General features: G+C 36.2%; 10 protein-coding genes across 15 annotated transcripts; 3 read left to right on the top strand and 7 right to left on the bottom strand.

Annotated features, from left to right (window-relative positions):
• Window positions 1–7,078: 7,078 nt before the first annotated feature.
• LOC137399749 (uncharacterized) lies at window positions 7,079–20,530 on the bottom strand. Its single transcript, XM_068085966.1, has 8 exons — window positions 20,404–20,530; window positions 17,985–18,123; window positions 16,531–16,669; window positions 14,547–14,667; window positions 12,673–12,807; window positions 11,701–11,913; window positions 8,909–9,099; window positions 7,079–8,121 (listed from the first exon to the last, which is right to left on the bottom strand). The coding sequence occupies exons 2-8, from the start codon at window positions 18,113–18,115 to the stop codon at window positions 8,011–8,013; spliced, it is 1,041 nt and encodes a 346-aa protein (XP_067942067.1). The 5' UTR covers window positions 18,116–18,123; window positions 20,404–20,530; the 3' UTR covers window positions 7,079–8,010.
• A 1,867-nt stretch (window positions 20,531–22,397) lies between these two features.
• LOC137399815 (F-box only protein 38-like) lies at window positions 22,398–75,922 on the bottom strand. Its single transcript, XM_068086047.1, has 28 exons — window positions 75,810–75,922; window positions 75,250–75,399; window positions 74,545–74,707; window positions 65,824–65,973; window positions 65,496–65,590; window positions 65,211–65,354; window positions 64,841–64,930; window positions 63,408–63,571; window positions 61,333–61,434; window positions 59,481–59,611; window positions 53,681–53,866; window positions 53,317–53,470; window positions 52,920–53,032; window positions 52,126–52,229; window positions 50,784–50,865; window positions 49,978–50,193; window positions 44,565–44,691; window positions 44,058–44,231; window positions 43,527–43,752; window positions 41,756–41,878; window positions 41,239–41,320; window positions 40,115–40,209; window positions 36,157–36,265; window positions 34,690–34,769; window positions 34,354–34,467; window positions 29,104–29,246; window positions 27,852–27,901; window positions 22,398–22,951 (listed from the first exon to the last, which is right to left on the bottom strand). The coding sequence occupies exons 2-28, from the start codon at window positions 75,328–75,330 to the stop codon at window positions 22,761–22,763; spliced, it is 3,489 nt and encodes a 1,162-aa protein (XP_067942148.1). The 5' UTR covers window positions 75,331–75,399; window positions 75,810–75,922; the 3' UTR covers window positions 22,398–22,760.
• Window positions 75,923–76,206: 284 nt separating this feature from the next.
• On the top strand, window positions 76,207–86,623 carry LOC137399312 (proteasome subunit beta type-4-like). The gene is made up of 8 exons (XM_068085369.1): window positions 76,207–76,374; window positions 82,025–82,231; window positions 83,017–83,163; window positions 83,522–83,603; window positions 83,866–83,982; window positions 85,922–86,010; window positions 86,117–86,146; window positions 86,457–86,623. The coding sequence occupies exons 1-7, from the start codon at window positions 76,256–76,258 to the stop codon at window positions 86,121–86,123; spliced, it is 768 nt and encodes a 255-aa protein (XP_067941470.1). The 5' UTR covers window positions 76,207–76,255; the 3' UTR covers window positions 86,124–86,146; window positions 86,457–86,623.
• Window positions 86,624–90,529: 3,906 nt separating this feature from the next.
• LOC137399776 (glutamate receptor ionotropic, NMDA 3A-like) lies at window positions 90,530–103,119 on the bottom strand. The gene is made up of 14 exons (XM_068085997.1): window positions 102,883–103,119; window positions 101,210–101,355; window positions 100,653–100,835; window positions 99,331–99,502; window positions 98,245–98,422; window positions 97,905–98,102; window positions 96,813–97,024; window positions 95,706–95,814; window positions 95,084–95,250; window positions 94,256–94,389; window positions 93,066–93,219; window positions 91,973–92,117; window positions 90,903–91,051; window positions 90,530–90,694 (listed from the first exon to the last, which is right to left on the bottom strand). Exons 1-14 carry the CDS (start codon window positions 103,117–103,119, stop codon window positions 90,530–90,532), a joined length of 2,349 nt encoding a protein of 782 aa, XP_067942098.1.
• Window positions 103,120–111,422: 8,303 nt separating this feature from the next.
• On the bottom strand, window positions 111,423–127,615 carry LOC137401165 (adenosine kinase-like). Its single transcript, XM_068087546.1, has 9 exons — window positions 127,473–127,615; window positions 124,422–124,496; window positions 123,636–123,689; window positions 123,371–123,449; window positions 122,772–122,941; window positions 120,042–120,147; window positions 117,683–117,889; window positions 113,144–113,345; window positions 111,423–111,722 (listed from the first exon to the last, which is right to left on the bottom strand). Exons 1-9 carry the CDS (start codon window positions 127,514–127,516, stop codon window positions 111,598–111,600), a joined length of 1,062 nt encoding a protein of 353 aa, XP_067943647.1. The 5' UTR covers window positions 127,517–127,615; the 3' UTR covers window positions 111,423–111,597.
• Window positions 127,616–127,814: 199 nt separating this feature from the next.
• LOC137399359 (spliceosome-associated protein CWC27 homolog) lies at window positions 127,815–143,307 on the top strand. The gene is made up of 11 exons (XM_068085440.1): window positions 127,815–127,916; window positions 131,728–131,937; window positions 132,325–132,468; window positions 134,731–134,829; window positions 135,858–135,961; window positions 136,229–136,298; window positions 137,917–138,128; window positions 138,900–138,976; window positions 141,757–141,852; window positions 142,203–142,356; window positions 142,799–143,307. The coding sequence occupies exons 1-11, from the start codon at window positions 127,875–127,877 to the stop codon at window positions 142,971–142,973; spliced, it is 1,383 nt and encodes a 460-aa protein (XP_067941541.1). The 5' UTR covers window positions 127,815–127,874; the 3' UTR covers window positions 142,974–143,307.
• Window positions 143,308–143,513: 206 nt separating this feature from the next.
• On the bottom strand, window positions 143,514–144,493 carry LOC137399775 (alpha-(1,3)-fucosyltransferase 11-like). The gene is made up of 2 exons (XM_068085995.1): window positions 144,363–144,493; window positions 143,514–144,050 (listed from the first exon to the last, which is right to left on the bottom strand). Exons 1-2 carry the CDS (start codon window positions 144,459–144,461, stop codon window positions 143,514–143,516), a joined length of 636 nt encoding a protein of 211 aa, XP_067942096.1. The 5' UTR covers window positions 144,462–144,493.
• Window positions 144,494–152,827: 8,334 nt separating this feature from the next.
• On the bottom strand, window positions 152,828–155,448 carry LOC137399859 (uncharacterized). Of its 2 annotated transcripts, XM_068086102.1 has the most exons (3): window positions 154,311–155,448; window positions 154,097–154,228; window positions 152,834–153,331 (listed from the first exon to the last, which is right to left on the bottom strand). In XM_068086102.1, exons 1-3 carry the CDS (start codon window positions 155,392–155,394, stop codon window positions 153,045–153,047), a joined length of 1,503 nt encoding a protein of 500 aa, XP_067942203.1. In that variant the 5' UTR covers window positions 155,395–155,448; the 3' UTR covers window positions 152,834–153,044. The 2 variants fall into 2 exon arrangements, with proteins under 2 accessions (XP_067942204.1, XP_067942203.1); XM_068086103.1 differs by lacking the exon at window positions 154,097–154,228 and having other exon boundaries at window positions 152,828–153,331.
• Window positions 155,449–155,914: 466 nt separating this feature from the next.
• Window positions 155,915–210,953, bottom strand: LOC137399287 (aminopeptidase N-like). Of its 3 annotated transcripts, XM_068085325.1 has the most exons (24): window positions 210,883–210,953; window positions 204,785–204,883; window positions 202,544–202,573; window positions 194,790–194,921; window positions 193,851–194,100; window positions 188,359–188,509; window positions 184,441–184,661; window positions 182,706–182,906; window positions 181,586–181,691; window positions 181,221–181,341; window positions 177,866–178,020; window positions 176,319–176,441; window positions 174,788–174,928; window positions 174,465–174,596; window positions 173,582–173,760; window positions 171,392–171,471; window positions 170,341–170,444; window positions 169,333–169,388; window positions 167,409–167,645; window positions 164,241–164,378; window positions 162,923–163,096; window positions 160,146–160,280; window positions 157,137–157,218; window positions 155,915–156,744 (listed from the first exon to the last, which is right to left on the bottom strand). In XM_068085325.1, exons 2-24 carry the CDS (start codon window positions 204,816–204,818, stop codon window positions 156,601–156,603), a joined length of 3,126 nt encoding a protein of 1,041 aa, XP_067941426.1. In that variant the 5' UTR covers window positions 204,819–204,883; window positions 210,883–210,953; the 3' UTR covers window positions 155,915–156,600. The 3 variants fall into 3 exon arrangements, with proteins under 3 accessions (XP_067941426.1, XP_067941427.1, XP_067941428.1); XM_068085326.1 differs by lacking the exon at window positions 202,544–202,573; XM_068085327.1 differs by lacking the exons at window positions 202,544–202,573; window positions 210,883–210,953 and adding an exon at window positions 210,847–210,859.
• A 117-nt stretch (window positions 210,954–211,070) lies between these two features.
• Window positions 211,071–230,606, top strand: LOC137399705 (mediator of RNA polymerase II transcription subunit 17-like). 3 transcript variants are annotated; one of them, XM_068085904.1, is made up of 12 exons: window positions 211,071–211,162; window positions 219,116–219,280; window positions 219,494–219,632; window positions 219,725–219,908; window positions 222,381–222,524; window positions 224,044–224,183; window positions 224,340–224,411; window positions 224,974–225,233; window positions 225,404–225,595; window positions 227,630–227,744; window positions 229,635–229,783; window positions 230,209–230,606. In XM_068085904.1, the coding sequence occupies exons 1-12, from the start codon at window positions 211,071–211,073 to the stop codon at window positions 230,426–230,428; spliced, it is 1,872 nt and encodes a 623-aa protein (XP_067942005.1). In that variant the 3' UTR covers window positions 230,429–230,606. The 3 variants fall into 3 exon arrangements, with proteins under 3 accessions (XP_067942005.1, XP_067942006.1, XP_067942007.1); XM_068085905.1 differs by lacking the exon at window positions 211,071–211,162 and adding an exon at window positions 213,314–213,365; XM_068085906.1 differs by lacking the exon at window positions 211,071–211,162 and having other exon boundaries at window positions 219,216–219,280; window positions 219,499–219,632.
• The last annotated feature ends 20,034 nt before the right edge of the window (window positions 230,607–250,640 follow it).

Raw genomic sequence — 250,640 nt, 5'->3', positions numbered from 1 at the left:
GTGCGATTGCAGGCCTAATGGGAGCCTACGGCTGCTGCTTGATTTTCATCCTAAAACATATATTGATATGATCCATGTCATTGTCACGGTGGTGGGAAAGTCTTCATGTTTTCAATCTACAATTCACTCAAATCAATGATACTTAACTCATTTTTTTCTTTAATTTTCCTCTAGCTTAAAACAACAACTAGCTAACTGTCATCACAGTTCCAGAAAAAAGTACTACATGTAGTAAAAAGCAGAATTAATATTATTAAGAAAAGGGAACCCACCTCACAGAGTACGGCTTCTTTGCTTGGCTTTAGAAGTTCAGGGGCTCTTGGAAATCTAGGATAACAGGCCAAGATGAACAAACTGCATCGTATTTCTTTAAAAATGTGTAGAGGTTTTCAGCGATTTTCTTTCCAAGTTTAAATTATCTTCAAGCTAATACAGGTCGATTTTTTTCAAGCATGTGTGAATATTACTCCTGACGATTTTCAATTGATTTTAAAGCGCTTTTAGCTAGTTTTAATAAATTTTGGACCAATTTTGACCCTCACACATTTTTCTAGTTTGTTGAGATATTACATAAAATGCATCTGGTAAGCCATTGGGAACAATTTTATGATGATCTGGCTTGCTTTTAGCCTTCACAGTGTCATGCAATTTTTTTTACTTAACTGAAAATCCTCCAAAACTCATCTATGAGTGTTTTAGAATGATTTTTTGTTATGTAGAAGTGTTTTTAATCATCACGCCTCATCATGCGTTTTACTAAACCCGAGAATTGTATGTTTATCGCTTCGCAGATATCGCTAACGAACAACTGCCATTGCGATAGGAATAGTTTTTGTAGTAATCTAAATTTAAAAAATCTATAGAATCTTAATAGTATTGACAAGCTACAACGTTATCTGTTAAAAACAATCTATCAGTAAATACATGATGCCCACATTGCCTTCAGTAACTGGCAGCAAAATGACCACCTGTCGCATGTGTATAACTTAGTGTTGTTATGCGTGGTTGCGGAGAAATTATGTTATGCATAACTAATCTGAATCCATGCACAACATCAGTGTTGAAATTGCTTGTCATATTATTCTATTGTGACGGTGTTTAATTTGTGCACTTTTGCGTAGCTTGTGAGAACTAATTTGATTATTACTGGTTCAGGTACAAGTGAAGTTGTTGAGCTGTTGTAAGCAATACTGATATTTACCAGTAAAAGTTAATTCCTTATTTTATAAGTCCAACAATTAAAATACACAACTAACAAAATTTTAAACAATAATATCAATGGCAAGAGGTTAAAATAGCTAATAAATTTACACCCTTACTCGAACAGTCGTCCATGTTTGCTTGCTCGGTCCATACGGCTGGCGAGTTTCGATTGTCAGATGAGAGTCATGGCAGTCTTTATATGTAGAGGCTCGGTAGTTGAGACAGGGAAGTAGAAGAAGATCAGCTGATGATGGCAAAGGAGGCTCCATAGATAAGGAAAAGGGTAGAAAGAGTAGATGCTCCAGAGGGAGGGGAGAGAGAGGGAGGCTCCAAAGACGGGGGGGGGGGGGAAGAGAGACTCCTCACCAGGCAAGGCAAAGAGCATCCAAGGAGGTCCTCGGAAAGAGAGAGAGCTGGAGATAGAGATAGATGGAGAATGAGATGCCGAGTCATTAGAGCTGTTCTCTTTTATAGATGTCTGGCATGTGGGATGGCTATCCTGTGGGTGTAGGCTGAGTGTTAAGGTTCAATGCTTTCTGTCAGGCGCGTGAAGATATCTTGTTTGTGTAAGTCTTCAGCTGGTGTTCGTGATGTCGGCATGTAGGGTGGAGCTCGTGACTTACTCCTGGTATCTAGGTCATGTTTGACAGGAGTGGCAGATCTGTCTGTGATTTATTTCACTCGTCTCTAATGTTTCGCTAGAGGTTTTTTGGTGATGGTTGTTGGTAGGTTTAATTGTTTCCACTTCTCGTTGGCAGTTTCCACAGGTGGTGTTGACGCAGTTTCCATGACTGATTTCTTCCAATTCTGAAGTTGCTAATTTTCTTTTGACGTTTTCAATTATTGGATTTTTTGACATCTTTTAGGCGTCTTGCTGCTTGTACGCATTATATGCTTATCCTGTAGTCTGGTTGCATTCCCTATTGGTATGTTGTTTTGCAGTATTTCCATACAATAGTGTCAAACTTGACGTAGGCCGATGTAAGCCATGAGTCTCTATGTTGTACATGAAATTAAAAGTCGTCTGTAATTGAAACACTTGGCCTTAAATAATTGGAAGGACATAATTTCTGAGTGTTCAATCATTGTACAAAGTCGTCGACTCTTTTTACAAACAGCTCTGAAGCTTGATAAGCGCATTTAAAGTAAAATAGAAAAAGCCAAGAAGTAACTTTGCATGATCAAGCGTGTTCTCTGTGATGCTCTCATCGAGGTTCGTCTGCTAGCATACACTAGCCTGTTGAGAACACATGTAGAACATGCTTTTGTGGTGTGGTATATTTCGATAGATTACCTCAGAAACGACGTTAAAATGGTACAGAATTATGCAATCAGATTCATATCAAACATAGATAGAATGGTCAGCATAACAGCAAAGCACAAAGATTTTTGTCTGGAATTCCTAGTTGATCAGTGTGCAAAAATCAAACATTGACTTGGGAAGTTGATATCTCATGAAGAAACCACAACTCCCTAATAGCATCACACGGTGAACTAATGTCTAAAATACTAAATGCAATTATTACTAAAGTAGCATCAGGGAGTGATCCTTTTACTATCTGTGCTAAGAAGTCTGTTTAAGACAACAGCTTTCTGTGTAAGACAGTTCAGGAACTTCAATCGAAACTCAAATCGTGAGGATCAGCCACAAACTGATGTATATCACGATTTCGCACCTATTACAAGATGCTGCAGGCATTAAATTAGCTAGGCTCACTATTCATTCTGTTCTATTCTGTTCATTCATTCTGTTCATTCTCATACGTACTAAAAAATAAGAATAATCCAAGTTTTCGACACGTAAGAAGGCTTGCCATGAATTTTTATCGTCCTATAGTATTTACCTATTTATTGGGGGTCTTTCTATTGTAACCTACTCTGGTGATTTTTCGTTAAAAAATATAATTTAAAGAACATCAATAACTAAGGTTTGGAGTTTTCCAGTTTGGTTTAAACACATAATTGGCTTGGTGGATAGACAGTTCTCATTGAATTGCTGGTAATCGACCTGACACAATGGAACCATAATAAGAAAAAAAAGGCTATGACAAGTATCAGATGATTTTAGATAAAAGTGTGTAGACCAAGCATTTAAATATTCTGTGAATCAATGGTCGCTTTTAACACCCTTAGCCCTCTTAACCCTCTTCAGCTTAGCAAAATAAAATGAACGAGTAGTCAGTACTCCAGTACTCCCGTGTGCCCTATTTATAGAATCATCTCTTTGTAACATAAATGGTTGGCTTTATCTGGCATTGACTTCATTTTTACTTCAAAACACACACTAGAATTACTCATGTAGAAACCCCAAATCACTATCAAACTGAGTTAAATCTTGACCTAGATAAAATCATGTACACATTTGTTATTATTTTGTGCGGTTATCGCAAACAGCCGGCTAACCTTGCTTACAGAAATTTTCATAATGGCTTGATAATAAAGTGTTTCAGACAATCCAGAAAACCTTTTAAGCTGGAATCCCATGAATTATTTTAAAATTTTCTAACTGATAAATAATGATAATTAACACATTTTCTAAGGTAAAGAGCCCTTTCATGTTGTTCTGAAAAGCACTAAAATTAAAAGTTTAGTCAATGACAATAAATGAACTATTTTTAAAGTCAACTGAATGCTCTAATAAATGTTTACAATTAATAAACTTGGAGTTGCATGTTTTCCACTTGTTATATACCACGAAACAAAGAAAGTAGTTTTATAGTGAGTTTCTATCAGCAGAAGTTGTTGTGGAATAAGTTCACAAATACCAGCTTTATGTGGAACAAAGACAAAAATTTAAAAAACTGCGTTGCACGTAATGAATGAGTCTACTTTTGTCTCACTTCTCGTCATAGACCATGAATAGACTAGTAAAGTTCACTGCATGCAATGAGTAGACAACTACTGAAGCATTTAGTATGTGCCACCAGTAGACAGCTATCATACAGCCCACGACCAAAGTGATAATGAAAAAAAGAAAGGGTACTGCTAGTAGAGAAATGCAATATTAGCAGTCAAATGGCACTGCAGTGCAATAGGAAAGCTGCAATGGTAGCTGCAATGGTAGCTGGAATGTACTGGGTGTTATTATGTACAACAAACAGCAAAAATGAAAGGAAAATATTATACAGTCAAACATTGATAACTCAAACTTCACGGGACCGAGTGAAAGTGTTCGAGTTATCAAAGCGTTCAAGTTATCAGAGCACTGTCATAAGTCCATGTATTTATTAGTAGATACATGTACATTTACAAACTATAATATAAATCAAAAGCATGAATGTCTTGTTTCAAATTAAATGCTTCAAAAGTAAAGTTTAAAAAGTTTCTATGAGAAAGTTTAGATATTTTTCTATCACTTGAGATTTGTTTGTTGTTTTATGTGATGTGACTGCCAGGACGTTTTCAGATTGGCAAAACTTGATCGCTGTTGAAATGCTCAGAAGAAAATAGTTCTTTTTCTTTTGAGCGTTTTAACCAAGATCAATTTTGCCGATTTTTCTTTAAGTTTATGCAAAGGTTACCTCGCTTTTCCTTGCCTTCGAAGGACCATCGCTAAGCAAATGTTTGATAAAAATCCAATTTCACCAAACCTTTAGAAAATTCTTTGACAAAAATATTTTGCCGATGATGGTAATAACGGAGCCTACGAACTACTAAAAGTTGAGGTTTATCTCTATGGCTTGGAATAAAGTGATATTCTAAAGCGATAACAACTGTCTCGGTAGTCGTTGGGCAAAAGACTGTTCGAGTTAACGAAGTTGAAGTTGAGTTATCTGAAGCAATTTATCATTGCGTGGGAACGGACCAAACAAAACCGTTCGAGTTAACCATGTGTTCAAGCTATCCGAGGGCAAGTTATCCATGTTTGACTGTATGTTTATATCTCTCCCCTGCAATAGGAGAAATGTAATATTAGAAGTAAAATGGCAAGCTGCTGTGTAATATACACAGCTTGAAAGTTGGTTCTGTAGAATGTAGAAAGGTTTTGACAGCGATCGGTAACAGAAAGCAAGCCTTAGCATTCACGTGTGTCTGGAAGTTTTCTGCAAACTGGAGCAAAATAAAGAAATGTTCTTGTCATAAAGGGGCATTGTAGTTCGGCCCTAGCTTGTACATGAGATGTAAAGAAATTTGGCTGTTCTAGATAATTTAATGGAACCTTCGGTAATTGGACTAAAAACATAGGCTGATAAACTGTGTACCACATTTTCGTACTTGTAAATCGATCTACAGTCTACGTCTCCTCAAACAGAAACCTTACCTCATTACAGAAACCTTTGGCAATTGGACAATGCCATAGACTGGTAAAACGTGCACGTTTTTCTTGTGAAATGCGCATGGCTTTATGGTTGTACTATCTGTCGCACGGCTTTATGGTTCTACTATCTGTCGCACGGCTTTATGGTTGTACTATCTGTCGCACAGCTTTATGGTTCTACTATCTGTCGCACGACTTTATGGTTCTACTATCTGTCGCACGGCTTTATGGTTCTACTATCTGTTGCACTGCTTTATGGTTCTACTATCTGTCGCACGGCTTTATGGGCGTTTTTGTTGACCGGTCTTAATTTTGATTAAAAGACTTGTCAGGTTTTAATGGCGATTTTAGGCCAAATTAATCTTTCTAGTTATGTATAATCCGATCAGATTGGTAAGTTTTAGGGTATTGTCGACAATTTTCAAAAACTTGGTAATATATTTAAATAGGTTTATATGTGTTTCGTATCATTATTATACTTAAATGATTCCACAGAAAAACGGTCCCACGACCAAACACGAGCGAAGTGAGTGTTTGGGAGCTTTATGATGAATGCATATGTGCACACAACTCCCGAAAAGTAAAATTGCTTCATATAACTCGTCCTCAACTTTGTTAACGCGAGCAGTTTTTTGCCCAGCGACTTTCGAGACAGTTGTTATCGCTTTAGAATATCACTTTGTTCCAAGCCATAGAGATAAATCTCAACTTAAGTAGTTCGTAGGCTTCGTTATTACTGTCATCAGCAAAATATTTTTGTCAAAGAATTTTCTAAAGGTTTGGTGAAATTGGATTTTTATCAAACATTTGCTCAAAAATCTCTATACTTTCTGATAAAAAAAGTTTAAGTTTACATTAGAAGCATTTAATTTGAAACAAGCCATTCATGCTTTTGATTTATATTATAGTGTGTATATGTACATGTATCTACTAATAAATACATGGACTTATGACAGTGCTCTGATAACATGAACGCTTTGATAACTCGAACACGTTCACTCGGTCCCGTGAAGTTGGAGTTATCAATGTTTGACTGTATATTTTCCTTTCATTATTGCCATTTGTTGTACATAATAACACCCAGTACATTACAGCTACCATTGCAGTTCGCCTATTGCACTGCAGTGCCATTTGACTACTAATATTGCATTTCTCAACCAGCAGTACCCTTTCTTTTTTCCATTATCACTTTGGTCGTGGGCTGTATGATAGAGGCATTTGTAGTTAAATTTTTTGATGGGATTTCAGTGCAAGGGTTTGGGTATGGCCGTTGATGAATACTTTTCGGGAGTTGTGTGCACATATGCATTCATCATAAAGCTCCCAAACACTCACTTCGCTCGTGTTTGGTCATGGGATTACCCTTCACAGGAGACTGACGAGACAGCTGAGAAGGCTGGATAAGATCTGGTTTTTTGTGCGCAATTTGTTGTAGCTCTGAACCACAATTTTAAATTTCATGTGCTTTGCCACATTAACTATTTAAAAGGCTTGTACAGAAAATATCTTCAGTAAAATATTTAGAGCTCTTCATTTCAGAAGTTTCTAACAAATGTAAACAACATTAATATAGGCTCAATTCATGTTATTCAACCGATTAGTATGGTGACACAATAATGAATTTCAAAAGTAAACTTTATTCTGCAACAATAACAAAAATAACCTTTACATACAATACGTTATAAATGATAAATGTAACAATAAATGTGCTAGAACAATTGCAAGTAAAACTGGCAAAACAGAAGCACAAATCAGACTTACGATTCTTCAGATTGTATTGCATACGAAGTTCAGCCAGAGAGGGATATAGACACAGCAAACGACTGAAGTTTGTGTGTAAAGACATTGAGATCAAGGGATGAATCTGGCGTATACATACTAAGGACTGGTTACCCGGAGAGGAGTAAATATTGAAACAAAATAGTGACAAAAATGGTGTTTTAAGTCGAAAAGACTGGAAAAAGTCATATACACATTTGTACAAATTATGCTACAATTTTCTACATCATTCACATCCGAACCCTGAAAAAAAACCTGTTGATCTGAGTCATTCATAGCACAACTCGACAAAACTGTTTCAATTGTTTAAAAATGGCTGTCAAAGATATCATTGAACAAGATGAGCAAATGCAGGTTGCATATAAAGAAACAGTAGTAGAATCGTATATACTTCAATGTACACTTTCGCAGATTACTGCAAATGTCGATAAAAATATACTCTATTTAGTAATAGTAATGTCTGAATGAATCATATGATTAAAACCAGGTACGTCATTCTTTGATAGTGTTGCGAGTAATGCCATATGTCAAACAGAATAAAATGACATGAATTGTGGGAGGTTCATTCATGAACAAACAGTATTTGGCTCGACTCTGTGTGAGATCAGTAGCAATCATTTACTTATGTCCTCACCAGGAAGCGAGATCGGTGGAATATAACTATAAAATACCAAGCGAGCGTGATGAGGGCAGATAATGTAACAGGATATATCGTATCATATGCGAAGTGCTGATGGGTAAGTGAGCAGAAAGTAGAAGCTATCTTGTGCCTATTCGTGTGAAGAGCTGAACAGACGAGCAAAAAAACCAGAATTCCTTCTACCAGCTTCCGGATAACTGTTGCCCTGACGTATTCGATCCGAGTTCCGCTGTCGCACTTGCTACAAATAAAAAATCTATTATTATTAGTTTTATGCACTACCTTTATGTAACGACTGCACCTATAGAAAATTATGTTGGCATAATCACTGCTACAAGTAATTTTATACAATAAAAAATAATTTTGACTTATTCCACTTTCAGCCATTTGCACGTTTGATGAAATTTTCAGAAATTTATGCTCCTTGAGCTTTTCAAGTTATCGTCTATTGAGAAAAAGAAAACTTGGAATCCAAATTGTATTGTTACATTCATGTTATAATCAGTTGGAATGCCGATCAACAGTTGTGAGTGACAATCAAATTTGGAGTGGCTCTATTCGTTCTTGGTTTTCATTTATTACCAAACAAATCTAGAAGGTCCAAATGTTTTGCTTGTAGATAGAGTAGCAATTACAAAAGAAAACAAATATATCTTCTTTGTCCTTTTTGCTATTACTAGAATTTTGCAGAATCTCTTTGTTTTACTGAATCAGCTACAGCCAGACAATTGTGTTGAAAATCTTTTTTTAAATTTTAAAATAAGGTTTGCAAAAGTTTTGGATTGTTCAATTTTAGTGAGAAGGAATTTGTCTTCATGACAATATATGCGAGTGTTTGGCATCAGATGTTTACGTTTTAAACATATTAATTATTTATCGCTGAAGCTTTGAAAAAGTGATTAGTGTTATTTTACTGGTAAACACTTGTTAGGATGTGGAAGAGTTTTAAACTTTGATTGTTTGTATAAAATGTTAGCATTAGCAGGTTTATAAGATGTGGCATCAGTAGAGTTAAAAAGGCTACTTACAATAAGACTCCGGTGCTTGATTATGGTTGTATCTGAGAACTCATCGGAAATCTTCTGCAGTTTTGAGCCAACTTTAACCAGATGGTATTGAGATGGAATGGCACTCTCAGACATGGCCCTCGGTCTTATAATTCCATGAGGTACAACATCAGGGAGTGGTCCACAAGCCCCATCTACCCGATTACCGTCATCTAAAGATTATTAATGTGATCATTAAACACCTTCCAAAATGGACTAATAATGACTGTAAATTGCAAGTGAGATAAGCTACATCTATTGAATGACACGAATAATTGGAGTTATCTTTCCCAAAGAAATCAGATTTATGCAAAAGAAGACTACTCCAAATATTTTATTGCCTAGCAAAGTTTAAAGTGCATACTATATTTGATCAAGAATATTATCATGTGTTTCAAGCCTTTCTTACAAATATTTCCTCAGATTTGCAGGAAGTTGAAAAGATAACTCTGATTATAGTTTTTTCACTTGTTTGTCAGAGGAGCAAACGTTAGAACCACATGGAAACAGCCTAAAGTAGGAATAGGAAATACAATTAATGACACGGAGCTGTTTGTAGAACATTAGCATCGCTAAACTTTTGTGTGCTGACGAACTTCCATGCCTCATTCACATTAAACGCCTATAAAAACTAGCATTGCGCATCCTGTCTTCATCTCTTGTACTATGTTAGGAATTAGGCTATGAACAACTGGAAAAAATTTAAGTCTCCAGGAGTGAGTCATGAAAAGTCCTTCAACCACCACCACTAAGGACAATAATCAGCGTGTTACTATTTGTTCACAAGACATTTTCCACATTTCACGATTTGTTTAATCAGCTGCTCGCTTATCAACAGCTCTTAGTGCAATAATAGCCACCTTTACTCCCGCGTGTAGTGTCAGACAAGGAGTTTATGACTCACCTGGGGCATTGAGTATACGGGCGCAATAAATTAAATAATCAATACAATACTCTAAAGAAAATCTTAGCCATTAAACTCGGTGAGTTTACAACTGGTTTAAATTAACCGAAAAAATCGATGACTTAATCACACATCGGAAAACATGAACGCCTTAAATGAACCCTGCATGATAACTAACATTTTGCTTTGTTGTTTTAAAGGACTGTATCCACTACCGAGTGACTTAAGCGACTACCAACTTGAAAGCCTTTCGATGAAGCGCTGTCAATACATATATGGTCAAAAAATGTTGTCCAACTGCAGCATTTTCTATTAATACTGTACCAGGCTATTTAAAGTTAAGCCGTTAAACGCAATCCCCAGGGCAGCGAATAGTATAGACACACTACCGATCTGCTCATGCATAATGAAGACATATCCAGGGTCCTAATTAAATCTGCTATAATGGAGCTTCTCAATTACGATTTGCCAGCTACCCTGTAGAGAGAGAGAGCCATGACAAAAGCCAAACGCTTAATCGCTTCATCAAAGAGTCCCCTTTGGAAGACTGGGCACAATGCCTATATCTCTGCCACGCTGACTATAACTCTGAACAGCGTAGCAAACTCAGACCTGCCATAATAATAGATACAGGCTAGTTTGGTAGTTTTAGAGGAGGAGGCTGTCTCCATGGTGACACACTTCAATTGATTGCTTTGCAATCACTTGTCACTAATAAATGAGTGATTGATCAGATTACAACACACTGGTATAGACTCTCAGCTGTTTTACCACATGACTGTCTTCGTTCAAACACAATTGAAAGACGATGCAAAGAATTAAAATCCTCTATTGTGTATATGGTTATTGATAAACTGATTCTGCTGGGGGACAATAGGCAGTGTATGCACTCGTCGCCCATGCTATTGCACTAGGCATAAACCTGCGAGATAATATCTGATGACAAGGATGTCCAGTGAAGCGATCCCATGCATCTCCAGGGTACTTCATTAAGGACTGCTTTTGTGTTTGATATGTCCAGCATCAAGCCTAACACAAACCATCTATATATACTTAAGGCTGTGGCCAGACAGCCGATATTTATTCCTGTAATATGATGAGAGGTGTTGTCTAGAACAAAGGCTAGCAGTTTGAACCAATCCAATGAGTGTCTGACACCAAAAGCTAAATTCATCAGATTTCATCAACTTGGCAGCAGAACAGAGACTCGATTCGATAGAAAGATAAAAAGAAAGCTAGCAGCAGGATTGGCAAAAGTAGCCAGATCTCCTTTCTACCTCTTGAATGGGGACAGCATAAGGAACATTTAGGCTGATCAATCTAAATGTGTTTCATTGCAGGAACAGAGGCTACCGGTAATTTTTGAAAAACTTAGTAAGAGGAAAGTCCTATTACAAGGGCATGATGCGCCAACATGGATGAATTAAAAAAAACAGCATTTTAATTCAGAAGCTGATATCAGCCAGTTGCTCGGTTGGTTTCAGAAGATGCAGACGATAAAAGGCAAAATGACGACAGGCAAATCGAAGGATAAGAATTAAGTTGATGAGAGTACATAAAGGGCATGCAGAGCATTAACAAATGCCAATAAAACCTCTGCCAAGCATGATATTCTGGATATAATTCAAGTTCCTATTTCGATAGTCAGAGCTATGAGCGATAGTCAGAGTTATGAGCGGGAAGATCTAGTAGACTTTGAGTAAATCCCCTCGTTAGATGTTACAAAGAGGCATGGCAAAATTCTGCAGTCAAGAGAAACTTTGTTGCCAGAGAGTAACTTTGCCAAGAGCAACTATATGACCCGCTATGACTAAGGCAGCCTCTTAATATTTCTCTGACATCAGACATAACAAGCAAGATAGACTCTTACCTGCGTCAGAAACGTTTTCATGGATTCCCAGATTGTTAAATTGCCCTACTGTTGCCCGCCGCTCCAACAGGCGAGGCGTGCTGTGCAACTCTGGATGAGGACGAATGCGGACAGCATCAAGTTCGTCCTCTTCAGCAGCTGGCGAGGAATTATTAGACCGAGCTGGTATATCGATAGGTTTGCTGACAGCCCCCTTCATATCCACATCAATATCTGATAAAAATATATGTCAAACATATAACCTCTTGTTTATCAAATACCTACGCGCTGCATGTGGACAATGTATAAATCATAATATGAGTACAGATGAGAATCAACGTCTAATTTGTTCACACTTAATGCAATTGCCCATTTGTCATACGACACCCAGTTTTCATTCCTCCTGAAACGAATTTCCATTATCCAAGAAGTTCTAGAACAATCTACAGTACGAGTCAAAGAAACGCGTCACACAGCCAATGATAACAACGTACTGAATAAGTCACGAGCTGAGCACGCTCTGGCTATCAAATCAATCGGTTCATGAGATGATTTCATTTCTTGGCAGAAAACCAAAAGTAATAGGCAATACATAGATTATGAATCGGCTATAATACAACACTGATGTAATGGAGTGACTTACTTCTTTGCTTTGAAATAATGAGGCTATTACTCGCGTATAAGCTAACAACCAAGGAAGTAGTCGAGATATAATTGTGTGAACTAAACATTTCCCAAATTAATCTTCAAGCAAGTAGTGGCAACATCACAACTGGCCTCCATTGACCTCTAGCACACGAACATCAGGTTTAACAACAAGCTCTATAATTCCTTATACTCATGTGAAACCCTCAAAAAATTCCCAACTGATTTTCCCCTTATCACCACCTTTTACCTACTGGATGCCCAGGCAGATAGATAGCCTGGTCGCACTGCCCAGGCACACCGCACCAAGCAGTATGCGCAGAAGAATAATACAGAAGCTTAACTCACTCATTTCAGCGGTAGAGAATTCTCCGCTGGTTGTAGATGAATCGTCATCGGACTCCGTTTGATCTTCTCGCTCTTGTTGCTTGTAGAGGTGGAAAAATGGCGGGAGTCGAAGGTGAGAGTGTCTGTAGCTCCCATCTAACAGCAAATCAATTTTGCTGACTAGTAAATTATGTCATCATGGTGCAACTCATGCATTAAATAGAATCAGCTGAATTGTTTAGATGCGTAAAATCGTAAACGAAAATACCACCTGCATGGCCTCTCGTAAAAGCGAGGGAACAATAGCTAACCCCTGGCTGGCCTATAATTTACTCCACCGATATATAATATCGGATAACAATTCACAGTGTTTTCACTCAGTTCATTGGCTTTCACCTGATTTATTGACGTAGATTGTGTTTGTTTACAAGGAGTGCACGCAGTGCCTTCTCCCTCATGATTGACACTTGATACTAGGCGGTACAGCCTCAGCAGCCTTAAGGAACTTACACTAGACCGAATTTATAAGTAACTTTACTAGATCAAATCTCATTTGTAAAAAGCCATTACGATCTACACTGCCTGTGACAATCATCGGCAACCTGTCTGTGCTGGATTGAAGTGATTTTTCATGGTCGATTTACCATTCGCAGAGCATCATGGTTGTTAATAATGGTAAATTTTTTACAGTGTTCTTACTATTTCAGTTTTTATACATTCGGCCGGCAAACAATAATAAAAAAGCCATACATGTCCCGCTTCACATCTTCATCATAATCAACTATCAATAGTGAATAAACTGCAGCTATACATGAGCTGACTGTATGCTAATTTGCATTACAATTTTCTTAAACATCAAGGACCATCTCCAAATTACTAGCATTAGCCCCTTAGAGAACTCAATCTGTATGAACAAAGCTGGAGGAGAGGGGTTGTGCTCTACTCCATAAGCCATGAATGGAGACGTGGAATCGTTTTAGTTAATTGTTAGCAATAAAGCATTTAACTTGTTAACCGATGCTGCCCAGTTAGCAGACGTCATGCTGCCCAGTTAGCAGACGTTAACTTATTTCCTCTTGGTCTCAAATCTAGCACATCTGTAGTTGATAACGCTATATATGTAACAATACAAGGACATATATGAACAAACATTAGGACAAACAAGTTAGGAGAAAAATCCTGTCTGACTTCGATGCTTTTCCCTCGATCACACATATTTGAGTATGAGATCTTCCTCAAATCCCAACGATAGTCTCATCAATATATCGCAGACTCAAGCTAACAAAGGATTTATACCCGCTCAGTTTGATGGCTAGCTAAGATGAACAATCTGTCAAAATAGGTCAGGTTTTACATCGCTGTATCATTGGCCATCCCATAATTGCTTAAAATAAACCCGGATTCTAACTATAACCTGTGGAATATGCAACCAATTAGTCGGGAACTTCTTGATTTCCCAAATACATCAGAGAAGTAGCGCTATTCTATACGTCAGGATCATTATTGTACGGTCCAATGCTCACAGGTGCTACATACAATAAACGGGTCAGCTAATTGGATAATGCGTTCATAAACAACATCTAATCGCCAACTCATAAATAGCCCAAATGAGTAAATGCAGCACACGTAAATGCCAATACACCTTTATATGTGCTTATATTTCAATAGCGACCTCGTGATGCTATGCTGGGGTCCCGTGGTTTCCAGTATGCTGTTTATTCAACATTGCGCCATATCAACGTCGCGAAGGATTAACAAAAGGCATTCTCATCAAATGCAAGGGCGCTTATTTCTAGCCGATTGCCTCTCCGCCAAAATAAACTCATACTGCAGCTGATGAAGACAATTCCATTACTAGTATAATTAATTCTCTATTTATCATAGGAATATCTCACCTTCACCCAGCACAGACATGCTTTGTAGCCCAGAATCTATAAAGGAATCCGCGGACTCCTGGAAGACATCGTCATCCTCATCATCATCCATAGTACTCTCGTTAGCTGTCTTGGGGAGAGCCTACACACAATATTTAAATGACCTAAACCAATAAACACCGCATACTCTACTTAAAACCTGCAAAGACCTGTACAGTTCATATACCTAATATCTTGTATCAAGCTATAATACGACCTCCTAACAATATGAATATTTACACCAATCCATATTTCAGCACAAGACATCAAGAAAATGAATATACCCGTTCTCAGTTGGTTCTATAGAAAATGTAAGTTGGATCGAGTGATAAAGCGATAGCCAATATACCAATAATTATAGCAAGCAGTTAAACCGCTTGCCAACCTTTTATCTATCCCCATTTTCAATTTATCTAAATAATTTGGTAGTGCCATTTCTCCATCTGTCAACGGTTGGCAATGAAGCACAACTGCTGTGCAAACAGAAGGGAGATAAGGCAAAGAGCCAAGAGTTCGCACAAGGGTCATGGTCAGTGTGAATACGTGCCACCACTGCCTCAACTTGCCTAGTTGTACTAGAGATAGAAGGGAGCTGAGAGAAGTTACAAATGAACAATATAAATATACGGATCTGGCTTTGCTGGTTTCATAACATTCGAGAGCTGGCTGTAATTTGGCACTGGTCCAAGTGAGCTATCTCTAACTAGGCCAACTAGTAAAAACACAAATAGTTTTTGACACTGACACTGTTATTTATTATGCCTCCAACAGCGGCAGTCATACATCAGTTCAAGAAACAATTAGCAGGATGTGACAGGAAACAGCTGTTTGAAGCAAATTGCAAAAAAGTTAAGGGCACCTGTGGGCGCATGTCAGCAAACTGGCATATGCCAAGAGCTTGTCAAGGTGTTATGCCAAGCTGTTGTGGAAAACATTTGGGCAGCATTTCTTTGTAGTCATAGATGCATTATATACAGCAAGCTTAATGTCTGAGTCTAGCCATTTATACTCTTGGACAAGTGACCTTCATGTCAAGGTCAACTTTCTCGGCACTTGAGCATTTGTAAGAGGCGAAAGTTTTCTGTACTTTTCATGCTTAATTTAGTTTTAAGGTACTAAAAACATGATATCATAAATTCATCATACTCGATAACAGAAATGAATGACAGCACCAAAACATCTGGCTGACGTATTCTAAATAGCAAAATGCAGAAAAACATTTACCACATTGCATCTCAGTTAAAGCTGTTTATTGCTGATATCTATGTTGTGGTATTTTCATAACTAACATTTCACATCTTATGGGATTCAACAAAAATGTTCGATTTATCTATAAAGCTGATACAAAGACCCAGCAAAAAACAATTTTGCTCTTTCAAACTTTACTAAGATATTTTAAGTTTTTATAAAAAGCTTTTCGATGTCGATCAACTACGTAATCGGTAGCCGATGATACGGGATTAGCACGGCACTCCATTATCAGCAAAACACAGATATGTCCAGTAATTGGTTCTAATATAGGACAAGGATATTGATGTAAGCCTGGGTGGCTTTCTTAAAAGATAGTGCATGTTCGTTTTATCTAACATATAGTTACAAGCTAACCCCTTGACCTGACCCGACCTCCTGACCTGACTTTTTAACCTGACCTGATAAGTGAAAGGCAATGTAATGTAACACCAGGGGAGTCACTTTCTAGAGAGTACAAAACAGTTTTGTGTGATTTCCAAAGCTTCCACTCATAAATAGAACAGCACCATATTCTATCTTTTAGAGTATTGTGATACATCAAACGATAATTAAATACAACACAGAGCACAACTCTACACTACAAATACTATTGGCAGCCTTCCAAATGCTCTAGCTAGTGACAACGTATAATTAATTGTCAACTACGAAACAAGCCGTGAAATACTCCATAAATTAGCCGTAACTAAATATGACACTGATGTAAAGGGAAACATACACAAGTGCTACTTTGGCTCCAAAGATTTGTTGATGCGGAAGGCCCTAAGCTCTCATCTTCCCCTTTACCTTCAAAGGTAAACTTGTCCGACTGAATGCTGTTAGCAGCCATCGGAGATCCTGTGTAACAGCCGCTGTCTCTACAGTTACAATTCTCCATTACTATCTATTATTATTTATCTTATACAGTAAACGCTGCTACAATGTAAATAATCCGTTACAGGACCATTTACATTATAGGGATTTTACTTTATACGAACAGTAAAATACCTATAAATTGACAAAATCGGTTCCAGATTTTTCCAAACTCGCCTTTTGGCCATTCAAAAAAGATAAAAGACCTAACTTTTAATTTATTGACTGTACCATAACTATAGTATTATTTGTTTGTATCGACAACTTTTTTCATTTTTCTTTCTGCTTCCACCCGGTTTATGATCCATGACTGATCCAATAACTTTATAATAAGTTAAAAAGAACGCACACCTCCTTGTCAAACTACAACGATTTATTCATTTTTTCTAGACAGCAAAATCTTTTATGTAATGAAGTAAAAAATATATTATCTTCGTCTACAATAAAGAAAATCAGAAATATATTTTACTATCAGAACGGCGTTCATCTGTCCGTCCCTCTACTCGCCTCCAGGATCTAAGGTTATGGTAAAGGATAGCTCTGACGATACACCAACGCGTGACATTCAGATTGGTAGACCGACGACAATCTAATAACTGCATCATTATTCGCCTTTAGGTAATTCTGAATAAGAACGTGGCTACTTATTTTCTGTGCTTAATCGACACACCTGATGATCTATCACGACGAACCGACTGCCAGAGTACTCGTATATAACGTAGGAACAAACGTCATTTTCTCTCACAAGTGCGGCAAGGGAGAAAGCGATATTTTTAAAGCAAACTACGAGATTCTCATTATGCAAATCGAGTTTGAGAAGTTGCTCTGACTGGAGACTTTACGTTATATGAAATTGCTTACGTAGTACATAACAAAACTTTACGTAAATTCTTTACGTTCTATGAAATTTACGTTATAGGAAGTATATGTTATAGGAGTGTCTACTGTACTTTTATCAGACTATCTTCTCTCTTGCGCTGGGGCCAAATGCAGAACCACAGCACTGTCTCTAATCAGTTTGTCATTCTGCAATGTAATAGCGATCATTCTTATTGCGATCATTCTTATTGCGTTGCATGTAAAGGGCCTACAGATGGTTACGTTGGTTGTTGTGGTTGAAGCTATTGTCTTACTAGGCTTTGGACGTTTTTGTTACAGGTAAGTCATCTCTATATAGTGTGTTATATCAAATTCGTTTTAGCGTCTTTGGCTGTCAACTCAAATGACATGAATTCTTCATCAACAGTGCCGCTGTCGATTGATATTGTTAAGATATCTATTGATAGGCTACAAATTTTCACATGAATGAGCAACTCTCACCTTGCAACGCTGAAAGCTAGTGGTTTGAGCTCAAGTTCTTGCACTTTAGTCTCAGGCTTCTTGCGATTACATAAGGGTAGGATTGGTTGGTCTCCAGCCGAGTCGTCTAAGTGTCGTTGGTCTGACGCCATGCTTATACCTGCGTATAGCACAAACCGATTTCAGGTCAGTTCTTTTGCTACCTTCGGAATGAACTCAAATTGGCACACTCTGTTTGGCTTGCATCCCAAAAGCCGACAAAATTTTCGGTATAGCATAGACATGTAGAACAAACTACCAACATTTTCGGTATAGCATAGACATGTAGAACAAACTACCAACATTTTCGGTATAGCATAGACATGTGGAACAAACTACCAACATTTTCGGTATAGCATAGACATGTAGAACAAACTACCAACATTCTCGGTATAGCATAGACATGTAGAACAAACTACCAACATTTTCGGTATAGCATAGACATGTAGAACAAACTACCAACATTTTCGGTATAGCATAGACATGTAGAACAAACTACCAACACGTGTCGACCTGAATTGTTCTTCTTTCACCAAACAAAAAACTTTAAAAGCATCATTAGCAGAGGTCCTTGTCATGCAGTTCATACTCTGTCTATTTTTATAAAAAAAAATCTTGTTTAGATAGATGTGGGGCTCATCTGCTGATATATAGTCAGACCTCTACTCACCATTGCTTTAACATACAAAATCTTCAACACACGATATCAAGTTTGAGCTAATACTGCATGCAGTAATTTCCAACACAAAACATTCGCAGTTAGATCAGCAATTCGCAAATTCGTAGCAAAAATGAAGCGCCTGAAAGTGAAAATTAAAAAGTGTCAAAACTCTCAAAAATTATCAAATATCTTTAGTTAGAATAGGGTTCACATAGCATAAGCCTAGGCTATGCTGTGTATCGCTATCACTGCCTCTGCATCGTAACACCTACATCTCCGTCTGCCCGATTCTAACATTATACAGCATTAGCAACCGCTGTTTAGTGATTAATTCTTTATCAATATACCTTTTACACCCCTTCATAGAACATGAAACTCAATTCTGTTATTTTTATGTATCCATCTCGTCTATCGAGAGGATATCACAGGATATAAGTTATTTGGAATAAATTGAAAGAATTAAAGAATTATCTTATGAGACGACGTAAGCAAATCTACTATGGTTTTAACACATCAAAGCTGCTCATGGAATAAACTAAACTTATAAGTAGAGGCTCCACTGTACTGTGATTAGACTGGATTATCTTAACAACATCGGTATATATATTACTAACTGGCACAGGCGCAGCTACGTACTACGTACGAAAGATCACGTGTCATAAACTAGAATAGATATTGGCATGCTTCCAAATATACTAATCGTTGGGCAAGAACAATGGGCTGTTAATGAGAAGATGAGTTTGAGGTCTAAAAATGTAGCTTTATCCATTCCATATTTTAAGAGGCAGCTCACAGACTTTTGAAAAAATATGAAGTCACAAATGAGTACAAAATAAGTTTGTAGGCTACGTAGTCGCAAGTATGTACCGATGATAGCACCAAGTTAACCCTGCTTCAATGCGTCGTATTACCATGTCTACCCATTTGTCAAATATCAGATAAAAATGAAGTTATATAATTACAATCTAAAACCTTCTGAAGCACGACAAAGCATCATCAACAATAGGTGCTTATTGTTATGTACAGAGAGTAGAAACTGTATAATAGGGACTTTTTTTGTATGGAAAATTCCATGACTAAAAAGCAAGTAATGGACATGTCAACTAACCCCAACGTGAAGTTCTATCAATATTTTTTTACTCATGTCTAAAATCTAATGATTACATAAACCACTCAAAAAGAATGGGGGCTCAAATATCCTGAGCAAATATTTGCAGCATCGGAAAAATTTGTAAATTTCAAACAATGTATATTTGCCAAAAGACACAGATGTTCTATACAACTTCCCAATAAAGAACAAGAGACTCATCACTTATGAAGAATATATGAACTTTTAATAGTAGACAGTTATAGTGGCTTCACTTAACACAACAGTTTAATAAAGTTTTCTTATAAAATAAAAAATAGATTCTGTACAGCCCAACTGATGAAGAATTGTTAATTTTCAAGAAAATTAATTGTCACAAGTAGAACGTCAAATATGTTGGTAGTTGCACTTTTGCATTCACTTATCCACTTACGCTACAAATACATTAAAAAAAATGATCACCAGAGTGACCAGACTCGAATATTATATAAGCAACAGTTTTAATGCAATTGTAACGAATGCTAATTAACGGTTTGGCAAACTGATGCTGCTAGAGCATTTGATCGTAGCTACTAAAACGGCTTTTACGACTATTTTCGATAAAGTGTAAGGACTTGTAGCGCCGTATTTAATGAACAACGGAGTTTACTGACCTGATAATTGAAAGTTGTTTAAGCGTCCAATGTAGTTGCGTAACTTTGTTTCTTGTATTTAATTGCTAATATTTTTTAATTAAAAAAAAGTTGCATCACCCGACCTTTACTTCACGCTTTTACTGACGAACTAACTACGCATGCTTCAATTTGCTGTAGTCCTACTGACGAATAGTCAACGCCAGATTATTTCAACCAATGACCTTATTTGTTATCAAGTGCGAAACCAATCAAAACATTATTGCAGTTCATTAGCCAATAGTTTGCGAATGCAAAGACAAACAACATTGGGAATTCCAACCACAGTAAACTTGTTTAGACTCGCCCGTTTTCAAACAAGCTATCATGACATAGCTATGGATGCCGGTTATCATTATCCAGAGTTTAAAACTGAAGACTGTGAATATGATAAGAGACAAGAATCGAGATGTAAAACAGCCACTATGTAACAAAAAACTTTTGGAAATTAATATACATATCTTTTAGTTGGGAGCTACATGTTAAAAAACACTTTTAAAAAAATCTTCCCTTCTAAGATATTACTTGTTCAAAGCTAAAACACATGTAGAGCAAACGTTAAAAAAGAAAATGCATTTGAGACATAAGTTCATGATTGCAGTAAACAGGAGATATTACAACAGTCTAATAATCATATTAACAAAGGGTTTAATTGCGATAGCTACTATACTTGGCTTTTATGAAAAGGTTTGCAACAGAAACAATAATAGGCCTTTAGTTTTGCATGAATTGGTTCCGAGAGACTACTGGTTGAAGGTTTTAAAAGTGTGGCGCCAAATTTATATTTAAAAGGAGCTGCATGTAATTTAGTTTTCTATCACCACAAAGCAGCAACATTATTTTTAATATTGCTGTTGTTAACTGAAGTAAACTCATGATTTCCAAAAAGCATCAGATGGTCCGAGACAATATTGCAATTATACAATTTGCAATATATCATGATATTATTATTATGTAAAAGAAACTTGCAAATGTTTGTTAATATTTTTACTTACAAAGAAACGGTTTTGTGTTTGCGATAACTAAAAACATTTAATTCTTGAATGCCCATGCTCGTGGAAGGCCATGGTATGAACTTATTACAATAATAGAAGGCCCATGCGTTTTTGTTCCAGTATCACTTAACTTGAAAATTATCAGGCATGAGATAAATCGCCAATACGCAATTATATCATTTATAGGACATCTTAAATGGTGGCTATTTTCCAATCATCCCACTAAAAATTCCACCAAAAGATTAAATCGCCATATCGTCTGCTCTATTGCTTACTAAGACTTACTTCCCATTTTGATTGAGAAACGATGTGTCGCAAGTCTCCAAGGAGTGAAGTATGTGTTTCTCTCTCACCTATAACAATCTCTCAAGGTCTACCTATTATGTAGCGACCCGAGTCAACGGCATTTGCTGAAAAAATTCCTTTCACATGACAAGCCTAAGCGATGTACATACAAACTTAGGTAGTTCAATGACCTACTAAGTACACAAGTGTACACAACTTCTCACCTCATTTGCTTTAAACATTGAAAAACTAGCTTATTGATAATCATATACTCTGAATATTTAATTAAGACTGACTTAATTTAAACACTGTAAACCTTAACAGCTCTAATAAAAACCATAAATTTAGAAGCAGCTGTTGATGGCTCATTAGGTACCTCAAAGCAGCTACTGATGAAATTGCTAACTTTAAATATACATAAACTGTGTGCTTCAAATACCTTCCTGCAATAGTTACGATTATAACCGAATCCCTTAGATTAGTCAGCTTTATCAAATAACGGTTAGGTGCAGAAATCTGTACCCAAAGACAACAGTGCAGTGTGCTAATGTTGCTCATAGTGTACTAATGTAACACCCAAGAAGCTGGATTAAGCGAACAGCAAGGATGATTAATAATTTACCATTCAGAAGTTCTTGCCAACACAAACTGAGCACAAAGATAAATAACATAACTGGAGATATGTATGGTAACAAATGCTCAAAGTACCCAATGTATTGTTCAGAAGAAATCAACATGACAGTTAAACTCATATGCATTATTAATAAAAAAATAGATTAGTTGAGAAATCTGTCCCATATTTGCAGATACCAGCAGTCATATTCTGTAATCCACACAGCACCGTAACAGTTCTTTGTTTGAATAAATAACACAAATTCTTGTAAGAAAAGCTTCTGAAGTTTTCATTCCAAGTTTGATATAAACATTATAAAAACAGTGCATTGTTAATAATTACAGAATTAAAAAAACATTGTTAAATCCTAAAAAATAACACTTAAATACATTGCGCTGGGCTTACATCACTACAACTGCCTAGCAAAGATAACTCTAAGTCTTCTATCATGCAGAGCAGGCATGCTCGCTTCCTTTGTCTATGGGATGTACGAAGCAGAGAACAGAGCATCCCTGCAGTTGATGGCCATGCTGAGAAGTGACCAGGCAGTTGAGAGGAGAGTTGCAACGAGGCGTGATCTTTGTGCTGCAGCTGGGAATGTTATGAGAGACTATGATCTTCTTACCATACTCCTCATCTGCAAGTGATGTGACATTTCATCATTTGGAGTAGATACTTAGGAGAAACTAAAGTAAAGCCCTCACCAAGGTCTACAATACTTGCTTTCCTAAGCTACAACGCCATTAAATAAACCCAGACCGCTAAATAAGAAAGCTGTTTCCCTAGCATTATATTACCGGAGTAGTTGAGTTCACAAGACAACACTAATACCTAATTTATATTTCATGGCCTACTCTCCCGTTACACCATTAGCCATACTAATTCAACTAATAATAATAAAGACGCCATGTAACTGTATCATGACAAGAATATTTTTGTACAATTTTATGTAATAGCTATAATTTGACAGTTTTAAGATTAGTTCTAAAAGATTGAGGGAATGGAAATATTACTAAAATATGACACGTCCATAGCCACAGACTGTCTGATCATTGATGCTTTATTAAATGTTTCAACTTACATTGTAATTTAAAACTGTTAATTTTGTCTTCATGTCTAAAAGTTGGTTTTTAAAGTCATTATGTAAACCAACGATGCCTTGATGAAAAAACATTGTTGGTAAAGTTGAATGTTTATTTTCAATTTGTCTAAAGAAATGAAATACTGAACTCGCATCGATACGAAATGAACTGGCAGACAGACAGCTAATTTTACAAAAAGCATTCAAAGACTAAGATGTGAAACAGAAGTCAAGTGAACCCGTTCTTGGTCGATGTGTTTCCGCTGCTGGAAAGTCAACTGAGCTGATGTAAAAATGCTGAAAGTAGAACAGCTATGGTAACTACAATGTATACTTGTCACTATCAACATCAAAACTGAGTCTAAAGCTCAATATGTCTACTGTACCGCTAAAATGCACTGATTACATCAAGTGTGTAGAGTTTTAATAGACAGATTTTTATTGCTACTTTTGGCAAAGCAAATATCAGAAAATAGAGGAACTTGATAGCATTGCTGCTATAAAGACCATGATTGCCAAGTGCTGTTATGTATGCTGTACTTTACCATGATTGCCAAGCGCTGTCATGTATGCTGTACTTTACCATGATTGTCAAGTGCTGTCATATATGCTGTACTTTACCATGATTGGCAAGTGTTGTCATATATGCTGTACTTTACCATGATTGTAAAGTGCTGTAATGTATGCTGTAATTTACCATGATTGTCAAGTGCTTTCATATATGCTGTAATTTACCATGATTGTCAAGTGCTGTCATATATGCTGTAATTTACCATGATTGTCAAGAGCTGTCATGTATGCTGTAATTTACCATGATTGTGAGGTGCTGTCATGTATACTGTACTTTTGTAATTTTGGAGAACATATTTTCACAAAGGTAATTCTACCACGTTATCATCGACAGTAAACGACTGTTCACTGCATGTCTCTGATCAGCAAGCTTTCACTGGCACTGGCCTCAGGCCACCTAAAAACCTAACTATTAATTTGCTCGAAAATGCTCTTACTCCGACACAGTTGCTTGCAAATTATGCAGGCAAGTAGATATCATACTTATTCTTTCAGGTATTTCCAACAACAAACAGCACAGCCACAATACATGTACCCTAGGACACTTATGTATTCGCGTCATCTAACTTTCGCGTTTTCGCGGAGTCTCCTTTTGCTAAAATTTTATAAGCGAAACTAAACAATCATATAAAATGAGCGAAAACGCGAAATTAAATAGCTTTGTTCATTGACATCCACAATAAAATCGTCATATTAGAAATGCAAGTAATTTTCGTGTGTGGTTGGACTCATTGGACAATTTCTGCTAAACTCATTATAGCTATTATACAAGCTGAGCAGCATGGCAAGGCAAATTAAGATGACTTTTTTTGGAAAAGCCAAAAATTAAAAATAATAATCAATAATAAAATTATTATACTTTTGTTCATCGATTAAATCAAATAACCATTAATTTCCTTAACAAAAAAAGTCAATGAGTAATTGCCTTCCTCCTCTGCTATTGTTGATAACATACTGTCAAGACATCTTCCATGTCAGGAGTCCAGAATTCTCGATAAGCATGAAATCCTTTCAACCCACAAGTGAAATCAAACTGAGCCATGGCCACCGCTTGCTATAAATACTTGAGATCTAATATTAGTACCACATCAGTCATGGCAGCAGAGACCTAGACGTCATTGATAGTCCAAGAAACAAATGGCAGCAAGCGATCTAATTGCATTATCGATTTTGACTACACATTTCTACCTGCGGTTCACAAATACAAACTAGTCCCAAATTGAAATTTTTTTCTTACCAGGGAACTGGACCTGAGGAATCTAATTATACTTGTTCCAGTGCATTTATTTTCACATCACCATATTTTCGCATTCATCTGAGCTGCGAAATTGAGTAGCAGCGAAATTTTACTCTATATGCTACTCACGAAACTGAATATTAGCAAAATAGAAGTGTCCTAGGGTATTACAGAAAACCCGATGAGTGCAAACACCCGCTACAAAATGATTCTCAGTAAATGAGGTGGCCTTAATAGCTCAGGCTAATTCAGAGCTCAGGCTAATCAAGAGGCCAGACAAAACGCGCAGAGAATTTAAAGTACTGCTAGTGCCACTGCCAAAGGCCACCTGCTTTCTAAGTAAGCTAAAGTTTTGAAAGTTTGAGCGAAGGAGTAGATCCGTATTGAGTAGTTTTTGCTAAACTTGATAAAAACATGGAATAGTTGGAAGAGAATAACAAAGCTCGCCTGAACAGTGATTTGATGGTGCAATTACGGAGAGTGTGAGGCTATAAATTAGGTTCAACTGTTTGGCAATAACATAGATATGATAAAAATAATATCCTTGTACATTTGCCAAGAATTAAGTGACGCATGTCACTATAAACCACTAATATAATGGATTACTTAGAAGAAATGCTCTGTTTGTTGATCTAGGACTTTAGAGGCAGTTCAAAAATGGATCATTCACCAATATGAGTGGCAGTGGTGCACTATAGATATAGACTATAGATATAGACTATAGATATAGACTGAATGAAGTAACAAAACAAGATCTCTGTAGAGTATATCCAGTATTATATCGTGGTTATGATGTATATTATAACAAGATCTCTGTAGAGTATATCCAGTATTATATCATGGTTATGATGTATATTATAACAAGATCTCTGTAGAGTATATCCAGTATTATATCGTGGTTATGATGTATATTATAACAAGATCTCTGTAGAGTATATCCAGTATTATATCGTGGTTATGATGTATATTATAACAAGATCTCTGTAGAGTATATCCAGTATTATATCATGGTTATGATGTATATTATAACAAGATCTCTGTAGAGTATATCCAGTATTATATCGTGGTTATGATGTATATTATAACAAGATCTCTGTAGAGTATATCCAGTATTATATCATGGTTATGATGTATATTATAACAAGATCTCCGTAGAGTATATCCAGTATTATATCGTGGTTATGATGTATATTATATGGTAACAAGATCTCTGTAGAGTATATCCAGTATTATATCATGGTTATGATGTATATTATAACAAGATCTCTGTAGAGTATATCCAGTATTATATCATGGTTATGATGTATATTATAACAAGATCTCTGTAGTGTATATCCAGTATTATATCGTGGTTATGATGTATATTATAACAAGATCTCTGTAGAGTATATCCAGTATTATATCGTGGTTATGATGTATATTATAACAAGATCTCTGTAGAGTATATCCAGTATTATACCGTGGTTATGATGTATATTATAACAAGATCTCTGTTGAGTATATCCAGTATTATATCATGGTTATGATGTATATTATAGCAAGATCTCTGTAGAGTATATCCAGTATTATATCGTGGTTATGATGTATATTATAACAAGATCTCTGTAGAGTATATCCAGTATTATATCGTGGTTATGATGTATATTATAACAAGATCTCTGTAGAGTATATCCAGTATTATATCATGGTTATGATGTATATTATAACAAGATCTCTGTAGAGTATATCCAGTATTATATCATGGTTATGATGTATATTATAGCAAGATCTCTGTAGAGTATATCCAGTATTATATCGTGGTTATGATGTATATTATAACAAGATCTCTGTAGAGTATATCCAGTACTCTACAGACTGTAGAGTACTGTAGTACAGTACTCCAGTACTGTACTATATCCAGTACAGTATATGGACGTTTTTTCCTACGTTATATCATGGTTATGATGTATATTATAACAAGATCTCTGTTGAGTATATCCAGTATTATATCATGGTTATGATGTATATTATAGCAAGATCTCTGTAGAGTATATCCAGTATTATATCGTGGTTATGATGTATATTATAACAAGATCTCTGTAGAGTATATCCAGTATTATATCGTGGTTATGATGTATATTATAACAAGATCTCTGTAGAGTATATCCAGTATTATATCGTGGTTATGATGTATATTATAACAAGATCTCTGTAGAGTATATCCAGTATTATATCATGGTTATGATGTATATTATAACAAGATCTCTGTAGAGTATATCCAGTATTATATCATGGTTATGATGTATATTATAGCAAGATCTCTGTAGAGTATATCCAGTATTATATCGTGGTTATGATGTATATTATAACAAGATCTCTGTAGAGTATATCCAGTACTCTACAGACTGTAGAGTACTGTAGTACAGTACTCCAGTACTGTACTATATCCAGTACAGTATATGGACGTTTTTTCCTACGTTATATCATGGTTATGATGTATATTATAACAAGATCTCTGTTGAGTATATCCAGTATTATATCATGGTTATGACGCAGATTATTGAAATATCGTCAAACTAAAAGTATTTAAGAATTAACATTTACAGAGTTTTAATAGATTTCAAACCCTATTGAACCACAAAATATAAAATCAGACAAAATAAAACTCACCTGTGTATATTTTAAAGTCTTTCTCTGACTTGTAGCCTGCACTCCCAGCCCTAAAAATATTTAGAAATACAGCTATCGCTAGGTCGATGGAGAGCGCCGTCACAGAACACAAATAAACTCATGTTTTATTCGAGTACCTAAATATTCTGTTGCGGTGAGTAGAGACTAATGCCAACCTTATACGACTTCACTAAAACCACAATACTAACTAAAACACAATTTCTAACAATGTCGAACTAAAAAGCAAGGATGAGCGCCTTTCTTGTGTCACAGAAAAAGCCAAGAAGCTCCAAAGGAAAAGATGCCGATTCAGCTCGTACTGGTTGATAATAATCCACCTGTCAATAATCTCATCTAGCACATGAATGGACTAAGTCTGTGATACAAAGGTTGATTGGATAGTTTCAGAACAATTATAAGTAAACCTTAAAAGCTCTATTCAAACACTTAAGAGAAAAACATGCAGCAGCTCGGAATAATTTTATTTTACACAGTCACCATTAAATTCAAGAAGTTTGTATTGTCAAAATGTTCGCAACTCAATCAAAAAGTTTTAAAAAATTGGGGTCATTTTTACCCAAAAAACTGCTATAAAATAAACTGTCAATCAATGCTTTAGCAAAGAACAAACGTAACTTGAATTAATTTGTTCATCATTTAAATATTAGATCTTGAAATGGCATGCCTGTGAATCTCTTTAACTACATTTGATAAATGTTTTTATCAACTATTATAGCCACAAAAGACCAACTACCTATATTGGACGAAGGCCATCAGAACGTTATCTCTTCTTTCTTCCTTGAGCAACACCTCATATCCTTGGTAATAATCATGAAATTGTTTGAGGTTATTACCAGTTCAAATACTCTTGATTGATTTTTCACTACTTTTAAAGTGAAATAAAAATTTACAACTAATCATTTATGTACTATTTGAGTTCAATGACAGTGAATAAAATTTATTTATGATCAAATGATATGCTCGAATGCCCCAGCATAAATTTCAAGCTTTTAGCAATAGTATTTATCTGTTATTCACTCGAACCAACCGAGACTTTATTCAGCCATAGGTAACAAACTTGCCATGGCTGCGAAAGATAAGATGTGGCAGGGAGAAGGTTAATAACCAACAATAAAAGGCCTTGAGCCCAACTCTACCCAGAAGAAGCCTTCTTGATTCGGCTAGTGAATTCTTACGCAGATCTGCTGACAGAAGCAAAACATGCCATGTCACTCGTATATCATGGCAATACCTGGTCATGTCTTTCAGCAAGCTCTCATAGAAGGTCTTCAGTTTGAGACACTTGTACTCGGCTGTCAAATCATGGCACTCCACGAGAACCTTATTTACCTCTGGCAGCATAGACATTTCGATAAGTGCGTCCTCCCTATCATACTACAAATGTGTTTAAAATTGAGCATATTTACTCGGACATGAGACACAGAATCATGTCAGCATGTCATATTGTACTATTACAAGCTAACACATTGAAAAATAAGCAGCTAATGATCAAAGGCTATCTGCGTACTCTCTGACTGACTGTGTTTCTGACACCGATAGCATAAGTTCTTATGGGAATTCAGAACGAGCCACGAAGTACCGTAGTGGAAATATTGTACTGAGGGTCAACTAGGCGGTATGAATCCCAATTCACATCTTTAAAACCCAGTTTTAGTAACAATGGAAAATATAGGAGTGCAACACATTTATATGTCATTTTACTTCAACAGGCATGATATAGTCGACGTCTATATCTAAATATTTGACTGCTGAGATATGGCAATAGTGCTTCAAGTGAGGACAAAACTTGGATTAGACTGTAGATCATAGATGACATGCTATACACCATGATTATTAGATTGTAGAATATAGATGATATGTTATACACCATGATTATTAGACTGTAAAATATATATGACATGCTATACACCATGATTATTAGACTGTAGATCATAGATGACATGCTATACACCATGATTATTAGATTGTAGAATATATATGTCATGCTATACACCATGATTATCAGACTGTAGCATATATATGACATGCTATACACCATGATTATTAGACTGTAGATCATAGATGACATGCTATACACTATGAGTTTGACTGGACTGTAGAACATAGATGACAATCTAAACATGATTCTGATTTACCACTGATATTAATTGGCTTGCCATCTGGTACAAACAAGGCCAAGACCTAACTACATGTACTTGATGGCATCAATTCTACCATACGCTCGTCAATCATTTTTTGTGTTGCCCTGTCACGCTAATACAACGCTCAAATGGTTTTCCAGCCTTGCGAATTATACAAACAATATAACGTATGTGAAATGAGATAAGTTATCAGAGTTTTCAGGAAAAGTATTAAAGGTTATTGATCAGTCTGGGCATTGGTGATTTGCTTTGTCAAACCACAAGCTGATCACACGTGGTCGGAATGCTCTAGCATATCACCAGCAATTCCCTTAAAACAGGAAACTTAGACAGGCACTCATTCATTTTTTCTAATAATAAGTAAACAAATCAACACACAAGTAGCGTTAGTGAATTTATCCCCTTTTGCTTGCGAGAGATATTGGCCAACACCTAACAAAAGCTTCAATTTTCAAGGGACTATAATATTCAGAAGCAGTAGTGATTCAACATGTGTAGTCAAACATTCTCTTGTGATGGATGTTCATATTTTTCTGCCAGACAAATTATGATATTCATTACAGTATTACTCAATTGATGAGGAAACAATAGAGGTTGATTAGACACTGAAGAAGGATTCACCAGTTGCAACAGCTACATGGCTTCGATTCACTTGATGAAGCTCAGCCTTGGCCATTTTTTACTCTTGCCTATTCTAACACTCCACCCATCTGATTATGTTCCTCCTAATGCTGTTCACTTTACACCGCCTGATTATGTCCCTCCTAATGCTGTTCACTTTACACCGCCTGATTATGTCCCTCCTAATGCTGTTCACTTTAAACCGCCTGATTATGTCCCTCCTAATGCTGTTCACTTTACACTGCCTGATTATGTCCCTCCTAACGCTGTACACTTTACTCTGTTTTATCTGCCAGAGAACCCTTAAATTCTACTCCGCACCCTCTGTTTATATCTCTTCTCGTCTTTACAACCAACTTTCGCAGTCTCCTTTTTAAAGCATTTCTGTCCATTTCCTTCTTCCCCTTACCAAACGGCCTAAGATTTTTTATTAGTTTGCTTCGGTTTATCTTCCCCAACCCTCAAACTGCCCCCTCCCCCCGTTTTAAACTGTCCTTCCTCTAACTGTTCTCCTATATCTTTTACCTTTATCCCTCCCTTGTCTACAACAATCATACAGTGAATTCTAGAAAATTATTGTGAAAGAAATAAATGCTTCGTGTTATTTCACAAGAAGGTGATCCATATCCAAGCTGTGGTGAAATCTTTGAGATAAGGATAGCTAGAGATATAAAAATGACAACGCCAAGTAAATGTGTGCTGAGCAAAAATATTTTTGACCCTGAAAATAATCCTAACTTACCATAAACAAACAAAGTCTAAGCCTGGTTTCCATTTAAGCTGCAAGCACTGGTGACAGGCTAAAGGGGTGGTCACACGAGCACCGAACCGAACTAAATGATGCAAAATGACGTCGCTGTCAGCTGTAAAAAGTTCGGCCGAAGACATTTCTGGCCGAAACGAACCATTTCGGTTCTGCTCGAAATTTCGTGGCCAAACCCTTGCTCTTATTGGCTGGTTAAAATTCTAGCGAGCACGCGTCACATTTCTCCTTACGTGTGTGTGAGCAAAGTTAAAAAAGAAATGGGACGATACTTTTATTTCGTTAAATAAACAACATGAAGCAATTTACGACAAGGCTCACCCGGACTTGTGATTGTGTTGCATAAATGTAAGATGTTGCACTTAAACCATAACTGTCACGAACAACTTTTACCATATTTGCTAGGTAAATCAGACATGCTGATTCCGATTTTGTAATCAAAATAAAGATTAGGCCACTAACTTTCAGAGTAATGAAGAACTTTTTATAGCGTTTTAATATCGGTCTCGAAAACAACACGATCGGCATAACAAGCTCCGCCCATAAATACTTGACGTAACCTAGCTTTTTAGGAACAGAAGTTACGTAGGGATGTTTAGACCGATTTAGAATAATAGAGATGGGTGTTTTAAAATCCATTAATATCTAAATTCAGCCTTAAAAATAATATCAGTCTTTTCTGAAAGGTAGATAAGCTATTTAGCATTGCATATTTAAAAAGCGCAATAACAACGCTAGCTCGTGATAAAACCGTGCTTTTTGAGCTCATTCTTCTCGGCGTCCAGCCCATTTAAACGTCATGTAACAAGCTGCGAGCAATTTTAAATAGTTTATATCCCTTTCATAAAAAACTGAAACTATTTTACAGGCTAGATTTAGATAATAATGGGTTTTAAGACACCCATCTCTATTATTCTAAATCGGACTAAACATTCCCAACTTCTGTTTCTGAAAAAGCTAGGTTTCGTCACATATTTATGGGCGGAGCTTGTAATGCCGATTGTGTTGTTTTTGAAACGGATATTGAAACGCTTTAAAAAAGCCTAAATGACTTTGAAGGTTAGTGGACTAATCTTTATTTTGAGTACAAGATCGGAATCAGCGTGTCTGATTTACCTAGAAAATACGATAAAAGTTGTTCGTGACAGTTATTGTTTAAGTTTTGCATAAATGTAAGAGAATGGTTGTGATTTTCTTTTGTGTAGAATATAAGTAATGTGTCATATTCATCCTGATGAAGTATCGTTGACTGATTTATTTATGTAAAACCACAGTACTATGATAAAGACTGTTTTTGTTTCTTATGTACTCAGCATAGAAAAAACATCCATATGTTAATAAAAAATATAATTATGTTGATGGGAAGGGTTGGCAAAATCTTTGTATTGAGTGATTTATTTTGAGCAGCTGAACGATCTTCTGATAAATCTGCTGTGTAATTATACATGTAATTTACAATTGTTCCTCAAAGTTTTTTGTTTATAATGGAAATATTTAACTCAAATACATAAAGACCACGAATGAAACAGTGTCCTGTCTCTATACGTATAGTATCTAGTAGGGTTGCACGATAGCTCGATAGTCGATTGCGATAGCCGATTGTTGTCTTTCGCGATATGAATATGTTGCCTATTTTTAGCCTATCAAAACATCTGAAACTAATATATTGTTATCGAATAATAAAAAATAATATAACCTGATAGTTATCGCCCTCGGATTTGTTTGGTCCGTTTGCTTTAGATAACTCGACCTCAACTTGGTTAACTCAAACAGTTTTTTGCCCATCCGCTACTGCGACGGTTGTTATCGCTTTAGAATATCACTTTATTCCAGGCCATAGAAATAAACCTCAACTTTTAGTAGATCTTCGACGTCGTTATTACTACCATCGGCAAAAGATTTTTGTTAACGACTTTTCTAAAGGTTTGCAAAAATCCAATTTTGCCAAGCATCCGCTTAGCGATGGCCCTCCGAAAGCTAGGAAAAGTGAGCTAGCCATCGAAAATTGGCAAACTTGATCTTGGTTAAAACACTTGAAAGAAAAAGATGTCTTTTCTTCTGAGCATTTCAACAGCGATCAAGCTTTGCCAATTTTTTTTTGAAAACGTCCTGGCAATCACATCACCTAAAACAACAAACCAATCTCAAGAGATGGAAAAGTCTCTATACTTTTTGATGAATTTTTTCTAAGCTTTACACTAGAAGCCTTTTAATTTGCAACAAGCCATTTATGCGTTTGATTTATATATAGTTTGTATATGTACATTTATCTACTAATAAATACGTGGACTTGTGACAGTGCTCTGATAACTTGAATGCTCTGATAACTCGGACACCTTTTCCAATCCCTTCCCACAATCCTCGATCTTTTTAGGCATGATAACACGGTAGTTTTACCAGCTGCCAAGTCACTCGATAACTATCGGTGAACTTTGACTGCTGATTGATAGTTCGATACTATCGATATCGGTGGGACAACTCCAACGATAGTCGATAACACCTTTTCAAACAACAAATGCCATCCCTAGTATCTAGGAAGCGAAGTGACTTCGGATGCCGTGTGACATGTGCCACGAACCGAACCAGCCTCCGAACCGAACCTACGTCGGTTCAGTGCTCGTGTGACCACGCCTTTATAGGATGGGATGGAAACAAACATTCAAGATGTTACCAGCTGCTGGCAACTGCAGCCGATAGCTGGTAGTGGTCTGGGCATGAGTTGAGTTCGATATGTCCATAAAAGTCACAGAAATAAAACCTTGTCGAATTAGTTTGTACCGGCGAAGATTAGTACATTTGCTGATAGAGATTATCCGTTTTACATTTTTATCTTTTTATGCTCAAAGTGAACGGTTATCAACTATGGTAACCTGCGCACTCGGGACCACAGACACATTGCTTGTTTATACAGGAGACAGTTTACCAGTGCCTTGCCTCACCAGCTGCGTTGCCTCACCTGCTGCATTGGCTCATATTCAATAGTCCTAACATAGCTAGATGAAAAGACATCGCAGGTAAGGTGCTTGTCATTGAAGAAGCTGACGAGTCGAGACAGAGGCATCTTTGGACACTATCAAACATAAGTGTTGGAAGTACAATCAGGCTAGAAGACAGATTGTTCAGGTAAACCTTATTGAAGCCAAAATGTATTCAAGTGTCCCTTATGCTATCAATATCTAAAACAATTCTCAAAAATTTCTTAAAGTTATAACATGACATAATTAAATATTATTGGTTGCTGCAAATGAATAAATAATGATAATAGTAAATAGAAATACAAACACTTCCTCACCTGAGTGATGCGTACCAAATATGGGGCAACGGAAGGGTTGCTAGAGAAACGCATCGTATGTAGGGAGGGACAGGCATGAGCTGAAATAATAGCTTTGCATGTATAATGAGCTCGTCATACTTACCAACAAAAGCATGTCATATAAGGTATTTATGCCAGAATAATTCAACATATTTAAGAAAGGCATGATATATGACCCTAAGAGTAGAAAAGTTTGTCTTTAGTCATTGAGACAGGGCAGCAAGAAATTATAGCATCTAAAAGCTATTACAATGTCCATAAGAGTGGACACACTCTTTTGTAGCCTAAGATTCTATTTTATAATGACCTGACAAATGGGAAGCATGCACAGTATTGGATAGCACTATCTTGGAAGTTTCCTAAAAAATTTCCAAGCTTCTGGAAAGCTCTAAAGGTTAATAAATGCATATCGATGTTGCCTAGATGTGAGCCCACGCTGATAGCCCTAACTTGAGACCGACCCGTGAAGGCTGGGAACGATTAAACAATCAAATGTTACATCATACTCAGACCGTGTCATCAGCGTGATGCAAGAGGTTATGACAGCGTCTGAGGTGTATGATTAGTGGGGCGTCTGGAGGCCCATCATTTGAATAATGCCATGACATACTTTACTCCGCGCGCGCGGGCTGCAAATCTTAGAGGAACTAATGAGAGATGACGTGTCTGAACAAGCCCAGAGCTAAGCTATGAAATGCTGCAGACCAAAATGAGTAATGAGTCTGTCATCAGGTGACTAAACGGCGAGATTTCTCCTCAACAAATGTTTATCTAACTCCATGATTACATTAGATTAGCAAATAAGATTAGCATATATTCTACAGGAAAAATAGATAGGAAGGCCCTTTTTTGTGAATGTTATCTAGCTGCTTGTTGTACATTAGGATGATTACAGCTTAATGGAAGTGTGATAAATGGATTAACTTCCCCCCAGATCAAGAAGTCTACCTAACTATTCATAACCAAGTAATTTTGCCAGCTCATTAACACAAAGATGTCGCTGTCTTTTTTAAAGTAAAAAACACTGAGTATGGAACTTGGATGCATAGAAAAAAGTGAAAGCTTTGGAGTTGTCTGATTTTGTGAATAAGAATAGCATTTCATTTAGCCACCTCTAACATAAATTTGTATGAAGACTTACACATTATTTTAATTTTGTATTTTTTGTTGTTACAACTTGTGAGCTACCCTAAAAAAACAAAATTTATAATAATTAAAAATATTTTTGTTCTGTTGATGTTTTAACAAAAGGTCATATCAACAAAAGTGATAACAAAGATTCTAAAAGAAAATCTAAAACACTAAAATGTTCTAACAATTGATAATTTTAGTCGGATTGCAGATATACCGATAGAGGCTAACGTTGAAAATACTATGTCATGGGAGGAAAATGTCCGTCATAACATTTTGGACCATCAAACAAGACTGTATAGCACCAGAACTTACCTGTCAAAGCAACTAGGAAATGACCATTGGAAAGATCGAGCCTCGTGAACCCGCAGTTGCTGATGTTGATATTTGTAATCTTGCTCTTGGCATTGTTTAGCCTTAGTACCTGCATGAAATAATACAGGGTTTTGGAGTGGATAGGAAGTGTGCAAGATAAAAGCAACACGCTTCATAAGGGTGCCGGGTACAGCTATAGTATAAATAATATATCACATCATCTCCTCCTGTTCCTGCATTGCCTGTCTATGGGCAGGAGAAGCAGCTGATCAGCATTATCCCATTATTATTATTATTATTACACGACAATAAAGATAAAAAGAATCACTTATGAGAGGAGGATAAGAGCTCAACTGGTAGCTTTTCCCCAACCACAATTATTATGTAACTTTGATGCAGGTTCAATAAATCACATCAATTCCAGAAAAAAATGCAGCGACTGGACTGTGTAAATGAGCAGAGAAGGTAAACTGACTTGAACCAGTCATAATGAACACCGGTAACATGTAGGTGATATGGGTAAAATGTTTTCTCTTCGTAATTCTCTTTCAAAGACTTATTGTGTATAGACAGCAAAACTGATCTGTGAACAAATTGTTGAACCCCCTGACTAGTACGACTGATGGAAGAATTTATGATGGTAAAAACATTTGAGTTAAAAACTATATAATTAGCTATGATAATTTGTAACCTTGTTTGTCACAAAACACCGAAACACTAAACAAAACACTAAAACACGGAACAATCTTATTGCAATATAATAAACGGTGAACCGGCGTAAAACCTGTTTAAAGAGGTATTTCTAATGTTTTCCGTAAACCTCTGCTAAATTCCAAACCCTAGTAAATATTTGATGTTTATGATGAGGGTAGCACGCTGACAGTAGTTACTCCTGCACAAGCCAAATGTTGATCCAACATATATTGCATACTAGTATCCGGGCAGCATCCAATGCACCGTGAGAAATCGTGATGTGTAATAAATATTTACACAACTATTCTTAACAGTTTGAAAAGTAATTGAGTGGCACGAATGATAACATGCTTGGCTGGGAAGCCGAATATCCGGGTTCAATTACAATGCAGTGCAATCTTTTTCCTAGTGTTCTTAGTGTGACTTCAGACACACGACGAACCGGCTCTTATTATAGTAAAGGTTGGGACGCAGATGAGCTAAGCACATTCTCCTGATGGTAAAACCGAGTGAGATATGTTTTACTTCTGTGCACGCATTTCAAGGAACAACTGGATTCTTTCCACATCATCGATTAAAAATGCGGGCTATCCCGCTGACTACTACAAATGAATTTACCCACATCCTTTATACTTACATCCTTCTACAATGCCTGGCTGACTAGATTATTATCTGATGGACAACTCAAGAGAGAATTTGTTCAAAAAGTGGAACTACTCAAAAGTAAAAGACTACAAACTCATCGACCCTCAGAATAAAGCTTGCTGACAGATAGCATCACTTGAGCAACAACATTCTCCAGACCCTGTCAACCATAATCCGTAATCTAAGTTATCTCCGTGTGATGCCTCAATGGTAATGCAATCACTATGTTTCCATGATGCGCAGTACTTCGATGCAGCCCCTTCGAAGTCGAGGAGATTGTACGTTTACATGCTGCGCAGTGGTTTTCAGCAAATTAGCCAGAGAAGAGAAATTGTATAAATTGAATCGCCGGATGGAGACATAGAATCGATCATGGATACCGAACATCAGAAACGGTCTTTTATGCTTCTGTCGTCATTATACTTTTATTTACAATACACATTCACAAGGTTCTACAAACCTTAACACAATTTGTACAAAGTAATATATTTTTATTAAGTATTTTTAAGTAATATATTATTTAAATGTCACTTTAGGACTTGCCACCTATTTTTCGAAAAGTGTTGGCATCGATAACAAAGTCTGGAAAAGTAATCACCTCATCATCCTCGTGGGTGCAGACCATAATTAAATTTAAGTGAAAGAAAATTGGAAGAATAGAAAAAAACAAGAAAAGCGGGATAACTTTTGTACTAGTTTATAGCCCTTGATGAATCTGCCTTCACAGCAAGAGAGCTAAGCGCAGCCACTGCGCAATTGCTGTTTCCTTGCTGCAAATTTGCACTGGCTTCGCACTGATCAGTGCGCAGTGATTTTAGTGCCAAGACGCCGTTTCCATGATTCGGAGAGAGCGCAACTCCGAAGTACTGCGCATCATGGAAACAGCGAGTGTGACACTTTTTCTGCGCAAACGATTTAATAGCAAATTTTAAGGCGTTGGTTGTCTTTCTCTGAAATTTAATTTACTATTTGTTTTCTATTATCATTTGTGTTGAGTAAGGAGTGCGAAGACGCAAAATAATGCTTAGGAAACACAACTCTAAGGTAATGAGACACACAACACATAGCTAAGGAGACACCCAACTCAAGACTTAAGAGACACACGACTCGAAGCTAAAGACACACAACGCAAAAAAGGAACACAACTCATGGTTAAAAATACAGGTTGGGTATGGCGCCTTACAGTGCCTCGCGTTGCGCGTTCACAACTCGAGTTGTACAACTCGAGTTGCCGTGTTGCACAACTCGAGTTGCCGAATTGTACAACTCGGCCTGGATTTATGATGAACTCGATTTGTGTTATACGCAAACACGGGTTTGTAAAAAAGGCAAAGTGAGTAACTGGGGTGTCTCATTTACAGAACATTTACAGAAATTTAACACTAATAAATTAACTATATACACATTTAAATTATATTGGCGATATTTGCGCATATTTATTTCTATAAATATAACGAGACAAAAAACAATTGTATAATGTAAAAAGCAAACTAAAAAAATAATCTATGTGTGCGGTAGGCCACTTCTTTTTCAAATGAAAAGAGTTATCTCTCTAGAACCTGACAAGAAACTGAATGAACACCGAAAATGAACATAGAAATTATTACAACGGCGTTTAATGATGCATCAAAATAAATTCCATATATAGAAAATATAGCTAGAGAAAATGAAATGATGAGATGTTCTCAAGCCGAGTTGTTGAACTCGAGTTGCTGTTAAAAGAACTCGGCCTGGATTTTTGATGAACTCGAGTTGTGTAACTCGAGTTGTACAACTCGAGTTATATTTACACAACTCGAGTTGGTAAATATAACTCGAGTTGTACAACTCGAGTTGTGCAACTCGAGTTGTACAACTCGAGTTGCAAACTCGGCTTAGTATAATTCGCTATTAGCTCTAGTTTTACAGTACATACAGTTTAATTTCTATTAGCTAACGGGTGCCTATTGATGTACCATTGTTAATATAACCAGATCTACGGTTATGCTACCGTAATACCGATATATTGCACCTTACTTTTGAAAAGTCGTGTTGCGTGTTCACAACTCGAGTTGTGCAACTCGAGTTGTACAACTCGAGTTGTGAACGCGCAACGCGAGGCACTGTAAGGCGCCATAGGTTGGGTAATGAAATTTTTTAGTTACAGGTATTTTACAAGGCATGTGACTAAAGCGCCATGCTTTAGTTGGTGCTATGAATATTATATTCCAGATAGTGAAAGATTTTTGGTGAGTTGGGTTCTGCATAAATGACTTCGCATAAATGACATATGACTAAGAAAAAAGTAAACACAGTTGCTCGTTGGATTATGATCTAGGAAGTTTTACTAATGCATGCCAACTTCTGTTCCTAGAAGCTCAGATTTGTGAACAGTGTAAGAAATGGTAACAGATGTGTAGTCCCTAGCAACCTTTAGCGTTAGCAGTAAGTAATTTTACATAATTGTTTTGTCATTTAGAAGGTTCGTATCATGCAAAATCCTTTTTCATTAGTTTCTTGTGCGGAGACCTAGTAGATGACGCATCCCAGAGCTTGTCATGTAAAAAATGTATAAAAATAGAAAAAAACCACCAAAAACTGTTTAAAGACTTGTAATTGTATAAAGTTGCATAGCAATCACCTGGTCTATGTCAAATTCTATGAAAGGGTCCTTAGTGTGGGTTTCTTTGTCAGCCGTTTCTGGTATCCTAGGCTTCTTTGTGTTCACTTCTCGACCTATGAGATGATAACTGTGTTTGTGCACTACTGGATGAACAAACTACCGTATAAGCATATGAAATACTCAGCTACCCTAGGACACTTTTATTTCGCTAGTATTTAGTTTCGTGAGTAGCACACAGAGTAAAACTTCGCCGCTCTGATGAGCGCGAAAATATAGTGATGTGAAAATAAATGCAGGGGAACAAACAGATTAGATTTCTCAGATCCAGTTCGCTAGTAAGAAAAAAATCTTCAATTTGGGACTAGTTTGTATTTGTGAACCGCTGATAGAAATGTGTGGATGAGATCGATAATTCAATTTGATCGCTTGCTGCCATTTGTTTCTTGGACTATCAATGACGTTTAGGCCCCTCCCGTCGTGACTTTCACATGTCTTTCAAACTCAAGTCCCAAGAAGAAAAAAATAGATAACAACCAACTTCACAAACAGAACTGTATAACATGGTTGAACCTGGTGAGGGTTGTTATTGTTTTTGGTTGGTAATAAAACTCATCACTACAATAATTATTATTCAATTTTATGACTTCACCTACCAGACTTTCATCCTCATCAGGTTACAAATTCGGTGACTAAACTGATATCATCATTTTCTTCATTTGTCTTGGCTTTTCCAAAAAAAACTCGTTATCTTAATTTGCTTTGCCATGCTGCTCATTCGGTGTATTAGCTACGACAGTTTACCAGAAATTCCCAATGAGTCAACCACACACGAAAATTACCTGCATTTCTAATATGACAATTTTATTGTGGATATCAATGAACAAAGCTATTTAATTTCGCGTGTTCGTTATGATAGTTTAGTTTTGCTCACGAAATATTTGCGAGAGGATGACACCGTGAAAATGCGAAAGTTAGATGACGCGAATTCACCATGGAACTCCTTCACACGAAAAAATTTAGAGGAAAATAGTGAAGAATCATTTCCCTATTCCTTATAAAGAGGCAGTACTCAATACTCATCATAGTAGGCCTGAAAGTGCTGATTAAAACAAGATATGCAGGTAACAGCAATCCTTCCGTACCTTGCCCTGGGCCAGCTCGCTTTTGCCCCTTACAGGAATCTCTTTGGATAACCACACCTCGCCCTTTATAACTTGTCTTCACCTACAATACGAGATGCTTGCATGTTTGATAAGAAAATGATACGAAAATATCCATGACTTGCCAACAGGAATGTCTAGGACAGTTTAATATCCTCATATAGTAGACTAACTTTGTCTAGCCGACAATATTATTGCTAACGGTAGCGTACCAAGATTTATGGCCTGCAATGTGCTAGAGAAGGAAAGTACTCTGGCCTACTTGAGATCCAATTAAAAGTTTTGCTATAGAGCTACATTGAAATAACTTGAAACGTCTACAAAAAAAACGAAATATGAAAGCTTCAGGAATTGTGCCAAATGTGACAGCACAACTCCAAAATCAATTTAGCTAAGATCTTTAATGAGTGCAACACTCTATCACTCAGCCTACCTATATTACAAGTGTTCTGAGCTATCAATAGAAAATGCAATTAGATGGGCACAAAACTAAACTCACGCGTTGAGCAACTGAAGGGTTGAGAGGAGCTTTGCCTTTTGCCAGATACGCCTTTCCTCGTTTGCTGATTGCTCCTTTGCTTTCATCGACTGCCGCTACGGTTAAATCTCGCTCTGTTACATTCTACAGTACATATCCAATAACATTATCTTAGTGCTTTCCTAGCAAGAGGTATTTCAAGTTTATATTAACTCTTTCATGTTATTTATAGTTCTCTTTGAGACAGTTGGCCAAGTTGGAGACCACAAAGTAGTTAATAAATGATTGACTATAGAAATTGCCCCATGATTATATTTTTCTATTAGGTAGATCGTAAAGGGCTACATGAACCTACAGTGAAAAAGCTTGGACTCATAAAGAGAAGGATGGCTCAAGGAAACATGGAGTTCTATACCCCTGTTAGGTCAAGTAAGTCTAACAGAAACCAGAAGCAAGAGAATGTGGCCAATGTTGTACTAGCGTAAATATTTTGTTTTATGTACTTTGGTAGTTGTGAATTTTTATATTAGCAAAAACCCCTGCTTTTAAATGTGACAAACATGCATACACTAATCTACTTGTTCCCAAAATTATAATACAGTTTTTGCTGTTTTTGATAAAGCTTATAAATACATAGCAAGCAGTTTACCTTGACCTTTAAAAAATTAATCTTAGTTTTTGTAAATTAGTCAGGTAAAGCGCATCGTTAAGTTTAATGGAATTTTTTCTAGTTTAGCTACAATTGAAACAAACAATCTTTGGGTATCCTGCAGTCGAGTCATCCATAAGACTTGCAGTTGCCAGTTTTTTGTAGCCAACAAGCAGTAATGCGACAGACTCATGTTAGTTATTTCATTTCTTCATGACACCTGATCTGGACCAAAGCATGATTTGTTATTTTACTTTAGCTATATAAATAGAACAACTCTAATGAATTGCACTATTTCAGTTAACTGCAATCGTAATACACTAACTTATATGTTGTAAAACATGTTTTATCAAACTAATAACGCAGCGAAAGTTTTTACAAATGCCAATCAATAGTATTAAATATTTTTATTACGAAGAATTTAAAGAGTAAATATTTAAATCACATAGTTTTATGGCGTAACAAACTTTGAAAGATCGATGTGACTGTATTTCAAAGTCTAGTTTTGCCTACACACCAAGCTCACTCATGTACCCCGCCTTTCTCCCTATTCTGCGGCTCTCGTTTTTAAAACCTTCCTTCCCTCAAGTGTTTCTAGTCTAGCACCATTTTTAGCCCGCATTCGGGTAGAGCTTAACCTACTGTTTATTTTCATGTACAAAATGAGGTATATGATGCTGAAAATGAAGGTTGAGATAAAATCTTCCATAGAAATAATATAAGGAAACTTGACAATCTATCGTAAGACATGACCTCAGTCAAATATGCTATAAAGTCACGCTGCGCTACTGCATGCCAGCAAGTAGAGAGAGAATCAGTAACAATGCTTGTGAACCTCTCATAGGTGCTAGTTGAGCAGCTACACAATCGCGTATAGCATATCTCATCATCACAGGCCTTATGGAGAAGGGCGCGTAATTCAACGCTGCAACAATCTCCAGCTCAGATTGAAAACTTATGCTATCAGCCTGGACTGAGCCAGTCACATTGTCTTCATCATCATAGCCATGTTGTGCAGGTGAAAAGCCATTAGTACAGCTTAGCTCTGTTGGTAATTAAAGTGACCTTTGAACTTGGAATTTCTGTTAATGGAACTCAATGACTCAAAGGTGGTTCTGTGGTACGATTTTAAACATTACTTACGTGTTTTTTAATAGAAGATCCTTTGAGAAGTGCCTTGCCCTTTAAATTTTGCCTGCTTGAATGAAGACATCCCTGCTTGTAGGTACACAATCTAGAATAGCCTGAGGAGCTGTCAAATAAATGCCATGCCTTAACGTCATCTTCGCTGGACTGTCGAGGCTGAAGAGTTTCAACAGTTGGGTATGATGGATGCTTCTTTGCTGTTTGACACTGCTTCTTTATGCATCTACAGTCAGCGGTGTAGCTGTATACACCACCATGCATATTTTCCCTGCTTGTGAAATTACATGATGGCAACAACCTGCTTTTACCTGTCATTTGATAACATCAGATGACAAAGTTTTGCATAATTTTATTTCAATAATGCACTGAAGACACACAAATAAAGACTAAAGAGGAATGAATAACATTGAGTCTCAGCATATTCATGCACTACAGAATCCCCTTTGACCCAGCCCTCTCTCCTTCTCACCTTCTCACCTTCTCATCTTTCCTCCTACCCTCCTCTGTTTTTATACCTCAGTCACTTACTTGATACAAGTCTTGGCCATTTCCCTAGTAGACAGAAATTCTTTCTGGTGAGTGGGAAAAAACTGCAGAGATCCAGCGGATGAGAGAGGAAACTCGAGGAGACATCCACAGCAACGACAGTGACGTAAGTAAGAGTTGTCTTCCCAGAAATCGCTTGAAACGGCTGGGCTAAGCCTGAAATGCAACAAACAACATTTCATAACATTGTTGGCAAATAGCTCACAAAGAAACCTGCAAAAGGCTCCGATACCAAAAGACAAATTTTATGTTGCTTTTGACAATAACTATTCTTATATAAAGTTCGTAAAATTCTTGTGTAACACATTTATAGCTACTAATGCTTATAATTTTGAATTCAACCCAATCAGATTTTGAGATCATCTTATGTTTGGTTGAGGTCTGAGGTCCTATAATGATTGCGTAAATAATGAGAAATGCATTACTGTTCTGCAGGCTCCAAGGCTAAACATGGCTGCTTCAGAAGATGAAGCCATAGCTATGCCCTACCTAGAGGTCCCGAATGGCTGCTTCACATCAACAGGCTGCTTAGGCTTACAAGTAGTGTTTTTAGCAATTGTGTTCTCTTGCCTCTCAACTTGATTAGAGGTTTCTCTGCCGCAGTTGGTTGTATTATCTGAAACAGAGAGTATCCAACACATCTGCCATTTATAGCTTATAGCAAAATAAAATAGCTTATAAAGAGATGACACCACAATCTGAGGATAAACTTAATATGGTTAGGATGCTACACGTCGTGCATTAAAGTCGGATCTATTAAAGGCAACCTTTATTTAGGCAAAAAAATGTATGCCAGTCAATAAAAATAGCCATAAACAAATCTGAAACAAAAAACACTTTAGAGCTATTGCTGATAATTGAACTGTTGTAATGGTAAAAATGTTCCACAGTAGTTAAAAGATACTCGAGACCATCTCAACTGGCTAATCAAGTTTTGTTTCAAATTCCTCTCAAACAAAGTTACCTAAATGTTTGGCTTAAAAATTGCCTAGGCGATTAGTCTAAACTAGATGAAGTTCTGGCCGATAACAATAAACAATTAAATAAAAAAAATTTGAGCTGTATTGCAGCTTGACTGTTACTGCGATAGCTAATAAAGAACATCAACTCTAGTTTATGTTGAGCTCTCAAGGTGTGAGACGAGAACCTTTACGGAACAGGTTTGATGACCCAAAAATAAAAACCATGCAGTAATAAGCTTTGCTGACTTTTAAAGTATTGCAATAACAATAGACTCAGATTTCTCAGCAATGTGTACTAGAGAAAACAGGTTTGATAATGACACCCCTAATTATATTGTCAACAGAATGTTCTTTGGAACTATAACTACGATATTTTACATTTTCATTGAGCTACTGAGAGATTATAACAAAGTTGTCTGACTTGCGACTAGTTTCATAAAATGCATTACCTTTACTGATGCCACAACTTCCTTGCTGCCTTTAATAGAAGTTTAATTGTGAGCTTATGGTTACTGCCTCACTAAAATGGAGACTTTACATTTTGAGGAGATCCATATCCACTGCTAACAGCAGATGTGTAATTTCAATGTCAGAGAGACCCGATAGCTGATCTGCTTCAGCTAGCTCTAGAATATCCGTGTATGTCTGTGTATGATAGTTGTTAATTAAACAGATATTCCCATTTGGTAACAAATTCAACATACAGTAAGTTACCTGATTTACATTGACTTTGACATTGATTTACATTCACCTGAGTTACATTGATTTTTTTAAAGTCTGTGAGGCGACTTAGTTGTTTCACAGCAGGAAGTCAACTCTCATTGGCAATAGGATTTATCTCTCTTGCCGGCTCTGAGCTGCACTGATGAGGCTTCAATAGCTGAAACAGTACTGTCTGTAGCATGAGTATATATATTTATATACGTGTGTATGTATATTACTCCTATATATATAAAGGAGAACCATACATATATATATATATATTTCACCTTCACCTTGTTTAGTTCTATTGTGCGAATTTCATTGGTGTAATAACCAGAACCAAAATCTCTAAGGCATATTTATGCAGGGTTGTTCTGATATATATCGCTTGATATATATCCATATTTTTAGATCAAAAAAATCGATATTTTTGAAAAATATCCATTTTATTATTGTTTTCACCTTACAACTATTGCTAACAGTCTAAAAATGCTAAATAACACCTAAAATCATCAAATACTTGCATAGGAGCCTATTAGGCTTACCCAACACAGACAAACAAAGACAGCCCGACCAAGGAGGTGACATTGGCTAGACCAATTAATTAGTGTTTGAGTTGAAAAGAGTTTTTCAGATCTAAATTGTATTCCGTCATCCCAGTGCTATCTCCCTAACCTGATTATCTCATGTTAAACTGTTATATTTTCTTGCTTTATTGGAAGACCAGCCTGCTGAAAACCCTTTTAACTTCATAATCCATGATTTTGAATTGAACAATCTGACATCCAGAAACAGAATTTTAAGCACATTACACTGACTCACTGAGATGACAGAGTCGCAGAGTAACTCATCTCATCATTTTCTGTAAAAAATCTTTCAATGAATAGCTTCAAGGGATTCTGGCTCAGTATAAAATCTATAAATATGATGATATAACTCTGACTGCTAGTGTTGAGTGTGTGTTTTCATCATGTGGACTGGTTCGCAGCAAGTTGAGAAATTGTCTCGGTGTGGTGAAGGCTGGCAAGCTGGTGTTTGTTTACAAATACCTAAACTAGACAAGAGTAGGACATTAAAACATGCTTGCATTATCATAGTGTGTATTTACTATTTGAACTATTTTGTTTCCACTTTGCATCCATGTCATGATTTCCAATCCAATGTTTGACGAACATTTTCATATTTATAAATATTATTATTATACTAGGCCTACAACAAATCAAGTGTTTGGTATTAAACATTGCTGACTGGTCCCATACAACCTATAAAATACATCAATCACAAAGTAAACACCATGCAAGTTCAACCTAACTTCAAATTTTTTTCAAAATTGTCATTTGTTTCAAAAGTATCAATAAACATAAATATCAATATATATCATGATATATATCAGTGATATGGCATTTTTAAAAATATCGATACTTTTGCCAACCTTGTATTTATGTTACATAAGCTATGTACATAAGCTGTTACATTTTCTGCTTACTCTTTGGTGAGATGGAGTTTTAAATTTTTTACAAAATAGCGTAACCTAAAGCAATTTCAACCCACTCCAGTTATAGGTAAACTATTGAGCACGCAACTTCGCTCATATGATTCAAGCATCTTATCGCATTTATCTCCACAAGAATAGACAATTCCTGAATTTGGCTCAATTTTATTTCCTGTACACAGTTCTTCACTAATAGAGTAATATAAAACCCTGCTTCCTATCTTCTTTTTGTTTAACAGTTTAGATCAGACAAAGAACAGTGAGAGTGATAGTAGTGGAGATAAGGGCAATGAGAGCAATGCATTTCTCAAAGTTAAAGTATGAGGGAACAACACCCGATCAACTATTAGAAAATACACAAAGTTGTCTAGTAGAGATCGTGAGGAAGAGAGTGACAGCCATCAGAAAAAGATGATGCAACGAGTAAAGATAGATAGTTGGGTGTGGTAATTGGCAAATATTAAATGTGAAAATATAAATGATGTTAATTTAAATTCTAAAACATACTAGCTTCATGTCTTTACCATCACCTCTTTCTATACGACATCCGTTGTCTGACTCAAGAGTAAAGGCAGTAATAATAAAAACCCCTTCACTGATTATTATTTTATTAACTGAGTTCTTTACAAATAATTCTCTGTCATATGTAGTTTTATACAATGCTTCCTTTCTAATGCTAGGCTTAATTACCAGAAGTCTTTATTGTCAAGTTTTAAGACTATAGCAAAAAATAAATGAAATACACTTTTTTTTATAGGACTAGAAATTCCACCGTCATACAGCCCACGACCAAAGTGATTATGGAAAAAAAAGGGTACTGTTGATTGTTGAAAAAGTAGTTCTCAGCAAAAATTGACAGAGTATAGCGTAAATGACTTGTTTGAGATGATATAAAATAAATTTGAGGGAGCACGACTCTAAAAAGGTGCAACTAACAATTTATTTTGGAGGTAATGTTGGGTTGAAACCAGGTATACAAGTAATTGGTTAATTGTTGATATTACAATATCTGTTATAAGTAGGCTATACAGTATTTGTTAAATGTCGCGCAGTCTAGTCTCCTCTCTTTTGCGTTGTAAGATTTGGTCATTGATAGCTAATCGAGTGATGCGCTCCTTAGCGAAGTTGTTAACAAGTAAGTCATTGATGTTTCGAACTCTAGGGAGAGCAACAAACGATATTCCAGCGGTCATTACGCGGTGGCCTATATCAATGACAGCTTTAGCCGTGGTAGGACCTTGACTCTTGTGTATTGTCAAACCCCATGCTAGATCGAGAAGAATGCCTCGTCATAAAGGGGTATTGTAGTTCGGCCCTAGCTTGTACATAAGTTGTAAAGAATTTCGGCTAACGTTTTAAATAGTTCAATGAAACCTTCGGTGATTGGACAAAAAAACATAGGCTGATAAACTGTGTACCACAATTTCGTACCTGTAAATGGGTCTACGCCTCAAACGGTCTACGTTTATTTCAGAAAACTTTGAATAAATTCGATTACAAGTAAACAAGGCCATAGACTGGTGAAATTAGCAAGATTTTCTCGTGAAATGCGCACTGCTAAATAGTTCTACTATCTGTCGCACGACTTTATTGGCGTTTCAATTTTCGGTCTTAACTTTTATTAAAACCGAGCTTTTCAAGCATTTTGTGGCAATTTTCGTCCAAATATATCGGTCTATTTGTGTATAATCCGATCAGATGGATAAGTTTTAAAATAATGACGACGGTTAACAAAGACTTGGTAACATATTTAAATAGGTTTGTATGTGTTTTGTATCGTTATTAACCTTTAACGACTCTACAAAACGATGGTTAAATTTGTTGATGAGATTTCAAAACAAGGGTTCGTCTCATTGTTGATGAATAATTTTCGTAAGTTGTGTGCACATGCATTTATCATAAAAACTCTCAAACTTCGCTCCGCTCGTTTGGTCTTGGGAATATTTGCTCCAACGTACAACTGTTGGTTTACACAAAGCAAATAGCAGAGTGAAGTAACTTTGCATGCAGAGGCGTGACTATTATAGTAGAAAATGCCTCTAGGATATTCCATTTGGGTTGAGGCCAGTTTAGGAGCGAGAGGCCAGTTTAGGAGCGAGAGGCCAGTTTAGGAGTGAGAGACCAGTTTAGGAGCGAGAGGCCAGTTTAGGAGCGTGAGGCCAGTTTAGGGGCGAGAGGCCAGTTTAGGGGCGAGAGGTCAGTTAAGGGGCGAGAGGCCAGTTTAGGTGCGAGAAGCCAGTTTAGGAGCGAGAGGCCAGTTTAGGAACGAGAGGCCAGTTTAGGGGCGAGAGATCAGTTTCGGGGTGAAAGGCCAGTATAGGGGTGAGAGGCCAGTATAGGGGTGAGAGGCCAGTTTAGGGGCGAGAGGCCAGTTTAAGAGCGAGAGGCCAGTTTAAGAGCGAGAGGCCAGTTTAGGAGCGAGAGGCCAGTTTAGGAGCGAGAGATCAGTTTAGGGGCGAGAGGCCAGTTTAGGGGCGAGAGGCCAGTTTAGGGACGAGAGGCCAGTTTAGGGGCGAGAGGCCAGTTTAGGGGCGAGAGGCCAGTTTAGGGGCGAGTGGCCAGTTTAGGAGCGAGAGGCCAGTTTAGGGGCGAGAGGCCAGTTTAGGGGCGAGAGGCCAGTTTAGAGGCAAGAGGCCATTTTAGGGGCGAGAGGCCAGTTTAGGGGCGAGAGGCCAGTTTAGGAGCGAGAGGCCAGTTTAGGAGCGAGTGACCTTTGTGAACAAGTAGACCGGGCGTAAACTCAAACCTGCATCTAGCTGCTGTCCAGGAAGTGAAGTATCTATCAGATGTTGAGGTTCGTTAATGTCTTCAGACTGTTGTTCATCTCCTACCATCTTCGGATTTTCTTGACGTCTGCGCCACGTCAAATGAGAGTTGCCCTCTCGATCTCTCTTTGCTCTCTGCTTACCTCGCAATGACTTAAGACTGGAAACCCGGTTTTTTCCCAAAGTCTTTGAGGAGTCTGCAAAAGAATGTAGAGCCATGAAGTCAGGCACAATAGAGTCAAACAGGAAAAAATTGGGCTAAGAATTGAGATAGTCTATCCTCGACAAGAGAATTTGGCATATGAAGATATAAAGCAGCCGATGTGCGAGACAGTGTATTGGACAGAAGAGAACTGAGAGTGAAACAGCATTATCTGTTGAAACGACTAAATACAAAAATGGCTGGAGGTTCCATCTTCACATGAAGATGAAGCTAGCTGGAAGCAGGTTGTTGAAACCAACTAGAGAATAGACGATCATAAAGTTCTGCGGCCTATACAAAGGTGCGGCCAATGTATTGTTTTATTATCCTTTTTTGGAAAATAAAGCAGATGCGGCTTATATAGGGGTGCGGTTTATAGTCCGAAAAGTATGGTACATTTTCCCTATTTGCTAATGGTAAAAGCAAACAAATCACATTACATAGCCCTGGTGTAAACACGTACCTGGTGTAAATACGTGAACCTACTTGGGCTTTATTAGGAGCATTGGACATGGTAGACCTTAACCCAATTCTTCATGTTCATTATGTTTATATACGCACAAAGTGACTAAGAAGTCTATCCACCTGCTACTAGTTGTTCCTGGGCCCTGCTCCGAATATGAGCCCTCCGCATCTTCCGAGTGGAAACCATACAGCTTGTGTGCACCTACGAGGATATCATTTATAGTATAACTGACACAAGTTTACAGGTTTCATGAAGGTCAGTGAAGGTCATGAGCCACTCTGTAAGAACAATCACTAGGAAGCACGATTTCGAAGCATCCATTCGAAGCATGACAATGCTTCGAATGGATTCCGAGTTGACCTATGCCCACCGAATCCGCACCCTACCATTGCAACGATTCGGAGTTGCACTTAATCGATTTTCCCAAGACTGGCGATGTACTCTTCAAAACAAAACTTGTTAAAGAAGATTCGCTTTTGGGTTACGGCCACTTCTTAATTCATGCTTCATACGTTTGTTGCACCAACTCAGCCAGGATACCTGGTCAGAATTTCCTTTATTAATAATATTAAGATCCATTTATATTGCTAAACGGTAACAGAATTTACTACTTGCGACGCAGTTAGTGCTTCAAAGGTCGAATGAACAACAATCGCTTTTAGTAAAAAAAAAGTTGTTATGCTAAAAGAGTTAAGACTAAGAAGAGGTCGACACCAGTACAAGTGAGAATCTGTACAACCAGTAGGTTCAGTTATTAAATGAATAAGATAGTAAAATAAATAAAAATGTAATTATCTCATCATTGTCAGATGAGCAACCTATCGTTGGCAATAGTAGTTAGAATAGCAGTGTGATGAAATGCGCTGAATTTTTTTACCTCAGCTGGGGAGAGCTCAACTGGGTATTATCGATCTGAATCCATCCACAGTGGACATTTTTGTGATGTCAAATAGTAGTCTCCCTGCGAGTGCCTTCACACAAATTTTGCGAAGCAAAATGGAGTTGAATCCTTTCGGATTTTACTGTTTTTATGATTCGGAGTGGAAGAAACTCCGAAACCATTCGAAGCATGGAAATCAATAAATATGAATAACATTTATATCTAATAATGCATCAGAAGAAGATATTAAATAAAATGCAATCAACTCATTTATAACATTGCTAGATTCTTCGCTTCTTCTAACATAAATAACGCAAGCTAGACTTTCATGAATCATACGAAAGACCCTGCAGGGCTCACAATATTTAATGACTTCCAAGGTGTTACAGTCAATGGCAAATAAAAATGGATCCCTAAAGTGTAACAAAATATAACATAGATGAGTTTAACATACTATTGCACATACTACGGTACGTACTAAGTACACATGGAACTTGTTCAGCTGTTGTTTGGTTTGCTGAATATTTTTCTACAATATATCCACCATAAAACCAAACCAAGAGCACAGCTGGTCAACATACTTGTGTGCTGCGGTAGCCATCAGCTGGGTTAGCGAACTCCATCATGTCCTCTGTATCCGAGTCTGACAACTTGCCACTATTGAACAGTTCTTGCACCTCTGCTGCTGCGTAGTGAGATACACATCAATTTTATAGCTGCATGAAAACTAGCTAAAAGCTAAAAATAATATTTTGTCTTCGCTGTGCTTCCGAAAATAATGTCTGCTTCCAAACGGGAATTTGATAAACAAAACTGTTTTAAATTATGATTTGCTTATAAATGTGTGTAAAAAATTTGTAACACATGAGCCTGTTGAATGCAAATGAGAGAGAGAGAGCGAGAGAGAGAGAGCGAGAGAGAGAGAGCGAGAGAGCGAGAGAGAGAGAGCGAGAGAGAGAGAGAGAGAGCGAGAGAGAGAGCGAGAGAGCGAGAGAGAGAGCGAGAGAGAGAGAGCGAGCGAGAGAGCGAGAGAGAGAGCGAGCGAGAGAGAGCGCGAGAGCGAGAGAGAACTAGTGTCCTAACAGTGTATCACGGACTACCTATTTTATTGTTGCGATACATTAAACTGGGTGACAAGGCTATAAAACCAACAAGCTATTTGGGAACCATCAAAACCAATCATGCTTTCACCATTCAATACTAGCAAAAAATTTATACCGCAAAGCAACATCAGGAAAAAATATTTTTTAAACTGTTTTCTTGCGAAGAGCGGAGGCCTAGCGGACCGCTGAACGCCTGACGTAGAACGCTTGACCTGCAAACAACAGGCTGGAATTAAAGTCCCAAAAACACCGGACAAAGAAAAAGAGCGAACCTTCGAGATCAGGGATAGAGAGTAAGGAAGCGGCGGTAGCTGCGGGTGGCTGAGATATGATGGCTCTGATGCCAGTCACCCCACCGATGTTCATGCCAGCTGAGAGACCCACTCTAAAATGGGAAGATACGCCAACATGTTCAGTGTGACTAAAAAACAAGAGTTGAAGACAAATTAATAAATAAAATTGATACTCCGCTAATTAATTACAGGAAACCTATTATATAACGAGCAGCAAATACAAGATGAATTTATCTGTAAATACACAGAATAGAACAAAAGAATGAAAAGATATATACACATATAGCTGCAGTCAAAGTGACTGTCAAACCCACATGCATATTGACTCACTTTCTAGACAGAAAACCATTCGAATTATATATATTTTTGTATGCACCTGGAACATCCTTTAGGAGGGGCTGGAAATACAGCTACAAGGTTGAGTATCTTTAGTGACTTCAGCTTGGAGAGTAAACTATTGAACTCATCGAGAGAAGTTGTGGGACACTGAGAGAGCGTAAACTCCGTCAGCCGCTCCCAGAGCAGCAAAGCTGTTTAAATATACATGCATAGCTGCCTCTAGTATATATACATATATATACATGCATGTATATATATATATATATAGCTTGCAATCACATTTCCACATATTTTGCACCTACAACACAGCAGAGTAAAATGTGGTGAATCTTAATACCAAATAACCGTAATGGAATTTTGTTGCAAGTAAAAGAGTAAAAGAGAAAATGGTCCTATCAAACCTTTATCAGAAAGCCAGGTAACAGGACTGTTGAGGAAAGGACAGTCGTTTATACAAACGGAGTTGAGATGAGGGCTGTCGAACGTCTCTACCGCCATCTGGAGTCCATAGTCACTCAGCTGACTCGGCCGGTCATCAGGCATGTCTGTTGGCTGAAAATCTCTGCTCTCCTGAGCTGTATCATTGCCTGAGGTGATCAGAACACTTACAGAACTCATTCATAGTGTGTGAGAAGTCTGGCAGGTTGACACCAGTCAGAATAGCTGACAAGAGGCATGCCATAGTCCTGAGTGAGGTTAATACATTTCATTAATTCGTGTATTCACTAACAATTTGCTCATTGATTGGTTTACTCATTTTCACTGTACAGTCAAACCACTACATACACAGTTCCATTGTGCAATTATTATATTACATTATTATTTATACTAGTACCAGGCAATCCGGTAAAAGATCATCAGGTGTAATAACTATATCCACAATTATTCTTCAATCCGGCAAAGTGGTCGACTGACGCGAGTTTTAGCGTGCCTGGTTGCTATACGGAATCTACCAGTTCAATTGCTGTATGATGTCTTTTTTTCCCAACAACCAAACATGGCTTCGGAATAAGCCTCTTGTTATAGTAAAGATTGTATTTCAAAACAGTCATACATCGGAGCAAATATTCCCAAAAAGATGCATGATACATGTATATCATTTAAGCCATTTCAGGGCCTAAAAAGCTAATGAAAAATACTCACACATAGATTACACATATTAAAATGCATTATATAAGAGGACTAGCCTAATGCCATGTGTTGCACAGGTAATAAAAACTGCCTATAAACATTACATTACCTACATTAGCTTTACACTACATTATCTGCAACTGTTTATAGGCTGTTTTATTAACCGTGAAATGCCAGGCATTCATCTAGTGATGTCAGCTGGTAATCGTGATGCGTGACGTGGCGTCGTAATAAAAGTCTTCGCTATTAGTAATTGCTATGCTTAGCTACACACTATCTACTGGGTAAGCTTGTCGCCTTCCCAACTAGAAGATGAGTTCAAATTCTCTACAAAGCAGATTTTTTGTTCCCAAAACTATCACTATAATTGGACAGACAGTTACATTTATCTATATAGACTCGCTGTACTACCCGGCTTGGCCCAGGTAATAGAAATGTCTTTGCACAGAAAATTGATTTGTATTTAACATATAACCAAATTTGCCATTCTAACTATCAAACTACATATCACGAGAAAAGCGTTTTGTGTAGTTGAAATAATGAAAACAACTGTAAAGGTTTTCAAACTTTGTCAAACAACTAACTTTCAAACTTCATATCACGAGGAAAATGTTTTGCGCACGTCAAAGAAATTTAAAAACATGAAACAACTATAAAAGGGTTTAGGTATAAATGTGAGATAATTAGCAAGCAATAGCTAAATTAAGTCGGTTTTGCTACGTTTACAATAAAAGATGATTCGGTAATGGTACAATTAATACGAAATGAAGAAACAAAAAATCCTGAATATGTTTAATTAATAATAACAATTCTTGCATAGAAGCGTGTGTGTATAAAAAGGTTACTGTTCCAGCAGAAGCTATCCATCAAAACTTTGAATACAACGATACCAGTACCTCTCGATACCGGTACCCCTCGATACCGGTACCCCTCGATACCGGTACCCCTCGATACCGGTACCCCTCGATACCGGTACCCCTCGATACCGGTACCCCTCGATACCGGTACCCCTCGATACCGGTACCCCTCGATACCGGTACCCCTCGATACCGGTACCCCTCGATACCGGTACCCCTCGATACCGGTACCCCTCGATACCGGTACCCCTCGATACCGGTACCCCTCGATACCGGTACCCCTCGATACCGGTACCCCTCGATACCGGTACCCCTCGATACCGGTACCCCTCGATACCGGTACCCCTCGATACCGGTACCCCTCGATACCGGTACCCCTCGATACCGGTACCCCTCGATACCGGTACCCCTCGATACCGGTACCCCTCGATACCGATACCCCTCGATACCGGTACCCCTCGATACCGGTACCCCTCGATACCGGTACCCCTCGATACCGGTACCTCTCGATACCGGTACCTCTCAATACTGGTACCCCTCGATACTGATACCGCTCGATACTGGTACAAATGTTAAAATGATATATAGTCAATGTTGGCAAAAATGTCGATATTTAAAAAAATATCATATCACTGATATTTTTGATATTTATTGATATTTATGATATTTATTGATATTTATGATATTTTTGAAACAAATGACATTTTTGAAACAAATGACATTTTTGAAACAAACGACATTTTTGAAAAAAAATTTGAAGCTAGGTTGAACTAGTTTGTTGTTTACATTGTGAATGATGTATTTTATAGGTTGTATGGGACCAGTCAGCAATGTTTAATACCAAACACTTGATTTATTGTAAGCATAGTATAATAATAATATTTATAAATATGAAAATGTTCGTCAAACATTGGATTGGAAATCATGAGATCAATGCAAACAAAATAGCGCAAATAGTAAATACACACTATGATAGTTCAAGCATGTTCTAATGTCCTACTCTTGTCTAGTTTAGGTATTTGTAAACAAACACCAGCTTGCCAGCATATTTATAGATTTTATACTGAGCCAGAATCCTTTGAAGCTACTCATTGAGAGATTTTTACAGAAAACGATGAGATGAGTTACTCTGCGACTCTGTCATCTCAGTGAGTCAGTGTAATGTGCTTACAATTCTGTTTCTGGGCGTCAGATTGTTCAATTCAAAATCATGAATTGTGAAGTTCATAGGGTTTTCAGCAGGCTGGTCTCCCAATAAGGCAATAAAATATAACAGTTTAACATGAGATGAGATAATCAGATTAGGAAGATAGCACTGGAATGAAGGAATACCATTTAGATCTGAAAAACTCTTCTGAACTCAAACAATAATTAATTGGTCTAGCCAATGTCACCGCCTTAGTCTGGCTGTCTTTGTTTGTTTGTGTTGGATAAGCCTAATAGGCCCCTATGCAAGTAATTGATGATTTTAGGTGTTATTTAGCATTTTTAGATTGTTAGCAATACTTGTAAGGTGAAAACGGAATGATAAAATGGTTATTTTTCAAAAATATCGATTTTTTTGACCAAAAAATATAATATCTATCGGCAATATATATATCAAGCAATATATATCAAACCAACCCTGGATATAGTAATGTCGTTGTCTGACCGAATGGAGAGAGAATGTCGAGGCTCTTTCCACAGAAAGAATAAAATTATCCGCGTGAAAATAATTGGCCTTGACCCCAGATATAGTAATTGAACTTTACGAAAAATATTTCTTAACAGGGGCATCGTAACGCGTGGGCGCTATGCTAAAATAGTTATCGTGTGTGTACGATATACGAAAAATGATACCATTTGATCAACATGCTTTATGTAACTTAGTGGTAGAGCACTCGGATAAATAAAATTGCAGATGGATGTGTTCGTCGTGAGTTCTAATCCATCCAAACGTGGAAATTTAATTCCAAGAATTCAAAAACTATAGCTGGACATATTGAAAACTGATGACAAACTTTGAGAAATGTATACATAGACGTACAAAACGAATTGTCAAAACTAAGTTAATAAAGCAGTAGCAATAAAAATAGTGTTTTATTGCTACTTTAAGAAGCAAATAACAAAACCAAGGTGTAGGCTCAGCAAGGCAAAAAAGGCAGTACGAATCTGTGACATAAGTTAACCTACCTTAAACAATGTGAAGTTGTATAACTTAGTATATATATATATACGTATATTGCTTTGCTAGCACTTAAAAACCTAGTGCTTTGAAAACGGAAAGTCATACACTTAAAATTATTTGGGTGATGCATGAAATATTGGATATCTGCATAACGTGTTGGAAACTTTGTAGCGTGAGCTGATCAAGAGTAAAGGTTGCACTCCACTAGCGTAGCAAGTAGTTTCCACATGCTCTATTTTAATCATATATTAGTGTCTGTTAAGCTACTACAGGTAAGTCAGGTATAAGAATGAGCAGAGGTTATGGTTTGCACAGCCTCAGTTAAGCGAGCTATATAACCACACTATGTCATTGCTAGAAGAGGTCAAGTTAGAAAGAGTTATGATTACTGAGATAACACATGACTCTCTCCAACAGAAACAAGTATAGCAACAACACAATCTCATATAGCGTGTCTCATCATCACGGGCTGTACGGAGACTGGCGCGTAGTTGAACGCTGCAACAATCTCCAGCTCAGATTGAAAACTTATGCTATCACTCTGGACTGAGCCAGTCACACAAGATTCATCATCATGGCCGTGTTGCATCCTGCCCACTTAAGTTGGGGCAACCGAAAGCATCAGCTATACCAAGGATTTCACCTTAACACTAGAATGACCTCTAAAGCATGTGTTCTTAGCGCTCCTTGAATAAATATTGACAGGGTTCCTATGCGCCATTTTAGATCTCTGCTAATATCTAGTTAAGTAGCTATTGCGATTTGAAATGCAATGCTGTGTGACATCTACTCCATATTGAAGACATGCCACAGGAGTATACGAGATGTAATGAGTGATAACAAGAGGAATCTGGTCAAAGCCATCTCTACTGTGAATATTTTAGCATAACCTTCCTGAAAACCAGGTGTCATTCATTGTTGCCGGATGTTTAATAAATTTATTATATTTCATACTATTTATTATTGTTTATCATGTTGAAATATTCCAAATTGACACATTTCCAAGTCACAGTTCCAAGCCCTCAAAGAAATGCTTTCAGCCAGAGGAGCGAAGAAGACGAGCAAAGACAAGAACTAGTTGGAAGGTACAAAATAATGTAGGGATTTAACTTTTTCGCTAACTCTTTTTCCAACCAAATCAATTTCTTCAATGGGACATAATTACATTTTCGGTAAAACCTAATATTTGACAGGGATGCGTATAAATTGTAATAGCTTTTGAAGCACACTGTCAACAAAAATATTTTAATACCAAATTAATCGGCATAAAATTTCACATCAGCAGATGCCATAAAAATGCCACAAATGTGTTGCAGAATGTGCTTGGACACTTTTATGTCCTTTTCCGCTACCACAGTGAGCATGTTCTGAGTCAGACGATTTATCAAATTTATTCCAACCTACGGCAGTATTATTACAGTAAAAATAGACTAAGCACTCTCAGTAGTACTATTGTTCAATAAAAATCATCCAAAGTCTATAGATCTAAAATTAGTGAATCCTTAGTAGCTGTAATGCATCTGACACAACCAGTCAAAGCTAAAAAAAAATTGTGATAAAAATACGTTTTTGCAAAGCGAAACTACGCTCGGAATTGGTTGTTAACATAATTTCTATTGGCTCAATGCATGCAAATAATTGTTTTCTTTCGTTTAAGATATGATAAGCTAATTAATTAACTACTCACTAATCAGGAACGTTTTGTATGACGCTTACTAAAGCTGCATCATGCGATCTTAGCCAGATGTAAATGCCTTGCCGAGCCGTACTACTCGGCTCATGGTAGTGAAAGAATTAGGAATATCGTTTTAATATCAGAAGCTTTAGAGAATGTTCATCTTGATCATGTGATGCAAATCTTTATTGCATTACATTATGATTAAATCAAGAGATTTGGCAACTTTTCACGTAATCAAAAAATAACTATAAAACTACTTCTGGTATGCGCGTAATCACAGACATAACCACAAGTAGATCCCACAGTCAGTACACAACAATCTCATCCTCGGTTATTACAAAGACTTAACTAGTTTTTCAAATATTCACCTCTTGGGCTCAACTCATCAACATAGCCGAGTTTCAGAACCTGAAGGCAAGGAAAGCGAACTTCTGATGTTTCTAAAGCTTGCATAAGCATGTCCCTGCTGAGCGATTTCTGAAGATAAATCCGCTCCAGACTACAAAGCATAAACCTTCCTCTCACACATAACGTGTGCTTAACACAGTAGCATCTGAAATCCTGTGAGTCACGAATCCTTAACACGGCAGCGTCTCAAATCCTGTGAGTCACACATCCTTAACACACCAGCGTCTCAAATCCTTTGAATCACACATCCTTAACACGGCAGCGTCTGAAATCCTGTGAGTCACATATCCTTAACACGGCAGCGTCTCAAATCCTGTGAGTCACACATCCTTAACACACCAGCGTCTGAAATCCTGTGAGTCACACATCCTTAAAACGGCAGCGTCTCAAATCCTGTGAGTCACACATCCTTAACACACCAGCGTCTCAAATCCTTTAAATCACACATCCTTAACACGGCAGCGTCTGAAATCCTGTGAGTCACATACCCTTAACACGGCAGCGTCTCAAATCCTGTGAGTCACACATCCTTAACACACCAGCGTCTGAAATCCTTTTGAGTCGCACATCCTTAAAGATGTGGTTGCGTCAAAAAATTCGATTTAATGAAATTAAGACCAATAAAAGGCTAAAACATCAGCTACAATTTGATGCCATTTTTGTCTTTGTAGACCAACCCTGTCCAGAGATATATGCGTTTGAATGAGGCCCTCTTTTAAAAAGCTCACGTTCCAGCGGATGCTTCTTTCGTGACGTCACAAGCAATACATCTGAAAAGAAACCACGAGCGATAAATATGAGGTCGCTTCCTAAGCCAATCATCAGCGCGAAATTTTTATACAGGCCGCAATAAATATTATCACTCGTAAAACGTGTTGTTTGTGATCTCAAATTTAGGGATTTTACTCTATTATTAAATCGCATGGACATCGATATTTACTAAATTAATTAACATCGTTACTTTAATGAATTACTCGATCGACACGTTTTATTGGCGAACAACATACATGTAATAATCTTATTGTAATATTGCTGTAAAGTTACTGCGAAGGTGACTCCGAGTTTTCTTGGCATCAGGTAGTTAATGTTCTACGGAGGAAGCTCGGATAATGGAGGTAAATTTATCTTTTACTTTGAGTCTCCTATAGAGTTTCCTGTTGAGTTTACATTCAGATTATATTTCCCTGTTTGAGGCTAAAATGTAATTTCCTGCGCGTGCGAGATACATATGTACAGTAAGTTCTTGACAGCTTCTTTTTAATCTTTAGCATCTAGCTATACAATGGCTTAGATTGATGAATATACTAAAGGTAATATTTTAGTACTCATTAACACATGTACTAATTAATAAAATTGTAACTTTTTGCTATCACTAATCATCTCAAATCCTTTGAGTCACACATCCTTAACACACCAGCGTCTGAAATTCTGTGAGTCACACATCCTTAACACACCAGCGTCTCAAATCCTTTGAGTCACACATCCTTAACACACCAGCGTCTGAAATTCTGTGAGTCACACATCCTTAACACACCAGCGTCTGAAATCCTTTTGAGTCGCACATCCTTAACACACCAGCGTCTGAAATTCTGTGAGTCACACATCCTTAACACACCAGCGTCTGAAACCCTGTGAGTCACACATCCTTAACACACCAGCGTCTGAAATGATTGCAAACATTCTAATATTAGTATATTTTCCAAGTCTTCTTAGAGATAATACCCCCCCCCCTTCACACCTTCACTGCATGCTAATGACTAGTTGACCAATCAGCCATGTGATTGGCTGGCTTTTCTTATGGTTGGCACTCACGTTGCCTGCGACGCAATGAGAATAGCACCGATGTCGTCCTCATGCAGAGTCCAGTTGGCAGCCAAAACCAGCTTCTTCAGTTTTGAGAAAGGTTTGCATCTGCTGTCAACAAAAACTGCCATTATTAAAATTTGTAGCAGTTTTACACCTGAAAATGATGGGAAGTATATGGCATAGAAGTAGCTTTCATAATATGTCACAGTTAATGTAATTTTATGAAGTTCGTCCTTTTGTTTAGAAGAAGTTTACAATGACCTCTTCGTAATTTTGTCCTCCTGTATTGCTCATCTTTATTGTGCGTGACTAGGGAGGGGGGGGGGTGAGGTTGGGGGGAGAGTTTAACATACATTTTATCAGAATGTATATTCTGAAGGTATTCTTCTATCATTTGCAATACGTTTGAGGTGATCTGATTGCCAGGACGTTTCAAGGATAAAATCAAAAGACTTGATTGCAATTAATATGAATACATCGCATGAGACTTGAACTCAAATATTCGGCTTACCAGCCAGGCACACTGCCAACTGCTCCACTTGATCGCCCTGCTGTATCGAAGAATAAGTGTACACAATTATTACACACGATGATCTCTCGCGGTGAACGTGACTGTTAGCGTACTAGTTAAATAATGGGAAGGAAAAGGCAGCCGCGCAACTAGTGATGTCATTTCGACACATATTTCTCTTTTGAGCGTTTTAACCGCACTCAAGTTTTGTTCATTTTAATCTTGAAAAATCCTGGCAACCAGACCACCTCCAACATCAAAAACAATCACCAATGATAGAAAAATACCGATACTCTCTGATAAAATCTACTAAAATTTTGTGTGAGTTCATCTTCGACTCCATCGTTCATCTTCGAACAACTAAAATGTAAGCTATTAGTCTATGACTCTCTTAAATTAAAGCAAACATTGCCAGACTAGCTAGTTGTTTCTCAAAGGTTACATGGGTCTAGGCGATTCAAAGGAATTGTTTCAGCCATATGGTTTTACTGCAAATATTGGCTGTTAAAACCAGAAACCTGCGCACCAGTTAAGACTCTTTTTTTAAGTGAAAAAAGAACTATGAGATTTGCTCTTTTACAGACTTACTCAAAACTTCAAAAGTATGGCTCAGTAAATGTATGCAGGAAGCAAGAGAAAGTGACTCTTCACAGATTTTACTTTTCATACTTTTCACTTTACTGGACACCATTACTATAATAACTGAGAGACGTTTATGTTGTCTTAACAAATTCGGCGGAAAAATAAATGTAGCTTTTACGAATATAATATACATAATACATGAGGTGAGTGGAATGAAAGAGTTAACGCACGCTGGTACAGCTATTGCATCCTACATATTTAATCATTTCTCTATCAATAACGGTTATCAGAAGGATGTTAACCTACTTGAACAATTTTTCTACTCAGAAATTGCCTTTTGCAAACAGAACTAATTCTAAATGCGACGGACATAATGAAATAAAGTGATAGCACCCAGTGCAGGCTTTATCAATCATTTCTAGCTAGTTTTTGTCTGCTACAATTTGGTTGTCAAAATGGATTTATCAAGTATCTACAGAATGATTACAATATATCCTGAGGTCGGACAGAGAATGCATAATTTCTCTTTGCATTCTTTGCAAAGACGTGTTCTTCGCAAGAACATGTCTTGACTCTATTTTCTCCTCACCGTGAATGCTGGAGGAAAAGTAACCGCGCATTTTACATTCGCTAGATCACCACAAGTTAGTCGCAATTTGGAAAAATCACAAAGGTGTATTTAAACATCTATAAAACAAAAAAAGCATTTGGAACTAAAACCTTTTACAAAGAGCACACCCTGACACTACTCAGCTAATGCATATACGAGCTAGTTACAAACACAGTGGCTTCAAACTTGGTCATATCAAACTAAACACAAAGCAAGAGTTGCTTTATCCATGAAGCAGTTCTATACAAAAATTTATAAAGCTAAAATTATCCTTTTTCAAAAACCTAATGAATTTCTTCCTGCTAGCATCTGTCTGCTCTTGGACATTCCATGGAGCTGATTACTGGATACACAAGCATCCCAAAGAGCTTAACTTACTTCCAGTTAGCTTCTATAATTCTTCTGATAAGCCGCGGCTGAATGTTCGATCTAGTAAGATGAAGAACTTCAAGATGGCGACATGAAGCGAGACCGGCGTATAATGCTGTGTTTGTTTGCTCCAAGCCAGCCTCTGGCCACTCGCAGTCATTCATCATAAATGACTGGAATTATGTAAAAAATGGAGAAAACATGCAGAATGTATTACCTCCACCTCCTCTACCCCCAACATTATCAGCACTCCACCTCCCCTACCCCCAACATTATCAGCAATCCACCTTCTCTACCCTCCAACATTATCAGCACTCCACCTCCTCTATCCTCCAACATTATCAGCACTCCACCTCCTCTACCCTCCAACATTATCAGCACTCCACCTCCTCTACCCCCAACATTATCAGCACTCCATCTCCTCTATCCTCCAACATTATCAGCACTCCACCTCCTCTACCCTCCAACATTATCAGCACTCCACCTCCTCTACCCCCAACATTATCAGCACTCCATCTCCTCTACCCTCAACATTATCAGCACTCCACCTCCCCTACCCCCAACATTATCAGCACTCCACCTCCTCTACCCTCCAACATTATCAGCACTCCACCTCCTTTACCCCCAACATTATCAGCACTCCACCTCCTCTACCCTCCAACATTATCAGCACTCCACCTCCTCTACCCTCCAACATTATCAGCACTCCACCTCCTCTACCCTCCAACATTATCAGCACTCCACCTCCTCTACCCCACAACATTATCAGCACTCCACCTCCTCTACCCCACAACATTATCAGCACTCCACCTCCTCTACCCTCCAACATTATCAGCACTCCACCTCCTCTACCCCCAACATTATCAGCGCTCCACCTCCTCTACCCCCAACATTATCAGCACTCCACCTCCTCTACCCTCCAACATTATCAGCACTCCACCTCCTCTACCCTCCAACATTATCAGCACTCCACCTCCTCTACCCCCAACATTATCAGCACTCCATCTCCTCTACCCTCCAACCTTATCAATACTCCACCTCCTCTACCCTCCAACATTATCATCACTCCACCTTCTCTATCCTCCAACATTATCAGCACTCCATCTCCTTGACCCTCCAACATTATCAGCACTCCACTTCCTCCACCCCCAACCTTATCAACACTCCACCTCCTCTACCCCAACATTATCAGCACTCCACCTCCTCTACCCTCCAACATTATCAGCACTCCACCTCCTCTACCCCCAACACTAACAGCACTCCATCAGTTCTAGTATGAGTAGTACCCTTGTTTTATCTTCCCATCACCGGTGTTACTTTTACATCTTCAATCATCAACAGTAGTTCGCTCAGAATGCGTAATAATCGAAATAAAAACTAAGTTCAATAATTGGAAATTAAAAGGTTTAACTGGCAAGTTAACAAACCTTAAACTAGCGTACCTGCAGGTTTGGTAAGAAAGTTCTACCAGCACCGGGCATACGAGTGAGCCCATTCATGAACTTGACATTCTGCAGATGCAGCTTGGTGATCTAAAAATACCGCTGGATCTATCTAACATGTAGAGGATTCTGTTAAAACCATAGATATATCAACCCATACATTTATGGATTATATATCTATGGTTTAAAAAGTTTGCATGCAAACTGATCAAGCGTTAACAATGTGTTTATTTATACGATGGCAGCTCCAATAGATTCAGAAGAGTGGAACTTCAAAACACTCAGAAGAGCACAACTCCAATGTAACGGTAAATGGAAGAAATATGAGTGGGGCTACGACAAGCTGGTGAGATGAGGTGTGACGAGTTACCCTTAAGCCATAAGGCAGGTGATGCAGTGAGATTCCAAATAATTCAATCTCTTGTATCGCCGAAGGGCAGTTTAACCACTGGTTAGGAAATGACCTGTCTCGGGGAAACACGCCATTGGTGTTTTTGAAGACAGGCATCTGAAGCTAAAACATAGACAACTCATACATATTGCACGGACCAGGCTCATCGCTAGCATGAAGTAAAACTGTTGATGAGACAGAAATAGAAACATCAGGAACAGGAGCTACTGCACATACATGTAGATGGGAGAAAAGAACAAGTACCTGTGGCATGGCGGCACGCAGCTCCGACATTAGTAACAGATTACTGATATCGACAGTACGGAGGTTTGGTAGTTTGAGTAGCGCTGCGCTAATGTCTGCAAATATGATCTAATGCTCTATTGCCAAATCCTTGCTGATTGAATGCTCAAATGTACACACAGCTACTCATGTTATTCGTTAAATAAATACTCTAGCAGACCTAAATAAATTTATGCTATGTGTTTCATCACGACATCTTACAGTTTATAAAAAACAGAAGGAATGACAAGTAAACAAATTATAGAAAAAGCCCGTTGCCACACATCATCAAGTACTTGTTTAGAATTACTTGAAAGAGTGAGCACTCGCGGATTATGATTAATTCCGCTTATCTCGGCTGGATAGAAGCGCTTGATCTCCTTCACCATCCGACACTTGTCTAGTAGTGCCGACAACTCCCGATCCCTCATGGCCGATGCATAGCTCACCTGCATGTTATCTACAAACAACCACAAGGAAAAAGCTGTATAGACCAATTAAAGCGCAACTGCTGCTCATCTAGCTAACAACTTGACAACATAAATGAAAAACTCATTAGATACTGGTAGCTGCTAACGAATTAACTTCAAATGTTGATGAAAGAAATATTTTTATGAAAAATCCTCAAAACAAGTTTACTCTCAACCAAGAAATCGGTGCACACGAGTCCATCCTACTTAGAACTTAGACCATATAATTCCTTCGCGTGACAGATCAAGTTTGTCTGTCAAGTTTTTGATCAAGTCTGCAAACTTTAACAATCTTTAAAAGTAATCAAGGTAAAGCTTAGAGCTAATCCATCAAGCCTCATTATCCCTTCCTATAGGCCACTAATTAAGTAATTATGCTTTACAATAGCCTTGTGAAAAGTATACAATAAACTAGCTGCGCTACTCGGCGTTGCCCAGGTAAAAAAAGTCTTTGGACAGAAAATTGATTTGTATTTAAACCATAACTGTCACGAACAACTTTTATCGTATTTACTAAGTAAATCAGACACGCTGATTCCGATTTTGTACTCAAAATAAAGATTAGTCCACTAACTTTCAGCGTAATGAAGGCTTTTTTACAGCGTTTTAATATCGGTCTCAAAAACAACACGATCGGCATAACAAGCTCCGCCCATAAATATGTGACGTAACCTAGCTTTTTAGGAACAGAAGTTATGTAGGGATGTTTAGACCGATTTAGAATAATAGAGATGGGCGTTTTAAAATCCATTAAAATCTAAATTCAGCCTTAAAAATAATATCAGTCTTTTCTGAAAGGTAGATAAGCTATTTAGCATTGCATATTTTAAAAAGCGCTATAACAACGCGAGCTTGTGATAAAACCGCGCTTTTTGAGATCATTTTTCTTGGCACTCAGCCCATTTAAACGTCATGTAACAAGCTACGAGCAATTTTAAATAGTTTATATACCTTTCATGAAAAACTGAAATTATTTTACAGGCTGGATTTAGATAATAATGGGTTTTAAAACACCCATCTCTATTATTCTAAAGCTGACTAAACATTCCTAACTTCCGTTTCTGAACAAGCTAGGTTTCGTCACATATTTATGAGCGGAGCTTGTAATGCCGATTGTGTTGTTTTCGAAACGGATGTTGAAACGCTTTACAAAAGCCTAAATGACTTTGAAGGTTAGTGGACTAATCGTTATTTTGAGTACAAAATCGGAATCAGCGTGTCTGATTTACCTAATAAATACAATAAAAGTTGTTCGTGACAGTTATGGTTTAACATATAACAACATCTACTATTCTAACTTTCAAGCTACATATCATGAGAGAAGTGTTTTGTGTAGTTGGAATAAATTAAGAGAAAAATGAAAACAACTGTAAAGGTTTTAAAACTCTGTCAAACAACTTTCAAGCTATTAGCCAGACACATTGCCAATGGAAAATTCCAGTAAGCTGCTTAATGAGCTAGGCTTCTAATGGCGGTAAGCCGGAATGACAGACAGATATACGACATACGGACATACTTTGAGAAATATATATATATAGATACATAGAAGATTGGAGGAATAGGTCAGCTACAAAAACTTCAAAAGATATTACTAGAAACATCCAATATTCTAAACTTACTCTCAATTCAAAATTTCAACTATTATCAATCCAATAACTTTATACTCACCAGACAAGTTTCTTAGCTCACTCTATTAACATGAGCAGACTAGATGACTGACAAAACTATGCTTGCAACTATAAACTATCACAACTATCAATGAGATCACACACAATTTTTTGTCATCATATGGTAAAAACTGTGTTGCACACGTTTTGACTGATGCGTTTCAGTTCCACGTTACATCCATAAAGATAGGCGACTCGAGATCGAGAAAGTATGAAATAACGCTAAACAAGGACTTCGTGAACTCATTGACATATTGTGCATGCTGACTTGAGATATCGGCTGCTTACACACGCTGACACCTTGATTAGTAATGCCATTTTTCGCAGTGGTCTTTTTATTTTTGCTCTCTCTTTTTACAGCAGCTAAATAGTGATGTGGACAAAAAACATCCTATAATATGTAGATGTACGAACAGTACATCTAAACTGACTTAAACTTTTAATTGGCATCTGCATGTTCTCGGCACCCATCCTAGGATATCCCTATCCAAGCCGGTCATATATCCTGGACACAGATTCAAGCGGATGTGAGACAGTGCTGTCTCAGATGTACAGGGCAGAACTGAGACTGCTATTAAACCACAACTACACAACACTCTTCGACACGCGCAATTATTTACCGGGGATGGGACTTTTTAGTGCAGACGTTTTGGTGCAATACTTTTTGGGATGACGATTTCTGGCGCAGAAAATTTTGGCACAGACAGTCGGACATAGGTTACGAGTTCAAATTTATGGATCTTTCGTTGTGAGTTATTACGGCTCAACAAGTTTTAAGCAAAACGAAAAAGAAAAATTGTACATAACGATTACATTTACGTATTTGACACAGGTATTTGTTCACGAGATCTTTTAATCGAATTTGGCAATGTGAACGTAAGCATTCATGGAATTAACAAAGTAGTGATTAAAGGTGAAAAAAGTGATAAGCGCCAGAATGAATATGAATCATCATTTGTACCATATGAAGCGGCTCACATTAAATTTGCATAAAACGCCGAGTAACTGAACGAGTAAAATATGCCAAACTGAAATAAAATTTTAGTTTGGCATATATATTTATATATGGCATATATATAGTTTGGCATCATATTAGAAAAATAAACTTTCAGTTTATTTTAGTAATGAATATACATGTATATCCTGTGTGAAGTTTCACGAATGAAATGTTTTTTGAATTGTCTTGTTACTATCGATGATTTATTCATTGTATACATGCATAAATATTTCCTTCATTGTAAAAATAACGCCGCTAAATATTTTGGCGCAAAAAAGTTTTGTGCCAGAATGTTTGCGACAAGGAGTTTGCGCCAGAAAGTCCTAGACCGTTATTTACCGACGAAGCAGAGATGGACCAGGCAAATGGTGAGCTTAACAACTCTCTGTGGAAGACATGTTGAGCGAACTGGGACCGTGATCAACTTTTGAGGATAAGTTGCGGTACCTCCTAGACTCAGACGAGGAAGCTGGGGCTGTGTATACAAGTTCAGCAGTCAGGGAATGTGTCGGAGACAGAGAGACTGATCACTACCAATTTAAAAAACACTGAAGAAGGATGTTGCAGCCGGGCTGGTTCGAGAATGTCGACACCATTGCTTTGCAAAAACCAAGCAATGTCCTCACAGAGTCACAAAAGGCTGACAGCCTGGCATCCAGTTCCACTTACACCAGGCCTGCCCGAGGTATGTCCTACAAAGAACGCTGGATTGCAGATGAGCTGACAAATCAATGAGCTGAGAGGAGATGAGCTGGCAGGACAACTGTTATGTCATGTATTAACCAATTAGATTTATGATAACACTGGATTAGCCAATAGTTCAATAGTGCAACAACAACGAGAGTTCACGAGACTACGGTTCAAGCATGGAATAGGACGATAGCGTTAGACAATCAGTTTACAGCTAAAACTTATTACTATTATTAGGGCTGGCCAGCCACTTAGATTATTTACATTAACGTCAACACTCGAATCACTCAACACTACCAAAGTAAACAACTATCTTGTAACATGGTGGCAGCTAAAGCACTCAACTAATGACTGAGTGACCGGACCCAACGCTGAAGTGTTGTGAAAATTGTTTATGAACTGCTAAGTGTTAGTGTTGATTGAACTACTTTCGTGTGATTTGTGTTGATATCTTGTTGTCTTGAGTATTCGTGACATGGATGCATTAGGACTGTCCCCTCCTGCTGAGTTATGCCTAGACACTGGTAATGTTGCTGAGAACTGGAGACGTTGGAGGAGGAATTTTGAGAACTACCTGACTGCTGTGAATTTGATTGCTGCTCCTAGAGGGGAGGATGGTAATTATCCAAATGCAAACGGTCCCATCTGGTTAAGACAAATTGCCATTTTGCGCCACTGTATTGGTGAAGAAGCTGTTGAGATACTCGACCAATTTGAGTTTGATAGTACAGTAGACCCTCCTGAACTAGAAACAAGACTTCCTGATGTACTAGAAAAATTTGAAACTTACTTTAACCCTCGCCGTAATAGGCTATACGAGTGGTATGTGTTTTGGTCACTAACACAGTCTGAAGGTGAAACTATAGATATGTTTGTAAAGCGGTTACGGACTCAAGCTTCCAAGTGTGAGTTTGGTGAAACTAGAGAAATGATGATGCTCTGCATGTGTGCATTTGATATTACTAACACCAAACTTAAAGAGAAGCTTCTCATGGATCATCAGATTACACTAAATCGCGCAATAGACATTATAAGAGCATCAGAGGTCACCAAATCACAACTAGAGAACATTGTCGGGAGCAAATCAGTGAGCACTGTGAGCAGCAGTGACACATCTAAGCATCCTCCTACACCAGCTCCATGCAAGTTCACCTGTAAGTTTTGTGGCTATGATCATGTCAAGGGCAAGTGTCTAGCATTTGGCCAGACATGACGGAAGTGCAACAAGTAGAACCACTTTTAGAAAGTTTGTTCAAGTAAGGATGTGAGCAGTGTTGTCTCCTCTACAGGAAGAATGGATGTTAAGGACTACTTCATAGGTCTCATAGAGGGGGATGAGGGCACGGAAAGGACTTGGACGAAGAAATACTTGTTAACACATGGACAAAGACAAAAGCAGATAACGTTCAAGATAGACACTGGGGCAGAAGTCAATGTTCTTCCTTTAACTGTAGCTGAAGATCTGAAAGCAAATATCCAGCCCAGCAGGTCTGACCTCTTACACTCAGCTTCGGATTGGTAATGTGGGCAAAGCCAAAGTAACACTATCAAGTGATCAGACCACTAGGCATGAAGTGTGGTTTGAACTTGTAGATGCAAATCTTCCACCTATTCTTGGCCTGTCATCCTGCATAAACTTGGGATTAGTTAAGCACCTTGACAATGTTAATGCTGATGACATAGTGTAAGAGTTTCAAGACTGTTTTGAGGGTATGGGCTGTCTAAGTCGCAAACACACCATCAGAGTTGATCCACATGTTGTTCCTGTTATTGGCAGACCTAGACGTATACCTCTATCTATGATGGACAAGGTGAAAAATGAGCTTCAGAAAATGGCATCATTGCTGACATTGATCAGCCCACAGAATGGGTCAGCAGTATGGTGGTGGTGGAAAAAAAAGATGGCAATGTTTGGATATGTCTAGATCCGCGAGAGCTCAACAAGGCCATGCTGAGGGAGCATCACCATATACCAACTCTTGATGACATAGCACACAAGTTTGCCGGGATGAAGATTTTCTCTATATTAGATATGAAACATGGATATTGGCATGTACCACTAGATGAGGGTAGTCAGCTACTCACGACATTCAACACTCCCTTTGGCAGATTTGCTTTCAAGAGATTACCATTTGGCATTAACTCCTCGGCGGAGGTGTTTGAGAAGAGGGTTGAAGAGGTGTTTGGACATCTCCATGTGGCCATGTATTTTGACGACCTTATCCTCTTTGGCAAAGACCAAGCAGATCATGACAAAAACTTGAGAGAACTGCTAAATTGTGCTCAGAAACACAATGTGAAGTTCAATCCAGAGAAGATACAACTCAACAAATCTGAGGTAACCTATTTAGGTCACATTGTTTCAGCAGAGGGACTGAAACCAGACCCTACAAAGGTTAAGGCCATAAACGAAATGCCCAATCCTACTGACAGACTTGGTATCCAAAGAGTGCTCAGCACACTTAATTTTTTGAGAGGATTTATTCCAGACATATCCACAATTACAGAACCCCTTAGAGTTCTCCTGAAGTCTGATGCTGAATGGAAATGGGGCTATGAACAAGAAGGAGCTATGTCAAAGATCAAAGAACGTCTCACTTCTTCGCCAGTACTGCACTATTTTGATGTCACCAAGCCAACAACTTTGCAGGTGGACTCATCACAATCTGGACTTGGTGCTGTGCTACTGCAAGACAACCATCCAGTAGCTTATGCTTCCAGAGCTTTGACCGAAACTGAACAGAACTGGCCTCAAATTGACAAAGAATTACTTGCCGTTGTCTTTAGATGTGAGAAATTTCATGGTTATATCTATGGGAGGCAAATAGACATACAGACTGACAACAACCCTTTGGGTCACCATTGTTAAAAAGGCTCTGCACCGAGCCAAGCCTCGTCTTCAGAGACTATTGCTAAGACTGCTCAGGTATGACATACGACGAGTTTCCTATGTTCCTGGCAAGTTTTTGTATTTGGCAGATACACTCTCTAGAGCATAACTAGCTAATGAATCAGGTGATATGGAGGAAGAAGTGGTAATGATACATACTGTCCAAATAGAAGAATAAGCTTAAGGCATCTTATCCGCTGCATACCAGTCGGACCTTGTAATGAGAGCTTAGACAAACTATAATGAAAGGTTGGCCTAGTAGAAGACAAGTTCCTCGCTCCATTCTTCCTTTCTGGTCAGTTAGAGATGAGCTGCATATTCAACATGGCTTATTTATCGTTGTGAGCAACTAGTCGTACCTAGTACTCTTAGAAAAGACTACCTCAGCAGAGTTCACCAAGGTCATCTAGGCATGCAAAAATGTACAGATCGAGCTCGTCAGAGCATATACTGGCCTGGTATATCTTCAGGCATTAAAGAGATGGTATCTCGTTGTCCAACATGTCAAAGGTTTGCTAATCACTAACAAAAAGAGCCACTTATACCTCATGAGGTTCCCAGTCTTCCTTGGAACAAAGTGGGAATGAACATTTTAGAGTTTCAAGGAAAGAGCTATCTTCTTGTTGTTGATTTCTTCTCTCACTTTCCAGAGCTACGAGTTTTGAAACAGAAAAGGAGTGAAGATGTAGTCTCTGCTTTGAAGTCCATATTTGATGTCCATGGAATTCCTGTAGCGATCATGGCCGATAACATGCCATTTGGTAGTGCTTGCTTGGCTAGTTTTGCAAAAGAGTGGGAGTTCAATGTCATAACATCTAGCCCAAACTACCCGCGTTGAAATGGTATGGCAGAACGCTACGTTCAAACTGTGAAACAATTCATGAGAAAGGCTAATGATTCAGGTAGTGATGTGTATGCAGCACTGTTAGCTTACCGACAGACACCCCTCTCAGGATTAATGTTCAGCCTTACCACAGAGACGATGATGCCCTCAGTACCAGAGGCAAAAGAGGATCTGCTACTTCGTCAAACATCTCAAAAGACTATCCATGATCGAAGTGCTCATGCACTCAAACCTCTTCATAAAAGAGATCAGGTACTTGTTCGTACTGGTCATGAAGACAGGTGGCGTCAGGCTCAGGTTAAATCTCATCATCAGAATCCCAGGTCATACATCGTTGAGACTGATTCTTCTACTCTGAGGCGTAACCGAGTTCACCTAAAGCCTGATCTTAGTGCTAACATGTCTGCTTCAGCTAACGGAGAGAACACTGAACAGAGATCATCGGAAACAGATAGGCAACAGCTCTTGATACCTCAGCAGGTTCACCGGGTGCTCCAACCTTGACACCCAGAAAATGTCGGAGAGCAAATCTGAGGACTCTGCCACGAAGGTTTGCAGAGTTCGACATGGAGTAGCTCTAACCAGCTACTCACTAACATTGTACATAGTCTTTTATATTAGTTTGTTATTATCTTACTCACTCATTCGTCATATTTTATAGTTCGTCTTTTCGAGAAAAAAGGGAGGATGTTATGTCATGTATTAACCAATTAGATTTATAATAGCACTGAATTAGCCAATAGTTCAATAGTGCAACACCAACAAGAGTTCACGAGACTACGGTTCAAGCATGGTATAGGACGATAGCGTTAGACAATCAGTTTACAGCTAAAACTTATTACTATTGTTAAGGCTGGCCAGCCACTTAGATTATTTACATTAACGTCAACACTCGAATCACTCAACACTACTAAGGTAGACAACTATCTTGTAACAACAACGACCCGACCTGACCAACTGAAAGGACAACGGCCTGACCCAGCTGAACCAAAAGAAAGAAGCAAACCGGAAGAGAAAGAACCAGTCGGTCCCCGAGTCAAAGGCACATATATGAAGACCTGCAAGAGCGTAGCTGATTCAATTGATATGGAGTTCTGACACGATTGTTATCTTGGCTATGAATACTTTTACTGGGACATTGCATTGTACAAATATATTTACTATTTACGAACTCAAAGTGGCTGGTGTTTACTAGTGCAGAGAAAAAAATGGTCACTGCGTATCCTTCCCGATATGACACGTAATAGCTTGAGAATGTGCCAAAGTACATATGTCATGCGATAGCTTGAGAACTAACTCCGCCTTGCCGAAGCAACTTATTGTGACAATTTATATTTGTGTACAAGCCCATAAAAAAGACCAAGTGAGTGATGACAGCTATATGCATTGAAAAGAAAGTAAAATGGTGACCTGATTTTTATAAATAGCTTCATTCACCCAAACCTCCTGTCCAACTCGACAGCCTCTACATACCAGGATCTGCGAAGGAAATGGTTGTGCAGTATCTGAGAAAATGAGTGACAGCCTTCTGCCACTTCTTAGACATGTAGTTCATCTTACAGAGGTCAGCAAGAGAGAGGTACGATAATATCTTACAAACGACCTCCTCAGGTAGCGTGTCAATATAGCATTTTTTCTGCAATCACAAGAGATTGACTTAAAACATAGAACAGTTTTATGAACAGATATTATGGTGACTTCTAAAATCTCAATAAGATCTCATCATACTACAGCCTTGGGTCAATTGTGTGTTTATAAGGTCATAGCTTATGCTCCATGCGCCATTGATTGATCGATTGAACAAACTGCATAGGTATGTACATCTTCAGTCACCCTAAACTATTAGACAACTACAGTTTTAGTACGATGAATTAAGCTCATAACTTCTGAAGTAGATAAATTATGCTTAGGAATCACCATCAATTTCAGTACATCATCAACATACCTGCCAACTCTCACGCATTGGGCGTGAGACTCACGCAATCACCCCAAAGAAAAAATGAAAATGCGTGAGAAATGCGTGAGATTTTTGCCCCAATTTCCACAATTTTATATATACTATCATTGATACATCAATTGCCCCAAAACCAAATCTCACGCATTGCCCCACTCTTGGGTTGGCAGGTCTGATCATCAATGTTGATCCATTGATAAAAATATTACAGTTCAATATCTTACCAGCTTCATGATTGTGTGAGACCCACTTAGCTTCTGGCTTTTCAACTGCGTGCGCTGGGATCTGGTTTTCATCATGATCATCTGGTTTTGGTCATGAATATTGGTTGATCCAAAGACTTGAGGTTATGGTCAGGAGTGGGGACTGGTAGCCTACATGACAAGAACTGTGTATATCACTTTTAACGCCACAATATTTTATGGCACTGCAACAATTTAAAATAATGTTACAAAAATACTCCAGCACTATCACTGCAGGAAAATATAATCATTAACCAATGTCGTATAATAGATGCAACTGCAAGCATGTCATACGGATAAACTCAGATCACATCAACTACAACCTAGCTCGATTATTCAAACGAACAACACAAATAACAAGCAGCCTTTTAGAATTATTAGAGCTTAACTTTAAAAAATACCCGTTTTAATATTCGTGTAATGACAAATAAAATTAATTTTGTTTGACATCGTTTAGTTGGAAAATTGAATAGACTTATTAATAGAATTAATAAAAATAAATGGAAACACCTCAATTATTTAAATTCCGCTGTGCTACTTACCTAATTCACCTGCTTGAAGCAAACGTTGAACGGTTAGTGAAAATTTATAAACTATCTGTGAAATAATGCCAGTGGCCGTTTATATTCTCGAATGCCCACAAGCGTAATTAAACTTACAATATTTGATATTTTAATATAAAAAATATAATTTACACAAATTAATCGCAGTTAAGCAGCGAAAGTCTTTTCTCTGCGGTACTAGTTATTCATTATAGAATGATTTGGTCGGGCCATTTGTAAAGCAGCGATTCCATAATATGTGAAACGGACCGAGTTTTAAAATACATGCAGCGGTTGTTACTTTTTGACGACTGTTGACTCGCCAACATTACCCTTGCTCCCATTCAGTTTAATTCGTAGCTACATGCTGTGACTTATGCCATCGATATTGAACCAAGGCTGGAAGAAAATATCGAATGACTTGATACGTTACTTCGTAATAAAAAATGGCTGAAATTAGACAACAACCTTCAACTTTTTGGCAAAATGGACCAGCACCTGGCCAATTTTATAACTTCCCTCGTCAGACGAGTTTGCACAAAACGAGTGAAACTCAAAGGACAGTGTGAGTAATATAGATCGTGAATTACTATGCAGTATGGATTCGTTTTACCAGCTGATATTTTACAATGACTTGCCATATTTCAATGTTCGCTAGTCATTCAGAACGCTGGATCCTCGTTATTGCGGTGCATTTATAATATCAGTTTGCTAATTTTATAATAATCTGTCTTAAAAACTTTTATTTATTTATGAGCTACCTCAATTATTACCTCAGTCGATTCTGATTCTGATTAAAAAGAGTCTCGAGACCTCAAAAGGAGGAAGTGGAGACCGTTTGCATAGATTGTATAAGAATAAAAATTTATCTATTTGAACAAGTGAATTTAAAACATCAATTAATAAAACTTTCCTGTTCTAATGATCTCCCAATCTAATATCCCGAGAAGTTCGTGGAATGAAGCTGTTAAAATATGTGTTTGTGTTGCAGGCGATTGCCTTTGGAGCGTTAGACCGAGATGATCTGGTGTCATACTGGTGTGGTTGGGACATTAAAAATTTAAAACTTTCAATTAGCGCTGAGTGTGTGCTATTAGATAAAATGTTTATTAAAAGGTTGAGTCTTGCTCGTTTTCTTCTGATCTCTAAAACTTCCAACTGGATATTCTCTCGAGCTTCCGTTACGCTAGCAACTCCTTTCAAATTACATATAAATCTCACGGCTCTTCTTTGTATAAATTCAATTTGAGATATGTGTTTGACTAAAAAAGGGTCCCAGACCTCACAAGCGTACTCCAAGGCGGGTCTACATAAAGTCAAATATGCGATTTTCTTTACTTTATTAGGAGCATTAAAAAGAACCCGTTTTATCATTCCCAAGGTTTGTAATGCTTTGGTACAAATCGATGTTATATGGTGGTCCCAGCTCAATGTATTTGTAATAATCACGCCCAAATATTTAAAGCTATCCACAACTTCCAGATTGGTATTATAAAGGTTGTACTCAGCTGGGACGCCAGAGTCTGACGTGAAATTAAAATTTACAATTTGACACTTTGTTACATTAAAAATCATTTTGGACTCAGAGGCCTCAGTCGATGTAGAACTTCTAAGCACTTGATAGTGTTGTGTGTGGGATTTGGGATAAATTTATGTTATTCATCATTAAACCGAATCCACACACAACATCAGTATTATATTGGCTTTGTCAAGTTATTCCATGCTTGTGTGAAATAATTTTATTACTACTGATTTAAGTACTAGTGAATGCGTTAAGCTACCTGCGTGTTTGTGATATGCTTTCTTGTTAAGGTTTAGTTTGGAGGAATATTAGATTGTTAGTAGTTTAGTAGCTGTTAGCACTTAAATGTTCTATTCTATCAATGGTTCTATTCTATCAAATTATATTACATTGAACTACAATAATAACCAAAAAGAAAGTTTACAAGTATTACAAACAGAAAGTATACAACAGTGTTGACTAACAAATGAGACTTAAGATGAACTAACATGCATCTTATCAACTGCGTATTTATCTGTGGCCGTAGTACGGACTCCGTACAGTCTTCAGCACCAGCAAAAGCTGGGACTTGGGAACCATTGTCTCAGTATTGATTTAATCTTTTCCGGTTGACAACAAAGTTGGAGCTATTGGAAGCAATACTTACCGGTATATCACTTATAATATATCGTTTATATACGATATTTACCAGTAAAAGATACATCTTTATTCTACAAGTTTAAAAATTAAAATACGCAACTAACAATATTCTAAAATAATAATGTTAATGACAAAAAGTTAAAATAGCCAATAAAAGTTCATCCTTACTCGAACGGTCATCCATGTTCTTTGCTCGGTCTCGTACGGCTGCAAGTTTCGACACTCCAACTAGAATTATGACAGTCTATAGGTAGGGAGGCTCAGCAGTTAAACTAGGAGACCTGACAGGGAAGGAAAAGAGGCCTCAGCAAACAGAGAGAAAAAGGCTCCACAGGTAGGGGGAAAGAGCCTCACCAGGCGCTCGATAAAGAGAGAGCAGGTGCCACAGACAAAGAAAAGAACCTCAGCAAACAGAGGGGAGAGAAGCTCTGCAGGCGCAAGAGAAAGAGGTGGAGTCATGGAAGCTGTTCTGTTTTATAGATCTGTTTCTGTTAGCCTGTGAGAAGGTGTTTATGCACTCGGGTTCTGTTCTTTGTGTTGTAGAGGGTTGGCATTTGAGAGGACTTGTCTTGAGTACATCATGGGTGTGTACTGATTATAAAATGATGAGTAACTCCAGTTGTTTTGTTCGTGTTTGGAATAGATCTAATTGACTTTGGTGGTTGGCAGGGCGATTGACTCATCTTCTGTGGAAATTCCTTCCACTTGAGAGTTTCTAGCTTGCTTGTTGTTGCTTTATATTTTTAAATTATTGGATGTCTTGAATGTCCTTCTGTTTCTGTATATTGCATGTATAGCTTGTTTTAATGATATTTCCCTACAACAATAGTATAAATCGCAGTGAAAGCCTATCGTTTTTTTAGACTTTGAGTTAGGGTGTACTTGTGTGACAGCATATTACTGTTTATATGTTTTGCATGGGTGACATCTCTCTGATGTCCTCTCTCATATCACGGATGGTTTGAACTAGGTAACTTTGGTGGTATACTTTTTTGTGTGCGCTTAGGGAGACTGGTTCTCCTTCAGCGAATGCTCCAATTCTCATCATTGTGTGCTCCCGGTAAAGAAAGCAAAAAAGAAAAGATTTGTAAAAAAGCACATTGTCAATCTGAATTTGACTAATACTTCTAGAATCAAAATACAATATGATGAGCTAAAAATCATCTTATGATGCTCAAATATTTTCGGTTTGGTAGGGCTGTTTTGTGTAGTTTTCGATTTCCTTTTCAATTGTCTTGACCTTGTTTGCATTGCTTATGGTCCTCCGCACATGCGGGACATAATTCAGGATTTGTCAAATGGAGATAGCCACAATCCTCGCATTACTTAGGTTAGCCATGTTGCTTTTGCTAATAATACTTTGTGTTGGTTTCCACATTGTTCTCGGTTTTAGTGAGCATCGATTACTGTTGGTTATTCTGTTATTTTTATTTGAGCCAGCTCACCTTTGAATGCAACACCTAACATATCATACTGTGAAAACTGATGAGATATGTTAGGTGTTGCATACTCCAAAAAAAGGTGAGAAAAAATTACTCAGGGTGTTTCATCTTATATTGAAAACTGATAAAAGATGAAACACCCGGAGTAATTTTTTTCTCACCTTTTTTTGGAGTATTCCAACTATTAAATGATCTATATTTTATCAGTTGTAGTTCTTTCAAAATTACAAGCTTTTGTCAATTTTCTCAGAGCTTTTTGCTAGTTCTCAACTTTCGCCTTAGTTAATTGAAATGAAATCTTTTAAACGAGGCACTCCTACTAGACTGACCATACCCGGTGAATTAATGTAATACAGGCTGATTCTTATTAATTTCATTAAATGTGAATGTTGAATAAACCTCTTGCAAGACTGTCAGTGAAGTGGCAACTTTACCTCTAATAATCTTTACTTTAATGCTGTCGCTGAAGCGCAATTTACTATAGTGGAAATTATAGTATAAATACTGAAAACACAGCAGACGACATAAAATTCATTTTTCTGACGTGTTTCTAAAAGGTCTGACATAATTGCTCATAGAGATACATGAAGTGTGTTCATCATACGCTGACAAGCAATCATACATGGACAAATTATAAGTAGCGCAAACACTAATGCAAGACCCAGCAAGGCCATCTCAACATTAATATTCTTCAAGGTTTCAAGGTACTATGTTGCTTTGCTTAATGGAATTTGATTAAAATTTTCAAGTTTTTATGTATTGATAACAAAATTAACTCAATGGTTTTATGTGGTTGTTTACTGTATTTCCACACATTGTTTTTGCCTGATAGTCTATGTAAAAAAATTTGAAGTTTTGGCTCAGAAGTAAAACACTGTCTCTACAGATTGCCTACAAAGTTGTTTTTACAGTTATCGTACAGGTAAGATGTTTTTAATTTTAAATATTTGATGCATTCAGTTTAATGTTTAAAATTTGAAGCATTTAAACGTAATAAGGCAAACAATCCACTAAAGTATATAGAAATTAAGTGCTGCGGTCATCTCATATACAATAGATCGTGTTTCCATTATTCCTTGTGCCATTTGTAGATACGTTACAAGGAATAAAGGAAACACGATCTATTGTTCTTCTCGTATATCGTAGAAGCGTGTGTATAAGCAAAATCTTCAACAATATACAGAAGCAAATGGTGTTACAGATTATATATTATTTATACTCTCTACAAACCAACTTGTGCTAAAATATTAAAAAAGTACTGCTTCAAGGAAATTGTAAATGCCTTGGTTTAGAACTTTAGAGCATCTAGTAGGGCCTTCTAGTAGGGCCTTCTAGTAGGGCCATCTAGTAGGGCCTTCTAGTAGGGCCTTCTAGTAGGGCCTTCTAGTAGGGCCTTCTAGTAGGGCCTTCTAGTAGGGCCATCTAGTAGGGCCTTCTAGTAGGGCCTTCTAGTAGGGCCTTCTAGTAGGGCCTTCTAGTAGGGCCATCTAGTAGGGCCTTCTAGTAGGGCCTTCTAGTAGGGCCTTCTAGTAGGGCCATCTAGTAGGGCCTTCTAGTAGGGCCTTCTAGTAGGGCCTTCTAGTAGGGCCTTCTAGTAGGGCCATCTAGTAGGGCCTTCTAGTAGGGCCTTCTAGTAGGGCCTTCTAGTAGGGCCTTCTAGTAGGGCCTTCTAGTAGGGCCTTCTAGTAGGGCCATCTAGTAGGGCCATCTAGTAGGGCCTAGTAAGACTAGTAGCATTCTAGTAGGGCCTTCTAGTAGGGCCTTCTAGTAGGGCCTTCTAGTAGGGCCTTCTAGTAGGGCCTTCTAGTAGGGCCTTCTAGTAGGGCCTTCTAGTAGGGCCTTCTAGTAGGGCCTTCTAGTAGGGCCTTCTAGTAGGGCCATCTAGTAGGGCCATCTAGTAGGGCCATCTAGTAGGGCCTTCTAGTAGGGCCATCTAGTAGGGCCTTCTAGTAGGGCCTTCTAGTAGGGCCTTCTAGTAGGGCCTTCTAGTAGGGCCTTCTAGTAGGGCCTTCTAGTAGGGCCTTCTAGTAGGGCCTTCTAGTAGGGCCTTCTAGTAGGGCCTTCTAGTAGGGCCATCTAGTAGGGCCTTCTAGTAGGGCCTTCTAGTAGGGCCTTCTAGTAGGGCCTTCTAGTAGGGCCTTCTAGTAGGGCCTTCTAGTAGGGCCTTCTAGTGTACTAGTCTTCCTCTTCTTGAGCTTCTCTCTCCCACTAGTTCAAAGTAATACAGTTGAATTTTATCAAGTTCTCGCAAAAATATTGCAATATTGAGGTGCCATTTATGCATATTAAATACTTAAAGATTTTAATTGTCAAAGACATTTCATAATTCCACAAATTCAGCTGAAGGCTTGAAATAATTTTGATTAAATGTTGGAGAGAAACTGAGAGGACAACTTTTATATTGTAACACGACTGTTAATAAGGCAGCGTGTAACTAGCCATATTAGTGTAAGTGAATTGTGACAATCTTTTCATGTAGATGTTGTCTGCGGAATAATTCAGTTCAAAAGATGTTTATATAAACCCTTGGCGTTGCGACTATGTAGGAAGGTCGGTCGGCTCATCTTGAGTTTGCGTGTCTGTAATTGTTATTCTAACTTGTACATTTGTAGAAATCCGACGACTACCGGTACATCAGTCATAGCGTTACAATTCGATGGGGGAGTTATTATTGCTGCTGATACTCTATGTTCCTATGGCTCTATGGCCATGTTAAGGGACTGCGACAGAGTCATGAAGGTCAATGACACGACTGTCCTTGGTGCAGGTGGAGACTATGCTGACTATCAATACCTCAAACACTCCATAGAGGAACGAGTGTAAGTGGCATAAGTTCATTTACCCTCAAGTGTCAGTAGTGGTTTGTCTAGTACTGAATGTCCTGTCCTTATGGTTTATGGTATATGCTCGCCCGGGCAATCCATACATGTCGAAATGAGAGATGGTGGTAACATGTGCAGAAAATAGCCTTTTCAAGGCAATATTATTTCTTTTGTTAAAAAGTGCTACAGTAGAGACTAAAAATGGATCAAGATATTATATTGTCAGGTTATATACCACATTTTCCGGACTATCAGCCGCTACTATTTTTAGACGTTTTGAGCCATGCTGCTTATTTAGAGGCTGCGGCTATTCTGTGGTTTTTTCTTCCAGCGCTAGGATCACACTAACCGGAATCTCTGGTTAGCGCTCCTCTAGCGGTGTAATAAAAAATGAACAGTGCCTAAAGGCACTGTTCCGTATTAATCAGCAAAGTTGCTGCCATGTTAAAAAGCACTATTATGAGTTCTGCGGCCTATACAAAAGGTGCAGCCTATGTATTGTTTTATTATCGGTTTTTTAAAATACAGCAGATGCGGCTTATATAGGGGTGCGGTTAATGGTCTGGAAAATACGGTAGTCTTTTCAAGTGAATGAAATAGCTTCGAATTCATGTCTTGTGATATCTGTAGTTGAATCGCTATCCATAACAAGAAGTTGTCATTTTGGAACACAAGGAAAAGTGTAACATCTTTGTTACTCCACTCATCTATCAACTAGCAGCTTATCCTAAGCTAGGGTTTGCTATCCTTGTCATGCATGAGAAATAGGGCACTTGTTGCAGGCTGGAGGAGGACTGTCTGAATGACGGCTTTCACTACTCACCAAAGTCTCTTCACTCTTGGCTTACTCGAATCATGTACTACAGAAGATCCAAGTTTGATCCCCTCTGGAACGCCGTCATAATAGCTGGCCTTCAAGATGGCAAACCGTAAGCCAAATAACAGCGTCCAAATTACTTTGTATGAGCTTTTATAATTTGCTAGATCTCAAGGCCTGAGCACACTACACGAGCAACAAAGTAAAAAATTAACACATAACTGCATATGCTCATAGAGCAAAGCAATTTGTAGATATCGAGTGTTGCTAGATATTTGTGTTTTTCATCCAGCTCAGAGTCATAATCATATTTACACATATGATAGATCTATTTTAGTAATGAGCTATAATGCGCAAAGATCCTAACAGTTTTGTATTTTCTCACGCAAATATATGAGTACTGAATTTGTTGCAGTAAATTTATATGATATTAAGATATTAATAGATTATATCTTTAATCTCCTTTTAAGGTTTATCGGGCAAGTAGACAAAATTGGTTGCGCGTTTGAAGCTCCTGCAATGGCTACCGGATTTGGTGCTTACCTTGCTTTGGTGAGTTACTCTTTGTTTTCTGTCTCCAGTTAATTTGCTGATTTTGATGTAATGTCTATAAGACAGCTTTTAAGGAAATCGGGCATTCTGTTGTCTCTGTCATTCAATTTGAAATAAAACCCATCAATCTGGTTGTTTGTTGGACTTCATTTCAAATATGACAAGATAACACATACAACAACATGATAACAGTATGTTTGTACACTTGGGAACTCGAATCTAACACCTTGTTAGTGACAATGTCTTCTTTTCTATTCTATAGCCATTGATGAGGGAGGCTGTGGAAAAGAACCCAAACATGACAGAAAAAGAGGCACGCGAGCTCATAGACAAATGCATGAGAGTATTGTTCTACAGGGACTCACGGGCTTTCAACAGGGTAAGGGTTATTTCACTGTCTCAAGTGTTCAACAGGATAAGAGTTGTCCTATTGTTTCAAGTGGACAGTAGTAAGACAACTCCTACTATAAAGTAGGAGTTGTCTTACTATTTCAAGTGTTCAACTAAATAAGAATTGTCTTACTATTTCAAGTAGTGCACAAATTAGGAATTTTCTTACTATTTCAAGTGTTCAACTTAGTAAAGTTGTCTACCGTTTCAAGTGCTCAACTGAGTAAGAGTTGTTTTACTATTTCAAGTTCTCAACTGTGTAAGAATCGACTTACTATTTCAGTTTTAAGTTTGATGAATTGATATATATATATACTAGTACAGGCGTGTCAAACTCGTTTTCACAGAGGGCCACATCAGCGTAATGGCTGTCCTCAAAGGGCCAGATGTAACTTATAATTGTAATGAAATGTAATCGAATAATGTAAAATAACTTAAACTAGTCTTGGATATTAAATAACTCTGACTTTATTACTTAACGTTGCAAACAGAACAGTTGCACAGCAAAACATGCAGAACACTTGTTTTCGAAAAAAATCAGAAAAGTTACACAATACCCATCAACATGGGCATACTTTCAATAAAATCAAAAATTGTGAGCTGCTAAGAACATGAATTTGTTGGCATACACACATTACATCTGCAAACACTAAATAATTGCAACAGCAGCAACACAAAATCAATATGTAAGCAGCAAAAAATCAAAAAATTATTTGCTGAAACAAAGTTAGACTTGCACCAAAGAAATTACAAAATATACAGTGTTTGACTAAAATTAGTAATTTATTACAGACAATACAAAGTTATGAATATTATTTATACATGTACAGTTAGTCATGAACATGAAAATCACGAAACTATAATTTCGAATTTTTCCTCGCGAGTATTATCTTCAAAGCATAGCAAATCTACATTCCAATATAACTCAAATAAACTGTCATAAACATGTTTCAAACAATAACAATATGTTCAGTAACTCTGTTCTTGACTTTTCAGACTTCAGGAGCAGCTCTAAGAATGAATATGATCCTATCGAGATTGAATGATAACTTTTGTCTGACTACGGTTGACAGCCTAAAAAGTGCATTTTTATTCGAGTGTAACGATTCAAATTGACAAAATTAAAAGTTAGTAAAAACTTTGAAACATTAAAAATAATGTTTCAATTTGATGTATGCAGTCTTTCACTGTCTTACCGCTTCTGAATCTGCATATTTACTTCTGGAGTTGAAAAAAATTGATCGCGAACGATAAATTTTAAAGTGACAGCGATGATTTTCGGTTCAATTAGATGTCGCAATGGTCGTAGTAATTTTTGCCAAAGAGATCATTGAAGCATATATGTACGTTTGTTTGATTGGCCAGAAAAAAATTTTCTGACTAATAAAAATTATTCTCATGTAATGTAAAAATAACAACACAAGGAATAGATAAATTTCAGAGGCAAGATAACTCGCGTTGGTGTGTGCTCAGCAACGTTATAAAGACGGGAGAATGAGTCTCATGCGAATGAGTAATTAAACCCTCGCGGGCCACATAAAATGAGGTGGCGGGCCACATGTGGCCCGCGGGCCATGTGTTTGACACCTGTGTACTAGTACCTTGGTAGTCTAGTGTGCCATCAGAGATTGTCAGGTATAATAACTATATGCACAAATATTCTGAAACACCGCAAGGCAGGTGTTAAAGTGTCGAGCTACTACGCTCGGTGTCATAGGTTTGAGTCTTGTATCATGCAATCTTATATCCTGGTCTTTAGCCCTTGCTTCGAACAGGTAAAGGGGCAGATGGGCACGGCTCTTATCATAGTACAAGTTTGAGGATTTTTGTCCGTTATTCTTATCGCTGATGTTTACATTTAATGAATAATTCAAGTCCTTGTTTTGGCTATATATAATAGATGAATAATAATACTATAATTATTACAGTTCAAGCTAGCAGTTGTAACAAAAGATGGAGCAAGGATAGAAGGACCATTTAGCTCAAAGACACACTGGAGTAGCAAGTCTGTACTCGGGTTAGTAATATACATGTATTTCTATTGATGCCTCACGAGTTTCAGTTCCTTAGTGCTTGTTAACATAGCAAACGGTGTACCGCTAATCACGCATTCTTTCTTGTAGGTATTAAATGGACATCTCGTCATCTCAGAGGTAAGCCTAGAATTTAAACTTTGCTCACAGCTGTGGTTTGGCAACCTTTCAAATTTTCATTTCAATCAAAATTCATGTTTTAGAATAATAATAAGCACATGCTGCAAACTCAAATGAATTTTACAGCCTTCATTCAATAATTGAAGTTAAATCCTTCATAGTAACGGATTCATTCAAGTGCTCCTTCGTGACTTCCCTATTGCACTGTGTCCTAGTTGATCTGAAGTCAGTCTACTATTTGAGTTAGTTTGTGAAGAGAGCCCATTCTAGCCCTAGGTCATTGTGATTGTTATCAACCATCATATTGTAGTTATTCTTAGTCAGCTGGGATGATAACCAGGTCTCGGGAAGTGATGCTACTCTCCGTGGATTTCCAGCGATGTTCTCACAAGTGTTTTCAGCAAAGCTTTTATAAAGCAGCCTCTTAAGAATATATCTATTGCTGTTATTCGTGGAATAAAGATATATCTATTGCAATATGTCTAGCAAACGCTATTCTTGTTACTCTTTCATTTGAAATTTAAACAAATTATTACAGTTGTAGAAATTGTCTCTCATAATGGAACAATATTGACTAGCAGACTGGCTGTTAGCTGGTGATTTTTATAAGCATCATAGGCCATGGCTCAGCACCTCATCTGGTTTTTTGACCTTGATATGTAGCATTCTATGTAGACCAAAGACTAACTATAATTATACTCATATATAATAGCTTGGAGATGTTGAATATTTTTTCTGGATGTTAAAGTTCTGTCATGAGGCCTCGGTGCTTAGCGTTATTGTCCCTTACAAAATATCTGCATGTTCTAAATGGTTTCATGAAATGTGAAAATACCTTGTTGTATAATTGAGGTAACTAGCAAGCAGTTGCGGTGTAAAAATGTATTATACTCAGTATCTTAAAATTTAATACACAGTGTCAGGACCAGAATAGAAATTACCCCATCACATACAATGTTATGAGCATGTAGACCAAAATCTGCATTAATTATATGTATACACAGATACAGCTAATATGGGTATATAACCTCAATGGCATGATCGAGAAATTGCTGCTAAAAAGTGGAATAAAAATAAGATTTTCAAGCAAGATTTCTGTAAGTATTCTTTAAGACTGCCGATTCCTCAACAGCTGGGGAATGTTTCACTGGTACATCAGATCTTCCTATGAAAAGCATATAGAGTTATTCTACTATACTGGCAGTACTAATTCAAATACATCAGCATGAAATGACTAGCATATAAATTATGAGCTAGGTTCCCTATGGGTGTTGATACCTACTCTCACCAAATTTAACAACTATGCAACTGTTGTCAATTTTATTTTAGAATGGCTGAATTGATAAGCCTCTACAGAAACAATGCTCTTCATTAATAGAAAGCTAGATTTTAAACCTTAATCCACATCAGGGCCTAACTCTATTTACAAATTATAAGTATCTCTGATGAGTATTGTGAGAGATTGTTGGATATGTGTAGCAGTTGCTTCTAAACTAAGAACTAGTTATTCCAGAAATAATACAGGCTGTAGTTGAGAGCTCCCCAGATATTTGCTTCCTTGTTCACTCAATAGGATCACTACAAGGTGGTTTGCATCAAGGGGCCACATTGACTGCACTCGTCTCAACTATAGTTGGCAGGTGTCTGTAGAGGAAATACAACCAGAAACTGGCAAAACTTAATAAACAAAAATTTTTTCTAGGTAAGGCAGTCTGATTAAACTATAAGAATCGGGCTAGGCTGATCAAGCAGCACTTGACTCAGTAGCTATGGCAACCATAGAACTGATGAGTTAAGTTCAGAAGAGATTATAGTCTAGGTTAGATAATAAAGAGTTGTGTAGGCAACTCCCACTAAAATACCTGAGCTCTTTTAGGCAGCTCAATGCGAGCTCATCGCCTTGAGCACAAGATTATATTGCTTCAAAGCTGAATGCAGTGAAGAGGTATGCAAAGTCAAATGTTAGTACCTGTAGTGTACTTGTCTGAGTGCACTCAGAATAATAAAATTACATTGAGGCAAGGTCATAGCTGTATTGATAGCTCACTAATTCTAAAGTTAAAATTTTTGGATGGCTTTTAAAAATTTCTAGAAGCGCACAGTCTAAGTACATGGTGTGCGAGTACAAAATCTACAGGTGCACAGTCTAAAGGAAAGTCTACAAATGCATAGTTTACAGATTCACAGGTTAAACGGTCATAAACACTGGAGAGTTTTAGTCCAGGTGAATTATGATTTACCTGAAGATTGTGTTGATTGTTCAGAACAGTTGAAGTTTAGGTAACTGCGAGCTTTGGAAAGGAAATTGTTTATGCTGTCGGTCATGGGAATGAATCCTTCTATTCTCTTCTTTGGAGTTTTCTAAAATTTATTTGCAAAAATGTATTGCTACGTTTTTACAGTTGGTCATACTGATTTGAGTCCAGACTTTTTTGTTTAAATACACATACTAGATGGTTCTTCTGAAATTGGGACTCATTTGGCTTCAGGCACTATTTAAACTTATACTAAAAGATAGGATTATGCAGATTTTAAAACTGTTCCAAGTACCATGAAGTTTTGTTATCCGTGCTTGTCTCTCAGCATAAGATGTGCCTAAACAGTTCTCCGCTTTTTTTGATGCAGTAGGACTATACTCTGATCGTCCCAAAGCTGGCATGATAGATCTTAACCAATGCTTCATGTGTACCTCCTCCTTTTTTGTTTTCTCTTTCATGAGAAATATTGATGATAAAGGTTGATGCTTTTCTCGTCTGCAGTAAGTACACGTATCAAAGTATGAAAAAGAGAAAACATAGAAATAAGTCATTTCTTGATCCGTAACAAATTCTGAAGGCTTCACTCATTGAAGTTGAACTCAGCAGATTTTTATTGGAAAAAATTTCAAGACATGGAAGTGATTTAATACAAGCATGTGACTTTAATAAGTTTTCACATCGAGTACCTTAGAATTTGTGTTAATAATAAAATATTGTTTGGTGGCTGCAGTCAGGTTTATAAATTTTAACAGTTAAGCAGTAGATTGATTTGAGAACATGATTGCAGGTTGGCATTACTTGAAACAACACCGTTTTAATTAGAAACATGCTAAAGATGGCATAAATAAGTTAGCTGGAACGGTGATCCATTGATCTATTCTCTGAGTGACTAATTACTTTCTTGTTGATTCCGTGACTACACAAGTGTATCATGCCCTGACAGCTAAGCTGTGCTGAGGCAGGTGCTTCTTTAAGATCGCTTGTCTAATATATGTACTTACTCATAAACCTGACAGACAACGTCATAGAAATCCATCTTCCTCGCAGCTTCTCTCTTAAAGCTGAGCTAACAAAAAACAGTTTAACTTGTTGACTAACCATTGTCATGGAAGTAAATATTACTAACAGAGACTTACTCGCATTGTCAGTATCCTTAAAAGCAAGCATTTTTATCTGTTGGTTGAGAACATGTTATTTTTATTGATTACATTCTATTTACCAGATATTTTCATTGCATTCTCAAACAGAAAGCGCTAAACTTAAAAGACATGCAAAGTGAAAATTATGCTAAAGCTTAGGAAAAAAACAGAACTTGAGATACGAATAAATATTTCATTGTAGATCACCAGCACAGCTTCAACTGTTCCAGAGTTTTATACTTTATTATTTACTGTGTGCTGCGAGTCACTAAGTTGTAGTACTTGGCATGGCGAGCAGGTGTCGTCAGTAACGGAACTTGGCGTGATAAGCAGGTGTTAGCAGTAACAGACATTTGCGTGGCAAGTAGGTGTTACGAGCAATAGACATTGGCGTGGCAAGCGGGTGTTACCAGTAATAGCCGTTGGCATGGCAAGCAGGTGTTACCAGTAACAGACCTTGGCGTGGTAAGCAGGTGTTACCAGTAAACAGACCTTGGCGTGGTGAGTAGGTGTTACCAGTAAACAGACCTTGGCGTGGTGAGTAGGTGTTACCAGTAACAGACCTTGGCGTGGTGAGTAGGTAGCAAACATTGAGAGCTCATGATTTTGCATACAAGCTGTAGCCGTAACAAGGCTTGTTAGATGGTGCAACGAGGTTCAGGTGGTTCCACCAAACATCTTATCAAGAGACTTACCTTCAGTATTGTTGTCGCTGTTTTTCTTTTCCTGACAAACTTGAAACATAATATTGTCAACAATTACCCATTAATTACTACCTTTCACATAGAACTTTCGCAGCAATAAATGAAGCTTTTAGAATTACCTTATGAATTAGAATATATAAATTTTATTTTGAAATTTTAGAAAAATGTACTCTGCCAGTTTGCTAAATCAAGGTTAACATTTAAAATTAATAAGGAGCAATTATCTTTACTGACAAACCCATCTCTTATGAATGAGATAGTAAAGCAGTATTCGTTGTTTCGTTAAACTAGAGAGTTTTGTTTTGATTGGTAGAAGAGGCCGAATTTCTTGTCTGCACTCACCTCGTCAACTGTAAAAAACTGTTTTAGCCTAATGAGGCTCTTCCAGAACTGCGTAAACACTGAGCTGCTCTTAGCTCCATCCTTCTCCACCGCTCTGTGCAGTCTCTAAATTAATAACAATATTTGGTAATAATAATATTATTAATTAATAACACTGCCAATAATAATATTGTATTTAGGTTCATATTTTAATGCAGTTTAGTTTAGACCTGATACAAAACTTAAATAAAAGCAATGGTTTTTACTTTTTACAATTTTTACATTGAAGCATTTTAGAAACTACTGATGTGCATACAGACTGCTCCAGACTTACCTGATTAAGAAACATGATTATTTTTGAGCGCCAGAATGAGCTGCCAGGCTGACGTTTACTGTAGGGTACCAGATATTTATAAGCCAGGTGCTCCAAGCCAACCAGTAAAAAGCAAATTACGACAAATGCCATCAAGGTAACAAAGAGTCCTGTAAAAGACAGCATTGGTACTGCCGTAACTGCAGGAGTAGAAATAACACTTGTCTTCTCTCTGATAAAGAAGATTACAGAAATTAGAATGAGAAGATGATGAATTAAGCTTACTTCAAGCTCAAAATGGAAAACAGTGCAGAGCTCACATTATTGTGGAGTTATCCACTATTTCTTGTACTTACAATACGTACACACTCATTCTTGGCGGTTATGGAACATAAAACTTAACATTTTGCAAGGAAAAACCTTTGTTTTCTAATACAATAATCTCAGATCTAAGGCTTATGCTGACTTAGGCATCGCTTCACAAAAGTCACATGATAGAGTAACTCCAATTGCATTACCAACAGTGGATCAGCTTTAAATATTTGACAATGCTGTAAACTGCGCGAGAGAGGACAACTTTATAGTGAACCATTCAAAGAGAACCCAAAAACCATCACATCACAAAAGCATCAGAAAGCAGATCTTATGTAATAGATCGTTCAATATCTTTAAGAATTACTTAAGCAGCATACATTATTCAATAAATTACAAAATACATCTATTTTCTTTGTAAATTCTCTAAATTATTGAAAGAAACTTTAACAAAGGAGCTAAAAATGTTTTCAAATACATTTTTATTGGTAATTCAATTTTCAACTGTAATTCTGAATTGAACTACAGTTGTAAAATTTTTAAATTGATCCCGTTGTTTTCTGTAAGCTACTTACAAGGAGCTGTGCGATGCGTTACGCAACACTCTATGTGCAACGCGACGTAATACGCAACACATCTGGGCTTTTACTTCACGATGCACTATGCCTTAACCAAGTGCTACTCTGTACAACACAGTGCCTTGTGCAATGTGCTACATGAAGCACTACAGAACATTATACTATTATACTACATATAGTGGCATAGAATGTGTTGATTACCAGCAGCGTTGTGTAGCTCTAGCCTAATACTTTTTGCGTCTTCAAGGTAATCATAGCATGGCTGGTCGCTTGAGAAGTAGACATTCTCCAGCTTCTCCATATAGCCAGTCATCTGGTAGTCGACAATCTTTGCATCGATTGAGTCCTGAAACAAAACTTAACATGTTTTTATTGTATTTCCCAGCATATTCTGTGCAGATAGCTCAAAGGCTGAGAGTTGATGCCTACTGAAGCGCATGATATTTCATGACCATCGCATTTTTATTAAATTAATTTTCATCCAAGTTTAAGTGTTTGTTTTAGAGATGGTTTATAATTATAATATTTCATGACTATTCCATTTTTCTTAAATTAATTTTTATTCAAATCTCAAATGTTTGCTCTCTCGAATGTTTGCTCTTCAGATGGTTTCAATTATGATATTTTATGGCTATTGCATTTTTATTACAATTTAAAATGTTTGCTTTTCAGATAGTTTAAATAATAAAATCTCTACAATTTTAAAAACACTTTCAATAGACTATTAACAGGTATGTCACAATGGCAAAAACTTTGTTTCTGTTTGTGTCTTGCTATTGAAAAATACGATTCTCCCAGCTATTGAACTGATGCATCTGGTTTCATTATATAAGAATGTGACGTGTCGGCAAAGTCTGAGATATAGGCAAAATCAAAATCATGAATATTATTTTTATTCAAATCTGTTATCAATTTTATATTTATTAATAAGTATAAAATTTTATATGTATTTATAATATTATGTTGTATTATCAATAAGTTGTAAAGCCAATGCTTAGTGTTGCTGGTGTACCACAAGTTGGCGGGGACTCCATCATTATTGTTCTGTAAATTACACTCTGTAGAAACCTGTCAGAGAGATAGTTGTTCATAACAATGTTTTGAGCAAAGAAAAGATTTGTGAAAAAAAGATTGTTTGTAACAGTATTTGTTTAAATTCTCATAACCGTTTGTAATTATTGTGTATTGATCGAACATTGATCTCGTGTGTCTACCAAGCAATGTTGACCGGTAGATAACAAACTAAGTGTATATGTCACGGTTTCTATTTTCAAGGATAATAAATAATATTTACCTTAATCTCGGTCATTCCTTCTCGTGAAAACCCAATACCATAGGAATCGACAGCAAACGTAAGCAGTTTCTTAAGGGTACAGTTTCTATTTTCGGTAGCTATTATGTAATCTATAACTGGTGTGTCATGCATCCATACATCTAACCTGCCATCCCTGTCATAAAAAAGTCAATTACCATATGCAGGTTTCATATGCAGCCAGATTACATAGTAGGCATATACAGTCAGGTTATATAGTAGGCATATACAGTCAGGTTACATAATAAACATATACAGTCAAGTTACAAAATATACATGTACAGTCAGGTTACATAATATACATATACAGTCAGGTTACATAATATACATATACATTCAGGTTACATAATATACATATGCAATCAGGTTACGCAATAGACAGATACAATCAGGTTACGCAATAGACAGATACAATCAGGTTACATAGTCGACATATACAATCAGGTTACGCAGTAGACATCTACAGTCAGGTTACATAAAAGACAGATACAGTCAGGTTACATAATAGACAGATACTGACAGTCAGGTTACATAGTAGACAGATACAGTCAGGTTGCATAGTAGACACATGCAATCAGCTTGCATCATGTACATATGCAGTCAGGTTACATAAAAGACAGATACAGTCAAGTTACATAATAGACATACAGTCAGGTTACATAATGTACATATGCAGTGAGGTTACATAATAGACAGATACAGTCAGGTTACATAATGTTCATATGCATTGAGGTTACATATTAGACAGATACAATCAGGTTACACAATATACATATACAGTCAGGTTACATAATGTACATATGCAGTGAGGTTACATAATAGACAGATACAGTCAGGTTACATAATGTTCATATGCATTGAGGTTACATATTAGACAGATACAATCAGGTTACACAATATACATATACAGTCAGGTTACATAATGTACATATGCAGTGAGGTTACATAATAGACAGATACAGTCAGGTTACATAATGTTCATATGCATTGAGGTTACATATTAGACAGCTACAATCAGGTTACACAATATACATATACAGTCAGGTTACATAATAGACATATGCTTGAGAGTGGAGTATGAAAAGCATGCTGATTGGCTGTTGAACCACCACCATCAGAGACAGTATCAAATGAGCCGGTGAAATATGACAAGCAAAGCATAGCTGCATCACCTGAGCTGAGCTATTCCTTCCTCAATAGTTTCGATACTGTAATATTTCATATTTTTATAGAGTTGAGGCTCAATGAGTTTGATGTACTGCTCTATAGCACCATTACTTGGGGCAGCGACGTTCAACTTCTTCAGCTGTAATTATTGCAAATCAAACCAACAGTCATTTACCGATTTCTTGTATGTAATAACAAAAAGAATATTCAGTGTATTGTCTACTACACTAATCCCTTCCTAAATTCACGTGTCTATCTTACTCAAGAGTAGGAACAATGCTGACTAGCCATTTAGTAAATACACTCTAGTTTCTAACCTTAGCCTGTGTCTCTACTATCATAAGACCATAGGATGTTGCGTAATACCAAATTCTAGAAGTTTAGTTTTCATTAGAACTCATTAGAATACGTATAGACAACCATGTTTTGGGACTAGTGACACTCAAAAAAACTTTGAGACAACCCTTGCTTTGACAAAATTTATTCATATTCTAATTATTTGTGACTACGGCTGAACTAATTGACATAATGAAACCAACTTCCTCCAACAGATGGAGGAACGGTTACTGGGCAGTTGGTGCTCAACTAAAAGTTATATGTTGTTCAAGGATCAAGCAACAAATTTGGAAAAAAAACTTAATTAAAGTTCCGAAAAAATGGTTAATTATCCAAAAATTAAGGTTACTGCCAGAAGATAGGTAGTTATGAGTAATGATGTATCTCTTAAGGAGTTACCTTCTCGTCACAGTAGTTATGAGTAATGATGTATCTATTAAGGAGTTACCTCCTCGTCACGGTAGTTATGAGTAATGATGTATCTCTTAAGGAGTTACCTTCTCGTCACGTATGCCGGTGAAGGAAAAAAGGCTTGTGCTGTCAGCAATCGAAGAAGTAAGATTAGCCGTGTATACTGACAGGTATATTATGGAGAAGAATCCCCACACATTCTGAATCCATTTTCCAGGCCAGCTGACAGGAGATTTGGTAGAAATTGTGTTCCCTTACAAGAGTCAAAATTCATCAATCACAAATGCTGACTATATATCCTGACTGTAAAATTATATTTAACTACAAAAGGAGTTTTGATGAATTTGGTACTGAAAAAAATCTTTATACATGTATACATGTAGGTATGAGGTTTGTTTTTGTTTCAAATTTTGCTAACTTGGCCTGTGGCTTAATAATTAATTATTTAAAAGTTACAAATATTGCATATAAACCTTTACTATTTAATTCAGAGGGTAAAGCTAGAAATACATCAAAGAAATAGTTTTACATAAAAAGTAGATGAGTAGTTAAGCTTTCCTTTCGACTAACCTTAACTCAGATGTACAGGAAACTGCAATAAACAGGAAGGAGTCCGATAGCTTCAAACCTAGCATATACATATACATATTACCCAAATAGGAAAGTGCGTAATACAACAAGAGGGTAGAGACCAGGGCACCTACTTACCACTCATGAGAGAGAAGACTGCCATAATGGCTGTGCCAAGTGTGTAAGATTGTTTATCCTTGTCATGTGATGCATTCGTACCTCGAGGGTTGCGCCACTCAAAGAAGCCCTTTAATAACCAATTTATTTGTTTTTATGGAAGGCACATAGGTTACTGTATATAATTGTGACTCATTGTGTAAAAGGAATATTCTTGTGAATTTAATAAAAAGCAGTATTAAAACCTGTCGAGTTGTTAGCCATTATATTGATACTTATTACAGTGACCTACGACATTATTATGTAACCAATCATAACAGTTTATAGTCAGGAGAGTTACAAGCTGTCAGCAGTGTTACAGGTTATTAGTAGGATACAAGCTGTCAGTAGTGTTACAGGTTATTAGTAGGGATACAAGCTGTCAGTCGTGTTACAGGTTATTAGTAGGGATACAAGCTGTCAGTAGTGTTACAGGCTATTAGTAGTGTTACAGGTTATTAGTAGGGATACAAGCTGTCAGTAGTGTTACAGGTTATTAGTAGTGTTACAGGTTATTAGTAGAGATACAAGCTGTCAGTAGTGTTACAGGTTATTAGTAGGGATACAAGCTGTCAATAGTGTTACAGGTTATTAGTAGGGATACAAGTTGACAAACCGAAGTACTCTCTGAATAAGATTCAAAAATTTCTTTACACTTTTGCTGCTTCACTTAAGTCAGGAATCTGAAGTTGGAAACATTTACAAATAAGATGTCTTTTAACATTCTCGGTGTGACTGCACATGTATACCAATGATTAAGAGCGTCAGCAAGTTTATTGCGCAGCTAAATTAGCACTGTTAAAATACCAAGATATTTATGTCAAGGTCAGCAGAGTCACTGTAGTCTGCAAATAGTATGAGAATTGACTGTGCTATAATTATAATACTCTAATGAAGAAAACATACCTACATCTAGTTAATCTTATTTCAGAAAAATTATCTTCAGATAGGCAAGGTTTTTATTGTCTCATATTTCTTCTTTGAACAATAGTCAGCCAACAAATAGTGATGCTGTACTTGATATCAGAATTCAACCTTGGCCTAGTGGTTATCTTCAAGGAAACTGCAAGAATGAGCTGAAGCATATACCAATATGGAGAAGGTGAAGCAAGCAGCAAGGATGATGATGATCCATGCGTTAAAGGGGTATGGATTGAGGTATGAGAGCCATTTAGTGTCATCGTTTTGTCTTCGTATGCTCATAAGTGAGAATCCAGAGTAGAAAAATGGTGCGGAGTACCTAATGACAGCTGATCGCTCTGCTGTGATGCTGAAGGGCCCCACAACCATGTCAGCCCGACCTATGGGCAAATAGTGGATATCATTAGTAATAGATAGGAAAGTATAGACAGAAGTAGCAGATAGTTGCAAGATATCTACTATAGCTCTCATTCAGCGAGTCATTTAAGTTTTATCCTAAATGTTTCCTCATTGACCACACATCAGATATTAATCAAATCTCATATATTATTGGTTCACTATTGAAAAAATTCACATTTGATTAAACTCACCATAAAAACACTCCTATTGATTAATAACATTATTGTATAAAAGTGTTGTTATGATAATAAAAAAGTTTTTGCACAGAAAATCAACATTTATTAATCATCTAACTTTTAAATGTTTATTTCTTCGTGTGCTATAAGTTTAATATTAAGGTTATGCTATATTTATATAACTATATATTTTTGGAGTCTGCGCAGGTATTATTTTTCTTCTAGTAAATCTTTCTTAGTAAGTTAGCTCAACCAAGAAGTGTCAGTATTTTAACCAATCGCCATGAAAGATTGACAGGTGTAATAACTATGTCCACAGTTGTTCCATGGTATCGCAAGTAGCTTGCGTGGCTCATTGGCACAGTGGTTAAGCTAGCCTGTCTGCAGAACTGGAGGCTTTGAGTTCAAATCCACTGCACAGTGAACTTTTCATACCTGAAACTTTATGACTATAACTGGACACACAAATAACAAATGATAGGCACTGAGATTTTTATATACAAATAATTTTCAGTAAAAACTACAATGTTATTTAACTATATAGTGCATCAAATTAGCAAGATAGTATACAGGGGGTTTTTGGAAAGGTTTTTGTTTTTAATTAAGAGGTAAGTTTATCAGATCTGATCGACAAACGGATAAAAATGGAAGTTGTCCTATTTTATCAAAACTTCAATTATTTTACCATCTAGCAGCTCTCTGACAAGTCCAGACCAGCTGCCCTTATCAACATCAAAGGCTCCCCACTGGCCATCAGGGACAATGTAGAGCTGGTAGTCGAACTGCAGCTCAACCGACAGACTCTGAAGAAGGTCAATGCAGAGGCCCTCACAACAGGTTGTATTGTAAGGCCTTTCTGGTTGCTCTACATTGTGGCTGTAGTCTGAAATATTTAGCAGAATTCAGAAGTCTTTAAAACGTGGCAGGCAGTTTTGTGATTTGAATAGCGTTACTGTAGGTTGGCAGCCATATATCTATCTGTACTGTATCTAGAAGTCACCATGACAACTGGAAATAATACTTACCTCGAAAGATCTGTTTGACAATATCTGCTGAGTAACCAGAAGAGGCGATTACGGTCTCTGGAATCATCAAACAAGGAATAGATGGAGTAGGGCAATGCTCTCCTCCATCGAAAGTCACTGGTATCATTCCCATAGAAAAAGGTTTATCTAGTACAGTAACGACCGTAAACATCTCTCTCTAAAAATAATTGCGTAGTTCATCAATAATTCTTAGCAAAACAGATAGGCCTCATTTCATCCGTCTGCTTAGTAAGTGACTTATGTTTATCTTAACTATGAAGAGGAAGGAATAACCATTACATTATATATGTGCTTAAAAAAGTGGTAAAAAAATTTGAAAATATTCTCCAAATCTTTGGTACAGAACTTGGATTAACTTTCAAATCTCAAAAGGGTGTAATTTGTACCAGAAAGTGTAATATATACCAGAGAGTGTAATGTGTACCAGAGGGTGTAATATGTACCAGAAGGTGTAATATGTACCAGAGAGTGTAATATATACCACAGGGTGTAATATGTACCAGAGGGTGTAATATGAACCAGAGAGTGTAATATATACCAGAGAGTGTAATATATACCAGAGGGTGTAATATGTACCAGAGGGTGTAATATGTACCAGAGGGTGTAATATGAACCAGAGGGTGTAATATGTACCAGAGGGTGTAATATGTACCAGAGGGTGTAATATGTACCAGAGGGTGTAATATGTACCAGAGGGTGTAATACGTACCAGAGGGTGTAATACGTATCAGATGGTGTAATACGTACCTGAGGGTGTAATATGTACCAGAGAGTGTAATATGTACCAGAGGGTGTAATACGTATCAGAAGGTGTAATATGTACCAGAGAGTGTAATATATACCAGAGGGTGTAATATGTACCAGAGAGTGTAATATATACCAGAGGGTGGAGGTCTTTCTGTAAGACTTTTTGCAACCATGAACACTTATTTCCTTTGTCAGCTACATACACTGGAGGGGTTCGTTAATGCAACAAGAGAACGAACATGTGTTGTCCCACGTCTACAGCTCTGTAAACAGTCTTTATAACTATATCTAAATTAGATATCTGCTAGATGAACAAACTTGCGAGACATTTCTCTTCAGGTAGTCTCGAAGAAGGCTCGTAGGCTGTGAAGTCTCAGAGTTGATGTGAGCAATTTTCTTCCAGTGGCTCTCATTGTAAAGTTTGATGTTGATATTATAGCTGTAATAGTTGAGGACTCCGGAGTCAGCGAGGTCAGCGTCATTTATATATCTAGAAAGCAAACAAACCAGCTCTGAAACAGCAAACTTAATTAGCTTACTGTGTCACCATTTGTCATGACAAGAATAGAACTAAAGGACTCTTCTTAAAAGCTATTTTCTTTGTATTCATTTTTGTTAGCTAGGAATATGTACCAGCTTGTCACTGATAACAACTCAGCTATATGTCGTTCCTGTTCCTTATAGTATGTATTAGTTACTAGCAACTACCATTCAGTGTGGCGAACTGCAAATTAAATATCATAACAAACAATTAATTTTCTGTTATAAAAATATTATTTTTATTTTAAACTCGAGCAAAAAGATAACAATATGCATAACCATTAAACTCACAAAAATTATATTTCTAATAAAACACAGTTTGCCTTTTACGCTATATAATGATACCAGTTCAGGTTTTTCGTCATTATTGTCGCTAGTTTAGATGATGTTTAGTATAGAAGTCTTTTACTAGAAGATGCTTATATAGCTAGATAGCTATAGATATATAGCAAATGCTTTGAAACTATAAAGCTCATTGATATAAATATAGATTTCTATAGAAAGTCAAAGGGTCTGGGAGTAAACAAGTTGAGAAGCTGAACACCATTATAAATACTAGTACCCTGATAGTCTAGTGTGCCATCATTAGGTGTAATATCTATGTACACAATTATTCCACTATGTAACAAGATGGTTGTTATTATAAATACTAGTACCCTGATAGTCTAGTGTGCTGTGAGAGATCTTCATGTGTAATAACTATGTACACGATTATTCCACAATGTAACAAGATGGTTGTTATTATTAATACTAGTACCCTGGTAGTCTAGTGTGCTGTGAGAGATCCTCATGTGTAATAACTATGTATACAATTATTCCACAATGTAACAAGATGATTGTTATTATTAATACTAGTACCCTGGTAGTCTAGTGTGCTGTGATAGATCATCATGTGTAATAACTATGTACACAATTATTCAACAACGGCGCAGTTGTTAATGTGTTAGTCTACCAAGCTGAAAGTTGTGAGTTCAAAGCCTGATCAATACATTTTTTCTCTCAACTTGCAACTGTGTTTTCGGACAGACGGATGGAACCGTCTCTTATGGTAAAGATTGAGGAGCTCAAAAATGGAGAAAGTACATCCTTGTACTTCTCACCTTTTCCACTGAAGAATATTGGTGACATCAGCCTCCCCATCCTCACAGCTCGTTTCTTTGCGAAGCAACTGATGATGGCCCGAGCTAAGCTTTTCGTAAATAAAAGAAATAGTGTTCTTCATCCAATCATGGTCAAGTGCTGGCAGGCTTAGTGTGATCATATCTGACATTAGTGAGCGGAGTCTACAGGAAACAGCCATCTTAATAGGAACTGTAGAAGTGGAATCAATATTTTTTAGAACCTGAACAGACATATGGGTATAGGTTAAAGATAGAAACCTCAGAAATTATGAACAAACAAGCCAATAGAATATTTTTCTTGCCATAGACAAATTCGTTTGATCACACATAGTACTGCATAGAAAAGGAAAAATGGCAATGATAGAAAATGTCTCAGAAGATATCTGTTGTATCTTTTGCATTTGCATCAGTTATTAGTGTAGCCATGTAACAAGAGTGACTGATCTTATGGCAAAGAATGTAATTATACACACTGCTGTATGTGAATGCACTCAGTGACCTGCTACAAGTTGTCAAAATGTTGCAAATTGACTCACAAATCAGCATCTTCGGCTGCGGTTTGAGACAGAATCCAAACAATGTGCTTATCATGGAACAGAAGTTTGGCTCCTTTTATCAGGTCATGAATTATGCTTGGATAACAGTGTACCAGAAATACCTCCAAGGAGGCATCATGCTGGTCCTACAGCAATGAGAACCTGTAACGCCTGTCATGATGTCTGGTGAAACAAAATAAGCTTGGCTCACATCAACTTTGTGTAAATTTCTTTTCGCGATTTTAGAAATACCACAACTTAAAACAAAACATGTCAAACTGATTTTTGTTTCATTTGTAAGCATTTTGCTGAACTGAGCCAAAAATTTACTTTGCACGCATTGAAGACACTTTTGCACATATTGAGACAACTTTGCACACAGTGAAGACAACTTTGCCCTTAGTTAAGACAACTTTACACCCAGTGAAAAAAACCTTGGCGCATAGTGAAGGGAACTTTGCACATTGTGAAGACAACTTTGGCCTTAATTAAGACAACTTTGTACATAATGAAGACAGCTTTGCACATAGTAAAGACAACTTTGCACATACATGTAGTAAAGACAACTTTCACATAGTGAAGACAACTTTGCGACAGTCTGCTCGCTCTGCTAAGAGTAGGAGGTATATACACGTAGACGAACATACATATGTATATAGATAAATGTGTTTATAGTTTGCCTTTAGTTTGATTGAACTATAGATAATCTTTTCATCAGCTGAGCACAAATTTTGAAAAAGTTTTTTAATAAATTAATAGATTAGCACAGTACAGAAACTAGTGAAATGGTTAAACACATTCCCAAGCAAAAGATTAGTATATTTTAATCAAATAACAATGAACAAAAATGAAAAAGTATATTTAGTTTTCACATTTAGATCATGTTGCTTTATGCAAAAAATATTTATGAGGGTTTCACTCGGATTACCCCATATTTGTGGCACTGAAATGGTTAAAATATGGTATTATTTAGAGCAGTAAATAGTGTCAAGTCATCCTTAAGTAGTATAATGCAACTCTAACAAAAGTAATTGGCTAAATAGCTCACCATAAGAGGACTTGTCAGCTGTATGTTGACCTGAAAAAATAATGTTTTGCATGAGATATCTATTATTATATGACAACAGAGTAGCTTATGCTATGAGCTCTCATTTTAACCTAATGCGACATATACAAAGATATGTTAGATTGCTATGTTGATAGCGTGCTCTGTGACAAGCAATAGCAGTAGATTAAATGATGCCAGCTGCCTATTCCTCAGGCTAGCAGCTACAGTATAACATGAAATCGGTATTAGAAGTTATCTCCCTTAAAGGTCTTTCAGTTCTCAAGTTCAGAGCTAATCTCAAGTGTTTATGAAAAAATGTGTTTCTTAATCATATCTAGACAAATGACCATTGTTATAATGACTTGAGCTATTTAAATGAAAGCTTAGTGGCCCAAAGAATAAAAGTAACAAAAATAGATCTATTGATCGCTCTATTGACTCCCAACCTATAAGATTATGACTCAACTTTATTAGAGAATATAAAACTTGAACTGGTTATTGAATGGTCAAGAATTTGGAGTTATCATTACTCTCTAACTGGAGTAAATATTACTCATTATTGATTGGAGTTATCATTACTTTTTATTGATTGGAGTTATCATTACTTTTTATTGAATTGTCTCACCTCTCGAGCACTCATAGAGTTCTGTAATCGTATGAGAAGGTTGTTTACAGAATCTTCTTTGGGGAATACTAATTCTATTGTTTCCTTCTCATGGCCATCGACAAACAAATCTTTGACCAGAGTTTGGAATCCATCATACTCATACCCTGCCTGCATGAGGATGTCAACATGAGGGAAATTGGATGCAGAGATGAGGTCAGCAATAGCCCTTCCTTCATCATCTCTTTTGCTGTTCATATAGTAGAGTAAATCATCTTCTAACCACCTGACCTAGCAGTCATAGAAGGGGCAAAAAGTAGACAACTTCTAGGGCATCCACAGACTATAACTTCTCAGGATATCCATATCCTGTTGCTAGATAAATCAGACCGATTTTCAAAGATCTACTCATGCGCACAGAGATGATAGACAAATGGATATGGGCCCCTCACAAACCACAGGATCACATAAGTAGCGCGGCAGCGTGTCACACAATTAAATAGACTATCTACATGTATGTACAGTAGAAGAAGATGATGTTGAGACTAAACAGATTATCATCAATATACTCAGTTTACAAGATACTACACAGTTTTAGCAATGAGTACACAAGGTTCGCACAGTTTGGTATACAATGTGTTTGTACTGGTGACTAATACTAGTAAAGATACAAATAGAAGTCATGTCTACAACCTAAAAGCTTGCTTTCAAGTTAGTTTTGATGCTGGTACACAGTTTAAACGCTGACACATATCTAGAAGTTACATTTATAAAGCAGACTATGTTGTAGTAATAGAACATCTAAAACCATTATACATAGAAATGACTAGATACGAGTTACAAAACTAGACTCATCGATGCAAAGAAAAAAGAGTGAGATCTCACTCACTTGTAATAAAAGATAGTACCAAACATGTAAACCTTTAATATTGATTGCTCACAGTCTATGCTACTGAGAATTTATTGATTGGTCACATTCAGAAGTTGTATTAGATATCTGCCCGGTACTTGACTATGTTCTTGTAGTACAACTTAAGTTACATGAATAAAGACAGAGATCGATATTTTGATTTTCACTGTAAACAGCAATCTCTAGTTTCTCTCTCTCCTGATGTCAGCTCTTATGAATGAGTGTGTAAAGAGTGAGAGAGTACAAAGAGAGTTCATATCTGTTGTAGATAAACAATTCCACAACTTAACTTGTAGCAGCAAATTGATTTTTGCCTAGAAAAAAACAATATTGACTTCAGTTTACACTTGAGCCTCTCTTAAAAAGGAAGTGCGCACTGCAGCATCTATGTTTAACATTATGCAGGCGTATCCGGTGCGGCCTGCTTCACCAGACATGGCTAGTGCAGTATGAAGTGTGTGAACTCATATTGCGTGTGTACATATTGTGCTCTTTCACCGAAATGAACAAACAAGTGCTGTTTACATACAGTTCAACATAGCCGGTAGGATAGTTGTAGAGAAAGACAGGAAAAAACATCCTTCAAGTGCCGAAGATATCGGTATAAATAAAAGGATATGACCTCATCGCCAGTTTATTATTTGTCAGCCCTAACTAGACTTGCTCAAAGATTTCTACTGGTATCCTGGTTTTCTGATTTGAACTGATGGTGTGTCGATGGCTGTAGTTCCAAACAATGCAGGCAGCATAGCACAAGTACCATACTACTGACACGCTGTATGACCTAATACATGACTACAAGCTGAGATATCAGGTCTTGTGCCATGTGTTGTGTCACAGGTAAGTCACAGGTGTCCTAGATGTGGCCCGTTACATGTTGGATGCTGTGTCCGTGGTATGGCTGGTTAGGTGATATATGTTAGGTGCTTCATATGTGCCCAGCCAGCATAGTTTATCATGATTTTGTACAACCATCGATGATGTTATTTTGTCACTAGCATTAATTTTAAAATTGAACAATGAAAATGTACAAAAAAGATTTTTATTATAATCTTACTCAATTGAATCTCCAGTACCTTTAACTCAGTCTAATTGTTTTCAGTTGTTGGAGTCAGCCTAGTTTTCATTAGATATAGATGAAAATGAATGTACTTTTATGCAATTGTTGTGAGAATAACTCCACAGATTTGTGAGCAGTATTAACTTGCCTTACGAGCTACAGTAAAACAGAATTTTAATAGTTAAATTATTAGCATTTTTTGTGATGTATAATTTGCAAGTTGTATCTCCATTTATTTCTACAAGCATAATGAGAAATGGTCTTTTACTATATGTTGAAAGCTAATCTATTTGCTATCGACAACTTGTTTCTTTAAACCATCTGACACACACACTACACATATATGTATTACTCAGCTAGTATCGTATGCCTGCTGGTATTCTAAACTATCTGTTGCTGCTAGTATGTCATTTAAGTAATCTGAATGGTTGGTGAACAGCTACATCCTTAGAAAAAAGACACTGCACACACCACTAAGTTCAAGGAGCTAGCCCTGAATCTAAAAAAACTCACGTGGCCTGAGGTAGCAGTAGCTGTAGTATCATACACAAACACTGGTATGACCCGAACCATAGATATGGAAGAGAGAATGTTGATGTGGAGACTGGGAGTGAGTGATAAGACTGTGTATATAAACAGGATATTGTCAGTTGTGCATACATATTCTATTAAGGAGCTCTCGAGTCCAATCTCTTCTCCAATGGTGAATAATTCATACCTGCCAAAAGTTGTAATAAACTCAGTGAGATCAGCTTGCATATAACAACTTTTAAACAAGACAATAACTAAGAAGAATTTACCGAAAATAGTTTGTTTACACTCAGTACTAAAATACTTTATTCACCTAAGCATAACTTTGGTAGAGTATCAACATTTCTGTAATCAAATATAGATCAATAAGCTTAGTCAAGCTTTCAGTCTTTTAGCTTCAAAGCTGCGATTCAATTTACTAAACTGCAATTTCAAATAATCTAATGAATTCCGTTTTGCATCTGTTCCAATATACACTTGCTTCAAGTTTTTTTTCGTCTAGTTTATCAAAAATGTTTTAAATTTTTTCAAGAACAAAAATGCTGGCTAGAAAAGGTAGTGTATGATTTACATGTGAAATATTATAAGGTATTGTATGTTATATAGTATTTTAAGGTAGTATATATTATATAGTATTATAAGGTAGTATATGTTATATGTTATATAGTGTTATAAGGTAATATATGTTATATTGTATCATAATGTAGTGTATGTTATATAGTATTACAAGGTAGTATATGTTATATACATGTAGTATTATAAGGTAGTATATGTTATATAGTATTATAAGGTAGCATATGTTATATAGTAGTATAAGGTAGCATATGTTATATAGTAGTATAAGGTAGCATATGTTATATAGTAGTATAAGGTAGCATATGTTATATAATAGTATAAGGTAGCATATGCTATATAGTAGTATAAGGTAGCATATGTTATATAGTAGTATAAGGTAGCATATGTTATATAGTAGTATAAGGTAGCATATGCTATATAGTAGTATAAGGTAGCATATGTTATATAGTAGTATAAGGTAGCATATGTTATATAGTAGTATAAGGTAGTATATGTTATATAATAGTATAAGGTAGCATATGTTATATAGTAGTATAAGGTAGTATATGTTATATAGTATTATAAGGTAGCATATGTTATATAGTAGTATAAGGTAGCATATGTTATATAGTAGTATAAGGTAGCATATGTTATATAGTAGTATAAGGTAGCATATGTTATATAGTAGTATAAGGTAGCATATGTTATATAGTAGTATAAGGTAGCATATGTTATATAGTAGTATAAGGTAGCATATGTTATATAGTAGTATAAGGTAGTATATGTTATATAGTAGTATAAGGTAGTATATGTTATATAGTATTATAAGGTAGCATATGTTATATAGTAGTATAAGGTAGCATATGTTATATAGTAGTATAAGGTAGCATATGTTATATAATAGTATAAGGTAGCATATGTTATATAATAGTATAAGGTAGCATATGTTATATAGTAGTATAAGGTAGCATATGTTATATAGTAGTATAAGGTAGCATATGTTATATAGTAGTATAAGGTAGTATATGTTATATAGTATTATAAGGTAGCATATGTTATATAGTAGTATAAGGTAGCATATGTTATATAGTAGTATAAGGTAGCATATGTTATATAGTAGTATAAGGTAGCATATGTTATATAGTAGTATAAGGTAGCATATGTTATATAGTAGTATAAGGTAGTATATGTTATATAGTAGTATAAGGTAGCATATGTTATATAGTAGTATAAGGTAGCATATGTTATATAGTAGTATAAGGTAGCATATGTTATATAGTAGTATAAGGTAGCATATGTTATATAGTAGTATAAGGTAGTATATGTTATATAGTATTATAAGGTAGCATATGTTATATAGTAGTATAAGGTAGCATATGTTATATAGTAGTATAAGGTAGCATATGTTATATAGTAGTATAAGGTAGCATATGTTATATAGTAGTATAAGGTAGCATATGTTATATAGTAGTATAAGGCAGCATATGTTATATAGTAGCATAAGGCAGCATATGTTATATAGTAGTATAAGGTAGCATATGTTATATAGTAGTATAAGGTAGCATATGTTATATAGTAGTATAAGGTAGTATATGTTATATAGTATTATAAGGTAGTATATGTTATATAGTAGTATAAGGTAGCATATGTTATATAATAGTATAAGGTAGCATATGTTATATAGTAGTATAAGGTAGCATATGTTATATAGTAGTATAAGGTAGCATATGTTATATAGTAGTATAAGGTAGCATATGCTATATAGTAGTATAAGGTAGCATATGTTATATAGTAGTATAAGGTAGCATATGTTATATAGTAGTATAAGGTAGCATATGTTATATAGTAGTATAAGGTAGCATATGCTATATAGTAGTATAAGGTAGCATATGTTATATAGTAGTATAAGGTAGTATATGTTATATAGTATTATAAGGTAGTATATGTTATATAGTAGTATAAGGTAGCATATGTTATATAATAGTATAAGGTAGCATATGTTATATAGTAGTATAAGGTAGCATATGTTATATAGTAGTATAAGGTAGCATATGTTATATAGTAGTATAAGGTAGCATATGCTATATAGTAGTATAAGGTAGCATATGTTATATAGTAGTATAAGGCAGCATATGTTATATAGTAGTATAAGGTAGCATATGTTATATAGTAGTATAAGGTAGTATATGTTATATAGTAGTATAAGGTAGCATATGTTATATAGTAGTATAAGGTAGCATATGTTATATAATAGTATAAGGTAGCATATGTTATATAGTAGTATAAGGTAGCATATGTTATATAGTAGTATAAGGTAGCATATGTTATATAGTAGTATAAGGTAGTATATGTTATATAGTAGTATAAGGCAGCATATGTTATATAGTAGTATAAGGTAGCATATGTTATATAATAGTATAAGGTAGCATATGCTATATAGTAGTATAAGGTAGCATATGTTATATAGTAGTATAAGGTAGCATATGTTATATAATAGTATAAGGTAGCATATGTTATATAGTAGTATAAGGTAGCATATGTTATATAGTAGTATAAGGTAGCATATGTTATATAATAGTATAAGGTAGCATATGTTATATAGTAGTATAAGGTAGCATATGTTATATAGTAGTATAAGGTAGCATATGTTATATAGTAGTATAAGGTAGCATATGTTATATAGTAGTATAAGGTAGCATATGTTATATAATAGTATAAGGTAGCATATGTTATATAGTAGTATAAGGTAGTATATGTTATATAGTATTATAAGGTAGCATATGTTATATAGTAGTATAAGGTAGTATATGTTATATAGTAGTATAAGGTAGCATATGTTATATAGTAGTATAAGGTAGCATATGTTATATAGTAGTATAAGGTAGCATATGTTATATAGTAGTATAAGGTAGCATATGCTATATAGTAGTATAAGGTAGCATATGTTATATAGTAGTATAAGGTAGCATATGTTATATAGTAGTATAAGGTAGCATATGTTATATAGTAGTATAAGGTAGCATATGTTATATAGTAGTATAAGGTAGCATATGTTATATAGTAGTATAAGGCAGCATATGTTATATCGTATTATAGGGTAGTATATGTTATATAGTAGTATATGGTAGCATATGTTATATAGTATTATTAAGTACTGCTTTATAAACCGTATTAAGTTCTATTAGAAGTTGATTAAAATCAAGCTAATAAAATTAAGTCTTTGCATTGTCTCAAGTACTTTCAACTTGTAATAAAGCATACCCAATCTCAAGTTCCAGAGTTTCTAACACTCTAGTGAACACCTCACTCAGTGACTGGTTATCAAATACTCCAACTATTTTTGTATCTATCGATGCTGCATGAACTTCTGACCAGCAGCCTGCTGAGAATATAACCATCAGGATCGCAAGCTCACCTCGCTGCATCTTCTGCCAACACGCATAGATGTAGAAGTAAATATACATTGACGATTAATTTTTGCAATTTACAGAGTTCATGCATGAGCTGTGAGATATATTACCTTTATTAAACCACATGATTGAGTGATATCTACTTGCAGTTTTTCTGTTCACCTCCCTGAGTTAAATCTGTAAAACTAAACACTCTAAACTTGTCTAAAGCATCAGGCTTTTAAGGAGCTGAATTTGATGACACGTTTCCAAACCCATTTACATAGAAGAAGACCAAAATAGTTTAAGTGTATAATAGAGTCAATTGAAAAGCCTAGCTGTACTCATGAATAAACTTATCAGGAATTGTAGCCGATAACAGTTTAATAAGGTTATGATATAATAGCAAACAGCAACACAAATGTTGAGATATGAAAGAATTTATTGGCTTACTAGAAGTTGCCATACTTGGTAAAGTATTCTGGTTGACTAAATGGTGTACATTCACTTCACATTCATTTGTGGTGGTATATAATCTGTTGAGAATCTTACAAAAATATTGTAATTTTGTTGATTTCCTTCTGCTGAACCCAAAAACTTGTACTAAATAGTAATTACGCAGTGCAAATGCTGGGGGCATGCTTAATAATTCATGTTACAATAAACCAATCAAAACTTCGCAAGCATTGCCATGACTCCAACTTTTTTTATTTGTAAAAAAATTACGGGTAATTACTAATTGTATGTTTTTGGAATAAATGTGCCTTCTAATTTTACTAAAAAAAATGATACTAAAAATACTAGCACTATTAAAAAGTACATAAAAGCATAAATATAACTTTTCACCTATTTCAACTTTCAAGATTTCATCAAAATGACAAAATAGGAAACATGGATACCATTTAATCTTTAACATTATGATATATGAAAATAAGTGCCGTATAAGTGTGAACGTATCATGTAACCCTAGCTATATAGTATAAGGGGGCTATTTCTAAAACTGGGGCAGCTCGTTAACCAATAGCCTGAGTAAAACTGCTATTTTAAAAATTTTGCTAACAGTTGCCTTACTCAATGGATTGTTCTGCAGCAGTTCAATTAATTCCTTCTGCAATGAGCTCAATCTGAACATAAAATATACAACTAGTTGAGACAAAGAACTAGGAAAAGCAATACTTATCTATTCCTGTCTCACACCCTTTCCAGTGTTCACTCACCTTTGCGAATTATCTTCTCTTGCGGAAATTTTACATATGCAGACACTAGCCTTTGTTAATTAAGTTTATTACCCAACATATTTCTGTAACAAGTGTGTTTCAACAACCGTTTTGGGAGAAAACTCACTACAATGTGAGCTTCTAATTGTAGCAGCTGTTACGGGCACCAGGCTTCAATGGACCCATTGATTTTTACCTTAATGTTTTAAGTGCTTTCTACTGAAAACATGTAAACTTTGTCTGCCACTTTTACCCTTTTGTTTAGAACTAAAAGATAGTATATTGTATTTCACATAAATTCTTGCGGACATTTGATGGAAATTGTTCTGACAAGGTATTAAAGGAAATCTTATTAATGACTGTTTTATTTCTCATCATACTATTCAAGTAGTGCATGCATCCGAATCAGTTCAATGTTGACTAGCATCCCATCACAGTTTTCTTGTTTACAAAGGATGACACATTGACCAGTTTGTACCACACCGAGGTACCAAGTCTAAGATATTCCCATGCTTTGGCACAACCACTCTGGTGATGAGAGAAAAACCATCAGAGCTTAATGCGACTACAAAATAGCAGACACAAGGAATGTACCTTGGATATTTAGTCTAGAAACAAGTGCACCTATTAGTGCCTCCGTGATGCATTTGAAACAGTAGCAGATGCAGATGACATGCAGCAGCATCCGTTCAGTCAAAAGTGTGCTTTATACGCATCTACTTGGGCAAAAACTTTATTTTGTACTTTGCTGACTTGTCTCAAAATGGCACAGTAGTTGGTTTTTCTAAACTTCGAGACATCAGATGTCAGTCGATTCCGCAACGTCTATACAATTGTGCCATGTAGCACAGCATGAAGAGAGCTCATGTTCAGTGTTAAGAGAGGCAATACACAATCAGCAAAGTATTTAGCAACCTGTATTACCCCAGAACCGCTAAAAGTTCATTAACTTATCCACATGTATAAACATAGAAACAGAAGAGGTAAAAAGGGCAACACTGGTGATAAGCAGTCTGCGCAAGACATATGAACAGTCAAGAGTCACAGAACTAAAATAATAGCCTAAACACTAAGTTAATTATAGTCAGGTTTCTCAGGGAATGTGCAGCCCGCCCGCTTGATGATGACATTGGCAGCATAATTAGCGCATCGTATACACTCCGCAATAGGGTGCTTCTGTATCAACTGGGCTAGGAATCCTACAATATCAAACACATCAGCCTGTCACACGTTTCGCATTTTGTCGTTAAAAAACATTAAATAATTTTAGTGTTACATTAATTTAAATACTGTTTGGGCAAATTACTTTCTCCCTACAGCAGCAGTAGAAGGTTTCCTGTCTCCAAACCGTCAAGACGTTTTCGGCTACTATCACAAGGCCACCAATAAAATGCAAGAACTCATGTTAACTTGTTTCTACCGAGGAAAGCAATAAAACCTATTAATATGTTTGGTCACTGACTATTTTTTCAATTGAAGCACTCCATCAGTATTGAGTGTCGTGTTTATTAGCGAGTATTAGCTTGTATCGTTGTTTAGTGACCAGCAGGTGAAGCGCAGCAGCAGGTGGTGCAACACATAAGATTCTGCTGACCCATACCATGTAGCGCTGCCAGTCAAACATAAGCTAGCACAACGCCAAAAGCGATTAGTAAGAGGTTTAGGATCAGGAATTTCCAAAATGTATGTGAATGAAATGTGAAGCTGATCGGATTTGAACTTTGCCCTATCCCGTAAGGGTGGTGAGAAAGTTGCCAACAGGAAACCTCTGACAGATGACCGAACTCAAGTTTATATATACAATCCCCATGACATGTTTATTTAGCTGCATAGCAGCAGCTGTTTGACACTGCCCAACTGCTGTTGCAAGTCGTAACACAGAAACATGAATCTACTCACAGATGACAAGCCTATCACTGCATAGGCATGTCATCTGCACTCAAAACTACATAACAATCACTAGCTTTTCAATTTTTCAAACAGTTTGTATAACACAAGCCTTGGGCCACTCTCAATACCCTATACACCCTCAATACAAAGCATAGAAAATTGCTATAAAAACAGCTCAGAAAGTCATGAAAAATGAACTTTAACAAAATTATACGAAATTTTATCAAAAATTATCATATTTTCCTATAATTTGCAATTGTTTTTGATGTTTGAGGTGATCTGACTGCCAGGATTTTTCTAGAGCAAAATTGTCAAAACTTGATCGCGGTTAACACACTTCGGAGAGAACTACGGGCCAAAATGATGTCACTAGCTGCGCGGCCGCCTGGCTCACTTAATATTCATAACTATAGACACGCAATATCAACTTCATAATTGAATCTGAGCATTTCGAAATAAGGTGTCATTTCAAATATTATATCTCTGACTGAGTAGGTCTACAAAGACAAAAATAATATCAAATTGAAGCTTGATGTCTTAGCTCTATATTGGTGTTATTCTCATTTGTATCACTTCAATCGTGTAAGTTTACCTTTAAACAAAGAGAAGTTTGAAAGCCTAGCAAAACCATATTAAAACAATGGAGTGAGGAAAATCTTGAAACTAGGCACAGGGTTCTTTAAAAAGAGAAATCTTGACTGGCGGGGAGGTTAGATAGAAATCTACTCACCGCCTACAAATGCATCACCAGCACCATTGGTGTCCACCAACTCTCCATCCTGGAGGGGAATGACAGGATACTCTGTGGCCACACCATTTTCAACGACAATTGTAGGCAATGCCCCTTGAGTGAACACAACAATTCTGGAACGTGCCTCGTCTTCCTTTGGTAATGCAGCAGCCTTCATTGCTATCTCCTTCACATCTTCAGTCTAAAAAATGTGACTCTTTCGACTTAATTCAGGATTTCACTTCAGACATGAAGAAAAAGACAACTCTTACAATTTTAAAATGTATTATCTTTCTAACCGTACAGACTGCTAGCAACTTCTGCAATTAACACCCCCAACACCACTGGCTCATTTACATCCTGATCTAAGACTTTTCCAAATTGCCGGCAGCATGCGTATGCTGCCTACCACTTATCCTATGTCTGCCTACCGAATGTATATATATGTACCTACTACCATAAAACTTCCTTCAAAGATGTGGTTGCGTCAAAAAGGTCGATTTATTGAAATTAAGACCAATAAAAGGCTAAAACATAAGCTACAATTTGATGCCATTTTTGTCTTTGTAAACTAATCCTGTCCAGAGATATACGTGTCTAAATGAGGCCATCTTTTAAAAAGCTCACATTTCAGCGGGTGCTTCATTCGTGACATAACTAAGTGATACATCTGAAAAGAGTCCACGAGCGATAAATATAAGATGGCTTCATTACCCAATCATCAGCACGAAATTTTTATATAGGTCTTAATAAATGTATCACTCGTAAAACGCGTTGTCTGTGATCTCAAATTTAGGGATTTTACTCTGTTATTAAATCGCATGGACACCGACATTTACTAAATTAATTCACATCGTTACTTTAATGAATTACTCAATTGACACGTTTTATTGACGAACAACAGAATTGTAAAAATTACTGTAAAGTTACTGCGAAGGTGACTCCGAGTTTTCTGAGCATCAGGTGGTTAAAGTGCTACAGAGAAAGATAGGAGAATGGAGGTAAATTTATCTTTTACTTTGAGTCTCCTATAGATATACTGTTGAGTTTACATTCAAATTATATTTCCCTGTTTGAGGTTATAATGTAATTTCCTGTGCGCGCGTGCGAGATACGTATGTACAGTGAGTTCTTGACGGCTTCTTTTTAATCCATAGCATCTAGCAATACAATGGCTTAGATTGATGAATATACTAAAGGTAATATTTTAGTACTCATTAATACATGTACTAATTAAGATGATTATAACTTTTTGCTATCACCAACCATCGTTTTATAACTTTTTGTCGTTTCACCTAGCTACATTTGCTTCAAATTTTCTTGGACAGTTTTAGCTAGTAAATTATGTAGATTTATGATTTGACTTTAGATGTTCACTTCTCACTTGTAGAAAGTAAAGAAAACCGATTGATCAATGCACATCTTCAACTTCCAGAACCAAAGCTTCGAATCGTTGGCTTGGCGTACTTATGCTTTTGTTAAACCTTTATTCATTTTTAAAATTCCACTGGCAATCTGTCTAACTCCCAATTTGAAAGCTTTCAGTAGATACGCATTAGAATGACATATCTACGAATGACATATATTTATTGCATTTGTTTTATTGATTACAGGACGTTTATGTGGTCCCACCAGCCGAAGCAGCTTTGTCAGTGTGGAAACTGCCATAAATGGGATAGAGAGACTTGAATGTGTGCTGCATAAACCATGATGTTTTGTTAGCATTAGCTGCAGTAGATGAATTTGTCTTATTGTATGAGCTGAAACTATGTGAGTGGCCACGACTTGGATGGATATTTTTAATAAAAGCTTTATGCCGAAATGAAATTTTTTTTGCTTGTAAAAATTATATACTGTATTAAAATAATATTGTTGAAGATAATGCAAAACATGATTTGCAGAACATTGAATACATCATAGCCCCGTTGAAACCTGTGCTGAAATCTTGTTTGATACATGGATTTATGAAGTGCAATCGAAGCTGCAAGGACAGGCACTTTTGCATAGCTCGACCATTCGTTTAGTACTTGAATCAACTAATCAAATGTGACCAGTGAATTTTTTCTACAAATTGATATTAATAATGACTCGATAACGTTGACAGTCAACTATACAATGTACATGACTTTTAGAGATGTAGTTGGTTTCGCCACATATTCTTTTCAAAGACGTGGCTTGCTTATTTTACTTAGTAAGAAACTAGTTTTCGGTGTGGGCAATGATATACAGCCCCCCAGATAGGCAACGGGCATGATAATGTGGGCGGAGCTTTAGGGGGCTGTATATCATTAGTGTGGGTAGCGACGGCACTGCGCCAATACGAAGACCATATTCTACATAGTTTGCTTGACAGAATTACCGTAGACCGGTAGAATTGGTAGTCGGTAATAAGATGTTAACACAGCATTTAGAAGAAGCTAATATGACAAGTTTTTAATTTTTCTTGTTTGAGGCGTTTGAGACATTAGTAATAATGTATCTGTAGCTGAATTAAAAATTTTATTCTAGCCAACACGAGCAAATACAAGATAAAATATATGCCAATAGAGCCGTGTAAGACTAGATTTTTATCGCAATAGTCGATGTGAATACGAGAGATAGAGAAAGGTTGTATCACGCATTACCTCATTTTGGGCAAGTCCGGGCATGTTTTTTGGCCTGAGCGTTTTTACCGCTATGAATTTTTTTCGATTTTAATCATAAAATATCTTGACAATGAGATCCGCCTAACACAACAAACAACATATCAACTGATAGACAAAGAAAAATACTTTCTTTTAAAATCAACTCAAATTTGACACAACCACACCTTTAAGATGCCTTCTTGAATGCCACCTTTATTTAAACACCACCTTTATTTAAACGCCACCTATAATAAAAAAGCTGGTTTTGGAGAAAGGTTGAAAAATACAGTGCCATCTTTTAATTGAGTGCCACCTCTATTTGGCTGCTACTATCACATTCTTTGATCTGTACTAACAGATAATAGAAAGTGATCCGTAGAAAAGTGTCCACAAAATAGTACTAATAATGACTCGGTTACATCAATAACAATTAATTTTTTCATTGTTGCTGTAGTGGTTGCCATGGTTTCAGTGAGGGTATACCTGAGAATATTGATCATAACAACCATTAGAACTCATATTCCAAATCACTAAGGTCTAAATCGGATCCATTGTTTTCAGAATCGTCCATAATGTGGTTTACAATCTGATCTGAAGACTTTAAAGTGTTTTGATGAGCGATAAAAATATTCTTGAGAAACACCACATGACATAACAGCGTCCGTATTATGTCATTTTTATGGGCGTATCAATGTCTGTTTGCTAACTCTAAAGCAAAACTCAAACATAAACCAGTTTTTCTTAAATTTGAATTTTGATACTATCGAAATAATTAATAACTGTATCCGACTAATTTTTTTTGTAGTCCAAATAGTTCCTTATTTAACTTGACCTGCTATTTTCATGTACAGTCATACTTTGACATACGAGCTCAATGCATTCTAGAACTGAGCTCATGTCAATTTACTTGTGTCTCAAGGCACTATTTCTTATATAAAATAACTAAATACAAATTAATCCATCACCATACTATAAAAAACTACATAAAACAGGATATTACGTTGAAAAAACGTGGTTTCAACTGATGTAATTCAGTACCTTTGCTAACAAATAAACAAATACTTATTTAGTTATTAAAATCTGCAACAAAATGTAACATCCCTACGTACACTACTGTAAGTTTTTACCTTCGAGACGGATGTAGTGGCTAACGGCGGTCTGAGAGACTTGGCAGCAATGCGTTCGGTACACTAATATTTTGTGACACCGCATAACAGAAACTTTGAATTTAACTTAAATAATTTAAGCTTGCCAAACACATACTTGAAACTAAGTTTCAATCTTTTACTAAACTTATTTCAATTTTGTGGCCTTAATTTTGTATTATCTGTTTCCGGCTTGCCGCTTTTTTGCTCGCGTGTGCTGTAACCGTTTAGCCAACCTTTTAAAGACTTTTTAAACTGATTCGAGGAGAACGACCAAGCGATGCTGTTTTTATAAGCGGCCTCTCGCATACTTGGCCATATAGTGGCCATCGAGAATTGGCTTGTATCTCAAAGAAAAAACTTGCTCGAAATTCTGCTTGTATCTCGATACTTTCGTATGTTGGGGCACTCATATGTTGAGGTATGAATGTATATGAAAAGCAGTTAAGCAAAAATACTGATGCTGACAGCAATAATATTGCTTTGCCTAAAGGAAAGTGCAAAAATACAGGTGACATTAGCATCGCTTCACCCACTTTTCATTCAAAATTTATCTTCCAAAAATTCAGACGAGCTCGTCTAAAAATACAGCCTCTCTCTCTATTTGAACATGACCTCTAATAAAAAGCCACGGTAGAGGAAGGCTTGAAAATACAGCGCGATGACATTCAAATAAAAATTTGACAATGTATATAATTATGTTAGCCTTTGGTAGATGTGATATAAAGCACCTACTACTTAGACTACGATAGGTAATATATAGCACTTACTCCAAAATCCATAGCAGTAGAGAAAGCTGCAGCCTCACTCTCATTACCAAAGAGAATGTCTACATAAGGCATGGCTGCCATGAGGGGATCTTTAAAAAACTGAGAGATGAATGGAGCTGAAAGATTCATCATGAATGTCTTCTTGTTGCTGAGTGAGTGTTTGGCCACCTCCATGATAGAAGGAGGGCTTACAGTGAGGAAAAAACCCTGTAGAGATGATAACAGAAAGTGCAACAGTTGTTTAAAATGACAAGTATAAATGGCAAATAGCAAAAGGGAGAGATAACCTTGGGGGCAGAATACAACTAAGAGGAGATAACCTTAAAAGTAGGACACAAATAAGGGGAGAGAACCTTGGGATTGGCGCACAACAAAGGGGAGACAACTTTGGGAGTGGGACACAACTAAGGGGAGAGAACCTTGGGAGCAGGACACAACTAAGGGGAGAGAACCTTGGGAGCAGGACACAACTAAGGGGAGACAACCTTGGGAGTAGGACACAACAAAGAAAAGAGAACCTTGGGATTGGGGCACAACAAAGGGGAGACAACCTTGGGAGTAGGACACAACTAAGGGGAGAGAACCTTGGGAGTAGGACAAAACAAAAAAAAGAGAACCTTGGGATTGGGGCACAACAAAGGGGAGACAACCTTGAGAGTAGGACACAACAAAGGGGAGAGAATCTTGGGAGTAGGACACAACAAAGGGGAGAGAACCTTGGGAGTAAGACACAACTAAGGGGAGACAACCTTGGGAGTGGGACACAACTAAGGGGAGAGAACCTTGGGATTGGGGCACAACAAAGGGGAGACAACCTTGGGAGTAGGACACAACTAAGGGGAGAGAACCTTGGGAGTAGGACAAAACAAAGAAAAGAGAACCTTGGGATTGGGGCACAACAAAGGGGAGACAACCTTGGGAGTAGGACACAACAAAGGGGAGAGAACCTTGGGAGTAGGACACAACAAAGGGGAGAGAACCTTGGGAGTAAGACACAACTAAGGGGAGACAACCTTGGGAGTGGGACACAACTAAGGGGAGAGAACCTTGGGATTGGGGCACAACAAAGGGGAGACAACCTTGGGAGTAGGACACAACTAAGGGGAGAGAACCTTGGGAGTAGGACAAAACAAAGAAAAGAGAACCTTGGGATTGGGGCACAACAAAGGGGAGACAACCTTGGGAGTAGGACACAACAAAGGGGAGAGAGAACCTTGGGAGTAAGACACAACAAAGGGGAGACAACCTTGGGAGCAGGACACAACCAAGTTTTTACATTTTTAACAGAAAACATGCCACAAGACAGATTTCTGTCAAGAATCGTGACTCATGTACAAGAAAGGATGGATGAATGATAGCGTGTCAAATAGATTACTGAAGTGTAGGCTTGTAGGCAACTAATACAAAAAAGCATTTAAATTTTTAAAAAATGTTCCAGAAAAGATCCTAGCGATAACAATTTGAATGGTGAAGAATGGGACTTGGTGTATGATCCATCTCATCTTGAGTAGGATTAATAGTATTTTACTATTTTATAAATAAATCCCTAGACATGTATGTCACATCATGCAACTTTTGATTGCGATGGTTTTTGAAGATGAGTTTTACTAATACTCGTGTCATGAAATATGTGACCCCCATATGGGTCGACGATGGAATTTTAAGCTTGAAATTTGGTATCAAATTTTGGACTTAAGCGCCGGAATTTACGGTAACCTTATGAGCGGGAAACGACTAAGGGGAGATAATCAGACCAGGATTTCGTATATTGATTTCATCTAATCTTCCACAAAATCAGTCTGCTAGCAGTAATTAATGCAAGTTTCATTTATTAACAGCCCATTTCGAAGAATTTTCTAGCTTTAGAGAAAGTTTTCAATAAAAGGTTTTGTTTATACTGCCAAGTTAGCAAGAGAACCAGCCAGCATTGTTAATTTTCCCAAACTTCTCACAAATCTGTTCGCTTTACATTATTTTGCACTGATATGTTGCTGAAGAAAACAATAATGACCGATTAAGACCTGCATGTAAGAAATCCTGCCAATGAGTCGTAACTTCCCTTCCTTCCTGAACGATCAGACAAAGTCTGAAACAAGTTATTAGTCAAGTTCGACCAGGTTCTATCATGCCACTATTGTCAGGAATCACTTTCAAATTATTACTCCACTAGGTGCACGTAGCCCCATTCACGAAAGCTATCGTGCTGAAATAATGCCAGTTCATCACCAACCAATCATTGGCTAGTAACTCCTTGTTATGCAGTATTACTATTAGTAGTGCTATCAAACAGAAAACAAAAGTAACTCGCTGCCATATAGCAGTATCAAAGTCAAGTAATACTATTAAACAAGCAACTCACTGCTATGTAGTAGTACTTAGCATTTGTCACCATCTCCCAGTGCTGCGACTCATCCAAGTGATTCTTCGTGAAGTGATTTGCCGCAGCTAAATTGGCCACTAGTGATCTGAAGTAATCATATAATACTGCTAAACTTACTTGAAAACAGGAAGGGTGGTGGAAGACAGCTTCCGTTGTTTGATCAAATTGAAGCGTACCACATGCTACTGTGGGATTGATAGTGCAATTAATCTGATCAACAACAAAAAACTGATGTTGAGAAACCAATGCTTTTATTAGCATTGGTTTCTCACATTTTACAGTTGCTCATTCTGTTTCTTACTCGGTCAAGGTTAAACCCTTTTAATCACCGATGGTCTGAGTTTCTCTTTTATGTTATAACAAATGAAAAACAAAAATACAAGTACAAATCGTTACTGTATAGAAGCAATCTGAATGTGCCTTCTGAGCAGACAACTCTCAATAATATTTATACATAACTAGTGGCAACAAAGCAATTCAACTTTTCACCTGACACTAATTATTAATTAATACTTCAAGAAATAAATAGTCGCTGCAAAAATGAGAAGGACTTTGAGATGATGAAGGGTTGTAACTCAGTGATAATACTATAAACAGGATGAAGGGTTGTAACTCAGTGAGAATACTATAAACATGATGAAGGGTTGTAACTCAGTGATAATACTATAAACAGGATGAAGGGTTGTAACTCAGTGATAGTACTATAAACAGGATGAAGGGTTGTAACTCAGTGATAATACTATAAACAGGATGAAGGGTTGTAACTCAGTGATAATACTATAAACAGGATGAAGGGTTGTAACTCAGTGATAATACTATAAACAGGATGAAGGGTTGTAACTCAGTGATAATACTATAAACAGGATGAAGGGTTGTAACTCAGTGATATTACTATAAACAGGATGAAGGGTTGTAACTCAGTGATAATACTATAAACAGGATGAAGGGTTGTAACTCAGTGATATTACTATAAACAGGATGAAGGGTTGTAACTCAGTGATATTACTATAAACAGGTAAGACACTCGACAAACACGGCAAATGTTTTATATTTGCAAAGGCCATATTTCTGAGCAAAATATTCATGTAATGTAATAATTTCTGTCATCACCTTAAAATACATTTGATGTAAAAGCACATAGTTCTCATAGTCAATTGTCGGCAAGCAATGTAATAGAATCATACCAGAGTTGTCAATTTCACACCTGTATAAAGCCCATTCACTGCATTTGATGACAATTTGCACCAGAATTCTGTGCGAAACAGACTGTGACCTCAATTCTAATGGTAAGAAATACAAGGAGTTCCAAATCAAACTGTGACCTCAATTCTAATGGTAAGAAATACAAGGAGTTCCAAATCAAACTGTGACCTCAATTCTAATGGTAAGAAATACAAGGAGTTCCAAATCAAACTGCGACCTCATTATAGCTAATAACTTTTGTTTATAAAACTGAGAAACCAGATAACAAACAGTTTGGTCTTGTAGGTGCCTGGGAACACCAGTAAGCTTCAGGCAGCCGGTTGCGCTGAGGGTCAAAAGGTTGGAAAACCGGGGAAAAGAAGGAATGCTCGTGGCCAGTTAATACTGTGTATATAATAAACAGTTGACAAATGTGAAGTCGTTATCTAAACATTGCTAGAGTTGACCTAGTGAAAGGTATTCAGTTACACATTCTCAGCGCTGCCCACCTGATGTAACACAGCATCTACGAGCAATTTCAGCTCTCACACTGAGTGGATACTCACGCAACTCATCTCTGACTATGCAAAGCGATACATTTTAGAATTATAGTGTGGTGGCCGAGAGAAGAGAGCGAGAGGAGGGAAGACAAGGGAGCGACGGATGCCAGTACCGAGTTCTGACTCGACCAATGACACAGACCTCGCTAAAGCTTCCGGTCGGCTACCGAGTCGACCCTATGATTGAAGAGTGTGGCTTAAGATTACACGAAGACTATAAAAGGAGCACAGATGGACAGAGGAAAGCAGAGCGGATGGAGGTTTCACACTGTGCAGTTCCTAATATGGTTATTGCATATTTAAATGTACCCTTATATATATATATATATGCATGTATATATGTGAAATATATACTCATTTCCTTGTACTCAAGTGGTCTGATTCTTGGGAAGCGAGTAGAAGAACTCAGTCGTTTCCTTAACAATATATTTAAACTTCCTAATTCTATCTGTCGGACCCTGTCACAGATGCCCAGCCTTTAGGAAAGCAGTCCCAACAAATCTTACAAGTGAACTGACCAAAGTAGATGCACCAAGCAGACACTTGGATTATGTGCCAGGGTATGTAACGATGGCAATATGTGCCAACTAAGGTCTTCAATTGTTGGAGGTTGGATGGATTTGTACACTTGTGTTGCTCTCCAGTAGCTGACACATATTTAGCAAACAAGTCTGCATGGAATGTTAACCCCTGATAGATAGAAATTTGCTAAAAACAGAAGTTAACGCTAACATCTGTGCAAATGCCCAGGTTTATCCTGACAGACAGTAAAAATACACAGTACGTGGTAAACATGAAGTTGTTAAAGACAAGTCCAAACGACAGCGCATAAGCTATGGCAACAGTAAAATAAGATTCATATCAAGTTAAAAATATGATATTTTGCCTTATTATAATAGTTTAAAATTTTCGTTGTTTAAAATTGTTTTTACAATCCCATGTAACCACAAACTGTAATGAGACAAACCTGCTACTACCAGTGATAATACAGGCTGCTGTTCCGGTAGCCTCTTTTTCATCGTACTGGTAGTGGGCGCTGACGCCGACAGCGCTTGCTTTCTCATTCAAAATTTCTCCAAATTTGTCCTTTCCTATACAGCCCATGAATATTGTTGTGTTAGGTTTCTGAGAGAGCCACTGTAAGTAGAAGCTAGAACATTGCTTTCAAATTTTCGACATATTCACAATATTGACTTTTATTTCTTAGTGAGCATCACACTCAGAACAGAAATGGAGAATATAAACAGTCCCAGCAAAATAAATATCTCATTTTTTTAAATAAAAAATGATGCTTCTGTCTTGTTTGTACTTGTAGTATAAATAGCGGTTTCTATACATATAGCAGCTCTTAATTATGCTCTCATAGCGATGAGCCCGACCAAACTATGTTTTTTTTTTCAAATGCAAAGATTGCATGTTTAAAACAATACTTTCTCATTAGGGTTGAATGCAGCTGCCAAGATGAACCATTCACAGTATTATTTATACTTGTAACGTTATGACACTGAGCGTCAGAGTTAGCTAGATGATTCTATCACCTTCACGGTTAAACCACTCAGTACGTACCTGAGCTACTTTCATGGCATTCTGTGTGGCTCCACCAGCTAGAAACTCAACATCTTTCGAATCACTAAGTTCTGTGAATCTGTGAATCAGATGAACTCAAGCTGCGTGAATGACGAACAGCAACAGATGAGTGGGTAAGAAGAAACCAAGCACTAACATAGCCCTTTGTTGAAAAGCACTTATTAGTGCCAGATGGATACGCAACATGTATGACAAGAAAAGTGGATTAGCAATGGTAAATTCGACAGAAGTCAACACAGCTTACAAGGGGAGATGACTTGGTTCAGCTAAGATCTGATCATCAGCTTTCAGATTATATCTAAAAAGGAAAACAAACATCATATGAAACGGGCAGGAAACCTGCCAATGGAAACCAACACACAAACTGATATTTTGTTTTAATACACACAGGAGTTAGCATGGGTACCTTAAATATCCACGAAAGTTACAGTTAATTCATTAAACTTTATAGATAAGGTAATGTAAGAAACAAATTTATGCACACTTACACCAACACCACATCACTAATATTATTGCATAGTACGAATAGTATTGCAAGGCACTAATTGCACTGCATGATACTAATATTATTACAAGGCACTAATATCATTGCACAATACTAATATTATTGCAAGGCACTAATATCACTGCGCAGTACTAATCTTATTGCTAGGCACTAATATCACCTTATAAAACTAATACTATTGCAGAGCATCAATACTATTGCATATTAATGTTATTGCAAGGCACTAATATCACTGCGCAGTACTAATATTATTGCAAGACATAAATATAATTGCGAGGAACTGATATCAGTTGACCAACTAACATAGGAGTAAGCTCTTTTCAAAGAGAGTAAGCGCAGTAATTAACAATCTAAGCATGGAGACCGCTACATGAACAACTAGTAACACTGTTTATGTATCACTTGATCCTTCAAATCCAATCATACCTTTGGTTAGGATTAACAAAGCATTATGCAATCTTGACTAGAGGCTCAATTGTGGCAGTAAGGAAAAATAGATAATAGTAACAACATAGGCTGACATACTTGTCCAGCAGATCTTGGTCGCCGGTAACACAGATGTCTAGTAGAGGGTTGCCCATGCCAAATAGAACGCCATTCCTAGTGATAACACTCACAGCATTGCAGTCATGACAGGTGGGCTACTGTTATTACACAATTATAGTTGAACCGAGGAAAGATAATTACTCTACAGGATGAAATTATTCACGAAGTTAAATTTTCATTAATTCGGAATTAAATCGTCTTTTCAGGCATACTCGTGGACCAATTATTCGCGAATAAATTAATCTGTGAAAGCAGCTAGCAATAGAGTAAAACTTTCACGTGCGTATACCACGTGTTTAGGTTTCTGTTTAGCTAAGAATTTTATGTTGATCATGCTAAGCTATAAATTTTTGGCTGCATCCAGAGATTTCCATTAATGTTCATCGATTTGGAGGCCTTGGGTGAACCAACAACTTGTGGCAAGTTATGAGTTTTTTCAACGTAAAGAACTGCAGATTTTTTATTGATGATGATGCCGTGCCAAATAAATTGTGACAACCTTGAAAATTTTTATAAAGATGTGTGATGCATTGGCAATGGGCTTAATTCAGAGCCCCGGCGAAGATTTTAAAAGAGTTTGGGACTTAGCTACGTTTATTAACTCTGCCTAGCTGCTAGCTTTTAATTTGAAGTAGTAGTTATTCTCCATTGTGTTAAAAATAAAACTAATTATTTGCGGAATTTAATAATTCGCGGATTTGACTATACGCGAACTCGCGAATTATTAAATCTATCGAATATTTTCATCCTGTAGGATATACCGTACTTTTCGGACCATTAGCAGCTACTTTTTTCTGATGATTTGAGCCATGCGGCTTATATAAGGGTGCGACTATTCTGTAGCTTTTTCTTTCATCCCTAAGACGCATTAACCATAATCTCCGGTTAGTGCGCCTCTAACAGTGAAAAAAAAACGAAACAATGCCTAACGGTACTGTTCCGTTAGGCACTAGGTTAAAAAGTGTCGATTAATACGAAACTGTGCCGTGAGGCACTGTTCTGTTTTCAATAGGAAAGTTGCTGCCGTGTTAAAAAGCACCGTCCTGAGTTCCGCGACCTATACAAAGGTGCGGCCTATGTATTGTTGTATTATCTTTTTTGGAAGATAAAGCAGATGCGGCTTATATAGGGGTACGGTTTATAGTCCGAAAAGTATGATACATTTTTAAAACTAGACGTTCAAAGGAAATGAAAGTAAAAAAAGGTAGGTCTTATTTAAAGTGGTTACAATCCAGTCCATCAAAGGAGAATATGAATCTTTATCAGGTTTATACAATAGATGTACATAAGGCCATACAATGGAGCCAACGTGTGTCTGCTATGGACTTTGAACCCGACATAAACTTGGCAGTTTTCAATATCACAAAACTCAACTACCACCAATTGAGTGCCGAGTTAATGAATATATCAACTGTAACCAACTGATGCTGAGCAAGTCACTAAACTTATAAACCAATAATTAATAATTGATATCTAGCGTTACAATGACTAGAAAGTTCAGTTATTAACAAAATATACAGCATAAGGTAGTAAGTAGGCTATAGAATATTTACAAGCTAAAGTTTCATTTCGTGATCTTAATAAATGTCTTGAATTTTCGCCTGTGCAGTTGATATCTAACATAGACATCTGACACTAAATAAGATTTGGATTGCATTAAATATTGTACACTGACCAATATGACAATATTTTACATGATTGGTCTAGCTGGAAGCTATAATAGCGTATGTTTTTGCAGCCGGTTCATACAGAGAAAAAAAACCAGCTTATCAAGTAAGCTACTGTATGCGTTACGAAAGTTAATAAAAAGAGCGTGAATAGTTTTCGCATACCGACGTTAAATAGAGGAAAATAAGCTGAAGCATTAGGACTATCAAGAATTATTAAAACTACTAATTAATAATCATGCAATAGAAAATCTTCTATTGTTGTTTCCGCATGCACTATATATTATGCACATGAAGTATGTCCTAGTAAAAACTTTACCTTGAGAGCATGTAATCAATCAACTTGTGTTTACTATGTTAGCTAGGATATTTTACTGATGGCCTAGCTAAACCTCTAATGACAAATAACAACATTCTAAAATTTTTTGAATCTATTTATTTATTTTTGAATCTATCTCTGTATGGTATCTCCTGTCGCAGGGTTAGCCTGTAGAGATAAAATTGTTCTATTAGACGAAAAAAGTTTTACAAATTGTAAATCTAAAACTTCAATACACGATTAAAAGTTAATGGTTCATTGCGTTTACTGTTTATACTATGTATTATATAGGCCTAGTGGTGTCTAGTAAAATATTGAGAACTGGTTTGTGTGAACCGATGAATGTTAAGTTTCAAATTGGATTTTACACTAAAGGCGCATGTCTTTAAGCTTCCGTCTGTGTTCAAGATCTTGCCATTTTCTACTTATAATTTCAAAATAAATTTATATTATTGAGTTTACTAAAGTCATATGTCAATTTAAAAGCCTTGCGGTTAATTTTCTCTAGGTCTTCCACTATGTATTTAAGATCCGGGTTCCATATCTCTGACACGTACTCCATTATTAGCAAGCTACTACTAAAATAAGCAGCTTTCTTAGCTAAAGAGGGTACGCATGAGCATAAAAAGGGGGTCATTTGACTTCCAAACAGTATTGTTCATGTGCCCAGTAAAGACTGACGAGTTGCACATACACACACACCCAAATGAAAACAATTGCCAGAATATTTTAAGGGTAGGGCTTCAGGTTTGTAGGCAAAATTTATGTTAGCTGGATACATGGATGTCGAAGAGCATTTATTGCCAAGTTAAACTTCAGTTGCCAAGTTTTTGCCCAGTCTGACACTCTGGTTATTTGGTCTTAGAGCACTTGGCAGTCTGTTACACAAAATATGAGTCTGTATAAAATTGCATCGTCGGCACAAAGACGAACAGACGTTTTCTCTCAATTTAAGACTCCGAGGGGGTCATTGAAGTAGTATATGAGGAATATATGTGTGAACATATGTATTGAATATTACTTATGCAGTTCATAATGACTTACGTAATATGATGAGGACCGCAGACATCTACGTGATCGGCTGCCATATTTTTAAAGAAATTTATATTTTCTTTATCAAACACCTATCCTTGAATGAAAAGCCGCCTCCGATCTGCACAATTCCCACTTCAGAAAGAGACGCACGCCTACCGGAACCGGTGTAAGTGAATTTAAACCTATGTAATTCCGCAAAGTTCTATCCAAACTGATATTTCTGTCAAATAAAATTTTATGTTATATTTTTAATAAATTATAAAATAAAATAGTTGTTAGATTGTATGTAACACTACAATTTTTTTTAACTTTCATCTACTTTATGTAGCTGGTTAGCAGACAAATACACTAAAGTTTTGTTTCCAGTAAATAGCAAATTAATATGATATTCGGTCTTATCAGCTTTCCGTAATGAGTAGCATCTATATTCAAGAGCCACCAACTGATGGAAAGGTGATACATAACTTTTTGAAATTAGTCGTTTGTCTGTATAGTTTTTGCCTCGAATAGTTTGATAGCTAACTAAGAGATCTCAGTTCAAAACGCCTCAACTTCTATTGCAGTAGATATAGCACGGTTTTTTGTTTGCAGTATACCTTAGTGTCATACCGCTGTGTGAAAGACGCTGACTGTCGACTGTATGCCGATGATACTCTGCTGTGCATGGATTTGACAAACACCAGCCAGCTGGCTTTGCAGACTAACGTTACAGCATTACAGCATTGGGCCACACAGTGGGGCATGACATTTAATCCAGAAAAGTGTATCCACATGCAGGTGGGCAGGTCGACACCAGATTTTAAACTTTTTATGAACGGAATTTTTATACCACAGGCGAATGGTCTGAAATATTTGGGGGTTTTCATACAAAGCGACATCAAGTGGCACGAGCATATTTTAAACATTACTAAGAAAAGTAATAAGGCACTCGGACTTATCCGACGCTGCCTTTTTAATGCAAGCATATCAACAAAAATTGTCGCCTATAACACAATTGTTCGACCATTACTCGAATATGCCTGTCAGGTATGGTCACCGCACGCAAAAGGCTTAACTGACAAATTAGAAACAATTCAAAGACGGGGGGTTCGATGGATTTTCAGACTCGGGCCTATGGATAGTGTCACAGAGTGCATGCGTGTAAATAACATCCAAGAACTAAAAGATAGAAGAGAAGATTTGGATTTGAAATTTTTAAAAAGAATTGTGTTTGGTCTATACGATCTAGACCTCAATAACTATATCTCTTTTAACCCATCCCACCAAACCCGTCATGGAGTAGTCCACCCACATTTTAGGATAGACCAATATAAGCACTCTTTTTATAATAGAATGGCACCGAATGTTGTGGGTCAGGGCGTTGATGACTCCCTCAGTTTTTAATACGATCTTGGTATTGCAACAAATTAGGTTTTAGCGTTCTTATCAATCATTTTATCTCAAATTTTATGTTCATATAATGCCCTCGGGCGTATTGGACAGATTCGAATATATATATATATATATATATATATACCTGCCAACTCTCACGCATTGGGCGTGAGACTCACGCAATCACCTCAAAGAAAAAATGAAAATGCGTGAGATTTTTGCCCCAATTTCCACAATTTTATATATACTATCATTGATACATCAATTGCCCCAAAACCAAATCTCACGCATTGCCCCACCCTTGGGTTGGCAGGTCTGCTTAGTGTCAGCATTTAAGCTTCTATACAAACAAGGCACGTTATGGTTTTTTTGCTGTTTTGCTCATATTTTGTTGCTTGCTAATTTTTCAATAACATCTAGTTTTCTGTTATGCAGCATTTGGAGAAATAAAATCAAACTACCATAAAACTTGGTTAAGTTGGTTAAAGCCAGACAAAAGTCAGCTGTAGTCAGTTTGAATCAGTTGAACCTGGTAGCACTTGTCAGACATTAGGTTGTGGCTGGTGCAATGAAAACTTAATTGGCAAGATTATTGTGCAATTATGAAGAAGAAACCTCTGATAAATCCACAATGATTAACTATCAAATTATAAGAAACTCTTGTAGGCACAGCATTCATATTCCCTTAACCTAATCTGACAATGACCCTGGTCATGCTGATTCTGGCTCTACTCTACTGGTGTGAAACTAACACCTAACTGAATATTTAACATTTAATTTCTTACTAACTCAATATTTGATCTTTTTATACTTTATACCACCCACGTCCATATCTTAATTACAGCTATTGACAGTAGATCAATGTAATGATGCTTCACATTACATGTAATCTAATTTATTTAAAAAGTGAAAGGTGGAAAATGTGAAGTTTACAACCATATTTTTTAAGAACATTAGATTAGCATAACTAACATGAACAAGCGCTATTTTAATTTTTCATGTTTACAGTCTGTTCTGTAATGAATCTGCATCATCAGTACACACTTGCTACACACTCGTGATCAATATTGTTGTTACATTTAATACAGAGATGGTGTAGGTAGAAATAAGGTTATTTGTATCCTCATTTGACTCAGGTTAAGGTGCAACTCAAATTATCTATAGATAACCCAGCTGATTACATAATACCAAAAAACTATAAACGGGTTTCATTTCATGACATGCCTTTTTTCTCTGTATCTCATGTCCTTTTGGCTACAACTGCATCAAAATGTATAATTCAATTGATTAAAAATATTGTTTACTGTTGTACCTCAGGATGTGAATTTACTTCATCTTGGTATGGCATGAGGGGATGAATAAAGCTGCTTGTCATCAGTATGCATACTATACTCCTAGCCTAGAATGCCTGACCTTCAAATAACAGGTCGGGGTTCAATCCTCAAAAACGGTCACTGATGATGACAGAAATGACATCTAACTGTAAATTGATCTCTGCAACTGGGGATGTCTCCAGTTGTTGAGGTTCTTTTGTCACTGGACACAGACGTGTTCAGGCAAGATCACAGAGACATTGTTTGTGCAACAATGCTCTTAAAAACACGCACAGCCTCTACTTGCTGTAAGCTAAGCAAGCATCAACTCGCTCCGCGAGGGATTGCTCATACAAACTCCAGTAAAAAGTTAGACTTAAAGCTGGGAATATTGAACAATGCTGTCTTTACATAGTGCAGTACAGATGTGCATCTGTCCTGCAAACAGTGATCATTGGCTTGGTCAGACTTTCTTGACATGTTCAACAAAAATACACATTGATTGTGTAAAAGGGCATTTCTCTAAGTGGAGTTATGTTATATTTGCTAATTTAAAATTGAATTTAGACATTGCAAACATTTAAAAATGTATATAGAGGTAAAAGTTAGTTTTTTTATTTCACAGTTTATTGAAACTAAACTAATTATATAAACAAAGTGTAAAGGCTGAACACTATCCATACTTTAGTTTATCTGTCAAATTGATATTCACATAGATGTCATAAATATCATACCCTAAATATGCTTGGAAATCTTTCTGTCATAGAGTCATAGCTGAGGGTATTGAATAATACTGTTCACGCCGCTACCTGTTCTAACATAAAGGCTGCACACACCATTCAAGTAGTGTGAATCTAAGTTGTGGTTGCAAACTAAATTATTAATTCAACGGAAAGTTAGTCAACTTGACAAACTTGAGCTTCATGGATTTCTACTGAATCTTTTGTTATAAACAGTCTAGATAGTGCTAAGCCTAAGCGCTTGTGGAAAAGAACCTAGAGTTATCTTCTTCTGATATCTATGAAAGCATTATCTACTAGTGAGACAACTCCTACAAGAGCTTAAGTAGTGCCTGCGTTAGTAGCCAGCTACATAAAGCATAGTAATCATTACAAGAATAACTTAGATTATCTACATTTTTATGTTGTATTTAAACCTAAATGGAGCACTTGAAATTGACCAGTGCACAGTATATGCCCGCAGTAGAAATCTGACAGCAGTTACTCAGTGTACGAAGGATCTAGTCCTTAACTTAGTCCTTCCTGCTTGTATAGCCAGAGGTATAGCGCAGATTTGGTTCAGCATGACAAATCTTGTTATTATATTACAACTTATATTATATATATGTTTATTATATTGAAGCCTTATTGACTAAATAAAATAAACACAAATGACTTGGGCAATTGTTGTCATTTTCCATAGTAGCTTTATGATAATTAGTCATCATTAACAAATCAATATGTGGTAAATTATATATTTTTAAATATTCTGTGATAGAAATATTTCTTTTGCAATTGTCTATAAGCATTACTTATTCATAAGATATGACAGAGACTTTATTATCACCAATTGTGTTGTAGGTATTGTTGAGCACATCTGTTGGAGATATTGATATAGAGCTGTGGTCCAAGGAGGCTCCTAAAGCATGCAGAAACTTTATACAGCTGTGTTTGGAAAATTACTACAACGGAACCATATTTCATAGAGTTATCAAAGATTTCATAGCCCAAGGTGGTGATCCTACTGGAACTGGTAATGGAGGGGAATCCATTTATGGGAAACCCTTTAGGGTAGGTGGTCAACTGCTGCTTTGAATGCTGCTCATGTGGTAATTTCTGCAGACAACTAATATGTGCCGTTTTTGAAAGTTTTCAATTTCTGCTTTAAGTTGTTGCATTTTCTCTTCAACTGAACCGTACTAAACATACTCAAACGAGATGGTAATGCAAGTACTGTTTGCTGCCATAAGGGTATAACTCCACGCTTATCATTTTATGTGAGTTTATCGAGCCCTGCAGTAAGGAGTCTAGTTCTTCCTTTCATCTTCACTCTCATCTTCACACTAGTTATAAAGATTTGTTGCTCTTGGCATTTGTGTTCTGCCAGTTGGCTGTTATCAAACAACTAGTTACACACAATATGCAATCATGTCTTCTGCAACTTATTGTATGTGATAGGATGAGATACACACCCGCCTCAGGTTCGTTCGTCGTGGTCTGGTTGCCATGGCAAACGCTGGCAAAGATGACAATGGCAGTCAATTCTTCATCACCCTTGGACCAACTCAAGAGCTGCAAGGCAAGCATACAATATTTGGGAAGGTAAATCAATTCTGTGTTGTAGTCTACTAGAACATGTCTTTTCTATATGTCCTTGGCTTGTGCACAGTCTTGACCGTGGCTTGCAAGGAAAACTTGTACGCAGGCTTGGGGCCACTAGTGAGTATTGAGCGCACTGCACTATTTGCTAGCTAGACGACAGTAAGGTGCACTAGGCACTGCACTAGCACTAGTGCATGGTATAGTAATAATATAAAATGCACTAGGCACTGCACTAGCAGAAATTCTTGTGCACTAGGCACTACACTAGCACTAGTGCATGGCATAGTAATAATATAAAATGCACTAGGCACTGCAATAGCAAAAATTCTTGTGCACTAGACACTGCACTAGCACTAGTGCAGTGTAAAATCATAAATGCACTAGGCACTTCACTATTAAACTTCACTAGGCACTAGACCAATGAGCTTTTTTGCTATAGCAGCTGCAAGAATTGCTTGCTAATCAACAGATATCTACTGCTATCCACTGCAATAGTACAATTATAGCCGAGCAAAGGATGTCAGCCATGTATTGTCAAAGAAACTAGCCTCACCTAAAATTTCAAACAAACCATAGACCTACAATAATGCTCAATATTAAATAGTGCAGATGACAACAGATATCAAATAGTGCAATGTATTACAATTACAATAATTAAATATACTAAGCAAGCATGGAACGGAAGAATTCACTTCTTATTACATAAATGTACTATGTACAACAAGAAAATCTACCCTTGGATAAACCAGTATCATGTAAACAGTAAGTCATATTGATGGCAAAATTGATAAGCAATATTGTTCAGAGAAGATGTTTATTAGACCGAAGGAACATTAGCCTTTCAAAGTTGGCGTCAGTCAGTTTAGATCTAGTTTAGACTAGTGCATACTATGTCGCACTAGGCACTGCACTTGCACTAGTGCATTTATGAAAAAGTTTCCAATCCGCACTAGAGCATTTTATGTTGCACTGTGCACTGCACTTGCACTAGTGCGTTTATGGGAATTTTCTAATCCGCACTAGGCACTGCACTAGTACATACCATGTCACACTAAGCACTGCACTTGCACTAGTGCACCCAGGGACTCATGTCAAATTTGCACTAGCATTGCACTAGACATTTCTATTTTTAAATTGCACTGCACTATGCACTGCACTAGTGCAGTGCACTAGTGCAGTCTGCACTGCTAGTGGCCCCAAGCCTGCTTGTATTCTTTAAACTTGTAGTGTTTCATGATGAACTAGCACAAACTTTTAGTAGGTTTTATCAGAAAGTATCGATATTTTTTTATCAATGGCAATTGTTTTTGATGTTTGAGGTGCTCTGACTGCCAGGATGTTTCAAGATTAAAATCGACAAAAATTGATGCGGTTAAAACGCTAAGAAGAAAACTACATGCCAAAATGATGTCACTAGTTGAGCAGCCTCCTATTTCTCTTATTATTTATACCCGCTATTGCATTCAAGTTACATGGCTGTGTCTCGACTCCGTCAGTCTCTTTACCTATATGCAACTATCGACATCATAATCGTACTTTTACTTAAGTCTGAGTGTTCCAAGCAAGGGTCTCACTCAAACTATTATCTCTACTGAGTAGGTCTACTAAGATAAAAATTACATCAAATAAAAGCTTTAAATCTTAGATTTATATTGATATTATTTTCATTTGTAATGTAAATGTTGCTTCAATAATGTAAGTTTGCTTTCAAGCTAACTCTGTGTGTAGCTGTTATTGTTCCACTGATGTTATAATTATCGAGGAGTAGAGTGAAAGTTGTATCTTTACATCTTACTCACCAGTCTTTCCTTGTGAAAATTATAGATGAACTTTTCTGTTTTTACTATAAAAAAATTGAATTAACCCGCTGTGTTGTTTTCGACCTTCTTGAGGCATAGTAGAATCTCATCATAAGTTTAGCAAGACTCTGATCCTTGGTTCAATCAGTCAATAGTGAATGCTGACAGATCATCGTTGTTGTAAAGTCGTGTGACACAGTCTAATCCCATGTTACAACGCTGACAATTACATAGGACTTATTCTATCACAGTAAAACAACCTCGACCTCAAGACTATGTCTCTAGTCTCTTTCTTTAGCAAGGCTGTACCTACAGTTTTAAGATTCTCGTTCGTAATAAACAGAAGACTCTGTTATGTACAGAAAAGACAAGCTTGTATGATTAGTATTTAGACAGCGTATGTTACGCAGGAACATAGTGTACACCTTCCGCAAATTGTACGCTTATAGTTTCTGTTTTATAGATAGCTGGCGAGACTATTTACAATGCTATAAAGATGAATGACTTGCACACGGATGGTGATGACAGGCCTCTAGACCCTCCTAAGATCAAGAAAACGGAGGTGATTAACTTTTATTCATTCTAATTTTTATATAGCCATAAAACTGAATATTCTGTATAATTATATTTTATCCAAGTTATTTCTTCAGGCTTTCTCCGCCGGTACAAATATTTTCAATGAACTTGTGTTAAGAGAGAGAGGACAACTTTTATAATTGCCTTGCCGCATTGATTTTTGTGGGGAATTCTCTTCATATTTTAATTGTTTTCCATATTTGGTTGAAAATTGTCAACTGGGAATTATGTGCAGATCGCTAAAGCAGAGGATGTTTCATAGCCCAAATTCATACATTTTTTTATTTGTAATTGACGAGTCATGGTACCGTCTAGAATCAACTAAAGAGGATTACAAAAAATGTTTTGGGTGAGCAGCTGATGGCTATTTTCAAAGATGAGAAGATTTAAAATCAACTCCAGAATATTTATTAGCCACCATTAAGCCGTGGCTTATTGGCCTAGAATGCCTCACCTTCAAACAACCTGTTGGGGTTCAATTCTCAAACAACGCCACTAGTAGTGACAGGAATGACATCTAACTTTAATTGGCCCTCTACAACTGAACATGTCTCTAGTTGTTGAGGGTCCTTTGCCACTAGACTCAGACATGGCCAGCCAAAATCACAGAGCCATTGTCTGTGCACAATTCTCTGTAAATTCTCTGTGATCTTTGAGGTACTCACGGACACGCGTGTCAGTAAAGTCCAGACTTGCTGAAATAGTAACAAAGTTTTAGTTTTTTATTCATTTCATGCATTTATTTTACTTTTCCCTGTCAAACAGCCTGAGACAGCAACTATATATAGACAATGCTTCAAGTTGCAGTTATTTTAGTTCGGTGACATCTGCTAGTACTAGAGCACGGTTAATGGTGGGACAAGAACTGAATAAAAGGAATTGCTAATAATATAATTTCATGTAACTATACAAATAAATTTGAATTGCTTCTAAAAGCTTGCTGCTTGATCAAGGCAATGATAATAAAAAGTAAAATACTAACTATTGTCACAAGGATCAAATGTTTTTGTGTAGGTTTTGCGAAACCCCTTTGATGACATCACACCAAGGCAAACCATAGAAGATGAAAGAAAGAAGGAAGATTCTAAGAAAAAGAAATCCAAGGCTAAAGGCAAAAAGTATGAGTTCTGCCTATGCTGTATGGAGTTAGCTGCTCTCTTTTTGTAGAAAGAAAACTCTTATCTTTTAATTAATTTTCTCTGTCATGAGAAGTTGCATTTTTGCTTTTTTGTTTAACGACTTTAATATCAATTAATTTATATGATTCATGGCTATTTTATTATGTTATTTATAAAAAGAGCTTAACTCGAAGTTCTGCAGTTTTTGACTAAAATGTTTATTTATTTCATAGCAACTGTTGCATGCATCTCTTCTTCTCCTTTTAGGGATTTTAAATTGCTATCATTTGGGGCTGAGGCTGAAGAAGATGAAGAAGAAACGAAGGAGGTTGTAGAGGTTTGTTTCCACCTTTTAATATTTATCAGCCCTGGCAGGTCAGTATGCTATCCTTATCATCCCTAGCAGGTAGGTATGCTATTCTTATCAGCCCTGACAGGTCAGTATGCTATCCTTATCAGTCCTAGCAGGTAGGTATGCTATTCTTATCAGCCCTGACAGGTTAGTATGCTATCCTTATCAGTCCTAGCAGGTAGGTATGCTATCCTTATCAGCCCTAGCAGGTAGGTATGCTATCCTTATCAGCCCTAGCAGGTAGGTATGCTATTCTTATCAGCCCTAGCAGGTAGGTATGCTATCCTTATTAGCCCTAGCAGGTAGGTATGCTATCCTTATCAGCCCTAGCAGGTAGGAATGCTATTCTTAGCTCAGACTTCAGTTCTGTGTGGCATGCCTTCTAAATACAACTGCATCATTGGTTAGCATGTTTTTTATAGTTTTTTATATACTACTCAATCGATCGTACCAGATCATATCAAACCATCGCTTGTAATTCAGTGGTTAGGTTATCATTTGAACATCTGACTACATATTGATATGATTGTAAGCAAACGTGTCTCATCTATATTGAACTCAGTTTTAAGTTGTTAAAACACCATTGTATTAGTCTTTGATGAAAGTAATAACAAGGAGAATGATTATCCTACAAGCATATTTATACAACGATTAGATAAGTCTCTGTACACTTATTAAAAATGAAAAAAATATAACAATATCGACTTAACAAAGACTTGAGTGAAAACCAAGGCTTTTGTTGAACTTGGTTATTCTTCATCAAAATGTTATATTCCTACAAGCTCGGAACTATTTATCTATGTAAACCTCAATGTTCATCATTCCGTCCGTCCATTCCATCCATTTCGTTCGTCCAGCTATAGCAATTAGTATCTAGCAATTACAACTCCTTATTGCAGAATATTTGATCTCGGAACCTCCCGTTCACCAGGCAATAACCTAACCAATTAGGCTACGCGAGATGCAATGGATTCATCGGGCGATATGAGTCGTTATCTGAGTTAAAATACTCAGAGCACGTTATGTTACGCAACATCAGTAAAGCTTGTACTAAACGTCACTAAAGCTTGCTCTCACAGCTCCTACTAATAAGTTTAACAATACAATATTAGCTTACTCTAATTAACCATGGGCGATGTGCCAGGCTAATGGCAAGTGGCAGGCTACTACATTATCTGCCACTGTTTTTTAATACCCGTGCAACGTCGGGATTCGGCTAGCAGCCCTATATTTCATGGCATTTTAACCAATCATTTAGAACATTCACTACGAGTAACTAATAATTCTGCTGCTGATAGCGCTTTACCATTTTTGACATTTGATGTATTTTTAATATTAGGGCATTATGCTGGACTATAAACATTAAATACTATGATAATGGAACCTAAGGTAGTTTTTTTAATAGATTTTTATTGCAGGATTCAAGGATTGACGAGTTTTATGCCCGATGCTTAGTGATAATTCGATGTACACTTATGCAGCCAGCATATGCCGGTAATAGAAAGGGAAGTCACAGTTACAGGGCGGGCAGCATGCACTTAAAGAGTTAGTATTTTTGTCAAATAAAAACATGCAGTGCTCAGAGTTTCTGGTTCACCTGCAGAGTATGAGGACAAAGGGAAAAAGCGCCCATGAATTGGCTGATGATCCGAAATTGAGCACTCTTGAGGGAGATCTGGAGGTGCCCGCAGTCATTACGAAATCTAGCTCGGAGGAAATGGCCAATGTTAAGAAGAAACTTGAGGAGTTCAACACGACTAAAGGGAAGCAGTCAGTGGAGTCAGAGAAGGAAACTGGCGCACAGTCATCTAGACTGTGAGTCATGGTATAGTACTCAAGTTTGGGTTTGTTAGTAGCACCCGTTTTACTTAGTTAGAAACCTCTGGCCATGCGCGAGTCTGTTCTAGGTGCTGAGGTGTTCTGATGGCCTAATCTGATTTGTCAACATTTTATACATGTATGTGTATTACTCAGTGTTTAGACAAGATAGAAACAGGATGTTCAGCACACCGCTAAGATTGCTATTGTATTGTTACAAATACTAAAGGTGAAAACTCTCAAGAGCTGTTCTCTAGTTAAATATATGACCCATAGTAGTGAAGGGCTATAATGGGAATACAACACAATGCCTGGTTCAGACCGATGTCATATGTATGGCATGTGAAGTGCCGCGCCCTTGCACTACTGCACAGGACAATGCTTTTGTGGATTGCGTGCAGAGTTTAGTTGCGTCATCTTGCGATTTCATACCTATCGCAGTTCACATCAATCACACACCTGCATAAGCTTGCATAGCAGGGCGCAGCACCTTACGCGCCATATGAACGACATTGGTCTGAATCAGGCATCACAGAGAGTTTAGGAGGTGCAAACTTGAATGAACAAGCAATAATATTGAGGTATTTGTTGCGCCAACCAACACATTAGACTCATCATATCAGACAGATTAGCTCTTTCTAATATTCAATATGCCTCATCGTTTGCTTTTGCCTGTTGTAAATGTCTCAGTTTGCTACTGGCTCTTTCTCTTCTCCTCATACGCTTACTCATATATTATATATTTATTATATATCTATTATATATCAGAGAAGAATTGAGAAAAGAAACTAGGAATCTCAAGAAACAGTTGAAGGAATCCAAGAATACAAGTGCTGAGGTTGCAGGTGAGTATCTACATTGCAAAACCACCAAAGTGTGTGATAGAAACATTTGTCAATAGAAAATTAATGGCTCATTTATGGTTATCAGATTGCAGGTGTTGCTGACATTATTTCATCTGGTACTACCTGATCATCAGTACTACCTATGACACTTGTTATCACCTGTCAATAGCTGTCATGTCTAACTTATGGATTGATATTTCTCTCAGTTATCGGTGTAATGATGTGATGCAATCGCTCTGATATTATTCTTGGTTCTACTAGTTTATCTCTGTCACTCTATGTACAGTAAACCCTCGCTACTTCACGAGGCATCTTTCATGGCTTCAGTACTTTGAAGGTTTAAAAAAGTATTCATTAAAAACAAAAATGTATTGTAATGAAAAATAAAGAAAATGAAATGCGTAAAATACTTAAATCTTTTATACTCCGGCACAGTCAGATTCCTCCGAGAGCACAATTGTGCTAGCAGTCGTTGCGGTTCGCTGTTTCCTGTTACGTCTTGTAAAGAGTAAAAGCGAAATGTGTTTGTGACACCCTTGATGCTTCTTAAATGACCTTGACCCTTGACTCAAAATTGTCTATTGAACCTTAAAAAAAAAGAAAAGTGATTATTATTAAATATGAGTCTGTTGTTTGATCTGTTTCGCGGATTTTCACTAATCGCGGGAGTCGTCAGTCCCGGTTAACTGTGGGAGTCGTTGGTCCCGGCTAACCGCGGAAAGAGAGGGATTACTGTATTTGCACCATATTTGTATATTAACATGTATGACTTACTGCAAACTCAAACCTGGCTATTAAAGAAAAGAAATCTTATAATACCAGTAGGTAGAAATGACTTTCTTATCATGTTGCTTGTGCGACACAGATTATAGCATTGTGTCTATTGTTACAGTGGCTGAATTAAGGAGAGATGATCTAACATAAATATATAACTAGTCTATATGAAGCTGTGTTTGTTTGTTTGTTTATTTCATCAGTAGAAAAATAAAGAACAAAAAATTGAAGTAATAAACACATCACATGGTTGTCAACATAAGAGTGTATAATTAATTTCTAATAATAAACAATAAATCTAACAACTCAAAGGAGGTGATGATGAGGCCTATATGCAATGGTGAACCGGTCAAGGCAAGGCTCAGTTGGTCGATAGCAGAAAAAAATAGACTCTCACTCCCGCTCCAAAAAATGAACCCTTAGACTATTTTTAAATTCGGAAATGTTCCTATGTTTTTTAACATATTTAGGTAGTTGGTTCCATAGCACCGATTCTTGGTATGTTGTTTTTTGATGACTGGCAGCGGAGCTAGGTGGTGGAATGGGTAAATTTATAAAACTTTGCGTCATAATTTTTACAGGCAGTGTTTTAAAGATAATCTTGAAATGTTAGGAAAGCACGAAGCAAAGTATGGTATATATATAACTGAAAAATGTCAAAAAATTTTAAGGTTTGGAAAAGCTTTTTATTAAGATACAGGAAATCTTTTTTACAAATAATACAAAATAGCCTTTTTGAAAGAGAAATAAATGATTTAAGTACACAGCTGGAGCAGTTCCCCACACTTCAACACAGTAAGTTAGTTTTGAGTTTACATAAGAATTGGAAATCAGAAGTAAAATATATATTCAGGAAGATACCGGGAACATCTAAACAATAACCCTGAAATAGGACGTAATTTTTGCAATATCGAAAATATGGAGTGACCAATTTAGGTGTTTGTCTAACGTTATACCTAAAAGTTTAATAGTGTCAGATTCAGAGATAATTTGCGAGTTTATGTTAAGGATTTTATCAGTAAAATTAAATTTATTTTGGGGTTTCGCAAAAGAACGTCTCGGGTTTTGTCCATGTTAATAGTCAATTTGTTTGAGGTACACCAAGTATATAAACTTTGAAGGTCATTGTTTAGATTATTGGAAATTTTATTAAGGTCTTTTGATTCATAAAACAAATTTGCATCACCGGCATATAGTATACAGCGATTACGTAGCAAACAGGTAGGTAGATCGTTTATTTAAATTAAAAACAATGGAGGACCTAAGACAGAGCCTTGAGGAACTCCATGAAGTAATGTTTGCAATGAAGAAATGCTATTCTGAATCTTAGTTGATTGTGTTCGGTTTGTTAGATAACTTTTGAACCATTGAAAAGATGTAGTGTCTAAGCCGAGTATTTCAAGTTTTGTTGTCAGATTGTTATGGTTGATGGTATCAAAAGCCTTTTTGAAATCCACAAAAATTCCTAACACACACTTCGCTTCACTAAAGGCTTGTAGTCTGATTTTTAAACTTTGCAAGGGCATCAGCTGTAGATAGTTGTTTTCTGAAACCGTATTGTGCGCTCAATTCATGTGTAGTGTATCCTAAATCTGCATATTACTGTTATCAGTCGTGTGTCCAATTCATTCATAATCTATACTCGACCTGTATGTATGTATGTATATAGAGTTGTCTGCCCAACTAATATGTACTCATCCCGTATCTCTGTAAAAATGTGCCTAGTCATGAGTCTGACCTTTGTATAGTCTAATATAAGCCTGTATACATGTACATTTGTATAGTCTAATATGAGCCTGTATACATGTACATTTGTATAGTCTAATATGAGCCTGTATACATGTACATTTGTATAGTCTAATATGAGCCTGTATACATGTACATTTGTAGGCTCTGCATGCATTAAATGTAACGAATTGTGTGTCAACCTTATCTGCAGTATATTTTTGGCTTATGAGTTTCTGCTAGGCACTTTTAGAGAAATAACTAAACAAGTTCTGTTGTAGAGGAGAAACAAGAAGCTAGTCTTCCTCAGGCTGTAGTTGACTTCAAGAAGGAGTGCGAAATATATAAGCAAAATAAGAAAGCATTACCAAAGAAAGGTATTGATTACCACATTCTTGCATTCTTAGATCTACTTTTGTAGCCATCAAACTGTTGTTTTCTTAGAGCTACTCCCATCATTATAGAATTGCTTTATTTGCCATGGTAATTCTCTGTATCATAATTCTCTGTGTCATAATAGAATTAATAGAATCACACCGCTATCTATACAACCATAAATATCATACTGTTATGTATACAGCCATAAATATCACACTGCTATCTATTTAACCATAAATATCACACTGCTATCTATTTAACCATAAAGATCACACTGTTATCTATACAACCACAAAGATCACACTATCATCTATACAACCATAAAGATCACACTGTTCTATATATACAGGCACCTCGCGCGAAAACCAGACATTGGCCATGCTAGACAAGTTCAAAAGCAAACTTTCAACAGTACAACAACTGAGCAGCCAATACGGTGAAGAAGAGAGGGAAGATAATTCTTCACAACTGGGTGAAGGAGAGGAAGAGTCCGATGAGGGCTGGTGAGTTGTAATAATGACTCATTTCTCATCTGCTCTTCTTATTTCTCACTGTTTTACTCTCCTAACTTACTGTTATTATTCATGATTCTCGATGCATCATACTTAACACTATCTCCTTTTCATTTGCTCTTCACTCATTACATCATCCTTTTTCATTTCCATTTGTATTTTTTGCTGCAGCTTTTTTTATCCCTTAATTCCTTCTATTTTCATTTGTTTCTAAATTTCCTTGAATTTCTATTTTTTTTGTCAAGATGAAAAGCACAGTATTTAATTTTAAATAGTGGTTTTATAAGCGATGAGGCTCTGTTTGTTTCTGTTAAATTTATGTCATTGTCTTTATAACTGATATTGCAATGACCTTGATCCTCACTGCAGTACATAAAGCGCAAAATGCTTTAAAATTCAACTGATGAAAGAATACAATGTTCATCTGTGCTAGGATGATACATAAACTGGAGTGTGGAGACTCCCATGGTAACGTGTTGGACGCGAATGTAACTGATGTGAATCGCTATGATATCGTTGACCCAAGGAACCCAATGACCAAACGACGCAATGAGCAGGCTGCCAATGATGCCAAGCGTCAGCGTAAAGAGAAGAAAGAAGCTGTCTAGTTGATCCTTAAATTGTTATCTTTATACCAACTAAAAGACGGCTTAAATTTATATTTTCGTTACAAAACTTTTTTAGACTTGCTGATGTCTAGTTTATGTTTGGAATTATCTACTCAATGTAATTATTTGAACATAACAAGTGTAAATAGTTAAATATTCCACTTTAATACTTGAAAGTTTTTCATTTTGGGGTAGGTGGAAATAGTTTCAAACACCGCTAGGAATTCTAATAAAAGCATTTTTGGTACTTTATGTGTTTCAGGGTGTTGGAGTGTGTATGATAGGTTAAAAACGCTCCTGAAGACTGCTAAGCCTTCCAGCACGTCATCTGTGTCACCAGGAGTTGCCACAAAAATCTTAAGAAGTATTCAATCATTTTGCAAGAACAGGTTGTTGCTAGGAGAATACCTTTCAGGTAGAAAAACATCTTTTAGATAGGATACATTTCAGATAGGGAGACACCTTTCAGATAGAGATCGCAATTCTTGGTCAAAAGCTTTTACATAGTTTCATTAAAAAAACACTTTCCATCTTCCACAACTACAACATATGTTGCCCTTTCCACTGGCCATTTAGCAAACACTTTCTACTGCGGGCAGCCAAGACTTCCTGACTCACATAGTCCTTCCCTCCCTTGCTCAGTTCCAGCATAGCTTTCACATCGCAATAGGCTGCCATCCATGCGCTAAACCAGAAATCTCCGAATGGTCTTTGCTTTTTCAAGTTACTCTCGCTAATGTACTCCATTGGCAGTGGGCAACCATAATGCTGCTTGTTTACAGTCCTAGGCAGAGGTGTCAGGTTGTTGGCCATATCACAGATATAACAATCAAAGTGATTCACAAAGTTTCCCTCTGTTCCATAGTTGTTAGTTCCAAGAGCATCAAAATCTGGCTCCCACTTTCTGGTTTGGAGGATTCGCTCCAGCTTAGCATTGGCTAAGCCAGTCTTTTTAAACTCTCTGTATTGTTCATATGCAGTATCATTTCTATCTAGCTCTAGAATTGTGCTGACCAGGTCTTTAACCGTGCGATAGTCTTGGATGTCTATAATTGACCGGTTGCTTGGGGCAAACTCCTGAAAAACAACAAAACAACAATACTTCTATACACTATTTTTTCATAAAGTCTAGACAAAACCTTAACTTAGATATTGTTGGAGGTCATTCCAAGGTTATAATATAAAAGTTTGACTGAGTTTTGTCAGTGCTTAAATTAGAGTCTACAATTTCACTGTATTACAATGTAAGTTGCACTATGGAACTTAATCACCTACACGTATAACCAGAATTGAGATTTGTGATTTCCAATCTACAGGAATTAAGAAAATCTAGACAAGCAAACAAATTATTTAGCTATGTGCCATGTAACAATCAAAGACCAGCCTCACCTTTATATTTGGAGCCCCCAAAGTGATAGGTACAGTTCCCACTGCTAAAGGCCTCCAGAACTTCTCAGTTATGTAGTCTGTACATACAGCATTCTCCATAGCGATAGCAAATTTATATTTGGAGACCAACTCTATGAATTCCGTGCTATGCATCGCGTTCACTGGATCCTGCAGACTGTCGATATTAAAAATATTACTGTCGCTAGACCTAGCTTCATCGGGCAAATTATTATTGACATCGTGAAATGTTAATTTCAGTATTGTTGTATCAACAAGCCGGCCATCATTTCATATTTTAATTATTTTGTACTCATTCACGTATGTTAACATATGTTAGCACTTGTTAACATATCTAAACAATGATGCAATAGAAATACATCAACAAGCGAAATAAAGCTGGAGGAATGTTGGTAGCCTCCACAGAAGATCGTTGCACCTGCCTGTCACAAGGCTTACTTTTTAGACGACTTACCTTATTCGCTGCTTACCTACCACCCTGCCTATGTCATAAGCTCCACGTTGCTAATAGTTCTTATTAAATGGCAGCCTTTTATTAAATACAAAGGTACTTAGCAGTTTAAGTACCTTTGTATATTCATTTCATGTTACTTACTGCTTGGGAAGTTGTCGATTATTCAAGCATTTTCCATAAGAGTCAATTCTGACGTACTGCATCATCCATCGAACCAACCTATCTCTGTCACTGGGTGTATCACAGTCACTCTGTACATATATTATTGGTGCTAGGCCTTCGTCCCTTTGATATCTAGAATGTAATAACAGTTTATTGCTAATATATAGGCTTAATATAAGGCATTTGAGTTGATACCCTGACTTTGTTGAGTTGATTTGAGTTGATACCCTGAAGAGGGTTTGCAACCAAACTTATGGTATGTGTGTTCGCAAAAGGCTTGATCTAATTTTTAATGAATGTCTGTTAACAACTATATAGTAAGCTTTTATTTTTAGACAATATTTGCACACGCTAACGAAATATTTGTTTGTATGAACCAACAGAACATAAACTTGCTGCAGTAACTACTACATGTTTCTCTACACATGTAGTTGTACTACTAACTGTTAGCTACTATATATTTCTCTACACATGTAGTTGTATTACTCACTGTTAACTACTATATATTTCTCTACACATGTAGTTGTATTACTAACTGTTAGCTACTATATATTTCTCTACACATGTAGTTGTATTACTCACTGTTAACTACTATATATTTCTCTACACATGTAGTTGTATTACTAACTGTTAACTACTATATACTTCTCTACACATGAAGTTGTACTACTAACTGTTAACTACTATATATTTCTCTACACATGTAGTTGTACTACTAACTGTTAGCTACTATATACTTCTCTACACATGAAGTTGTACTACTAACTGTTAACTACTATATATTTCTCTACACATGTAGTTGTATTACTCACTGTTAACTACTATATATTTCTCTACACATGTAGTTGTATTACTCACTGTTAACTACTATATATTTCTCTACACATGTAGTTGTATTACTAACTGTTAACTACTATATATTTCTCTACACATGTAGTTGTATTACTCACTGTTAACTACTATATATTTCTCTACACATGTAGTTGTATTACTAACTGTTAACTACTATATACTTCTCTACACATGTAGTTGTATTACTAACTGTTAGCTACTATATATTTCTCTACACATGTAGTTGTATTACTCACTGTTAACTACTATATATTTCTCTACACATGTAGTTGTATTACTAACTGTTAACTACTATATACTTCTCTACACATGTAGTTGTACTACTAACTGTTAGCTACTATATATTTCTCTACACATGTAGTTGTATTACTCACTGTTAACTACTATATATTTCTCTACACATGTAGTTGTATTACTAACTGTTAACTACTATATACTTCTCTACACATGAAGTTGTACTACTAACTGTTAACTACTATATATTTCTCTACACATGTAGTTGTATTACTAACTGTAAACTACTATATATTTCTCTACACATGTAGTTGTATTACTAACTGTTAACTACTATATACTTCTCTACACATGAAGTTGTACTACTAACTGTTAACTACTATATATTTCTCTACACATGTAGTTGTATTACTAACTGTAAACTACTATATATTTCTCTACACATGTAGTTGTATTACTAACTGTAAACTACTATATATTTCTCTACACATGTAGTTGTATTACTAACTGTTAACTACTATATATTTCTCTACACATGTAGTTGTATTACTCACTGTTAACTACTATATATTTCTCTACACATGTAGTTGTATTACTAACTGTTAACTACTATATACTTCTCTACACATGAAGTTGTACTACTAACTGTTAACTACTATATATTTCTCTACACATGTAGTTGTATTACTAACTGTAAACTACTATATATTTCTCTACACATGTAGTTGTATTACTAACTGTTAACTACTATATTTTTCTCTACACATGTAGTTGTATTACTAACTGTTAGCTACTATATATTTCTCTACACATGTAGTTGTATTACTCACTGTTAACTACTATATATTTCTCTACACATGTAGTTGTATTACTAACTGTTAACTACTATATACTTCTCTACACATGAAGTTGTACTACTAACTGTTAACTACTATATATTTCTCTACACATGTAGTTGTATTACTAACTGTAAACTACTATATATTTCTCTACACATGTAGTTGTATTACTAACTGTTAACTACTATATACTTCTCTACACATGAAGTTGTATTACTAACTGTTAACTACTATATATTTCTCTACACATGTAGTTGTATTACTAACTGTAAACTACTATATATTTCTCTACACATGTAGTTGTATTACTAACTGTTAACTACTATATACTTCTCTACACATGAAGTTGTACTACTAACTGTTAACTACTATATATTTCTCTACACATGTAGTTGTATTACTAACTGTAAACTACTATATATTTCTCTACACATGTAGTTGTATTACTAACTGTTAACTACTATATACTTCTCTACACATGAAGTTGTACTACTAACTGTAAACTACTATATATTTCTCTACACATGTAGTTGTATTACTAACTGTAAACTACTATATATTTCTCTACACATGTAGTTGTATTACTAACTGTAAACTACTATATACTTCTCTGCACAGGTAGTTGTATTACTAGCTGTTAATTACTATATACCTCTCTACACATGTAGTTGTATTAATAACTGTTAACTACTATATACTTCTCTACACATGTAGTTGTATTACTCACTGTTAACTACTATATACTTCTCTACACATGTAGTTGTATTACTCACTGTTAACTACTATATACCTCTCTACACATGTAGTTGTATTACTAACTGTTAACTACTATATACCTCTTTACACATGTAGTTGTATTACTAACTGTTAACTACTATATACTTCTCTACACAGGTAGTTGTATTACTAACTGTTAACTACTATATACCTCTCTACACATGTAGTTGTATTACTAACTGTTAACTGCTATATACCTCTTTATACATGTAGTTGTATTACTAACTGTTAACTACTATATACTTCCCTACACATGTAGTTGTATTACTGTTAACTACTATATACCTCTCTACACATGTAGTTGTATTACTAACTGTTAACTGCTATATACCTCTTTACACATGTAGTTGTATTACTCACTGTTAACTACTATATACCTCTCTACACATGTAGTTGTATTACTAACTGTTAACTACTATATACTTCTCTACACATGTAGTTGTATTACTCACTGTTAACTACTATATACTTCTCTACACATGTAGTTGTATTACTCACTGTTAACTACTATATACCTCTCTACACATGTAGTTGTATTACTAACTGTTAACTACTATATACCTCTTTACACATGTAGTTGTATTACTAACTGTTAACTACTATATACTTCTCTACACAGGTAGTTGTATTACTAACTGTTAACTACTATATATCTCTCTACACATGTAGTTGTATTACTAACTGTTAACTGCTATATACCTCTTTATACATGTAGTTGTATTACTAACTGTTAACTACTATATACTTCCCTACACATGTAGTTGTATTACTGTTAACTACTATATACCTCTCTACACATGTAGTTGTATTACTAACTGTTAACTACTATATACCTCTTTACACATGTAGTTGTAGTAGCTACTGACTATTGATAACATACTAAGAAGAAGAATGCCAGTATCTCAAACGAAATATTGTATTGTTTTTGAAAACATTTCTATTTCTTTCCCTCAAAGCTTGTGTTTCTAATCAGATTGGTGATAATTAATGCTATAACATACAATAGTCTATAACCATAATTGGCTATTTGTCATGGCCTTGTACAAACATTTTATAGAACAAAATAGAAACATGTTAAAATTCAATTGCTGCAAATATGCAAATTTTTTGCCATGTTTTATAAGGCATAATGCAAGGCTGACCTTACGACTAAATATGATTTGTCATCTCGTGGTAATCAAATAGTAGCTAATCATACTTGCTTTTATCTTGAACAGTTTTAATATGAGCCTGACTTAGGAGTTGCTCCGCGCTTCCCAAATACTGTGTGCTGATTGGGTAATGCGACTCTTGTCGGAATGTACTGGTAATGTTGAATAGCTCCATCATAGACCCATAGGAAAAAACTGGGCTGTTCTTCGGGGACTCCTCGTGTTGCAACGCCCACAACTGACCATCTTTTCTGGGCAATGGAAGATCGACAATTTTGAATAATGTCCCATAGAAGTATATCACCTAAAAAGATGTCCCATAGAAGTATACCACTTAAGAAGCGTTTCATAGAAGTATTTCACTTAGTTTTGGTATGCATTTCCATTGTTGAGCCCAATGAAGCACAGCCTTTTTTGTGCCACACTGAGAAATGGTACCCTATAATCCATTGGCCAAAGTAAGTTTGCAAACAAAAACAAGCAACCAATGAGAGAGCAAGTAGGTGCTACTTACTTTTGTAAGAGAATGGTTTTGCCAGTTTCTGTTCTCTGTAATAAGACATTGACTGTTAGGGCATCGCTTGATGTACCCAATTTTATTCGACATTCTCGGCGTCCAGAGCAAAATCACAGGCTTGCTAACAGTCTCATCTATTGGCCCGTAATACGGTTTTGGTTTTCTTCCTTGTGCAACAAAATATAGCGATGCTGACACATGGCATGACAAGCAGGTGATATTGTAGCTAGTCAAGTCGGTGGCCTCAAAGAGCACAGACCAGAGTCTAACCATCAGAAAGATTAGTAATGCTAAAGCCAAGTCTGGTCTCTTTGTTACGCAACAGCTGAAAAGTATTAAACATTTAATTAGCTACTAATTTGGTCTAAATGTACATGAGGCAATATTTTAAAAGATTGATTGCTTTTTTATCCTTCTGCGTGTAGTTAACAATGGCTACTAACGTATATTGAATATACTTATGTATAAATTATAGAATCAGTATGAAACATCTAACGAAATATAAAAGAAAATAAAGTTATGTAGAAACTGTTTGTTATGTCACTATTTTGCTTTAGAAATACCAGCAATTCTACAATATAATATTTAAGAAACAGTGTTTTTATCAAGAATCTTACAGAAAAACTTTTAAATGCGGTGAAAATAAAAAAAATTATATTAAGCTTAGCTCGGATGTTCGGGTTGACCCGCGTAAAGATCTTAAAGCTGGCACCTGCTTCCACCTGTCATATAATACATTATATGATAAATGTGCTGAGTAGTCAAATCTTCATCATGCCTTGTGCACTGCAGTCACCACAATATTCTATACTGTAGGTTAGTCAAGTATTAAATTTTATTACTCTTTCGCTCTCGCACTTCCTAGCTTCACTAAATCTTCACCTGCTGTGTACTATTTTAACTGTTAATTCTGCAGTTGGCCTGTTTTTTTAAACTAAAGTATTTTCACTTCCCTGTTCTACATCACTTTTGTTAATAACAGGTACAGTAGTGCAGTATTCATACATAAATATGACTTCACCTGAATCATCTGTTTCAATAACCTCGATAGATTCTACCATATCACTCTCAAAGGGACACATGTAGGCTGCTTCACCGGCCAGTGCTCTCAGCCCTCCATAGCTCGGAAGGTTCGGACAGTACAGAGCTACGTCATCTGCAGACATGTATAACAAGTTGAGAAGTTGTCAATAGATAAAAAAGCAATATTATCCTTTTTATGATATTTTGATAATGTTGTTAGTAAACTATCTTTGTTGTATGATTGTAATGATTAGCTTTGTTTATGATTGCTATTGTAATAATTATCTATATTAACAATTTATTTTAACAATTTACCTACGAAAGTGTTAGCTTAAGTTTAAGCAGGGCTCTTTTTAACTGAATGGTCGACGATTAAGGTACGTGTTGATTGGAGCTATTCTAATAAAAAATGATCAAAAGACTTTCCAATACTAAGCAGCCAAGTTAAAATGTTTAAAGAAATAAAGTTTAATATAATTTTTTCATTCTCAAATGATTTAAACTAAAATTTTATTTGATGTTAATTTTATAGGTTATTCATTATAAGTATGATTACTAACAGCCATACAGATTTTCTGATTTTTGTTGTTCTGATAAACGAAATGCTATCATGGCTTTTTAACCATATTAAAAGGAATCCAACATAAACTTAGAAACTTGTTGTAAGGACCTGCGCATATTGTCAGCACGGAACCAGCAATCTTAGACATAAAGGGGTCAAGTTTGTTAGTGAAATATTTAATTAACGCTCGATATTAATATTCATTTCTATAAACAATTGAGAACCATTGCTTTTATATAATAGTACAAACCAATAAGATATAATAATATATCATTATATAAACCAACGGTTATATAATATTACACTAGTATAATATTGGTCCTTCATTACACATGATGCAACTTCGAGTAGGTGTAGATGAGGTATAAAGAAGAAATGTTAGGAATGTTATAACTACTTATAGAGATCAACTTCGACCATGCATCATCTCCCACGCATAGCATGAATCTTATGTAAATGTATCACTAGACAACATTCAGTCAAGCAGATTTCTATCAAAAGCTAAAATTTAGGTCACAGGTGATGTAGTTTATTATTAAAAATGTTGTCTGATCGTTTGTTCGTTGGCTTTATCTATTTGTTTACCTGGAAACACTTCCTCGATGTAACGCATTTCATCTTCATAGAATCCAGCTAAAATTATTTCTACAAGCAGACCGACAACTGGCAAGAAAGCTGTCTTCATTCTGAGATAGAATCTTGTCAAGAATATCGCCCTTGACTAGTTGATAACTAAATACAATCCATGCTATATTCTCTGACACCTGTTGATTCACATCAGCAAATAGTTGATATTAAATGCACAAAATAAACATCTTCTGAGTGGCTAAGATAGCAGGTCTAGACTTGCTCAAATACACAAACATTTGAAAAAGCCACCTTTTTGTTTCATCACTGATTTCGTTAGGTATCAGGGCCGCCTCTGAGTACTTGTTCATCTTCTTAGGTCTAAATACACTCATACTGGTTTGGTAGGCAGCTTAATTCTGGACAAGACAATATGACTGAAAACTTGCAGAATGGAAAAGTAGAAAGACATTAACATCAGCTGATTAGTGAGTATTCAAGTGCCACATGCAAACTTGTGAGTCACTTTACAGCTTTACGAATGACACTATAGCTTTTCGCTCTGTCCCACTAAAGCCTGGTTCCCAAATCGAATGCGAGACTGGCGGTAATCTCGTGCAGTAAGACACTTGCAACGCTAGTCTCAACAGCTAATGTTCACATGAAGCTGCATCGCTAGTGATCGTGTAAAAATGGCCGCTAGCCATGCCGTCTCGAACGTGTTGACCTTCACATGTACAGTGCATTTTGGGAAGGCTTTGCCTACAGCTTTTTGTGAAAGGTGAACAGCGCTGAACTTTTGCGTTGACCGCCGGTAACTACCGGCGGTACTCAGCGTGTAGGTTCACATTTCACCCCTGATAGCCCTGCTGTCACCGGTGCTTGAGGCTTATATGGGAACCAAGCTTAACATTGTTTCTGGTTTAGAGCGCTTAGCCAGACCTTCATCAAAGTCAGAAACATCAAACAGTTTTATTTATCTGCTTGTAGCTGAGCCAACGTAGCCGAAGCCCTAATGCTTATATAACATATATAATAATATTGCAAAAACACATTAAATGATTTTAATTGCTTGAGTTCAATCCATTCCTGCGTGATCTCCTCTCTCCCATTACAACTTTGTTTGCGCTATAACAATCCACACCTTTCAGAAGTGTTGCTTTGGCTATGTATGACCATTTCTAAGGGAGTAAGCCTTTAGTGTCATATCTGCCCGTAGACTAGGTTAGAAGGTATGAAATAAGGAGCACATGATGCAGGTGGCCGAGCCTATCTACTAAACAGCTACGCCTGGCTAGAGTTGACAACTCCAAAGTTTATTAGGTCACTCGACCGAGTACAAAAGCAAACTTTTTCTGTATATTTGTAACTCTATTTGAGAGCAAATAGAGAGTCAAGTTTGAATTCTGTTTTCTGAATTTTGTATTCTGTAATTAGCTAATAAACAATACAAACCTAATAGGAATAGTAAATAATAGCAGTTACAAAGTCATTACTAGTAGTTGCTAGTAGTTACTGGCTGACAGTTAATCGGCATATTTTGTTACGCCGATATGAGGATTGTCATAGCCACAGATGTCTTTCATTTGCTTTGCAGCTTTATCCATAAATTTATGAGTATTCCTTTTTAGCACATTGTACTTTGCACTTTGAGCCAGAACACCGCTGTTGCGTGATAGCGCTCTATAGTGACAAACTGTGCCGATTGTAGGATCTAAGTCTATAACAGTGTATGAAGGTCTTGGTAGACGAATTTGGTGAATATCTACTATCTCTGTTCCTTCTGTGTTCACTAGAGGCTTTGACCATACTCCTGAAATATAGATAATACACAACTGTGATATGTTAGCAGAGATGTTAACAAATTAAAGTTAATACACAACAGTGATATGTTAGCAGAGATGTTAACAAATTAAAGTTAATGCACAACAGTGATATGTTAGCTGACACGCTAATAACTTATAGTCTTTTCTTGAAAAGCATGGCAAAAACATCCAATATAAGCAGGGAGACTGGAGGCCACTAGTTTGTATTACAGAGGCTGTAACTCTACAAGTTGAATGACTTAATGGGCCATAAATTGTTATACTCCAATGCTGACATAAAACATAAGTAATAGACAGTGGGAGGTTAAGCTCTTGGTCAGAGCCCATGGAAAATACTATTCTATTCGGAAATGCGAAACTTCCAGTCGGATAATAGTTATTGCGCTAAACTATGAGAATGGGTTTTTATATCTTAGAGCTTCTCTTCTGATAGGAGAGGATCTATTAATGATAACTAGCTGGTGGTCTCTTGAATGACCAAACTATAAACACCTGTGCTATTTACTAATGCGCCATTAGGACCCTTACCCAACCAATCTGTCAAAAGCTGCTGGCCAACACATGCAATCACATAGGTAACTGTCATACCAAAACTAAGTGCAAGCATGGAACTCATCAATTGTTAACACTCTGATAGCAATAGTGTAGCAGCCATTTATTTGTACTTATTATGGTTGAATAGTTTTTCTGCTAATGGCTCAAAGTGTGAAAAGGTGAAAAGGTGCACAACGAAAAGGACAAACATAGTGTACCTGGCAACATGGCAGGAGTACAATTAGTTTTTCTCATAGAAGTTATTCTGCATAAAGTGTTGCCTGATGCCTTATAAAGAAGATCATCAGCGAGTGAAGTGGTACACATCTGGCTTCTCACTGTGAATCCCGCTAGGAATGGAGATAAGAACAAGAATGACAGCTGAGGTTTAGTATCGAAGTAAATAAATTGCTTTTAGCCAAAATAGCTTACCAACTCGGGCTTGAATATTTTGGTCTTTTATTGTCAAAAGTCCGGCTTGAATCATAGATTCCATAGATGTGAGATTAGCTCCAGCCACAACTAACTCATCTAGGTCTATGAAAGCCGCCCACTCGTATCTATACATGTAGGTGTAAAGGCAGTGCTGGTTGTGTGACTTCTGACCGAATGCGTGCAAACTCTCCATGGGTACGCGCGGTTTCCACTCATGCACATCTACCAGTCCCTCCGCTTCATACTCATTTAGTAATGGCCGTATCAAATCTTCATCAACAGAGTGAGGATATAGAACTATCTTGCTAGCTCCCCACATTCTGGATGACTCGATAAACTCTTTGAGCTGGTATTTGTCGTCGTAGTTCTTTACCATTGGTTTAACACAAATGACTGGCTGGCGCTTCTTCTCCGCACCATCTGAGAATGTGTGATATGTGATGTTTATTCTATTTACCAAAATGTCGAGTGATCGCGTCACAAGAGAAAGATGTGAAGGAGGTGGCTTGCCTTTCCAGTCACACTGCCATATCCATGTATTATACTCTAAACCAGGCCTGGGCTTCATGACTGAAACGTTGTATAGAGTAGTCATTTCCGATAACTCGCCATCAGGAAAAAGGCAGAAAACCTCTTGCTCATATCTAGAAATGTTAAATCTGTGCTTGAAGCCGACTACTTTCACTGCTGAATCTCGATTATCGTAATGCGCGCTATACACTAAAGTTGTCTTGTCTTTGTAGAGAAATTGAAAGATGTTGTACGGAGGATGTCTCTGACTTATTGACTTTTCTAGTTGTAAGGACGGCTGCTGTTGATTAATCGACTTTTGTTTTGACAAAGAAGTAAAACCGATTGTTTGATGATTGAATATCTGTACTTTCTTTACCACTGCTTCGTGAGTTGTTGCCGAGTTACTTAGCATTTCTATTGCTTTCAAGCTGTGCTGGTGACTGAAGCTTGATGACCCGCGATTAATGTTACTTTTAATTGTTAAAAATGCAGAACAAAGGAAACAGATGCTGAGCACCGTTAGCAACCATGTCGATCGAAAGCAGCTTTTGACGGAGATAAGAGCCATAGATCTCTTCTAACTCATATACTGTCCGCGTCTAGTCGACCTAGACCATGTTGATCTTATGCCTTTGCAATGAATATTTATTTGATTCATCACTGAGGAAACCAAGCAGTGCTACTTGTACGTATGATAATTAATGGATGTTTCCATGGCAACAGTCTAAATTTCCAGTGTTGTTTTGCTCACTGGTTTGAGTGTTACAATTACGGTCAAAAGCGATTGAAGAGTAGGAACTTTTCTCGATTGATTGCTCCACTTCCATTGGACAATGCATGAATGATTTGAACATCTTCATTTAGTCAAAACATAGATAGCCTTGGCTTTTTAGCTAGTCCTGTTACGCAATACTTGGTGAACAGCAACTTCTTAAGAGAGTTATGGCTAAGGAAGCAGCTTAACGAATATACCAGGAATAGATCAACTTGATAGGCAACTAAATCTATCACATATTTCGATGATGGTTACAAAGTGAGCTCATTGAAAGGACTCACTGAGTCTGCAGACAAACTTGAAGGCATGTGTATGCTTGTGTAAATATATTGTATTGCATAAAAGAAATATAGCGAATTCTATGCTATTATAAAATAATCTTCATGTAGAGCATTTTCCCCTTTAGCTGCATCAGTTAGTGTCAAACAGATAACTTCTCAGTAAAAGGGTGCAAGCAGATCTTGTGCCGTACTTTATAAACTAGGAATCTGATTCCTTTCACATTCTGTAATCTTAGCTAAATATAAAATGTACCGTAGATAATTCACGTAGTAACAAAAGGTAGTTATACTCAGCGCCTTCCACACTAACAAAGCCTTTCAATCAAGCTACTCGCTGAATCAGTTTGAATGAAACTAGAGATATTGAGACCGCCAGCTAAAATTGATAAAATTAAGCACCAGTAAGCCGGTCAGCCTTCCAAGAATGAGGTGCGCAGCCACATAGGCATCTAGTATGACAAATATAGTGACAACATTGAGGAGATACAATTGCCCGAGCAGATTTTTTCTCAGATCTATGAATGCAGGAAAGAAAAGTTGGACTGTTGTCTAAAAAACAAAACAGAGTGTGGACCGGACAGAAATGAGAGTTCATTGAGACATACCAATGGTATAACTTCAATAAAAAGAGAAGGTGATAAATGGGTAGTAAATATATAGAAACACATCAGAACTGCAGCTTCACGCTCGTAGCATTTGTTGTTCAATCTTGGAGCTGTTAACTATCTAGGTCTAGGATGGCATTGATGAAGGGGTTGGACAGCCTCTCCATCATGAATATGTTAGCCCTTACTATCTCTAGTGACTGCCTGGAAGCTAGTTGACCAGCACCCAACTCATTGGCAGAAAAGAACTGTTGCATCTATGAAGTAGAAATGGGTTGGAATAATAACCACTAATAACTCTTACTAGACACTACTATAAGAGACACTACTAGATACAAAAGATTCTAGAGATACTATAAGAGACAATACTACAAGAGACAATACTACAAGAGACAATACTATAAGAGACAATACTATAAGAGACAATACTACAAGAGACAATACTACAAGATACAATACTATAAGAGACAATACTACAAGAGACAATACTATAGGAAATAATACTACAAGAGACAATACTATAAGAGACAATACTATAAGAGACAATACTATAAGAGACAATACTATAAGAGACAATACTATAAGAGACAATACTATAAGAAAACTTCTCACTACCATGAGAGATTTGAAATTAAAGGTAAATACTCACATCTCTCAACTTATAAACATCTGAGAAGTAGTTTGTAGTCGACTTGATCAGTGTTTCCATAGAAAAGCCCTGGTTTGCATACCTTATAAACAAACATAACCCTTCTTTCAATATTACGAATGGAAAAAATACATGCAGGTGCCAGAGCCAAATAAATACAATAAAATACCATAAAACTTCTTTTTGAGCGCCACCTATATATGAGCACCACCTCTAAAGGTATAAACACACTATGCGATATTTAGAGCGATATCGCGCTGCGTAGCGCTAATCTGCGCTAGAATTCACCCAGCGTGCTCATCCAGAGCGATAACGCTAGACTTTCTCTGCACAACTTTATCGCTAGCGAGATGCATTTCGATTGGTTGGATTTTACCAGAATGCAATTTTATGGCGGGTAATTATTTCTTATCGATGTTCACCAACGTACAGCAGCGACAATTTGCTATTTTGTTAATATTGAAACATCTTCAGAACAAGCACTGAATTGTTCATAAATTTAATAATAGCACTCCTAGTCATGTGCACCATAACAAACAAAAATTACAAAAAATCCAAGTTGAAAACCAACATTTTGAATCAATCGTTGCACAGGTTGACCATCTTGAGAACGGTAAATATTTAATACATTAGGCCTAAATATAAAAAACCACTACAAAATAAAATATGTATAAAAATAGTGAAAAATATTACAGTTAAAAATGCAATAATCGTTTTTCTTATGTCTCCTTGTAGTGTAGGCAGTGTACAATCCGTGAAAGTGAGATAGGTTTAATAACAAATGCGTAAGTTGTTTACGTTGTCGCCTAGACGGCGCCATATTGACTGACCTAAATTTATTAACAACTCCGAAGAAACTAATGATACGGAATTTAATTGGCAGTTTGTGGGCGTGCCCATTATATCGCTTGCTAGCGAATCGCTCAAGTGTGTTACCCTAGGACACTTATGTATTCGCGGCATCTAACTTTCGCGTTTTCGCGGTGTAATCCTCTCGCGAAAATTTAATGAGCGAAACTAAACTATCATAACGAACGAGCGAAAACGCGAAGTTAAATAGCTTTGTTCGTTGATATCCACAATAAAATCGTAATATTAGAAATGCAGGCAACTTTCGTCTGTGGTTAGGATAAATGGGAAATTTCTGGTAAACTCATTATAGCTAATACACCAACTGAGCAGCATGGCAAAGCAATATCAGTTTAGTCACCGAATTTGTAACTGATGAGGATGAAAGTCTGGTAGGTGAAGTCGTAAAATTGAAGAATAATTATTGCAATGATGAATTTTATTACTATCCAAAAACAATATCAACCCTCATCAGGTCCAACCACATTATCTCTTTCTTTGCCAATCATGTACAAATTCGTTACCGGCCTAGTGCCAGCCATTTTACCGAAATTGCCGATATTGCTTCATGATATGTATACAGTATTTTTCAAGTTCTACTTTAATTATCTGTATAATCACGAAAATCTAAATTGTCTGTTATGTCATCAACAACTAATTACCTGTTTTATGACTCGCACCGGGTAGTTAATGAACTCACAGAAAAATGTTCGTTTTTAGATTAGAAATTCTCAAACAAAAGTTTAAAACTGCTTCGTTGTTTTAGGCTGATTTTATAGAGAAATCTTCGGACAACACAGTCAATTTCATAAAACAGTTAAAGACCGTGGGTTATGTGGTCAACAATTAATAAAATCAGGTTACTAGACAATTGCTGAGAAAGTCAGAAACTGCGTTTATGTCAGTGGCCCCTAGAAAACGCATAAATGCGTTTATGACGGCGTAAGGGTTATACAGCTTTGGTTGTGAAGTTGGTTGTTACCTATCTATTTTCTTCTTCTTGGGATTCGAGTGTGAAAGTCACGGCGGGAGGGACCTAGACGTCATTGATAGTCTAAGAAACAAATGGCAGCAAGCGATCAAATTGAATTGTCGATCTCACCCACACATTTCAACCTGTGGTTTACAAATACGAACTATTCCCAAATTGAATTTTTTTCTTATTAGTGAACTGGACCTGAAGAATGTAATTTTTTTTCTACTGCATTTATTTTCACACCACTATATTTTCGCACTCATCAGTGCCGCGAAATTAAGTTGCAGCGAAATTTTACTCTGTGTGCTACTCACGAAACTAAATACTAGCGAAATATAAGTGTCCTAGGGTAATGCACACGCTAGCGATATCTCCGCCCTCCTCATGACGCTCGCGATAAAATCGCCTAGTGTGTTTACACCTTAATACCGTATAAGGGTTGAAAAATACAGCATCATCCTCTAATCCAATGTCACTTTTAATTGTCCTTCACTTTAACATTCGTTGTTTGACTTTATGAACCCATCCCACAAAGAAACCAGTAAAAAGTTCTCCAGAAAACTTTACTAATAATGACTCGATTACATCAATATCAATTAATTCTTTTATTCTTGTTGTCATCGTATAATCACAATCCTCCGTTTTCTGTGACGTCATTTTATCGTTGTCAGCCAACTTTATAGACAATTTTATCGTTAATACACGAAGCTTTTATAATGAATTTTTGAAAACGATGCCTTTGTTTGCAATTTTTTTATTATAGTGTCAAAACAACACCAAAGAGTACTATTAAATAAAAGAATAACGATCATTTTCTACAAATATGGTGGATTTTTCATGAATGAGTGCATGTGCAAACAGCTTGATGACGTCAAAAAAATGGATGGATACAAAAAATCAGCCTTATCTATGAGTATGACATAGCATTTACTTGGCCAGTTTTGAGACTATATAAGAATAAAATACGCGTGCAAGTGTTCATTAAAAGAACTAGAATGTTGCTAAACTCTATAATGAGCCAATTTCCCCTTTCCTTGCCATCCTCAGCAAACAGCAAGGATATGTGAAAGAGCTGATTAACTAGCAATAGCAAGTCAGACCATACTAAACAACTGGTTCGCAGAAATGATCTGCGCAAATCAGAAAAGTGTGAGATGTAATGGGCTGTAAAAGCAGCTACTAACCTCTCTATCAGCTTTGGCCAGTTGGTCTTTACAAAGTCCCAGGTGTCTAGCCGACTACGTCTGTTTCTGGCCACCAGAGATATGATCCCAACTGTTTCATCATCCTTTGCTTTTGCCAATCCATAGTCAAGGTAGCTGTTGTGTAAGAAATGATTCAGAGATAAACAGAATTGTCTTGCATAACTAGATTCAAAGTAGCCCTCTAACCTAATAATTCACAGAGCTGTACATAACTAAACTAGAAGTAACTAAGTCTAACCTTATAATTCATAGAGTTGTACATAACTAAGTCTAACCTAATAATTCATAGAGTTGTACATAACCAAATTAGGAGTAACTAAGTCTAACCTAATAATTCATAGAGTTGTCCATAACTAAACTAGGAGTAACTAAAGGCGCGGTCACACGAGCGCCGAACCGACTTAGGTTTGGAAGTTGTTTTCCTTAAGTTCGGCTAAGCCACGTATCACACGGCATCCGAAGTCACTTCGCTTCCTAGATACCATACTACGTATGGAGACAGGACACTGTTTCATTGGTAGTTTTTATGTATTTGAGCTAAATATTTCTATTGTAAACAAAAAACTTTTGAGGAACAATTATTAATTATAATTACGCAGCAGAGTTATCAGCTGGTCAAAATAAATCACTCGATACAAAGATTTTGCAAACCCTTCCCATCAACATAATTATATTTTTATTAACATATGAATGTTTTTCTATGCTAAGTACATAACAAACAAAAACAGTCTTTATCATAGTACTGTGGTTTTACATAAATAAAACAGTCAACGATACTTCATCAGGATGAGTATGACACATTACTTATATTCTACACGAAAGAAAATCACAACCATTCTCTTACATTTATGCAAAACTTAAGTGCAACATCTTACATTTATGCAACACAATCACAAGTCCGGGTGAGCCTTGTCGTAAATTGCTTCATGTTGTACTTTTAACGAAATAAAAGTATCGTCCCATTTCTTTTTTAACTTTACTCGCACGCACTTAAGGAGAAATGTGACGCGTGCTCACTAGAATTTTAATCAGCCAATAAGAGCAAGGGTTCGGCCACGGAATTTTGAGCAGGACCGAAATGGTTCGTTTCGGCCAGAAATGTCTTTGGTCGAACAGTTTACAACTGACAGTGACGTCATTTTGCGTCGTTTAGTTCGTTTTGGCTCTCATGTAACCACCCTTTTAGTATAACCTTATAATTCATAGAGTTGTACATAACTAAGTCTAATCTTATAATTCGCAGAATTGTACACAACTAAGTCTAACCTTATAATTCATAGAGATGTACATAACTAAACAAGGAATAACTATGTCTAACCTTATAATTCATAGAGATGTACATAACTAAACAAGGAATAACTATGTCTAACCTTATAATTCATAGAGATGTACATAACTAAACAAGGAATAACTATGTCTAACCTTATAATTCATAGAGATGTACATAACTAAACAAGGAATAACTATGTCTAACCTTATAATTCATAGAGATGTACATAACTAAACAAGGAATAACTATGTCTAACCTTATAATTCATAGAGATGTACATAACTAAACAAGGAATAACTATGTCTAACCTTATAATTCATAGAGATGTACATAACTAAACAAGGAATAACTATGTCTAACCTTATAATTCATAGAGATGTACATAACTAAACAAGGAATAACTATGTCTAACCTTATAATTCATAGAGATGTACATAACTAAACAAGGAATAACTATGTCTAACCTTATAATTCATAGAGATGTACATAACTAAACAAGGAGTAACTATGTCTAACCTTATAATTCATAGAGATGTACATAACTAAACAAGGAATAACTATGTCTAACTTTATAATTCATAGAGATGTACATAACTAAACTAGGAGTAACTATGTCTAACCTTATAATTCATAGAGATGTACATAACTAAACAAGGAATAACTAAGTCTAACCTTATAATTCATAGAGATGTACATAACTAAACAAGGAATAACTATGTCTAACCTTATAATTCATAGAGTTGTACATAACTAAACAAGGAATAACTATGTCTAACCTTATAATTCATAGAGATGTACATAACTAAACTAGGAGTAACTGAGTCTAACCTTGTAATTCGCAGAATTGTACATAAAAAATTCAAATTTGAGATATTTTTGCTTGCAGCTTAGTATTGTTTTACTTACACCATTTAAACTCCAATTAGAATAAATAACTATATGGTAAAATATAAAATAAATAGCTACATAGTAAAACATAAATAAAATGGCTACATAATAAAACATAAATAAAATGGCTACATAATAAAACATAAAATAAATGGCTACATGGTAAGACATCAAATAAATGGCTACATAATAAAACACCATACTAGTATGGTTTAGTTCATTATAAATAATTTTAAAAGAACTTTTATACAATTACAACTTTTATTTGCACGTACCGAATGTACCCCAATGCAAGAACTAGCAATGTCAAAAACGGATAAACCAAAGTTTAGCTTAAACCAGCTTAGCTTTGATCCCATGAACAAAATTAGCCCTAATTAATCCTAATAGCAAAAGGAAAAGTCACCAAATACGAGAATACAACAAATAAAATTGTCTAGTGAGTGATCTTCTAACATCAACTCTTCGTTAATCTAGTAACACTATAATATAATTCACTATAATATAAATTAATTCACTATAATGCTTGGGTTGGCTAATATAATTTAGTTTAAACAAGGTTGAAATTGTAAAATAACAGATAAAACTAAACACTCACTGTCGCAGAAGGGAATTGTCCTTGCCAGACGCGAGCACCACCATGTATCTAGACCGTTCGCTGGCTATTTTAGAAAACTTGTACTTTGCCCAAAGCTTAGCCCAAAGGCCTGCCGATTCATTCGACTGGTAGGCGCATGTCCACACTTGCAATGCCACATCATTATGGACGACTCTGTGATTCACATATAAAAAAACAAGAAAGTGATCATGATACGGTTGGGGTAGATGTCAAAAGTTGGTTCATACAGTAGCACGGTAAATATTGGCTATACTAAAGCCCCAATAGAAATTCATTATTACCTGAGTGCATTTACAATGTGGATTGTCACAAACACAAGCACAATCAACGCAAGATCATCATGCCTTACTTATGTAAAAATTAGGCTTTCATTTTCTTCTCATTTAATCGATATTGTAACTATATTTATTGCTTAACGTTATGCTTAATGCGCCTGTGCGCGGGGGCGCACACACATACCGATACATAACACACCGACACATCATAGACGAAACTGGTGCTACACCGACACATGACTCACCCCTACCGCCGCCGCCCCCACCACCACACAAACACTACACTACCCACATCGACACACTACACACACTCAAAATGTATCATAGGATAAAGCTACGACCAAACGTGCCCATTTTTTCGTTGATTTTGACCGAAATCACGAAATGAACGAAAAACAGAACTATTCGGCCAAAATTCACAGAATTGTCAGAGCTGTGCATGCACACCAGAATCGTCGACGAAACGCTTTTGATTGGTTGAACAAATTATTAGTGATCACTATTTTAGCAGCTTTTGAAATTGGTATAGTCCTAGGCGCAATTCAACATAGCACAAACGATGCAACTGTCTAGATTGCGCTATTGTTGGTTCTTTATCGTTTGGACAGCATGGCTACATATTTTTTTTAAATAACAATTTCTTTTTAGCAGCAAAGGTTCTGTTGTAGAAAGCGTTGTCATTTTTAGCGCAATCAAGTCAGTTGCATCGTATTTACTATGGCAAATCGCGTTAGTATTTTTCTTGTGTGTCGCCTTATGTGCCTCGGACTATATAAATTGCGAAAGCTGCTAGAATCGTGTTTGCTAATATAGTTCAGCCAATTAAAAGTGTTTCGTCGACGATTTTGGTGTGCATGAACAGCTCAGACAATTCGATAAATTTTGGCTGAATAATTCTGTGTTTTTGGTTCATTCCGTGATTTCGGTCAGAATCAATGAAAAAAATCGGCATGTGTGGCTGTACCTTTAGCGTGAAAAAGTACAGGGCTTTGGGGTTACGGTGAACCAGAGAAAATGCTCACTTATCTGTTGTAGCAGAGCTGTTTGGACTGAGAGTGCTCAACCATAGAGTTGTCAAGTTTTTCATGTAAGGTATGTCACGTAAGACTTTCTCATGGTTGATGTTTAATGCCATCGATAGCTTTGAGCTGAGTAGAGTCCTGCCAATAGGAAAGTGTATAACATTTTTATATGACTGCTGATAAGCATGCGATATTCAGTTTATTATAATATGAGAAGCGAGTTCTATGACAGTAATAATAATCAGCGGTGAGAAGTAGATGATATATCGTAATATATGAAGTACCATAAATTGCGGCATACAAGTTGGCCCGACGCATATGTCGATGTCTAAATTTTGGTTTAAAAATCCTGGTTTTGACATGTACCTGTCGTATAAGTCGACCTCCCTCTCTGGCTCAAACCGTTTGACTACTAATAGTCAGTCAGCATCAGAGGCAGGCGATGCGTAGCTGAGGAAATGGCACTCACAAACGCCATCAGTAAAAAACAATCATGTTTTTTTATCGGCAATATGTACAAGTAACAAAAAAATGAGAGATGACAGTTCTAGTGAAGACCGCAAGGAACAAAAAACAATACTTCACCATCACATTAGCCTGCTTCGTCAATAGAACGAAACTGCCACCTTTGATAATATGTACCTTTTTAATAAAAAACATGCCGCAAGACAGATTTCTGTCAGGAATCGTGATTCATATACAAGAAAAAAGATGGATGGACGATAGTGGATGTGTCAAATAGATTACCGAAGTGCTGGCTTGTAGAAAGATACTGTAAAAAACATCAAATTAAAAAAACACGTTATAATTTATTCAAGAAAAGAATCCTAGCAATGACAATTTGAATGGTGAAGAATGGGACTTTATGTTTGATCCATCTCATGTTGAGTAGAATTACTAGTATTCTACTATTTAACAAATAAGTCCCTTTACGCCATGCCATGTAATTTTGATTTACAATGGTTTTTTGAAGCTGAATTTTACTAGAATTAGTGTCATGAAAAATGTGACCGCTGTATTAAGTCGAAGATGGATTTTTAAACTTAAAATTTGGTGTCAAATTTTTAACTTACACACCAGAATTTATGGTATGCCGAAGTACCCATAAATACTGTATGACCTCTTTTTATACAGAATTCTTTTGCTTGTCCTGAAGGAATTAATTTTTGCCAAAACAATTTGGCTGATATACAATCAGTATTTTCGCTGCAAAAGCTGGAGGTGTTGTCCTACAGCTTCAATCTAAATTTTATTTAAAATCAGCAAATATTCTGCGCCATACTTCTGCGCCATACTTGGTGCATTTAAAACATAGAAGCCATGTTTAATACATTTTAGTAAAACAAATTGCAAAAGAAGTTATTTTTTTGCAGCCCCCATTTCTCTAGAATAGAAATATAGTTATCAGAAAGATCCAAGATCCATGTTGAAGAATTTCACAAGCATGAGCTGCAGATGGTCACTGTTGACAAGTTTGCTTTTCATCCTTACTAAACCAAAAATTAAAATTTGAAGCACACGATATTATGCAATAAACAGAAGGAAACTGCCTCTTTTTGTTTTGGCAAAATGAAACCAAAATACCTTAAATTTACTGTGGCAAAGTTTTAGGTGGATCTGTTAACTCTATGATCTGTGATAAATGTTTTTATATAAGTACTAAGGTGAGCAGCTTTACCATCTTTTCGTACTAAAAGAGTTAATAAGGATTGTGACAGTTACTTGGGACAGTTTCTAGCCCAGGTTTCCTATGATTTCGGTTCACAATGAAAAGGTGTAAAAATAGCCTGTATGTTATAAATAAAAATCGATGAATACAATAATATAGTAGACAAAACACAAAATGCTGCCTGTATTTCAGGAATATGCAAGAATATAATGGTTGAACACCAAAGACGACGAGAGAGCGTCAGTTGGCAACCAATCCATGTTTTTGGGTTTCCTTGGCTTTTCTCAAGAGTGTTTGAATTCCAACTTGTTGTTCGACATCCAAACGAAATAATCTCATAATTTTTGTTCGAACTATGATTTTTTGAGCTCTGAGATGCTCACAGACTGAGGAGACTGAGGATGGACTGTATAAACAGATTTGTACATACAATAGTATCACAACATAGCAATCTACAGCAATGAAATAACTCATATATATATATATATATATATATACATATGTATGTATATATATAAATTTGCTAAGAAATGTATTACAAAAAATCGAGCACTTTATGCTGACTTTTAGCCTATACTTTATTGTATGTATATTTATGTGTATATATAATTATATATATAAATACACTACACTTGAGCCCTATATCAGTGAAGTCTCAACTATTATCTGTATATATATATATATATATAGCAGTAGGCCTGACCACGTATTTATTTTATGTATATGCATAAAAAAAATTGTTTACTCACCCCAGTTAACCCATATGGGTGGTAATTTCTGCTCTAACTCTGGTCTCCTACCAGAGACCTGGGAGTTTGAGCACTCGCCTCAAGATCTTAGCTGTTCCCAATAGCGCACTTTTCTGCAACTCACCTGAGTTGATTGCTGTCGGTATCTGGGCAAGCCACATTTTATGCGCCGGTGTTATTGCGCCCAGTGCCCCAATGACTACTGGAATTACAGTTGTTCTTACATCCCAGCATTTTTCAATCTCTTCTCTAAGAGAGAGATATTTCTCTACCTTTTCTTTTTCTTTGCTGGCTATATTGTAGTCATTGGGTACTGCTATATCTATTATAGTAGCCCTCTTGTTCTCCTTGTCCACCACCACTATATCTGGTTGGTTTGCTAGGACATGCTTGTCAGTCCGGATGTAAAAGTCCCAGAGGATCTTAGCGCGGTCATTTTCATTGACCTTACCAGGAGCTTCCCACCGGTGTTGTGGTTTACTAAGGCCATACTCATCACGTAGACTTCTATTATTACACAACAGCTGCGACATGATTATGCCGCTTGGTGTATGCGTTTCCTGCTAGCTGCTTGCATCCACGGATGATATATATATATAAGTAGGATATGAGACTATATGAGACTATATGAGACTATATGAGACTGGTGTCAGTAATTGTAGACTAGCATACCGTAAAAGCTCAAATTATCAGGCTGCATGGCATAAGTTTAATTGGTTTTATGTTTTAAATAATGTCTTGGCCACTCACCTGTATTTGACTGCCATATTGTCCACATGAGCAAATGTCAAGTTCATATCTGGCACATTCAGCCATTCATAGACATGCCCACTGACGGTCTGATACTTGTCAAACTGCTGGTCATGGATATCAAGTAGGTACTGCATACTACTCAATAGAATCCTCCATGTCAGGTAGTCAGCTGAAGAGGAGTTCACAACGGAGGCAAGAAACGTGACAAACTTATCGGGTTCCACATGACCCCCGCTGTCAACAATGAAAGTATTGACAAAGCCGAGAAACGGCCAATGGGCTGACAACTCCTCTAAATACGCTAACAAATAGAGGCTTGCTTGATAATTAATAAGATTCATGGTCCATCTAGTTCACTGCGGAGGCATCTCCGGTTAGAAGACTAAGGTATGTTTGTCAAGAGTTATATCAAGACTGTAAAAGTCAATTTACTAGGAATCTGTAGCATAGAAAACTGATTCCAGCCAAAATCCAGTTTAGTTGAATTGATGCAAACATGACAATTAACATGTATTTTAATAATGATTTTGCCAACTTGTGAACTTTGTCAAAACAAACTAAAAGTAAAAACGGTTTAGTTCAGTTGATAAACCCAAATACTATTTGTTTTTAACTTTATTGACAGTAATTTCAGTTAAAATAGAAATGTTTTTCAAATTATGCCATACAACAATAATTAAACAAAAGACAAAAGGGCAATGCTTTATTTCATGTTATACTGACTAGGAGCGAGCAAGCTTGTCTCCAAGACACTAGTTGAAGCTGGTCAGCTGCATAAAGTTTGCTTTAAACTTGGCTGAAGATTTCATGTTTCTCAATATAACCCAATATTTCTCAACATAACCCAATATTTCTCATCATAACCCAATATTTCTCAACATAACCCAATATTTCTCAACATAACCCAATATTTCTCAACATAACCCAATATTTCTCAACATAACCCAATATTTCTCAACATAACCCAATATTTCTCAACATAACCCAATATTTCTCAACATAACCCAATATTTCTCAACATAACCCAATATTTCTCAACATAACCCAATATTTCTCAACATAACCCAATATTTCTCAACATAACCAATGTTTCGCAACATAACCCAATATTTCTCAACATAACCCAATATTTCTCAACATAATCCAATATTTCTCAACATAACCCAATGTTTCTCAACATAACCCAGTATTTCTCAACATAACCCAGTATTTCTCAACATAAGCCAATATTTCTCATCATAACCCGATATTTCTCAAGATAACCCAATGTTTCAAACTGATTGGTCAAATATACAGCCGTAGATTACTAGCTCACAAGGCTAATAACATAATTATATATTACTCTATGCCACTCTGTGTATCAGATTTGCACTTCTGCTTCTCTCATTCTTGCACATATTCTAGACTATATACAACTAGGTTTGAAAAATCAAGTTTTTGGGTTATAAAAAGCTTTGCTAAAGTAATTTTCTGAGCATAAAGCACCGTCAAGCGTTCAGTCTTACTTCATTGAAGTCTTAGCCCCAGAAGATTGTCAGCATGAGTTCTACCATATATCATACCTTCACCTCAATAAATTTAAATCCCTGTTTCTGCCCGTTAAGATGACCATAGAGCCACACATCTAAAGCTTGTGATCAACAGCAACACAACGACATCTATTTATGTAGGCTAAGTCTTAAGCTAGTAGTTAACCAATCATAAATGAGTGATTTCTTATAAAAAAACACAAATGTTGATAGATTTTGAAAATATAGAGTTGGAATAAAATGCGCTTTATCAAACTTGTTACAGAGTACCATTTATAGTTTGAATTACGGTTGCAAATATAAGGTGCTCCTTGGGTACCAGGTGTCTAAAGTAGCAGAAATATCAAAAGGAAAGTATTAGAATTAACTAATTTAGAGAGAGGATAACTCACCGAAAGAGCAGCGTCATGTCTGACACAGCATTCGCTATATCAATGTCAGTCATTATCTGCAAATGCAAGCTAGCCGTATAATACAGACACACATAACAAATTGAAGAGCAAAGCAAGGAAGATTTAAGCAACCTCTAGCAAATACAGGGTCAAATTACAATTTATAACTCAATATGCAGACAAAGGTATTGTTGACCCATTTATTTTCTCAGTTAGTTTTTTGCTGTAAGCTCTTATACGTGTTTATTACAAATAAATAAAAGCTTGTTGTTTGTTTTAGCCCCTGATCATTGAACAACAATCTCTTTTAGAGATTAACTGACAGTATGTCAAAACAACATCATCTATAACAATATATTTATAACAATATAATCACGATATATTGTTTTTAAGCACCGGTTTTGATGTTAGAGAAACAAAACCCAGTTTTGGATATACAACTTGATATACAAGCTTGAAGATGATTTCACAAATAGTGACAGTTTGTGTCATCTTTATGTCTCACATTAATGTTTGAGTGGTGGTTATAAAATTACACCAATTGGCTTGCCCGTCTCATATTGCAGACTGAGCTAATAATAAATTCCTCCTTTGTAGATACAAACTAAAATTTTTAAAAAATGTCAGTAAAACTTGGTTATTCTCAGGAGTTATATCTTAAAAAATATTAACAGATGCTCCGTTTTCATTAATCAGGATTTTCAACCGGCAAATTTTAAATTATGTAGCTAAAAAACTGTCAATACTTTGCAAAGATAGTGAATATTTCTGACTTGAAATATGGGTAAAACCTCGTATTTGCTTGAAATTATGCAAAATATTATTGAAACTTGATGATTTTATTTGCTAACACAGATGAATAATATTTTCAACTGTTAGTTAAGCTTTAACTCAGCGCTACATGTATCTGTAACAATGGGAGACAAAGCAAGGTTATTCTTTTGCCAATTTCTTAAGACTGTACGTCAGCAAAAAAAATACTACAAAAATTAAGACAAAATCACGCACCTTCAAGTCGGGAAACGTGTCTCTGTTCGTGTAAAGAACATGATAGTAACCAGTCCAGTTCAGGTTCAACAAGGCCCAGCTTAGGTCTGTTGACAGAATCTGGCCTGAATATGACAGAGAATAATGATGGAGAAATGAGAAAGGCACAAAATTACACCAAAGAACTTATTAACTAAAATAGAAGATTGTTTATGGAGATGCTTATTTGAGTTGCTTATTTAGACTTATGGAAAGTATAAGCTTGCACAATGCTGGGAAAATATTTAGGACACACAATAAGCAATGCATGGTTTGCCAGATTTGCACTAGGATAACTTTCTCGTTTTTACAGATAAATACCCGAAATTATACCATTACAAAATTCCTTATACCGTTAACAATCTAACGAGTTTAATTTTATCATTTTTTGGTCAGATTAGACACCATTTAAAGGAGCATATCTTGAAGTATCACAAATTGTCACAATTTGAAATAAAAAAAACTTGGGTGACCGGAACTCTCTAATATTCTTTTCTTCTAGAGGTTTGATCAACTTTTTGTTAGACAATTAGACTTAGGCCCTGTAACCAGCCTGGTTACAGGGCCATTGAGTAACGGCCCTGTAACAATGGCCCTGTAAGCAGCCTGTAACCAGGCCCTGTAACCAGGCCCTGTAACCAGCCTGTAACCAGGCCCTGTAAACAGCCTGTAACCAGGCCCTGTAACCAGCCTGCAACCAGCCTGTAAACAGCCTGTAACCAGCCGTTGAGGTCAGAAAATTAGTTGTAGTATTTGGTGGTCTAATCCCCCAGCAAGTACCTTTTGTCAATCCTCTTAAAATTTGAGTTACAATGAAAATTGCCTACTAAATGAAGAGGAGATTGAGATTTTTCTTTGAAACTAGATTAGTTGGATTTCTCAGTCTAATCATGCTATCATAAATATAAATAGTATCTTGAAAAGAGACAAAGAATATATTAAAATGAGGTATATGAAATGTATATTGAAATATTCATGAAGTGAGGAGTGTATCAATCAGAGAAGACAGAGTCTGACACAGAAAGATCCATACCATTGGTTGAGTCTAGAGTGTAGCGGTCTGAGGTAGAAGGGCTGGTGGATGTTTGGTAGATCATCGGTATAACCCATGAGCTGTAAACAACAGATTAAATAGGCAAAAAAGATCATATAGAGTACATCAAGTTAAAAAAGAGAACTTTAAACTCTGAGTTGAGTTTATTACTATTGAGTATTATAAGGCAGTGTTTGTTTTTCATTAAGTGCCAAGAAAGCGCGAAACACAAACATAGATGTAGATATAGTTTTACGCAGGTAATGCTCTCAGATATTTATAATGACAAAAATGATATGTCTGACACTTTGTATCTTAAAGCATAAAAATGATAAACACAAGACAATTACTTACTTGCAGAGGGTCATATCTCTAGTTAATCATACGCATGTGCAGAAGCAGGCTGACAGAATGAAGCAGACATAATACAGATAATGATATTACTCTCTACTAACCTATTTCACACAATGGAACTCGGAGAGAGCAGAGAACTTAGAAGACATTTAAACTTTTGAGAAAAACATGTAACAAACTAGCAATTACAATGACATTTATGGAAATATTCAGATTCAGCAGACATTGTGGAAATACGATAATAAATATGATTTATGACCATTTACCGTAAAACCTTTAATTGAACGCCATGGCGCTCTTTTCAACCCTGCCTCTATAGTGGCAGTCAATTGGAGGCGGTGTTCAAATAGAGGCTAGCGGTCTGTTTTTCGAATGGCTTGTCAGAACTTTCGGAAGATAAATTTAGCCCTATTACGGACGAAGCCCGTAATAGGGCTAAATTTTCATCTATATTTTGCTCTATTTTGTGGAGCAATACTAAACCTTGTGGATGCGATAAATCTGCTAACTTACCTAACTTGTCAAAGATCTCTTAATAAATGTGCATCGAAAAACTGAGAAATATCTCTACCAGTTGATATCTATTGCTTGCAATTGACCTGTGATGATATTATAGCCTGTGTCCTTCTTTGCAATTTGTTGGCATTTTCAATTTTTATTTCATTCTAAATTTGAAGACATATTTGTATTTTATATTTAACATTGTTGAATAAAAGTTCATTGCACTCACTGATGTTTGCTACAGCTTACAGCCAAAACTAGCTTTTTATGCGCAATAGAAGTGGAATTATGAGCATCGATCCATTGTAAGCCGTGTTAAGATAGTCGCAAGGATGCTATTGAACAACATGCTATAAATCTGCATATTTATAAGTCTACTTTTAAGTCTGCACAATAATAATCTATCAAATGATACAAATATGTATTCATGAACAAGTGACATAAACGAACCATACTTATATTACATGCAGAAACAAAAATTAGGGTTTTTAAAACAAAAATATTTCTATCGTTTGCTCGGATAGCTGCGTTCTGATTGTTGCTTTCGATGGAACGAATATCTTCTAGCTGTCCAATACACTCCACAATACCTTCTAGCCTCAACTCTTCTTCTGCACTGCTAAACTAGTCGATATAAGCGTCCAAACAATTTTTTGCAGAGCACAACTTTTACGTGCTGCATTTAGCACAATAAAAGTATGCTCAGTAAATGTAACCTTTGGTTCAAAACTTGCGAACCGGTTTTTATAAGCATGTCCTTCGAGGTAGAAAGACCGCGTTAAACAAGGAACCACTATTAGCCTGAGACAGTAATTATTTCTATAGCGATGCTTTGAAAGTTCATCTACCATCGTAAATTTAAGCCGTTTTTTATATATGTAGGCTACTTCGAAGTAGAAAGATCGCGTTAAACAGAGAACTACTACTAGTCTGAGACCATTACATGTATTGATTATTGCTATGGTGTTGCTTTCAAAGTTTTACCAAAAAACCAAAAGCTTTGGAATTGAATGAGATAATTAATTGTTATTGATACAAACGATTCATTATTAATACAAGATTTTGTGGACATTTTTCTACTGGTCAGTTGGTATTATGGGCTCGTAAAGATCAAGTAATGTCAGTGGCGGTCAAATGGAGGTGGCGTTCAATTGGAGAGTGGCGGTCTGTTTTTCAACCCATCTCTCAGAGTGGGGGTCAATTGGAGGTGATGTTGAAATAGAGATGGCGTTCAATTAGAGGTTTTTACGGTACTCTATTCAATTGAGTAATACATCATCAATCAAAATCAACAAAATGCAGATACCACTTCTATCGCTGCCACCAATACATTACCTATCCGGTACACTACTCTTATTGCAGGTGGAACAAAGGAAGAACTGTGTCTGATTAATATAGATGCCATCATCAGTACGACTAGCGGTAACATATGGGTAGCCAGACGCGCTCGTCCAAGAGTTCATCATAGCTGAAATTTGCTTCTTAGGTGCTTGGGTATTTTCCTCCTTGAATGCCTAATAACAAATAACTGTTATCATGTTCAGAATATGTTTAATAGCTGTCATTCTAGTGACAAATTGTTATCTAAATGCGCGCCACTAGCTTTAGAGCTCGCATGAGAACTAAATAGTTCTATCTAGGTCAACCGGTGTTCTATTTAGGTCAACCGGTGTTCTATTTAGGTCAACCGGTGTTCTATTTAGGTCAACCGGTGTTCTATTTAGGTCAACCGGTGTTCTATTTAGGTCAACCGGTGTTCTATTTAGGTCAACCGGTGTTTTATTTAGATCAACCGGTTACAGCTAAACATTGACAATGAAAAGAGCACATTTATAAAACCAAAACTAAATAATAATAGGATAGAATCATCTTCAAGCTTGTACACAAAGTTGTTTCTGTAGCCAAAACTGGTTTTTGTTTCTCTAACATCAAAACCATTGCTGCAAAACAATATATCGCGATTATATTGTTATAAATATACTGTTATAGATAGATGTCGTTTTGAAATGCTGTCAGTTAACCTCAAAAGAAATTATCGTTTGGTGATAAAATAGTAAAAACAAACGCTAAGCTTTTATTTATTCATAATAAACACGCATAAGGACTTACAATAAAAAGATCTAACTGAGAAAACAAATAGGTCAACAAGACATTTGTCTGCGCATTAATTTATAAATTGTAAATTGACCTAGTATTTGCTAGAGGTAGCTAAACGCACCTTGTCAAAGCAGCTCCACAAATCCTCGGCTCTAGCATTACCATACTGATAGATGTTTAAATAATCCTTAAGAGCTCCTTTGGTGACATTCGGTGAAACAAAGTTGTACAGCATGTTCAAAATGCCCGAGCCCTAAAAAGACAAAACACAACATTGTCTAACATTATTTAACTAAATACCGTAAATAGAGGATCCTTAACATCTGAAAAGTAATGTTTAACTTTTAGAACAAAAAGCTCTGGATATAAATGATTTATTCGCAAGACTAGGTTTGCCTTCCTAGTCTCAAAAGCTCTGCTAGCCAAAATAAATATTCAATGCACCTTGGTATATGTAATATCATCAAACATAGCTTCAATTTCGTCTGGAGTCGTAACATTCTCATGTGGTACGGAGAGTGGGTGACTCGTAATCAGCCCATCCAATTCTAAGGAACCAGCAACATCAAACCGAAAGTCTTCAGCCTAAAAACAAATAAAACATAATAAAAACGAAAATGATTCTAAAAATCAAGTTCTAAAAAATAAACTAGACAAGTGAATGAAACAGAAAAATAAGCCAATATTGCTGATAGTTTTATGACATCAGTTGACTTGTGAAGGACAAATCACCACCCATCAGTTTAGTGTTCATAAGTTATTTGCGCAGCAATTATTTATCAATGTTAAGTACTTTTGAGTATAAAGGCAAGTAAGATTTTTGCGAGTACGAGCTTAGTCAGGCTAGAGTTTAGCCTGGCTTGACCTTTAAAACTGTTAGCGCCTTTAACACTTTTGCTGCCAGAGGGATAGGTTGCACCTTTTGCTGCCAGAGGGGTAGGTTGCACCTTTTGCTATGCGGTCACCAGTAGTTTTGGTGTTTTTTCTCAAATCTTTAATGATGTAGTGTTTTGTCAATAGCGGCTATCTTAGTGCATTCCAATGCTTAAGATTTACACGGCAGGGTATTATAAATCCAGACGTCTAATTTACCATCACAGAGATCAAGTAGTATGCTAATGACAAACATGAAAAATGAATTTTACCATAATCGGAAATCTATAAATATTGCCTTTTTACAAAAGCACTTTTCACCATCAATAACCAACACAGAATGTGTTTAAAACATAATAAATTAGAAACAGTTTTATTTTTATTGTTATGACAAAGTTTAAGGCGCAAAAAAGCAAGAAACTGAAATGGCTTACAGTAAACATTAAACTTTTATAATGGCCAAAAAACAAACGTGACAACATTCAGAGATAAACATTCAGAGATAAACAACAGAGACAACATTCACTATATATAAATCACTATATATAAATATGATTCATCTAAAATGTTTTTGCCTCTATAAAAACCACAAAGAAAGCTAATTTATTTATTTTTTAAATTGTGTAAAAATTATTCTAGTCCAGATATCCTACTACAATACATAAAATTTTTTATAAATCTAAACATGGAACTCACTTGATTAGGACTTGAGATGCTTGAGGAATAACATGAATCGTGTAAATTAATGGCAACAAGCAGGAAAAAGTAAAGTTTTTTTTAACTAATCTTCTTGCAATAGTGTTCTAATGGATTATAAAAGTTCTCAAGTTGAATTTTGAAATGCTTTTAAACAATTAAGTGCTTTATATATAAATTCAAGTGTTTAAAATTTGAAGTGATCATTTATTATGTATTGTATTGTACGGTGGCAGAATGAGTAGCATGCATACAGGGTCAGTTGGGGCTTCCGACAGTAAAAGGTCTGAAAACCTATATAGAAATAACAAAAAGTTTTCACAAAAATTGCCGGCAAAACTATTGCTTTTAAGCAAAAAAAACTGAAACAAGTTTCAAACGCTAAAAATTAAAAGTAACAACATACAATTGGCCAAGATTCGTCTACATTTGCAGCTTCAGTACCGATCAGCTTCCCAACGAATGTGGCAAATCCTTCATTGAGCCAGAGTTCATTCCACCATTCCATGGTCACCAAATTTCCAAACCACTACAAATCAATTAGCACAACACATTTTCACTACAGCAGAGTCTCCCATCAATGACTGGATGCTAGTCATCACAGCATCTTATAAGTTTGTGTGAGTCTTTAATAAATTAAGAATCGTGTCCATCCGAAGCAGTAGTTGGATATAGGAAAAGGATTGCATAGAATGGGATTTGAGCTCACTACATTCAACTTCATAGACCAACAGACTAAGAGCTGCGTCAATCAACTGCCTTCCTACATTTTGGAATAATTTTGCATATAGTTATTACACCTGATGATTTCTCACGGGGCACTAGACTATTATATATTATACTAGGTGAATACCCGGCATTGCACGGGTAATAAAAACAGCTTATAAACAGTAGCAGGTAATGTAGTTGCCATTGGCTAATTTGAGTAAGCTAGTATAGGTATTGCTAAACTTACTAACACAAGCCGTGAGAGCAAACTTTAGTGATGTTGCGCATAACACAGTGCTGTTAGGTGTATTTTAACCTATGTAATAACTATCTGCCCATTGAATCTCCTATAGCTATATGGGTTAGATTGTCCCTTTGTGAACTGGCGGTTCAAAGTTATAATCCAATATGATAGCTGAACATACACACAACACACAGACTTTGAGATATATATGTAGACTATGTTACTGTAAAACCTTTATTTGAATGCCACTTTTAATTGAATGCCACTATAAAAGGAATGTTGAAAAATGCAGCGCCATCCTTTAATTAAAATGTTTTGATGAACGATGGTAATACTCTTCTGGAACACTGTACGACGATAGCAGTCATTGTTATGGCGTACTCTAACTTTAAAATGTTAAAAACTTCTTTAAAACTTGAAAATGTTATAGTCGTTTTCTAACACCAAAGCTTTACGGTTTTTCTTTAAAACATTGAAAGCAATACCATCGAAATAATTAATAACTGTATCCCGCTAATAATCTATAATGCAAGCAATTCCTTGTTTAGCAAACTTTGATACTTTCACGTATATATAAAACTGCATAGCAAAAATTCTGAGGCTGATGGCATTAATGTCGATCCACCCGAAAGAGAATGCAAAATATAGGCAACATTAGAGTCGCTTCGCCCTTAAAAGGGTTAAATCTATCTTCCCAAAAATCTGATAAGCTAGTTATTAAAACTGAACCAAGATTAATGAAAAATCTTAAAAGTTAAATCAAAGCAAAGTTTGCACAAGAAGCTCAGCAAGTATTTAACCTTCTCAATGATAAATACCAACTCTCTAGTAATATAAAATATTAGTAATGGTAGATGATAAATCAGTGATGGCACGATGAGAGAAGGCTTAGGTGAGGGCAATGGCTCGCTTCTTCTCTTGAAATGCAAATTGTATCCGTTGACATTCATAGCATAAGGAAGCAGAAAAGTTGAAATGCAGCAAGTTGGGAAAGAGAGTACCTGATGGGCGAGCTCATGGGCAATCACGTAGGTAACATATTGCTGCTGATTACTGGAGGAGCTGCTCGGGTCGTACAAGAGGGCTGACTCTCGAAAAGTAATCAAGCCCCAGTTCTCCATAGCACCAGCAGCAAAATCAGGTATAGCTATGATGTCTGCAATAGGCACAAAACTGTAAGACAAGATTGAAGTACATCCGTACACAGCAGCTTAAAGATGTAGTTGCGTCAAATTTAAGTTGATCTTAAAAGAAAGCATTTTTTTTCTCTATCAGTTGATATGTTGTTTGTTGTGTTACGCGATCGCATTGCCAAGATATTTGAAGATTAAAACCGAAAAAATCTGATCGTCGTAAAAACGCTCAGGCCACCAAAACGTGCCCAGACTTGCCCAAAATGATGTCACGCGTTTGGCAACCTGTCTCTATCTCTTGTATTCACATCGGGTATTTGCGATAAAAGTCTAGTCTTACGCGGCTCTATTGGCATATATCTTATTTTGTATTTGCTCATGTTGGCTAGAATAAAATTTTAAATCCTGCTACAGATGCATTATTATGAATGTTTCAAAGGCCTCAAATAACGAAAATTGAAAATTTGTTCTACTCACTTTCTCCAAATGTTGTGTAAACATTTGGGTACCGACTACCAATTCTACCGATCTACGGTAATTCTGTCAAGTCACTTATGTAGAACGCGGTCTTTGTATCAGCACAGTTCTGCAGCTACCCATACAAACGATATACAGCCTCCCATAAGCCCCGCCCACATTATGTCGCCTATTACCTACGTACTAGTTTCTTACTAGTAGTATTCTTACCGAATACTAAATAAGTGAAATAAGCAAGCCACCTCTTTGAAAAGAATATAGACAGGGATAGAGTTTTAAGGATGAGAAGTCTGCTGCAAACTGGATTTGAACTCACATTCTCCAGTTCTGCGGACACCCATATACCATATCCGATTCACTACAATATTCTGCAAATCATGTTTTGCATTATCTTCAACAATATTATTTTATTATATAATTTTTACAAGCAAAAATATTTTCATCTCGGCATAAAGCTTTTATAAAAAATATTCATCAAATCGTGGCCACTCACATAGTATTAGCTGATACAATAAGACAAATTCATCTACTGCAACAAACTCAAACAAAACATCATGGCTTATCCAGCACGCATTCAAGTCTCGCTTTCTCCTTTATGGCAGTTTCCACACTGACAAAGCTTCTTCGGCTGGTGGGACGACATAAACATTCTGTAATCAGTAAAACAAGTAAATGTAAACAAAGTAGATGCAATAAATATGTCATTCATAGATATGTCATTCTAAAGCGTATCTATTGACAGCTTCCAAATTGGGAGTTAAATAGATTGCGAGTGTAATTTTAAAAACGAATAAACATTTAATAAAGGCACAAGTACGCCAAGCCAACGATTCGAAGCTTTGGTTCTGGAAATTAAAGATTTGCAATGATCAATCGATTTTGCCCACTTCCTACGAGTGAAAATAATTTGTAATCATGACTCTAATTTACCAAAGAAAATTTGAAAAAAATATTATAGCTAGGTAAAACGGCAGATAAGCTATGAAACGATGATTGGAGATAGCAAAGAATTATCATTTTATTAATTAGTATATGTATTTATGACTATAAAAAATATTACATTTACTAAAGTATAGAAGACGTAAGTTAATTTACCTCCATTCTGTCTTCTTCTGCAGCAAAACGCTGCTGACGCCTGTCAGCTTTGGCCATAGGCTGTCTACTCTAATCTTTTACTAAAAGTTGCTCAGATAACTCTGAGTAGCGGTCGCTCGAACTTGAAGCCATTTTAAAACTATGTATAACTTAGTAATTGTTGAAACGCGTTGAATCAGTAACGAATGAGAATGAATTCTCTAATTAGGAGAATCTTCGAGATCACAGACAACGCGTTTTACGAGTGATAACATTTATTACGGCCTATATAAAAATTTTGCACGCATGATTGGCTAACGAATCGACCTCATATTTATTGCTCGTGGTTTCGTTTCAGATACCTTGCTTGTGACGTCACGAAATAGGCACCCGCTGGAACGTGAGCTTTTTAAAAGAAGACTTCATTCAAACGCATATATCTCTGGACAGGGTTGGTCTACAAAGACAAAAATGGCATCAAATTGTAGCTGATGTTTTAGCCTTTTATGGGTCCTAATTTCATTAAATTGACTTTTTTGACGCAACTACATCTTTAACGCGGTACTTTTGCATTACCCACACATAGTGTATAGATGGCATGAGGCATGTGTACTGCATGCAGTTTCCAACAGTGTATTCATCATAATTAGAGAGTTGCGATATTTCTACATTGACTGGAGTAAACTGGCAAAAAAGTATAAGCAATGGCAAAACGATTGAGGAATAATGAATGAGAGCAACAACTCCAGCATCTATTACGGAGCTATCGTGAGGTTTTGAGGAAAACTTGGAATAGACGAACTTCAAACGGAGAATTGGCTATATAGCAATACGAAGTGAGTGAAGGTCCTAAATAAGTGCTTAATACTAAATTCATCCAACAAAGTTAATAGAATTTGGTATATGCAGAGGCCTACAAGTTGACTCTCTTTCTCTCTTTGGATGAGTAGTAGCGGACGGGCTCTCATGAGCTAAACTATGCAGGTCATCAAACAGTGCAAGCATAAACTAGACAGAAGACTATAGCCGTATGTCCGGAGCAGAGGCTAGCTTATAACAGTACTACTGAATGCCCGGCGTTGCACAGGTAATAAAGTAACTTAAGCTAGTAACTTGAACTAGTCTAAATCTTTACAATAATAAGAGCCGGGTTTGTCAGTCTGAAGCTAGCTTATAATCATTTCGTTACTCATCATGATCTCTCAAGCAATCAATCATGATCTTTAAGTGTGCTCGTAGTAACTGATAGCCTTTTCGCAAGCGCTTCAAAAGTGCGTATTTTAACCGGTGTAATGAGTATAACCACAATTATTCCATTGTATAGCGATGTAGCCGCTTGACCTAGTGGAGGTCCGCTTGACCTAGTGGAGGTCCGTTTGACCGCTTGATCGTTTGACGTAGTCTGCTTGACGGCAGACCTGGAGGTTTCGAGTTCAAATTCAGCACAAACCAGATTTTTTATTCCTATAACTTGATCGCTATAACTAGACACACGAATGACAGACCAACAAACACTGAGATTTATATATATGAAAAAGATATAAAAATATTATGTAGGGTTTTACTAATATGACTAACTTTTGAACACAGTTAGTTTTCCAAAATAGTTTCAAATCAGGGTACCAAGAAGTGTTTTTATGGAGGTGTCTGTAAGAAGTCATCATCTACTCACCCAACTTGGGGAGGGGATATGCAGTCTCAAAGAAGTCTTCATACGCTCCTATAACCGTAACAGCCACTTCAGATGCATAGCTCAGTTGGGAAAGTTGAGCTTTTTGACCATAGACTGTGATCTAAGTATCAAACATATCCAATGTAAACATGCAGTTATAAATATTTGCTTATTAAGTAACTCGTTCTTATGAGCATCACCTCTATTTGGTAGATCTAAATAATACATATAGCCAAGATAACCCTCTCTCCGCAAAGTTTCTAGCCCTCATATGATAGCCATTTAATAGTCACACAATACCTTATCAAATTCGCTCAACATTTACAAGACACAGAAAAATGGAAGGGTAGTCTGAGGTAACTTACGTTGATTGTATTACTAGAAATCTGACTGGTCATGGTTTTGGTGGGGATGTTGCCAAAGTCACAGACAACGAATGCAACGAGGTATGAACTCATCGTTGGAGAAAAACTAAAAAGAAATGGAATGCACCATGCAGCACTTACAAAGACATGAGATGACAAGGTGACATGATAGGATAGCTCAGGCTACTTCTCAGTGCTTGCTTCAATTACTGTTGTTACATGAAGTGCTGAAAGAGCACATCATGTGTGAAGTTTTTTTTAAGACTACATGAGCAAGGCACTAGCTGGATTGACTTGAGCAGGTGCGTCCCCCCATTGAACACCCCGTGTGAGAAAAGAAGTCAAGTGCCTCGCTACTCTTTAGTTTACAAGACAGTTCTTGCAATCAATGCACATCTGAATCTTTCCTCTTTTCAATAGTAATTCAGTTATTCAGTAATTTTAATCAGCTACAAATGCAAGCCATAGGTAATGTCATACAACAAACTGGTGAAAATATTTTATCAACAGTTATCGAGTTTAAAACCTTTTACTAATTTAATTTTACAATAAAAAATCAAACAACTACGTGCAAACTTACTATTCTAGGCTACTCGTGCAACGCTTGTCATTAATATAACTGCTCAACTGGGATGATAAGTCAAACATTTTCTTTCCAATTCAAGTATACAAATTTAGGTTCGCACAGAAAACCTTGAAAACTAGAATAAGACAATGCTCATAAGAATAAATAAATATTTCCATTATTGATTACTTGACATAAATTTGATTGTCAGACTTGACACAGAATGTCATCGGTTAAATCAAGTTGAGCTTGTCTCTGATTCGGTCGCAAACTATGGATATAGCAATGACATCTTATTTGCATTTAAAAACCAGACTAAAGTGTATTGCCCCGCAATATATGGCATTTAGAATGTGAATAGCTTATTATTACTAATTGTATGGACAACTCTTGCTATTCATCTGAGGTGCTCCATGTAACATTGTACTAATTTTGTAGATTGTTCACGACCTGGTATTTGGGTGCCCCTAGAAGCTCCATGGAATAACGATAAATATAAGTATGATAACTAGACAGAAACAAATAGCTAGAAGTTACCACCATGCTTCGACCCACCTGTATATATCCAGCATTCTAGTCTCGTCATAAGTAATGTTGGCCAAAAGAGGAGAGTTAAACAGAGACAACCATGTCTTTGGACGAGTGATATTCAGAGCAAACTTCGCCTTAAAGCTCGGCTCATCAAAGCAAGGAAATGCTTTTCGAGCAAACACTGACTCAAACTGAGTGGTAGCAATTAATGTGGTAGTTTTATGCCTGTAAAGAAAGATGAAGAGTCTGACATAAGAGAATCATATAAGTCATCAATCAGCAGTTATCAATTAACAGTTATTAGTTAACAGTTATCAATTAGCAGTTATCAATCAGCAGTTATCAATTAGCAGTTATTAGTTAATAGTTATCAATTAACAGTTATTAGTTAACGGTTATCAATTAACAGTTATTAGTTAACAGTTATCAATTAGCAGTTATCAATCAGCAGTTATCAATTACCGGTAACAGTTATCAAGTAACGGTTATTAGTTAACAGTTATCAATTAGCACTTATCAATTAGCAGCTATTAGTTAACAGTTATCAATTAACGGTTATTAGTTAACGGTTATCAATTAACAGTTATCAATTAACAGTTATTAGTTAACGGTTATCAATTAACAGTTATTAGTTAAAAGTGATTTAGGCCAGTGATTTTCAACCTGCTTTCACCCATGGCACATTTTTTACATTTACAAAATCCCGGGGCACACCACCAAACAAAATGGCACAGAATGACACTCTAAAATACTAATATATACATGTATATTTAATAGCTTTTGACTGTATTTATACAAACACATAGTGTGAAACTTGGGCCTGTTCTTCTTAATACAACACGGATGTCATTCCTCAGAATATTCTAGAATGGAGCGCTTCTCCGGGTCTAGTAAAATGAGTGATGCGTGATGAATTGTGTGACGTTGCGTGATGGCTAAAATCATGCCAGATCATCATAAGATTGCTCCCAATGGCTTACCAGATACATTTAAGTAATATCTCAACAAACCAGTGATTTTCTTACCAAGTTTAAATTATTTTCAAGCTAATACATGTCAAAGTTTCTTTTCAAACATAGATGAATATGACTCCTGATAATTTTAGCTAGTTTTAATACATTTCGGACCAATTTTGACCCTCACACATTTTTCTAGTTTGAGAAAAATCTCAACAAACTAGAAAAATGCATGAGGGTCAAAATTGGTCCAAAATGTATTAAAACTAGCTAAAAACACTATAAAATCTGTTAGAAATTGTCAGGAGTCATATTCACACATACTTAAAAAAACTTCGACCTGTACTAGCTTGAAAATAGTTTAAACTTGGAAAGAAAATCACTGGTTTGTTGAGATATTACTTGAAATGCATCTGGTAAGCCATTGAGAGCAATTTTACGATGATCTGGCATGATTTTAGCCATCCCGCAGCGTCATGCAATTCATCACGCAGCGTCACGCAATTCATCACGCATCACATGTTGTACTAAACCAGGCACTTCTCTAACTTTCAAATTTCATATAGCAGAGTACTGTAGCTTCAAATAAAACATAGGTGGCCAAACAAATTAATAATCAAGTCGTTATACTTTACGAGAAGGCCTGGAAGAATGGCTCAATAGACCAATAAAAAGTAATGGAGACAATGATTGGATTGTAACTAACAATAATGAGAGAGGATGTTGACCTCCACAACGGGTTCAGACTGCTAAGTGAAAGAACTAACACTGAAAATACAGACTATCAAGTAATAACAACATACGACTCTGTGCCCACACTATATGAGCTCTTGTAGAATCCACGCAGGTCATCCCTAAGTGTCGTATTGAACTCTAATTTAAGGTTCAACGTTGTGTTCACAGAATAATTCTGATTTAGCTGGATTTCAAGCTGTTGCAGATCGCCTTCTGTCATTCTGTAATCCTTGACTTTGGCGAAGCCACTGCAGTAATCTTCTCCCTCCGCACATTTCGCCACTTGCACCTAACACAAAATGATCCATAATAAAACTATACCTCTTTTGTTGAACTTCTCTATCAGAACAGAAGTGAGTTAAAAGATACCAATTGGTGGTCAATGTCCTGATCGATCGATTAATTTAGTTACTATTTACTGTTCATATCAACTTTTATTAAAAAATGTCGGCTTTCGACATGATGATATTTCTTGATACTATTTCCGTTAACAATCTATTTTTAGAGCATATCTTTAGGTTCAAACGTCCACGGCAAAAAAATTATCAAATGAAATGTCGACTAAGCGGAAACCCTGCATGCAGGACACACAACCACACTTACTAATCACACTTGTTATTATGACAGGTGTGACGATGTATGTACTGCAGCGCTTAGCCAACCTGCTTAGCGCCTACTTTTGTAGACGAGACTAGGAGCGAATGGCACCCAAATAAGAACGTGCAGATGCAGGGATGAAGGTCAAGAATTCTTATCGCTGAAAACTGATTAGACTGACGAGAGGGGGGGCTGAAGACTGATTGGACTGAGGAGAGGGGGGGGGGCTGAAGAATAATTGCGACCCAACTATCTGATTCTGCAGTTGCATATGTCAACCATAAGTTATGATATCTCATTGTTTTATTCTTTATTTTTATAGCTTTAAGACATGGATCATACATAAAATAGCAAACTTATTTGTCTAGGTGCATCCAACCTATTATGCATGTCTGTGACCATGTAATCCGAGTCAATAAAAACAACATATAGTCAGTTATTTTAGGTGGAACTTGCGAGTTGAAATTTTTTAACAACGCCAATTAAAATTATCTTATTCTCTATTTCAATTAGTACTTGCTCCTAGAACCTCTTCTTTTGACTAGAGCTAGATGGCCTACCAGCGATTAAAACTCACTTGTAAATTTACTTTTTCAGTTACTTTCTATTAACGTTTTTGTAAGTTTTACAACTCCCACCTCAATCAAATAATCACAATCTATTTTCTTGAAATACTAAATTTTCTTACATAATTTTTTCATGTTTTACTTAGCTTACTGCAAGCGAACAATATTGTGATCATTTGACTAACCTCACCTGCCTAGAGTCTTCCAGAATTATCCTACTGTCGCTAATAGACACCTATGTTCTGTACAAAACTAAATTGAGAGGCACATTTAATCCATTTCGTGAATGCGAGTCCAGTGCATCCGTAAAACTCGCGCAGTGAGGTGCATGTTGCTCATCCCGATCAAGCATAATCTTGCCAAAATTGCCACACAAATCTCGCACCAAAGGCCACAAAACAAGCTGCCGGTGTGCCTGTCAACTAAGGTCAACCAGCCTCTTCTCTTTCTCGCTTTACAGAGAAAAAGAAGAGACATGACAACACCTTAGCGGTATCAATCTAAATGAACATTTTTAGAATAGCCAATTCTTTAAGAATAATCGCTCTATTCCTGAGACTAATAAAAAGGGAGTGATGCATTTTGGTTTATTTCTATGTTTTCAAACATGCCAAATATTCCGTGTAAATCTATGTAATAACAGGAGTAGAGAATTATTTGTAAGCTACATAGAAATCCCGTTTAACATTCACCAGAAATGATACTTGACACCTAGTGAACCAATAGTTGAGAATAGCAATAGAAGCAAATATCAAATAATACATACAGTATGTATTATACAGTATGTATAATACATACTGTCATACCTCGAAATACGATTGCCACAACATAAAATCAATTTGAGAGATGAGGAAAATTTCTAGCAAATTTATGCTGTGAGATACGAGATGGATTTGAGATACAACTGCGAGGTGGCTGAGCGTGCCAGAGGCTTCTTACAAGAGCAGCATCACTCGGTCTTTGGCGCCGGATCGGTTTGAAAACGTTTTAAAAAGTTTAGTTAAACGTGAAGGTGAAAGCGAGTCAAAAAGAGCCAAACTGGAAGAAGTAGAAATGACAATAAAAACCAAGCTAGAATTAAGTTTAGCCTAAGTTTAACGCTTATTACTGAGTGTATGTATAGTAGGGCTGAGTGTATGTATAGTAGGGCTGAGTGTATGATAGTAGGGCTGAGTGTATGTATAGTAGGGCTGAGTGTATGTATAGTAGGCTAAGTTCATTTAAGTTAAATTCAAAGTTTATGTTATGTTGGGTTGCGCCAAAAATGTGAAGCAAACTGAACTTGTCAAATCTCTCTCACACCGCCGTTAGCCGCTACATCTATCTCTCACACCGCTGTTAGCCGCTACATCTATCTCTCACACCGCCGTTAGCCGCTACATCTATCTCTCACACCGCCGTTAGCCGCTACATCTATCTCTCACACCGCCGTTAGCCGCTACATCTATCTCTCACACCGCCGTTAGCTGCTACATCTATCTCTCACACGGCCGTTAGCTGCTACATCTATTTCTCTCACCACCGTTAGCTGCTCTCTCACACCGCTGTTAGCCGCTACATCTATCTCTCACACCGCTGTTAGCCGCTACATCTACCTCTCACACCGCCGTTAGCTGCTACATCTATCTCTCACACCGCCGTTAGCTGCTACATCTATCTCTCACACCGCCGTTAGCCGCTACATCTATCTCTCACACCGCCGTTAGCTGCTACATCTATCTCTCACACGGCCGTTAGCTGCTACATCTATTTCTCTCACCACCGTTAGCTGCTCTCTCACAACGCTGTTAGCCGCTACATCTATCTCTCACACCGCCGTTAGCTGCTACATCTACCTCGAAGGTAAGAACTCCACAAAGTACCGCACATAATAATGGTCCATTCTATTGTAGATCATAACCACTAGATAGGTATTTGTGAGCACATGCAGTAAATTAGAACAATTAAAAATGGGACTCACTTTGAGAGACAATATAGATAGATATACTGTAAACTCCAGCGTATATGTCGAAAATTTGACACCAAAATTCAAGCTTAAAAATCCACCCTCGACTTGTACGGCGGTCACGTTTTTCATGACACGAATTTTATCAAAATTCATTTTCAAAAACCATCGCAAATCAAAATTATTTGATATTACATATAGGGATATATTTATAAAATAGTAACATACTAGTAATCCTACTCAACGTGAGATGGATCATACACAAACTCCAATTCGCTAGCGTCATCGCTAAGATTATCTTCTGGAATAACTTTTTTTTCAAATTTAATGCTTTTTTCCTAGTAGCTGCCTACAAGCCCACACTTCGGTAATCTATTAGCCACATTTACGATCATCCATACATTCTTTTTCTTGAACATGAATCACGATTCCTGACAGAAATCCATCTTGCGGCATGGCTTTTCTGTTAAAAAGGCACATGTTATCAAGGGATGTTATCAATACGATGGTGAAGCATTGTTGCTCATGCATGTGGTCTTCACTAGAACTGTCATATATTGTTCTTTTGTTAATTGTACATATTGCCGGCGTCACAAAAACTATGGGCATTTTTGCTAATGTCATTAGTGAATGCCATTTCCTCAGCTACGCATTCGCCCGCCTCTGACTACTAGACGGCTGACGACTGATCTATTATCGATCAAACGATTTTAGCCAGAGAAGAGGGTTGGCTTATAAGGCAGGTACATGTCAAAACCAGGATTTTAAATCCAAGCTTTAAACCTCGAATTATCGACTTATATGCTAGAATTTACGAAAATTGTGATAGAACCGTAGATGTTAAAGCAATATATATATACACAATAATACCAACATACCGCGCTAATATCCATGTCCACCGCATGTAAGACTATACTATCTGTGGCTTTGGTCACATTTACCACAATTAGCACGGTGCCACTATATGGAATCGTCTGATCTTCATTTGTCTCATTCCCAAATAGTTGTAGTACAATAGATATGTTGTAACTAAAAGGTGAAAAATCCAACCAACTGACCAAAATCACTGCAAACAAAGAAGGTTATGCAGACTGGCAAAAAAAATTTCAAAATTCATTACAAAATATTAAAACCTATTACTTGCAATTTGTATCTCATAAATTTGCTCTTTGATACTAAATATCCTGCCACTTTCCACTAAAGTGCAAAGCTTCGCCTAAAGGGATATGAAACCATTCAGGCGCTTCGTTATCATGTGTGCAAGCTGCGTATGATTAGTTTCGCGTAGATCCTTTACACTAGCTCTTGTATTTATGAGGTAAAAATACTCATTTTTGCATGTCAACAGTATTTAAAGATATTGCTAGTATTAAGGAATCATACTAAAGAGCATCCACTATATATTTCATTAAAAAGATAATCTACTTCAGTTTTCGCTATCAAACCTAAATAGATAAAACTATGAGGTCTGATGAAAAAGCAAAGATATTGCTAGTATTAAGGAATCATACTAAAGAGCATCCACTATATATTTCATTAAAAAGATAATCTACTTTAGTTTTCGCTATCAAACCTAAATAGATAAAACTATGAGGTCTGATGAAAAAACAAAGACAGAATGACTGTGATTAAGGGAAAATGTCACGTAATGACGAGAAAAAGATAAGGAAACATAAAACTGAACGCATCATAATGCATAAAATCTTACTTCTGCTACAAAAGTCATAAGCGAATAGTCTGATCCATCTCAACAATTAATACACAACCTTCTGTAAAAAAAGGTCAGGCAACCTTTTCTACTCAATGAGTTATTTGGGACAGACTTCCAATAGAAAGAGAGCACTCACAGCCACAACACATGTATATAATGTATATGATATACATGTCAAAATGGGTTGTGGCTCCAACTGCTTCCTATACCTATAACCTGTATGCTATTAGTAAAAAAGCTGTAATATGTGTCATGATCACAGAAACCATGGTTAAGTCGGGAGTATAAGATTTAGAGTTATCTGCTCTAACAGAAGGAGAAAATTCTCACAGTTATTTTGCAAAAAGAATTTTGGTTCTAGCTTAATTACAGCAGATTTTATGGTCAATAGACTGAATGCATGTTTACCATCAGTGCGAAAACATAGTTTCGAGAAAACTGGTGCTAAAGTCTGAGAAACGAAAACCGATGCAAAGTTTTGTTTACATTTCAAAACGTCATAGCAACCAATATTAAGAGGTTGTGATATTTATCTAGATTTCTGTCTTTATATCAAAAACATTATGCTGAATTTAAAATTCTAAACAGATTTTGGCTGGTTGTCATAGAAATGGCTGTATATCTATAAGAAAATGTATTACCTAATTTTGCAGATATTAAAAACGGCTTGGCAGTGCTGCGATATTGAGCACAACCGTAGTATGATCAACAAAATGTTTAAAAAAATAATAACAGTAACATATTGCACATCATCGGTCACTCTATACTTCGATCTTGTTAATTCGAATAATTTTTCTTATAATCAAATCTTATAAAATCGAATAATTATTCTTATAATTAAATATTGCAAAAATCTTATAAGAATGGTTAGGAATATATCATTGTCATTCCCTTTACATACACTGCTTTTGGCATCAGTTGGAATGCCAAAGTACTCATTATAAGTGTCCATATTGGCGGAATTATCTTTCAAATCGGCAAAAAAGAAATGATTACGTTTTTCGGACGCCATTTTTCAGTACTTCCTGTTTAGCATAGCAACAGTTTTAAGGGTTTTTTTTCGAGGTTTTAAGACATTTATTATCTAAACTGACTTCAGATTCAGAAAGATCACTTTTTGATTGGTCCAGAAGCACGTGTTACAAAAATCCTTACCAAAATTATAAATTCAGTTAGTGCAACTTTAAAGTCGAATAACTCAACTTCGTGATTCGTGACTTAACCATGGTTTCTGTGACCGCGACCCATATGCTGTATTTATAAAACCAATGAACTGCTGCAGAGAACAAAAACATTTTATACTTGCATGGTGCTTCATTTCAAATAAAATACCCAGTGGCTATTTGTCTACTTTGATTAAAAAATAAAAATCCATACTAAACCTTTGAAAGCAAAAGATATTTAATGCCTATGCAGCATTAAATATTGTTATCTTCAGAAATTTTTGGTTTCTAGGATTTATCGATTATTTAACTTGCAGGCAGGGGTCAAAAATTCAATAAATCATGCCGGTAGTGTGCTGAATAAATACTGGCTGCCAGAGATTCTGAAGACGTCTACAGATATGATGCATATTTTGGGCGTTAAAAATATTTAATGGGCTTAGTTTTAATGTTGCAAGTTGACCATAATTTGCAAATTAAGAATTAGATTTTACAATAAAAATAAAATGTAATTTTAATGAAATAAAGCAGACGCTCCTACACCGTAAATGATCTGTTCCGGGAATGTTTACGTCAAAAGGAATTTACGTTATAGGAATAGTAAAATACATGTAAACTGCCAAATCCATTCCAAGATCTTTGCAAACTCACCCCTTCGGCCATGCAAAAATAAAAAACTTGACTTAACTCTTCTAATTTGTGATCTGTACCGTAACTGCAGTATTATTGGTTTGCATCAACAACTTTTCTCCTTTTTTCTGATAAATTTTACAGGTTTTATAGACCATCATTGCGGTAACTTTTACAATAAGTTGATCGGGAGCACACCTCTTCAACGTTCATTTACAACGATTTGCTTATTTTTTCGAAACTGTTCAGTCTATTTTGCAAAGTAAAACTAATAACAAATGACGACCACAATGGAAAAACCAGTGATGTCACACTTTTGCAGTTTCAAGTAAATCAATTTTTAAGATTTGAGACTGGATCACGCAATGAAAATACAGGTTATGACAAATATATGTAGGTTTATTGACAGATACATAGTTTGGTGCTTATAAAATAACATTTTTTAACTCAGAATATTGTTTTTTTTGTAATTCAGTGGTCAAAAATGAATATGCATGCTGGCAACAGACATCAACTATTTTTCCATTTGAATGCACTAAAAAGGTTTTGCTCAATTAAAAATTATATTTTTTCCAATTCAAACTATATTCAACTATAGTATAAGTACTGTAACACAATCAGTAATTAATAGCAGTTTAGAGTTTCACTACAATGTCTACATTTCATCACTATCTGCTGTCACACCATCACTGGTTGTAAAATTGTCAAAATATGGTTGATTCTCTAGTTTGCAAAGTTGTTTAAGGACCTGCAAATCTTGGTATGTTGCTGTGCTGTCTGGCAATTGGCTGATGGTAATGATAGTTGATTTAGTTCAATCAGGAAGCTTAAACGGCTTTTTAATAGCACTCTCAATGTAACTTTCACTTTCACTTGATGTATAGACCTAGTTTTCATTGGGCAAGTTGTCTGGTACATCTGTTTAAGATATTCTGTTTTATTAGAGAACATTGAGCTGTTAAGATAAATTGTATTAAAGGGTTTACGATGTTTGCGAGCATTTCAAAACAACTTTACCCAATTAGACGGTAGATCTATATCTGACTTGCAACTCACTGCAGTCATGTCTCAATCACATTCTATGTAAGAATGTTCACACATTGAATAGCTTATTGTGATCTTGTTAAAAAAGGTTTTCTCATGCACAAGCCAATGAAAATAGTGAATGAGTGTGTAGTTTTTTCTGTCCAGCGTATCCATCACAGAACGAATCTAACTGCACTACTTCGGGACCTGTGTGACTTTCAATGGGCCTTCTCTCTACTTTACATACAGTTATTAGCAAAGATAAATATTCGTTTTGTATTATTTGTAGTGTAAAATTGATTAAAATCAGTAAACAACTTCTGCCTGTCATCTGCACACAATTACAAAGCATGTTCACCGTTTGCATAAGCAATTTTCTCCTGTTGTGTGGCTAGAAACCTTTAGCTTTTTAGCTTGCTTTTGTGCACTACCATCTTTTCTTTGTTTTCTAGACTTCTCAGTTTATTCTGAAGACTCGATTTATCTCCAGATGCCATCATTATTAATAATTTAACGAACAAGCACCATCGAGCGTTACGCATCGATCGTTTCTGCTAGCTAAGCAACATTAAACAATGCAAGACCGCGTTAACGAGCAAAACGCTCTTTGATTGGTTAGCTATTGGACTTAGCCGATTTTCCATATTACGGCTTGGAAATTCCTGTTTATTCATTTGAGCATAAAATTTAAACACAGTTTTTCATAGGATAACACTGGTTTTTCCAAATTTTTAATTCACCATACAATTCTACAGTGCCAAAACTACAGGTGGGTAAGAATAACTCCAAAAAAGCCAAAATGTGACATCACCGGTTTTTCCATTGTGGTCTTCAAATATTTTATACGTCTACAATAAAGCAAAGCAACAAAATATTTTTACAATAAAATAGCGGTAATACCTGTTTATCGTCTATCTGTAGCCAAGGGTCAAGGTTAGGTTAAAAGATAACTTTCGGCAATTATTCCTACTCGTGACATTCAGATTAGAAAACCGACTCTGTAAAACTTGCACCAATTGATGACCTTAGGTATTCATTAACACAGCTACCTATTTTTAATGCGCAGCTACCTATTCTCGGTTTTGTCAACACAACTGACGACCTATCACAACAAACTAAAATGTCATGGAAGTTGTATATTATAAATATAACACTATATGTACGGCGTTTTTCTCACAATGGCGGCGAGATACGCTACCATTCAAATCGAATTTCAAAACTCGCTCGACTTAACACTTTACGTTATCTGGAATTTATGTTATAGAAGCGTCTACTATAGTATTTATGTTCCAAATTCACAGAGAGTCACAACCAATGGATGAAAGATGGACACGTGGCTGCCAAGACACGATTTGCCAACTTCCGATCCAGGTCAGCTAAAAATTGATTTTATCCAGTGCCGTCAAAGGTGCTACGCTCTTAGGTGAATGTCAGAACAATGAACATTAAATATGATCATTATTCTTTATCGTGCTTCTGCGCTGCACGACTTTGTATCCTATGAAATATAAAATTTTCGTTTAGCAAAAGTATAAAAGAAATATTTTCATTGCGACGCATTAGAGTATCATAACTTTTTTACTTTTTCAAACCAAAAACAGAAGTTAGATTAGATGCTCTGATTCACACAATTTTGAAACTTGTAAGCCAGTTGGAAGTAGTTATCAGCAATTACTCTTGAGAGAGCTGACAACTACTAAAATATAGACAAGCCAGTTTTTACCGCAGACTATCATTAGTAACTAGAATGTTGCGAGTAAACACTGCAACTGGAATTAACTGCTTTACTCAAACTCGTTCCTAGTATTCTTAAAAGATTCTTTCCTAACACTCAACTTACAAGCGTGGCTTGACATTGCCAGGTAAACGATACTTTCCCCAGCTAGGAAACACCGGTTTCGCAGTGGTAGTGGCCAATGGTGTACTGCTAGCTGTAGGTACAGGTGTTGTTGACGTCTGAGGAACCGTTGGTTGAGGAACTGTAGGTTGAGGAACCGTAGGTTGAGGAACCGTTGGTTGAGGAACTGAGCCTTTAGATGTGCCAGGCGTTACATGTTCACTATAATGGTTCTTATAGTGAGTCAGCATCCCTTCAAACAGAGTATTGCTAATAATAAAATGAGTGAATCAAACGGCGTAGCGGAGGAACAAGCGCATTAGTAACTAAAATTCAAACTAAACTTTATAACATAGTTTCAGAAACCATTTTTGGTGAAAAAAGGACAAAATAATAAAATCAACGGAGCGTGAAGTAGATGATGCAAATGACTGTCAAGATTTTGAATGAAAACTAATACAAGATTTAAAAAGGAGAAAAAGGAATGACAACTTCCAACCTTCATGGAGACTAACACAATCCAACTTCAAGTACTTACTGGCTTCTTGCAGCTTAATAGGAGTTCATTCAATATGTTGAAGTTAATAAAAAGTGCTAACACTGGTTTATTCAAATTCCAAATCAGCAGGTGTGACTTCAATAAACTTAATCAGTCTGCTAAAGACACAGGACTTCTAAAAACCTATTTATCCAATAGCAAGTACCTCATGTATTTAAATAGAATATGAGTAATAACTGTGAGCATGAGCGATTATAAAATTAATTGCTGCTAACAAACTGAATGAGAAAAATACTTTCAGAAAGGGACTTACAAGAATAAAATTTGAAAATTATTTGCTCAAGTTTAGCCTATTCATAGATTTAAGTATGCTTTAACAGCTGCTCAGTCGGTTGCACAATGAGAATAGACCAATGGAGCGTAGCGATCTTATGTAAACCTACCAGCTGGTATGGAGACGCTAATGATGAACAGGACAGCGACTACAGCAACCAGTATCAACACTGTTCTCTTCTTACATGTCACAACAGGTGCATTCGTGCGACCCACCCGTGTGTACGAGCCGTCGGAACTCCCTGAAGGAGATAAAAGACATAGAAATTAGAAAACTAGTAACAATTTCTATCAGCTAACAATTTCTATTTATATCTATAATTGAACATCATAGAAATCCTGAAAAACATTACATTTGCTGATTTGTCACATTATATGACTGCTGTTTTGTCACATTATATGACTGCTGTTTTGTCACATTATATGCCTGTTGTTTTGTCACATTATACGCCTGCTGTTTTGTCAAATTATATGACTGCTGTTTTGTCACATCGTATGCCTACTGTTAGGTCACATTATATGACTGCTGTTTTGTCACATTATATGACTGCTGTTTTGTCACATCACATGACGCTGTTTTGTCACATTATATGACCGCTGTTTTGTCACATTATATGACTGCTGTTTTGTCACATTATATGCCTGCTGTTTTGTCACATTATACGCCTGCTGTTAGGTCACATTTAATGTGTATAATCATTAGATTAGATAAGTAATCCAACCCTGCTGACTAGGTTAAGATAAAGAATTTGCAGGGATAATGTGGATAACATACAACACACCAAAAGAACAGCATGCATACCTCTATATAACAGAAAACATTCAAGACATGGCATGCATTAGGGAAGTGTGATGACAAAAAGCAAATTGTGTCTACCTTAGGGAACACCATTCACACATTTTGAATCTTGCGGACTCCATTACTTACAAGATTTATACTCTTAACTGCATTGTATTTTAGAGCTTTCGTTGATACTTGAAGATTTCGTGAAAGATGTTATTAAAGCAAGACAGCTTATGACAGCTTTCAACATAAACTTTAACGTTTTAAAATACGAAGCGGATTTCAGAACAAAATAACTTTGTATGAAGTGATTTGAAAGTACCCCATTATTTCTAATGGTAATATATTCATAGAAGGAAAAGGTTCCATTCGAGATCAATATCAAGCCGATTTAATATTTTTGTCAAAGCAGATTCAATACTTAGTCAATATGAAAATACAGAGCAGAGATATTACCATGAAAATATTTAATGAAGAACTAGATTATCCTTATTTGTTTTAATGTTGCCCATGTGTAGGCAACTCCTTTCTTGGGCAAATATGAGTCCTTTGCATACCCCTAAGCCACTTTCAACACTAAACGATCGACCAGGGTTGGAAAAAACCACGGTTGTTATGAAAAACCAGGTTTTTTTAATTAAACTGGTTTTTATGGTTTAAAAAGGTGTTTATAATTTGACCCAAGGTTTTTGCAATTTCAAGTTTAATTAACATAACTTGCTATAATAGCTGCATGATTGAGCATTGAACATACATATGTGGAATCATCTGTTAAAGATGTGGGAGTTGTTATGGGAAAAAAGAGAGAAAACATATGGAATTTCGGAATGAGTCTTTAATCAAACATGATTGATGAAATACAGAGCAGAAATCTTATCACATAATGTGATTATTTTACATACAGATATATGTATAAGTAGGAATTTTAATCCAAGTGATTAGTCATGTGGTAGTGTAGAGCAGAGCATAACGCAGATGCATTGCTAGTGTTTGGAGCAGTGGCAGATGATTCAACTTCTATCACCTGAATACTAGCATCACTGTCTAAATTGGTGTTGTCAGCTTGAAATTTTGCTACATGAGCTTTAAGCCTATCTGCGTGACCTCGCGTTACGACAGCACACCTTAAAACCTCTGCCTTAAAACCTTTGCCTTTTGCAGTTCGAGTAAAAAACTGCCAAACAGGATCCTGTTTGCGAGGTATTTTGGAAATTTGGGGAACAACTTTAAACTTTTCAAAACACAAAAAACTTGATAAACTGAATTCTAACAATCCAATGACTTTGGCTTATGCCCAATAAATGAAATATTAGTTTGCAAACTTAAAGCTTTTGCACAAATGGATTTCATTGTTTTAATTTCTAATTATATGTAATCCTTTTTCACTGACCAGACTTAAGAAAGTACTCATTCATTATTAAAGACGATGATTGGATTAGTATATTTCACATGGTTTTCATATTTCAGCTGTAAAGGGATGATCATATCATTTGATAAAAGCATTTGAAAATGAAATTCACTAATTCATTGTTGTGCTAGGAATTCATGTAGTTTCAACTTGAGCTCTGCCATCAATTTACTACTGTGTCTTAAATAAACTTCTACAGCTGATAATTACATATAGTTGCATTTCTACCGCACATGAACCACTAGGAGCTTAAAATATTATGTTTTTCACACACACAAAAAATGAAAAAAAAACCGAAAAACTACAAAAACCGTTTTTTGGCTGGTTTAAACCATTGGTGTAAACCGAGCCAACCCTGCAATCGACAAAACAATTATTTTTCCAATTAGAAAAGAGCTATGCACAAACCCAATGACAACATCTTTAAAGGTTGACTTGCAACAAAATTCACATTACAGTTATTTGGTATCAAAAAATTCACCATATCTTACTCTGTTGTGTTGTAGGTGCCAAATATGTGGAAATGTGATTACAAGCTCTTAAAAGCTCAAAAACGAAAAGCCACCGTAGATTGGAATCTCCTTATTTATCTGACGTAGTAATTACAGTTTGGTTATCGTCTTGTCACGGATGTTCTCACGTGAATTGAAAGGCCAATAAAAAGCTCAATATATAACTTATCGTAGCACTAGTTTATGACAAACACTTCGGGTTTTACCGAAGACCCCGTATCAAATATAGATCTAATCTGTCTAATCTAGGTCTAATCGGCGAGTCGTAATCTGATCATGTGACCCAATACTACGCCAATAATTTCTGCAGCACTTTTCGATTATCACAAGTGACCAACAGGCTCGTCATGATTATCAGACAATGATATGTACTCCTTCAAGCTAAGGCTAAAAAATTAAACGAATTTTTATGGTAAGTTATAAGATATCACTGCTAAAAGTGACAGCATTACAATGACGATAAAACAGACGCGCAAGAACAATAGACATGGTTTTATTGAATGCGTGAAGTATATTTGTGAAAATATTTCGACGAATAAGGTTGCATAAAAGTGTAAACAGAAACCATCTACCACAGCTACGTCACATTTGAGCCGTTTTGAAAAGAGAATCTAAACTACGGCGGTCTCGTGTGGCTGCGATTAACTTCATTTTTGAGCTTTTAAGAGCTTGTAATCACATTTCCACACATTTTGCACCTACAACACAACAGAGTAAGACATGGTGAATCTTTTCATATCAAATAACTGTAATGTTAATTTTGTTGCAAGTCAACCTTTAACATTCACCAGGCAGTTTGTATGATAAATGGTTGCTTATTATAAGTTACAAGTAAGTATTAGTGAAGGTTACAGATACTCTTAACACCCTCGTACGGTTATAAACCAATCATTGAACAGCTGCTATAATATCTAACACAAACACTTACTCTACAGTAGTATGAAGGAAGACACCTTTACTCATTTTCATTTTCGTGCAATAATTTTTTGCTACACATTTGCATAAAAACTATTCGTCATTTCGTCAGATGACTGAGCCAAGCATAGCAATCAAGCCCTCGCATATGCACACATAAAAGAAATGTGATAGTACGGTATGATAGTCATGGCTACCCTCCAAAATACTGAGAGGCTAGCCCTAAATGTTACTCTATTAAATAGCTTGCAAATATATTGACTTATGTATTATACAATTATGTAATATATTTCTTTCCATTCATGTATCTTGATTGATAATATGGAATGAGCCTCGATAGTTGAGACATGTTTTGATTGCTAATATTAGGCGATTTCATAAAATATTGAAACAAACTATAGGTCCTTTTTGGCAGTCCTGAATTTTTCTCCGGGGAATCAAATATCACACTGGGAAAGTTTTCTGACACTAGTATTGTGGTTAAAGTAAAACAGATTACATGTATATACATGTAATTATAGATGTACACATTTTGTATGCACATGTAACAGATAGATGTACGCATAAAAGTACACGTAGGTGTATTTCTCTCACATACTGCCTATAGGCAAATATGGGCAACAGTCTCCTACTCATAGGGAAATATGAAATATTTCTCTTTGAAATCATGACTAACTGAGTAAGGATTTCATAGGGAAAGTTCCAAGGAACAAATGACAGGAGGAACAAATAGTTATAGCTAAAGTGGGGTAAGTTATCTAGCCAACACTGGAGGAAATGACACTAAGCTAGTAAATTATTTCCATCTACTAATCTCCCAATTACTGCTCCACAGAAGATGTAATGGTTATTAAGGTAAAGATAGAGGTTGCAAAGCAGTTTTAAGGGTCAAAAACCGACCAACCCAAAGTTAAGGTTCGCAAACTGATCAACAACTTATTAGAAAGCGGTGACTTATGAAGACCTTTAAAATTACAAACATTGCAAGTTGCAACTGAGATGGGTGGTGTATTTGCCAGTTAAGTAAATGTTCTCTCTAAACAGTTTACATCACAGTAGATCATTACTATATGAATGAAGCACCAGAGGATGTGTGTTGCTTTTCAACATATCGGAGATTACAAACAGGATGTATTCTGAGATTCCTGTCATAATCACACATGAAATGCATGAATTTGCCTAAGTTCCACCTTTTTAACTTGAAATGATTTAGCTTACTAATTGATGAAAGGAACAAAGTGCCTTTCATCACAAATTGATAATGCATTAGACAATACTTTATATAATGTACATACAACATGCAACACAATAATTTGGTATAAAAACAATCTAAAAACAAAACATAGGAATTATGATCAATAACTGTACTGTAAGAACTGTACTGTAAGATGAACCAATGACCTTGGGAAGTACAACAAACAATTGCCAAACCAGCCATCCATGCATGCAATTGTTAATAGCCACTTACATTCTAATACGCACAGAAAATCTTTTTTAAAACTTATTTTGAAAGAATTCTACTTCAAAGGTGATGTTTTAAAAAATAAAAGTGAAAATGTATTAAGTATCTGGTATTAAGTATCAACAACATTTCCATCATTTTCATTATTAGTATGAATATTACATTATTAGTATTATAATAGTATGTTACATTTGCACTAATAAGCCAAGTAGCAGTGCCTGACTAAAACATGGAATATGTTTCTCTTTTGCTCTTGTACTTTTGCATTCTGTTTAATCAAATTTGCATTTAGTTTAGGAGTTGACATATATGTTTTTAGCTAAACCCAACTTTATCAAGGTTTCCCAACGCAAGATCGGTTGCATTTCTAAAGCTTGTATCAGTTCATAACATGTTAATTGTATTTGTTTATTTGTCAAATTAAGTTTTTTACTAACATTTAAATTAAAATCTCATTAACATTTATGTATTATCCGTACATGTAAGTATGACTATGAATAGATTCTACCCGAACATACTAAAATTTTTAGTGGAGTCCTGATTCCAATCGCTGGTGCTTCATACTAAAAAGGGGATTTATAGTTTTCAGACATATAAGTAGTTAGTAAGCCACCAGAAGATACACACCCAAGTAGTAAGTAATACATCAACCACTATAAGTAATAAGTAATACATCAATCACTACAAGCTTGACAAGGATGGTAGTAGAAAGTTGCTAGCTACGATCACAAAGTACTCATAGGACTGCACAGAAAGCTTTACGAATTCATTATAGATATGTGGATGAGATAATTTTCATTGTCCGATTTGCCTTGGTAATTTAGCATGCTGTATGCGGCTGTTCATGCGTTTTTATTATTCAATGACTTCTGCTAGAGAAGACGCATGACAAATGAATTACTGGGTGGAGGTGCTACGAATGATGGAGGAAGACAGTGATTATGGCTGTTACTAGGTCTAATCTTACAAGAGCCGTTGACAGAATAACCACAAAGAAATATATATTCAAATAAATGTTTACTCAGACAGTACTAAGTACTGAGTACTGCCACCTTGGCAGAACTACGAGACTCTTAGTTCTCGCTGGAGTTGACATATTTCCAAGGATGGCTAAAAATCGCTAAAATCATCAACATGGTATTTTTAATCATTGGAATCCTAAAGGTAATACAGCTACCTCCGTGGTTGTCAACTGCTGATCAGCATTTCAAAGGCTCAAAATATCATGTGTAGACGTGACAAGCTAATAAAATAATTAAAAACAAACAAAAAATAAATGTTTACAAATAGTTATTGAACTCACTTATCAAACTTTTTATATTAAACCATCACTTAGATACTACATGTATGTCAGGGCATAACTCAGTAAGTGACTGACATGGTTTAGATTGCAGCACCGATGGAACCTATTCAGTGATGATCTAACCAGGGCAAACCTACGAGGGAGTGGAGAGAAGTAACCTAACCTACAAGTGGGGAGAAGGCTACCGAAGGGCACTTTCAGATCCCCATGTAGGCATGAATGGCTAGTTTGAAATCCAATGGTGTATACCCTTTCAGTTTTAAGATAAATATGGTAGATTTTGCCTCGATTAGGATAAATGATAGTATATGACAAATGAGTTACGGTAGGGGGTCTCTTGACTGTAGATACATTGCGATGCATCAAAAAAGCATCCGCCCGAGAGCTCGATCCAAACTAATGTTTCTAGACTACTACAACTACACACTTGCCAGATAACAAACAGTTTGATGCTTTATTGCATTCATTCGGGAGACATCGACAGGGTTATTATTGTGTCAATCCCAAGTTACTGAACGTTGTATGTAGAAGATCACTACTAGTTTACAGATATGTGTAAGAGTAAATGAATGCTTATCATATACCCCATTACATGATTGATACATTTTCGAAATTTTGTTCGATAGCTTGAGAGGTAATCAGCTATGTAATTAGAAAATGGGGTCAGCCATGAGCGTTAAATCAACTCAAAGAAGACTTCATACAGCAGAATCCTGTCATGCCAGCCATATTACCAATATGAAAGCTATCCTGCCTATTATCATTGTATTGCTATTCAGCACCATAAGCTTTGCATCTAATTACCTACTAAAGGCTACTATGAATAATTTTGCATTGCTGTTGCCTGTTGCATGCATCGCATTGTTTATGCAGATATATAAAATGATTCATTTTATAGAAATGGCCACCTTCATACAGCTGTAGTTTTGGCACTTTACAAATGTCTAAATAAGGAAATTTATAAATTTAATTTACTTGAAGATACTTAATTTGTTTTTTTAGAATCTTACTTTAAGATTTTAAGGTTTAAAATAACTGTGAGAGAATAAAGAGATCTGTTGTCTATTAGAACGGCAGTACAGAGACATCCAGCATGACAGTTAGCTTATAGCAATGATATCACAGTATAAAGCTTCAGAGTATGTCTCCTTGCATGCATGAGCAATAGTACATCTCGTCTCGCACATCAGTTTTGGCACCTTGGCTAACAAAATCCATATTCTTGGATTAGTGAGAACAGATTTTATCATTCTGCGCCGACTGATAAAAATGCAGTTCATATTTTCACGTAAAGTTTGTTACAGTTCAGTAAATTTTATCGGCAGCTGACCATAAAATCTTCAAAAAACATGTTCGCCAACAACTGGACCTACCACTATCCTTGTCTCAAGCTGGCTGCTTGTGTTAAACACAGAGCGCAGCTTGCTGATAAAATAATTCTTAATGGAAGAGTGCATTGAGATGTACATGTGAAACTCACCCTGGCCCCATGAGCCATATGAACTTTTTCCTACAACCATGAAGCAAACACATCCCACATGTGTTAGCTATGTATACGTATAAGTAGGTGCGTGATATATCTAAGCAGTTGCATGCAAAGCCAGTACAAGCATTGCACCAGATAAGTAAACAGCCAGTTGACATAGAATACTTACTTTACACTCCAACTATTATAGTTGTCTCTATACAGTCAGACTTCTAACATCAAGTTTATTTGTCCCAAGATTTGCTTTGTATGTCAAAATCATTCTATGCAGGAGCAATATTTCTATTAAAACTTACCCTACTGAATTTAATTTGTCCAAATCCCAATGAACACACTTTAAGTACACTTGGCATTAAAATGCGTTAGAAAACTGTATAAAAACCTTGTTTTATGTAGAAATCTACATAGCCAATGTCAAAATCCTACGTAACAAAGGTTTTTACAGTAACCTTACTGTCGAGATATGGAAACGAACAAATCGGCTCGACAGAGATGCAGTGTGGCTTACTCTCACTTTTAACTAAGTAAACCTAAACTACGCATATTTTGGTTAAGTCAATATTTTTATGCATTGTGTTTAATTTTCACCAACTTCATTCTTTTTAGGTATGAAATCACAGTTCTTCGAGAAACTTCAGAAGTGGTGTGCCGAATATTACACCATGTGCCAAGCAAAATGTTTGCTCAAAAATTTACATCGTATGTTGGAAAGTTTGTATCTTACTACATAATAAAATAATCATAAAATGAGGTTTGACTCTATATTATATCAGGGTCTGTCATTTACCATTTTACTATAGAATAAGCAAGGCATTTAGTTGTTTGCCATCCATGAAGTATAGTAAGGCTTTGGAGACCAGCCCTCATTTAATCCAATGAAAAGCAGTCAAATTACGAAACAAGAGTGCGACATTGGTCGATTCAATGCTACGATATTTACAAAACAACAATTATTTTAAACCGAGTTGGGGTATATATGCACTAACCGAGTTGGGGTATATATGCACTAACAGGTGTTCCATGCACAGTGTTTTTATAGAACCAACGACTAATAAATATCACAACATTTCAACACTAATCAAAATTTGGGGCTCTTACGCCAAGCCAAACCTTCTATAACAGTTATAATATAATAGTTGTGTATTGCAAAATAGTTAGGTCTTTGACGCCTTCTTATGATGCTTACAAGCCGTGTTATGGCGCACCTCGTGCTATTGAACTTACAGACCACATTATGTCAGCGACAACCCTAAATATTAAAGAATAATATGAAGTTAATTACTATTTGTTTTATTGGATGCAAACATTAAATTTTTTTCAAATGAAAATTTTTATGACTTTAGTAGTAAATTCTTTGGTAGATGGTTTTTTAATGAGAACCACTTCAGGAAAACTTTACACTTTAGACTATCAGAAGGTGCTATGATATTATCAGCTCAGCAGAAATCATGAACGCTAAATTTATGGGCTATAAAATGCAGCTATTAAATTTTTGTTGCCATGACAATGAAAGGTTCTCTAGTGAAATTTGAAAGTACAGAGAATAATAATGAGTACACTGTTGGGAAATTTACCTTCATCAAATGAACAAAATAATAACCTGTTCGAAAAAAATATTACTGGACAACACCAGAGATAAAAGACTACTTTAAAAATTATTAAAATGTTTGAACTTCTGAGATAGACTGTCGAGATAAGCTTTAAAAAACTCAGTCTAAAGAATAACATGGCAGCTTTAACAAAAGCGGGTACACTTCTGAGTACATGCAGTCACCTGGAGCACAATGAGGCGCTATGAGATCATAAGGTATGACATCTAGTCGTGTTTTTATTTAAAAATGCTTCTCGTCCTAAAACTCACAAAATAATAATGTATTACAGATTGACAGCATGTAATGAGACAATTGAGCATGCAGCTTAATAATTGTAAGGAGGATATCGGATAGGTCTAGATAAATCTTAAGAATATAAGTAAAACAAACTGGACAGAGTAAAACATGACAGAAAATTAACAGTGCGATGATCATTTATGCGCCAAAAAATAAAAGTTGATACAACTAGAACAATCAAATATGCCAGTTTTTAAATATCTAAAAGTTATGAGACATTCGTTTGCGAGATCTCAGTATTTCTCCAGTGAGCTCTGGCACCCACTCTATTCGATGCCACCTTTTTACTGCAGTGACATTTATGTAAGCTAATCTTTTCAATACCGAGATGAACAAAGATACTTACCAGGCCAGAAAGACACATCTTCAAGTTCTGACATGATTGTAGAAGCTTACAAATCAAGCCACACTAATGTTCTTTTCATTGATAGTGAACGGATCAGATCTAAAATCAGAAACCATAGTGAATAAAAGAATTTGCAGTGGAGTGTCTGATCACTGTTGTCAATGTTAGAATACCAAAATTATTAAATTATTATTAAGATGTATAATTGTTCCAGAATAAACAATGCGAAATTGATACAGTATACATGTAAAAGCTTTGTAAACCAAAAACATCTTTGCAGTAAAATGCAAACTGAAAGTTGTTTCCAAGGCCGTCTCTATGTTTGCACTTGTTTTCTTAAAAATAAGTGCAAATAGACAAATCACATTAATTAGAATCAGCCATGTGACACAACAAAAAATGTAAAAAGTTGACTATCTTCATAATGAAAATGTATGAAGATCCTTCTAGAACAAACATATTGCTAGGTTTTGTACTAACAATAGTGTTTTGATACTAGCAGGTGTGTTTTGATACTAGCAGGTGTGTGTTGATAGTGGCAGGTGTGTTTTGAGACCACCAGTATGCATGTTTTGGTGCTGGCAACTGTATTTTGGAACTGGCCGTTTTTTATTGCTACTGCAACTGCGCGTTACTATATGTACTACTATGGCGGCTGTGTGTTACTATAGCGGCCGTGTGTTACTATGGCAGCTGTGTGTTACTATGACGGCTGTGTGTTACTATGACAGCTGTGTGTTACTATGGCGGCTGTGTGTTACTATGGCAGCTGTGTATTACTATGGCGGCTGTGTGTTACTATGGCAGATGTGTATTACTATGGCAGCTGTGCGTTACTATAGCAGCTGTGTGTTACTATGACAGTTGTGTATTACTATGACAGCTGTGTATTACTATGGCAGCTGTGTGTTACTATAGCAGATGTGTGTTACTATGACAGTTGTGTGTTACTATGACAGCTGTGTGTTACTATGGCAGCTGCGTATTACTATGGCAGCTGTGTATTACTATGGCAGCTGTGTATTACTATGGCAGCGATGTATTGGTATTGCAGCTGTTGATCGCCACTAGCACCTGTGTATTTCGATATTAGCAAAAAGATTTTGTTTAAAGAATAGAGAAAGCATAATATTATTATGCTTTATTATTTATCTTGAGGTGTTGACTGATGTTCTAAAAAAAGAATCAAGGAGATTGACCCACTAGAAGCTGAGATATAGCCAGCCAAACACAGGTTTACCTAATAACGAATCAGAGGAAAAACCCTTCGAAAATCCCGAGAATTGTGACGTATGAAATCGACTTATTGGACATGTGCCGGAGTTGCGCACCCTTACCGCCATTACGTATACTGATTGTTTTAGGCTACGAGATGTGAAACGCTTCTCGTGATAGTAAAGAATTTACAGACTAGCTCCGGTTTCTCAGGAAAACCAAGCAAACATTGAGTGGTAAAGGCAGTTGCCCACAACCCCTTGCCATGATTTTTCAAAACAGAAGAGCAGATTTTGACCATTGAGCCTCAAATTTTAACTCGATCTCCACGGATATGCTCCAAAGATCCGTTGTTCAACAAACGTCGCGTGTATAGTCTATATTATGCGATATCTGTGATTTGTAGTTTGTTTAGAATAAGAAATGGGAGTGTGAATTTTTGTTCATTCATCATCTTTCTACTGTGTGCCTACTGCAGCATTCAGTTGATTTGCATGATTATCGTCACTATTAACAGACTGTAAGTTCACTACAGCCATAATTTTAAAAAGAATAACTTGACCGTGCGGCTCTTGCTGTAAGAAAAGAAAACGATAACTTTTGATTTGATTCTTCTATTTATCTATTATCTCATCTATGATTATTTTTATGATTAAATTAAAAAATTATTTTTTATGAATAATATAATAATCATAATGCATATTATACAAAATAATAATATAACTGTGTATAGAATAAATGATATATATATATAACTAATAAAATTTGTAGAAAATGCCAAATGATAACCGAGATTGATGATTGATTTAATTGATTTCATTTATTAGCTATAGATAAAAAAATCTGAACAGCGCTAAAGATGAGTCTGAATAGGGAAGCAAAGTGGGAGCACAACAAAACTGAGCTGAACTGGCAAGATAGCAAAATATTGCGAAATAATAGATGCGTGTAATTATTTCATGGTAAAACTAATCTACACGTCAGAGGGACTGGTTCGGAATTCTTAGAGCAATGATTGTTAGGCCCAATTTGATTGTTCTATACTTCCAGGGATTAAACCAATTAAAACACAGCGATTGTTATAGGAGAGCGCATTAGTTGGCTTAATTGACCAATGGCACACAAGTCGATTTCATACGTCATATATTGATGCTAATATGAGAATTACCAACACTTATGGCTTTTGGTAGACCTGTGTTTGGCTGGCTATATCTCAGCTTCTGGTTGGTCAATCTCCTTGATTCTTTTTTTAGAACATCAGTCAACACATCAAGATAAATAATAAAGCATAATAATATTATGCTTTCTCTATTCTTTAATAAAAAAAACTTGTTTCATGAAATTTCTTGTTTTTTGCCCATCAGTAGAGATAAGTATAAAACAAAATTTACATATATGAAAAATATCTCTAAATGTAACTGGTGTGAAAAACCTTTGTCAAATATTCAATAGAGCTGCATCTTAAAGATAACTGGGAGAATGCATTGGAGCGTAGTCATGGCCACTTTTACTGCAAGAACAGGCTATACCATAGAAGGCATAATAGACATTGAGGCCGCTAATTGGCAGTGAGCATGTTTTTATCTAAGTAGGTAGTCATGTAACACCCAATTAACTAAGCTTTAGTAAAATAGGCTTTAGCTAGAGTAGTACTGTAATTTTATTAGCTACTTTTCCGCCAAAGAAAATTATTAACCTTCCAATAACCAAAAGGTGAAAAACATTTAAAAGGTGGCCATTATTATTTCAAAGAATAGCAAAAATATGCCCTGGCCAATTTTAGTTTATTTATTATTGGTGGGAAAAAGGTGCAGTTATCCAATACTATTAAGCAATGCTCTACAACTGAGAGAAATAAAATCAAAACTTGTTCAGAAACTGCTAAAAATTGTCAATCTATTTAACTCTAGTAATACACCTTTAAATAACTCCTCTCAATTGAAAAAGCTATTTGCGGGGCGATTTTGATGGGACTTTGTACACTTTCTCATGACCATGTTTAACTTAAGAATTATGCTCGATAAGAAAACATGGTCAAAAAATCTTCAGAATTATACTCGTGAGATAAATACGGTCATGAGACGACATTTAGATAGACAAATTTTGTCTATCCAAATGTCTGACATGACCTGTTCAACTCTCTTCGTGAGAGAATGCCTGTTTCACCATTGATCAAAGCTAGCCCCGGTGTGCAATAAATAGCAAAAATTTTCCAATTTTTGATTTTGCAGGCAATGCATGTGAAGACTGCTTAAAAACATCAAAAAAATTCACATCAACAATACTCATTCATACAAAAAACAAATATTTCGTATAAGTTTTACTATTTTTGATTAACATTAAATTCAAGAAACCGAATTTCTTCAAACAGCAAAAAAATCAAATCAAAATAATTTTGTGAAGTTTGAGTTGTCTATTTTCATCTACCTAAAATATGACATTTTCGGTTAGATAGTCTTTTCAACTATCTTCAAGAAATAGAAAAAAAGAAGTTTGAATTCTTATGATTGTAGCATGGAAAGTAAGAAGCAGCTACAGTGCTGTATATAAACAGCATCTGTGTATAGAGTAATGCCTGTAAAATTTATTTTTTTGCTTCCATGTCAACTAGAATACATTTATATGGTGCGCTAATAATCTTTTTGGACCTTGAACAGCTTTATGTCTGCATTAACAGTGCATTTATGTTTTAGCTGCAGCTACATGATTTGACATGTGAATGCATTCTAGAATGTTTGTTAAAAGTAAAACACACTTTTGTGTTAACTCTATTTTTATAACTTTGGTGAAATATTGTAACGAATTTTATAATCTCAACTATTTGCGCCCACTTCATTTTAAGTAATTCAAAGCAGTTATTTAGCTGCAGTTAAGTTTTACAAAATTCTGCTTCATCGAGTCATAAACACTAAAACTAGGGTAGCAGAGTACAAACAATTTGTGACCTATTTTCTAAAAGCAAGGAAATAGGCAATAAACATATAATCTGCTGCAACGACTTATTTAAAGTTTTCATATGGCCCAACAGTAAATAAAAGGCTTTTATACTTTCAACGTGAAAACAAAAACACTTAACAATATATTTCTGATTAGAGTAATCTTAGCCAAGTTTTAGTGAAGATTAAGCTAAAAAAATCCTCAACATTTAAGCTGCACAAAATGATCTAAAAGGGGAAGAACTCTACTTGAAATCTTGCACTTACAGATTCCCCTTGTCACAAGTAACATGAAATTATTGTGTGCCGCAGTGGCAGTCTAAAACTAGATGTGTGAACTAATCTAACCATCTAGCTTATGAAAGATTGAAGGTTCGATTCTGAGAAAAGCTCTTGAAAGTAATGATGGCATGTCCATTATGTTTGTTAATTATACACACCAAAATCAATAGTTTGATAGTTTAATAGTAGTGCTACTCAATACTCACTGAGGACAGAAATAAAGTTATTTTCCAAAATTATCTCTCATCTGACCAATCCATTCAATTTTTTGGATCCCTTTACTCTTCAGTAATGTGAGACACTGCTATCTGTTAGCAACTGGTCTACGAAAACTGCATTTGCTATTTCTGTTAAGTTCAAATGGTGTTTCACAATTAATTGCAATTTACCTTTTTATATTTACCTTTTATATCAATGAACAGAAACTATAAAATACAGCCATTTAAATGCAGCAAAAGTTAACTTAAACTGTAAATCACAATTGGCGTACATATATTTGATTATATCTAATGCAGGCCTTTCACAAACCAACAAACATTACACACTTGTTTATGTTGATTTTCAAAAGCATTGCATGTACTTGTCAAAAGAAAGCATGTTGATTTTGTTTGTAGGAATAATAAACCCAAAACCAAATGACAAATTTCTTGTAGATATATTTTAAGGATGCATTTAGTTGGTAACACAAATACCCACATTATATGCTTAATACATTTAGTCATAGTCCAAATGTACTTCTTTTTATTTAGATAAATGTTTGTTAGCATGCGATTAAAAGTAGGTAAAACTTCAGAGTGCTCACCAAAGAATACTGCTCTGCGTTACCCTCAAAACTAAGATTAAGAATTCTATGGCTAAGTTATATGAAATCTAACATTTTTGTGATGCTAATGCTCTCTTGAAGTCTCCACATAATCTTTGATGAAGCTTTTGGTTGTTATATGAACTGTCACAATTCATGCGCACAAGAAAACAGTATGCTACCAATTGTAGTGGCTAATCGTAATCTACAATCAATTGAGGGAGTAGTAGCTTGCAGTTTTACATGGTTGTATAGAAAGTATTTTTTAAATGTTTAAGCTATCTCCCCTTCTGCAACAACAAGGAAAAATCAAAGAATATAAGGTATAGTAAATAGAAGCACAGTTGATAGTAATACCGTGAAGCCGAGTGCCTTTTATAAGGTTAAAAGCGCAATCTGATGAAATTGCACTCGCCAGTGGCCGAGAGAAGCTTCTACCGCGTCAAAACTATGAGAACTATTTTATCAGTTATAAAAAGTTCAGAAGCTACAAAATACACTTTTTAAAATGTTCACTGCTTACGCACAGCCCGTTAATCAAGCTATTATCCTTGTAGATATTAAAATATATTTCTTGCAAATTCAAATTTTATGCACTTAGTCTTAACATTACAAACCCTTAACGCCCATATAAAACCAATCATGCACTACAAAAATATTTTCATTAGTAGCATCTATTCTCACGTGAGTTAGCATCAACTTTTTGTCAACACGTTATTTTAGCCAAAATAAATAATTTACTCTGTAGTCTTTTAACACATGATCTCTAATCATCGTTAAATTGTACTTATAGAATAATAAATTTTGAAAGTACAAATAAATGATACTTTTTATTTTTGCGGTTAATCTAACAAGTTTCTTACAGATTATATCGAAGATATGTTGTTTACAGCGAGTAAGCGGTGGCTCTCGCTTAATGTGAGGGATAATGATGGCACCTAGACACGCAGTTACATCTTTGGAAGTCGCCAGAAATCGTTTGTAATCGAACGTATAAATACGACAAGTTAATCGTCTGCTTGTTCGTCTATTTATTATATCCGTATTTGAAATGGCAAGCTCTAGTAACAAGGTTTCTCTCGAAGCCTTGGCTGAAAATGAAATACAAGAGATCGCTTACGATGGCACCGAAAAAACGGTTATGTGAGTTCTTATATTTGACTAAATTGCAAAAAGTGGCTTGTTAATTATCAATAGTTTGTGGTACGTTGAAATGCTCTATTAGGGAATAGCTGCGCTGCGCGGAGTACGAAGGAGTAAATTTGGTTGCTTTACTATTATAGCATAAACATCAGTAACATCTGAACAAAAACTACACAATCAGCTCCTTTAAAAATTAAAGTCAAAATTCTCCCAAGGTTCCATTTTAGGGCCTACTCTCTTCCTCCTGTGTATTAATGATCTTCCTAAAAGCAAAATTAACTTCTATACTATATTATCTGCAGATGACAGTAATTTATTTTATACTTGAAAAAAATTTCAACAATAACATATTGGCTATAAACTCTGAATTAAACCTCATAAATTCTTGATGCAATGTAAACAAACTTACTTTGAATGGTGACAAAACTAACTACATGGGCCTAATTATTAAAAATCTCTAAAGCAAGTTTCAACTATTAGAGCAAACTTTCATAATAACCAGCACATAAATATAGTGCACAATACTAGCTTTTTAGGAGTTTTAATTTACGGCTCTTTAAATTGGTCAATCCATATTAAAACTCTGCGAAAACAATTAAGATCTAGCTTAGGAGTTATCTATCAGGCTTCTTATGTCTTACCTCTGGATGCCTTGATGTTTTGCTTTACAATACATTACCTAACAGTAAATTAGTGTATTGCTTAGAAGCTTTGGATAATGCGCCCAAAATATATCTTAACAAAATTCTTGTAATACAAATATGTCTACTTTGCTTCATTTATCACAAAAAGCGAAGTATACAACAACGAAATTTCCATCAGTTTCATTATTTAGAATTCTGCTTATTCATACACTTTACAAATTTTGTATTTCTCGCTTAGCCTTTTATACTTTTAAAAACACTAATTCATTGATTAAATATTGTAATGATAAGTATTGTAGGCAATTACTTATGCACCAGTCTTGCAGCAAGATTCAGTCTTGTAGCAAACAGGTTTGGAAATAACCATGGTTTTTCATGAAAAAACTGAATAAACCAGGTTTTTTTTGTTTTAAACCGGTTTTTATGGCTTATGTAATTTGACCCAAGGTTTTTGCAACTTCAAGTCTAATTAACATCACTTACTATAGCTGCATGATTGAGTATTGAACATACATATGTGGAATCATCTGTGGAATCAAAGATAGTACCGTGACAGTTGTTATGAGGAAAGGAGAGGAAACATGAAAATTTCAGAATAAACCTTTAATCAAACATGGATGAAGTAACACAGAGCAGAAATCTTATCATGTAAAGTGAATATATTACATAGAGCTCTATGTATAAGTAGGAATTTTAATTCCAGTGATAAATTATGTGGCAGTGAAAAGGGGAGCATAATGATCTACAATTGCCAAAATTGAAGCTAATCATTTGTAAATCCGTAAGGGTAGTAGTAGATACAATTTGTGACTGAATCTGTACTTGGATATTGGTCATACGATAAATAAATACAAGTTTCTTAGCTTTCTCTGTACCAGTCTATTTTTTCTGACTTTTGAATGAACAAACCCAAATGTTGAGAATATCCGTTCAATGCTAGCACTAGAGTTGATTTTTCGAAACACAAAAACTTGATAAACTGAATTCTAACAATTCAACTACTTTGGCTTGTGCCCACTAAATGAAATATTAGTTAGCAAACCTAAAGCTTTTGCCCAAAAGGATTTTGTTTTAATCTTTAATTATAAGCAATCCTCTCTCACTGGCCAGACTTGAGAAAGTTTTCATGCATTATTAGAGACGATGTTGAGGTTTGTATATTTCACATGGTTTTCATATTTCAGCTGTAAAGGGATGATCATATCATTTGATAAAAGCATTTGAAATTGAAATTCACTGATTCATTGTTGTGCTAGGATTTCATGTAGTTGCAACTTGAGCTCTACCACCACTTTACTACTATGCGCTAAATGAACTTCTACAGCTGATAATTACATAGAATTGCATTTTTGCCTCACAGTAACCACTAGGAGCTTAAAATATTGTTTTTTACACAAAAAAATGGTGAAAAAACCTTAAGAACCTGTTTTTTTCGGCTGGTTGTAAACCGAGCCAACCCTAGTAGCAAGAGTCAGATCATATCAAGAAGACAGGGACTTGCCTGCCACTGGGAAGGGGTACTAACTGCGAGGATTACAAACACAAACTACTAACAGAAAGTACTAACGTTGATTACAAACACAAACTAAATTCAGTTTATGTTTGTAATCTACTTGTTTTTTATGCGAGCTTCATCTGCAGCTATCCTTAGCGGTCTGGCGAGATCACAATTACGAGCATTAAAATATCATGTGCACTTAATTAATACTATTACGCATGTAACACATGTCACTCGTTGATGCGTTTGCCACATCCACCCTCTTCCTTTTCATCAGGTCATACTGGGTTGTTTCAGGTGTCAGCAATATGGAACTCTTCGTCAACTAACCTCAGACAAATAAGCAATTTTAATCACTTCAAATCAAATCTCAAGCAACACCTTGATTCACTCTAATAGACATTGTGTATTTTGTCATCTGAATAACAGATCTTTTCAAAAATGACTCGATTTAAGTCAATTCCCAATTCCTTTGCATGATAGATCAGCTAAGAATCGTTTGGTTTCAATGCAATAAGCAAATCACTACAATTCAATTCTCAATTCTTTAGCCATTCTAATTTCCAATGAATCTATTCAATTCAGTTCTTTAGACAAAATCAATTCTGTATCAATTTGCCACCTACTTATCCACTATCTAGCCTGTTCAGCCTTTGCTCTGAATAGAAGTTGCTTACCCACACAATTGTTGTTGGGCAACTCCTATGCAAAACAAGCTTGAAAATAAAATAAACATTGATTTTTGCAGTTTTATTTTATCATATTTCAAAGGCAGTTTCTCAATGCGCTTGGTGGTTACATTTACAAAATATGTTTTGTTAAAGTTGCTGGGGTCTTCCTCGATCTATGGGGGCGTATGATGAAGCCACCATGACTAAATATGCGTTCCACCGGGGTACAGACAGAGTGCATAGAATCTCCTTAATGTCAGTTAACTTGGTCATCTGCTTTTTGTGTTTACTCCAACGCTATACAGGGACCTGTGTAAAAGTTCTCAGAGATGACAATCAAATTGCTTTCTACAGTTTGTCCATAATTTGTATTGAACAGCACCAGAGCATGACATTTCTCATTTATAGAAGCTAGCTACCAGATTTGCATCATCTCCAACACTCGAGTGATATCACATTGGATTAAGGTACAGCCACACCTGCCGAAAATTTTGGAAGTTACGGCCGAAATCACAAAATATACAAAAAGCTTGAAAATAATTGTTCCAAACGTACAGATTTGTCAAAGCTGTGCATACACACCGAACTCGGCGATAAAACGATTTCAATTGACTGAACAAATTATTAGCAAGCATGATTTTAGCAGCTTTCACGATTTGTTTAGTCCAAGACAAATATAGCGACACTCAAGAAAAATACCAACATAATTCAATAAAGTAAATTAGATTGCACTAGAGATGGCACATTTTTTAATAGTTGCATCATATTTACTATTTTCAATTGCGTTGGTATTTTTCTTGCGTTTCATTATGTCTCGAACTAAAAAAATCTAGAAAGCTGTTAAAATCGCGCTTCCTAATAATTTGTTCAGTCAATTGGAAGCATTTTGTTGACGAGTTCGATGTGCATGCACAGTTTTGACAAATCTGTAAGTTTTGAGCAAATATTTTCATGCTTTTTTATATTTCGTGATCATGGCCACACATGCCAAATATTTCGGCATGTTTGGCCACACCTTCAGATTAGTTAATACATCACTACGCAACGCTTACAGGGTTTATAGTAGCAAAAACAACCACTAAAACAATAATTTTTGCTAGCTTACATATATACAAACACCCAAAATAGTATAATACTAGTGAAATTACATTTGTGTAGCCGCTAACTGGTAACCTTAAGACAATATCACACACTGAAGGAGCAATGGCTCTCTTCTTCGGTTTTGTGAAGAGGCCTACTCTGCGCTCCTTGACGACAATAGGTGTCCCTGCCTGAGCAGAATGTGGTACCCATTTCTTGACTCCTAAAAGCAAACACAAGTTAATGAAAGCTATCGGTGGGTGAAAGAAAGTTGAAAGCATACTTAAACTGCATGCAACAAATTCAAATAGTGTGTTGAATTATTGCCAATGCATACATTGCCACATTAATACATGTATTGCAATTATTATTATATACCGCCATGACCACCATCAAATATATATACACATGTATATGTATACCTCAATTAATATTTTTATTATTGTACTTTTGTTTACAAAAAAACTTCTTTCATCGTTTTATTCAACTATTTGTACGTAATAGATAAATTTAACATTTATCGTATAATAATAATTGTTTATTTAATAACTACCACTGGTAGCAAATGACAAATTAATGTTGCGAATAACAAATATATAATAATTACAACAATCAATCGATTCGATAATACAAAGTTCGAGATAGTTTGAGATATACCCAAAAATGAAAAGCTTGGAATAGAGCAATAATCATTAAAGATATTGCTCCCTCCCTCTCTTTCTACTACATTTGGACTCCTTCATTCATATAGCGCAGTAATTACCTAAATAAATAATAAACTGCTTACCACTGCAGACACTTACGTCTGAAAACAAGGTGGAATCATCGCTAGCGCTAGTCTTATTAATAGTATCCATCATATCTATTACATGATTATAATACTGTACAAAAGACTGAATGTTGTTGTTGTTAGTAAGTTAATAAAATATATTAAATATCGAATAAATTAGTGAAATCACCTGAATAGTGAAACTACTTTTCAGGGAGAGAAAACCATGCCAACAGGCCACAAAACTGAGAACAACCAGACCAGTAAACTAGGTTCAACTTACCACTGAGTCCTGAGTGATAAATTTAGACAACTGGATAGTACAAGGCCTGATGTTTGACTGAGCCATGGTTACATTCGTTCGCGTGCCGATCAAAACAGCATAGCTAAACTTGTTGCCAGTGCACAGGCAAACCATGGAACTATACTATATCATTGTGTGGTACATAAATAATAATATTACATATTATCCATGAATAAAACATACACCATGATATTGAGGTTTATGAAAACGCTAAACATGTGCGGCTGGCAGTACTGGACTGCAATTACGATTAACTGATTGGTTTAATAGGATATCACTGTCCATGATGGATTTCTGTCAACGTACTAATAAATTACTAATCATAGAGATACTGATATAGTAATAATAAAGAGAAGCACTGACTCGAGTCTTTTTGCTTATTAAAAAATAGAAAATCGAGTAATTCGTCTATGATGACAGTGAAGAATCGATTCAATTCTTACTGGTAAGATGCGCTGAGTCATTTCAATTCTACAGTAAGTAAAAGATACCAAAGAATTAATTCGGTTCGTTAGTAGATTGAGCCTTAAAGATGTGGTTGCGTCAAATTTGAATTGATCTTTAAAGAAAGCATTTTTTTTCTCTATCAGTTGATAGGTTGTTTGTTGTATTAGGCGATATCATTGCCAAGATATTTGAAGATTAAAATCGAAAAAATCTGATCGCGGTAAAAACGCTCAGGCCAAAAAAACATGCCCAGACTTGCCCAAAATGATGTCACACGTGATATATCTGTCAATATATCTCGTATTCACATCGGCTATTTGCGATAAAAGTCTAGTCCTACGCGGCTCTATTGGCATATATTTTATTTTGTATTTGCTCATGTTGGCTAGAATAAAATTTTAAATCCTGCTACAGATGCATTATTATTAATGTTTCAAAGGCCTCAAATAATGAAAATTGAAAATTTGTCTTACTCAGTTTCTCCAAATGCTGTGTAAACATTTGAGTACCGACTACCAATTCTACCGGTCTACGGAAATTCTGTCAAGCAAACTATGTAGAATAAGGTCTTTGTATCGGCCCAATTCCGTCGCTACCCACACTAACGATATACAGCCTCCCAAAAGCCCCGCCCACATTATGCCCGTCGCCTATTTTGGGGGTTGGGCTGTATACCAATGCTCACACCGAAAACTAGTTTCTTACTACCGTAAGTAAAAATAAGCAAGCTGCGTCTTTGAAAAGAATATACATAGGGATAGAGTTTTAAGGATGAGAAATCTGCTACAAACTGGATTTGAACTCACATTCTCCAGTTCTGCGAACATCCATATACCGTATCCAATTCACTACAATATTCTGCAAATCATGTTTTGCATTATCTTCAACAATATTATTTTAATATATAATTTTTACAAGCAAAAAAAATTTCATTTCGGCATAAAGCTTTTATTAAAAATATCCATCCAAGTCGTGGCCACTCGCATAGTTTCAGCTCATACAATAAGACAAATTCATCTACTGCAGCTAACGCTAACAAAACATCATGGTTTATGCAGCACACATTCAAGTCTCTCTTTCCCATTTATGGCAGTTTCCACACTGACAAAGCTGCTTCGGCTGGTGGGACCACATAAATATCCTGTAATCAGTAAAACAAATGCAATAAATATATGTCGTTCATAGATATTTCATTCTAACGCGTATCTACTGAAATCTTTCAAATCGGGAGTTAGATAGATTGCGAGTGTAATTATAAAAACGAATAAATGTTTAACAAAGGCATAAGTACGCCAAGTCAACGATTCGAAGCTTTGGTTCTGGAAGTTAAATATTTGCATTGATCAATCGATTTTCTTCACTTTCTACAAGTGAGAAGTGAACATCTAAAGTCAAATCATAAATCTAATTTACTAGATAAAACTGCCACAGAAAATTTGAAGCAAATGTAGCTAGGTGAACCGATAAAAAATTATAAAACGATGATTAGTGATAGCAAAAGTTATAATTTTATTAATTAGTACATGTGTTAATGAATACTAAAAATATTACCTTTAGTATATTCATCAATCTAAGCCATTGTAATGCTAGACGCTATGGATTAAAAAGAAGCCGTAAAGAACTCACTGTACATACGTATATCGCACACGCAGGAAATTACATTTTAGCCTTAAATAGGGAAATATAATCTGAATGTGAACTCAACAGTATATCTATAGGAGACTCAAAGTAAAAGATAAATTTACCTCCATTCTCCGATCTTCCTCCGTAGCACTGAAAACTGATGCCTAGAAAACTCGGAGTCACCTTCGCAGAAACTTTCACAGCAACTTCTACAATAATGGTGTTCGTCAATAAAACGTGTCGATCGAGTAATCCATTAAAGTAACGATGTTAATTAATTTAGTAAATATCGATGTCCATGCGATTTAATAATAGAGTAAAATCCCTAATTTTTCGATCACAAACAACGCGTTTTACGAGTGATAACATTTATTGCGACCTATATAAAAATTTCGCGCTGATGATTGGCTAATGAAGCGACCTTATATTTATCGATCGTGGTTTCTTTTCTGATGTATCACTAGTGGCGTCACGAAAGAAGCACCCGCTGGAACGTAAGCTTTTTAAAAGAGGGCCTCATTCAAACTCATATATCTTTGGACAGGGTTGGTCCACAAAGACAAAAATGGCATCAACTTGTAGCTGATGTTTTAGCCTTTTATGGGTCTTAATTTTATTAAATCGACTTTTTTGACGCAACCACATCTATAAAGCTTGCCCGAGCAAGCATGTTAACTCAGCTGCCCATCTCCGCTAAATAAATTAACTGCTACCCAGGGTCCTGCACCATGACTAGCTAAGCTACTGAGCATGTGGGTTTTCATAGCACCTACTTTCTTCTTCGTCTATTTCTCACTGTTTTGTCCTTCTTCAATGAATTAAAGCAAATTAGTTATCCTATGACTATATGGTTATTTGGTCAATGAGTTTAAGCATCTCTCTGATTATTAATTAGATAATTCTCTGCTATTTTGCAGCCCCATGCACCTTTCTGATAATTTGGCCAAACTAGCGCAGTTGATAGACTTTGGTGAAGAAAAAGCTGAAAAGGACTCAAAAGAAAGTACTTCGTCTGAAGCGGCAGCAGCTGACAGTAAAGCACCAAAGGCATGGCCTTGGGATTGGCTGCGCAATTCACTTATGTAATAATATTTTTTGTTGGCTATCCTGCTAGTTACTGGTCTTGCCTGTCCTTATAACTTTTGAATCTACGTACTGCTGCTCAAGTTAAATCACATGACTGTGGTTTTATTAAAAGTATGTATCACATTGTATTTAGCTTGAAAGCTGTATTTCCAATGTTTATTTGGCTGCTCGCGAACAAGAATATTAACTTGTGTGTGTTGTTGGTGCAGGGCAGCGCTTACAGAAATGAACGTACTGTCTGACTGTTTGGCAATAGCAAAGGAGAAAAGATTTATGGTACTGGATCAAATTGCGAGTGACACTAAACCAGAGACTAAGTCTGGGTACCAGCTCATGTCTAGGAAGCAGGTACCAGTCATTTCTAAATCGTTGGCTCTCTGTTCATCTATCATTATATTCTACATTTTATAGTTTGTTTATTTAAATTTGTAACATTGTAGGCTTTACATAATGCATCTGCGATTTTCAATCTTGGAGCACAACGTCTGGAAGGAATCCAGCAAGATCCTACTAAAAAATCACAGCCGAGCTCCGATTTCTACAACGAATTATGGCAGCTCAGGCAGAACTGGAGAATTAAAAAAGTTGGTCAGCATATACTCGGCGACCTGAGCTATAAATCAAGTGAGTGCTTCGGAACTTGGCATAGATCAAACACGTGTTTTTGTATTGTCTGTCACACTTGCTGCTGTCCGTCACACCTGCCGCAGTCTGTAACACCTGATGCAGTCTGTAACACCTGGGGCAGTCTGTAACACATGATGCAGTTTGTAACACCTGGTGCAGTCTGTAACACCTGGTGCAGTCTAATACCTGGTGCAGTATGTAACAACTGATGCAGTTTGTAACACCTGGTGCAGTCTGTAACACCTGGTGCAGTCTGTAATACCTGGTGCAGTTTGTAACACCTGATGCAGCCTGCAAAGTAACCGCGAGGCTAAGACGTTCTTATCATTCCCATCGCTCCTACCATATATTGTATATCCTTTTCGCGATTTCATACGCTAAATTAGCCTGTCTTGACAAGCTGTTGTGTTTGCGTAGTTGTCCCCCTGTCGAGCGGCGAGCAACAACAGCTTGTCACAAGACATACTGCACCTGATGCATCAGCTGCACTTATAGGGAGTTGTTCTCTTCCGTCTACGCGGCTTGGCCGCGATGTTATGTCCGTCGCTCCATTGGTAATCATAACGGATTTCACGCAAAAATTTATGTAGAAAAAAACAAGATTACAACATTTAACCAAAAACCAGTTTTTGTGATAAACTTTAGTAGAACTTAAGAATAAAATAAACTTAAAATAAAATCCATTAGAACAAATAAAACTGACTGATACAAAAATAGAAATAAAACTGACTGAGCGCACAAATAACGACATGTTTAGTCGCTGTTGTTACCTAAGTTCTCAAGTTCTACTAAAGTTTACCGCAGAGACTGGTCGCTGGTTAAACGTTATAATCTTATTTTTTCTACATAAATTTTTGCGCAAAATTCGTTATGATTACCAATGGAGCGACCGACATAACATCGCAACCAAGCCGCGTAGACGGAAGAGAATAACTCCCTATAAGTGCAGCTGATGCATCAGGTGCAGTACGTCTTGTGACACGCTGTTGTTGCTCGCCGCTCGACAGGGGGACAACTACGCAAAAACAACAGCTTGTCAAGACAGGCTAACGCTAAATGTGCACTTATTAATAATTAATATTATTTTTTTCGTTTGTTATTTTTTGAAATTTTTAAAGGCTAATTTTTTTACCATTACATATTTTTTAATTTGTGCTGTTTCAATTTTAAATGTGCCTTTACACTCATTTGTCCTGTTTCGGTGTATCTGTAAAAGCTAAATGCTTTTCGTGTGGACAATTGTATTATCTGGAGTAGGAATTGCCTCTACAGTTTCTCTCCATTTGGTCAGACAAAGAAAGTCTGATATCTCATTTTTATGTTTGTACCAGTATCGAGAGGTACCAGTATCGAGAGGTACCGGTATCGAGAGGTACCGGTATCTAGAGGTACCAGTATCGAGAGGTACCAGTATCGAGAGGTACCAGTATCGAGGGGTACCAGTATCGAGAGGTACCAGTATCGAGAGGTACTAGTATCGAGAGGTACCAGTATCGAGAGGTACCAGTGTAGAGAGGTACCAGTATCGAGAGCTACCAGTATCGAGAGGTACCAGTATCGAGAGGTACCGGTATCGAGAGGTACCAGTATCGAGAGGTACCAGTATCGAGAGGTACCAGTATCTAGAGGTACCAGTATCGAGAGGTACCAGTATCGAGGGGTACCAGTATCGAGGGATACCAGTATCGAGGGGTACCAGTATCGAGGGGTACCAGTATCGAGAGGTACCAGTATCGAGAGGTACTAGTATCGAGAGGTACCAGTATCGAGAGGTACCAGTATCAAGAGGTACCAGTATCTAGAGGTACCAGTATCGAGAGGTACCAGTATCGAGGGATACCAGTATCGACGGGTACCAGTATCGACGGGTACCAGTATCGAGAGGTACCAGTATCGAGAGGTACCAGTATCGAGAGGTACCAGTATCGAGAGGTACCAGTATCGAGGGGTACCAGTATCGAGGGGTACCAGTATGGTTCATCAAAACTTTGAACACAATAAGCTTTTGCTGCAACAGTTACCTTTTTATGCACCTACTTGCATGTATTCATTGTTTATTTTTTCTCTTACTTTGATTAAACTAGTTAAAGACGCTTTTTTCATGATATGAAGTTTAAAAGTTAGCATGGTATAGGTTAAATAAAGGTAAGTTTTGTGCGCAAAGACTTTTTTATAACCCGGGCAGTGCTGGGCATTCTGCTGTCTCCTAATATACCTGGGTAGAGGGGCAGGTTTGTGAGCTCTAAACTTTTGGTCAGAATTCACAGCTAACAAGTCTAGGAATTGTTCCAGGTTCGAATATTTTTAAGCTCCGATTTGTTTAAGATCTGAGACATTTGAAAATCAAGGTTGGAGAGAAACTAAAATCTTACACCAGCAGCGTATCTAGTGTCATTTCTTAGTTTTAGCATTGCAACGCAACTAAATGGTTGAAATTCACTAGTAATACATCAAACATTCGCAATGTAGCTGGTTCTACCTTCTGGCACAAGGGAACTTTTGAGGTGTTCAAGAAGACGTCCCCTCAGCCAGGAGAAAGTGCAATAGATGTAAGAATTCCACCTGAGCTCGAAGGCAGTTCTTACATACAAGTTTCTATCCACATGACTACTCGTGAGTCACTTACATTCTTCCATTTCCATATTAGTTTATGGTTGAGTTCAGCATACTGTATAGTAAAATGTATGTCTATAGTTGGACAAACATGCCTCGCATTACGTTATTGTTGCTGTAGTCAGCATTTCTTTTAAACAGTTTCATATATGTCGAAATACCAGACTGAGTTAAACAAGGGACCACTTTCAGTAAAACATATTAGACCGATAAAATTAACTACTTACTTCAATCATGTTGCGTTCAAGTTTTTGAGAAAAAACTGTGGAGTTAACAAACGGACTTCAATATGCCGTAACAATGGCGGCTCCTTATGCTAGTATGCTGCGCGAGAATTCCAACGGTTCATCTAAACATTTTGAAGATTTCAGATCTGGTGATGAACCACCTTATGGACAAATCTGAAGAAAAGAGGTCAAATTTATACCTTTCGACTTTGAATCACATTGTAGTTCTGATTATTCTGGCGATTGATCTCCTCGGGTACACTCATCACTAAAACCATGGCCGAACCATGGACGAATTCGCAGATATGTTAAGTCTTTATTAATACTGTTTTGTGGATTATCCATATTTTTATTGATTACTTTTTATTATGGGGTCATAATGATCAAACCAACCATTTTTTAATTATGACTAAACTAGGGAACGTAAAACGTATCGATAATTTTTTCTGAACTGATTTGCCTATGGAGGGTAAAACCTTGAAAATAAATTTGGCCCCAAAGGGTTGATAGCAGTATTAATGACAAACGGAAATTACAGTACAACACTCACTCAAGCGCATACATTGCTCGGGTTATCTGTTGTGAGAGCCATCTATTGGTCATAGTTATTATTTTTCAGACAGACGTATACCTGCTCTGCTTTAAAACCAAACTATTTATTGCCTAACATATGGAGGTTTTATTTCACCTTTTGCCATGACTCGGACTGCAGGTCAATGTTATGTGAATATTGCAGCATTTTAAGCAACTCAAGTCAGCAATGCATGTGACTGATTGACTTTAATCATGCATTTGCACCATGTAAACTGTTAGTATGAAGTACTCTGTAGGGCACAGTAAAAGGTACTGCTGACGGCTTGAACATAACATGCAAAAGAGCAGGTCCCAGAGAGCAATTAGCCTCCCTTCTTTGTTTTACCCAATGACAGCCTCCCTTCTATGTTTTACCCAATGACAGCCCCTCCTCTATGTTTCACCCAATGACAGCCTCCCTTCTATGTTTTACCCAATGACAGTCTCCTTTCTATGTTTTACCCAATGACAGCCCCTCTTTTATATTTTACCCAATGACAGCCTCCCTTCTATGTTTTACCCAATGACAGCCTCCCTTCTATGTTTTACCCAATGACAGCCTCCCTTCTATGTTTTACCCAATGACAGCCTCCTTTCTATGTTTTACTCAATGACAGCCTCCCTTCTATGTTTTACCCAATAAAAACTTCTCTGTTCAAGACACTGAAGTCCTCTTTTTTGTTTTACCGAATGACACTTTCTCGTTTCTGTCCTTTCAGCCAATGACAACGTGTCCAAACTCAATGCAATGCTCACTATCCCACAGAAGTTGCCAACATGTGTAGACAACACCACGCGATGGCAGACTAAGCTGGAAACAGCACAAAATATCATATTTTGTAAAGAACTTTTCTCACAGGTATCTGTGCTCATTGCTCTTTATTCTCATAAGGAGGTAAGCATGGCTGGGATACCAAATTGTTTTTGTTTAAAGCATTAGCTATATATAGCCTGTTGTATTCTCTGCGAGTTGACCAGTCAACCGTGTGTGTTTATCTTTTCAATTGATTTGCAGTTGTCTCGGGAGGCTTTCAAACTAAATTCCACAATCTCACACATGGTGGTAAACAACCAGATCATAGTACATGTGAGTATTTGTCTATCATTGGCTCAACTCACTTTACTAGTAGTTAGGTTTATCGTGCATCATAATATTCATCATATCGATGTTCTCATCATTCATCCATAGTATAACAAAGGAAGTACATTCTTTGTTTACCGTTTGTGATGCGTGGACTGTGGCTACTTTATATAGTTGGAAAAATTACCAGAAACTGTAATTCCTTAATTGCTTAGACAATTATTAAATACTGTCTTCAACTGTAATGTCATTAGCCTCTAATTATTTATCTCAGGTATCATTAGCTAATAGAACCAGCCCAAGTACCTTTGGCCAATAGCTAACCAGCGCAGGTATTATTGACCAATAGACAACAAATGCTGGTATCGTTAGATAATAGACAACAAGCGGAGGTTTTACTAAGAAATTGTTAATTTATTTTTGTTCAAGGCATCTTCTGCGGGGACAGTCTGACCACCTACAGGCCCATATCAACATAGCTAGTCTCTCAATGTTACTGTCGTTTGTCTATTCTGCTCATCATATATGCCTTCTTTGCCCCGTTCAGTCAGCTCGTCTGCTCTTGTAGTTGTTTCCTGGGTTCAAGATGCACCTCATGTACGTGCACAGTGATACGGAGGACAAAGCCGTATCTACAGTAGCCCCGGTCTCTGATCCCGCGCTGCAGCTCGCGCTACACGAGCTTCTCCGAGAGCAGCACTACCTCAACCTCCACAAGGACCCTCCTCACCCTGTGACAGGTTCAGTTGGTCCAACGAAACGGCGTCGAATAGCCGGACCATCGGCTGCCTCCCGAGAAGAATTGATGAGCATGGAGCGACCCGAGCAGTATGTAGAGTTTTCTGGTCATTTCTTCACTTTTTACCATCTTCTAGACTCATGGTTGTTTACTGATCTCTCCGCATGCACTAAAGTAAAACAGAGGAATAGCATGGACACTCCTCTCTACTCTTTTGCAGTGGTATGTACACGTATGTTGAGCTGTTATCTGTCTGCAGGGAAAGTATATTAGAGAAGATCGTGGAGATGGCGAGACACGTAGTGCTGCGGCTGATGATGGTAGAGACAGTGGAGCATATGGCTCTCACCGTCAGCGATCCTCTCTTGCACCTGCACACTGATGGTCTCAGTAACGCCCTCTGCTCATCTTTGCGTGTGACTATCACCTCTCCAAACTATGATAGCATAAAGTAAGTCTCTTGGGCTATCCACCTGTTTGTATACTTCTATTAGTTGTGGTAAAGCGCTATCTGTTGACTAATTGTTCATCTTGGGAATTCTCCAATACATAGTGTAATAATGTTACATATTATATATATACATTGTATATCATACACGTCTAATAGTTTAATGCAGTTTAATGCAGGTTTCTAGCAGTCTCGTCATGAGACAGCTAAGCATAGCTAAGCTAAGATCTTTTAAGCTAAAAACAGTATCCCATTTTGCAGCGAACTTAGGAGAACGTAAAGTTTGACTTGCAACAAAATTTACATTACAGTTATTTGGTATCCAAAGGTTCACCATGTTTTACTCGGCTGTGTTGTAGGTTGAAAATATGTGGAAATGTGATTGCAAGCTCTTAAAAGCTTAAAAATGAACAGACGTGCATCATGTTAAACTCTGTCACATTTTAGCCGTTTTGAGAGGGATTCTAATTTATGGCCGTTTTTGTGATGGCTGCGATTAACTGTTCATTTTTGAGCTTTTAAGAGCTTGTAATCATATTTCCACATACAGTCAAACATGGATAACTCGAACTTCACGAGACCGAACGAAAGTGTTCGAATTATCAGAGCGTTCAAGTTATCAGAGCGCTGTCACAAGTCCATGTATTTACTTATTTATTAGTAGATACATGTACATATACAAACTATAATATAAATCAAAAGCACAAGTGGCTTGTTTCAAATTAAATGCTTCTAATGTAAAGTTTAAAACGTTTTTATTAAAAAGTACAGAGATTTTTCTATCACTTGAGATTGGTTTGTTGTTTGAGGTGATGTTATTGCCAGGACGTTTTTTAGATTGACATTGGCAAAACTTCATCACTGTTGAAATGCTCAAAAGAAAAGACATCAGTACATATACAAACTATAATATAAATCAAAAGCACAAATGGCTTGTTTCAAACTAAATGCTTCTAATGTAAAGTTTAAAACGTTTTTATCAAAAAGTATAGAGATTTTTCTATCACTTGAGATTGGTTTGTTGTTTGAGGTGATGTTATTGCCGGGACGTTTTTCAGATTGACATTGGCAAAACTTGATCGTTGTTGAAATGCTCAAAAGAAAAGACATCTTTTTCTTTTGAGCGTTTTACCCACGATCAATTTTGCCGATTTTTCTTGAAGTTTATGCAAAGATTACCTCACTTTACCTTGCTTCCGAAGGGCGATCGCTAAGCGGATGTTTGGTATAAATCAAATTTCACCAAACCTTTAAAAAAGCCGTTGACAAAAATATTTTGCCGATGGTGGTAATAACGACGCTTATGAATTATGAAAAGTTGAGGTTTACCTCTATGGCTTGGAATAAAGTGATTTTCTAAAGCGATAACAACCGTTTCGGTAGCCGTTGGGAAAAAACAGTTCGAGTTAACAGTGTTGAGTTCGAGTTATCTATAGCAATTTATCATTACGTGGGAACGGACCAAAGAAACCGTTCGAATTAACCATGTGTTCGAGCTATCCGTGGGCGAGTTATCCATGTTTGACTGTATTTTCAACCTACAACACAGCAGAGTAAGACATGGTGAACCTTTTGATATCAAATAACTGTAATGTAAATTTTGTTGCAAGTCAACTTTTAGGATTGCTTCAAAATTAGTTGATTGATAAAGATATCTTTCAGCTAGATAGGGACTTTCAATATACAGAAAAATGTTTTATTTTAGTTTTCTATGAGTGCACATGTTGTCAATATATGTAGGACATGTCATATTGACCGCGTAATTGTCATGTTGATCACACGTTACGTTGCCTATAACAGATATCAAATTACGTAACAAGCTGTAACATTGCATTGCATGTTATCAATATGTCTTGGTGTGATATCTGCATAGCATATGCACCATAATGACAACCTACGTTGTATTACTGATCTTACCAACAGCGCTACAGTACTCGATGATTATGAGTTGAGCAGTTGAGCATGATTACTATGACATAACTAAGGTAAATATGCATAAGGCTGTTTGTAGGTCATGTTTGTAGATCATGTTTGTAGGTCATGGTTTATACTGAAGATTTGTGGAGGGAAGGTGACAGCCATTGGTAAATCTGCCATTGAGATAAGCCTCTCTCATGAGACACAAAAACTTGAAGACTATATCATGTGGCAGGTTAGTAAAGGCTTTACTCACGATCTCATCTTTCCCACACCGTTTAAAAGAGATGTTTCTTTTTAATGTTTCATTAATTTTGTCAAAATTTGCTTTTAATCTTGTTTTTTTTGTGCTGGGTCCGTCAGAAAATGCAAGTGATTATCGACGCTTTGAAGCTCTCGCTACAGTTAAGTGCCAACTGCATTAGTGATTGAAGGTGTGAATTTACTAGTTTCATTACTTAATCAAGAAAAGACAACTCTAAAACTAGTGACTAGATACGCTAATGGCTGCATATATTTATATCGAATGTAATAAATATTTAAACTAAAATATAGGCATGAGCTATGACAGTTGAGACAAGGAGCACAAACAATGTGAGCTGAGTTTGCTGGAGTTGTTGATACTTGGGCAGTGTGAGCGCTCATTGACCACCAAGCTTCGTTTACATGCTCAATATGACACACTGTTTACTTTCCTGAGACGTTATCGCCATTCTTGCTACAAACCGAAAGAGTTTTGCTGTTTACACTCAAGTTGGCAATAGCACTGGAATGGCGTCTTGAATTTTTAGTGTTGTTCACTCTAAAGCAAATGTAGCTCAAGGCTGTCAAAAGAACTATATGGCGCATTAAAATACATGAAAGAGATGAGTAAGCGGATGGGAGTACAGACAATCTTCCACTTACTATCTCCCGACATACAAGTTCCAATGTGTGATATAAAATTGAAGATAATAGTTTAATCTACATTCATACAATCTTCCTACATTCAAGGGGATTTCTAACAATCAAACATTTTCAAACAAGCATCACAGCTTGTAGGTAAAAGTGAAGAAGTGGATCGTGAAAATTAAAAATAAAGGGTGAAATATTAAATATAAATTATGAATAGCTAAAAAATACAAATTTGTTTGAACTGCACAAAAAGACTTTTTTCAGAATATGAAGTTTAAAGTTGGAATGGTAAATGTTGTATATCTATATTTTTCGAAGTTTGTCGTCTGTAGGATCGATTGTCCGGCTATAGATCTTAAAATCTTGGAATAAATATTCCGTACCGAAGAAGGTTCGATCTTGGACCCTGCCGTTGATCAGTCTGACGCCTTACCCACTAGACTACAAAAATCGAATTTACGAGAAGCTGTTCGCTCATATTATTAAACTGGCTAATAGCAAGCAACTCTCACTACTTCTCATTGTTTATAAGACAAAACGCTTTTCTCATTATATGTAGTTTGATAGTTAGAATGGCAAATGTTGTTATATGTTAAATACAAATCAATTTTCTGTTCAGACTTTTCTATTACCCGGGCAACTTCAGGTAGCACAGCTAGTGTTTACTAAAAACAAGTTTTTTGTGCAAAGACATTTTTATTACCCAGGCAACGGCGGGCATTCATCTAGTGAAAACATACAAATAAGCTATGTTGATTTAAAGTTCATGTGGTTTTAGTTGAAGTAGTTCTATATTTCTATCACCACCCCACCCGGGCAATGTCTATCTCTCCTGTATCACTAAGGCTACACTTCTGTTCACCTGTTTCTAACTGTCAGAGTCTAACCTAAAGACAAAGTGACAACAAAAGTGTCTTAATATTAATTATTACATTATTAGTTTACACATCTAGTTTTTACATTATTTTTCACGTAGTTATATATAATGTGTTTGCTTTAATGCTACATGTATTTACGTCAAGTATTTATTATTAGATATCATTGGTTTTTGTATTGTGGAATGAGTTAGATGAAAAACAGTGTATTCTTATGTGGCTATTTCCTCCAACACGTGATGGTTTGAACACATGAGGCAGATTCCAGAACAAGTATATTTTATATGGATATTTTGTTTGTCTGATTGCATCTATATTGAAATGTTAACGGTGTAGTACGCTGTTATAACCGACAGGTGAGCCAGTACCACATCCAGGCTGTATATAAACTCTCTCAGATGATGGGATGTAATGTGCTCTCTCACTCGTTCAGCTCTGTCAGTAGTCACACCGAGGTTTTTGGCGCTGGGCCAAGCATTTTAGTCTCATCCAGTGATGGCAGCAAGTAAGTATGAGTTGAGGGCCAGTTCTAAAAACTTACCAAAGGGAGAGAACTAGACCAGGGTATTGTCTATACTTCAACATTTTATTTCTAATTTTGTGTTGACTTTAGCTGTTTAATATGCGTATAAGTCTGTCTAGTTGCCGTTTATATATCTATAGTGTATCGCTGAAAATGGCAGCTGAAAATTTGTAATTTTTTGTCTTCTTTAAATATAGTGGCTGCTACGCTGTAACTGCATCTTCTCTCATGTATTTGACAGCAATACAAAGCTTTACTCATCAGGGTTACTTCAGGCCTAGTAGCAGTTTATGATTAGTAATCATGCCAGTTGTTAGTTTTATCATACGAGTCACCATATCAGCTCTTGCGCCTACCTCAGATGATTTCCTCCACTAACATGTTCATTGTTTGTCTATGCGTTGCAGAGCTGTTGCAGTGAGAGCTAATACTATATCAGGTGTGGAGGTACTAGTGTCTGAGAATGGCGCTCCTAGTAATATAGCTCCAGATCTTATAACAGACAAACAGTGGGCGTTGCTGCGACAGTCCTTTAAACAAGTGGATCTTGCCCGTATGGCCGGTAGAAACTTTACTCACAAAATAGAGTTGTTGTTATCAGTCTATAGCGGGAAAGTACGTTCATGATCCCTAGACACCTGCTGATTCCATGGAGAAAACCAACATTTCTTGTTCATTTTGTTTATAGTTTGGATGGCACATTTTATACATATTTTGTACAGCTAATAAAATGTCAATTTTGCTAACTATTTTGTTTACTTTCTACTCATTTGGCTAGCATCTTTTTTTATTTGTCACAAGCTTGCATGGGTCAAGGTTAAGCCACTCTCCATGCCAATGCTCATGGCATTGAAGTGCTGCATCAGCTGTTCACATCCTTCAATATCTTGCTAAATCCACTTTATAATTGTTAATTATTAGTTGTGTAAATTTTAAAGGAAGTCATTGCGGTGTTCTAAACTACAGTAATTCATCTAAGTTATTGCAGCATTATAAACTAATGCTTCTTGCATCTCTCCATGGAGCATTTGCTCATAATAAACAAAATAACACTAATAGCTATGTTGATATATCCCGCTTTGCCATCGGGTGTGTGTCTGTTAGTCATTGGCTAATTTTATTTAAACTTCACACATTCGCTCCGTGCCTTCCACCAGGTCGCTAAAAATATTTGATTCTAAAACTCTTGTCTTTTTCCTGAGAACCAGCCTCTCAAATATCCACCTGTGGCTAGAAATCTCGGGCATAGCCTGACTTAGTGCTAGTTTCATATAAACATTTAACTTTATTCATAGTAATTGCTGCAGTATTGATCAGGTCTAGATAGGTGATGTATCTGGGTGTCTTATTCAAGAGGTAGTCATGTGTAACATGGTAGTCACACGTGTAACACGGTAGTCACACGTGTAACACGGTAGTCACACGTGTAATACGGTAGTCACACACGTAACACGGTAGTCACATGTGTAACATGGTAGTCGCATGTTTGTTCACTTCACCCATAGTAGAGGCGCTTTCGAAAAAGCCATAACACTGGTTACCCATGCTTGTCTCCAAGTGTTTCTACAACATCACGAGGGAAGAAAATTTTCTAATAGTTAACATTATTGCTGCCTTGTATTAGATTGATTCTTTAAATTATGCTCACTGAATAGAAAGATCTTATCATCTCTGCATTAACCTGTGATCAAAGGAGTCAAGATGGATGTAGCCAAGGATATTAGTAGTCTCGCAGTGGTCTAATGGCTTCACACGTTTCATTATGCTAAAGAGTCGACATATTTGAGTAATTCAATTGTGGCTCTATGTTCATCCTAACTCGGGAATAATAGTGTTAATCACTATTTGGTGCTTTAGAATATAGCTTAATAAGACAGCTTAAGCGCACTTGAGACTCTAGCAGTCATTTGCTAGAAAATTGTTAGGGGATTGTAAGCGTGTTATGTATACATTGACAGCATTACAAATATTTGCATATATTATAAATTTATAATACATGCTCATATCGTGTCTGTATACCTACATTGGTTAGACAATTGCCAGGTGAGATAATGTTAATCTTTCGAAGTTGCTTACAAATTAACTTCGTTTTGAAGCTGCCAAGGCGCAGTTTTTGTTGGTTTTCACATTGATCCTTTTCAAGGTTGACTTGCAACAAAATTCACATTACTGTTATTTGATATGAAAAGATTCACCATATCTTACTCTGTGGTGTTACAGGTGCAAAATATGTGGAAAGGTGATTACAAGCTCTTAAAAGTTCAAAAACGAACAGAAAATCGCAGCCACACGAGACCGCCGTAGTTTGGATTCCCTTTCCAAAACGGCTCAAATGTGATGTAGTTGTGAGAGATGGTTTCTGTTTACACTTTCTTGCAACCTTATTCGTCGAAATATTTTCACAAATATACTTCACGCATTCAATAAAACTATGGTCTATTGTTCTTGCGCGTCTGTTTTATCGACATTGTATATTGCTGTCACTTTTAGCACTGATATCTTATAACTTACCGTAAAAAATCGTTAAACTTTTTAACCTTAGCTCGAAGGAGTATATATCATTGTCTGATAATCATGACGAGCATTATGGTTACCTGTGATAATCGAAAAGTGCTGCAAAAATTATTTGCGAAGTATTGAGTCACATGATCAGATTACGACTTGACGATTGAATAATGCCGAAACAAAACTGTAAAGTAGCGAGCATCTATATTTGATACAGGGTCTTCAGTGAAACCCGAAGTGTTTGTCATAAACTAATTCTATGATAAGTTTTATATTGAGCTTTTATTGGCATTTCAATTCACGTGAGAATATACGTGACAAGACGATAACCAAATTTCGTGGTTACATCATCGAAATAAAGAGATTCCAATCTACGGCGGCTTTTCGTGTTTGAGCTTTTAAGAGCTTGTAATCCCATTTCCACATATTTGGCACTTACAACACAACGTCAAGTTGTGTAAGAGTAAGACATGGTGAATTTTTTGATACCAAATAACTGTAATGTGAATTTTGTTGCAAGTCAACCTTTAAGCATTTAGGAGAAATGGAAGTACAACAAGTAATGTAAAAGCGTGTTTTATGTTACAAAGTTTAATGTTTACAAACTTGGTTTTTTAATTGGATGAAGTTTATTATTGCCTATAGGTGTACAAGAATTCCTACCCAGATTGCCCTGAAAAATGCTATTTTATTTGAGTACTTAGGTCATGATGGGTGTAGTAGATGTATTTTACTAAAAATACTTCCCAACGGCTTAGCTATGCAGCTGAACTGTTGTCATAAACCTGGACATTGCGATAAGTCATAAATGGACATTGACCCATAAGTCAGACATTGCAATAAGTCATAAATGGACATTGATCCATGAGTCTACCATTGCAATAAGTCATAAATGGACATTAATCCATGAGTCGAACATTGCAATAAGTCATAAATAGACATTGATCCATGAGTCGGACAATGCAATAAGTCATAAATAGACATTGACCCATGAGTCAGACATTGCAATAAGTCATAAATAGACATTGACCCATTAGTCAGATATTGCAATAAGTCATAAATAGACATTGACCCATGAGTCAGACATTGCAATAAGTCATAAATAGACATTGACCCATGAGTCAGACATTGCAATGAGTTATAAATAGACATTGACTCATTAGTCAGACATTGCAATAAGTCATAAATAGACATTGATCCATAAGTTAGACATTGATCCATAAGTCAGATATTGCGATAAGTCATAAATGGACATTGACCCATAAGTCAGACATTGCAAGAAGTCATAAATAGACATCGATCCATAAGTCAGACATTGCGATAAGTCATAAATGGATTGACCCATAATTCGGACATTGCAATAAGTCATAAATAGACATTGATCCATGAGTCGGACAATGCAATAAGTCATAAATAGACATTGACCCATAAGTCAGACATTGCAATAAGTCATAAATGGACATTGACCCATAAGTCAGACAATGTAATTTGTTTGGTTTTGTGCAGACTATTATTGACCATGCCACTAGCGGCTACACCTTTAATGACCACATCACTAGTGGCCACAACTCTAATGACCACATCACTAGTGGCCACAACTCTAATGACCACACCACTAATGGTCACACCTCCAATGGCCATACCACTAGTGGCCACACCTCTAATGACTACATTACTAGTGGTCATACCTCCAGTGACCACACGTCTAGTGACCATACCACTAACGACCATAACACTAGTGATCATATACTAATGGCTCTACCAATAGTGTCCATACCACAAGTGATTATACCATTTGTGGCTACACCACTAGTTACCACACCACTAGTGATCATACCACTAGTGACCATATACTAATGACTATACAACTAGTGGCCATGCCACTTGTGACTATACTATTTGTGGCTACAGCTCTAGTAGCTGTATCCCTGCTTGTACCTGCTAGGTATTTCAAAGAATTCCCTTCGTTTCTTGGTTTAGCAATTATTTAAACCCTGCTAGTGTTTTCAACTGTGTTGTTTGGGGTCATAGAAATATCACTTTTGCAAAAAGGATATTGTCTTACATTGTTTTGGCTACAACTCATTTTCAGGACAGTAATATTGAAATGGAAGGCAACAAAAAGTCTGAGTTCATTCTGTTGGGAATGACACAAAATGGTGGACATGAAAAATCAGGTTTTGAGGTAAGATATACCAGATTAGCTTCTCTTTATTTGGATGGTGAGGATGGAGAAGATGGAGCCACTGGAGATAGAGAGGGTGGAGATCAGCAGGACTTGTTGCAGATTTTTGATTGGCTGAGAAGGCTCCATCTGAAGAGATCGTGTGCATAGGCATTCTTGAGATGAGGGATAAGCTAGAGATCTTGAAGTGCAAATGGGAACCCTATCCGCTATAGTTACATTATTGATAAAATGTATAGAAATGACTTGAAGAAGTGTTTAATTAGTATAGTAATTAGCAAACAATAATAAATTCGAAAATATCTGCTTGGTATAACAAATATAATCACTGCCACAGTGAGAGAAGCAAATGAGAGATTGCCTGTACGGCTCATCAAGAAGGTACGAGCGTTAGCATGGGCTAACTGTCTTTTGTGTTAACTGTTATTATCAGCAGATCTGCAAGCCCTAAAGCTGGTCACCCAGCAATCAACAGAAATATTGCCGAATGTTATCACATGACATAAAACACAGAATATACCAGATCGTATCTTGTCATGCATATAATAAAATCGTTTTAAAAACTAACTGACAGCCCAAGCACAGTAAATGCACTATTAGTAACTGACAAGATTACAAATTACATCTTGAATAATATTTCTTGTTTTATTTCAGCTAAATTCTACTTTTTAACAACATTTGAAACTTTATCAAAATTCTTTTCACATTATTCTACAGAATAGCCCCTGCAGCATTTAAGAGACGGAGGGCAATGTCTGCAATAATGCAAGTGTATCCAATACTAATGAGTGATTCACTGGCTCATGTGAGTGTTCAAAGTGTAGTTGCCTCTGGATGATGGAGTTTTCCATTTATGTGACCAAACTTTCTTGGAGCAATGCATGCAGAGCACATGATTGTTAGGAATAATACGGATACACTGAATTTTTAACTATTGCCCATGGTAAAGCTAGTTAAAATCAGCAACTCTGTCATAATATGATGTCAGCTAACATTGTTTAGCTACGGTCATTTGTTGTGGTGTATCACATCCTATTTCATCATGTTGTTTTTATCATCCTGTGTGAAATGTGTCCTCAGTTAATATCCCAGGGTTGTCAAGAACTGTCTACTTGTATTCATTCAATATATACTGTACACAAGCATAATACATTGGGTTTCTATATACGCATCAATTTGACAAACTCTCAACTTAAAAGCAGGTCAATATGATCAAGGAAGGTCACATTATTGATTGTCTGTGTAATATGACATCTTGAGCAAACACTCTATTTATGTACACACCTGCACCTGACACTAACACATTAGGCTAAAAGCTAAGCAATCATTTATTTCAGCAATGTTAATGCTTCAAGGATGATAAAACCTGCTTTAGAATTGGATTCCCAAAATTATGAAATTCTATTACACCGAAGATCACCTATTGTGCTCAGTGCATCTCTTAGGTTCGGCCATGTTTTCAATTAGTGTATAGAACAAAGGGAGGTATCACTTTTCATGCTGTTAAATCTGTCAAGGCGGAAGTTATCTAGTACCCTGACTGGCTAGACAAAGGCGGTAGTACGATATATTGACTATTTCTTATGAATCCATACAAACATGGTACGAATCAGAACTTTGCAGTAGAGAGTATCGATAAGAGTCGATATGTTCTTTACGAAAGTCATCAGTGTACTTGGAATTTTGTCTTTGCAAGCGCTTTCTGTCCGTGGAGAAAAGCTAGAGCCGGTAGAACTTTGTCAAATCAGCAGTGTTGAAGTTACAGGAAATGCTGGAGTTATTCGCTACAGCGGCATCGCTGACTACAGCTGCAATCTATATTTAGAGAACCTCCAAACTGACTGGGAAGTGACAATCACCAGCATAGAAACGTCTTCTCTTCTAGCTTGTCCGCTGCATGTCACGCTTACCATAAATTCAAAGCAATTTTGTCCACGTTATGGAAATTCTGTGAAAAGCGTTATCAGTGGAAATAGGATACAAATACGATTAACTGGGAACAACAACGATTTGAATATTCCTTCGTTTAGCCTTTCCTACACGATAAGTAAGTATTTGTATAACAACTTGGCTGGCATTGTTGTTGAACTCAAGATGTCTTCCCGGTGTGTATGGTTGTTTAGGTTGACTTACTATAAATTTGACTGCTTTATTAATATGTCGCGTGAACACAGTGATGGGTTTTTGTACAAAAAAAGCAGTGCGATATGTCAGAAACTATTATTAATCTGATGATATTCGTCAGTGAAAATTAAATTACTATTTTATTACCAACCGTCAACATAGCTCTCACGACTACGAGTTTGCTGCAGATGTATCCGGCAGTCCGACACAACCCACATTGCTAAAAAATGTCAAAGAGACAACTTTGTTTATTTACTATTCTTCGTTACTAAGTCGTCTCGCAAAAATATGGAAGCTGTTAGCGAAGTACAGTCAAACATGGATAACTCGAACTTCACGGGACCGAGCAAAAGCGTTCGAGTTATCAGAGCGTTCAAGTTATCAGAGCACTGTCACAAGACCATGTATTTATTTATTTATTAGTAGATACATGTACATATACAAACTATAATATAAATCAAACGCACAAATGGCTTGTCACAAATTAAGTGCTTCTAATGTAAAGTTAAAAACTTTTTTATTAAAAAGTATAAAGATTTTTCTATCACTTGAGATTGGTTTGTTGTTGGAGGTGATGTTATTGCCAGGACGTTTTTAGATTAAAATTGGCAAAACTTGATCGTTGTTGAAATGCTCAGAAAAAAAGACATCTTTTTCTTTTGAGCGTTTTAACCAAGATCAATTTTGCCAATTTTTCTTGAAGTTTATGCGAAGGTTACCTCACATTTCCTTGCTTCCGAAGGACCATCGCTAAGCGGATGTTTGGTAAAAATCAAATTTCACCAAACCTTTAGAAGAAAAGTCGTTGACAAAAATATTTTGCCGATGGTGATAATAACGACGCCTATGAATTACGAAAAGTTGAAGTTTACCTCTATGGCTTGGAATAAGTGTGATTTTTTAAAGCGATAACAACCGTTTCGGTAGCCGTTGGGCAAAAAACCGTTCGAGTTAACAGAGTTGAGGTCGAGTTATCTAAAGCAATTTATCATTACGTGGGAACGAACCAAAGACACCGTTCGAGTTAACCATGTGTTCGAGCTATCCGAGGGCGAGTTATCCATGATTGACTGTATATGCTCAGAGAAAGTGTTTCCCTGAGCCTTTTGACCAAAGACATATTCTTTACACGTATGATCAGTGTGTTTAAGTACTATTACTAGGTAACACATACGATCAGTGTATTTATGTAAGTACTATTACTAGGTAACACATACGATCAGTGTGTTTAAGTACTATTACTAGGTAACACATACGATCAGTGTGTTTAGGTACTATTACTAGGTAACACATACGATCAGTGTATTTATGTAAGTACTATTACTAGGTAACACATACGATCAGTGTGTTTAAATACTATTACTAGGTAACACATACGATCAGTGTGTTTAGGTACTATTACTAGGTAACACATACGATCAGTGTGTTTAAGTACTATTACTAGGTAACGGGCAGCTGACTAAAAAGAGGCAAAGCTAGGAACAACTGATTTAACTTTTAGATATAAGGTGTATATTTCCTGTTATATACATGTATATTTTCTGTTATACATATATATTTCCTGTTATGCATGTATATTTCCTGTTATACATGTATATTTCCTGTTATACATGTATATCTCATGTTATACATGTATATTTCCTGTTATACATGTATATTTCCTTTTAAACATGTATATTTCCTGTTATACATATATATTTCCTGTTATACATGTATATTTCCTGTTATACATATATATTTCCTGTTATACATGTATATTTCCTTTTATACACGTATATTTCCTGTAATACATGTATATTTCCTGTTATACATGTATATCTCATGTTATACATGTATAATTCCTGTTATATATGTATATTTCCTGTTATACATGTATATTTCCTGTTATACATGTATGTTTCCTGTTACACATGTATATCTCATGTTGTACATGTATATTTCCTGTTATATATGTATATTTCCTGTTATACATATATATTTCCTGTTATACATGTATGTTTCCTGTTACACATGTATATTTCATGTTATACATGTATATTTCCTGTTATACATGAATATTTCTTGTTGTACATGTATATTTTCTGTTATACATGTATATTTCCTGTTATACATGTATATTTCCTGTTACAACTGTATATCTCATGTTATACATGTATATTTCCTGTTATACATGTATATTTCCTGTTATACATATACATTTCCTGTTATACATGTATAACTCGTGTTGTGCATGTATACAAAGAACAACAGGCAAGGTTTAATTTCATAAAAGACCATTGCTGTTGCCAGAAAGGGCATTAGGCGTTAATTTAGACTCTCCGTTATATCAACAACCCAGTTTTCTTGCTGCTGGCTACCACACCACATAGGGACCTGTTAAGTCTTATGGGCTATACTTATTTACGTGTATGAAAGCGAAACGCAGCTTGACTAGTCGTCACATTTTGTCTATGTCTCTCTGTGCATTAGATTTCCGCTGCTGTCATTCCTAGATGGATTTTAAACTTTCTATAAAACAAGATTTACAGTATAAAATCTTTGTCCTACAAAACATATTGACGGCTATTATTGCCTTCAATTGTTGCTTTTTATCAACAAATCATCAATTTATGAAGTTATTATTCAACTAGCTAAACCAGTTATACGGTGATACAGTTATACAGTAATACAGTTATACAAATATACAGTTATACAGTTATAGAGTTATACAGTAGTACAGTTATGCAGTTATACAGTTATACAGTAATATAGTTATACAGTGATACAGTTATACAGTGATACAGTTATACAGTATACAGCTATACAGTTATACAGTTATACAGTTATACAGAGATACAGTGATACAGTTATACAGTTATACAGTTATACAGTGATACAGTTATACAGTTATACAGTTATACAGTAGTAGAGTGATACAGTTATACAGTAATACAGTTATGCAGTAGTACAGTTATACAGGGATACAGTTATACAGTTATACAATGATACAGTTATACAGTGATACAGTAGTACAGTTGTACAGTTATAAAACAATATAGTTATACAGTTACACATTGATATAGTTATACAATGATACAGTAATAAATTATAGTGATACAGTAATACAGTGATACAGTTATACTGTAATACTGCAATACAGCTACACTGTAATACAATAACGGGATTATACCTTTATACAATTATACGGTAACACGGGTTAAACGGTTATAGGATTATGCAGTTATAAAGTAATACAGCAATACAATTATAGAGCAACACGGTTATACGGTTAAATTGCAATACAGTAAAGATTTTAACAAATATTTGGTAGGCTTTAATAAAAGAGATTGACAGTAGTATGTTTTGAGCCATTTTGACGAATACAAAGACCTTTGAATCTACAAGACCTGAATTTACAAGACAACTTTGGCAACTGGAGTCTTTTGATGAGACTAGACTAACACTTGTACATGTACAGCCATTCATTCCCTAATGTTTGTTCTCATTATCAAACAGAGACATCATTTCTCACATACGTCTTTATAATGCAAGCAAAACAATATTTGGGCTGAGGCAGCATTTATTGCAATTTAGATAGACCAGCGCGATGTGGAGACACGGTGATAGCCGATGCCGGAGGCAATGCAACCGGAGAATTTACGATGACCTCCGACTTGTATACTGGACGACCATGCATATGGCAATTGACACATATTCCTGGCTCTTCAGCCTTTGTCCAGTTTAACATCTTAAACTGGACAACGAGTGGCAACACTTCCAGTCTCCAACTGCTTATCGGAAACCACAGGCTAAATGGCTCAAATCTACAAGCTATAATCACAAAGTCTGCAGGCAATAGTTTGTTCCTATCTGCTGACGCTGACTTAGATGAACAACCATGGTCGGTTACTTACAGCTATCGAGGTACGTACGTGTACGTGTATGTATGGCTTTTTATTGGCATCAATAATCATCAACAAAATGACATTGTGCATTACAGGCAAAAAATGTATGGATGTATGTAGTCGGTTTTTATGGATGTATGTAGTCGGTATTTATGGATGTATGTAGTCGGTATTTATGGATGTATGTAGTCGGTATTTATGGATGTATGTAGTCGGTATTTATGGATGTATGTAGTCGGTATTTATGGATGTATTTAGTCGGTATTTATGGATGTATGTAGTCGGTATTTATGGATGTATGTAGTCGGTATTTATGGATGTATGTAGTCGGTATTTATGGATGTATGTAGTCGGTATTTATGGATGTATGTAGTCGGTATTTATGGATGTATGTAGTCGGTATTTATGGATGTATTTAGTCGGTATTTATAGATGTATGTAGTCGGTATTTATGGATGTATGTAGTCGGTATTTATGGATGTATGTAGTCGGTATTTATGGATGTAATTAGTCGGTATTTATGGATATATGTAGTCGGTATTTATGGATGTATGTAGTCGGTATTTATGGATGTATTTAGTCGGTATTTATAGATGTATGTAGTCGGTATTTATGGATGTATGTAGTCGGTATTTATGGATGTATGTAGTCGGTATTTATGGATGTATTTAGTCGGTATTTATGGATGTATGTAGTCGGTATTTATGGATGTATGTAGTCGGTATTTATGGATGTATGTAGTCGGTATTTATGGATGTATGTAGTCGGTATTTATGGATGTATGTAGTCGGTATTTATGGATGTATGTAGTCGGTATTTATGGATGTATGTAGTCGGTATTTATGGATGTATGTAGTCGGTATTTATGGATGTATTTAGTCGGTATTTATGGATGTATGTAGTCGGTATTTATGGATGTATGTAGTCGGTATTTATGGATGTATGTAGTCAGTATTTATTTTCAAAGCACTCTGCTGTGGCCTTGAAAATTATTAAATAGCTTTGCGAAATCTGAGTTAGTACTAAATTCTAGCAATAGCCAAATATTTTGGTGGAATTTTCAGATTTTAGTGAAAAAACATGCTGACATAATTTTCTGTTTTGTTATCCTTTAGCCAAAGTCACTCCTAGAATCTTTCGCATCTTTGTATATAATTTCTTATTTTCGTGCATAAAACTGCCATTTTTGATGAAAATACACAGAATATGACAAAATAGAATTGTATAAAGTCGGTCGTTTGACACACTGAGAACCATCATTTATTCTTACTGCAGTTTATCGTCAAGACCGACCCCTCCTGGCATGACTGTTACTTATGTTTGCAGTGCTTGTGTGTCAAGATCGACCCCTCCTAGCATGACAGTTACTTATGTTTGCAGTGCTTGTGTGTCAAGATCGACCCCTCCTGGCATGACAGTTACTTATGTTTGCAGTGCTTGTGTGTCAAGATCCACCCCTCTTGGCATGACAGCTACTTATGTTTGCAGTGCTTGTGTGTCAAGATCCACTTCTCCTAGCATGACAGTTACTTATGTTTGCAGTGCTTGTGTGTCAAGATTGACCTCTCCTAGCATGACAGTTACTTATGTTTGCAGTGCTTGTGTGACAAGATTGACTTCTCCTATCATGACAGCTACTTATGTTTGCAGTGCTTGTGTGTCAAGATCCACCTCTCCTAGCATGACAGTTACTTATGTTTGCAGTGCTTGTGTGTCAAGATTGACCTCTCTTAGCATGACAGTTACTTATGTTTGCAGTGCTTGTGTGACAAGATTGACTTCTCCTATCATGACAGTTACTTATGTTTGCAGTGCTTGTGTGTCAAGATCCACCTCTCCTAGCATGACAGTTAGTTATGTTTGCAGTGCTTGTGTGTCAAGATCCACCTCTTCTAGCATGACAGTTACTTATGTTTGCAGTGCTTGTGTGTCAAGATCCACCTCTGTTAGCAAATGGATACTTTGATGATAATCAGCTTCCTGCCCTCAATGGCTCTGTCATTCAATACTCCTGTCACAATGGCTACGAACTGAAGAATCAGAACATAAGAAAGAGGAGATGTAATTTCCAGCAGGGCATTTTATATTGGACTGACACAGAAAATATCAAGTGTGTTCCAGGTTAGCCTCACTATTGTAAATGTTCTGCTAGGAGGTCAAGAAAAGCATAAATCTCTTCTCATCGAGATTTGAGCAGTTGGTTCTTAAACAACATGTTCAACATCAAATGAAGTTTCCACAACAGTATTTAGAGTAATGGCTGTTGTTCTTTAAAAGCTCACAAGCCTAAACTATGAAATTTTAATATTTGTTATCTAGAAAAAAGCTGCGATGAGCTTCCACCTGAAGAAGTAGGGGTGAAGCTCACCCGTAAGAATGAATTCCTAGCTGAGTACAGCTGCATGGAGGGATACCAACACGCCAGCGGATCTTCAAAGTTGATTAGTGAGTGCGTGAGTACCAACAATGACCTCTACAGCTGGACATCCGTGTCAGGAATTCTTACTTGTCTTCCCATTCCAGGTATGTACATGTATATTAAAGCTGACGCAGTTGGCCCAAAGCTATCTACATTGCGGGGAAACAACTCCTAGATGTTGTCTAATTGTATGTTTGTTTGAAGAAATGATTGGTAACCCTCATAAGATTAAAACTGATATTAGAAGCAAGTGCTTGAGGAATGCAAAAGACTTGCTTATCTGAAAGACAACTGTGTTAGATAGGAGTAGCGTGCTACATCAGTTTATCTTTGGGTTTCCAATTTATGAACTGCAACTACTCAAAAGTATCAATTATTTGTTAGTTGCAAATTATCTTTTTTTTGAAAGAAGAAAAGCCGGTTCTATTGTCAACTTGTGAAGAACTACAAGAGAGTTCTGGAGATTTTTGTGCAAACAGCACCCTTCGTACTAGCTGCTGCCAGCTGCCGAATCAGGTAATTACAAATTAATGTATTTCTTCTGTATGTTAAAGCTACTGTAGAGTTGTGTTTATGTTACTAAACAGCTGAAACATTTGAAAATCCAAAAATGTTACTTATAATTATCATGCTTGTACTATTTCTGCTTGTACGAATTTATTTTAAAACTTATGAGTTAGAATGACCTGAATTAAACAGAAACAATTTTATCATAGATTTGAGCAGTAGAGTATAAAGTAACTTTACTAAATGACTAGCTGTTCTACCCGGCGTTGCTCGGGTATTAAAAATCAGACTATAAACAATGAGAGGCAATGAGAGTTGCCTGCCACTTGCTATTAGCCTGGCACATTGCTAATGGATAATTTGAGTGAGCTTACTAATAAGAGCTACCGCTTCTCAGGATGTTATGCATCATGTAGTGTCGCGGCGGAGAGCGGTAGAATATTTGCTCCCATATAGCGACATATATTGCCTAACGATTCTATCAAACTTGTGTGGCTGAATTGGTGAGGCAACGGACTGGTGAACTGGAAGGTCTGAGATCAAATCTTCTGCGATACAGATTCTTTATTTCAAAATATTAATATCTATAGCTGGACATACATATACACAAACTTTGAGAAATATATATGTAGATTTCTCAAAGTTTGAGAAATCTACATACATTGTATAATTACAATTCTTGCACATATAAGTTGTGCACTAACTTTGAAGACAAGCCTCAAAGTACCAAAATCATAAGTTAATTTGTTGCTTTGGGTATATTTTAGAATAATAGCACAATCTGGAAATCTGTTGCTATTGCATTTATTGTATTGACATCTCTACTGATAGTGGCTGTAAGTGGAATGGCTGTTGTTCTCCTGAGACTAAGGTAAATATAGATATAACTAAAATGGTAAGACAATGCATGCTATCTCTAGCATATACATGTAAATCATTGTAACATTTGAGATGTCTAAAATATTTTGCCTATAAATACTCTCATTCTATTCTTTGTATAGTTTCCTTGCACTCAACTTTTTCTCTGTAGCGCTCATCTCTAAAAAACATAAAAGCCAAGAATGATCACCCTGTTATTAAAAAAAGGTCTAAAATGTATCCGAAGTATCGTTCATAAAAATGGAGCGGACAACTATGAATTTTAGTTTGCAAATTACTTCAAAGATGTTTAGCATAATTCATATTATGAAATAACTTACACACCTGTGATGATCAAACTGACCTAGTATAAACGCTGGCACTGTGTGTCTAAAACAATCCTTTTAACCTGCAGTAGTGTCAACTAGACTAGGCGGACTTCCCAATTAAGAAGGCACCGTTTTAAAGCTTTTTTCGCTCATGGCAATTTTCGACGCAGTAGTTGTGGCGTTATCTCTACTATGAACTAGTTGATCGATATATTCATTTTATTAGTATTACTTTTATTGCAAACAGCAATGGGAAAATAAATTTGAACTGTTCAGACAAAGAGAAAAGCCTAAAAAGAGCAAAAAGTAAAACACAATGTAAAACCAAATGGAAAACAAAATGTAAAACACAATGTGAAACACAATGTAAAACACAATGTAAAACACAATGTAAAACAAAATGTAAAACACAATGTAAAACACAATGTGAAACACAATGTGAAACACAATGTAAAACCCAATGTAAAACAAAATATAAAACACAATGTGAAACACAATGTGGAACAAAATGTAAAACAAAATGTAAAACACAATGTGAAACACAATGTGAAACACAATGTAAAACACAATGTAAAACACAATGCGAAACCCATTGTAAAACACAATGTGAAACCGATGTAAAACACAATGTAAAACACAATGTAAAACACAATGTGAAACCCAATGTAAAACACAATGTAAAACACAATGTAAAACATAATGTAAAACAAAATGTAAAACACAATGTAAAACACAATGTGAAACCCATTGTAAAACACAATGTGAAACACAATGTGAAACACAATGTGAAACACAATGTAAAACACAATGTAAAACACAATGTAAAACACAATGTGAAACACAATGTGAAACACAATGTAAAACACAATGTAAAACACAATGGCAAAACTAAAGTCATAACCAAAACATTAAGAGAGTTACATGTAAATGTATCAAATTTTTTAAACTGCAGTAATGTCTACAAAACTAGGCAGGCCTACCATTAACAAAAGTCACTCTTTGAGTCTACTTGAGGCATTTTTCGAGCTAAAGTGTTGAGCTCTTTAAAACTTGTTCTGAATTAGGAGCCATTAATCTTTCACTACTTCATACGACACTAGTTGAGAAACAGAAGGCTATAAATCTTTCACTACTTCATACGACACTAGTTGAGAAACAGAAGGCTATTAATCTTTCTAAAAGCACAAATGACTGATTTCCATACTTTCCGATTTGTGCTGAGACCAGTTTGTTTATTCACACTTGTAAAATGAAAGCTTGTAAAAGCATTAAAAATTTATTGATATTCTTATCACTGAAATACTTTTTTATTTTTGTAACAACAGTAGTCTTTGACATGTTTTATGTATAACAACAATTATGTAAAAAAGAAATTAGTTTAGACCCTTAATTAATATTTATCAAAAGCACAAAAGCTGCATCGTTTGATATGAGATGCCCCTTGCTGCTGCGGAGCTGTTAGGCATTGGACATGGCAATATCTATCAGGATGAATTGTTTAAATAAACTTTTAATGGCTTGCATATTATTAAACTATCAGAGTAGTTAGATGTTTTGATTATCGCATAAGTATATTTCCCGAAGCATAAGCTCTTCTTTGTGTCTTTGTACATGCTCTAGTCAAATATACTTGCAAAATTTAAACTGTAATAGCCAACATTGAAGCCTTAAAGCGCTAGCTACGATATTTAGGAGAACATTTTTGTATTTGAAGTTACATAGTTTGTGATAGCTCTTGATGAAGGCTTCAGCTGAAATGTTCAACTTTACAAATGTAGAACATTTACTTGTACCTCTACATTGTAAATGCCAGACAGTTAGGTTTATGTCCTTGGTGCTATGATTCTATAGGCATAGTCTTTACACATCACTTTCTATAACCACCAAACTGTCTCTCACAACTAAATACATAACATATGCTTAACTTCTATTCTACTACGCAAAACCTTCTTGAAACTTAACTTCTTTTTAAGTTTACTCTCATAATTTACTTTCAACTCTAGTATAGGCCTAACTTAAATGTTTAAATGTCTGGGTAGCAAAATACCACAATATTAAGTTTTATCAAACATTAAATAAAATAATTACAAATTTTAATCACAATATAGGTAAACAAAATTTGAATATTTTGAGCACCGAATTTTAGTTCTACATGTGCAGCAACAGTTAAGAACTTGCCTAGATTTTACTTGGATTTACAACTATAAACATTACTTTTTGAGAAATTGTGTTAACCTTTATCTTACTAACAGGATAAGGAAGGCGTTTAATGAAAATAAAAACCAAACTACGACTGCCACAACCAACCAGGAAACAGATCATAACAAAATGAGTGCCTTTCCTGCTCTAAAAAGTTCTGAACAACTCGCCGGTATTCTCAAAGAAGCGAACAAAACGCTAACTGCGACCACAAGTCTCACTGGTGGGTCTTTTTTTAAAACTATGACACCTTCATTAGGAATACTTAGTAATCAAGAACTGTGCTCTGTTTTTTGATAATTTTCTGACCTACTAGTACATACAATAATATGCCTCCAAACATGATAAAAAAATTATATGAAAAGCTTGGAGATGAAACGGGACAGATATGAAAGAGAATGAATGAGATGAGTGAGAAAAGTGAAACAAGTGGTAAATGAAAACGAATGAAAGTGAGGTGGAGCAAGAAAAAAATGAGCGAATGAACGAGAGTAAAAGAGTGAAAAAAAGAGAGAGTAAAAAACTGGGAAGAGTGAGAAAATGGCTAAAGGAAAAGAGAAAAAGAAGGTCAGGGAAAAGGAAAAAAAATGATAATAGATAGAGAACAGGAAAAAATACGAGAGCCCGAGGGACTGGAAAATACCAGTATGATAAAAAAAGTAAAAGAGAGATATCGTAAAAAAGGTGAAAGCGAGAGATGATAAGAAAGGTGAAAGAGAGAGATGATAAGAAAGGTGAAAGAGAGAGATGATAAGAAAGGTGAAAGAGAGAGATGATAAGAAAAGTGAAAGAAAGAGATGGTAAGAAAGGGAAAAGAGAGAGATGGGTAAGAAAGGTGAGAGAGAGAGATGGTAAGAAAGGTGAAAGAAAGAGATGATAAGAAAGGTGAAAGAGAGAGATGACAAGAAAAGTGAAAGAGAGAAATGGTAAGAAAGGTGAAAAAGAGAAATGGTAAGAAGAGTGATAGAGAGAGATGATAAGAAAGGTGAAAGAGAGAAATGATAAGAAAAGTGAAAGAGAGAGATGGTAAGAAAGGGGGAAGAGAGAGATGACAAGAAAGGTGAAAGAGAGAGATAGTAAGAAAGGTGAAAGAAAGAGATGATAAGAAAGGTGAAAGAGAGAGATGACAAGAAAAGTGAAAGAGAGAGATGATAAGAAAGGTGAAAGAGAGAGATGATAAGAAAGGTGAAAGAGAGAGATGACAGGAAAAGTGAAAGAGAGAGATGACAAGAAAGGTGAAAGAGAGAGATGGTAAAAAGGGCGAAAGAGAGGGTGGGATAAGAAGAAAGATGAAAAAGAGAGTTCTAGAATAAATTATCAATAAAAATATAAGTACATTATATATTTTGTATCAGTTGTAAAGATCTATGTTTTTATGGTTCTAGACCCAAGCCCTCAGAGAGCACTGCTCCCACCAGAAAAGGGCTTATATCAGAATATGCCAGAGTCGTAAGTGCTACAGTATCTCAAATACACGTTTTCATTTTCAACTCTGATTGCTGACTCTGGCCACAAGTAGTTGGTGTATTACAAGCTTACAGCACAGTTGAACAAAAGCTTTACTCAAATGTATTTATTGAGTAGATTCTAAGAAAACTGTCTAGCCACGCAACCAGCTAAAATTCTAAATCATAACACATGCGTATAAGGAAAAAAGATAAGGGGTGACAATTAATTTAAAACTAATTTATACATGTATTGCTAGCCATTTATGTCAGCATACTAGTAGAGGTAGAATCACGGCCAAGTTACTATTACATGTAGTACTTAATGGCTGGCTACACACATCGATGAAGATGAGAGGCGGTGTTACTCGTTTTATTGTAGTCATCAATCCAGCGTTAGTTTTGAACTGTTGCAAACATGTAGACTGTGATTCTAAAAAACATTTTATTTGTTTTAAGAGCTTATGCCAGTTACAATTAAAAGTTAATCAGACTGTTTAAACATTAAGTCATACTTTGCATAGAACTCGTCAACACTTAAAACTTTGTTATCAACCCGTTATTTTAGACATTATGTGAACGGAGCGTATGAAAGCCCCCATGAAGTGGATAACTCTCGTTATGAACCGGTCAACATCGGTGCCTTGAAACCTCCAAAGAAGTGAGCGCCGAGAAAGATTACTTGTCCTTGAACTAACAGATGTAATCCCTGATCAAGGAAATTAAATAATCTTTCATGACTAAATGACATCTCCTTTCATACATACAAGTGATAGCTTACTAGTATAGCGAGGAGGCATTACAAAGTTATATATTAGATGGATTTCTCTGAGTCGTTGAAGCCACAGTTTATCATGAGTCACTTTTCTCTTTTCTTCACATTTTTTCAAACATATCTGACATCTTGTAAACTCTCCTTTTCTCCTTTCTTAATTTCAAACTATTTTCCTATTGTTTGTATTGCTGTTAATATGCATGTAATATACCAGAAGCAGTTTTATAAGCAATAATTGATTATCTGATCAGAGTTGAATAAAGTGTGATAATTTTAGTAGCCTGTACAATCATGAGCCAGAAAGAATATTCTCTAAATGTGAAACCTGTTTTTAACCTAAAGAAACTGTTTGGATGCTAAAACAGTTTGATTCACAGATTTACAGGGTGCCAAATGAGGTTCTCGACCTGCTAGCCAAAGAGTACTTATACATGTAACCTTTACTCTGATAGAAACATCTCTTTTACTAATCACAGTCAATGCATAATACACAGCTTCCCCCAGAGCTGCAGATGAAAAATTGCATATGCATTCTAACCCCTTTTTTGTGGTACAAATTTTGCTTTGCACACAAAGCAACATTTTCTGGTAGGCCCTATAAGTAGTGTTATAGCTGTGACTAAGGTGTGTGTGTATGTGTGTATTTTACTTCATCAATTAGCAGAAATATAACACTAGAAATTCCCCTGTCATACAGCCCACAACCAAAGTGATATTGGAAAAAATAAAGGGTACTGATGGTTGAGAAATGCAATATTATCAGTCAAATGGCACTGCAGTGCAATTGGATAACTGCAATGGTAGCTGCCATGGTAGCTGTAATGTACTGGGTGTTATTATGTACAACAAACAGCAATAATGAAAGGAAAAGATTATATGTTCATATCTCTCCCCTGCAATAGGAGAAAGGCAATATTAGAAAGCCAAATATTGGTTATTAGAATAACCAATATTATTAATATAGTAATACAGTAATAATAGAAAACCAATGCACAATTTTGTTTACATTTTAAAATTTCCTAGTAACCAATATCAAGAAGTTGTGATGTTTATCTAGATTTTTAGAAAATCCATTTAACAAAATTATTTAAAAAAATAATAACATTAACATATTGCTCAACATCGGTCACTATAATTATACTTCGATCTTGTAAATTCGAATGATTATTCTTATAATTAAATTTTATAAAATTGAATAATTATTCTTATAATTAAATATTGTAATAATCTTATAAGAATCGTTAGAAAAATAATGTATCATTGTCATTTCCTTTACTGTCACTGCTTTGGGCATCAGTTGGAATACCAAAGTACTCATTATAAGTGTCCAAAATGTCAGTTACTTTGAAATCGGCAAAAAAGAAACGATTACTTTTCAGTACTTCTACGTTAGTTACAGAAACCTTCGGCAATTGGACAATGCCATAGACTGGTGAAATGTGCACATTTTTTTCGTGAAATGCGCATGACTTAATGGTTCTACTCTCTGTCGCACGGCCTTATCGGCGCTTCGTTGGCCGGTCTTAATTTTGATTAAAAAAGGCTTGTCAAAGTTTTAATGGCGATTTTAGGTCAAATTAGTCTGTCTATTTATGTATAATCTGATCAG

The sequence above is a fragment of the Watersipora subatra genome, chromosome 7 (genome assembly GCF_963576615.1).
Source record: "Watersipora subatra chromosome 7, tzWatSuba1.1, whole genome shotgun sequence".
Taxonomy (NCBI): Eukaryota; Metazoa; Bryozoa; class Gymnolaemata; order Cheilostomatida; family Watersiporidae; genus Watersipora; species Watersipora subatra.
This window is presented reverse-complemented; position numbering and strand designations above follow the sequence as displayed.

Coding starts and splice junctions, on each gene's coding strand:
- LOC137399775 (XM_068085995.1), bottom strand. CDS start 144,461: ATGGAGAATGCTGTATGTACAGACTACATAACTGAGAAGTTCTGGAGG. Junction 144,051..144,362: donor TGGGGGCTCCAAATATAAAG/GTGAGGCTGGTC, acceptor GTTGTTTTTCAG/GAGTTTGCCCCAAGCAACCG.
- LOC137399749 (XM_068085966.1), bottom strand. CDS start 18,115: ATGGCGTCAGACCAACGACACTTAGACGACTCGGCTGGAGACCAACCA. Junction 16,670..17,984: donor CTAGCTTTCAGCGTTGCAAG/GTGAGAGTTGCT, acceptor TTGTAACTGTAG/AGACAGCGGCTGTTACACAG. Junction 11,914..12,672: donor ATTCTCTACCGCTGAAATGA/GTGAGTTAAGCT, acceptor TATTTTTATCAG/ATATTGATGTGGATATGAAG.
- LOC137399312 (XM_068085369.1), top strand. CDS start 76,256: ATGGCTGAAATTAGACAACAACCTTCAACTTTTTGGCAAAATGGACCA. Junction 83,604..83,865: donor TTGGTGCTTACCTTGCTTTG/GTGAGTTACTCT, acceptor TCTATTCTATAG/CCATTGATGAGGGAGGCTGT. Junction 83,983..85,921: donor ACTCACGGGCTTTCAACAGG/GTAAGGGTTATT, acceptor TAATTATTACAG/TTCAAGCTAGCAGTTGTAAC.
- LOC137401165 (XM_068087546.1), bottom strand. CDS start 127,516: ATGGCAGCCGATCACGTAGATGTCTGCGGTCCTCATCATATTAC. Junction 120,148..122,771: donor ATTATCACTGGTAGTAGCAG/GTTTGTCTCATT, acceptor TGATTACTTCAG/ATCACTAGTGGCCAATTTAG. Junction 117,890..120,041: donor CTAAGTACTACTACATAGCA/GTGAGTTGCTTG, acceptor TCATCTCTACAG/GGTTTTTTCCTCACTGTAAG.
- LOC137399705 (XM_068085904.1), top strand. CDS start 211,071: ATGGCAAGCTCTAGTAACAAGGTTTCTCTCGAAGCCTTGGCTGAAAAT. Junction 224,184..224,339: donor GTAAAGAACTTTTCTCACAG/GTATCTGTGCTC, acceptor ATTGATTTGCAG/TTGTCTCGGGAGGCTTTCAA. Junction 224,412..224,973: donor ACAACCAGATCATAGTACAT/GTGAGTATTTGT, acceptor CTGCTCTTGTAG/TTGTTTCCTGGGTTCAAGAT.
- LOC137399815 (XM_068086047.1), bottom strand. CDS start 75,330: ATGATCATGATGAAAACCAGATCCCAGCGCACGCAGTTGAAAAGCCAG. Junction 65,355..65,495: donor TGCGTGCCGCCATGCCACAG/GTACTTGTTCTT, acceptor TCTATGTTTTAG/CTTCAGATGCCTGTCTTCAA. Junction 61,435..63,407: donor ATTATAGAAGCTAACTGGAA/GTAAGTTAAGCT, acceptor TTTTGTTGACAG/CAGATGCAAACCTTTCTCAA.
- LOC137399359 (XM_068085440.1), top strand. CDS start 127,875: ATGAGTAGCATCTATATTCAAGAGCCACCAACTGATGGAAAG. Junction 132,469..134,730: donor AGCATACAATATTTGGGAAG/GTAAATCAATTC, acceptor TCTGTTTTATAG/ATAGCTGGCGAGACTATTTA. Junction 141,853..142,202: donor GAAAGCATTACCAAAGAAAG/GTATTGATTACC, acceptor CTATATATACAG/GCACCTCGCGCGAAAACCAG.
- LOC137399287 (XM_068085325.1), bottom strand. CDS start 204,818: ATGTCAGAACTTGAAGATGTGTCTTTCTGGCCTG. Junction 176,442..177,865: donor CCCATGAGCTCGCCCATCAG/GTACTCTCTTTC, acceptor ATTGATTTGTAG/TGGTTTGGAAATTTGGTGAC. Junction 170,445..171,391: donor CACTCTAGACTCAACCAATG/GTATGGATCTTT, acceptor TGTCATATTCAG/GCCAGATTCTGTCAACAGAC.
- LOC137399776 (XM_068085997.1), bottom strand. CDS start 103,119: ATGAACAGCAAAAGAGATGATGAAGGAAGGGCTATTGCTGACCTCATC. Junction 100,836..101,209: donor GCAGCCGAAGATGCTGATTT/GTGAGTCAATTT, acceptor TGTTTCCTGTAG/ACTCCGCTCACTAATGTCAG. Junction 95,815..96,812: donor GCTTCACCTTCTCCATATTG/GTATATGCTTCA, acceptor TGGTTATTAAAG/GGCTTCTTTGAGTGGCGCAA.
- LOC137399859 (XM_068086102.1), bottom strand. CDS start 155,394: ATGGCTCTTATCTCCGTCAAAAGCTGCTTTCGATCGACATGGTTGCTA. Junction 154,229..154,310: donor AAATATTCAAGCCCGAGTTG/GTAAGCTATTTT, acceptor CTCCATTCCTAG/CGGGATTCACAGTGAGAAGC. Junction 153,332..154,096: donor TACTCCTGCCATGTTGCCAG/GTACACTATGTT, acceptor TCTATATTTCAG/GAGTATGGTCAAAGCCTCTA.